The sequence below is a fragment of the Caretta caretta genome, chromosome 2, assembly GCF_965140235.1.
Source record: "Caretta caretta isolate rCarCar2 chromosome 2, rCarCar1.hap1, whole genome shotgun sequence".
Lineage (NCBI taxonomy): Eukaryota > Metazoa > Chordata > Testudines > Cheloniidae > Caretta > Caretta caretta.
Window position 1 is genome coordinate 207,020,242 of NC_134207.1, and position 288,358 is coordinate 207,308,599.

The window sequence follows — 288,358 nt, forward strand, 5'->3', positions numbered from 1 at the left end:
AACATCTACACTGCTATTTTTAGACCTACAGCACAAGCCCTGAAATCCTGAGTAAGCTGATACAGACCATCCGTGAGTATTTTGCTTCAGTATAGACATACCCATGGAGACCAATTCACCTAGGATCCTTCTTTTCAGTGCACTAGTTCAGAATCATGCCTGGCGTTCATGGGCCTAATAAATAGCAGCCCCAAGATTGCTTCCAGGCTACTGTCTTCATGGCATACCAGTGCACTGCTGTCATTTCTTACTTCTGCATTGGTTCAAATACAAATATCTCCACTTCTAAGAATAGGTCCTCCAGCAGACAAAGTAAAGATGGTAAAATTTGGAAATCTTTGAGGATAATGCAGTACTTATCAGTAATATGAACTTTCCAAAAAGGGTAACTCTTAAAAAAATATTTCTGATGAGGACACCCTAATGTCTAGCAGGATTAAAACCACTCATTGGTACAGACATCTTTGCAGGGCACCTTTTCCCAACAATATGAAGATACTGCTGCAGTAACAACACTACTAAAGGGAACAAAAGGAAGGGATTCATCTTCTTACTAATAGCTTATTAAAAAAAAAGAGCTCCTTTAATAATTCAATGCCTGGAAATTAGAGATGGAGCCCAAACAAAACAGTAACCTTGGGTAAATCTGAATCTGGATTCAGGTTCAGATCCAAAAATCTTGTTTGATCCCTGTCGCTGAATGAACCAAAACGGTGGGAAGCTTCGATCTAGATCAGAACTTTTCCATTCAGGCTCCTCTCTGCTTTATACACATTGAAAACAAACTATATACTTGTAATTATTGGTACCCAACAAAGGGAACTGTATATTGTGGTTAAATAGTATAAGGGCATGATTTAGTGCTACTGATGAAGTTTGGCATTGATTTGTGTAGGTTCCAATGATTCCACTTAGTTGTAATCCTACCCACACTCCAACCCCCGTAAAAAGCTTGGGGCTGCTATGAAATGTAAAAGATATATATCAATCACTAAAGCAGGAACTCTTTCTAGTTATGTTGTAAAGTATACCTTCTAATTAACTCCTGTATCTAAGATCATTTTACAGAAAATTAATAGTTACATTATTGTGAATCAGTCACATAGTTACAAATAATGTTCTTATGTTGCTGACAATGTTTCATTTCTGAACATTAAACAAAGTCTAACTAAAGTGCTTACAGACTTCACCTTCAAAAAAGATTGGGAGGCACCCCTTTGGAACATATTAGAAATCATATATTGCTAACATTCCTTATTAAGGAGAAGGTTTCGGTATGTGTACTTTGGATTTCTTTTCCAGCACTTAATTGGAATTGATGAAGAAAAGCTATTCAAAAGCTGCCAGGATTTTTAAATCTGTATGAGTGAGATTGATGAAATTTGTGACTTTTCCCATAAGGGTATAGGTGAGAGCAGACATGTTAATTTTGTGTGTGTGTGCGTGCATGTGTGTATGAGAAAGAAAGAGAGAGCTTACTCCTAAGGTGTGAGACTTGGCAGCTTTGCACTGTACAATGGGCATAAGAAACCACATTTCTGTAAATGACCACATTTGAATTGCTGTTATTTCACAGTTGGATTACTGTATTGTTAAAGTGAAAAGGAATGTTTTTAATAAATCCAAATAATGAAGTAAATGCTAGCACACACAGAGTCTTTGCTCTCTGGGGTATAATTAATATATGTGCACTGCAGACCCAGGTCTGGGGGATTGTTTAATTTCTTATTTATGGTGTTTTCTACTTTTAGCACACCTCCTACTGGCATACAGAGAACTGCATGTAAATGACTATTTGCTATTTAAATTTTAACAAATATAAAACAAGTATTTGTACTGTATACTTTATATGGTATGGTAGATTTACTGCTTTCACCAGCCTTGTGTCTTCCTGTATTCTATCTGAAAGTAATAAGAAGCTACACTCCCAAAAGGCCAATCTTTTATATTCAGATACAGAGAAATCACATGTGGCATATCATATATTGTAAATTACAATAGTGAAGGCTAAAACAAACCAAAAGCCCAAGAGCTTTGGAAGGGATATAAACTCTTATGGATCAGGGCATAATGCCCAACCCCTAACTCAGTGGTTTTCAACATGTGGTCCATGGAACCTGGGGGTCCGCAGACTATGTCTAGGGGTATGTCTACACTACGAAATTAGGTCGAATTTATAGAAGTCGTTTTTTTAGAAATCGGTTTTATATATTCGAGTGTGTGTGTCCCCACAGAAAATGCTCTAAGTGCATTAAGTGCATTAACTCGGCGGAGCGCTTCCACAGTACCGAGGCTAGAGTCGACTTCCGGAGCGTTTCACTGTGGGTAGCTATCCCACAGTTCCCGCAGTCTCCGCTGCCCATTGGAATTCTGGGTTGAGATCCCAATGCCTGATGGGGCTAAAACATTGTCGCGGGTGGTTCTGGGTACATATCGTCAGCCCCCCGCTCCCTCCCTCCCCCCGTGAAAGCAAGGGCAGACAATCATTTCGCGCCTTTTTTCCTGAGTTACCTGTGCAGACGCCATACCACGGCAAGCATGGAGCCCGCTCAGGTAACCGTCACCCTATGTCTCCTGGGTGCTGGCAGACGCGGTACGGCATTGCTACACAGTAGCAGCAACCCCTTGCCTTGTGGCAGCAGACGGTACAGTACGACTGGTAGCCGTCATCATCATGTCTGAGGTGCTCCTGGTTGCCTCTGTGAGGTCGATCAGGAGCGCCTGGGCAGACATGGGCGCAGGGACTAAATTTGGAGTGACTTGAGCAGGTCATTCTCTTTAGTCCTGCAGTCAGTCCTATTGAACCGTCTTATGGTGAGCAGGCAGGCGATACGGACTGCTAGCAGTCGTACTGTACCATCTTCTGCCGAGCAGCCATGAGATGTGGATGGCATGCAGTCCTTCTGCACCGTCTGCTGCCAGCCAAAGATGTAAAAGATAGATGGAGTGGATCAAAACAAGAAATAGACCAGATTTGTTTTGTACTCATTTGCTTCCCCCCCTCCCCTGTCTAGGGGACTCATTCTTCTAGATCACACTGCAGTCACTCACAGAGAAGGTGCAGCGAGGTAAATCTAGCCATGTATCAATCAGAGGCCAGGCTAACCTTCTTGTTCCAATAAGGACAATAACTTAGGTGCACCATTTCTTATTGGAACCCTCCGTGAAGTCCTGCCTGAAATACTCCTTGATGTAAAGCCACCCCCTTTGTTGATTTTAGCTCCCTGAAGCCAACCCTGTAAGCGCCCCTCCCGGCGTCAGAGCAACGGCAAACAATCGGGCATCTGAGAGTGCTGTCCAGAGCAGTCACAATGGAGCACTCTGATGGGGCTAAAACATTGTCGCGGGTGCTTCTGGGTACGTGTCGTCAGGCCCCCGTTCCCTCCCTCCCTCCGTGAAAGCAAGGGCAGACAATCATTTCGCGCCTTTTTTCCTGACTTACCTGTGCAGACGCCATACCACGGCAAGCATGGAGCCAGCTCAGGTAATCGTCACCCTATGTCTCCTGGGTGCTGGCAGACGCGGTACGGCTTTGCTGCACAGTAGCAGCAACCCATTGCCTTCTGGCAGCAGACGGTGCAATACGATTGGTAGTCGTCCTCGTCGTGTCCGAGGTGCTCCTAGCCACATCGGCTGGGAGCGCCTGGGCAGACATGGGCGCAGGGACTACATTTGGAGTGACTTGAGCAGGTCATTCTCTTTAGTCCTGCAGTCAGTCCTATTGAACCGTCTTATGGTGAGCAGGCAGGCGATACGGACTGCTAGCAGTTGTACTGTACCATCTTCTGCCAGGCAGGCAAGAGATGAGGATTGCTAGCAGTCGTATTGTACCATCTTATGCCAGGCAGGCAAGAGATGAAGATGGCTAGCAGTTGTACTGTACCATCTTCTGCCGAGCAGCCATGAGATGTGGATGGCATGCAGTCCTTCTGCACCGTCTGCTGCCAGCCAAAGATGTAAAAGATAGATGGAGTGGGTCAGAACAAGAAATAGACCAGATTTGTTTTGTACTCATTTGCCTCCTCCCCGTCTAGATCACACTGCAGTCACTCACAGAGAAGGTGCAGCGAGGTAAATCTAGCCATGTATCAATCAGAGGCCAGGCTAACCTCCTTGTTCCAATAACAATGATAACTTAGGTGCACCATTTCTTATTGGAACCCTCCGTGCAGTCCTGCCTGAAATACTCCTTGATGTACAGGCACACCCTTTGTTGATTTTAGCTCCCTGAAGCCAACCCTGTAAGCCGTGTCGTCAGTCGCCCCTCCCTCCGTCAGAGCAACGGCGGACAATCGTTCCGCGCCTTTTTTCTGTGCGGACGCCATACCAAGGCAAGCATGGAGGCCGCTCAGCTCACTTTGGCAATTAGGAGCACATTAAACACCACACGCATTATCCAGCAGTATATGCAGCACCAGAACATGGCAACGCGATACCGGGCGAGGAGGCGACGTCAGCGCGGTCCCGTGAGTGATCAGGACATGGACACAGATTTCTCTGAAAGCATGGGCCCTGCCAATGCATGCATCATGGTGCTAATGGGGCAGGTTCATGCTGTGGAACGCCGATTCTGGGCTCGGGAAACAAGCACAGACTGGTGGGACCGCATAGTGTTGCAGGTCTGGGACGATTCCCAGTGGCTGCGAAACTTTCGCATGCGTAGGGGCACTTTCATGGAACTTTGTGACTTGCTTTCCCCTGCCCTGAAGCGCATGAATACCAAGATGAGAGCAGCCCTCACAGTTGAGAAGCGAATGGCGATAGCCCTGTGGAAGCTTGCAACGCCAGACAGCTACCGGTCAGTTGGGAATCAATTTGGAGTGGGCAAATCTACTGTGGGGGCTGCTGTGATGCAAGTAGCCCACGCAATCAAAGATCTGCTGATATCAAGGGTAGTGACCCTGGGAAATGTGCAGGTCATAGTGGATGGCTTTGCTGCAATGGGATTCCCTAACTGTGGTGGGGCTATAGACGGAACCCATATCCCTATCTTGGCACCGGAGCACCAAGCCGCCGAGTACATAAACCGCAAGGGGTACTTTTCGATAGTGCTGCAAGCTCTGGTGGATCACAAGGGACGTTTCACCAACATCAACGTGGGATGGCCGGGAAAGGTGCATGATGCTCGCATCTTCAGGAACTCTGGTCTGTTTCAAAAGCTGCAGGAAGGGACTTTATTCCCAGATCAGAAAATAACTGTTGGGGATGTTGAAATGCCTATATGTATCCTTGGGGACCCAGCCTACCCCTTAATGCCATGGCTCATGAAGCCGTACACAGGCAGCCTGGACAGTAGTCAGGAGCTGTTCAACTACAGGCTGAGCAAGTGCAGAATGGTGGTAGAATGTGCATTTGGACGTTTAAAGGCGCGCTGGCGCAGTTTACTGACTCACTTAGACCTCAGCGAAACCAATATTCCCACTGTTATTACTGCTTGCTGTGTGCTCCACAATATCTGTGAGAGTAAGGGGGAGACGTTTATGGCGGGGTGGGAGGTTGAGGCAAATCGCCTGGCTGCTGGTTACGCGCAGCCAGACACCAGGGCGGTTAGAAGAGCACAGGAGGGCGCGGTACGCATCAGAGAAGCTTTGAAAACCAGTTTCATGACTGGCCAGGCTACGGTGTGAAAGTTCTGTTTGTTTCTCCTTGATGAAACCCCCCGCCCCTTGGTTCACTCTACTTCCCTGTAAGCTAACCACCCTCCCCTCCTCCCTTTAATCATTGCTTGCAGAGCCAATAAAGTCATTGCTCCTTCACAGTCATGCATTCGTTATTCATTCATCACACAAATAGGGGGATGACTACCAAGGTAGCCCAGGAGGGGTGGTGGAGGAGGGAAGGAAAATGCCACACAGCACTTTAAGCACAGCACTTTAAAAGTTTACAACTTTAAAATTTATTGAATGACAGCCTTCTTTTTTTTGGGCAATCCTCTGTGGTGGAGTGGCTGGTTGGCCGGAGGCCCCCCCACCGCGTTCTTGGGCGTCTGGGTGTGAAGACTATGGAACTTGGGGAGGAGGGCGGTTGGTTACAGAGGGGCAGCAGTGGCAGTCTGTGCTCCAGCTGCCTTTGCTGCAGCTCAACCATACACTGGAGCATACTGGTTTGGTCCTGCAGCAGCCTCAGCATTGAATCCTGCCTCCTCTCATCACGCTGCCGCCACCTTTGAGCTTCAGCCCTGTCTTCAGCCCGCCACTTACTCTCTTCAGCCCTCCACCTCTCCTCCCGGTCATTTTGTGCTTTCCTGCACTCTGACATTATTTGCCTCCACGCATTCGTCTGTGCTCTGTCAGTGTGGGAGGACAGCATGAGCTCGGAGAACATTTCATCGCGAGTGCGTTTTTTTTTCTTTCTAAGCTTCACTAGCCTCTGGGAAGGAGAAGATCCTGTGATCATTGAAACACATGCAGCTGGTGGAGAAAAAAAAAGGGACAGCGGTATTTAAAAAGACACATTTTATAAAACAGTCGCTACAGTCTTTCAGGGTAAACCTTGCTGTTAACATTACATACATAGCACATGTGCTTTCGTTACAAGGTCGCATTTTGCCTCCTCCCACCGCGTGACTACCCCCTCGACCTTCTCCCCTCCCTGTGGCTAACAGCGGGGAACATTTCTGTTTAGCCACAGGCAAACAGCCCAGCAGGAATGGGCTCCTCTGAGTGTCCCCTGAAGAAAAGCACTCTATTTCAGCCAGGTGACCATGAATTATATCTCACTCTCCTGAGGATAACACAGAGAGATAAAGAACGGATGTTGTTTGAATGCCAGCAAACATACACTGCAATGCTTTGTTCTACAGTGATTCCCGAGTACGTGTTACTGGCCTGGAGTGGTAAAGTGTCCTACCATGAAGGACGAAATAAGGCTGCCCTCCCCAGAAACCTTTTGCAAAGGCTTTAGGACTACATCTAGGAGAACCGCAAATGCCAGGGCAAAGTAATCCTTTCACATGCTTGCTTTTAAACCATGTATAGCATTTTAAAAGGTACACTCACCAGAGGTCCCTTCTCCGCCTGCTGGGTCCAGGAGGCAGCCTTGGGTGGGTTCGGGGGGTACTGGCTCCAGGTCTAGGGTGAGAAACAGTTCCTGGCTGTCGGGAAAACCGGTTTCTCCGCTTGCTTGCTGTGAGCTATCTACAACCTCCTCATCATCATCATCTTCTTCGTCCCCAAAACCTACTTCCGTATTGCCTCCATCTCCATTGAAGGAGTCAAACAACACGGCTGGGGTAGTGGTGGCTGAACCCCCTAAAATGGCATGCAGCTCATCATAGAAGCGGCATGTTTGGGGCTCTGACCCAGAGCGGCTGTTCGCCTCTCTGGTTTTCTGGTAGGCTTGCCTCAGCTCCTTCAGTTTCACGCGGCACTGCTTCGGGTCCCTGTTATGGCCTCTGTCCTTCATGCCCTGGGAGATTTTCAGAAAGGTTTTGGCATTTCGAAAACTGGAACGGAGTTCTGATAGCACGGATTCCTCTCCCCAAACAGCGATCAGATCCCGTACCTCCCGTTCGGTCCATGCTGGAGCTCTTTTGCGATTCTGGGACTCCATCATGGTCACCTGTGCTGATGAGCTCTGCATGGTCACCTGCAGCTTGCCACGCTGGCCAAACAGGAAATGAGATTAAAAAGTTCGCGGTTCTTTTCCTGTCTACCTGGCCAGTGCATCTGAGTTGAGAGCGCTGTCCAGAGCGGTCAGAATGGAGCACTCTGGGATAGCTCCCGGAGGCCAATACCATCGAATTGTGTCCACATTACCCCAAATTCGAGCCGGCAACGTCGATTTAAGCGCTAATCCACTTGTCAGGGGTGGAGTAAGGAAATCGATTTTAAGAACCCTTTAAGTCGAAATAAAGGGCTTCATTGTGTGGACGGGTGCAGGTTTAAATCGATTTAACGCTGCTAAATTCGACCTAAAGTCCTAGTGTAGACCAGGGGTAAGGAGGCCATGAAAGGTTGTTGTTACCCTCAGGATCTGCACTGCCACTCAAACTTTTTAGGTGTCCACAAATGAAAAAAGGTTGAAAACCACTGCCCTAAACTGATGAAGATTAGGAAGAAACTTTCCCTGTGGAAATACCTAGTCCACACTGAATGTCCTTAGTACTGCAGTATTTTGCTACTTATATGTGTTTTTGACCATCCTACAACACCCAGTGTGTAACTTAAATCACCATTTAGATCACCATTCCACTTGGCTCATAATATTATTAAGTAGCATGAAATATATTCAGTGATGATATGAAAGCTTATTTCTGATAAGGCTTATGGAGAACAGCCAAACAAGTATGATCTCCTGACCTCAAAGTGTTTGTTTATTGGGAATTCTCTAAATTCTCTAAATTTAATCTATTCCAGTTCTCCAAATTTAATTTATTTTGGACAAAGCTGGAATTCTCTAGATTTGTTACATCTCTGTAGGCTGTAATAGACACAATATTGTCACTCTCTTTTATCTGATAAAATGATAATACAATTGTATTACACCACTGATAATGAGAAATTTATGATAATTTTTAAAAGTAGTAAACCAATGATATTTTATGTGCGTTGAGGATGATGCAGTTTTGGTGCAAAAAAATCCCCAATATAAAAGTATACATATTTCAAACCAAGTGGTCTTCTCATTTGTGAATCAAGGCTTCAGTTAGTGTACATTTAGTTAGTTTTCAATTTGACAGGACGTATTGTTATGTCTTTTTGTAGACAAAGACAAAAGTGAAGACTGAGGCATTGCCAAATCTATGTATTAAATCCCTTTTGTATATCCAAGTGGGAGCAGTTTGGGCTTTGATCGGAGTGGTAGGAGGTTAACAGTTTTGGAATGATATATACTGTATTATTTATAAAATTATAAATATGTTTTATATTAATACATATTTTCATGAGCAGTGAAGATTATCCGATCCTTTTTTGGCCCGTGTAAATTTGAGATCAGCTTTTCTGCGTTGCTTTTTTTTGTAACACCTTTTTTTTTTTTTAACTGTATCTCAATATCTCATAATCAACAGATGTGCATTGTGTGGTCTTTGTTTATTGCCGTTCTCATAGACTTTAAGGCCAGAAGGGATCATCATGATCATCTAGCCTGACCTCCTGCACATTGCAGGCCACAGAACCTCATCACATTCTGACATAAATCAGTACATTTTGGTATGTAACGTGTTGCATACCTTAATGATGAAAATAAAATGGTTGAAAACATCAAACACTTATCATTACTTCTGTATACGTACCAACATTTTTTTCTTTTTTTGTTTTAATCTTTAGCTGCTTTCCCAGGAACCCCTCCCTTCACACAAAACAAAATTACCCTCTACGTTAGATTCCCAAGTGATGTACAATAGAGCTGGACTGTGGGCCTTACTCTTCTGTCCCTTTGTTAGTGTACAGAATAGCATCTGAAAATGAGCAGGGTAAAGAGTCTGATCCAAAATCCATTGAAGTCAGTTGAAATATTCTTCAATTCCAACACAAAAGTGGACAAAAACCTGAAATTTCATAGGCTGCAGTACACACAACTTCCCATATTGTGATGTCTTGCAAATTCTGGTAGTGGAGTAGCTCTGTTGCGAGTAGCCCAGCTATTCTCACGAGGAGAACCCCAGAATTGGAGTGACTGAAGTTTTTCACAGCCAGCACTCCGGCACCATCGCCTTTACATGTCTACCCTGGAAAAGTCTGGGATTGGAGTTCTTTCTTCCTCCAAAGATTTCTATTTTATTGGGTATCTTTACTACTCTGTATGTTTTTCTCTTTTTAAAGTGGGATTTTCAAAGGAACCTAAGGGAGTTAGGTGACCAAATCTCATTTGATGCCTAGCCCCTTTTGACTCTTTTGAAAATTCCATCCATAGTTCAAGGTTATGAGCTTTAATGTAGTTACTCTCAGAAAAGAAGAAAACTAACACTTGGCTTTGCTGAACTCAATGTAAACAGAGATGACATATACTATGCAGTCTGGCATGTACTCAGATGTCCAACTAGACAGCAACAGAATTGTATTTAATAGAAAAAATATCTAACAAAATAGGACTAGGGTAAGCATTAATGCAAAACATTTTATAAATGCAACATTGACATTGAGATTTTAATCTTTTAACTGTTGGGAATTTCAGAAGTAGGGTTCCCACAAAAGCTTTAATTTTGCTTCCTTGTATGTATGTATTACATACAGGAGTGTTGTTAACTACTTGATTACACACCACTGAGCAATGTGTCACACAACTAAGCAAAAAATACATCAACGCAAATGAGCTGCACTTTTTGTAGAATACTAGGTGCAAAAATACATCAATTTGTACTACTATTTATGTCTTATTTGAAAAATATGCACATTGTGGAAAACTAAAAGAATCCCAAACTCTGAAGTTTCTGAATATTACAGTATAATATTTATAGAAACTGCTTTGCATTGATAAAGTGTCTTTCATTCGGGATTTCAAAATACTTTACAAACATTAAGGTATGTCTACTGTGCAGCTAGGAGTGCTAAAAATAGCCATGTAGTCTGCAGCAGCATGGGCAGTAACTCAGGCTAGTCGCCCAAGTACAAACCCATTTGGCCCCCTGGGTGCAGACTTGGGCAGCTAGCTTAAGCTGCCACATATGGTACTTCCAGACTACACTGCTATTTTTAGTATGCCAGCTTGAGTAGAGCTAGTGTATGTCTGTCATTTCTGAAGGTTTTCAAAAGGAAGCTGGATAGCGATCTGTCTTCGATGTTTAGACCCAATAAATTCTGCATCTTGGCAGGGGGTTAGATTAAATGACCCTTGCGGTGCCTTCTAATCCGATGGTTCTATGATTCATCCTGGATGCACGCTCCCAGCTGCAGTGTAGACATAATCATGTAAGGAAACTATACAAGTTAGGTAAGTAAACAGAGGAAGTGAGAGGTTAAGTGTTAGAGCGAGGAATAGAATTCAGTAGTCCTGGTTACCAGTTCTCTTCTAACTAAAACCTCAAATTTACTGCTGCATCCATTACAGTTTTCTATCACCAAATTGTTAATGTTAAATTTAAATATTCTATAGCTAGGACCTCATTTTTCACAAGTTCTGAGCACCTACAATGCCAGCTAAATTCAATGGAAGCTATGCGTACTCAGCCCCCCTGAAAATAAAACCCTAGGTTTCAAAAATTTAATCACCCCCAACTAGTGGAAACTTTTGAAAAATCTGCCCAATTCTGACTAAATGAGTAGCCCAAGTCACTGAAGATATATCTACACAGCAGCTGGGAGCATGCTTCCCAGTGTGGGTAGACAGATACACACTGGCTCTGCTCAGGCTAGTGTGCTAAGAATAGTAGTATGGCCACAGTGGCACGGTGGTGGCTTGGGCTAGCCATCTGAGTACATACCCTGGGGGCTGGGCAGGTTTGTACTTGCATGGCTAACCCAAGCCACTGCCCATGCCGCCCTGGCCACACTGCTATTTTTAGTATGCTAGCTTGAGCAGAGCTAGCATGTATCTACCCTCATTGTAGACATACTCTTTGTGATTCAGTGTCAGGGTCAGGAATTGTACGGAGGTTGTGTTAGCTTAATTTAACATATATTCATCCCCATTTACTATAAGATGGTTTACTGTTAAGAAACAAATAATTCCTTAGATCGATGTCAATGTAAATTGATGAGTACATAATATGAATGAATCAGTTGCCTGTTATTTGTCAACAAGAAATCCTAAAATGTGTAGCAAATGTCTAAAGCAGTGTCTTGGCTTATCACATATTCAAGTGCAGATTCTTTGAACAGATTTGACAGTCTGTTCTTATTTAGCAACAAATAAGTAGCCTTTGTTATGATTATGAGAACTCCTGTAATGCTCATGGAACAGTCATTTGTCTAATATTCTAAATGCTGCTGCCTTATCATACTGACAAAAAATAAATGGTACCTCCTTGTGAGCTTCATGGTTTCTAGTCTGAAGTGTCCCTGAAATCTAGTGATCATAGGGACACTTACAACCATCACTAAAATCCATGAAAAATACTATTTTAACACAAGACAGAGTATGAATTTTTCGTATATTAAATCTAAAGCCCTTGATGGATCTCATGTTTTAGTGTCTGTGGTACCATATGCTCTCAGGTGATGTGTCAAAAGGCACATGGAAGATCTTCAGATAGTAACATGATAAAAATCAATTTCAATCATTAAAAGACACGGATCTCATAGTATTGAAGGTCACTAAGCATTAGCAAGGATGCATGAATATTATTAAATTATAGATCAATGGAAGAGTTTTTGATGAATTATAAACTGTGAGATTGTAGCATGAACATTGTTTAACAATATCAGTCCTCAGTGACTGATTTGTAACAGTATTTCATTCTCATTTATTATGGTTTATGATATATGCTAAATATTTAAATTGTATATGGGAAACAAACATTAAAAAATAGACCTTTTTGGAGTTCTATTTTAGGTTCCACTATATTAGAATAGCTGGATTGTGGATGATAGCATGAAAAAAAAAAACTTGCCAGACAACAAAGCAAGATATCTTGGGCTCAGTTCACCTCCAACTGAAGCCAATGCGGGGGAATGGAGAGTGTCCTTCCATGGACTTCAATGGTGGGGGAAGGTTGGAGTAAGACCTTACAACCAAGCTCTGACAATTTCTACTGAGGGTTTTTAGACTGGGAAGCTGAACTGAAGTGGATAAGCAGAGTCTCTCCATGCAATTCTGCCTGAGCAGAGAAAATGTGGGCAGAATGTCTTAGAAAGATCCAGGAAGAATATGCTTGCCCTTATTAGTTTGTTTCAGAAAAGAGCAGCATTTACTCCCCACCAGCATCTGCTGCCACACACCAGGATATATTAAGAGTGGGCACAATCCTGACTGTATTCCCAACCCTAGTGATTGCTAGCTAGCTCAGTGATCACTAATGGCAGCATTTTGCCTGCTTTCTGAGCAGATGGGGAATGGATGCGGGGCAGTGAAGACATTGTTGCACTGTCTTCTGTACCTAATGCACCACTCAGGATTAGCCAGAATTTATCCATTCGTGTTTTACAAAGACAGATGGTATAATAATTAATTATTCACTGGTTATAGTGAGGCAGTGTGATTTACTGAATAGGACATTGGAATGATAGGAGTCCTGTGTTCTCTTCCCTCTGCCGTTGACCCGCTGAGTGTCCTTGAGAAACTCACTACACTTCTCAGTAGCTCAGTTTTACCATCTGTAAAATAGATGTAATGTTGCTTATCCTCCTTTGTTAAAGTAGGTTGAGATATACTGATGAAAAGTGCTGTATAAGAGCTATGTATTTCTATGTTTCTATTCAGATTCTTGCTGCATAATACAAAATTAACATCTCAGTTAAACTAAGGTGACAAATATTTTAGCAAATTTTGTTGAAGAAAACAGTAGTTTCATGCCACATTCAGTCAGGTACTTTGAGCTCCCTCTTCACACCTAAATCATAAGGCTATTATTATTGCCTTTAAGATACAATACACCATTGACAGAACAGAACCTTTAAAGCCAATTAAATGTTGGCAATCTTCCTACTACTGGCAAAGTCACACTTGTTAACAGTTCCCCTTTGTGGTGCATTTGAAGCATAATCACTGATTTCTGGAAAATGTATTCAGCACTTACAGATATTTTGAAATTTCTATTGAATTTCTTTTTATAGACACTCAAGATTTTACTGTAATATTTTTTTAAGTATCCAAGTAGTTCTATTTGATGCACCCAGAAAGTGTATGCACCCAGATATTTAACATGTGGAAGACAAAATGTTACAATATGTAGAAATATGCTATACAAATAATAAATATTTCAATTATACATTTACACTTTAATTGTTGAACAATTTCAAAAATCATCATATACAGATCTCTTTATGAAACGCTATCTTATTAGTTGTGACTTTGAAGATATTGCTGCTATGTTGAATAAGTGAGAACATACTTGTCCCAGAGTCTAATACAAGTGAAAGCTTTCATAGCTATTTACTTCAAACAAAATCATTTTGGAGTCTAACAAAGCTTTTTTTCTGCATTTTGTGTGGAAAGAATGTGATTAGCTTGGCAAAGAAATGAGAAACATATAAAAATAAATTAACTAGGAAAGCTTAGTTTATATTAAGATAAACGGTACTAAAAGTGAAATTATATATTTTTCAACAAAATGAGCTAACTTTATTATAAACTGCTAAAAGTTCAAACATCACTAGAGGGTATTTTGGGTGTGGGGGGGAAGCCTCTTAATTTACCTACTTATTTTTTTCATTTTTATGTCCATAGAGTAGTTGTCCTGCAATTGCTAGTTTCCTTCTCAAACTGGCTATTCCAGAATTCCTGGACTGGTGACCTATGGTCAGTGTGGGAAAAGGGACTCTAACTAATCTAATCTAGTCTAAAGTATTTCTAATGTGTCTATCTCTGTAATATATTCTCTACAAAAGCTATGTAAGAGGTGCATTAAGATTAGTAAATGCAGTACCCAAAACCCGTGAAATCCCAAGCTTTGAGTTGCACATGAGCACATGTAACCTTAACTGTGCCCTCTTGTAAGCATGCATTAACTCTCTTAATCACTGCAGCTTTACACCTTGAGTAGTTATCTACACCTATGCAGTTACACTAATGATAAGTTTGGCAGTGAGTGTACAGATTGTATAATGTATAATGAATGAGTCAGGGAGCCAGAGCCACATTCAATGTACAGGCTGGGCAGTATGCAGTAAGAGAGCAGTCCAGTCACTGAACACGGAGGATACAATTCACAAATAACAACACAATTAGCTCTTTCACTTTGCACTGTTCAACCTTCACAGTGAAAGAGGAAAAGGCTCTTTCAGATAAAATAGCTGGACCTGATCTTCTGTGGCTTTGCAGGGGTGTAAAATCCTAGCAAGTCAGAATGGCTCCAGATCTTCTGGGTCCTAGTCTATTGCTTTAGCCACAGTGTCATGTTTTCTCTTCCTGCAGCCGTCTGCCTCATATACTACACAGAAATTCCATCATGTGCAACTATTTCCTAGGCAGTTCAACTGTGTGTCTCACTACTCTGTGTAGAGATGAATGTGTAAAAGTACTCTTGTTGTAAACACAGTACAGCCAAGCATGTGGATTTGGCATAATGTCTGTGAGGAAATATGGGTAAGTGAGTAAAAGTTAGTTCTGCTATACAAAAGATGTGGGTTCTGTTCCTAGTTATTACTCTGTAAAAGTGAATGAACGATACTTCATAATGCCTAAGTCAATGGGTATTTTCATGTGGCTATGTAAGTATAATCCAATGGTTCAATATGTATTATGTCATCCTCTGTAGTGGCTAGTTTCTATATTAGGCTACTACTGTTACCAGGTAACAGTAGTAAAGGAATTACTCCTTCAGTTCAAGTTGTAGACATCTGTGCTGTGGTATGGGAGATCCTGAATTCATATTGTGCAAGCATTTACCTATCCCCACCACATTGCCTTTTAGATTTGGAAGAGAACTGTCACTGAAGCTCTTTCAGTAGTTGCCATAAGGAGTCTGCATGCTATCTAGCGATATCCCCAACACTGCAGCATTCCAGTCTGTAGTTCCAAATAGGAGGTCTAATTCATATTCATATCTCTTGTGTTAGACCTTCTTTTGGCATTATGCACTAGATTTCAGCAAAGGGAATCCAGAAAGATAAATTTAATGTGTTCCTATCCTTGTACGTGAAAAAGGTATGAGAAGACTTTTGCAACTTTGAAAATAGCTCAGTTTTTAGGGTCCCTCCTCCAGGGAACCCCTTGTTCAAATTATGTAAAGTTTTCTCTACAAACTCTACTCCAGCTATTGATCTGACTTACCAATTTTCAAATTGATCTTTTTAAATTTTATTTTATTGTAGATTTTAGGAAAGATGCAAAATTTGGCTTTAAGTGAAATGTAGCTTCAGTCTTAACTACCTTTCTAGTTATGTAAATTAATCCTTGTACTGAAAAAGGTGATTCCTAGACTATTGTTATTTTAGTAATTCTTAAATTTTAATATCGTATGTAGGTGATATGAAAATTTTGCCTAATTTAGTATGTTAATCTGACAGTGCTGCTACTTGAATTAAAATGTGATGTAATCCAAAACCTGCATTCTGGTTGATTTTGCCATGTGATGTATGAAGTACTTTGTTCATTGTGTTGTAATATGATCTACTCATTTGGCTTCTTACTGTATGATGAACAGTAAGAAAAGCGGAATCTAGTTTCTAATATGGGTGGAGGCGAGAGTCCTCCCTTTGAGATTATTATATTGGCATGCTAAGAATTTAAGTCTTAACAAGAACAGTCAGCCTATCAGTTTATTAAGGCTTTAACTTGATTTCCAAATTACTTCTAGTTCCTACACTGTGTAATGTGACCGATGGGGCCTTCTTGATTTCTACATGGAATCAGTGTAGGAATAGATTTTGGATCAGCTGTTTTATACAGTTCATTAGCGGATCTACTAATTCTGCCATATGCTGGATTTCTACTCAATTCATTACATTTTAAACAGTATTATCTACCTTGACTATGACAAGTAGAAAATTACACCTCTCCATGCCCACATGTGGAACACAATATGAACCAAAATTGAAACTCACATTTCACTGGCCTAGATGCACCTTTGACTTCTCTCTATTCTTTCTGAGTACACTCCTCTCAGGTTTTAGCCCTCATCCCTTTACCTGCCCTGGGATGGGATCCCATGAGTCTCCCACTCTTAGACCCAGTCCCTGGGCAATAGTACCCTGTGTACCAATTGAGATTCCTCAGCAGGCCTGACTAGGTTTGGCAACATGAAACTCTTCCCTTCACACGCTGTGACCAGTTGTGAATACCGCAACAACAGTCTTTTCAAAACGAAATATTTTTTAATCTCAACAGTAAGAACAAAATATAACAGGAGAAAAGAGACTATTTACCTGCACATGGGCAGGATCAGATCTTATATTAATTACAGTTCTATATTACATTTCAGTTATGCATTATATATTATGACAATAGAAATGACCCCACCACCTAAATGGAAAAAATACGTGTGTTATGTTTCAGAGTAACAGCCGTGTTAGTCTGTATTCGCAAAAAGAAAAGGAGTACTTGTGGCACCTTAGAGACTAACCAATTTATTTGAGCATAAGCTTTCGTGAGCTACAGCTCACTTCATTGGATGCATACTGTGGAAACTGCAGAAGACATTATAAACACACAGAGACCATGAAACAATACCTCCTCTGTGTGTATATAATGTCTTCTGCAGTTTCCACAGTATGCATCCGATGAAGTGAGCTGTAGCTCACGAAAGCTTATACTCAAATAAATTGGTTAGTCTCGAATGTGTGTTATGTAATATGTAAGATTTTATGTCCAAGAATATTTGAAAAAGTAATTGATGTATGTATAAAAATGCTAGCAGGCTGGTGAACTCTAGGGCTACAGTAGGATGGCATTTTGAGAAGCAGAATAAAATTTCAGACTTTTATTATAGACACCAAGAAGATTCTATTGATTGGTTGCGGAGGAAATATACAAGCTAAAAGGTTTCAGAGTAACAGCCGTGTTAGTCTGTATTCGCAAAAAGAAAAGGAGTACTTGTAGCACCTTAGAGACTAACCAATTTATTTGAGCATGAGCTTTCGTGAGCTACAGCTCACTTCATCAGATGTATACCGTGGAAACTGCAGCAGACTTTATATATACACAGAGAATATGAAACAATACCTCCTCCCACCCCACTGTCCTGCTGGTAATAGCTTATCTAAAGTGATCATCAGGTGGGCCATTTCCAGCACAAATCCAGGTTTTCTCACCCTCCACCCCCCCCCCCCACAAATTCATTCTCCTGCTGGTGCTAGCCCATCCAAAGTGACAACTCTTTACATAATCAAGTCGGGCTATTTCCTGCATAAATCCAGGTTTTCTCACATCCCCCCCACCCCCATACACACACAAACTCACTCTCCTGGTGGAAATGGAAATGGCCCACCTGATGATCACTTTAGATAAGCTATTACGAGCAGGACAGTGGGGTGGGAGGAGGTATTGTTTCATATTCTCTGTGTATATATAAAGTCTGCTGCAGTTTCCACGGTATACATCTGATGAAGTGAGCTGTAGCTCACGAAAGCTCATGCTCAAATAAATTGGTTAGTCTCTAAGGTGCTACAAGTACTCCTTTTCTTTCTACAAGCTAAAAGCTGTCACAGCAACGGAGAGGCAGGCAGAGCGAGAGAAAGGAAACCGGAGTGTGTAACCCTAAAGCACTGTGAACGTTAAGTCCAAGAAGGATAGTGCACTAGTGCGCGTAGTGAAATATATACCGTTTGCGTGGCAGCTGCACAGAGTTGAGGCTACCTGGATAAAGTGGCGACTAGCTGGCTAACCACCCGCTGGAGCGAGGCGGCCGCTCTGCTTGCCCCCTCGCTAGTTAAAGCCATAAGTGCAGAAGGTAGAGCAGGGAAGCAGAAGCTGGCGGGGATGCCGGGGTGGGAAGAGGCCTTATGGGAATAGGAGGGGATACATTAAGGGTAAGTGAAGGCGGCACAGAGGGAGCAACCCGCAAGAGGTGGGTGGAGGAATCCACGCCTTGTCCCCTGGTGCTACTCCCGCAGCAATTGCCCACGGGCGGGCGCCGCCCAGCAGAACAGCCCAACCCTTCTCCTTCAATTTCAGAGCGGCGAGGGGAGGCCGGCGGCTCCGCTGTCTATCATGGGGCTGGAGGCGAACCCGGCGGGTCACCGCAGGAGGATGTCCCCTCTCATTGGTGTGCGGCTGCCACGGCCAAGCGGTGGTTGGCTATCCTGGCTGTCACTCGTCTCCTCTCTCTCCTCCCCGTTCACGGTCACAGGCAGAGAGGGGAGGCGGGAGTGGTGTTTAACCGGAGGTCACGCAGAGTGGAGCTGGGGGAAGCGGCATGGCCGCAGTTTTAATGCTCAGAGGCTCCGCCAGGCTGTTATACAAGCACAGGAGGGTGCACGCTGCCAGCATTGCAATGGGTAAGGAGCCGCCTCTCCCTCTTTGCCTTGGGTTTTTTGGTGACATTTTAGCAGCGCGAGCTGGGGTTGCAAACTGTTGCCTAGTTGTGTTAAAAGGCCAGGCCTCCTTGTTGAACCAGCCAGAGAAAAGCTTCTGCTTCTGCTGCTTTCTACCCCCCCTAGCTAAATTGCCATGTGAGTCACTCCAGTGTCAGCGTCGCTCCAGAACTTCTTATCACGTGAAAACAGTGGAGGTGGGGTGGGTGGTAATTGCAGGCACACAAGAGCTGCACTCCGGATTTGAGTGCGTTTGAAGGACTCCCCACTCCTGACAAGCTTCTAATTCCTTAGGTGAAACATGCATTGGGTTTTGAAACCCCTGATAAATGTGCCTCATAGCACGAGAGGATTATCACTTGTGTTTTGCACCTTTTACAAGTATTGTGCACTCTATTAAAGCTAGACAGGTTGTAAAATTATATGAGGCTTATATCAATACTTACTTAATCTTATGAGTTGCTTAGTATAATAAATATTTTAATGTGTTTATTTAAAATAGCATACCTAGAGTTTAAAACAGCCCACAGAAGTTTATGTGACGCTCGTGACTTAAAAAGCACGTACCTGTAATCTGTACTCATACTTTGCTTTCTTTGTGATTATATTTCGTTATTTTTGAGCCAAATCTGAATTCAGCAGCACTTTTTTTTTATATTCAAGACCCTGGTAGTGCATACATTTGCTTCACTTTACACACACATTAATGGGCAGCAGGTAGTCCAGTTGAATGCAAAGTTAAGCAAGTGTATTTGCAGGATTACGGCCCAAGTTATAACCTTTTCCATGTCTTCTATCTTTCCTTTTAAAGGGACACTGGTGATTTAAAGATCATACTTTTGTTTGAAATTGTTCTATCTACTGTTGCTACAAGTAACACTTAAGATTACTATAAGTGAAATAAATTGTAGAATCTTTTTCTATAGTCTTTTTAATATGTTTATTTTGTGCATTTGACAGCACTTCATTTATAGTCCATTTTACTGTTTCCCTTGTGTAGCTCAGTCAGTTTCCCCTGTGTTTATTGGGGGTCTCTCACATAGTAACCGAAGAGAAATGTATGTGTGTATTTTTTAAAAAGGGGGAATGTGACTTTAAAACCACAAAATTTGACAAGGGATTCAGCAAAGGTGCACCTGAAACTACTCTATTATTTTAAAAGTGATTTTTCTTAAAGCTTCTAGTGCCTTTTGTTTTCATTGATCTGACAAAATTATAAATGTCTGACTCTTAATTTTATTTTAAAATGAACTTTTAGTGGCATTGTTTTACTTTAATATCTCTCCCACTAACACAATCCATTAAAGCTTTTCACAGTTCTGAGTCTGACTTTTTAAAAAGTTTTTAGTTGTTCAGGTGGAATACAGACTAATGGATACACTTGGTCATGTGTTAGTGAAGTTAAATGAAATACACAAATGGTACAGAGAATAGGTCTATCGGGTGTCTTTTGCCACAATATTATCAGTAGTAATTGTCACTGTTTCATACGTGTTGTCTATACTATTCATAAAGACGTTTCTGTAAAAGCTTTGAAGTAGCATTATGATTTTGTTCACTGGCTTAAACATGACAGCTTGAATGTTGTCATCACATGCAAGAGAGAGGAGATTCAGAATGCAGTTCTTCTGAAGTACCACAAAGTAACTTTAGTTATTTTTTTGAAATATATAATCTTTGAGGGGGAGGGGAGAGAATAAACCATTACTTCAGGTTTTAAGTTTGGCAAATATATATGCTTTATTTTTGCATAGAGACCTGAGAGAGCAATGACTGCAGTCTGAGATGAAATTCTGGCTCTATTGAAGTCAATGGCAAAACTTCCACTGATTTACCTGGAGCCAGGATTTTACTCTAAGGGCATGTCTACACTGCAATGTAAGCTCAGGGTTAGTGGGATTTGAGTCAGCTGGCCTATGTTAGGGATCCCTGAGTTTGAATGTGGTCCCCTCATCTCAAAAAAAGATATACTGGCATTAGAAAAGCTTTAGAGAAAGGCAACTAAAATTATTAGGGGTTTGGAATGCGTCCCATATGAGGAGAGATTAAAGAGGCTTGGAAAAGAGGAGACTAAAGGGGACTAAATATGATAGAGGTATATAAAATCATGAGTGGTGTGGAGAAAGTGAATAAGGAAAAGTTATTTACTAGTTCCCATAATATAAGAACTAGGGGCCACCAAATGAAATTAATGGGCAGCAGGTTTAAAACAAATAAGAGGAAGTTCTTCTTTACACAGCCCACAGTCAACCTGTGGAACTCCTTGCCTGAGGAGGTTGTGAAGGCTAGAACTGTAACAGGGTTTAAAAGAGAACCTCCATGAATTTATCCAGTTAAGTCCATTAATGGTTGTGAGCCAGGATGGGTAAGGAATGGTGTCCCTACCCTCTGTTTGTCAGAGGGTGGAGATGGATGGCAGGAGAGAGATCACGAGATCATTACCTCTCACTCCCTCTGGGGCACCTGGCATTAGCCACTGTCGGTAGACAGGATACTTGTCTGGATGGATCTTTGGTCTGACCCAGTATGGCTCTTCTTATGTTCACTGTTTTTTAACCCTGTATTAAGACTTTTCTAACCCGTGTTGAACCTGGGGTCTGGTGTCCACACTGCAGCACGCAGACCTAAATCAAACCAACCATATCCCAGAGTCTGTTGCACCCTCCTGAAATGTGGCTACTCTACACTATCACTGTGATGCACTGTGGGGAAAACTTTACTGTCCGCCCTGCATGTTACAGGAAGTTTGAACAGTCTGCCAACACAGCCTTCTGCGCAGTCATTTTGGTCTGTGTGCTCCCAGCTACTGGAGGCAGCAGCATGGAGGATGCACCTTTTTGAAGAACTTCTCTTCCTTGTGTTTTCACTCCTGTGTCAGGAAACTGGCATAGCATTTGTGAGGCACTGGTGGACGTTTCGGTGATGTTTTCTGCTCCACCAAAAGTACCTGTTAGATTTTCCTGATAGAGGAGGAGGTGGAGGCAGAAGAGAAGGAAGAATACCTTGGCATGGCATGGTAGACTTACACTGACAGATGCTGCTCAGTACAACTGGCATAGTCACTGATGCTCTCTACATAGACCAGTGCTTCTGGCGCAGGGCCACAATCACAGACTGGTGGGAACACATCATCATGAAGCTCTAGGATGACCAGCAGTGGGTCCAGAACTTTCGCATGAAGAAAGCTACATTTCTGGAGCTTTGGAGCCGCTTGCTCCTGCCGTTCAATATTAAGAGAGACAACTGAGGTCAGCTTTGCCAGTCCAGAAGTGGGTTGCTATAACTGTCTGGAAGCTGGCTGCCCTGGACTGCTACAAGTTCATTGACAAACAGTAAGCTGTGGGTAAAATGGTGGCAGAGGTATCTGAGGTGACGGGCATTAAAGATATTCCGGAGGAACTGCTGGCTTTAAGAGAATGGGGTTTCCTACTGTGCCGGGACCATTGATAGGACTTGTGCCAACAGTTTGTCCTCCTCAAGGAATACATAAACTGTAAAGGGTATTAGTACATTGTTATGCAGGTCCTCCTGGACCACAGAGGCTTAGGAATATCAACGTGGGCTGTACTGGAAAAGTTCATAATGCCAGTTTTTTGCTGCTTAGGAGTCTACATTCATGGACAGACTGTGACACTATTGTCACCAAATGATATTGACATAAACAGAGTTCCTGTCCCCATCGTTATTCTGGAGAACCCTGAATAACCACTTTTGCCTTGGTTTATGAAAGCATACCCTGATTTGTTTAATAGAATATCAGGGTTGGAAGGGACCTCAGGAGGTCATCTAGTCCAACCCCCTTCTCAAAGCAGGACCAATCCCCAATTTTTGCCCCAGATCCCTAAATGGCCCCCTCAAGGATTGAACTCACAACCCTGGGTTTAGCAGGCCAATGCTCAAACAACTACCCTGGTAAAAGATGGGTTTAATTACACTCTCAGCACATGTAGAATAGCTGTTGAATGTGCTTTTGGCAAATTAAAATCACGTTGGAGATGTCTACAGACCCATTTGGATACCAGTGTCATCAATGCTGTCTGCATTACAGTAGTTTGCTGTGCTCCTCACAACCTTTGTGAAGCTAGAGGTGAGCCATTTCCCCCTGAATGGACCTATGACAGTGAGGGGCTGCTGGATTGGTACCCTCAGCCAGCAAGTGCAGCTATCAGTGTGGGAGCTGGTTGCACCCAGGCAGCAGAAGTCAGGGATACATTGTGTTCTCATATTATGGACTTACATGGCCCAATGGACGAAAGGGAATAGTACCTGTACGAATGTGCTTTTGGGGGCGGAAAGTGGCTAATTAAATGTCTAGTGCTTTGGAAGGTGTATGGGTTGATTGCCATCCAATGCAATTATGAATGACATAATTAATGAATTGGGGGCAGCATGGGTTTATGTATAGAATTTATTGAAATGTGAATTGCTGTACCTTTGGTAAATAGAGGAATAGTGTTTGCTTATGTATAGTTTATTATCTGAAATCATGATTGTCAAGTGAGGCAATGATAGCAATACACTTTCTTGAAGACCTAAAAGGCTTTGTTTGTAAACACATATTAAAACAGTACAAGTGTCACTCAGTGCTGGACAGACCAGCTGCCATTACAACACACCAGAACACATACCAGAAGAACGTTATTCCCTTCCCCTGAAAATGGTGCAAACCCAACCCAACCCCCTGACTGCTATATGCTTCCTGGCCCTGCATTCTTTCCCCCCCTTCTTTTCCTGTTTTCTGCTCGCTTGGCACTGGGACAGGGAGTTGCAGGTATCCACAGAAGAGGGGTTGAAGAAGGAAAGCTGCATAGCCAGCTGCTCATGAGGCCTGAATGCTTGGGCCACCCTGACATAGTTATCCAAGCTACTGCATGCCTGAGGTACAATGCAGGGGAATCAGGCCATCGTGTAGGGAGGCAGCAGGAGCCAGTGCTCTTGCAGCCATGATGAACTTAAGTTGATGAAACAGTTCTCTCTGTTGAGCTCGGTCCTCCCCCTTAGCCGCTGTTCCTGTCACAGGAACTGCTTTGCAAGCGTCTGCTCAATCTCTGAAACCTTGTCCTTCACTCGGATTGCAAGTCTCAGCCTCTCTGCCTGCTTGTCACTGGGTATGTTGGGCCAGGATTGAGTTCCCAATGAACAGCAGGCAATAGAGGTTGAGAGGCCCTGAAATAGGACAAGAAGTAGAGGGTTATTGTCTAAAATAGGTCAGTGGAGGATCACAGAATTAATTTTCGTGGAATCTCATGGACGTAAAATGTTACATTTCTCAACTGAACCATCATATATTGTGAAGGAATGCTTCAGTCCATGTACTTTCTCTGGACACAGCCTTGTTAACTTTAGAGACAATAGTAAAGTTAAAATTACAACCTTTTTTCTGCGGGGGGTGCAGATAGAGAGAGCCTTTTGCAGCAAGGGCACTATCGTTTCAGGCCTTTCACATTTTGGAGGACATAACAGTTCTTGTGGGGCAAAGGGCGAAGTTATTCCAAGCTGCTGGTGAGAAACCTGCAGTGTATTCAAACGTATAGTGATCAAACAGCACATCTGTGAGTGGAGTGGGCTTAAAGGAGGACCTGTCAAATACACCCTTCTCTCTATTTGACTGTATGGAGTTCCTGCTTAAGAAAACATTTGTAGCTCTGAGCAACCAGGACTGGGTCAGAGTTTCTGAGGGAATTAACAGGATGCTGTATTATCTCACACATGGTTTACCCTGTTGTTGCTGCATGCAAACATGCAGAACTCTACAGCGTTCCTCCTCTCTGCACTTAGTACAAGTTCTGGGTAAAAATGGACACCTCACTCGGACTTGGGAGAAATGATTTTGTGACCTGAAAACATCATGGAATATCTCTAACTGAAATGGACTAGATTTGGAAATAGAAGACTGTTTTCCAAACACACACACACTGAGTGCACTGTTTCCAGGTGGGGCTCCATAGACAGAGGAGAAATGATTACAGAGTGGCAAATTTCAAGCCCTTACTATTGAAAGGAGAACATGAATGACCGTGGCAAGCACTGGTTACTTTACAATGAAAATGCCCTTTATGCCTCTTTATAAATGTTTGAAATTCCCAGTCACCATTTTGAATTCCATATGGTAGGATGGCAGGGAAGGGGAAATGCCAAGATGCTGTGATACAATCTGCCAGTAGTGAACACGCTGGTAGCTGGGGCTTACTGTAATTTTTGCATTGCTTCTTAGAGCAGAAATCCCTCTTATTATTGTAATTAGCTGTAAATTGAAGTCCTACACTTACTGGCATCTGGGGTGGCTTCTGTCTCTACCAGGTTTGCCGCAGGCTCAGCAGCGGTCTGTTCCTCGGAGGTGGGGGAATCAAATGGCTCTTCCTAATAGGGACCTAGAATTTGCCATTGATCCTGATCCACAGTCTGCTAGGGACTGATTTCATAAATAGTCACTTCATGCACCTCACTCAGAGCCTGCTGCTGGCTCCCATCAGTCCCCATGATAGATTCAGGGGCCAGCTGGGCACCATCCCAGTCATCATGAAGCACAGTTGGTTTGGTGCCCAGCACCCAGGCACTCCGTGTCCAGCACCGAGTGAAACTCCTCATAAAATGGGCATGTTGTTGGAGAGTTGCCAGAGGTGTGGTTCTTGTCCCTGGTCTTCAAGTACTTGCTCTTCAGCGTCTTAATACGCTCCCTAAACTGATCACCTATCCTGAAAATCTGCAAAGCTGCCAGCTTTTTAACTGTCTGCTGGTATGCCAGGTCATTCATGGTGCCTGTGCTGACCAGTTTCTCTGGCCTTGCACCAGAGATTCACCAAAATTTGGCTGTGCTCCCATAACCATAAAGCAGCATGCTTTGCAAAAGACTTGCTCTGCTCAGCCTCCATTGCCAGGAGGCTCGCCAATCAGCTTGCAGCTCGGAGATCAGAAGAGAATGGGTTAATGCTGATGGGAGCAACTGCCATACTTCAAGGAGTGGGGGTGGCTTCCATTTTCAACAGAGTCCATTACAGATTGTTGGGATAGAAAGGACTAAGGAAGTTGACCTGTGGAATACATCTGGCAGACTCCCAGGACATGAGTCCCAGGACATGCCTACGCTGCAAAACAGTAGGGCTTGGACCCTGGGTCTGAGCCCTGGGTTGGTGCAATAGCAGTGTGGATACAAGGGGGGGTTAACCTTGAACCCAAGCTTAAGCACAGTCTTATAGTGCAGTGTAGATATATCCTAGGTGCTTAAGTTGATTCTGCTGCAAACACTTACATGTGATTATCATAAAGTCCCATTGACTGTGAGAAGTGTTTGCAGGATTGGGTGCCTTAAATGGAATTTACAGTTGCCTATTAAAGGCAGTGCCAGTCATTCGTATGTTCTCTTCTCTTCTTCCCTGTCTTTCTACGCACACATTAGTTTTGTCATCCTCCCTTGTTAATTCTGATTAGTCTAAGGGTTTGCCTGGTTTTAGAGAGATCAGTTGATTGTAATGTCCATAGTGTCATGACTGGTTGTCAGCTGTGACAGTTCTCAGATCTGTCAGCTGCCTCACCCAGTGAAGCTCCTTAGCACACTTGCTGTGAGTTCCCTAGTGGCTTGTTTGAACTGCTGCTTGCAGCTGGCAAACCACAGCTGGATTGCTGACTTTGTACATTTGTACTGGAGGCATAAATTTAGCTGAGAGAGAAACATGTAGGGAGAGTATTTTGGTTGTGGACATGTCTGTATGAGGGTATCAGATGGCCAAGATGTGCAGTTTCATCTGGTAATTTCCAGCTGGATGGATGGAAGGGGAGGGGCGAGAGAGACTGAGATTAAAATATTTGGGGTCATGATGGGGGAAACCCTTTCTGGGAGGCACTTCTCGGGTGGGACTGCTGGTTGCTGAAGCAGGTATATTGGGATAGTGGAGAGGCTTTGCTAGCAAACTAAGAAGTTTTTGCCAACTGAGGGAGTGCTGTTCTTTTTATCAAAGATAACAGCCCTCTCCCCATCCCCACTGAATCTGTGTTAGGCAGCCCTGTTGTGGACACAAACGAACCTTATATCAATTCAGGGTTGGTAACGTGGACCTACTCAATTAGTTGGTGCTTCTGTTGATGCTGTACAGTTGACTGAAGCACCACTAACTTTTAGTGTTCTACTGCAGATTAGCTCTATTAGCCTAATGGTAAGTGGGATCAAAAGAGAACAAACCCAATATAGTACTTTAATCACAGGGTCAAATGTGAATTGTAACATTACGTGCATGTTTGGAAAAAAAATATTTAGTAGTTACATTTTTATCTTTAACGTACAAACATTGTTTATGAATCCTCACAACAGCCCAGTGTCTGTAAAATAATACTTACCTCATGAGGAAATTAAGGCAAGGGGGCATCTACACTGGAAGTATCTTACCCATTGATTGCCTGTTAATGTTAATCAAGAAACAGGCATTCAGAGATTCACTCAGTTTTATAGAATTCTTCAACAAAATTGTGAAATCAGAGAGTATTTTAGTAGTAGTAGACTCAAAAGAGAAACATTTAAATTTATAAAAAGAAAAGGAGTACTAGTGGCACCTTAGAGACTAACCAATTTATTTGAGCATAAGCTTTTGTGAGCTACAACTCAATAGTCTTGAAATCCTTCCATTCTAAGGCCATGATCCTGCAACTGGATCAGTACAGGTAGGTCCTCCAAGTAAATAGGAGAAAGGGTCTGCCTGCACAGATTTGATTGCAGGATCAGAGTTTTTGTTTTTGAGTAAAATGAAGGGAAGGCCTAGCCAAGAGTTTCTTCATGACAACAGAGCAATTGGAAGTATTTCAGCTATTGAGCCTGAAGACATTGTAACCAAGCCAAGTTAACTTCTGCTGTATGTATACACAATTCCACCAGAATTAAGAGTTGTACCTATGCTTATGCCAGCAGTGAATTTCAGACCCATATGCTTAACCAATGTTTGTGGTTCTGTTCCTGATAAGTGAAGGGTAATTTAACTTTGTTAGGAGCTGGGTAAAAAATTTGTACAAATAGTTTATTTGCCAAAATGTGCAGTTTGATCAACTGAAAATTATTCACAAACTTGTCAAATAGTTTAGGGCCAAACTTTTTTTTATTGAGGACTCGGAGGAGGAGGAAGTGGCCTCCCTTAAAACCTTAGCTCAGTGATTAGAGCACTCCTCTGGGCTGTGGGAGGCCTTTCAGTTCCTCCCTTTGCCTGATGTAGAGAAGGGATTTGAACTTGAGTTTCCTACATTACAGGAGAGTGCCCTAGCCACTAAGCTATGGGATATTCTGGGGACAGGTCTTCCTCAATTTCTCCTATTGAAGCTGTTCCATTTTCTATGACTATCTGGTCATTAGAGCAGGAACTTGAATTTGACTCTCCCATGTACTAGGTGAGTATCCTAACCACCAGGGTATAGATCCTTTCTCTCTCTGTCTAGCTCAGGGCAGATCTACACTACCGCTTATGTCAATATAACATACATTGCTCTGGAGTGAAAAAGCTACCACCCTGAGCCACACAAATTACAGCGACCGAAGCACTGTCCACACCAGAGCTATGTCGGCGGGAGATGTTCTCCTGACAACATAGCTTCCGCCTCTCACGGAGGTGTAGTAGTTATGGTGACGGGAGAGCTCTCTTACATCAGCATGGAAGGTCTTCACCAGATGCACTACAGTGGCATAGCTGCGCCATTGTAGCACTTCTAGTGCAGACTATTTCTCAATAACTATTAATTGTCATTTATATAGTAATAGGGACAAAGAGAGAGTGTGTGGTTCTATAGCATGATTGTCATGGCACTCACCGAGTTCAAGTCCTTGCTCGCTATTTATTTATTAAAAACTAGAACAGTTTTTAACAGGGAAGGTTGAGAGAGATCTGCTCCAGAATATCCCAGAGCTCAGTGGTTAGGTCTCTCTTCTCCAATATGGTGGACCCAAGTTCAAATCCTGGCTCTATACCCAGCGGAGGGAGGAAAGGAACCTGGACCTTTCAGGTGACTGCTCTAACCCCTGGGATGATGGTTATAAGAAGTCTGCTGCCACCAGCCAAAAAATTCAGGATTCATTTGACCTGAAATTGATTGAAAAACATTTTGCTGAAATTTTTCAGTTTTTTTGGCTTCAGTTCAACTCAAACCAAATTTTTTTCCCCAGTTTTTCAGAACTGCCAGGGAACAGAAAAATCAATTATCAGCCTATCTCTAAAGTTGGATGATTTGAATATTTTAAATCTGACATATTTATTGTGCCTCTTCTGTCTAGAATATGGATATGGGAAGTGGATCTTGCTACAATGATGCTTCCCTCCAAACCACGTCCAATCAGCAATCCTCTATCTCAAGAGACCACTTTTAAAGTAAATCAAAGTTTTAAATACCTTTAGTTGAAAACAGCCTCTACTAAGCAACTTTGGCAGTTTATTTTAATAGGTTTTCCTGGATTGAAATACAGGGGAAATTGGATATTTTCAAAGTTGTAAGTGAAGTTGTATTATTCTTAATGTGGCTAATTCAATATTGGTTTAACTACTGGTGTAATAACCCAAAATTCTATAAGAAATAAAAACTATGATGTAACTTACCTTATAACTTGGAAAATATCCAGTTTTCCATGCATTAAAATGTGTTCCAATTAGTATATCAGACTGTCTGTTTTTGTTATTTATATCGCCATAGCACCTAGAAGCCCTAGTCAGGAACCAGGACCCCATTGTGCTAGGGGCTGTACAGACACAGAACAAAAATGGTCCCTGCCCCTAAGAGCTTACAATCTAAATATAGGACAAGAGACAATAAATGGATGTAGACAAATAGTAGAGTATTAGTAAATAATGAGACAGTATCAGTCAATATGATAGGCAGAGGTCTCAGCACACCAGCAGATTAACCATTGTCAAGTTTTAGGTTGGTTTTTTTCTTTGGGGTTGTTTTTTAGGCATCACAGCAAAGGAGAGTTTTAATGAAGTAATTTTACAAATGTTTATGAAGAGCTCCTCCCTAGTGCATGGAGCAGCATAGGAGAAAGCACTCAAAGGTGGTTGTTTGAAAAATTAACAAATGGGCGATTGGAGGCAGAAGTAGACTTCTCGATAGTGAATGAGATGGTAGCTATAGTGGGGATGGGTTGTGAAGGGCCTTGAAAGTGAAGATAAATACCTTAACGTTTGATGCAGTGGAGAAAGGGGTGCCAGTGGAAGGATGCAAAGAGAGGAGTAACATGTTCAAAATGATGCGCTAGGAAAATGATCTTTGCAGCAGCATTCTGAATGGATATGAGTAGGGCAAGACTGCATTTGTCAAGGCCAGAGAGAAGGGTGCTGTTGTAACTGAGATGATGCCTGGATGAGAGCACTACCTGTGTGGATTGATGGGATAGGCCATATCTTAGATCTGTTATGCAGAAAGAATCTGCAAGGTTTAGATAAAGCCTGGATAAAGGACCCAGAAAGATGTCAGAGTCAAAGATAACTTGCAGGTTACAGGCCTGAGTGACAGGCAGGTTGGTGTTGCCTACAGTGATTGAGAAATAATCTAGTGGGTGCAGGAGGACAAGGTTTGTTTTAGCTGTATTGAGCTTGAGCTGATGGCAAGACCTCCATGAGGAGATGTCAGGCTGAGATTGTAGTTTGGCGAGAAAGATCTGTGAGTAATCAGTAAGGCTACAATTTAGTCACGGAGGTCATAGAAATCACGGAATCCGTGACTTCCAGCGACCTCCATGCGTTCAGCCTGTGGTGGTTGGGAGCTGCAGGATCCCCCCACTGCCCATGTGGGCAGGGAGCTGTGGGGTACCCCGACTGCCTCTAGTGGCCCCTGCAGCTCCTGGCCGCTGTGGGTGGTGGGGTACCTCACAGCTCTCAGCTGCTGCAAACAGAAGGGGAACCCCCGAGCTCCCAGATGCCATGGGCAGTGGGGAAACCCCCAAGCTCCTGGCCTCCGCAAGCAGTAGGAAACCCCCTGCAGCTCCTGGCTGTGGCTGGGAGAACCCCCAAGCTCCTGGCCGTTGTGGGCCCCCAGAGCTGCTGGCAGCAGGGGTACTGCACAGTCCCCAGCTGCTGAAGGCAGCTCCTAGCCCCTGTGCACTGCCCTGCTTCAGGTCGGTGTGGGGACCCATAGATCTCCACTTTGTCACAGATATTTTTAATAAAAGTCATGGACAGATCACGGCTTCTGTGAATTTTCTTTTTTGCCTGTGACCTGTCTGTGTCTTTTACTAAAAACATCCATGACAAAATCTTAGCCTTAGTCATCAGCATAGAGACTGTACTTGAATTTGTGTTTGTGGACGAGATTACCCAGAGATAATGTATAGATGGAAAAGGGATGGTGACTAAGGATAGTGCCCTGTGAAATCCCCACAGGAAGTTGCGGGAGGGGGTGTATGAGAGGAGCAATTAGAAAGACAGGAGGAGAACCAGGAGAGGTCAGAATCACAGAGTCCAAGAGAGGACTAGATTTCAAGAAGAGTATGGTCAGGGGTGTATGTTCAGTTGTTTTTTATGTTTGGCATGTTTTATAGTGATTTGCTCTTTGCATACTTGGACATATAGATATTAGAACGTGTTTATAAATTACAGTGTAGTCTTTTTAAAAAACAAAAACAAAAACTGGCAATATTTATCCAGCCAGATCATTGTTGTTGGCATTTGTGGAAACCAGGGCTTAACAGGAGTCCTCTTGATACACCTGACTTATTAAATATGACACTAACAAAATAGTGGTATAAATGAGAGCCTGACTGTTTTTAGCTAAGAAGGCACTTTAAAGTCAGAAAAAACCTTTAAAATAATGAATGAAGTGTTTTCTGAACTAAGAAAGATTCTTCTTTAAGCAATGTGACATCTGAAAGGCTAAGCATAGGATATGCAATTTTTCTTTTGAATTTGGATAGTTTAATTTATTATCCTCATAGTCTGTTTGGTCTTCTCATTCAGATTAAACATTAAAACAAGTGATTTTTCTCTTCCTTTCAAGGAAAAATTGTCTTTTTTGTAACTGGCAGTAAGACCTAAAAACTGGCATCTGCCCTAGCATTGAGCTAGGATTATTTTAGTTTAGAATGATTAGAAAGGAATTATTATACATTGGTATTTATGGGAATTATGCATTGCCTGACATTATATACCCATACACAGTAGCTTGTGCTAAAAATGGCTGAAAACTACATTATTTTCCATGTATCCATAAACCGCCATAGCACACTGTATTAGTACATTGTACATCATGTTATATTTTTGTCTTATTTTTTTGTACTTCTTTGAAAGTTGCTCCTGCAGTGAAGACTGTAGCATTTTATAAGTAATCTTTATGCCATTGTTCAAGGGACTGACAATGTGTCATGGAGACTTTCTCTTTCAGTGGTTTACATTTGGCCACAGACGGTAGTGACCAGTCACCATCTGATAGTGGTTTGGCAACCTATGTGAAATGAATTGGTGGTTTTCACAGATCCACAAAGTCAGGTCTATGCCCTAGCTTATAACCAGTCTCATGGGCGTGACCTCTTTAGTGTGCCGAGCCCTAGTGGTTCACACAGTTCTGAAGGGGCAGGCCCGTGGCCTCCAAGACTGGACCTTCCTGCTGTGAATTCAGCCAAGCTACACACCCGCAGGAGGCTTGTACTGTACCCGTTCATGGCGCAATGCTCTCAGTGAGTATTTGCAGCTACAGTAGGTAGCCTTTTCAAAACAAGGTAATATATTAGTCACCTGGCCTACAGAATCTGAAAGTCCTTAGGTTAGCAAAGAGAGGCAAAGGTAAAACACGGATATCCTGTTGTTGCATATGATGTATGCAACATCCTGGCCAAGCCAGTGCAGTCAGCCAGCCAAGCTGGAATCCATTTCTGGCTCCAGCTCTCCCCCTTTGTCCTTAGTCCCTCTGTGAGAGCCCTCTGTGTCTCCGAGAGGCAGCCTTTATTTCAGCCACCTGACACCTTTCCCCTTTGTTGTATGCAGTGGTGTTGTAGCCATGTCAGTCCCGGGATATTAGAAAGACAAGGTGGGTGAGGCAATATCTTTTATTGGACCAACTTCTATTGGTGAGAGAGACAAGCTTTTGAGCTACACAGAGCTCTTCCTCAGGCCTGGGACAGGTACTCCACGAAATAAATCTTTCCTTAACCGTCTCTTCTGGTCTTCAAACAACCCCCCATCCTCTCCAACCTAATCATCAGAAGCAAGCTCCCCACAGACCAGGAAATGCCAACTCTGAGTAGCACCAGGCCCTGCCACAACAACAGTTGCAAAACCGGCAGACATGTCTACACTGCTGCCTTGATCAACATCCCCAACAAAACACCTTTCAAAATCTTGCATATTACTATCACGATGTGTGGTGTAACTCATGGAGTGCACTAAATGCCCCAATAACAACTATGTGGGAGAAACCAGACAATCAATATGCTCCTAAATGAATTAACGCAGGAAAATGACAAGACAAAATGCCACATCACCTGTGGGTGAACACTTTTTGAAAAGTAATCCCTCTTTATCTGATCTATCAGTCTTCATCTTCAAAGGAAATCTGCACAACGCTTTCAAAAGACAAGCATGGGAGTTTAAAATCATAACTTTGTTAGATGCTATGTACCATTGTCTTAATAAAGACATTGGATTTATGATTTTTATTACAGCAATCTGTAATCCACTAACTCCCCATTTTTTCCCATGACTACAGGGGTGTTAACAGGCCATGTCACCTTGAACAGTTCCTTAGCTTAAGTAGTTGTCATACATTCTATGACCTTATACACCTCTACCCCAATATAACGCGGTCCTCGGAAGCCAAAAAATATTACCGTGTTATAGGTGAGACCACATAATACCGGGGTAGGGAGAGGAACCGCTCCCCGCCCCAGCTCCCCTCTGCTCTGCCTCTGCCTTCTCCCCTGATCGCCCCGCCACTGCTCCGCCTCTCCCTCCCTCCCTCACAGTCTTGCCGTGCCAATCAGCTGTTTGGCGCGGGAAGCCTGGGAGGGAGGGAGAAGCAGAGTGGTGGTGGTGCGCTCGGGGAGGAGGCGGAGCAGAGGTGAGCTGGGGAGGGGGGGCCGCAGCAAGTTGTGGGGGGGCAGGCGCAGAGGTACCACTTGCGGTAACGCAAATTTGGATATAACGAGGTAAAGCACTCCTCCTTCCCGGCACGCTGCTTTACCATGTTATATCCGAATTTGCGTTATATCGGACCGCATTATATCAGGGTAGAGGTGTATTTAGCTGTGACACTCAGTACCTTTCCCAGACCTGAGGAAGAGATCTGTGTAGCATGAAAGCTTGTCTCACTCACCAACAGAAGTTCATCCAGTAAAAGATATTACCTCACCAACCTTATCTGTTCTGTGGCTAAATGGGATTTCTGTCTTCAGGGTTATTGGTTAGGTATCATTCATTAATATTCAATTTAAGAAATCCAATATTTAAAATGGAGAAATGCTTTTAAAATGTGAAATTGCTTTATCTCGGACTGAGATTATATTGGTAAAAAGTAATGGGACACTGTTTACATTTTATATGAATAGGATTTAAATCTGTCCACTTGAAACTTAAATATAACTGGGTTTGAAGTTACTTCCCTGCCCCCCCTGGACCCCCCATGTTTCAAAGAAGCCAGTTAAATTGCTCAGTAGATTTTATTCTTATGTTTTAAGGTATATTTCTCCAAAATATTAATTTATTGTATTGAAATCAGTGTGTTCTAGGGCAATGGCCTCCAAAACCCCAGTTGGATTCATTGGGCTGGGTAACATGGGAAATCCAATGGCAAAAAACCTGGTAAAACACGGATATCCTGTTGTTGCATATGATGTATTCCCAGAAGCTGGCAAAGAATTTCAAGACTCGGGAGCCCAGGTATAGTAACCCACTTTCTTTATTTTAATGTTAACTGTGCATTTGTTAAAATGACTTTCCTTAGACATTCTGACTCTGGTACACATCACTAAGCATAATTTAAAACAACAAATTACTGATGTGATTATTTATTTTGATGGGAGGGTTGTAGTGGGAGAAAAAGAAAAAGGAGGGAAGGAAAGTAAATGATGGATATGTGTTGCTAATTATAAAGCTAGTTAGCTGTTCTTCCCCCTCTCCCCACCTCACACATGTGCATCTTGTGATAGCTTGGTCCTGTTGCAGTCAATGGCAACACTCTCATTGCTTTTTAATGGGCCCTGGATCCTAGCCACTATCTTGCATGATTGTATGGTCCATGCTTCAGAGCAAGAGTCTGTGATTTTTTTTTTTTTTTAAGTTTAGATGCTACAGGGCTCTTGGCACTTGCCCATTATTTGTAGGAGGACTAATGAGCACAAAAGAGCTAAAGACAAAAAATGTTGCTAGGGTAAGTGGAAACCAGAACAAAAATAATATTGTGGCTACTCTGCATGTGATATGATGAACAGTGCGGGGGGGGGGGGGAATATTCAGCAGTTGTAAGGGAAGTGTGAGTAGGTGCAAGGAATACCGTTCTAACTAAGATCTTTAATTGTTAGAGCTGATTGTATTCTTAAATAGTGAAAATGTTACTGTTACAATCAAGGTGTTCTGCAGGGCAGAAAACCACTAGTAATTGGACATCTAATTCCATCTGGTTTTGAATAATGATTTGAATAATGAATTGATGCTGTAAGTGGATCAGTAACCTTTACAGCCTATTTCTTGGCTTTAATTATTTTGTTTTGTGTTAGCACATAGGAGCCCCATGCATGGAATAGGGCACTATCGTGCTAGGCACTATACAAACACACAACCAAAAAAAGGCTGAAAAGTTGATTGAACAAAGGATATCAGGAATACAGTGGGACTTGTCAAGGCTCACCATTCATACAATTCATTGTTGCCTTAGTAATAGAATCCTTGGCATCAGCTGCAAGACTTAACATGAGATATTAAGTGACTTTAAAGGTGAGCAGAAATACTTTTAAAAGTAAGTAAAGCCAAAAGCCTGTTTATGCTCCTGAACACAATATTTAGTCTCGAATACAAATAACACACTTAAAAAACCCCTTGAAAATAATTTCCTCCTTTTCTTTCAGAGGTGTAAATCCTACACCAGCCAGGACTTGGAAACTTGAGTCCAGGGGGGCCTGTAGAAGCTACCGCAAAAGGAACATTGTGTGGCAAGGGCTGCCTTTCCTTTGATCTGGGGTGTGGGGTAGAACCAGTAGGAATGCCAGAGAAGAGAGCAGGGAGCAGTGAAGGCTGTCAATTGTCCGTGTTCACTGCAGGTGGTTTCTGCTACTGCTAGGAACTGTTGAGTGGAGGGGGGATGATGTCTTTGCCTGTCCACTGCTTCGTTCCCCAATTACTACAATAGTCTCAGAAGCAGTCAACTGGGGAAGCAACATATGTCAGAAATAGGGTGGCCAATTATGCATCCTCAAAATACTGGACGTTCCGGTGCTTCCAGGAACGTCACACTGCCAGGGTACATGTAAGGTCATGCTGGTGGGGGGGCAGACCAGCACTCTCTTCAAAATGGTGTCCCTGACTGTCAAAGCCACATCCGGTTTTGTCTCCATGCCAGACGTGGGACGTGCATTACAAAAGCAGGACTGTGGTTTAAAACTGGATGGATGGCCTACTAGCAGCAAGGTGGCCATCTATCTGCCTGTGATGAATAGCAGGTAGTAATAGGCTCTTTTGCTAAACCCAGGCACCTGTAGTAGAGGGTGAAAGGCAGAGAGAGGTAAGGAAAAGGGAAGAGGCATTTGAGTGTAGGGGAGGAGCTACAAGAGACTTAGGAAAAGCGCTCTGAGGTGGTATGGCTTTGGATGGGCTTCTATGTGGAGTGGCAGAAGGAGTAATCACAGGAAAAGGGATCCTTCAAAATGATTTAGAGGTGACCCAATTGTGGGAATTTGGAAATCTCTCCAATTATGACTCCATTTACATACCTTTTAGGACCTGTGTTTGTAGGGGGTGTTAACTAAAATAGTTGAAGATGCTAGAGGCTCATCAAAAAGCCTAAAAAACTGAATTTTCTGTACTGCTTTGGGTGTGTATAGCCTTGCAGGAGAAACACAGAACTGTGAAATTGAGTTGTTATAGTAAATATTTTTTTAAAATTATTAAACAAGAACTTAAGAAGGGATGCAAACCTCCATGCTTCTGGGCATCAACCAACTTACAATGATTGGGTGTTAGAAGGAAACTTTTCTGGGGTTTGGTTCTCATATAACTGCCTACTGCTGCAGAGTTTTTTCTTTTGAAACATCTGGCACTGGCCCCTGTTAACAAGATCTAAACTAGGTGGGCCACTATTCTGCTCCAGTATGGCAATTCCTGTGTTGGCAGTTTTTTTTTTTTTTAAATTAACTCTTACAGTATTGTATTTTTTTAAAGTAATGCAAGTACTCCCAATTACTTACAATTTTAAACATTTTTATTTCTTTCAAAGTATTTTAGTTAACTTCTGACAGTGCAAATAGTAAATGAGATGTATACTGCCAATAGAAGTGGTTTGCTCTAGAAATATTAAGCAGATTTATTTCAGTGACTGAGGGACAAGTGTGAGGGCTTCTCCTTTTTAAAAATAGCAAAAAAAGCTTTCAGATTTGTGAAGAGACTGTCCATTCTTCATGATTTTGCATAATTTTCCTCTTTCATTCTCTTCTGGATTTAAAGGAATGTTTGTTATGCAGAGCTCTGAATCAGAACATGAAGAGTAATCGAATAGCTGTTTCACATATATACTATAAACACAGTCAGCAGACTTCCAGCTTTTCTGAGGCCTGGTACAGTTTCTCCTGTCACATCATATGCATTTTAGAGCTTTCTCCCTCAGAGGTATTTAATGAACTCGTGTCTTAGACTGCAAATCCTTTGGGGCAGGGACCATCTTTGTGTTCTGTATTTGTATAGCAACTAGCACAGTGGGGTCGTGGTCCATGAGTATGGCTCTTAAGCGTTACAATAAATAACAATAGATTGGCGGAACTTGTGTTTCCCACTATTTTTGAAAAAAGGAGGCTTTTCCATGGACAGAATGAATAAACATTTATAGAAAGAAATATTGTTCAATGTCTTCTATACTTCTGTCTATCCTGATAGAGGCTCTGTCTGCACAGGAAATATATATTACTGGACCAGTTCTGAAACTTATTCAGGTTTTTCTGGGTGGTGTGAATGGGGCAAAGGTTTTAGTTCGGGATTTTTGTGTGTGTTCCTTTTAATGTATAAGACTGTCTTAACGCAGCTTTGCCCTGCAACCATAACATAACAGGCAAACTGTTGGATCATATTAAAGAAGTTCTGTATTAAAATCACAAATGAGTTTGATTCCCCATAGTTTAAATTCCAGGGTATTACTAATTAAGAGGTCTCTTGGTTTTTGGTGCTGTTTCTCTCCCTCTGTGTGTGAAACTTGCAAGCTGCTAATTGTGTTAGTACATTCTAAGACAGTCTGTTCTCAAAGCAATTCACAGAGAGAGAGACTCAAAGCAATACTCTAACAACAGAAACAGCACCCAGAGACTCCCCGCCCTTTCGTTGTATTAACAATTGTGATTAAAATATAGATAGAGGATGTATGTGGATGGATGCTTGGTGTGGATATAACTGAATGATCAGGGAGGTGCCAGCCTAAGAATCCAGTGTCCATCGGCTGAAGAAGGCGCCAAGTGGAAATAACCAGAGGACCCTCGGAGGGCAGACTGGAATCCACCCAACAGCCTAAAGAATGGGAGAACCAAAGAACAAGATAGCACATTCCTGACGGCTCCAAGATGTTATCTGCTGATTGATTCAGCAACAGCATGATGAAGCAATTCCCATAGACTGGCATAGGAAGAAATTCCTATAAAAATAGACTCTAAAAAGTGAGAACTTTGGGGTCTGATTCTGCAAACCAACTTCCAGGAGCATCAGATGAGCATCTGACAAGGCCCTGCTCCCTCCTCATGTCCAGGCCACCTGGCCAGTGGCTTGGCATGAGCAACTCGAAGGCTGGTAACTATGATAACAACCTTGCAGAACCTGTGTGTGTGTGTGTTTGTATGATTGAATGGAATGTTATAGCTATAACTAACTGCTTACTATGTTTCTTTCTGTATTCACAATAAATGTGGTATTTTGCCTTTTTCCCTTTAATAAGATCCTGCTGGTTTTTATTTTATTGGTATAACAAAACTATTAAACTGAAGTGATTTTAACTTATGTACCCAGTACAGTGTAGATAATGTGACTTTATAATGTCTGTAAAAGGACGGAAACAGGTTGCTGAATCTTCAGCTGTACTATCAGTATAAATAACTGACATTTTCACCCCTATCAGTAGGGTTCCCAACCCTCCCACTTTCTCCAGGAGTCTCCTGGAATCAGGCCCTATCTCTTTGAGGATACTGAAGCCAAACCAGGAGATTTTAGGCCACTAAAAGTCCAGCAGCGCAGCGGGGCTAAGGCAGGTTCCCTGTCTGCCCTGGTCCTTGGCTCTCCCTGTGGCTGTTGGGGGGCAGGTAGGGGGTCTTCATGCGCTGCTCCCGCCTCCAGCCCTGACTCTGCAGCACCCATTGGCCAGGATGTGCTGCCAATGGGAGCCGCGGGGGCAGCTCCTGCGGGTGCAGGCAGCGTGCGGAGCCCCTGGCCCCCCCAGACATGCTGGCTGCTTCTGGAAGTGGCGCGTGAAGCCCCCTGGCCCCACTTACCTTGGGTGGCTCCCAGTGGGTGGTACAGTGGGCTCCGGCCAATGGGAGCTGTGGAGTCGGTGCTCAGGGCGGGGGCAGTGTATGGAGCCCCCTGTCCCCCCAGGGGCTGTAGAGACTTGCCGGCCTCTTCTGGGAGTGACGTGGAGCCAGGGCAGGCAGGGAACCTTCCTTAGCCCTGCTGCACAGCCACCTGAAGTAAGTGCCTCCCGAACGGAGCCCTCACCCCTCCTGTACCCCAGCCCTGAGTCCCCTCTAGCACTCAAACTCCCTCCAAGGGCTTGTGCCCTGCACCCAACCTGGTGAAGGTGGGGGAGAGCAAGCGATGGAAGGAGGGGGGACGGGTCCCTGGGAAGGTGTGGAGCAAGGGGCAGGGCAAGGGTATTTGGATTTGTGTGATTAAACAGTTGGCAACCCTACCTGTCAGAAAGCTGGAAATAGTTATTTCAAATAAGAAGCTGCATGCAAGTCCAGATTAAAATTCTGGTGTAGCCCCCACTTATGTGATGGCTGTCATCTTGACCAGCACTGGGGATTGAATTGGAGACCCCCAGAACTAAAAGCATGAGTTTCTACAGCTTGAACTAAAAAAGGACAGACTCCCACCATCTGTGGCTTGGGCACGGAGGGAACACATACATACATACTAACCAGCAGTAAGCCCTTCTGCTGATATTGCTTCATTCATTCTACCTAGTATCAATTGTGTGTTTTGGAATCTGTCTGCCTCCTTTCGCTGTCTGCAACTGTGTCTTACCGATCAGCAGATATTGTATTGTGTATTTAAAACAAAAAGAAAAAAAGTTAATCATTCTTTTGGGTAAACCCAGCTACCCAAACTGTCCCATTTTTCCTTTTTCAACTTCTCTCTCATGGTCACTGTTTAAAAGTAAGGAAAAAGCCAACCATCCTAAATAAGAGGTAATGGGCCCTATTGAGGTTTAGAGTTTCATAAATACATTGTGTATATGAGAGATTAATATTTATATGTCCTTTTATGTGTTTACTTATTGTTTAAACTCATAGATATCCATTTGAGTAGGGATGGTTGGACCGGTTTAGGGTCAAATAAACATAGACTCATATTTCATTTTTAACCAAACTATTTTTTTCCCCTAACATTAACAGTGCCTTGTTAAGCGGAAAGCCTTAATTAAATCTTTTTTTTTAAAAAATCTAAAAAGCAGAATCTTTTATTTATGCTTTGTGATTCAGAGTTTAGTCAGAAGTAGACAATCATACTATCAAGGATATTCTTTAGCATGAATATGTGATATTTAGGCTCTTGAATAGATGAAAATATTATAAAAGATCTCCCTTCACCTTCTTCCTGCAAGTGATCCTACTACGATCAAAAGAACTACCTATGTGAGTATGGTAAGCAGGATTGGAACCCTAATGGTCTCAGACTGGCTAACAGATTAAAAATTGTGTTTTACAATCTTTATGTTAATACGTTCACTAACTCAAAAACGAAGATGATTGGATGTGAAGGAAAAGAGACAAAGTATTTTATCTTTACCGTTGTATCTCTTTCAAAATAACTTCAGCTTTTAAAGAAGTTTGAAGGCACACAGAAATATTATTGGAAAGTGTGGAAAAACGTTATGGATGAAATTCTACCCCGACTGAAATCAATGGGAGTTCTGCCATTGACTTCGATGGGGCCAGGATTTCACCCGCAGTGTGTGTGTGATTTGTCTCCTGAAGATGCCATGTCTCAGAATATTTTTTTGTAACAGCTCGATAATTAGCAGGGTGGACATGTTGAAACCTGTATGGAAGTTTCTGGTGAGGGACATTGGAGCTGTTAACTTTTTACTTAAAAACAAAAACAGTTGTCAGAAACACTTCGGTTTGATTGATTTTTGAAGATGGGGCTCAGAGAAGGAATGAATACCTTTTTTTCTTTTCAACAACTCCTTTCTGTTCATTGTTGCTCTAACTTTGTCAAGTAATGCAAGATTGTTGTGGTCAGCAAATAAACTATTGCACTTGGACACCAAAACTTATTCATTTTTAGGTTTGGTGGCTTTGGCTGATTTTAATTTTGCAACGCTTCTCCAAAGATGAATTTCCATCCAGTCTTTCTTTGTGATGTAAGAAGCCTCCTCCTATGAAAAAGGGAGTTAATGTATTGAAAATAAGCACAAGTCTCTTAGGACTTATTTTAAAATGTCTTTTCTCTATATACATTTAAAATTTTATTAGCAGTTATTTGAATTCAATATTGAATTGTGATTTTTTTTTACACATTTTCTGCAATGTTTCAAATACAATCACTCAAATTGTAGCAATGAAGTTTGTCTTTTTCTTCGTCTTTTATGTGGTTTTGTCTTTTATTGTTGTCTGGACTTGTGTTTTAAGTGTGGTATGGCAGATATTTTTCTCATGTTGCTTTTGTTAAAACCCAACTCTTAAGTTCCATCAGTAAAACTTTTTTTTTTTTTCATGTAACAAATTGTATTTTGAGGTTAGACTATATGAATGCAGCTCTGCTTGTGTTAACTTATTTTGCATTGTAATTGGTCATAACAATATCATCAATCAGGCATATCAGTGCCGTAAAATTGATTTTAATGATAAAACTTATTCTTGCACTCTAATTTTTCTATAAAGTAAAAATTTGTTTTTCTAATCTCGCATCTGGTCAAGTTATTTTACTTTGCTTGCTGTCCTTAATAGGCAGAAGATATTTAGTGTGTTGCTTGTCCTTGGGGAAACTTTTACTTTTCTCTGCAGCATGGGTTATGGTTCGCTTAGTCATCTCAGCATATCTCACTAGTCAATTCCCTGTCATTTCAGGGGCCTATCCTCTGCCTCTGGCACACAACAGCTTACGGCTAGTTTACACTTAAAATGCTGCAGAAGCACTGCTGTAGCTCTTCCATGAAAACACTGCATGTGCCAGTGAGGGGGGTTCTTCTGTTAGTGTAGGTAATCCACCTCCCCAAGAGGGAGTAGCTTGGTTGACACCATGGGTTAGGTCTCAGTGGCATAGTTGTATGACCTAATTTCCTAATATAGACCAGGCCTTCATCTCTTGAGGACTAAAGTCACTGGGGTCAATATAGAGCTATTGGGGTGAAATTTAGTGGCCTGTGATATAGAGGAAGTCAGACTACATGATCTGATGGTCCCTTTTGGCCTTAAATTCTGTGGCACTTCAGGAATTATATTGCCTGCGACAGTCTTGCCCTGGCTGGTCTAGTCATTCTAATGGGTCTCTGTTACTAATTTATAATATTGTTGTTGGCTATGTTTTTAGGGTTGGCTGCATTTACCTGTTCATAAACTGACTTAATTTGTAGGCGACAGTATGATTATGGCAAGGTGGAAACAAAAAGTCTGAAGATTTCACTCTTTTTTTTTTTTTTTTTTTCACTTTGTGTATCAGTTTTGCTATTGCAGTAATTTAAGATTGGCTGGGATGGCTTTGCTGTCAGAACTTTTCCAGGACTAACTGCTCTTTTTGCTCAAAGGGCCTTGGCCTTTGGAAGCCTCCCTGGCGGTCGGCCAGAACACATATGATGCTGCCAACGTGTTCCTGCTGGCAGTGTTGGTAGCTTTAGTTAAAGCTAACCAGAGTGTGTTGCTCTAAAATTAAATACATCTGTGGAAGGGGGGTCTTTTCCTGTCCCTCCCAGTATCTATAGAAGGGAAGTCGGGGCAGTCATCCATGTGGGACTAATTCTCTAGTATTATGGGACTACCCCAGAGACAGTGTGTGGAGGTGCATTTTGCATAGATGACCTTGTGCTTGCAGTAGATTGTTAGTTAGCCCTCAGTCTTGGAGGATCCATGGATAGTATTATAATCACACCCCTGGATGGAGAATTTGGAGGAATCTCTGACAGGATCCTCATCAAATTTTTCTCCCTCTATCACTAGAGCTTGTCAAATGGTGTGGTCTGTTTCCTGTGTTTTCATTTTTGTCTAGCTGTTAGGTGTGGTGCTTTAAAAGTCGTTAAAGAAGATATATTTTCTTTGTCTTTCAACAGCAGTTACATTATTTTTATTATTTTTTTTTAAGGTAATGGATTCCCCAGCAGAAGTAGCAGAAAAAGCAGACAGGATTATTACTATGCTACCCTCCAGCCTCAATGCCGTAGAAGTTTACACAGGAGCAAATGGAATTCTAAAGTAAGAATTTGCTCTGCTAGTTAATTTCCATTTATGATCAAGGCAATATTGCTTTTATCAAGTGATTTTTCTATTGTTTTAACTAAAATGCACTTCAGGCACAGCATTAACTGATCGATTGTTTTTATCTGCTTGGTGGTGGTTGTTGATTGATTTACTAACTGTAGGATTCTTTCAATAGTAAATATTAGGTAAATGTCATTGGCTAAAATAACTTTCTTTTATTAGCACAAGATTTATCTGTGAAGTTTAAAGGAGGGACACAATTTAAACATGGTGTTTTTTTCTGAAAATAAGTGCATATTCCTGTGAATATGATACATAGATGTTTTATAGTTCTTCTCCAGTGTTTCCATATCCATTGGCTATGAATCACTTGCTCAAGCATATTTTTTTTTTTTTTTAAATCCTTTGGAGTCAATAAATCCCATGTCAGAGTTAGATCTGAGATGATGCCATGCTGGCTCATGGTAGTGCAGAACACTACCATAGAATATCTGGACAGACTTTATTTATTGATTTAATTTTATTTTAAATTTTTAACAAGTTTACAAAGCCTTGCAATTGACTCTTATTTGAAAGACTAATTGATAAAGAAACTCTAGGACTTGTGAGTGGAAAAAGAATGGCTAGATTATTGAAAAGTGAGAATCATTGACCTGTCTAATATTAATCTTTTCTAACTAAAGACTGAATTCTGCTTTTGGATATACTGAAGGGCTTTTATAAAATCACCTTTTATTCACATTTTAGAATGTCCATTAACATGACAAATGGTACCTCATGGTTTTAATAAGTACACAAGGCACAGTGTAAAAGGATTTAGTCTGCTCCTCTTCTTGGGTGTTTAGGGAATTCCTTTGAAAATATGCGTATCATTTAAACTGTGCCTTGATGATGTTAAGATTTGGAGCCAGATTCTCAGCTGTTGTAAATCAGCACAGCTCCATCTGTCCTTCTGGCTCACCTAAACTCCAGTTCATAACAAGAATGCACTCCATTAGGAAAACTCTACCTCTAATTCATGTGCGGACAAATCAGGGGTTCACCATTCAGGTACGCTCAATAGGGATGCTCCAACATGTTGGTACACAAAGCTCTAGCCAGTCACTGAGATGTTGCTTCCTAATCCATTTAGGCCTTTAAAGAGATGGATCAGGGCCTTGAAATGAATCAGACGTAGTTATAGCTGGTAGGGGTCAGAGCACTGGTATGATCTGTTTTAATCAGGAGTTTGGCTGCTACATGCCTAACCCTCTGAAATTATTGGGTGGTCTTCAGTTAATTCTACCTGGGGAAGACCCTAAAGTGTCTCATTCAGTAGTGGTTTGCTTATAGGTGACCATAGTTAGCTCTATGTCTGGCAGGAAGATCCAGAGTCTCTTGACTAGCCAAAGGCACTTCTGGCCATTGCTGCAATGAAAACATCAAGGATTAGCAGGATTCCAAGGTTCTGCATCATCATGATTGGTGGGGGAAACCCTTGGTGTGTGAGGGCAGGAAGAGAAAGTGGTGAGTTCTAGCCAGTTCCTTGAGGTTCTTCCTTTTTCTGATCAGTACCTCAGTCTTGTTTTTGTTTTGAGCTTGAACCCGCTATTTTCACCCAGGCCCTCAGTTTTATCAGGCATTCTAACTTGAATGGAAAATCTTTGCTCTACATATGTTGAACGAAGAGTGGTTGTCTAATATTGATATCAGAGTCCATAGGATATCTGTGCTACATCTACCCTTGCAACTGTGCATTGTTGTGCCATAACCCCTTCCCCATTGTCTACATTTGAAGTGCTGAAGCAGGTTCCTGAAGGAGAGTGGACAGCAAGAAAGCTAGCATGCATGAGGGATGTGGGTATGTACATGCCTCTGCTGTGGCATGGCCCATACATGTTCTACAGTGCAGTATGGACAGGAGCAAGGGGCATATTACCAGGTCACGAGTCTCAATAGTCCTCCAGGGCCATTCCCTTTCCTGCCAGACCCTTATCCCCCATTGCCACCGTTAGTAGCATCCTGCGCTGAGCACTTCAGGACAGTTTTCTGCTGAACTGCTCTGTTAATCAGCAAAGGCCATTATGGATCATGTTCCAAGAGCTGCCACCTGGTCTCTGGAGCATACCAGTGCCCTCATCAAGGTGTGGTCAGAGTACACTGTCCTCCTCAACTTCAACTGAAGTGGCAGGAACATATACCTCTACTGGAAGATTTCACAGAGGCTGGAGGAGTCGGGCATTCAACAAACTCCGTCCCAGTGCTGGGATTTCTGGAAGCGCTTGAGGCTCCTGTACCCAGAGGGTGATGGACTGAAACAATCATTCCAGGAGGGGACCTAGCATGTGCCTATGCTACGATGAGCTGAATTGGGTGCTCCCCAGAGATTCAAGTACAGACCTTGAAGTGATTCATGACTACCTTCTCAAACTCGCCGGCCTCTTCATATGATGGGACTGAGGGGCAGGGCAAGAAGACAGCAGGGACTGCCAAGGAAGCCCTGGGTGACCTGGAGGATGAGGAGCGTGAGATTCTGTACCTCTGCCCAGCAGACCTGAGTGAGGAAGCCTTCCCCTGAAGAGCCTGAGGAGGATTGAGACCCACTGCAGGAACCAGAACCCGAAGCTGGTAAGTTACAATCTATCCCCTCTTGCTCTGGTGATACATGCCTGAAGCTGCCCCACCTCCCTGCTCTACCTTAACATGGTCCCCAAGCAGGACATAGCTGGAAATCAGTGATTTCAGTGAAATCCCATGAACCACTGTAATGCACTTAGCAGAAGCCATAACAAAAGAATATTAACGAGCAGTCCCTATGTCTCTTCATTTGACTGTCAACACTGTGAACAGTGATAGTCCCTGGGCTGTGTGAACTGGGGGGGAAAACGAGAGAGTGTGTGTAGGTGGGAGGAAGAACAGTTGTATGACATGGCTGATCAAAAACCCCAAATCACCCCTCTGCCCCACTCCCCCCTCCTTTCTTTTCCTTTTTCCTTTCCAAATGGGAGCCTGCAGAAGGGAAATGGGAGTAGTTGGTGACTTGGTGCAGGCCTTGTCAGATTTGGAAACAGAAAGGGAAGGAACGCTTTGGTTGTCCGAAGAGTATCAGAACGGTCTATTCTCCTTATGACCATTTCAGCTGTTTATGACCATTCCCAGTCCCTGGTATCTGACCTCTCCTGTGCTAAATCACTCGGCAGGAGCCAGGTGAAGCAGAAGTGGATGTAGGATCCTCTTGGGCAGTTGCACAAACACAATGATGTGTCCTTTAGCACAGGTGACAGGCTTGCAATGTTAATCAGAAAGTTCAGGGAAGAAAATACACTTGCAGTGTGACGCTCTGCCCCTTTCAGTGCTGTTCGCTGGACACAGGGGCTGGACTTTCTAGTGCTTCAGGGTTGGCTAGGGGGTGGATGAACGTTCTTAGTGATTCTCGGTTCCTCTTGTGCCTGGGAACTGTCTACTAGCTTGGAATACGGTCAATTGCCTCTCAGATCACCTCCCAGTCTTATAGGCATAATTCAACAAATTTTTCATGCAGTTGAAATTCAGACTGGTTCTTCAGGTTTAAGGACAGTGCAAATGTTTGGTCCACCTTTATAGCTCACCAAACCCCTCCACTCAGCAATACATAGATAGGTGGTCATTAGTAAAAACATCTGTCTGACATAGGTGGCTAGGGCCCCTCCACAGCACTGGAAGTACACCTTTTTTTCATTTTGGTAGCTTGAAAAGTTCTATGTTCTCCAAATGGTGTCCAGCCTTTAAAGAACAAATAGATGAGTGGTGAAGTACCCCTGGAAAGGAACTAAACCCCATCCCAACCAGCCCCTCCATGCACTGTAAACATTACAGCATTTTAATAATGAGTCCAGGAGAGCTGGCTGTATTTCAAGGAATCCCTGTTGAGGTTACAGGGACAAACCATCCCGATGAGTTGAAAGAATAGTAAATATGGCAGGCGACCAGCTTGGCTTAATGGTGAAATCCTAGCGGATCTTAAACATAAAAAAGAAGCTTACAAGAAGTGGAAGGTTGGACATATGACCAGGGAAGAGTATAAAAATATTGCTCGGGCATGTAGGAATGATATCAGGAGGGCCAAATCGCACCTAGAGCTGCAGCTAGCCAGAGATGTCAAGAGTAACAAGAAGGGTTTCTTCAGGTATGTTGGCAACAAGAAGAAAGCCAAGGAAAGTGTGGGCCCCTTACTGAATGAGGGAGGCAACCTAGTGACAGAGGATGTGGAAAAAGCTAATGTACTCAATGCTTTTTTTGCCTCTGTTTTCACTAACAAGGTCCGCTCCCAGACTGCTGCGCTGGGCATCGCAAAATGGGGAAGAGATGGCCAGCCCTCTGTGGAGATAGAGGTGGTTAGGGACTATTTAGAAAAGCTGGACGTGCACAAGTCCATGGGGCCGGACGAGTTGCATCCGAGAGTGCTGAAGGAATTGGCGGCTGTGATTGCAGAGCCATTGGCCATTATCTTTGAAAACTCGTGGCGAACGGGGGAAGTCCCGGATGACTGGAAAAAGGCTAATGTAGTGCCAATCTTTAAAAAAGGGAAGAAGGAGGATCCTGGGAACTACAGGCCAGTCAGCCTCACCTCAGTCCCTGGAAAAATTATGGAGCAGGTCCTCAAAGAATCAATCCTGAAGCACTTACATGAGAGGAAAGTGATCAGGAACAGCCAGCATGGATTCACCAAGGGAAGGTCATGCCTGACTAATCTGATCGCCTTTTATGATGAGATTACTGGTTCTGTGGATGAAGGGAAAGCAGTGGATGTATTGTTTCTTGACTTTAGCAAAGCTTTTGACACGGTCTCCCACAGTATTCTTGTCAGCAAGTTAAGGAAGTATGGGCTGGAAGAATGCACTATTAGGTGGGTAGAAAGCTGGCTAGATTGTCGGGCTCAACGGGTAGTTATCAATGGCTCCATGTCTAGTTGGCAGCCGGTATCAAGTGGAGTGCCCCAAGGGTCGGTCCTGGGGCCGGTTTTGTTCAATATCTTCATAAATGATCTGGAGGATGGTGTGGATTGCACTCTCAGCAAATTTGCGGATGATACTAAACTGGGAGGAGTGGTAGATACGCTGGAGGGGAGGGGTAGGATACAGAAGGACCTAGACAAATTGGAGGATTGGGCCAAAAGAAATCTGATGAGGTTCAATAAGGATAAGTGCAGGGTCCTGCACTTAGGACGGAAGAACCCAATGCACAGCTACAGACTAGGGACCGAATGGCTAGGCAGCAGTTCTGTGGAAAAGGACCTAGGGGTGACAGTGGACGAGAAGCTGGATATGAGTCAGCAGTGTGCCCTTGTTGCCAAGAAGGCCAATGGCATTTTGGGATGTATAAGTAGGGGCATAGCGAGCAGATCGAGGGACGTGATCGTTCCCCTCTATTCGACATTGGTGAGGCCTCATCTGGAGTACTGTGTCCAGTTTTGGGCCCCACACTACAAGAAGGATGTGGATAAATTGGAGAGAGTCCAGCGAAGGGCAACAAAAATGATTAGGGGTCTGGAACACATGAGTTATGAGGAGAGGCTGAGGGAGCTGGGATTGTTTAGCCTGCAGAAGAGAAGAATGAGGGGGGATTTGATAGCTGCTTTCAACTACCTGAAAGGGGGTTCCAAAGAGGATGGCTCTAGACTGTTCTCAATGGTAGCAGATGACAGAACGAGGAGTAATGGTCTCAAGTTGCAGTGGGGGAGGTTTAGATTGGATATTAGGAAAAACTTTTTCACTATGAGGGTGGTGAAACACTGGAATGCGTTACCTAGGGAGGTGGTAGAATCTCCTTCCTTAGAGGTTTTTAAGGTCAGGCTTGACAAAGCCCTGGCTGGGATGATTTAACTGGGAATTGGTCCTGCTTCGAGCAGGGGGTTGGACTAGATGACCTTCTGGGGTCCCTTCCAACCCTGATATTCTATGATTCTATGAATAGCACTGCAGGTATTCCTGTTATTACCATCGGCGCCTTCCTCATGGGCTGCAAAAGCAGTCTGAGAAAGAAGGACACTAACAGTTGCATTCCCTGAGATGCTAAAAAGTATCAATATTGTGACCTTTGGCAGCCCATTTATATTATGGGGGATGGGGGGCTTCTTAGGTTCCTTCAAAGAAGAAATAAAATATAATGCAACCCACTCCACTGAGTTAGGGCAGGAGCAGTGTCCCAGAGATAGCAGATGAAGAAGGGCCATGGAGGACCTGCTCATTGGCATTGAAAGACGGAGCAGGAGCTGTTTGAGCTCTTTAGAGTGAGGGAGAATTGGGCCTTTAGGCAGGATGAGGCACTGATGAACCGGTTCCTGGATCTGGAGTCACACCACAGTGAACAGGAATATGCCCAGAGAGAACTGGATTGTGAACTCACGCAGCTGCTAGAACAACTGGTGGCAGAACACTTTCAGGGCCTGCCTGCCTCTGTGGCCGCTGCTTCTCCCCAGGAGCAGACACCAACGCCTCTGCCCACTCCTCCTCCAGCTGCCAAGCAGGCTGCGCCTGATGTGGTGGATCCACCCCACCGTCCTCTCCTGGTGATGGGGAAGAGCATGTTGGACACCTGTCACAACATCCTCCACTGGCACCTGAAACCCCTTGCAAGGGGAATCCCCCAGAGCATGCAGGAGTGGAACGATCCAATGACTGGATCCCAGCCGACGTTCAGTCCCCAAACTCCACCTAGGAGTCATCGTTGTTTGCCCCCTTGCATAATATTCTGCATCTGTTTTCCCCCTCTTTCTGAGGGTGAGGGGAAGTGGAAGGACAAGGAGATGGGGCCACAGACAGTAATGTTCGGGAATTTGATCTTTTTGTTGTTGTTCATTTGTAGTGCCTGTTAATGTTGTAGTTCTGTGTTCCATGTATCTCTTTAAATAAAAATTTCCATTCACTTCACTTGTGTGTTCACCTTGCTTTCCGAGTATGGTCAATGGGATATTTCACACACGTTTGGGATGGGTCAGTGGGACTCTCAGTCACGTCCTGTGAGTTCTGTAACTCTGGTGCCACAGAAATGCAATTCATTCTCCATCTCTTGCCCCTAGCCTTTTTTTTTTTTTTTTAAGAAAAGCAGGGTTCATGACTGTGAACTAAGCTGTGAAATAACTGTTGCTGTCCAAAGCACCAGAATGAAAAATAGAAGAGAAGTTAACTGAGATGTCTTTATGCTTTTGTTAATAACTTGGGCAACAATACAGACAGAAGAAACCAAACTAAATTAACATTGAAGATATCTCACACTGAGCTGTGCTTTTATGACTCATGCTGCCTCACCCCCAAACAATCACCACTTGCAACCAGGGGTGTACTCATTCATAACAGTGAAGTACTGTGAGCTCCCGTTTCAGAAAACATTGTGAAGAAGGAATGTGTGAAGCCTTCCACCCAAAACCTTACACAACTTTAAGAATGATTTAGTTGTTCTCCATAAAGCAGTTTCTTGGTCAGCCATCTTTGGTGTTTCAAATAGTTTTGGACCCATTCCATCCAATAACTGGTACTGCACTGCACAAACATTTGTCCTGCCAGCAGGTGCAGAACCGCATTGTCATATACTTGCTCCATGCCTTCCATGCAGTTTGGCAGAGGTGAGAAGGAGCTGCCATTGCCAAAAGTGTGAAGGTGCCATACAGTACCAGCAACACACAGCAAGGCGGTTCCCAGAATGTCTCCTGTGATGTACAAGACTCTGGGTTACAAATCCTGAAGTGACTAACATCATTTACCAAAAGGGATGTCTGGATGTGGGTATATACCCGTCACAGCATATACCCTGGCCAAGCACAGCATATGTGGACACTCAGTGCGGGTACAGGGTACATGTGACAGCGGTACATGGACAAGTACCTGGGGACAAGTGGAAGTGCAGACATAGCCTTAGAGTCTCTTAATAGATATTGATCAGGTGTGTGGTTAGGGCAGATTGGACAGAAATCTTACTACACCAGGCAAGGAGGAGGAGAAACTGTGGGGGTGCACCCCTTATCCAAACCAGAGAGAGGAGGGGGAGCTCCCCTCTGTGTTCAGCAGAGGAGTGGGACCCTTTCCTCCCTGCATTCCCTTGCCTTAATCCCTGGCAAAATGGAAGGACAGAATTTGGCCCTGAAGGAATCTGTAGATTAGTACCTTTGGAGAAGAGCAGGTGCCCCCGTGCTTTGGGACCTGTTCAGGTGAAACCTTATGAGTTTCCGGCATGGCTCTCTCCACAGTGGTAGTCTTCCGTGAGTGGATCAGTAGCACTTAATCATGTGTCAAAGGCAGCCAGTAGGTCTGTACTCTGACAGTGAGTTCAAGCTGTAGGAAACCTAGAATCCTGAAAGCAGTTAAATGCTGCTGGAATTTCCCTCCTGCTGCCTTCTCAGTTCCCTTACCGAATAAAGGAAAGCTAGAAACTAGCAGTAAGTGCCAGATTGTGTGCTGAGTGGTCATTTTTTGATGATACGTTGGATTTTGACCATTTTTAAGGATTCTTCACTCTTGCCAAGAAAGCATTGATCCCAAGAACTTAAGAATGATCCTAGTCACACTCCAGAAGTTTCCATTTGCCAGAAGAGGTGTGGGTCTACATCAGTGGTTTTCAAACTTCGTGAGCTGAGCCCTCCCCTTTGAGTTACAATTTTTTAGTTGTGTTCCCTCCGGGGGCTGCTGGCCAGGGCTCCTGTTGTCAGCTGGGGGTGGAGGGTGTACCAGTGTCCCACAGTTTGAAAATCTCTGGTATATATTCTGTGTGGTTGCACAGACTTCCATCAGTCCCCCGTTTTGAGGGCTTGTTCTGAACCTGGAGGAAGGTAACCCAATGGTATCTTCAGAATTGGCTTTTGTTAAGCTGTATCCGAAGTAACCTCTCCAGTCTGTTCCTTCTGTTAAATAGGACAAGAACTTCATATGTTGGGTAATGTTTGAGTCTGGAGCTGTAGTATGGGCTAGAAGTCAAAAATGTTTGTATATCCAAGAGCAAAATTTAACCCTTTATGTTAAACAGCAAGATGAGTTTGTGTACTTGCAACAATGTAAACACAGTGATACACTGAATTTTATTTCTGTATTTGCACTGTACTCTAACTAGAAATTGGATACAACATATGATCATAGAATGGGTTTTTATTGCCTAATACGTAGCTTTAAATTATTACCTTTTTTTAATTGGAAATATGTGCTGTGTGAACTGAGTGTTCTGGGCTCTTTTGAGCAAGAATTGCAGGTGGGGTCAGGAGGAAGAAGGCAAAGAAGCAGTCTGAATTTGATTTTTGACCCAAATATGGACAGCTGCCATTTAAAGACATATTTTGTGTGTGATATCTGCATTTTACTTTATACATTTCAAAGGTGCAATATGAAAAATAAACTTGTCCATGCTACATACATTTACCAGACCCCCAGGGGGGCGGGGGGGGGAACCAACCCCCACAACTTTTTTCCATGTTGCTTCACATTCCTCTTACCCATTTCAATCTGCTGGATTTACAATTTGTAATTATAGCTTTTATTTAGAGCAAGTTCTGGTGGTAAATACAAGGAGGTTGCTGCATTGAAAGGAATAGGTAATTCTGATCAGATTCTGATCAGATAGAATTCTTATATGAAAGAAATTGCTTATGGAAAGAAAGATCCATTGTGTATATAACTTTAAAAGTTTGAAGGGTGTTACATCTATATACAGTACTCTACCATTCATTGCATAAACATATTTTAAGTCTGCCACATATAGAACTATATATAATCTTGTTTGATAGAATTTGTACCTAAACAATGCAAGTCGTTTTGATCCTTTGTGTTATAGTGGGGTTTAGGCAGAACATCCCTTTTTTGTTCATTCTCATAAGGGTTTTATGTATCTTAGTCCATTTTAAGTGACTGGTTTTGGATTATCAAAACCAACCAAACAAGCCCACAACCCCGTATAATGAAGTTCAAGAGCCTTAGCAGGTCTCTTAGTTCAAGTTAGTTCAAGTTCAAGAGGTCTCTTAGTTCAAGTTCAAGAGGTCTCTTAGCAGGTCTCTTAGTTCAAGTTCAAGAGCCTTAGCAGGTCTCTCTCACACTAGGATTTTAAGACTGTGATCTGAAAAGGATCCATGGCCACTTTCTTGCATCGAGTGCATTGGCTTTACTAGCCAGTGACAGCAGTCAGAGATGTGGTCATGTGCAGTTTCTACTTAGCTACAAATATTTTATTTATTGATATTGTGTTTTTTTTAGGAAAGTGAAGAAAGGTTCTTTGTTAATAGACTCCAGTACTATTGACCCTGCCGTTTCAAAAGAATTAGCTAAAGCAGTTGAAAAAATGGGAGCTGTTTTCATGGATGCCCCTGTTTCTGGTGGTAAGTCTCTTTGCTAAATATATAATCCTGTATGTTGTAGAAGACATTTCTTTATGGGTGCATCCTACCTCCTCCCTTGCCTCCCCCCTCCCTTCTTGTTATTGCTATGAGCAACTCTTTGTGCTATATCCTGGCACAGTTGCTACCCCTTTTTGTTAATGTTTTCTTTCCCCCTCCTATCCTTTATTTGTCCACTTGTATAGATGTATTTTTCTTGGTTTTGTTAATTATTTTTAATGCTCTTGGGCTGCATTGGCACACACAGTTGATTCAGGGTGTGGTGTTTGGCCCTCTCTAAAGGCTGGGTGGGGCATGTTACTTGTTGTGCTCTCTTGGCTGAAAGGAGTGCTGCAGCAACAGAGAAAGGTAGCTTGGGCTTGTAGGCTTCTGCCTGATCTTGCAGCCTGGTACTTTTCCGGTGTTTCCACAGCCAGCTGCATTAGAGTCTCCTGCAAGAGTAGGGAGGGAAGGCTGATGGCCTTCAAGAAGCTGCCTGTGACTTTACCTAAAGCCTTAGCTGCACGCTTTGCTGCAGTGGTTGTAGGCTGGATCTGAACTCACGGAGCCTTCTCTCAGCACTATGGTCGTTTCTTTTGTCCCAAGTTTGCTTACTAGTAGTGCCATCCTAGGAAACTATCTGCACACACCCCTCCTAAAAAAAACAAAAACAACCACCACCAACTTCCTGTTTGGGAAAAGTTAGCTAAAGTTTAGGAAAAAGAAAAGGAGTACTTGTGGCACCTTAGAGACTAACCAATTTATTTGAGCATGAGCTTTCGTGAGCTACAGCTCACTTCATCGGATCCGATGAAGTGAGCTGTAGCTCACGAAAGCTCATGCTCAAATAAATTGGTTAGTCTCTAAGGTGCCACAAGTACTCCTTTTCTTTTTACGAATACAGACTAACACGGCTGTTACTCTGAAACCTAAAGTTTAGGGCGTCAGTCAAATGATTTAAAAATAAAAAGACAGGACAGTTTTTAAAAATGATTTTTCAAATGTTTATGTAGAACATACTAAATCCCAATATCCCATAATGGCTTACAGTGAAATGTAGCAAACTTTCTCTTTTCTCTGGTTTGAAAATGATTGGAATGTGTGTATGTAATATTTGTATACTCTTGAAGTTGGAGACTGATACCCTAGACATTAGTATTGCCTCTGTCAGGAGATACTTTTTAAAAATATGCAAGTCTTTCCCCTTTTCTTGGGTAAAATTAGATGTTAAAAAAAAAACACACTAACTTATCATTATTAAAGCCTAAGTCTACATTTTTTACAACCTGCAACATAGCAAAGGCTGTCTTGAAATCTAAAACAAAAAATACCAGATAGTTTTATTGAACTATTTGGGACAATCATTCTTGGCCATCCAGAGTTTAATTGCAGTTCTACTCTAAAAATAACTGTGTAAATGGCATTGTGTGGTTTCATATTTATTATCTTTTACTGACTTCAGATAAAACTTTCTCAGTTTACAAGTAAAAAGATGTTCCTTCTCCCCTTTCCTCCCCCTCACCTCTCCAAGCTGGCAGTCTTGCAAACTGGCTCTTGGAGCTGAAGTTCAAACTGGGTTCTTCTAGTTTGTGTATAATCACGATGATAGAGTCTGCAAGGCCAAATTCTGCTTCTACTCTGTGCAGCTTCATTCCCTTCAAGATCTAACTGAGGCTGAATTTGGCCATGCAATTGGAATTTGGGGGCCAACATTTTTCTCTGCCTCTATGAACAGAGGGTGGAAAAACTCAGAAGATATCAGCTGACAGGATGTGGAAGGAAGGGTTCTTACTCCACAGCCAAAATATGTTTCTGATTTGTAAAATTAGATGAATTGTTAGCCTGGGAATAGATATCCCACTCTATCACTTTTTTTTTTTCTGTTTTTTGCATAATTTTTTTCTAAACATAGCAGTGGTTCTCAACCTATTTACCATTGTGGGCTGTATATGCAGTTCTCTGTGTGATGTGGGCCATATCCACGCAATATATATACTACCTGTCTGGCCCTGAGGATGTCACATGGGCCGTAGCTGTGTGCTGGTTGGGCTGCAAGCAGATTGAGAACCACTGAAACATAGTCTGTCATATTTATCTGTTTGGCAGCATTGAGACCTTTTATGTGGTTCCCTTTGTGACACCACTCCAAATATAATTTCACAAATTGTTTGGCTGCTAGGATTGGTTATCTTAAAGTGTTCCCTGTTCTCTTTCTACCCAGAACTCACTGAGGTCATTTATTTTAAAACATTCCATCCAAACTATTGTATTGGCTGCTTTTTGTTGCTTGGGAATATAAAATGGAGATCTGGTTAAAGCAATAACAGATAAAGTTTTATCTGAATAAAAATTCTTTCACTTAGTTTGTGATGCCAATAAAATACAAAATATCATGAGCAACTTAGCATTTTTTGGGGAAGGGAAATCAATATTTAGCTTTCTAGTAGATAAAGATAACATTAACTGTACAAGATATAACTTGGAACTAAACCAAATGAAAATGGACAATTGCAGGGTATGTTCTATGTTAAGTGCCGCATTAGAAGAATTAAAAAGATAAAGAATTCAGTAATAAAACATAACATTAAGCAGTAAGTCATAAAAGGATCTTTTGGAGGAATTACTGTATATCTTGATTACATTATTTAATATTGGTCTAATGACCAGCAGAAGTACAGTACTTCCTCGAGAATCTACAGGCCTTGTGTTGTTTTGAAATGCAGTGATGTGGGGGTTGGGGATGGCAGGCAAGGGACAAGAACAATCATCCTTGTACCTGTATATTTACAGTGCGTTATTGACAGATGGTTCCACTTGTGCCCAGGGTTATGCTGTTTCCTAATGGAAGTTAATATTTGTCTGTTTGTGAAAGCATATGTTTATGTTCCAAATAATCTTTTTGGAAATCATTTGGGCTGTAGAGCTCATGGAGAAAATGCTGGCCTTGAGTATATGAAGTTGGTGGTTCCAAATGAAATGAATACATATGACCTCCAGTTTGCAACATTAATTTGACAGTTTATTTGCATTTTGTACTCTCTCTTATAAGGCTTATTTCAGGATAGACCTAGAATTCCATGGAGTAGTTACACACTTTCTTGGCTGGTGAGAAACTGGCATGTTGTACCCCAGTAATACGCAGACCTCAGGAGCCACATTAGCGATCAACATTACCCAAAAGAGCCCCAGTAGTGTGAATTCATTGTTTCATTTACTATAGTACTGTATATTGTAGTTGATAAAATAATAATTGGGCAGTCAGTGAGAATGGTGTGTGTGTGTGTGTGTTTGTATATATATTTTGAGAGAGAGAATATGAATTTATATGTACTATTTTCACAGCAAAATGAATGACCAAATTATTTTATAAACTACAAGTGGTTAATGACCTAGTAAAAGCATCCTTGCTGGTTAATAACGTAGACTGGTTTAATGATTAAACCACACAGTGTTTTAATATCATGTGCTGCAAAGAGCCGCAGGAGACACATTAGAGAGCAAATTGCAGCTTGCGAGCCTCAGTCTGAGTATCCCTGTTATACACACTTGTAGCCTAGATTCAGGAGTTTCTAATTGGAAATTAATACACAAACCCATTACAGTGTTGTATGTATTAATTTTGGAAAATACTTCTCATCCCCACTGTTGCCTGCAGATTTAATTATTAATACTGTCTAGAGATGGCAATTGCTTTACATTGGGGATTAGGATCATTGGCAGGTCTATGTGAGAAAGTTTGTATCATCCTTGCCAGCACGGTATTGATGTGAATAAAAACAGGAGATGAGTTCTATTGCTTGCTCTTCAGTAATATAAATATTCCATGCCTAATGAGGATGCAATGAGAAAACCAATAAATGTCTATTACAAATAGACTAATAATAAATTGATCCTTTTTTTCGGTTGGGCAGTTTTGGTTTGGCAACTTTACAACAGCCTCCTATAAATACAAATTATCATACAAAGAAGAAATCAGTGGAGCTTTGTGCAGGGTAGGATATTTCATCATGAGTCAGGGTGTCAAAATCTAGTCCTTAACAACATGACGACTTCATTGACTTCAGTGGAGGCAAGATACAGCCTTGAGGTGTAATACTGATTTAACTCTAAGTGGATATTGTACCACATGAAGCTCTGTTCTACACTACAGGTTTAGGTCGAATTTAGCCACGTTAGGTCGATTTTAAAACGAATGCGTCTACACAACCAACCCCATTCTGTTGATCTAAAGGGCTCTTAAAATCTACTTCTGTATTCCTCCCCAGGGAGAGGACTAGCGCTAAAATCGACCTTGCTGGGTCGAATTTGGGATAGTGCAGATGCAATTCAATGGTATTGGCCTCCAGGAGCTATCCCACAGTGCTCCAATGTGAACTCTGGTGCACTAGCCAGGTACACAGGAAAAGCCCTGGGAAATTTTGAAATTCATTTCCTGTTTGGTCAGCGTGGCGAGCTCAGCAGCACAGGTGACCACGGAGTCCCCCTAGAATCGCAAACAAGCTCCAGCATGGACCGAAAGGGGGACACTGAATCTGATTGCTGTATGGGGAGAAGAATCCGTGCAGACCAAACTCCGATCAAAAAGAAGAAATGAGATAGATTATATATATGCCAAAATTGCGCAGGGCATGGTGGAGAGAGGCTACAACAGGGACACACAGCAGTTCCGTGTGAAAGTTAAGAAGCTCAGGCAAGCCTACCAAAAGATAAGAGGCAAAAGGTCAATCTAGGTCAGAGTCCCATACATGCTGCTTCTATGATCAGCGGCATGGCATTCTAGGGGGGGACCCTACCACTACTCCACCACTGTCCATGGACACCTGCAAGGGGGGAGTCTCACGCAACAAGGAGGAGGATTTTGTGGATGAGGAAGAGGCGGGGAATGCGCAGCATGCAAGCAGTGAATCTGTTCTCCCTGTCAGCCAGACCTTTTCATCACCCTGGAGCCAATGCCCTCCCAAGGTGGGATCCCGGACCCCAGAGTAGGAGAAGGCAGCTCTGGTGAGTGCACATTTGTTACTACAGTACAGGGTTTAAAAGCAATAGTGTTTAATGTTTGATTTTCCCTGAAGACTTGGGATGCATTCACGGCCAGTACAGCTACTGGAAAAGTCTGTTAATGTGTCTGGGAATGGAGCGGGAATCCTCCAGGGATATCTCCATGAAGCTGTCCTGGAGGTACTCTGAAAGTCTTTGCAGAAGGTTTGTGGGGAGGCCTGCCTTATTTCATCCTCCACCATAGGACACTTTACCACACCAAGCCAGTAGCAAGTAGTCTGGAATCATTGCAGCACAAAGCATGTCAGCGAATGGTCCTGGGCTTTGGTCACATTCAAGCAACATTCGGTCTTTATCTTTCTGTGTTAGCCTCAGGAGAGTGAGATCATTATGGTCACCTGGTTGAAATAGGGGAATTTTTGTAAGGGGACAGTAAAAGAACCCTGTTCATGCTGGGTTGTTTGTGCTTGGCTAAAAGGGATAATCCTGGAGAATAGCCACGCTGTGGGGTGGGGGGAGGTGTGTGCTGCACATCCACCCGAAAACCACAGCCCGTCCTTTTAAATGTGAAACCCAACCGGCATTGCTTGCTATGGGAAAGGATGGTGCTGCAGTTTGAAACCATTCCCACGTTATGAAGACGTAAGAAGTCAGCCCTGCATACTATGGCTACCTGGAAACCAAATTCTGTTGCCCATCTGTGTTTGATGTGTCACTATACCAGCAGGTGCTCAATATAAAGGGCAAAATGCAACCTTGTACGTAAAGCACAAGTGCTGTCTGCTGTGAATTGCTTGATTCACTGTGAAAGAATCTCCCTTTTTTGTTTTCAGAAATGTATCATAAATTTTACTCTCCCTTTTTATCTCCACCCCAGGTGCAAATGTTTCTCTGCTTCCCCTGTCATCTCTGTCCTGAGGTTATTGCAGATTAGAAGGTGAAAAAAACCACACACAAAAAACGCACTCATGATGACATGTTTTCCGAGCTCTGCAGTCCTCCCGCATTGATAGGGCACAGCTTAATGCATGGAGGCATTTAGTGGCAGAGGCCAGGAAAGCATTAAGTGAGCGCAAAGAGCAGAGGCAGGAGGTGATACTGAGGCTAATGGGGGAGCAAACTGACATGATGAAGCGTCTGTTGGAGCTGCAGGAAAGCCAACAAGAGCACAGACCCCCGCTGCATCCACTGTATAACTGCCTACCCTCCTCCCCAGATTCCATATCCTCCTCACCCAGATGCCCAGGAACATGGGGGGAGTCTCTGTGCACCCAGCCACTCCACTCCAGAGGATGGCCCAAGCAACAGAAGGCTGTCATTCAAACAGTTTTGATTTTTAGTGTGGCTACAATAAGCAATGTGGCCTTGGCCTTCCCTCCTCCTGCACCCCACCCTACCCTACCCAGGCTACCTTGTCAGTTATCTCACTTTCTTTATTCATTTAAAAAAAAAATGCATGGTTTCAAAACAATAGTTACTCTATTTCCTTTGCCAGCTGTGATGGAAGGTGGGGAGGATGGTTGGCTTACAGGGAATTAAAATCCACAAAGGGGTCGGGTTTGCAGCAAGGAGAAACACAAGCAGATTCACACCATACCTTGGTCCATCATGAAACTGGTTTTCAAAGCCTCTCTAATGCGCAGCGCGCCTCGCTGTGCTCTTCTAATCCCCCTGCTATCTGGCTGCGCAAAATCTGCTGCCAGGCTATTTGCCTCAACCTCCCACCCTGCCATAAATATCTTCCCCCTTACTCTGACAGATATTATGGAACACACAGCAAGCAGCAATAACAATGGGAATGTTGGTTGAGCTGAGGTCTAATCTAGTCAGCAAACTGTGCCAGCAAGCTTTTAAACGTCCAACGGCACATTCTACCACCATTCTGCACTTGCTGAGCCCATAGTTGAAATGCTCCGTACTACTTCCAGACTGTCTGTATATGGCTTCATGAGCCATGGGAACAAGGGGTAGGCTGGGTCCCCAAGGATAACTATTGGCATTTCAGCATCCCCAATGGTAATTTTCTGGTCTGGAAAGTAAGTCCCTTCTTGCAACTGCTTGAACAGCCTGGAGTTCCTAAAGATGCGAATGTCATGCACTTTTCTGGGCCATCCATGTTGATATCGGTGAAACGTCCCTAGTGATCCAGCAGTGCTTGCAGCACCATTGAGAAGTATCCCTTGTGATTTACATATTGGTTGGCAAGATGGTCTGGTGCCAAGATAAGGATGCATTCCATCTATCGCCCCACCACAGTTAAGGAACCCCATTGCAGCAAAGCCATCCAGTATGACCTGCACATTTCCCAGAGTCACTACCCTTGATAGCAGAATGTCAGTAATTGCATTGGGTACTTGGGTCACAGCAGTCCCCACAGTAGACTTGTCCACTCCAAACTGATTCCTGACTGACTGGTAGCAGTCAGGCGTTGCAAGCTTCCACAGGGCTATCACTGCTCGCTTCTCAACTGTCAGGGCTGCTCTCATCTTGGTATCCCTGAGCTTCGGGGTAGGGGAAAGCAACTCACAGAGTTGCATGGAAGTGGCCTTACGCATGTGAAAGTTTTGCAGTCATTGTGAATCATCCCATACCCACAACACTGTGTGGTCCCACCACTCTGTGCTTGTTTGCCGGGCCCAGAATTGGTGTTCCACTGTATCAACCAGCCCCGCTGCCACCATGATGTCCCAATTGCCACAGCCCATGCTTTCAGGAACATCTGTGTCCATGTGCTCATCACAATCGTCCTCGTGCTGGTGTCTCTGAGTCTTGTTCTGCACATACTCCAGGATAATGCGCGAGGTGTTTTACAATGCTTACAACAGCAGCGGTGAGCTGAGCAGGCTCCATGCTTGCCGTGGTATGGCGTCTGCCTGGGTAACCCAGGAAAAAAGGCATGAAACGATTGTCTGCCGTTGCTTTCACAGAGGGAGGGAGGAAGGAGCGAGTGATGACATGTACCCAAAACCATCCTTGACAATGTTTTTACCCCATCAGGCACTGGGAGCTTAACCCAGAATTCCAATGGGCAGCAGAGACTGCAGGAATTGTGGGATAGCTACCCACAGTGCACTGCTCCGTATGTTGATGCTAGCCACGGTATTGAGGACACTCTGCCGACTTAATGCGCTTAGTGTGGACATACACAATTGACTGTATAAAATCAATTTCTAAAAATCGACAACACCACTAACTTCCTGAGGAAACTACAATCCATCGGTGATCTTCCTGAAAACACCATCCTGGCCACTATGGATGTAGAAGCCCCCTACACCAACGTTCCACACAAAGATGGACTACAAGCCGTCAGGAACAATATCCCCGATAATGTCCCAGCAAACCTGGTGGCTTAACTTTGACTTTGTCCTCACCCATAACTATTTCACATTTGCGGACAATGTATACCTTCAAATCAGCAGCACTGCTATGGGGACCCGCATGGCCCCACAGTATGCCAACATTTTTATGGCTGACTTAGAACAACGCTTCCTCAGCTCTCGTCCCCTAATGCTCCTACCCTACTTGCGCTACATTGATGACCTCTTCATCATCTGGACCCATGGAAAAGAAGCCCTTGAGGAATTCCACCATGATTTCAACAATTTCTATCCCACCATCAACCTCAGCCTGGACCAGTCCACACAAGAGATCCACTTCCTGGATACTACGGTGCTAATAAGCAATGGTTACATAAACACCACCCTATACCGGAAACCTTCTGACCGCTATTCCTATCTACATGCCTCCAGCTTTCACCCAGACCACACCACACGATCCATCATCTACAGCCAACCTCTACGATACAACCGCATTTGCTCCAACCCCTCAGACAGAGACACACCTACAAGATCTCTATATTAGTATGTTTGCATATTATATATTGTGGCAGAGCTCCGAACTTGTCCCCATGGGTCCCGTGCTTCCAGGTAGTTTATGCTAGCTTCAGAGGCTCACTGCAACCCTCCATGTAGCCCTTCTCTCTCTAGGGCCAGCGTTACAGTCTACTGAGCCCTTTTCATCATAAGCCAGCAATGGAGGTTGGTGAGAGAACTCCCACAGTCTCTGTTGCTCCTACGGCCTTATGCCAAAATAGTTTATCCTCCTGACAGGGGCCTGTTTTCCCCTCCCCAGGAGGTGTTTCTGTAGTGGTGGTTTGGGGGGAACCCAGGCTCACCCTATACTCTGGGTTCCGGCCCAGGGACCCTAATGGTAGCAGCTGTTGGTAGCCAACCTTTCACTGCCAGAGTTGCTACATTTCCCTGGGCCACTTTCCCACAGCTCTCCTGCTTCTCCCTTCTTCACCCTTACCTTAGGGCTCCCTTACCAATGACTTGAGGGTGTCTTCATTAACCAGCCCTTCAGCCAGACTTCTGCTCACAGGCCCCTCTCTGCCTGATTGGAGTGAGCCCTTTTATATTATCAGAGGGGCCTTAATTAGTCAGGTGGTCACATTAGCTTACTGGCCTCACCTGACTCTTTGCAGGTTAATTGGAGTCAGGTGTTCTCATTAGCCTGAAGCAGCCCCTGCTCTGGTCAGTCAGGGAACAGAAAACTGTTAATCCAGTGGCCAGTATATCTGCCTTCTGCTACTCTGTTGTACCCAGCTGGTCTGGGTCTATCGCGATATTTTGTGCCGTGTTTAAAACTACAGTTGATTAGAGTCATGTAAAATAATGTTTTATAATTTCAAAAACAATTTGTTTCATTATCAATGTTGTGAACCTTTGTTTAACTTTTGACGTACAAGAATATAATTATTTTAAAGACTAGTGGAAAAAATCCAGGAGAAGATATCCATCCGCTCCTCTACTCAAAATACTTGGTGTTGCAGTCTCTTAAAGGTGGTATATAACAACAAAATCCATGAGCTTGTTTGGTTTTTAACTTCCTAGAGTTGTAGGCAAGACTGTCTCCAGGAATGTCTGAAGTATTGTCAGCCTGACTATGACTGGGTTTTCCTTCACCACATACTGCAGCCTTGACACTTCTACGTCTCTTGTGAGAATCCATGGAAAATAGTGGTCTGATGCTGATTAAAAAGGGCTGTGAAACATAGAGCAGTTCTCACGCTAACTTGGTGGTTAAGGAGGGGGCAAACCATCAGTATACTGGAACAGCTCATTGTGCATCTCCAGGCTGAAAATGGTCACACAAGGGTAGAGTTCCTTTTTCCACAACCATCTCAAAATGGATGTAGTGAATTTCCTTTTTCTTTGCCTTCCACCAGCTTCTACTAACCATTAAACAATTTAAGGTGCTCTTACTGCAGCACCTGAAATCTGAACTTTTTGACTTCATAATGCTTTTTCCAAATAGAAGTAGTTAATATTTATAGTGGATCATAGCATCCAAGGCAGCAAATTGGCATGGTCAAATCGTATATCAGGTGATGGAAATATACTAGCCATAAAGTCAGCTGTAGTAAAGATCCAGTATGTACTTTTCCCAAGTGAAGCAAAGCTGACTGCACCATTGCAGTAACTGCTAAAAATTATGTGCTGTATCAGTGGATGCCAGAGCAAATAAGTTAGCATTACCCTAAACAGCTATGTCTCGGTATTTTGATATGACCAGTTCAGTAGTTGTGCAAGCTGATGCCTTCATAGGGACATGCTTAATACAAGCAAACAGGTCAGTAGAGTATACCTTAAGAGGACTCAAAGCAGAACAAAATTATGCGCAAATTAAAAGAGAGCTGCGTTCATGCAATATGAAAGTTTCAGCAATATGTTTTTGACAAAACAGTCCTGGTTCAATTTTTTGTTTCATTAGACAAACTTCCAAAGATGTGAGGATTTTTGTTTTCTAAAAACTAATTATTTTTTGAGTGCCTGCGCCCTATTTCTGATGCCACTGTCTACATGTGGTCCTTTAAACTCCATAATTTTTGGATTTGTCATCTCTGCTGTGAGAGAGACAGTACTCTTTGTTCTAACATATGGAGAGGGGAGGCACTTCAGTTGCCTCCTCAGAGGGTGTGTGTGTGTGTGTGTGTTTCTGTTTGGAGTAGAAACTAATTATTAGGATCTTTGGAACAATACCCAGAAGAAGGAACATCTTCAAAACTATTTTGTTTTCGGTCATGATATCTAACGCTTTTTCTCACTGGCAAGCCTATCATAAGTGGAAGAAGATGCTCCTCTGCCCACTTCCACTTCTTGCACTACTGATATTTCTGGATTTATGCCTTGTTTTATAACTCTCATGGACATGCTCCCAGCCCACTTCACAAACCTTGCCCCCTATACAGCTGGCAACAGTAAAATCTGTACTGCTCCTGACATCGGGAAGAGCTTTCCCATCTCTGTCTCCTTCCTCTGCTTGCCCCTTTCCATTTCATGTCTTGTCCATTGTTTTCTTCCTTGACTGTACTGCTTGTTTTTCTCTCTTCCTATTTGTGTTATAGCGGAATTCTTTAATATAGTCTACATACAATGTTTTTTGCATTGCTGCTTTTTGTGATTCAGACTACAGTTTTAATCATTTTATGTGACTGTTTATATTAAAGATGGTATGCAAAATGTTGTGATATTATTCTGAAAGCCAAATGAGCTGTTAATATAAAGGGGATTTACAGGTGAATTGGGAGTGGAGCAGGCAGGTGTGAAGGAGGAAGAAATATTAGAATGAAAGTTGGGCCACTGAAATTGAGTGTTACAAATTATTTTAAAAGTGTCTGAAATACTGACTACTGTGTTTATTTCTAAAGTCTTTAACAAGAAGTAGGAAGAAAGGAGGTGCAATCTGGACAACTAGAAAGTATTGAAAATCTTGGACCTCTAGCTATTTATAAAATGTAAGTTATTGAACACATGAAATACATAAACTTTCAGTATAAATATCAACAGGGTTGGACAATATGCTGCAAAAGAATTTGGATAATAAATTTATTCGACTTTTTTTGTTTTCTGTTTTTACATATTACGGAGAACTGGAGAGGTATTAAACTGAGACTGGGTAAACAAAGTTTGTATCAATATGTTAAAAAAAAAAAAGTGGGGTGGGGAGAGAAATGGGGATGAAGGGATTGATTTAGTCAAGTTTAACATATAGTGTGGCTATAATAGCAAGGTGTAAATGATAAAGAGAGAAGGGAATTATTTAGGTGGTCCACTGGGATAGAACTAGCAATAATTTTTTTTAAAGAAAAAATGTAGGCTGAATACACCAGGAAAAACTTCTTAATAATGTTCTTAATAGATTATGGAATGCTTTTCCAAGGAGGGATGGGAGGTAGAAGCTAATCCTCTTGATATGCTTAAAAAATAGACTGGGCAAAGCACTATAAAGTATTCTGTAGGGAAAAATATTTAATGGGCAAGAGGATGGGTTACATAATCTAATAGGTCTTTTCCTATTTTCAACAATTCTATTGTGTTTTCACACATGGTGTTTAAAAACAGTTAAAGGAAAACTGTCCAGATGGAAGTTAAAGATCCCCATGGCACTCTTTGAAAAGAATAGGTATAACCCTGGAATTATGCCCAACATTCATTTCTTTTCTCAATAAAACTTTTTCTAATATGTGAGCTGTTACTGAATTTCTAATGGCTGCTCTATTTACCTACAGTCGCTTCAATGCCAGTGTCTAACTCACCACTAAGTGAGGTGCTTTGGGATACACAAAGTGAGAAAGAGGCTACAGAAATTCAGACTCTAGTCTGTCATAATCCCAACGGAAAACCTTGTTTCTTTTTAATTTATTTTGGTGATTGGCCTTTTATAAGTGCTTTGACTTTTAAGGGGATGCAGGTGGTGCCTCTGGAATGCAAAGGCTGCTGTGAAGCTATATACAACTGTTCATTTTTTTTTATTTTTAAAGTTATGAGGAATTTTTTTAATGAAGCCTCTAGTTTAAAGAAAAGTATATACTGGATTTTTCTGTTTCATCTAGCATACAAAAATATGTAGTCAGAATCCTTTTCTCAACTAAAAGCAATTGCTGTAACTGACTGAGAACACCCATTAGATGTTTTCAAAGATGCCTCAAAACAGACTTTAAATTCACAGGTGCATTTTCATATGTATAACCACTTGTTCAACAAGACAGTCTGCATTAACATCTTAAATTGCATTTGCAGACTTTGACCCTGATTCATCAAGGTACTTAAGCACATGTCTGATTTTAGGTACGCGAGTAGTCTCATTGACATCCATGAGACTACTGTACCTCAGTGCCTTGCTTCCTAAGTACTCCAGTCCTGTAAGCTGCTCTGCAGTGGGGTGGACTCCTGTGCCTGTGTGCAGCCCCACTGAAATCTTATGCTATTTTAAAAAATAAATAAAATTGATCTTTGAAGGTGCAGGGGTCCACCAACACAGAACATCTTGCAGAGTAGGGGCTTTGAAGCTCACTTCTGAAAATGTTACTTATTGATCTTTTAAATGGATTTTCTCAAGATCAATAGATCTGAAACTGAACCTACTGTTGAATCCCGTCTGAATTATGTTCACATTAGGATTCTTTCCATTTTTTTCTTAAAACTATGAAGCTGGTTGGGCAAGGAAGGGGATTTATTTATGTATTTGAAAACATCTGATTCCAAGCGACTGTACAAGAAACTAGTTTGTTTGAGACTACTAGCCCCACAATGGAGGGCACCTCTCTGTTTTTACTTTTCTCTTTTTAAACTGGGCTGATAAAAAGGGGAAATGTTCTAACAGAAGCAATTGCTCTTTATTTTAAAAAAAGAAGAAAAGTAAATTGTGAAAGTAGTACAGTTTGTAGAGGTATCTACATTAATCATGTCAGTTTTTCATTGATTCAGCATTTTGGGTCATACTCTTTGAAAGGACTGATCTTTGATTACCTGAAACTATGTGGAAACTCTGGATTAACTTGATTAAATTTGTTCCTCTTCCGATCAGATAGAAGTACCACCACTTCACATTAAATGAAAATGCGTAACCAAATGAAACTGCATAGCCCTGTACTGCTCATGAGATTTGAATATAAGATGCATGCCAAGGTTTGCACAGAAAAGTAATATTTGGTCTGGTGGAGAGGAAACACAGAGTCCACTATAACGCAGAGAATAAGGAAGATTCATTTAACTCCATTCCTGGGTTAAAAAAGGATTATTGTGGTAACTAAGATTCCTCCATGCCAAGTATAACGTAAAATTGAAATGAAACCAAAATGGTTTGCTGCGTTAGAAGTTTGACCTGAGATCTTAACTCTTAAAATTGGGGAGGAAAAAAAAATTTGCATGCTTTTTCATTGCTTCGTTAATCCTTGTAGTTCATTTAGCTTGGACGCTGAGTGTGGGATTTTATAAAGCACACCCAGCATTGGCTTAACTCTGCTCCTAAGAAGAATAAAAGGGAATTTTACTATTGGCTTACGTGGAGCAAAGTTAGGCCAACATTGAGTGCTTTTGAAAACCATCCCCTAAAACTAGTTGGTTCAGGGTTCTGGTTCTCAGCACAGTGCAGTTGTGTTTGGCTTTTCAGTACTCCAGGGGAATGTTAAAATAAAAATATCTCCACTGAAATGAAGAAAAAAAGTGTGAAAACATTGTATAAAATTTTATTAAACCCTTTAGGTGTTTAAAAAATACTGACCTAAATTATTTGATGGTGGCCCTTTAAGTTGAGTAGAATGTCGGCAAACTCTTCTTTCTTTTTCTGTTAATGTTTATCTGCAATATTCTTGCCAGTGAGATATCTGATGTTTAGTTTTAAACTTTGGTTTAAAAGATATGGCTTGCTGGATTCAGTACTTTGTTGTAACACCCTGGTTATTGGGTAACCCACAAAGTATGATGATTTGTGTGTTGTCAAAGATAACATGCATTCTTGCTGTCATGTTGTTTTCAGTTTCTGTATACTTCCTCCGCTTTATGAAAAGCCAGAGTTGTTGGGTATGTCTGGTCACAACCACTAGTATGTTTGCAAACCCACAGATATTGAAGAATTCTTCTTTTGACTTTATCTTGTTCTGGCAATATTTTTGGATTGTGAGTATACATGACATGTAAATGGTTGGCAAGGTTGCACCTATGACCTATTTTTATTTAAAAAAATTAATTACATATCAGAAAGGACTGGACATGTAATTTGAAGCTTGGATTAATCTGAATGCCTGAAGGGTTAACTGTGTTAATTCATAAGCTTTACTGGTTTCTGAAGACTTGTGGTGAATAACTCAATGATTGCTTACTATTACTAGAATTCCCAACAGTCAAAAACACAAGCAGTGATTTTGGAGACAACTGACTGAAATATATTTGGAGTTTCTAAACAAGGCATTCGAGATGGAATATGCTGGAAAAAATGTACCCTTTTCCAAAAGGAGGGAAAAAGTATTATTTTCCTTGTCAGATTAATATTTCAGATATTTCACAACAAACAAAACAAAACAGAACAAAAGTACCACCATCACCATAAAACCTTCATCTGCCTAGACAACATGTATAAGAAATTTTGAGTAGAAACTAACTTTTTTCGTGGAATTTAGATGGAGGTGCGGGGGGCAGGAATTCAGAATCAAGCTAGTAATGGTTGAGCTATTGACAACCTTAAATGTGTCATGCTCCCTAATAAAGGCATTTCTTGGCAGTGGCAGATATGGTCACTTTTGTGATGACACACTACTTATTATGTCTTTTCCAAAAGATATATACACACACCTCAAGTTAAGCAGAGTTCTGGCTACTGGAGTGAACCAAACTTTTAGTAAAAATTTCTGAATCTCTAAGGAATGAGGCCTTCAAGAAAAAAAACAATTATCACAGTAGACTCTTGCTAACTTGCACTGGGGACTGGGAGACTTACTGCTGGTAAATTAATGCACAACAAAATAAAGGCTGAGGATTTTGTATCATAAAATGTACACTGTTTGTTTCTTTAGGATCAGATTAAGTTTGAACTCTGCCTTGAATATGGGATGGTGTGTTGCTTCCAGACCCCGGGAAAAAAATTGTGACTCAGTGAAAACTTCCTCTTCCCAGAAACAAGAGGATAGCTTGGGTGGAGTAATTTGTGTCACTGCCTCTTTTCAGAGTGCAGCTTCTCCTGCCCCTCTCGTACTTCCCATGTGGCTGGCATGTAGAGAAGCAGTGGCATGGCTCCACCTTCTCCCTGTCGTCTTGCCTGAGTGGGTATTGGGTGTGCAGTTCCTGCCACTCCATTACCCCAGCTGCATTTTTGGGTATGTTCACACTGCAGAATCATATCAGGGTTGGAAGGGACCTCAGGAGGTCATCTAGTCCAACTCCCTGCTCAAAGCAGGACCAATCCCCAACTCAGTCATCCCAGCCAGGGCTTTGTCAAGCCTGACCTTAAAAACTTCTAAGGAAGGAGATTCCACCACCTCCCTAGGTAACGCATTCCAGTGTTTTACCACCCTCCTAGTGAAAGAGTTTTTCCTAATATCCAACCTAAACCTCCTCCACTGCAACTTGAGACCATTACTCCTTGTTCTGTCATCTGGTACCACTGAGAACAGTCTAGATCCATCCTCTTTGGAACCCCCTTTCAGGTAGTTGAAAGCAGCTATCAAATCCCCCCTCATTCTTCTCTTCCGCAGACTAAACAATCCCGGTTCCCTCAGCCTCTCCTCATAAGTCATGTGTTCCAGTCCCCTAATCATTTTTGTTGCCTCCGTGGGACGTTTTCCAGTTTTTCCACATCCTTTTTATAGTGTGGGGCCCAAAACTGGACACAGTACTCCCAGATGAGGCCTCACCAATGTCGAATAGAGGGGAACGATCACCTCCTTCAATCTGCTGGCAATGCCCCTACTTATACATCCCAAAGTGCATTGGCCTTCTTGGCAACAACAGCACACTGTTGACTCATATCCAGCTTCTCATCCACTGTAACCCCTAGGTCCTTTTCTGCAGAACTGCTGCCTAGCCATTTGGTCCCTACTCTGTAGCAGTGCATGGGATTCTTCCGTCCTAAGTGCAGGACTCTGCACTTGTCCTTGTTGAACCTCATCAGATTTCTTTTTGGCCCAATCCTCTAATTTGTCTGGGTCCCTCTGTATTTTATCCCTACCCTCCAGCATATCTACCTCTCCTCCCAGTTTAGTGTCATCTGCAAACTTGCTGAGGGTGCAATCCACACCATCCTCCAGATCATTTATGAAGATATTGAACAAAACTGGCCCGAGGACCGACCCTTGGGGCACTCTACTTGATACTGGCTGTCAACTAGACATGGAGCCATTGGTCACTACCCGTTGAGTCTGACAATCTAGCCAGCTTTCTATCCACCTTCTAGTCCATTCATTCAGCCCGTACTTCTTTAACTTGCTGGCAAGAATCCTGTGGGAGACCGTGTCAAAAGCTTTTCTAAAGTCAAGGAACAGCTTGAGTAGACAGTCATGCGGTAGCTCTGCTGGAGCGAGTGCTCTAGAAATAGCAGTATAGCTGGGTGTAGCCATTTCAGTACACACCCAGGGGTCTGGGAGGGTTTATACTCAGGCAACTAGCCTGAGCTTCTGCTCCTCCTACTCTGGTTACTTTGCTGACTTTAGCATGTTAGCTAGAGCAGAGCTAGTGCATGTCTGTTCACCCAAGCCAGGCAGCACGCCCCCAGCTGTGGTGTCTTTGAGTAAGTTCTGTGTGGACAGCGTGGGAGGGGTTTTATTCAGTGTAGCTGCATTGTACTGGGGCATAATCTTGTCCTTAGTTTAAATGTAATTCAGTGTTTATTTTGTAACTCTTTTGGGTAGAGTAGTAGATCTTAGTATATTTTGTAAAACTGTTGCACTCACTATAGCACTCTTAAGGGTCTGCTGAGAGAGTGTGTGAATATTACCAGCTTGGTGGAATAATGAGTTAGTAAGGCTCTGGTTAATAGTGCATATATCTGATTTTCTTTGGGATACGTTCAGCCCAGGATACACCTCAGCAGAGGGTTCTGAGGGTGATCTGGTGGCAGAGTAAATCTGCTGTAACCATGGGCCAACTAACATTCAGTGAATCAGGGCATCCTCTTGGGTAGCCTCAGCTTGAATCCCGGATGTAGCTTAGAGCTCCTACTCACTCCCAGGTGGAAACTTAAATGGGGTGTACTGGTGGTACCACTGGTTGCCTCTCCCACCCATCTTGGCAAGGGCATGGGAAACCAGGCTACCTTAGAGAGAATTCTTACTTAGAATCATAGAATCATAGAATATAAGGGTTGGAAGGGACCCCAGAAGGTCATCTAGTCCAACCCCCTGCTCAAAGCAGGACCAATTCCCAGTTAAATCATCCCAGCCAGGGCTTTGTCAAGCCTGACCTTAAAAACCTCTAAGGAAGGAGATTCTACCACCTCCCTAGGTAACGCATTCCAGTGTTTCACCACCCTCATAGTGAAAAAGTTTTTCCTAATATCCAATCTAAACCTCCCCCACTGCAGCTTGAGACCATTACTCCTCGTTCTGTCATCTGATACCATTGAGAACAGTCTAGAGCCATCCTCTTTGGAACCCCCTTTCAGGTAGTTGAAAACAGCTATCAAATCCCCCCTCATTCTTCTCTTCTGCAGGCTAAACAATCCCAGCTCCCTCAGCCTCTCCTCATAACTCATGTGTTCCAGACCCCTACTTCCCCTGCCAGTATGAGTATATCTGGTCCTCTAAGTGCATCACTCTTCCATTGAGACAAACTAGGATATACCAACCCATTTTTTAACAATGTAACAAGCACCAGTGTAAACTGAGATACCTAGTAATGAAGCAAGTGACTCTAATGTGGCATTGTGTAGCCATCACATGCTCCTTTTTTGCAGAATGTGGTCACTTAGGTATTGTATTCAGCCATTGCTTGTGTCCAGTATGAGTAATTGTGCTTTATACTGTGCGTGCACATACTAAATTTTCTAAAGAGACAATTATAAAAAGGTTGAATGGAACATTTTTTGGTAACTTGCTTAAAGGATTCCTAGAAGATTGAAACAGTAGGCAGCAGAGCTTGTTAAGGAGCTGTTACTTTACAGGCTCTCAAGAATTCAGAACATGGCTTGCTTACTAATATTTTTTTTTAATCCAGCAGCCCCTTATAGACTTCATTTCAGAGCCAATGTCAAATCTATGCTATGCTTGTCTTAAAATACAAACATGCACTCTTGGTCTTTACTGTTTACTGAATCAGAACCCTACTGTTTCTACAAGCACTGTATCTAATTTATGGTGAGGTGACCACAAAAACTAAAATTATTTATATGTTGGCACCTAACAGCACCACTATAGTTAAAGGTCTGTTGGCATTTCCATTATAAACCTTCTCTTTGAGAGGTTTATAACTTGGTGGTGTTAGTTTGCTTTGGGCTCAAACATGCCGTTTCTTTCCAAGCACAAATTCTTTTACAGATTTCATTTAAATCAGTTTGGCCACTGTTTATTAGAGAAAGGGAGAGGGAGTGTGAGTATTTGGAGTGGAAGGGAATACAGGGTTTAATTTTGGTTTCAGAAGCTTTTTGGTCAACCTACATAGTGAAAGAAAAATGGTGTTTTTATTTTGTAGTCATTTAACCCTTCCTTGGTTACATCAAATTACCTAAAACTACTTTTTAAAGTTGCTCCTAACACTTTCTCTTCTGCCCCTACCAAAAGGCACAGTTTGCTTTAACTAGCAGAAGAACCAGACTGGACCCCAGTAGTAAAAGTCCGTCTGGAGGCATAAATTGCCAAGCTCCACTTGGAGGCCTGAAGCTGGTCATTGCAGTCCACAAAATGGGTGGAGCTCCCCAGGAAGGAGATGGGGCTAGGAGATCTGTCAGAGTTATTGATTGATCACAACCCTTGTGCTGGGTAAAGCTGCATTCCCCAACCACTCCTGTGCCCCAGCCCTGAGTCCCCTCCCACACCAAAACTCTCTCCTGGAGCCTGCACCCCAATCCCCTGCCCTCCGAACCCCTTGGTCCCAGCCCGTAGCCCCCTCCTGCAGCCCAAACCCCTCATCCCTGACCCCACCCCAGAGCCTGCACTCCAACCCTTTTCCCCAGCCTGGAGCCCCCTCCTGCACCCTGAACCCCTCATTTCTGGCCCCACCCTAGAGCCCGCACCCACAGCTGGAGCCCTCACTGTCTCCTGCACCCCAACCCTTTCCCCCAGCCCGGTGAAAATAAACGAGAGTAAGCGACAAAGGGAGGGGGGATGGAGTGAGGGGAGCAGGGCCTCGGAAGAGGGGCAGGGCCTTGGAGAAAGGGCAGGGGCAGGGCAAGGGTGTTTGGTTTTGTGTGATTGGAAAGTTGGGAACCCTAGTTGTATTTTGAGACTGTATTTGTCTATCTTCAACATCTTGTTGTACCTTTGTCTGACAGATTGAAGAGCCATTATCCAATATTTATTCCTCACGTAAGTATTTAATCAAGTCACCCTAAACTTTTTCTTTGTTAAACTAAATAGATTGAGCTCCTTACGCTTTTCACTAAAAGGCCCGATTATTCTCATGGCTCTTCTCTGAACCCTCTCCAATTTATTCACACTAACAAACAATTCAAGAAGAGTGATGCTCCATGAGGGCCTAGGGGTCCACTTACACTGAACAGTTTGCAGAATGGGTGCTCAGGTGCTTGGTTATTTAGCTATAGTGTTGTGTTAAACACTAAGGCCTTCATCTTGCCTCACAGAATATCTCACAGGACCAGCCTCATTGGGTATTTCAAAGCCGTGCAGGTGTTAATGGAAGATGTTTAGCTGAATCTCTTGCATTGCTTTGAAAAATCTCATCCTTTTTATTTTTAGATGAAATTGTGTTTGAAGTTTGAGTTAAGCCTAAAGGAATTGGTGTTGGCATCAATTAAATCTTAGCAGCGAAGTGAGGTGTTACTTTCAATTTAATATCAAAAACCTCATTGAAATATAACTTGGACACACAAATTCAGACTGCTTGTTTGCCATTCTTGGAAAGGTAGTAATAGATTTCACTTACTTATGTAACTGACTTCTGCAAATATGATCGTGAACCCATGTATGTATTTAGACTTCATGAACTGTAGTCCTTATTATCATTCGTATTGATGATTTTTCCAGTATAACTTTGACTGACTCCTTTAAATACTGCCCCTTACTTTTCATTTCACTGACTGAAGCAGAAATACTGTCCAGTTTTTTCCTCATTCAAGCTAGAGCTCAGTCTACTGTTTCCAGTGAAATCTCAGCTGGGAAAGAACTGCATTCTTGAATCCTTATCAGTTGATTCTTTAACAACTTGAATGTCTTCCACACAAGTTAATGGGATAAAAGTTAATGTGACCTAAATCCCCATTATCGTCTGGATGTCTCGTGACAAATCAAAAAGTATAGGATTCTTTGGGGGATGGGGATGGGGGGGAGAAAATTGGTTTATTAGCTGCTGTACAGTTGTCTGTAAGTACTTGACTTAGACTTCAATAGCAAGAGAAACTACCAAGTGTTTTTATAGCCATATGTTTTTAGTCTAAAATTCTAACTTCCAAATGCTTAGGTACATTACCAGTAAAGGGGGTTTGTCTTTAATACCATTTGGTAAAACAGTTATGTGGCTATTCTTGCATTTGTGTATCCACCTGATGTTTCTCCACCTTCCTTTCCAACATATGCATTCCTCTGCATGACACATTTCCCTGAAATGCTGGAAGTGAAGTTTAATGTAATTCAGTCACTTCGCAGTTTTGGAGTGAGATTATGCAACGCTTACTCACGTGGATGTACGCTTAGCAATTCCCATTGAAGCCAATGGAGCTAACCACGTGAATAAGTGCCCACCAGAGTGGGTAAGGCTCCATAATCTCTCCCATTATAATTGTCTTCCTTTTTAAGTCTTTTTGGGACTGCCAAGCCACCTGGACACTTTGCAGGAGAAAGGAAAACTACCCTGGGAGTGGGAAATTGAACTAAGGAATTAAGTTCATTTAGCAGTGCTGCTGGTGTTTGGTCATAAATAACTCACTGGTGTCCGTATATACATTTTGTAGGCAAAGATAAAATGCTAAATTAGGATGAAATAGTCTGGACAAAGCATTTTAATCATTAGATTTTTAGGTTCTAATCTTGCATTTGGATCCACTTGGAGGTGTGTGTGGGGGGGGAACCCCTGAGCCTATACAGAATTTGGTTGATAACAGTGGGACTCTATACAGATGTAATGATCTTGGTATTGCAAGTCTTGTGATAGTAGGTGGGATATTTGTTTGTTTGAAGCATCTGCTGCTGGAATCAAGAGAGACCATGAAAATACCAGCATCTGTTAAAATTCTCCTACCCTTCGTGGTTGGAGAAAAGACTGAAAACATGAGAGGGATGTATCTTAGAGACTCAAAAACTAGAAAACAAATCCCCCTCTCCCCCAATTTGGGGCTTTGTTCACACACATTTGAGTGCAGTGTCTGGGTCTAAGTGGATGTACATCCTGTCTATGCACACACAATAGTGCACAAAACATATTCTCTACTAGAAATTTTGTGTGCACAACCAGAGGCATCATTTTGAATGCTTGATCTGTAAGACGAAAGTGGAAAAGACAGGAGTGACATTTAAAATAAAAATAATTTATTTAATTGATGTAAGTTCATTTCTAAAAACAGTGACATTTTGTTCCACGTATAGAGGTAGCTGAATGTCACCTTTAAAGTATTTATCTTATATCTAATTAATACTATGTCATCTGTTAGCAGTAGTCATATCACTTTCAACATATGACTTACTGGTAATATGCTTTGTGATCAGTGCTGTGCCATCCAATGATTGCTTACCACCACCTTTCTGAATGCTTTTGACAAAGTAAACAAATTATTTTAATAAATTGACATATTGCAAAATGAGAATGTATGTGAAGCTTTACGTGACTTCTATGGAAAACAACAGAAGTCTAATTTATTTTGGACTTCCCTTTTCTTTTGGAAATGTAAATGAGAATTTAATTGCAGTCCATTCATTGCTAAACCAGATACTTGGCAGACAAATGCAGTATGGGCTTCTTTTTCTGCCTTGCAATGACCTTAACCTGACCTGAAATGACTCACTTCTGTAAGGGTTGCATTTTCTCAGGCTTTCTGCTGATGGTCTTAGATCGGTAACTGCTTGAACTATGTGTTATTTCTTTAATTATCTGGATTATTGTCCTGTTTGGTAAGAACAGAGATGGAAAAAACTCTTAAAATCAGTTTGTTTTAAATTATTTTCACAAATGTATACAGCAACACTAATAATTGTTTCCTATATCTCTTTAAAGTATATAATTTCAAATATAGGAGGCCAATTATTTTTAGCACATACTGGAAGTATAATAGTTTTAAGACACCTGTCCACATAATGAAAATCCTTTTTTAAATGTTGATCATAGTTCATTTTCCTCTCATTCTTTCCATATTTAGGGCGTTACCTGTTTTTAGAAACGCTGTCCTCATTTTAAAGGAATAAGAGAGTCTTGGCAGAAACTGGAGCAATTAATTGCCTTTTTCAGCCAAGTCAGGTTAGGAAAGAATTTTTTGGGGGGTGAGGTGATGGGGAAACCGAACCTCCTGGTTTAAAGTGTGAGCTATATTAAGTCTTAAGGGATGAAAGTCAGTGTGTTCCCTTTGCTAAGCATAACTGTATTGATCTGTAGTACTTGTAAAATTTCTAGTAGCAAGGCATTAAATCAAATTATGCAAGATAAAACTAATAGGTCTTGTTAGGAGGAGGGGACCAAAATGACCATTGCTGAATCACAATAATGGTTTATATAACTTCATCCAAACAATAAGCATTTGGATGAACAAGCATACATCTACTTAAATTTCTTTTAGTGTGCAGGAGATGAGGGCATAGAATGATTCCCTCTTCTGATTTCTCCATGATAAAAATATTTTATCTTGGAATGTCTCCTGCATTCATCACCCTAGTTTAGGCCTCTCGGAGCTTTTACCAAAAATGCTTAATTGATATTTACACTTAAATTTGACAATTTGCTTTACTTTGCTTAAAAGCTACAACTCGTACTGAACTGAGAATTTTAATTTTTTGTATATCTGTGTAAATATTGGGATTATACTTCTGAAATGTGTCTGAAGTAGTTGTGTTTAAAATTTTACCTTTCACAGCTCTGCAGAGTTTTCAAAATTGAAAAACTCATCCATATCAAAGAATTCCCAGAGTTGTTGCATGTAGCATTGTGGTGTTCTTGTGCAGAGAGAGAGGTTTTTTTGTTTCAGTTGTCCTTTACGGATGCATGCTACTTGTAGTTTGGACTGGAAACTGTAAAGTTAAACTTTTTGGACTTGTTACTGCTCCAAGTGGGAATATAAACCATACTGAACAAAATTTATTTAGCCTATTAAAAAGTCAACCTAAAACTACAGTTAATTAGTTTACACTATTACATCACTTCTAGTGGAGACTAAAACTTATGCAGAGTAAAAGGAGCTGTATCAGGTGAGCTGACTGTTGCCCATATGGGGCTTTCAGATAATGATGAGTTTAAATTTCCTCTTAGACCTAAGTGAGAATAAAACTGGAGGCAATAAATACTCTTGGCCAAAGCCATTAAATGAAAAAGCTGGGAATTCTCCAGCTCTTGACTTAAATTGTTTGTTTATCAGCTGGCGCCTAGTCTGGAGTCAAGAGCTGGAGATTTCTATCTGTGACAGAACTTTGAAACTTTTGCAGGACACTTTCATTTTAACTTAAGGTAACTTGAGTTTATAGCTTTGGCTTTAAAGATTACTAATGATTTACTCATTTCCTTACCATTTAACCAGAGTGGACTTTTTCCCAGGAAGGGATCTGTGTTTATTTAGGGCTTTTGTCTGCGGAGGGATTAAAAGGCAGCCCACCAGCATTGTGAACTTGATGGTAATAAAAGGTCACCAAAACACACCATAAAAACGTTCTTGCTATGGAATTAATTATACAGTGTAATTTTACAAAGCAGTTCAGTAACCCTTCTTTAAGACTTCTGCAGCATTTCATTTTTCCTCAGATGGAAAAAAATTCAACTTTTTGGGGGCTAATTCTAAGAAGCCTGAAGTGTGTGTACATTCTGATCCAGGAGTTCAATTTACAGGACTCAAAACAATTGCAAAATCCCAGTTTAGTTTGTACTGTATGTATGAATTTTAAAAATTACTCTAGAATGCAGAACACTGACAAATCAATATGAAATAAATTGTATACTAATAAATGCAAAAGATTAACTTAAACAATTTTTGCAAGGTTTAGTATTTTATAGAATATTGCATTTATTTGCCAAACCATTATTCAAATAGAATCTGTTAGTTTTCTAAGCCACCAGGTGGCATTGCAACCAAACTTGCTTAGAATAGTCAATGAGTGGAATTGGAAATATGGACAGAAGTGTGGTTTTTCTTTTTATTATTTTCTGTAACTTTTAAAATCCTGTTTTAAAAACCTTTCTGGTAGTGGTAACTAATAAGATAACAGATGGCTTTTTAGCATCTCTAGGAAACAGTAAGGGATTTTACTTGATTTTATTAGGAGGGCAAGATAAAACCCATGTTAAAATTGCCACGTCAAAGCTTTGGTGAGGTGGTGTGGTATTTGCTGTGATGCACTGATAATACGATTGAATGTACAAGTTGAACTTAATGAGTCAACTTGGATTCATTCATTCATGTAATTATTTTCTTAAAGTAAGTGTGTGTGTGTGTGTGTTCATTCTGGAGACATGGGGGAGGGTGGTGGTGGTGGGTGGTTGTATGGAAGGGAATTATGCGTTTTCCTTTTACCAAGTGTAAGGATTCTGTCCAAATCGTCAACATTCTCTTCAACTCTAAATTTGCAAGAAAATGATCATTGGAAAACTTATCTCTTTCCCCTTTTTTATTTAAGGAGAATTTTTTTTAGTGACACCTTAATGATTCACGTGAAATTATTCTGTAACTTAATTAGTTTTAGGGTTTTTTTTTTCCCCCTCAACTAGACAAAGAAGGCTTCTGCCCGTTAAGTGTGACTGTAAAACTTTCACCATTTAACAAAATAAAATAGCTAATAACATGTGTCATCTGGTCTGACCAGTTTAATTTCATTTGATATAATACAGTCAGAAAACCATAGAATAAAGAAGGCAATTTTTTTCATACTGTACTTTAGGTTTGTTTGAGTCTACCCATTGTTTTTATGCTTTTACTATATAGGGAGTACTTTAATGTACTACTCTGGTAATTTATCTACAATTTTATGAAGTGTCACTCATTTTGTACCATTGCCTCTTCTCTTACTTAGACTATTTAATGTGCGTAACCTCTTTTAAGAAATCTATATGTTTTCAAAGTAAGTGTCTGTGACCTCCCACCTTGTTCAAGTCCAAGTGTGTATGTTGCCCTAGTCTTATAGAGTATCTGCAATACAACGTAACCAAAAATCTAAAAGCTCAAGTGTTAGGAGGATAAAGAGGAAATATTATAATTTAGATAGTGTTTTACTATTTGTTTAAAACTGACCTTGATTTCACTTGAAAATAGTGGTAGTATATGGTAATTGTGACTTTTGACCCTGGATATTACACTTTTAAACTTGATACAACAGTCTGCCTCTAAGCTTTGTTGTATGCTGATATTGCTACTTAACATCAAAAAGCTGTGGTAGTTTGCCTTTATAGATTGCGCCTGTGTTCTGGAATTGCCTCCTGCTGTCCTTGAACTGTTTCTTGGTTTAACGTGTTAGATTTTCTCATCAAAGCTTTTAAGCAAGGCATTTATTTAACACTTGTTTTATCAAATCTGATACAGTAGACTGGTTTAGAATAACTGTTCTTTTCATTAACAAATGCAGTAGTTTGATGGGCCTCTCTTCTAGCACATCGTGATTTTGTGACATAATGATATGCACATGCAGATTTTACATTGCATGTAATCTTTATATTTGCTCATTTTGCAATCATTGCTCTAGGACTGGAGTAAATGACTGTTTGTTGCCAAGATTCCAAAAGTAAACTAGCCTCATTAAAAATAATGGTTGCTGGGGCCGGGGGAGGGAGGGAGAAATCTCTACACGTTAAACTGTTCACTTATAGAACAATTTTATCATATCACAGTTTTGATTCTGGCTCTACTGATTTCAACTAGGAATGGCACCAGTACAAGTGGAATTAGCTGTGGGAACCTTGTATAGGGGTGAAAAACAAGAAGGAATGAATGAAAGGAAAAAAATGGAATAATTGTTACCAGCCTAAAAAGTTAGGCACTGATTTGTGGGGAAATGGGAAGAAAGCTGAGTTGCAGATTCCTCTTTGATTCTTCATTTACATTAGTAATGTCTCTATTTTGTCACACCCATATCAAAGCTATATACCACTTTGCTAATTTTAAAAGTACTTGGATAAATAAATTTCTTTGTTAAACACTGATTTTGGTGTATGTTGAAATTGTTTAATTACTAAAATCTGTTCCAGTAAGCTAAAGTTTAGAATAAAATATCTGTAGAAAATATGTATGCTTCAGCCTTGCTGTAAACTTTACAGGATTATGATTTATTTCCTACTTGGACAGTTTTTGACCTAACATTTTCTTTCCTTTGTTGTCCTGGGTCAGTGAAAATGGGAAAAGAATTATACAGCATATGGTGTTAGCTAAAAACTTTTTGAAACTTCCTACTTTACATAATAGGATTTAAAAGATGCATCTTTAAGAACGAAAAAGTGTAGCTGCGTATACAGTAGGGGGTATACGTGTATGTGTGAGTGTTTGTGCATGTTTGCTTCTTAATATTCTGCACTGGCCAAACATTAAGGTGATGATTAAAAATATAGCCTGTTAGGAAAGACGGACATAAAAAAAGGATTTATTTTAAAAAACCCAAGCTAACTATATATATTTCAAACTCAGATATTTATTTATTTATTTTTAAATAACAAAAAATTATATTTTTATCAAACACAAGTCAGTGCAGCAAAATAAAGACAAGACACTACACTGACAATGATTAACATTATTTTCTGTAATAGTTACAAATAGTGTATAACAAAGTCTAGAAGAGCAGCATTTCAAGATCAATTTATACTTACCTTAGTAGTAAATATAGAGGAAAAATTAACACTGCCTCTGTGGAAAACACCTCAAAAGCTTCTAAATTACAAACTCTGTAGCATTAGTTTCACCACTTCCAGGAATGCTGAAATTTGAAATGAACAAAATGAGTAGTGGAATTATACACTATTTTAACTCTTCCTGCAAACACAGCTGTCTTTTAGGAGCATCAGTCTGTAACCTGTATATTAAAAAGAATGGGGAGAGAGTGTATAAAGTAAAGTGTTAAAAGCCCCAAAGTAGTATTTAGAAATGAAATCTGCAGAAATTCAAGTGGTCTGCTGTAGAATCTGAGTTCACAGCTGGGGTGCATTGGGCAACAGAGCATAAGTGAGAACAGTTAAGAACAATCATGTTGAATAGAGGTAATTCTAACTGAAATACAGCAATTTTTAAGGGTGCAGACATCTCTTCTATAGCTGTAATGCATTTACTTGAACAAGTCTTTTAAAATACATTTCCTTGTATTTTATTTGTTCTGAACTATACCTCATTGCAGTGTAAACTGTGATGTCCTCCTGTGTTCCAGGAAAAATGAATAACAGTCGCAAGGTTGTGGTTCACAGGAATGTATTGTTCCTCCTTGATTCTGACAAATGTTAAATCAGTACTATCACAAAATACTGAGTTGAGGGGAAAGAAGAATTAAGCAGTGAAAGAAGGGTGTGTTTGTGTTTGTAACTGGGAAATCAGAAGAATATTTATTCCTTTGGAGAAATAATAAGTGGAAGAAAAAAACCATTGAAATAGCACGGGGTAGCATGGAGAGTAAGTGAAATAAAGGGAGTGTGCATGTTGAAAAGTGAGATGAAGCATACATAGTTATTAGGTTAAGGGATTTAAGTTCCTTACTACATTATTTAGTATCCTGTGGCTCTGTATGCTTGATAAAAAGGGGCGGGGGGGTAGACATGGCAGACAATGGTTGCTCTAGGGGTTAGTCATATAGCTGGTTACTATTGGGCAAGTAACTCAGTTAATGGATTAAAATTGTTTGCTAGAGCAATAGAGACCTTCTCCCTCTGTTTCCCTGAATCTCAAGTCATTTTTCTGCCATGGCTTTTACTGTTTCATAATCAATGAGGCTAATCAAGACGGTTTTTTATTTTTGTTCCCTTTTAAGAATGAAACCTTAATACATCAACTAATAAACTACATCACTGAATCAATGTGATCCTACATTTTATTTTAAACATAAAATAAATCTGGGACCGTGTACATTGGATTGAGGAGGATGAGGAGTGACAGAAACGCAGAGGGCCCTGCAAGTATTTAGAACTCTCCACAGTTTAGTTTAAAGCCTGCGGTATTAGGGTGACAGTGGAGGGGACAGATGTTAAATCAAGTATTTATTTTTATTTTTTTTTAAATCTCTTCTCCCTCATCTCTTATCCTATAGTGACCTGCTTCTCATATCAGAAGTTCAATAAAATGAAAAACAAAAACCTTTTAAAACTTGCTTACAACAAAAAAATACCCATTTTATAATGCCAATGTGTCACTTCAGGGTGTGCATTATTGGGTAATAATGCATTATCTGATATGTTTATTGCACTCGACCTTCAGCCTCATGTCTAACAATGTATCGCAGCCATAAAAGTGGCAGTAAAATCCAGTAACACACCTCTTCTTCTCTTATTGCTTAATTATTTCAGTTATATTAATGATTGTCCTAATTTTGTGGGTAATGCTGTTGTCTTTGTGTGTGCGCTATAGACAGCATTAATTCTTCTACTGTAAGAATTGAGTAGCTTTTCAACTTGCCTGAAATGATTAAACTTTGTCATACCTTCACAATCTATGTCAACCTGAAGCCCTTCAGAGACTATAAGTGCTGTGAACCACTATAGTGCAATGGCTGCGAGAGAGGGCTTTAAACTTTGTTTGAATGAAACGATTTTTTAATAATTTTTAGAAAAAAAGTTATTTCACAAGAAACTTTTTTTCACAGGAATTTAAGTACATTAATTAATAGGGCTGTCAATTGCAGTTAACTCATGCGATTAACTCAAAATTAATCACTGTTAAAAAAATTAATCATGATTAATCGCACTTATAACAATAGAATACCAATTGAAATTTATTAAATATTTGTGGCTGTTTTTCTACATTTTCAATATAATTGAAATCAATAACACAGAATACAAAGTGCACAGTGCTCACTTTCTATTATTTTTTATTACAAATATCTGCACTGCAAAAATGATAAATAAAAAATAGTATTTTTCAATTCACCTCATACAGGTACTGAAGTGCATTCTCTTTATCATGAAAGTGTAACTTGCAAATTCAGATTTTTTTTTTTTTGGTTACATAAGTGCACTCAAAACCAAAACACTGTAAAACTTTAGCGCCTACAAGTCCACTCAGTCCTACTTATTCTGCCAATCGCTAAGACAAACAAGTTTTTTACATTGACAGGAGATACTGCTGCCTGCTTCTTATTTACAATGTCACCTGAAAGTGAGAACAGGCATTCACATGGGACTTTTGTAGCTGGCATTGCAAAGTATTCACATGCCAGATATGCTAAACATTCATATGCCCCTTCCATGCTGCGGCCACCATTCCAGAGGGCATGCTTCCATGCTGATGATGCTTGTTAAAAAAATAATGCGTCAATTAAATTTGTGGCTGTAATCCTTAAGGGGAAGAATTGTATGTCTCCTGCTCTGTTTTACCTGCATTCTGCGTATATTTCATGTTATAGCAGTCTCAGATGATGACCCAGCACATGTTCATTTCAAGAACACATTCACAGCAGATTTGACAAAATGCAAAGAAGGTACCAATGTGAAATTTCTAAAATTAGCTACAGCACTCGACCCAAGGTTTAATAATCTGAAGTACCATCCACAATCTGAGAGGGACAAGGTGTGGAGCATGCTTTTAGAAATCTTAAAAGAGCAACACTCTGATGCGGAAACTACAGAACCCAAACCACCAAAAAAGAAAATCAACCTTCTGCTGGTGGCATCTGACTCAGATGATGAAAATGAACATGCATTGGTCTGCACTGCTTTGGATTGTTGTTAAGCAGAACCCATCATCCGTATGGAAACATGTCCTCTGGAATTGTGGTTGAAGCATGAAGGGACATATGAATCTTTAGCGCATCTGGTACGTAAATATCTTACAACTCCAGCTACAACAGTGCCATGAGAACGCCTGTTCTCGCTTTCAAGTGACGTTGTAAACAAGAAGCAGGCAGAATTATCTCCTGTAAATTGTAACCAACCTTGTTTGTCTGAGTGATTGGCTGACCAAGAAGTAGGACCGAGTGGACTTGCAGGCGCTAAAATTTTACATTGTTTTATTTTTGAATGCAGTTTTTTTTTTACAGAATTCTACATTTGTAAGTTCAACTTTCATGATAAAGAGCTTGCACTACAGTACTTGTATGAGATGAATTGAAAAATACAATTTTTTTGTTTTTTACAGTGCAAATATTTGTAATAAAAATAGTAAGCACTGTACACTTTATATTCTGTTGTAATTGAAATTAATATACTTGAAAATGTAGTAAACATCCAAAAATATTTAAAATAAAGGGTATTTTGTTTAACAGAGCGATTAATTGCGTGATTAATTTTTGTTAATTGATTGACAGCCCTAATAATTAATACTGTCTCTAGTGGTACTGGAGAACCTTTTTAAATTAGAAGAAAATATGTCTACTATATTGCTAGTCTGCAGACATTTTATTAATACAACTGTTTGCCTGCTAACTTTTCTCAATTAAGAACAGAACATAAGAGCATACTGGAGCATACTAATAGCCATTGGTGCGCCAATCCTCCATTAACTTATCTAATTCTTTTTTGAACCCAGTTATACTTGTGGCCTTCACAACATCCCCTGTCAACAAGTTCCATAGTTGACTCTTGTGTGAGGAAATACTTTCTTTTGTTTGTTTTAAATCTGCTGCCTATTATAAATTTTGTCAGGTGACCCCTGGTTCTTGTGTTTATCTGAAGGGATAAATAACACTACCTTATTCACTTTCTCCACACCATCCATGATTGTATAGATCTCTATCATATCCCCCCTTAGTTGCATCTTTTCTAAGCTGAACAGTTCCAGTTTTTCAAATTTCTCCTCCTATGGAAGTTGTTCCATACCCCTAATCAGTTTGGTTGCCCTTTTCTGTCATTTTTCCAATTCTGGTAAATCTTTTTTGAAATGAGGCTACTAGAAGTGCACTCAGTATTCAAGGTGAGGGCCTATCATGGATTTATATAGTGGCATTATGATATTTTCTGTTTTATTATCTATCCCTGCCCTAATGGTTCCTAACATTGTTAGCTTTTTTGACTGCCCCTGCACATTGAGCAGATGTTTTTAGAGAACTATGCACGATGACTTAAAGATCTTTCTTGAGTGGTAATGGCTAATTTAGACCCCATCATTTTGTATGTATAGGTGGGATGATGTTATCCAATGTGCATTAGTTTGCATTTATCAACATTGAATTTCATCTGCTGTTTTGTTGCCCAGTCACCTAGTTTTGTGAGATCCCTTTGCAACTCTTAGCAGTCAGTTTTGGACTTAACTATTGTGAGTAATTTAGTATTCTCTGCAAACTTTGCCACCTCACTGTTTCACCCCTCTTCCAGATCATTAATGAATAAGTTGAACACTACTGGTCCGAATACAGATCCTTGGGGGACCTCGTTACTTACTTCTTTTCATTGTGAAAACTGATAATTTATTCCTATCATTTGTTTCCTATCTTTTAACTAGCTACTTATCCATGAGAGGACCTTCCCTCTTATCCCACGAGTACTTACTTTACTTAAGAGCCTTTGGTGAGGGACCTTGTCAAAGGCTTTCTGAAAATCTAAGTACACTATATTAACTGGATCACCCTCGACAACATGCTTATTGACACCCTCACTAAAGTACATCATATCCTTCTTTCATCATATGTAACCAAGGCTTTATAGAATTCACATCTTGCTATACAACTGTACTTCATTACTGAATCAGAAAAGTCGGGCTAGAAGGGACCTTCAGAAGTCAAGTCCAGCCCCCTGGATGCAGCAGGACCAAGTAAACCTAGACCATCCCTGAAAGGTGTTTGTCCAACCTGTTCTTGAAAACCTCCAGTGACGGGGATTCCATAACCTCTCTTGGAAGTCTATTCCAGAGCTTAACTACCCTTATAGTTAGAAAGTTTTTCCTCATATTGAACCTAAATCTCCCTTGCTGCAGATTAAGACTATTATTTCTTGTCCTACTTTAAAGATATGTCTACATTGCAATGTAAGCCCAGGGTCTGTGGGACTTGAGCTCACAGGTTTGATGTTCGTAAGCCTGGGTTTGAGGGTCCACGCTGAATACTGACCCTAGGTTTAGGATTTCTGGACCTGGGTCTCACACCTGCCCTCAGGTGTCTATATTATATAATGTAGACCTGAATCAAACTGGTCTATCCCAGGCTTCCTAGCACCCTCTTCAGGAGTAGCCGCTGTAGCCATTTATTCATGGTGCACTGTGGGAAACCTTGACTATCCATCACACAGCACTTTACAGGAAGTTGTTGTTGCCCACCATGACATCCTGCCAAGCCATCTTTTGCATGCTTCTGGCAAGGAGGAGGAGGCATTATTTCAGGAACTTGTCCTGCTTGGGCTTTGACTCCTGTTTCAGGAAATGAGCAGAGCATCCATGAGATGCTGGTGGACCTTTTGGTGGCATTTTTGAGCTACTGAAGGCTACCTGTCAGAGGACGATACAGACATGGCAGACACAAATTGGCTGATGCTGTTCATGACTCTCAGTATAGTCACTGATGCCCCCTACATTGACAGGTGTTTCAGGAGTAGGGCCACGAGCACAGACTGGTGGGATCACATTGTCATACAGACCTGGGATACTCAGCGGTGCTTCAAGAACTTGCACATGAAGAAAGCTACATTTTTGGAGCTTTGTGAGCAGGTTCCATGACCCTCTAGTGTCACGACATGTACATGAGGGTGGCCATACTGGTCCAGAAGTGGGTTGCTTTAACCATCTGGAAGCTGGCTACCTCAGACTGCTACAGGTCCATTGATAACTAGTTTGGTGTTGGAAAGTCACCATAAGTGGTGGCAGAGGTTTCTGAGGCAATCAGGTGTGTGGTGTACCCAAAGGTGGTGGGCATAAAAAAATATCCCAGGAGTAATTGCTGGTTTTGAGAGAATGGGGTTTCCAAACTGTGGCAAAGCCATTTATGGGACTCCTGTTCCCATAATTTGGCCTCCTGAAGGATCACTTGAGTACATAAACCACAAAGGGTATTACTCCATTGTTATGCAGGCCCTTGTGGACCACAAAGGCTGATGCCAACATGGGAAAGTTGATGATGCCAGGGTTTTCTGCTGGTCAAGAGTCTACCTTCATGGGCAGGCCGGGACACTATTCCCACCAAAAGACATTGCCATAAATGGAGTAACTATCCCCACTGTTACTCTAGGGGTACCCCATATCCCCTTTTGCCTTGGTTTATGAAAACGTACCCTGATCTAAGAGGCCTTGGCAAAAAAAGGTTTAATTACCCTTTGAGGAGTTGTAGAATGGTCGTTGAATGTGTGTTTGGCAGATTGAAATCCTGCTGACACTGTTCACAAAACTGTCTGGATTCCAGTGTCATCAGTGCTGTCCATGTTGTTATAGCTTGCTGGGCTCTCACAATCTTCATGAATTCAAAGGTGATCCATTTACCCATGAATAGACCTAAAACAGTAATAGATCGCTGAACACTCAGCCAGAAAGTGTCCCACTCATAACTGGAGCAAGATGCACAAGGGCAACAGAAATCATGCTTTGTGCACCCACATTATGGAATTGCATGGACCAATGGAAGAGGGAGAACAGTATATTTATGGATGTACAGTAGAACCTCAGCATTATGAACACCAGAGTTATGAACTAACCAGTCAACAACACACCTAATTTGGAACCGGGATTACACAATCAGGCAGCAGCAGAGACCAAAAAAACGTAGTGCTGTACTGTGTTTGCTTTAAGTTTAAACTACTACCAACAACAACAAAACAAAAAAAGGGAAAGCAGCATTTTTCTTCTGTATAGTAAAGTTTCAAGGCTGTATTAAGTCAATGTTCAGTTGGAAACTTTTGAAAGAACAACCATAATGTTTTGTTCAGAGTTATGAACATTTCAGGGTTACGAACAACTTTCATTTCCAAAGTGTTCCTAACTCTGAGGTTCTACTGTATTTGTACAGCACTTTTTACAGTAAACAAAGTACTCTTGCTATATGCTATGAATGGGGTGTGTGCATAATTGTCATGAATTGTTAATTGTGGATGAGATGACTACTTATACAAGGGAGAGGACAGTAGTTTGTGTGACCTGAATTGTGGACTTTCATTATGGATTGATCTAAATAGATGTATTGAGAAATTGTGTTTGGATATAACTTCCCAGTTCTGCCTCTATCTTTATTCTTCAAAATACACATTATATTATGTTATACAGGATGGTAATCAACTTTTTAATAAGTTAAAAGCCTTTATCTGTGAGCCTGATTGTATTTAAATCCCTCCCCACAAAAACTAAATAAATAAATAAATTAAAGCCTTGACAGGCAGGCCAGCTGCCATTACAACACCAAAACACCAGTAATAAACCAATATCAAAACCATTAATAAAACAGAGTGCATAACAGAAACACTGAACAGTGCAAAACAGTGAAACCAGTGCAAACAAAAATAAATTCTACACTTTTACATGTCCCCTAGAACCCCATTCTCCTTTCCCTTTCTAGCACATTTAGCATGCACTTGGCACCACTGCAGAGGGGAATGGAGGATGGCTGATGGTAAATTTGCCCCCTCCAACTGGTGTTCAGTTCCGGTTGCATGGGCCACCCAACCTGGTATTGTCCAATGCACTCCTGGTCTGCAGGACATGGTACTGTGGAGGGGATGCAGGACATGGTGCAGGTGGAGCAGGAGCCTAAAGTCTTGGGCCATTCGTGCAAATAGCCTCTCAAACAGGTCTTTCTGCTGCCCTCTATCTTTGTCCCTTGAGCAATGTTCCAGAATCAGTGTGGCAAGTCTGTCCTCATGGTCAGTAATTCTCTCCTCACTCTCTGCTGCCTGACTGTGCCTTTCCACTTGCTGTCAATCCTTTTCCCTTTGGTATTCTACCTGTTTGTTGGGCATGTCTGGGATGTCCACCACAAATTCATCAGGGAAACACTTCCTCTTTGACTGGTCCTTGACAGTTCAAAATCCCAGGCTCCAGCTGGAGTGTAGCTGGGCTGCTGAGATGGAAAAGCATGAAAGCAGACAACAAACAATGAACAAAATAATCCAAAGCACAGAACTTGTGGTGATGGGGAACTTCAAGTACCCAGACATCTGTTGGGAAAATAACACAGCAGGGCACAGATTATCCAACAAGTTCTTGGAATGCATTGGAGACCATTTTTTTTATTTCAGATGGTGATGAAAGCAACTATAGGAGAGAGAGGCTGTTGTATATTTGATTTTGACAAATAGGGAAGAATTGGTTGAGAATTTGAAAGTGAAAGGCAGCTTGGGTGAAAGATCATGAAATGATATAGTTTATGATTCTAAGGAATGGTAGGAGGGAAAAGAGCCCAGTAAAGATTTCAAGAAGGAAGATGTTAGCAAACTTCGGAGTTGGTAGGTAATATCTAAGGGGAAAAACAGTTTGAGAGAGTTGGCAATTTTTCAAAGAGACATCATTAAGGGCACAACAGCAAACTATTCCTCTCTGTAGGAAAATAGGAAATATGGCAAGAGACCATCCTGGCTTAACCAGGAGATGTTCAGTGATCTGAAACTCAAAAAAGAGCCTTACAAAAAGTGGAAATTCTGTCAAATTACAAAGGATGAATATAAACAAACACCACAAACATGTAGGGACAAAATTAGAAAGGCCAATACACAAAACGAGATTAAACTAGCTAGAGACATAAAAGATAACAAGAAGATGTTCCACAAATCTAGTGGAAGAAAGAGAATGACCAAGGATAGGGTAGGCTAAGACAGAGTGCTAAGAAAGAAAGGCTGAGTAGAGCTGCTGTGAACAGAGTGCTAATCAAACAAGGCACATGGAGCTGACTAAGCAGAGCTGTGCCTAATTTGTGGGTGGGGCAGGGCAGAAAGGCTAATTAAGCCATTAGCCAGAGCCCACAAATAGGCACAGGAAGGAAGTGGAAAGGGGGAAGCAGGCAGTAAGGGGAGAGAAAGATTGCTCTCCCTTGCTTGTTACAGGAACTGCATATGTTATGAAGGTGGTGGGAATCTGATAGCTTTCTTTGGCAGTGTAACAAGCCTTGTGGATGCGGGGGAAGCAGTAGATGTGATATATCTTGACTTTAGTAAGGTTTTTGATACTGCATGACCTTCTGATAAACAGGGAAATACAACCTAGCTGGAGCTACATAAGGTGGGTGCATAAGTGGTTGGGAGACCATTCCCAGAGAGTAATTCAGTGGTTCAGTCAACCTGGAAGGGCATATCAAGTGGGGTCCCACAGGGATCAGTTCTGGGTCTGATTCTGTTCAATATCTTCATCAATGATTTTAGATAATGGCATAGAGAGTACATTTCTAAAGTTTGTGGATGATATCAAGCAGGGAGGGGTTGCAAGTGCTTTGGGGGATAGGCTAAAAATTCAAAATGATATGGACAAAATGGAGAAATGGTCTGAAGTAAATAAGATGACATTCTATAAAAACAAATACAAAGTACTCCATTTAGCAAAGAAGAATCGGTTGCACCATACAAAATGGGAAATGACTGCCTAGGAAGGAGTACTTACAAAAGGGATTGGGGGGGGGGGTCATAGTGGATCACAGGCTAAATATAAGTCAACAGCGTAACACTGTTGGGGGGGGGGGAAGAGAGAGAGAGAAAATAATTCTGGGATGTATTAACAGGTGTGTTATAAACAGGACACAAACCATTTTTCTGTTCTTCTCCATGCTGATAAGGCCTCAGCTGGAGTATTGTGTCCAGTTCTGGGCGCCACATTTCAGGAAAGATGTGAACAGATTGGAGTAAGTCCAGAGGAGAGCAACAAAAAACGATGAAAGGTTTAGAAAACTTGACTTATAAATAAAGATGTAAAAATTGGGTTTGTTTAGTCTGAAGAAGAGAAGAGTGAGGAGGGACATAACAGCTTTCAAATATATAAAAGGTTATTATAAGGAGGAGGGTGAAAAATTGTTCTCCTTAACCTCTGAGGATAGGACAAGAAGCAATGGGCTTAAATTACAGGCTTAAAAGGGAGGTTTAGGTTGGACATTAGGAAAAACTTCCTATTGTCAGGGTAGTTGAGCACTGGAACAAATTGCCTAGGGAAGTTGTTGAATCTCTGTTATTGGAGGTTTTTAAGAACAAGTTAGACAAAGGCCTATCAAGATTGGTCTAGTTATTAAGTAGCCCTGCCTGCAGGGGACTGGACTAGATGACTTTTTGAAGTCCCTTCCAGTCCTACACTTATGATTCTCTATCCAAAAAGCTAGCTGTGTATTTGGCTGTCATATGGAAACAACATAAGATCAAACTGTACGGTGCATGCTTTCCACCCAATTATATGTTGAAAAGCCATGGGTTTGCTACTAGTATAATGTGCGAACTCCCATATAAGATCTTTGTGGTCACTCTCAGTTGTAAAATGGGAAGATAAAATAACCAACACTATTCTGGAGTGAGCTAGTCTCACTCGAATGCAGGAAAGCTGCTGAAATGCATCTTTGATGAAGTAATTCTATTCTGTGAATAGATGGGAAGTATACACCAAAGCAACAAATCTGTCATGAGCTAGTTGGTGGAAAATATTGTCCAAGAGTGCTTAATCTGTGTAATAACGGCCATGCCCCAGAGCATTAAAATGTATAGTTGCTGGCTGACTGAACTGGTGACTAATGATAAAATGGAGCTTTCTGAAAATAGGCTGGCATAACAAAGAAAACAGAGCCAGTATTTACAGCAGTCATGGTATCAGCCTTATCTGCCAGAGCAACATATTTTGCCTCAGGAAGGACGTGTAAGTCCTGTTCTGGCTGTGAACAAACACATAAGCTATACATTTCGTACTCTTGAGTTATAGAGGGATGACCATCATTATGTGTATGCTCATGTTCTCTTTCCTCTCTCCATCTTAATATTTGAACACCTCCCAAGTATTTAATAATAGAAATTGCAACTGTCTCCTTTCTTACCTATAGGAGAAATAGCTTGATTCGTTTATAGGATTTTGTGTTTGCACTAGGGTATGTGTGAGAAATATATTGTAATATACTAAACATGTTTGAGTTTGAGTTTGTGGTCATTCTTATCTCCCTATGGGATTGAATTCCATAATTTAGGACTAGCTCCTGCGGAACTTCTGTTTCACATCTTTGTGCACCTACTCACACATTTGTGCACCTATTGTCAGTGGTTTTGATATTTCAGTGAAGCATATTATTTGAAGACCACAGGCATGGAGGGTGAACCAGTCTCTTGAGTAGATAGGCCCACTTCCATGAAGGACTCTAACTCTATCAGGACAGTGGATTCTGTTCCATGGGGGGACTAGTGCAACTAGCAGAGCATTGGGATGGTGTGCTCACAGTGACCTGTGTTGGTACATAGATAGGCTGCTATAGTTTTTGTACCACCTAGAGCTTTTTTTCAGAAGGGTGTGACTTCAAACCTGGATATGAGTTGTAATAACGAAACCTGAAATTCTTAGAAACATGGATCACTGTCCAGCTTTGAGCCCAACAAGGCAGCTGTGGCTTGGAAGGGAGTATAGTTTGCCACTGTAGATATATGGGCCTGTAATACCATGGAAGAGTCCAGAGGATCCCCATGTCTGTAGACTGACAACAATCTGAGGGCAGATATCTCTTCTATGACATGCCCCATTGTAGAGGGTGGGTTCTTCAAATCACTTCCCTCTTCCTACCAGCATCCTCCATCTTCCCTGAATTTATCTTTAGCCAACTGCTCTTCATTTAAGTACTGACTAGCTTTTTTTTTTTTTAAGCTTTGAGAAAGAGGGGTTGCTTTTTATGCTTGACATGAAGCAATTTTAACTGAGTGACATCCATGTACTTCTGGCACTTCAGCCCATGTTATTTCATCAGCTATCCCATTAGCGTCACAGACGTTGAATAACATGTGGTAGACGACTGTGGTGGAATAAAGGCTTTGATATTAGTGTCCCTACAGCCACTCCTTAACTAGTGGCTAATGCCTCATTAACCATTTAAGAGGCCAAAGAATAAAAGAATTAGATTTTTCTGTAAATTAATTTTGGACTTTAACAGGACTCAGGAATTTCTGAGGTACCATGGTGATGGGCTTTTTCTTGCCTTATGATGAGAAGTGGGTTGTTTTTGTTTTTTGTTTTTTTTGTTGGTAATTTATTTCTAATAAGAAGGGGAAGTGATCTGGCCATGTTTTGGGGTAAGAGGGAGCAGTTCTTAAATTTATGTCCATGCCCTGCCCGAGATTCAGTCCAGAGTATGGCCAGCTGTATGTATGAATTATGTGAGAAACTCCGAGTGTAGAGTTTGGACTGGTGGTTTTGGGCCATTGTTTGTATAACTGTTGAAGCTTCCCAAGGTGAGTAATCTTATGTATTTCATTGACATATAAAAAAAATCTCTGTTGTTGAGGCTTTGGTGTCCTGAGTGTTTATAGATAAGCAGGATTCTCAAGCTGGACATCGTACCTGTCATCCATGAAATTAATTAGTGTCATCATTCACTGTCATCCATGAAATTAATAAAAAATTTATTGGGATGGCTATGAATCATTCTGTTTTTTCCCCCCCACTTTCCGTGGTGCAGCTTTTGCCAGTGTGGCTCATTTCATTACCCAGGTCATCTCCATAGCTAAATAGTTTTCTTTAGAGTAACAGCCATGTTAGTCTGTATTCGCAAAAAGAAAAGGAGTACTTGTGGCACCTTAGAGACTCTCTAAGGTGCCACAAGTACTCCTTTTCTTTTTAGGTTTCTTTAGTAATTCTCCTGCCTGTCAAATCTTTTTGACAACAATTCCACCTTACCATCAAGACCAGGACTTTCAAGTTTCAACCACAGGCTTAAGGAAAGATTTGCTTGGTGCTAGAGGGAGATTTGAATTTTTGTCTTTAATTTACATTTCCATCCCTTCCCATCTGTCTTCTGACTCATTCTTTGACGTGGGCACCAATGTCCCATGGAGAACTGCTTACATTGTTGATACTTTGCACCTGTACCTGCTGCAGTAATCAGAGCACCCTACCTGGCCACGGGGAGCTGAGCAGAGGAGCAATTATTTTTAAACAGACCACTTAGCTGATATAGCAAGAGTAGGTACTCAACAAACAACCTGTTTAGCCAGGCAGAGAGCTAATGATCAGAGTAATAGGATGGGAGAGCTTGGCTATCATGGCGACGGGTGTGGTGTATGAGTTTTTAGGGCTATCTGAGTGGAACTTTGGAGAAGGTGGCAGAAACTGTCATGTGGTTTGTGGCACCTTCTGCTTTTTCCCTTAGTTGCTTCCCTACCGCACTGCTCCACAACCCATTGTCCTATTCACAGAACGGGAATTTTGAGAGTCTGACTGAATGGCAGTGCATTTAATACTACGTGGATGGCTTTGAAGCAAAGATGAACTTGTCAACACTTAGTTTCATTTGGAATCTTACTATCCAGTGAGCTGTGCACAAGCAGAGGAGGAAGAAGCTGGGGTAGGCAGAGGAACTGGTAACCTCTGATACAGAAAGTTTTAGAGTAGCCATAGAGGGGATCAGGAGGATGCTGTTGTACCTGGGATGATTGAGAGCTATGGCTAAAACCTTTCCTCAGTGACATCCCGCAAGGTTAAATTCTCCAATCCTCAGCTTTTTTGTTCCCCACTTACCTTCTCCCTCTTGGTTATCTTATCTTATCTGTTACCACTTCTACCCTGATGGTTAATTGTATGTGTCTTTTGACCTTTGTAATGATGGCGCCGCCCCCATTTCCTCCATCCACCCATTCTTACTTTCCTTGACCAAGAAAACATGTGGCTTCATCTCAGCTTCCTTCAGCTAAGTGTTTCAAATAAAAGTGCTTCTCTTAGGTAAGAAAAACATCCTCAAATATAAATCTCTCTCCTTGCTCTCCTCAGGCCTCAAATATAAATCTCTCTCCTTTCTGTACTCAGGCCTTTTATCTGCCTCCTCTGACATGCTCCTTGACTTTGGACTCTCCTCCTCAAACTCCCATGTTTGTAAATCTGCCTATCACCACCTCCACAGCTTGTCGTCTTTTGCCCTTGATATTGCAAATCCCTTCTCTATAGTCCCCACTCCAAAGCCCAGGTGTCCAGGTTCCAGCATGTGCAATATTCTACTGCCCATCTCTTTGCCCATCCAAAGAAACATAACTGCTCCACCACAGTTTAGCAGTTCTCCAAGCAGATTTAAACTTGTGGGTCCAGTGCTAGATGCTGCAAGTGAAGGAGGAGTGGAAAAATTGATTAAGACTAAACATTGTCATTAATACAAGATGACTTGTCAGAAATCAGAAGTGATCCAATAGTGCCTACAAGTGTGTCTACTTAATGCTATTGATTCTACAACTGAACAGAAAATTCCAGAATATTATGTCTGAGTTGCTGAAGATGCCATCCAAGAATGCAGAGAAAAACATGACCAGGACGTCTTTGCCGTTTGCTCAGAAAACAAAAATAGAATTAAAGATGAGAGAACTTCCCAGGTTCAGTCATCCTAAGTTTCTTTCATATGCATGTTCAGAACAATATTAGTTAATTATTCATTATAAGTTAATTATTAATTAATAATGCTAACTCAGTCCTAAAAGCATATTGTGAAAGGTCAACCATATTTCTACAATTACCATCAGACCTTGTGACTGACTGTCCAGAAAACTATGTGCCAATGTCACAGTGACACTCAGTGGAACTCAGAAATATTGTCGCAGTATCTCCATTCATGTACCCTAAATATGTTGAAGCTTTTATACTAAATATGGGTACTTTGATCAAAACATAGCATGCATTTTATGCAAGAAGAAAAGGAGTACTTGTGGCACCTTAGAGACTAACCAATATTTCCACTCCATACGGCTAAATGCAGTGCCTTGCATAATGACAGGTTTCAGAGGAACAGCCGTGTTAGGTGCCACAAGTACTCCTTTTCTTTTTGCGAATACAGACTAACACGGCTGTTCCTCTGAAACCTGATTTTATGCAAGGAGGCCCTAATTTACCAAAGCAACTGAAGGAGATTTCAGAGGGATTTGACAGAGTGGGGACATTACTGTCATAGTCTAAATGGAAATCTGGTTTGATCTACTTAACTTCAAAACTGAAAATCACAGAAGATTTAAAAGTTTAAAAGATGTGCACTCCTGTCCAGCCAGCTCAGCATCAATAGAGAATGGTTATGGCACTTCTGGATTGGTTTGACTGTAGTAAAAAGTAGCTGAACCAAAACAATTTTGGAGAAGTGTGTGTATTGTGTGTGTGTGTGTGTGTAGAAGCAAAGTACTTTAATCATTTTTATAATTGTTCATTTTGTGCTATGTTGAAGGAGATGTTATTAAGCAAAGAGGGTTGCCACTTTCTTAACAAGTTCAAGACTTTGTCTTTCAGTTGGTTTTTGACATAATCACCAGTTTCTCCTTACCCTTTTTTTTTGGGGAGTCAGGGGTTTGCTCATGACATTGTTTTCATTTGCACATGTTTTAGAGGTATATATTGTAAGCTGTAGTGTTTTTCTTTAATGGTTGTTTGGAATTTTTACACTATTCAAGTGTATGTTGCAAACATGGGTACTTTTTAGGAGGTGGCAGGGGTGCAGGGGTCCTATTGAAACATGTCTTGCCTAGTTCTGCAAAGTACAGGTTCTGTGTTGGTTTTTTTTTCTTTTTCTTTTTTTCAAAGGTGCTAGGTTTACAGTTGGTTTTTTGGAGAGCTCTATTAAGTATCCTTCTGGTTGGAGCAGATGTGGTAGTATATAATAAATTAGCTATGTTTGTGTTTTAGTATGTGCTGGACAGAAGCTCTCTATGTGGAAATAACCGTTCCCATCTGTTGTTTTCTTTTAGAATAATTACTCTCCATAGTTTTGTTACAAACACTTGTCATAGACACCATTCTGTTTCTGACCTGACCGTTTCAGTTTTCAAATAATCTGAAAATCACCCAATAATGACCTTTTGGGATTCTTGTATTAATCTATTGTGCATACTCCTAAAAGAAAGGATTTCAAAGAAGGCATTGGCTTTCTTGAACTGTATCAATAATTTTACACAATTATCTTTCTTTTAAACTGAAAGGGGTGGACATGTAGATTTTACACCCCCCCACCCCGTTTTTTTATCATCTTCCTTTTGTTGTCATCTTCCTTTTGTTATCATTCTGATTTGGAATAAAATGGGCAAGATCACCTGTAAGCAGCTCTGTTGAAGTAGGGATATTGCCATTTTTTGGACCCATACAACTCTGTCATTTCAAATGCCCTAAAGATTTAGGTCCTATTCTGTGTGGATTTTTCCCCTCCCATTTTTATTTTGTCTGTCTTAATATGGAGTTTGGGTTTAAACGATTTCTACTCTAACTTCACAAGGTCTGGGAGGCAGTGACTACCTAGAATGCAGGAGAGGAACAGCAGTTACACAGAAAGAAAAGGAGTACTTGTGGCACCTTAGAGACTAACCAATTTATTTGAGCATAAGCTTTCGTGAGCTACAGCTCACTTCATCGGATGCATACCACTTCCTGACAAGATCCCAGCTGCTATTCAGGGAGCATGCTTTAGTGAAAAGGAGCCCTCATTTTCAGTATTTCAACAACAGGAAGGGAGAAACCCTGAATCCCAGCAGTGAATGGCTGGAATAGTGGTAGGGAGGGCAGCCAGAGTAAATTCTTGATCAAGGGAGAGGATGAAGCACCTGCTGAAAGGCTGCCAGTAAGAAGATACCCCAGGGCTCCCCCAAGAAAAAGAACTTGGTGCTGAGGTCTGCAATCCCACGAGCTGAGGGTGGGAAAAAGAGACAGGTCTGATGGTGCATGCAAGAATCGGTGTAAGGTGGGGAAAGAGAAATAACAGTGCTAGGTAGTTAAGCAACATGATGTCAGATGCAGTTTAGTGTTGATAAATACTAAGTAATATATATTGGAAAGAATTATTTGAATGATTCCTATATATTGCTGGGTTCCAAGGAAGTGGGAGTTTGCCCCTGTGCATCATTGTATAGAATTCAATTAAAACACCTATTCAAAGTGCAGCAGCATTCAAACAAACGGTATTAGATTGCATGAGGAATAGGATAGAAAATACTATTACTACTAGTAATAATGCTAATAATAATTACCGCTATGCAAATCAAGGGGGTGTCCTCACATGTAATACTATGTTTAATTCTGGTCACTCTACCTCTAAATTTCTTTAGCTGAAATGGAGAAGATACAGAGATAGGTAAGCAAAATTATTTAGAAGCATGGAAAGACTTCATAGAAAGAGAGGCTGAAAATGTGGTGTCTTTAAAGAGGAGGTGACTAAAAGGTAACATGACTGAAGCATACAAAATAATGGTGTAGAGGAGGTGATAATGCACTCCTTGGTTTGCCTTCTCTCATGGTATGAGAACAAAGGGATGCTCAATGAAACTGAAAGGCAACAAATACAAAACTCATACTACACTTTTTTTTTTAAATGCAATGCATGATTAGCCCATGGAACTCAATCCCAAAAGTTGTTTTTGGAGCCAAGAGTTTAGCAGAGTTTAAGGATTAAATGTGTGTATGGCTAATAAGAACGTCCACAGGTACATTAAATATTACATAAGATATTAGATTTTTTTAAAACAAATTAGAGGGATACATTTCAGAGTAACAGCCGTGTTAGGCTGTATTTGCAAAAAGAAAAGGAGTACTTGTGGCACCTTAGAGACTAACCACTCCTTTTCTTTTTTAGAGGGATATAAACTTTCATGCAACTTTGGGATTTTTGGATGTATGTGGATGATAGTAAGCATCTGAGTCCATTTTAATTAGAACATTAAGAACTATCAACTTTAAAACCTAGGCTTCTTGTGTGGCTTCAGAGCAGAAACGTACATAATTAGTGATTTGTCATGAGTATTCCATGCATTGAGTCCATGATTTCTCTGAGATATTCTCTGAGAACTGGAATATAGCTTTTAAACTGTTTTAAACGGTTACTTAAGTGATTTAGAACCTTGCAGTATTGGCAATTCAAAGACTTGTGTGACCTTAACTTTTGGAATGTGTTTACTCTACATTTGTGACTTTTATCTGTTTTTCACACCAACAGGAGCTCTTTTTTCCCTTTACCCCATTACAGACTACCAGCTGTAACTCATGCCCAAACAACATGTAGTGATGCAGCCTCCTGAAATATGCTAGAGCATAGCCCAATATACTCTTCAAACTTCTGGTGCTATTAATAAGCCAGATGTGTCTCCCTTACTACAAGGACGTGCAAGGGAAAGGGTGCAAGAAGCCTTCCCTCTCCCTCATTCCCCCACATGTCCCTGTCCAGCAGACATGTGCAGCTCAGTCCCTGGACTCTCAGAAGTGCAATCACTTGTGATTTCTCCCTTTTGGTGTCCGAGGGCTGGACAGGAGGGGATTGGGTCCTGTTTTTTTTTTTTGTTTTTTTTTTAAAGCACCAGCGAGAAGAACTGGATAGAGGCACTCGAGCTGACTCCCTGCTCCCTAGAGGTATGCTCCACCAGCTACCAGGCAGCTATGGGATTTATTTTGCCTCCCTGAGTCAAAATTCCTCTGGTAACTACTCCTAAGGCCGTGCAGTTTGGCTGTGCTCTGCCACTAACTTGGGGTACTGGTTATGAGGTGTAACAGAACCTATCCTATTGTGACTAAGGAGTGTAGAAAGTCAAATTAGCAGAATCAATATTGGGCTGTATAAAAACAGATGTATTAATATCCCCTTTCAAATACTTTCCAGTTAATCAGACTAGTTCAGTTAGCGTATATTTCAATAAAATTTGATCAAATCTCTTTTCAGACACATGATCTTGTATGTGTGCCAAGGAGATGTGGGTAGTACTGTTTTAGTAGCATCCATTTATTTGGACAGCTATTGATTTGGCAAAAATACTATTGCCACATAATTATGAAATAGAATGCAATATTGCAGAGGTTCAGTCTAATAACAATATGAACTTATAGAACAGTAACTTTTTTTGTTATACTTTAATGATAAAGCTCACCTTGTGGTATTAACCATAAATGATTTCTGGGCAATGTTTGATGCTTATTGACAAGATCATCTTTGCTCTTATGTTGTTTTGTTTGAAAAGTATCATTCAGCATAACTTGTAAAATGGAATTTCACTACTATTTCAACTTTACTGTTGCTTAATTGCATTTTTGGTGAGTAGTACTTTGTGCGTGTTTGGAGTATAAACATTATCAGATTTAGAGCCTTTTTATTATTTAGACTGTCCCAATCTTTCCTAGAAGTTGCAATATGACAGGTAAACTTAAATGCATTTATTAAAACAAGAGGGTATGAAGGGGAAAGGTAATTCCCCACACATCCTACTCCCATTTGAAGCCAATAGCAAAACTCCAAACATCAGTAGGAGCAAGGTTTCTAATATTTCTTCAACAGCAGTGTTGTACATCACTACAACATCTGTTTTTGATGTAGCATTTCCATTCCTCCCCATCCTACAAACCCTTTCTTGCATTGTCTTCGTTAACTAAGCCCTGATTCAGTAAAGTACTTAAGCGTACGCTTATGTCCCACTGGCTTTTAGAGAGCTCTTGTAGACTCAAAGTCATTGGTTCTCTCACTTTCACAAATTCTTACACAAACAGTGCTTTTTCTGATACACCTGTGAAAAGAAAGGCTTTAATTTTTAAAGATTTTTCCTTATTTTACAATTATATGCTCCTTGATTCTATGAGCGAATGGAATTCTCCTTTTCTGATATCTCTAATACTTTCTCCTTTCAGCCAACCTTCCAACTCACCTTATATTTAAAAAGTTAGACAGATATTAATAAGATAGACCAGTGTTCACATATAGAAAGGCCGTTTCAGTGCTATGAAAGTGGAGAAAACTCATGTAACAAGGTTTGTTGTCCTTTGTTACGTTATCTGAATTAGATTGTAAGATATTTATCTTTATTATTCTGTAGAACACCATGCACGCCCATATGTAAACTAACTGTATTGTAAGTTACTTGATATTATTTACTTCTCATTTTTAAATCCAGGCAAAGATCTACCAACAGCTGATGTGTGATCTCTATTCTGGCTTTTAGGCTACAAACATCAGATATACTTTAAATTTAGCATATATACACTAGACACAGACAGTTACAGTAACTTGTTCTAACTACTAAAATTCTCTTAGTTTTCTGTGGCCATCACAAATTATTTTTCAAAATATAAATAAATGCACTTTAAAAATGACTTTGTATGCAGGAAATTGTATTGATATGCTGGGGGAGTCACCTTAAAAGGCTTATCATTTAACTCTTAGTTTCTAAATCTTGGCCAGATAGCTTTTATATAATTATCATTGTATTTGCACGATGACATCCCTGAGTAAACCTTTTTGTATGTCTTCTCACCAGGCAAACATGGACAGCTAAAAGATTGTTGGTAAATTGGATCCAATGTTTTAATGTGTTAGGAAAATGTAAGCTACTGATAAAACAGTCTCATTAAATAAACAAATCTAAACATCATTGTGGTATAGAATGTCTGACTAAAAGATCTTGCCTGCTTTACAGAGATCACTTTAGATGAGTGAGTATGCAAAATACAGTTCACGAACATCCAGTCTGTTTTGTTTCATGCTTTAAAATGGATGTCAGACTAGCCAGAGTTCTGTTCAGAGTTTTAGAATTCACATTTGTTGTAGTAAAATTATGTCTGAAATTCTGTAGATACTGTGGCTTTAACAAGATCATGTTTGATTAGAAGGGGTTTTTTTAAATTACTTTCTCTCCAAGCTCTTTGCAAGGAGCAGTAGCCCGCTGCAGAGAGGTTACAGTACTGTGGACTTTGGCTCTTCTGCTTTAATGATACAAGGGAATAGCTGAGCAAGAATAAATGAGGTACTTTTAGTGAGTAAAACTGTGAATGGACTGTCAGTATGAGATTGGTTCTAGGAGCAGTTAGCCAGCAGTAATAGGGCACACTTGAGTAATTGAATTTGCATAACAAGGCTTGCTGAAGAGATCTGACAGGCGTAGAGATTTGTCTGGCTGGAGATCTCCAGATGGACGTGACCACACAGCAGCTGGGTGGCACGCTGCTCAGCATGGTCAGCAACACCCAGACTGTCAGCTGGCCCGTGCAATTGCAAAGCCCTGGCAGGCCAGCTGGTGGCTTCTGACAGCCAATGGCCCCGTTAGAAAATCTTTTCATACTGCCTGTCAGGGTACTGGATCTGCAGGGACGAGTGGTACGATGTAACAAGTCACCAGTAGAGTTGTTAAGAAGCTTGAGAAATCTGCTTCTGTTTAAGTAGCTGCTGCTTCACTACTGAGACCAAACCTTCCAAAAGCCTTTCTGTTCTTGAACAAGGACGAGACAAATGTATTTTTATGCAGTTTGTTAGAAATATATCAGTCTGAGATAGTCTCTGCATATTTAGTTCCAATACTAGTGGGAGGATTTGTGTGCCTCCAACCAAGCATGCAGATTCTAAGGGAATTTTTCATGCCTTTTGTTACCTTTTCAATTAAACACCACAGCTTGTTTCCTTTATCCCTCTCATTGGGATTGTACTGTTACCTTTTAGACTCACCCAGGTTCAGCTATAGTGAGAGGTTCATAGAAATATGCTGCAAAAGGAAAAAATAACACAAGCAGTAACCTAAATGGTGGTCCATGTGCTTAGGCAACAACCATTTTAGTTACACACACATTCCACATAGGTGAAAGATTAATATACATTTTTTTAAAATTATATCTTGGGTATCATTCAATAATGAAAACTTAAAACTCCAACAATAACCAATTTTTATTTGTATTTGAGAATGCTTTTGAGTATTTTTCTTTTAAAAGGAATTAATTGAATTTGGCATTTTATTATTCTAAGTCACTTAGCTATAACATCTGATACTTTTAGAGAGAATTTCTCCCAAAAACTTAACTGGAGTTAAAAAAAAAAAATTATTTAATTAAATGCTTGTTAAGTAAGTTAATTGTGCAACAGCAAAGTAAGGTGTGCAAGTAAGACAGGCACGGTTTAAATAGTATTTAAGGACTGCATGGCACTTGCGGACATAAGAAAAGGTTCCTGCTTCAAAGAGTTTACAGCCAAGGGCCCTGAAATCACACTGGGATGTGTTAGCTGGGCTTGTGTTGTGGTTCATTGAAGTTGAGGACAATGGGTCCAGCCCTGTTGGGGTCTTGTTGGAGGTGTCATGTCGCTGAACAGTTTATACAGGACACCTTTCTCCTCAGGGTTGGCTTCCCTTAAGGCTCGTTCAGACCACTCTGTTCCCAAAAGTTTCCAGGGCTTGGTTCAGCTATCACTCCTCTTGGGGCTTCCTCCATGGACAGAGCATGAGACCCACCTAGCCCATGTCTCTTCTAGACTGAGCAACAGGCCCTGCCTTTGCTTTCTGCTTTGCTCACGTGATCGGTCATATGACCTGGAACTTCATTCTCTTGACCTTAAAGGGCTCAGGACCTGTAACAGCTGTGCTGGGCCAAGCCTACCCTTACAGCAACAGAGCCATGTTACCAGGCCCAGATTAAGCCAATCTGAGGCTGTAGGTGCACACCTCCTGGGAAGGCTCCCATAGCCCCACTCCAGAACCATGGCTCCACTTCTGGGTTTGTCAGTAGCAGGGGCCACCCACATAAGAGCTGTCTACTGGTTTAGTGAGGGAGCTACACTTCCGTTCTCCCTGGTCAGGCTGGCCTCCATCTCTGGACCTCCACACCCTGTCTTCAGGCAGGCTGGGGTCTCCCTCCAAAAAAGCAGGACTCTGCACCCGTCTGAGCAGAGGTGCCTATGTTTAGGGTTGCCTTCCTGACAGTACCACAGAGTTATGAGGGGATGGCAGCAGCAAGGCCACCTGAAACACAGTCCTCAGCTGGGTAATGTCAGGGGGGCTCCCAGAACAGCACATTTCAGAATTAAGATGAATGGGATATTTCATGAAGCTGTTGTTTCAGGCTCTCTATGCATTTAGGCAGTCATTGATTGCACTTGGGTCACATTTTTAAGCTTTTCTTTGTGACCGAGAGTGCATTAGTGTTTTTTTAAGAAATGAAAGGTGGATTCTGTTCTCATCATGTGACATAGAAACTGCCAGCCAAGGCATGTACCTATGCCTTAATCTGACTCTGTGTGTGTACCATTTTGTCGTAAAAGACATGTAGAGCTATAACAGTAAGATCTTCAATATAAAATAACTCCTTTTCTCAGCAAGGACGTTTGATACTATTGGAGAAACTGTCAAGAGAGGGATTTTCCCCTTTAAAAGATTCTCTACAAATAGAGAATTAAGAAGAGAAATTGTAAAATTGAAGACTGACTTGATTTTTTCGAGTTTTAAGTGTTGTATTTTTGTTGACAATATTTAGAAATATGTGTGACACTCTGTACCTCGGGAGAACACCCTGCACCCCCATGTTCATCCTTATAATATGATTGTGTGGTATCCAGTGCAAAGTTTGTCATGTCAGGTGTCATGATGCACTGAGCATTGTTGTTACAGTAACATTATAGACTGTAATTTCATGTGTATAGTTATGAGGCTGAAAATGTGTCCTCATGGCTTAAAACAAACCCAGGCAAAACTCTCCGGGAGCAGAGGGGCAGTTCACACCTCATCAGGGCATGTATGGGACAAACCCAGCCCAGCCTCACAGGCACAAAGGACACTGGCCTAGGCAGCAACAAAGGATCTGTTGGACTCTTGAGTGAGTCACCCCGCTTCCCTTGGTCAGTTTGGGACTATGATGAGGTAATGCTCACCTGACTCTGAAGGGGGGGGGGGAGCCAAGAGGGAAGAAGGAACATGATAAAAGGGAGAGACGTTTGCCATGCTCTCTCTCTTCCACCTCCATCTACAGACACCACCAATTGAAGTGATGATCAAAGGGGAAAGCCTGGCTGAAGGGCAACCAGCCAGCCTGCGGTGAGAAGCATATAAGTTTGTAAGGGCACTGAAAGTGTTAAGATCAGCTTAAAATGCGTTTTGCTTTTATTTCCTTTGAACAAATCTGACTTGTGCTTTGACTTATAATCACTTAAAATCTATCTTTTGTAGTTAATAAATTTATTAGTTTATTCTACTTGAAGCAGTGCTTTTGGTTTGAAGAGTGTCAGAGACTCCCCTTGGGATAACAAGCCTGGAACATATCAATTTCTTTGTCAAATTGATGAACTCATACAAGCTTGCAGCGTCCAGCGGGCATGACTGGACACTGCAAGATGGAGGTTCCTAGGGTTGTGTCTAGGACCGGAGATATTGGCTAGTGTCATTAGGTTGCACAATCCAAGCAGCAGCTGACCAAAAGTGCTCACTCACATAGCTGGGAGCAGCTTACATTGTAGAGGCTGTGTGGGAACAACCCAGGAGTGTGGGTTCTCGCAGCAGAGGAGGGTAAGGCTGGCTCCCAGAGTCAAGGATTGGAGTGACCTAGCAGATGACCAGTCCAAATAACACCTGGGGAATGTCACAATATGTCAGTGGTTTTTTAAATTTTGAAAATCTGTTCACAGAACAGGCTCAAGTAATAAATTATAAACCTTTGAGTTTATTTATACAACTAAAACTTGGTGTGCACACAGGTTTGGCTTGGAAAACAATAACCTCAAGTGAAGTCCATTTCAAGTAAGAATGCCAAGTAAAGCTGAATAAATAATTGGCTTATGTCCATCAGTTTAGAAAGGATATATTTATAGAGAAATAACCCTTAAATTGGCCATCCTTTATAGCCTTAATTTTTTATCATGTATATTATTCTGTTTTGGGGGAAAATATTCTAATTTGAAGTATGGAGACAGTGTAAGACTGTAGGAAAGGATATAGAATATTTTCACTGCATTTTCATCCTGTGTAACAAATTAGTACTCCCAGTGAACTGACCTCAGCAATCTTTCATTTTATATTAAAATTTCTTTTTGCATGCATTTACATAGAATATTACTGGAACTACATCTAGAAATGTGGAAGTTTTTAATGTAATTGTTCAACAGTTCTGTTGGTCTACTCTGGTACAGTGTAAATGTTGGGTAGTTACCTGAACAAGATAGCTGACAACTTTTTTTGGATGGGTACCTAATTTAGAAACAACTATTACCTTGCTATTTGATTTATTAAGTATATTTCTTCTTAAGCAGTACAGTAGAGTTGGAGGGAGTAGGAAATGACCTTTCAGATAAGGGGTTGCTGAGTTTTCTTCCCACTTTGACACCTCTGATCCATTGTTGCTCCTCTCTCTGTTTGTGATAATACAGAGTGTCCTTGCTCTTGAGATGGGTATATAAGGTAACCAGTGACAAGTAATATAATTTGCAAAGCTGTTCTCTACCACAGGAAAGAAGCCATTGCTGAAATGATCTGACCCATGTGAAAATAAGGCTTAAATGTCTAACAATACATGGTTAAGGAACTTTGCTATTGCTTATGTTGTAGCAGGTATAATTAGCTTTCCTGATAAAAGTATAATGTTTGGCTGTGTTTCGAAAATCTGGTTAAATGATGGATGTATGCAGTTTGACAGTTTCAGTAATTCCTGACATGGATACTTGGCTTGTGTGCCACTTGCTTGGTGGCTGGTACAGACATTTAGTATTTGATGGATGAGCGTTCATGTCGCATTCCCCATCAGTACCCGGCCCAAGACACGGAAGCTAATTTTCCAACCAGCGGACCAAATTTGGTGATGAATCCTGGTCATGTGCCACCTGAGGCACATTGCGCAGACTCTGACATCAGGCTGCTTCAGAAATTGAACATACAGATTAAAAAAAAAAATCTGAGGAACTAAACTACCTTTAATGTACATGCTTCTCTAAAATGCCTTTTTTCCTTTATAGTTACAGTTATGGAATTCTTTCTGGTCTTAAGGAGGGCTAGTAGTTAATAGTAACTGTGCCCTCTGTGACATGTGTCTGGTGGGGTCCTCTGCAAGCAGCTCTCCTTTCCTCCACAGAAAAAGGAAGGTGCAGGTGCCTCCTTTCTTTGACCTTTTAGGGAGTCCAGAGTCTGGGGCGGGGCATGGAGAGAAGGGGTTTAGTTGGGATGGGCCTGAGGAGCAGTAGCCAAACCAGAGGCAGAACCATGAACGGACGCACATCAGTCTCCTTTTGGCCCTGGAGAATTTAGCTGGAATTTAGTCCTAGGCAGCACTATCTTCTCTTGATACCTTCTGGAGTCTCCACTGAAGCTGTCTATAATGAAAATGGGAGCATAGGAGGTGCAGCTGGGGCCAGAGCCATATTAAGGGTACAGTGACTCTGCATGAACCCCCCCTAGTCTTGTATGGTGAGGAGTTCTCTCACCACTGGAATGCATCCTTGGGGCCAGGCGTGGTGTAGTGGCTCTCTTTCCATCTTGCACTCCGCTGCCAATGGTAGCTTCTGTCGTCTCTCTTCCTGTGATTTCAGCCCTTTATCCAGCTCACAATTTCATCCACCCCTTTTGGAGTAAGAGGAAGTCTAACATAAAACAGATGAATATCCTGATGAGGGTCTGCGTCCCCAACTCTGGACCCCATGGTCCTCACACTCTTGCCTCAGGGCTTTCCAATATCCTTACCCCCTTATATAAGTGGGGGCTTCATGCCATCTCCTTCAGAGGCTGGTGGGGAACCCAGGTCCTCCTGCTACCCTGGGTTCCAGCCCTATAACCAGCAGCTAAGGTCTACTCAGCCCCACTTCTGGCCGATGTTTCCCTGGGCTTCTTCCAACTCAGCCTTCCTCAGGCCTTCTCCCTACATCTTCTCTCAGTTCCCTCTTGTTTCAGGGACCTCCCCTGGAGGAAACCTCTTAACAAACCCAAACCAAAAGTATGAACTCAAAACAATTTCCACCCTCACTTAGGCTTGGCCTTTCATGTTTTTCTGCTACTCCTTCCCCCCTGCTTTGTTCCTTAACTGAACCCCTCCTGGGCGTTTCTACATTACTGGAAGTCTAGAACCTGCCCTTCTATCAGGGTTTACCACTGGAGTTTGTTTCACTCTCAGTCGCTGCTTTGTCTCTCCGGGCTGCTTGCCAGCCTTCTGTAGGCAGGCTAGGATCCCAGCTGGGCTTTCTCCTGACACTCCCCCTTTCCCTAGCTTCCACACCCAAGCTCCAGCCCCAGTCACAATTTCAAAACTCTGCCTATACAGACATTTATGGAGCACCTGTTAGCCCACGTCTGCTGGGCTAGGCTGAGAGGCTCGCTCCTGCTCGCTCCAAAATGCTGTGTAGACATACCCTCAGGCCCACATTAACCTATTCAAGGCCTGTGTGGGTTATACATCACATCGCTTATAGACACCTCTGGATTCACCAACTTTGGAGGCAGGTTTTTCCATGGGAGGCTGGGAGGAGGAGGTAAATTCTGCCCTCTCTTTCTCTGTGTCAAAGCCTGTTGGAATTTTCACCGGGAAATTCTCAAAAAAAGTCTTCACCTACAACTTGGAATGCAAGAGGTGACAGTCCAGGTCACAGTAAGTTAATGCAAGCTTCTTTCACTTTGAAAAAAGGATAGTTCTCCAGAACAAATTTTGAAAAAAGATTTGGTTTTTTTTGAGCTGATTGTTGAGTAAGTCCATCCGTCTGTTTCCACCACATTCCATACACTGTTTAACTTATCTGCCTAACAAGTTATAGATGCTAGCTTTCATAACAGTATGTTTCCCTATCAGGAATGACAGTTTTATAAGATTTTTTGTTCACATTTGCTATTTCAATATTACCCATGCCTAAGATTATTTCCTTCAGGGAGAGTTCAATACTTCTCATTCCAATAATATTTTTGTTTTTCAATTATTATTTTCTGCCAATCTGTCTATACTTTGGGGCAGAACCAAATTAGACATACCAAGTTCACTTCTGTTGCAGTTTGTCCCAAACTGCTTGTGAGACGTATTAACATGGAAGGGGTATAATATAATCTACCTAATATATGCATTTATACTGAGTTTCCATCAATAGCAGTGCTTCTTGTGTATATTATTCTCCATTCATTCATCCTCTTCCTTATGGAAGTTAAGTGCTTTCTCCTCCATTTATCTTTGATTTACTTTTGTCAATTTTGTTCAAACTGCTTAAAATAGTATAAATTCTACTGGTAATTCATTTCCACTGAGAATCCTTGAATAAAAATTTTGTGCAAATCAATTGTCTTTAGGTTTTGATATTTTTCTGTGATTAAACTACCCAGAGGGAGTATAGGTACAGTAGCAAGGAAAGCTATGGAGAACCCTAATTTTACTGATAATGCTCAGGGAATGAATTTTCATTCTGAAACAAATTGCTATAATAGGGTGGACTGTTGTCTGCTAGACCATAATTGTTGGGTAACTGGTGTTGTTATCTTGTGTATCACTCCTAGTTTTTCTTTTTTTAATACATTTTATTGAAGCCCACATTTCAGAGTTGCGATAGCAAGAGGATGCTTCTTAAGAATAGACTTCTTCTCTTCAGATCATGGTAAGTCTGAGAGAGATTGAACCAATACAATTACTTTTTAACTTTCATTCCAGGCTGCTGCTCTTCTTAAATTTGCTGCTCAATAACATTTAAAGTTTTGAAGCCCAATGCCTCCCTGTGCTGAAGGCAATGGTTTTTAAAGGCCCATAAAAATCTAGCTGCAGTTCTTTTCTAACTTTTCAAAGATGATCTTAGGTATTTGTATAGGGAGCATATAAAACAAGTAGAAAACATGCAGAAGTCAGTTGATACATGTGGCCCATGGTCTCTCTAGACACATTACAAAAGGTTTATTTCAGGTTCTTGCTTCCTCCTGAAATTTTTGTGAGGAGGAGAAAAATTAGCCTAATGAGTGAGTCTACTGAACCAGTTACATATATGTCTAAATACTTTATTTTTGTAGACTCTTAAAAACAGACAGGCAATAATTCTGTCTTTGAATACCCACTTTGTAGCCCAATATTTGTCTAATACAATCATCATCTTTTTTCCCCATATCTCATTATCTGGGGTTGGATTGTTCTGCAAGTATCTGCCATCTTCATCTGTTTGAGGAAGCACTAAGGTCCACCTGCTTACCATCTTCATTGATGCAATCCATCCATTTCTTCCTCAGTTTTCCTCTGGGTCTCTTTCTTACCACCCTCTCCTGCCATGCTATCTACCCCATGCTATCTTCATTGATCCTCTGTATGTGTCCAAACCAGTGAAGTTGTGTTTCCTGGGTTTTGTCAGCCACATTACAGACTTTGACCTCCATCCTAATGCTTTCATTTTGAAATTTGTCTCTTCGGGTAACTCTTTTTAATGCTTGATGACATCTCAGCTTGAACACTGGTAGCTGTTGAACTGTCTCTTTACCAACCATGCTTCCGCACCATACAGTGTTGCAGTACACACCATGGTTCTATACATTTGGGCTTTCAGGCTCAGTGGCATATGCTTGTCATACACAACTCTTGACATGTTATTCCACACTCTTCCAGCACTCCCCAGTCGGGACTGTATCTCACTTTTAAGCTCTCCATCTTCCATAACCCAGCCACCTAGGTACTAGAACTGGTCTGTCTGGCTTAATTGTACTCCATTAATCTCTGTATCCAGTTTTCCTGTGGCACCTCTACTAAGCCAGATGATCTCACTCTTAGTCATATTCATTTGCATTCCATGCCTGCTTAGTTGGTTATACCACTGATTTAGTGTTTTCCCCTAGATCTTCTTCTGAGGATGCCCTTATTGCTACATCATCTGCATACATAAGCTTCTCATCTTTTCCTACTGGAGTCTTCCTGCTGACATAGTCCATCAGTATGATAAACCGCAGTGGACTGAGGGCCAACATTTACGTCAAAGGAGCTTGTTGTTCTACAGGTCTACAGTTTTAGGTGATCTACATAGTAGACGCATGAACACCTCAATGCCACCTGGCAAAGAGGTTACAAGAATATCTTGACCTTGGTTTGTACTTTCTCTTTCACCAAAGAATATCATGTGACATCTTAAATGAAGTCAGGGTCACACTGGTCATTAATATGGTTGTGAAATGAATGTACAGATACTAGATAAGGTCTGCATTGTCCACAAACCTCTTCTATCATGGCAATCCATGTTCTTTTGAGGTGGTGCCACTCCTCTTCAGCTGATGCCAAATCTGTTTCTGGGTAGTTATCCTATACTGCTTGCACAAACTTCCCCTTAACTTCCCATTCTTGAATCTCAGTTCCCTCCTTGTCCAATGCTGTACCAAAGTCTTTGCCACAAGAGGCTTGTGCTGCACCGTTACCATAACTCAACTCCACTGAGATTTCCTCACCAATATCATATCAGTCTAACCAATACAATCTAATTCCTGTCAAACTGTAGGTATCGAGGATAGAGGTGGTGCAATCTGAAGATAAAGTAATCTCATCTTTTTAAAAGGCTATTTTATGTTTTGTGGTTTCAGTTACAAGTCCTGTAATATTTTCATTGCTTCTCATTTCTCTCCGTTGCCAAAATAAATTTTTGTGATGCTACTGCTGATATCCTTCAGTCCTGATCTAACTCAGGAACCAATAACACTCTGCTTTCTCCCCCTCCCCCGCCCCCCGCTGCCTTGATTGCTCTGAGCTTTACTTAGTGCTCCCTATTTGACACTGCATACCAGTGACTGATTATTTACAGATTGATTCTTCCTGCAGTTGTTTTTTTGTTTAATTTATCTGATCCATAAGCGATTCACTGTACTTTAGTTCATTGCTTAACATACTCAAGTTTTGGTTCCTCAGTTAACTGCTTCTTGTCTATAACTAAATAATATGACTGTATGGTACTCCCTTCTTCCCTTCAGTGCATTACCTTTGTCGTCCTCCTCCCTGCTACCTCCTCAGCATCTCACACCGGCTATGCTACCTCCTTCAAGGTTGCCACTGAGATGTTTTTTGCCAGGTGCTACAAAATATCCTGCTTTTTTTTTTGTAATGGCACCAGTGTTCCCTCTGTAAACTGCAGTGCGCAAACACAGTAGTGCCTGTGCAGCATGTAACTCCTGGCATGCGCATGTCACATAACTGGGAGGGGAGAATAGCCACCATAGCACCCGGATCCCTCTCTGCATCCCAAGCACTCCGTCTTTCAAAGATGCAGTGGCTTCTCTCAGCACCAGGGACCTAGGAGTGGGATGGACCCGAGGGATAAAGAGTGGGGACCAGGGTGAGGGAGGCTGGGGCTCCTGGAAGGGGATAGTAGGGGCTCTCCCTCAACAGTTGAGTCTTCTGGGAAGGAGTGGTTAGGGACTCATGGAGAGGTAAGAGGCAAACAGTCCTTGAACTGGTACCCCCCCCCATTTGTACCACCACCTGCAGGAGGGTGGCGGAAGGGGGTCAGTCTGCTGATGAGGGGATGCCTGAGAGGGGAAGAGGGGGCATCAGGCTTGTGGGGGACGCTGAGGTAGGCAGGGGGCAGTGGCCAGTTTTTCTGCATCTTTGAGGTGGCAACTTTACCCCCTCTCTCTTCTTCCTTACTCAGTACCCTCGCCTCTAATTGTACCAACTCAACCTTGGTCCTCCCGCCATCCCCACCTTCTTCTCCTCTTATGCCTTTCCCCATCATCCATTCTGGTTTAATGGTCCTTCCCTTTTAGATCTCATATCCCTCTCTCTAAGCTTCCTCTTGAATATCTGCAAATGGTTGTGGCAAAGTTATCAGGTTCCTCCTCTTCTTCCTCCCTCTCCTGGCAAGTTCAGTTCCTCCCTCTTCCCACTTCCATGGAACAGCATTCAATCAGTCTCCTCTCTCCCCTCCCCTTCAAGCTGTTGTCATCTATTGCCTTGCAGTTCCCTCTCATCCATCTTCATCTCTGATCTTGACTCTTGCCTCTCTATCTTCCTCTCATACCTCAGGGCCCTTACTCCACCCTCATCTTCCTTGACCTATCAGCTGGTTTTGCCACATTTGATCATACTCCTCTTGAAATCCTGTCAGCTCTTGACTTTTATAACTTCATTCCCATCTGGTTCTCCTCTCCTCTCTTTGAACATCCCTTTGGTGTCTCATTTGGTAGTAGTCTTCTTCCTCTCTCCCCTTGTTGGTGGGGGTTCCTCAGGGATCCTTCTTTGGCACCCTCCTCTTCTCCCTTTATGCCATATCTCTGGGTGATCATATATGCAAACATAGAATTGACTTCCATTTTATGATGATGACTCATCTATACTCCAGACCAGTCTTCCTGCATCCAACTAAAATCTGACTGTTTTGCTGACATCTCTCTTTTTTGAGCACCCATCAACAAAAAATTAATATAGCCAAGACTGAGCACCGGATCTGTTCCTTGAGGCTCTCACCACTCTCCTTTCTCTGTCACGGTCCACAGCATCACCATCCTCCAATTTATCTAGTATAGGATCACCTCAAGCCTATATCTCTCTTTATCTTTGACTCTGACACCTTTTTCACTCACTTGTCTCGGCAGTGTCTAAATCTTGATGCATTTTCCTGTACAACTTGTCCAAGATCTGATCTTGCCTGTCTGCCCACCCTAATGAAACTTTTGTCCAAGCCCTAATTATCCCCCTCCTTGATCATTCAGTCTGATCTTCTTTGGCCTGAATCCTTGCCCCTTCCCCCCCAAAGTCTACTCACCATGCTGCTGCTAAGATCATCTTCCTGGCTTGTTATCCTCCCTTCTTTAAGTCCATAGGTGCTAGAACTAGGGGTGCTGCAGCACCCTCTGCCTTGAAGTGGTTTCCATCATATATAGGGCTTACAGTTTGGTTCAGTGGCTCTCAGAACCCCCACTATATAAACTGTTCCAGCACCCCTGTTTAAGTTCCTATTTTGATGTAGTGGAAGGGGGTAAACCAAACATAAACTTGTTCTAACCTTCAGAGCCCGCCACTGGTGGGATGAGGCCAAACTATCTGTCCAGTTATTTTATTGTGAGATCATCTTTGGTCTCCACTCTGCCAAGGATACCAGCCTCAATGGGCCACTTCTTCAATTCTCCTGCAAACATCTTGATGCTTTGTCCCATGCTGCCCCTATTGCAATGGAAAGGCTCCAGACAAAATCCATAAAGCCATCACCATTTCCTTCTTCAAGTCCCTCCTCACCTCTGCTGTAATGCATACAGAAAACAACCATCTGATTAAAAGCTAGGTAAGTGTTGGATAATGATTTATTTCTACCAGTTGACTAAAATTGTGGAAACAGCCTGTGCTAAAATATCCTATTATTTTTGTTTACTGTCGTCTTCCTCTCCCATTCCAGCCTGGCCTACTTGTTTGTCTTTATTTTATAATTGTGAACATTTTGGGATGGGGACCATCACTAGTAATATGTTTGTACAGTGCCTAACACAATGAGGCCCTCTTGCAATGTTTGATAAAACAGGAATGTGAGAGTGGGCATCGTTCGTCTGGATTTAGTTTTCAGGAGTATTTCTATAGTAAGATGTTAGCTTCTGATGTTAACTGTAATGTATATATTTTCTAAATTTCAATCCATATCATTCAAGGCAGCGCACTAGGAAAGGTCAGTCAACCCACTCAAAAACCTTCTATATGTCAAGAGGTGGCAAGGCAAATTCTTGTCTCTTCATATGGGCCAAATGGTTACAGATCAATGTGTGTCATAGATTGTTTGCGGATGATCTTCAGAAATAAAACTGGACTGTTTGGTATTGATCTGTTTAAGTGGTCTTATTCCCTGTATTTTGGCATAAATTCTGATGCCTATATGGAGAAGTGAAATTGGCTTATAGCACAAAGAGAGAGTGTAGATCCTATCAGTATACTAATACATACTGCATAGGTTTCAGAGTGGCAGCCGTGTTAGTCTGTATTCGCAAAAAGAAAAAAAGAAAAGGAGTACTTTTGGCACCTCAGAGACTAACAAATTTATTTGAGCATAAGCTTTCGTGAGCTACAACTCACTTCATCGGATGCATACTGCATAGTTTCCTGGAGCCTACCCTTCTTTTTTATTTCTGTAGAGAATGTACTCAATTAAAAGGATAAATTTCTGCCAGAAAGATTTTAAAAACATAGCAGTGGAGCCATCTTGCCCAGTTTTAGGTTGTTTATATTATAGTCCTTTCAGCGTTAGCCTGGGATATTGGTTTCTGATATGATGGCTAGTTTTGTTTTCTCTAAGTAATGTTATATCTGTTATGAGGAATTTAAATATTGTGATGTATAGAAATACTGAAAGGAGACTTAACAGTTCTAGGTCATACCCCTGTCTGCTTTAATTTGAAAGAGATCTTGGACGGAGAGTTTATAAGAAGGATTAGCCAAATTATTATCAGCTTTATTGCAGTTTGTGGTCTTAAAAAAACCCAAAACTTTTATCAGGGAGTGAAGTGATCCATAAAAATCTGCTGACCTGCTGACTAGGGCTGTTAATATGGTGTTGCAGAATTGCGTGAGCAAAATTGACCATTGTGAAGTAGATGTGGGAGAAGAATGTTCCTGTTAAACTCCATTCATATGAAGCTTTAGAGATTTCTAATCTACACCCAGTAAACTTTCTAAGCACTGCTAGGCTGAAATTAACTTTTTTCTATGAGCCATGCAGTTTCACTTAAATAACTGCTCCTTAAATACAGATATATAGATAGATATAGATACTCTATCTTTTTTAGGTAATAATTTCTCTTTGCAAAACAAAATATGGATTTCAAGATGGACCACTTAAACTCTGCTTTATTTTTGGTAGAAGATATGGAGCATATTCCTATCTTGTTTATGTAGCCTTTAAATTAAAGGAAATAGAAGTAGAAAATTCTAATACACAGGCCAGATTCTGCACTGACTTGAATGTCATGCAACCTCATTGATTTCAGAGGAAAAATGAACAATTTCTGATTATTATTTCATAGTATTAATTGAGAGAAACAACTCTTAAACTAAACTCATAACCTAATTTGATGACATACAAAAGGTCAGACTTTTTGAACTCACCTTTCAAATGTTACTTTAATGTACACTAGAGAGCTTCTGTTGGTGAGAGAGACAAGTTTTCAAGCTTACATAGAACTGTTCTTCAGGTCAGTGTAAGCTCTGTGTAAACTCAAAAGCTTGTCTCTCTCGCTAACAGAAATTGGTCCAATAAAAGATATTACCTTACCCACCTTGTCTCTCTAATATCCTGGGACCAACAGGCCTACAACAACACTGTGTATTTTAATGTATAGTGAGGCATATCATCTGAAGGGTTGCGTTCTAGTCTAGCAAATGAAATGCATTTTATTAAAAACATTATTTTGTGGCTTTGCATATTTTAAGGCATACAGCAGAGCAAAAGCAAATAGATTTTATTTTAAAGATTTTTGCTTAATCAGATGTTTATATTCTCTGTGTATTTTTAATATATAAAATATTCTGACAATAAGGTGGTTTACCTTTTCTGAGGTCAGCAGCATTTAAATTAATCAGGCTGACATTTCGTGCTGGTGGGTCATGAACTGTTGATAATAGCATTAAATGGTGATTCGTTTGCTGTGGGAAGCCCAACTCATTGTCTAGCCACTATATTAAATCATAAAAAGAAAAGGAGTACTTGTGGCACCTTAGAGACTAACCAGTTTATTTGAGCATGAGCTTTCGTGAGCTACAGCTCACTTCATCGGATGCATACCGTGGAAACTGGAGCAGACTTTATATACACACAGAGAATATGAAACAATACCTCCTCCCACCCCAGCATCCGATGAAGTGAGCTGTAGCTCACGAAAGCTCATGCTCAAATAAATTGGTTAGTCTCTAAGGTGCCACAAGTACTCCTTTTCTTTTTGCGAATACAGACTAACACGGCTGTTACTCTGAAACCTACATTAAATCATAGTCACAAACAACTGGTCTACAGAAATGGTGAATCAAGGAAAGTGGGTGTTCATCCCTACCCTCCATCCTTTCCACTCCCTATGCATGCAAAAATTACTCAAGCTGACTGCAGTATATGAGGTCAAGAGAAGTATCCCCCTGTTTGGGAAGCTGGAATGGTCCTGGGTGAAAAATCTCTGTTTTGTATGAAACAGGGACCTGAACACTTTTGCATTTTCTGCTCTTCCTAATTAAGGGATATTATTTTCATAGTCAGTCTGTGTGAAAGGCTTCACAAACAATCAAAACAAAGATATATTTTCTTTTAGCTCTGGAAAATGCAACTTGATGTGAAACTAAAAACAACAAATTTCAAAAAGCTGTTTTTCCTATATATTGTAGAACATAAGTTCTCATTAAAAAATAAATTTTGTTTCAAGCTTCTAAATTATTCTCTTACTTGCCATTCGCTGTTGAAATAGATGGCAAAATATGTCTTTATCTTAACTCCGTCATTGTTCTAGAAATGAGAGAAAGTAACATATCATAGTGGATAATTTAAAAAGAGGTTTTATAATGGCTTAACACTGAATTATTAATTAAGGTGGCTGAAGCAAATTCCATTCCTGAAGGCTTAGAGGATTTTGCACCTAAAAGCAAATTTTACCTTTTTTTTTTTTTTTTTTAAGATGTGTTCTTTTGGCGTACAGGTCAAATGAGTATTGCAGATTTACAGCTAAATGGATGCCTTGCACCAAATAACCCATGGTTATTCTACTCCGAACAGATCTAGGAGGCTTTTTTTTATGAGTCAATCTTCTGGTGCTTAGCAGCACTATACTCCTGATATCAAGGATTACTTAAAAAATGAGCTAGTCTAATTTCTACATCCAGCACTAGATAACTGATGATTCTAATACTGTTAAAAGACATGCTGTCCATATGTTAATTGTTATATAAATATTCATTACTGTGAAAACCATGTTAATCTCAGCGCTGAATTCTTTCAGACTGAGTTCAACATTTCCTGTTCTTTCAGCTAGAATATACATCTGTATATTTTATAAATGACCACAGTAAGGTAAACATTTTTCTAGAACTATACTTTGTACCGTGCATATACTTTAGGGGTACAGGAAGAGGAAAATCTGACTAGAATGTGCAAGAAAAACATATTTTAACTCCTCAAATTAATTGCTTTTTAGGTTAAATACCAGCTGAAAGCTGAACAAGAGAGCATGAGAAAATCCTGGACCACTAGAGGTCACTGTTTGGTAATCAACTTCTAATGAACCAGAACTGTCAGGAAGGCCAATAAATTACGCTGTGGATTTTTCTAATTATGAATTCCTATTTAATCATTCAATGACAAGTTAACTGTGGCAGTGGTTCTATGTACTTTGCATACACAGTTATGCTAATGTACTATTATATTTCTTGGGATGCAAGTCCTCCATCATTAGAACAGTTCATTACCAAAGACTCTCTTATCTAATCATAATTACTGATTATGAGAAATAATTAACTTTGTTACCCTTTTAATTCTGTTCATGGGCAAAAGGCAATTTTCCTTTTTTTTCCTTTTAAGTGGAAGAACTTGGCATTTTATTTAATACTGTTGCATACATTTACCTTTAAAGAAAAGTAGTTTGCAGTATTTTTTTTCCCGCAAGTGTGTTAATTTAATGATGTCGGGGAAGTCTATTTATTTTTAAAAGTTAAGTATGGGGTGCACAAGCACAATTTACTTTGTTGTGGGGCTTTTTTGAACTTTGATTCATTGTACTAAACACATTGAAAACATTCTCATTTCCATGGAAATTAAGCCTATGGAGCGTATAAAGCGTGTAAAGCTACAGTGTATTTAAGTAGAAAGGTGAGATCTAATGATATATTTCTGGTTTCTGCTATGAGATATTTCAGTCTACTTTTTATGTTTCCAATTTAAACTTTGTATTAAGAAGTACTTAAAGAGTTCAGTCTGATAGCGGGGCAGTGTATGCGGTGTGTCTCAATCCCTCCTGAGTGTCACTTCCACTCCCCTTAGGGTTCTGTTACAGCAGAGTGGTGGGGGAGTAAGGTAAGAGGACCTACGTCCCAGGGTCATAGAGGGGTATTACAGTGTTTGTATCTCTCATTGGTCCACCCCAAATTGTACTCCCCCTTAGGTTGGTTCCGATCAGGCCATAGCTCCTCCATGTGGGGGGTGGTCACAGATTTAGGAGTATCCTTTTAGTCTGACAGTGGGATGCTGTCCTGTTGTTCTCAGGCTCCAGTGAGTTTCCAGCTCCCAAAGTTGGGGGGATCTGAATCACTGCTTTCAGAGTAGCCTTAACAATACTATAGCCATGCCCCTCACAGTTCCGGTCATCACCCTCACTTCCTGTAGCTCTTCCCCTGGGCTACCAGTGCCCTTTTAGACTATCCCTGCACCTGAAGCTTTCCCTTTAGCTGCTATGGGGTGGGACCTCCCTAAGCCAGTACTGCTCCGTGTCTTGCCCTGATTTAGTGTGGGGTCCATAAACCCCATAACAACTGTCCTAGTGCAGTATGACCTGTACTGGACCGTCCTTGAAGATGGCTCTGAATCTTGGCATAATTGATGCCAGGAACATATTGCAGCAGTTCTTTGCCAGTTGTACCATGTTCCTATTCCCTGCTGGGTAAAATTCAAGGTGTTGCCTTTGATTTGTAAAGCCCTAAGACTTGGGCTCTGACTCTCTGAGAGACTGCCTTTCTTTCCACATACTGCCAACGCAATTGTCATTTTAATATTTTGGAATATAGCACTGTGGATGTGCATGAGGATTTGAGCTAAATGTCAGGCATTGGTGGTAAGGCAATAAATTCCAGAATTCAAATATGAACACTAATATTTTTTGTTAGGATTTGTATTTGACCAGTGGGCTGGGGAGAACACTGGCATTACCTACTGATTTTAAATGATTCTGTACAGGTTTTAGATATATATTATTTTAGGCATTACAAATGTAAAGGTAAAAGAATTTTTTTATACTTTGTCATCATAATTTATTTCCTTTAGGAGTAGTAGCCTTTTTTACCCTATTCGGCAGCTTTTCAAGTGCTGTAATCTTTCTCTCTGACATTACAGTGACCAGAACTGAACACAGTACTTTATAAATTGCAGCATACAGAACAACCTCATCATAACTTTCTTTGGATTGTATTTTGTCGCAGAAGCTACAGTAACTTCTACATATATTTACCTTTTTGTGACCTATTTTCTTTGGCTAATAATTTCTGAGGTGTCAATGACTTCTTGAAAGCTTCTTGTAAATTTGTCATGACCCATTCCTTTCATATTAAACTTCCTTGACTACAGCTTCTGCTCTGTCTTTTGTGCTGTAATTAGTAAGAATGCATATTGTTTTCTGGGTTTCGGCATCTCGATATAACATATCTAAATTAGTTGGAGGTTTTATTACTTTTTTGGTGTCCCTGACTAAGTTCAAGTACTGATCCCTACGTAATTTCACTCAACACTCCATTCAAAGCATAAATCTTCTCATTAACGATTCTGATTTTGGTTTAACCACTTCCTTATCCTTCCATATGCACCACGTTGGATCCCTGGTGGTGTTTAACTTAATTAAATCTGTGCCCTACAGGCACACCCTGTATCACTGCAACATCCATATGGATCTATGGCTTATATCCATATATCCTTGTGATGCATGCACGCATGTGAAAGGCAATGCATTAGAGTCCCTATATTGAAGTCAGTGGGGCTGTTAGCAGGCACAGCAGTTATGCACTGATTACAGTGCAGGATTAGTGCTTTAGACAGTATACGTTATTTAGGATAGGGACTGCTATTATATTTTGTATTTTGTACAGCACCTAGCGTAGTTGGGCCCAATCCCGATTGGGATATAAGTATTAAGAGATGCAACATTCACTTCTGCATGCTTGTATCTTTTTTTTAACGTGCTTCTAGAAAACAAAGTCAGATATTTTAGTACTCCATTTCATGCTGGCCCACCCAGAATGAAGATGCTAACAAACTGAGCACCTCATCCACACACGTTCTCCTTTTCAATCTGCTCTACTGTCATTCGAGTATCTGGTTTCTGGGTGCCCTGTTGGTAACGCACACTGTCCAATCCAGTCTTCCTTTTCAGACTTGTCCATACTTGGAAGGAGGAGGTGGAGAGATTATTATTCTACTGCTGACACAGGAAGAATGAGAGTGGCTTGATGCAAAGGAAAATTACGTTCCCTGAGGATAACAAACAGAAGGAGATAAATTAGGAGACAGGATAATCCAGTATATATGTACATTCCTTAATTTTTGGTTCAATTTTACAAAATATGCAAAACTGGGCATTTACAAGTCTTATTTAGAATGGTTTAATTATGAGAAAATTAAAGCATTAAGATGTTTACTTTTTTTAGACTTTAGAGTAATGCTTCATGAGTCGAGAATTCAGATGCACAAATTTTGTCATAAACAGGAACTATGGGCCATGGTGGGGAGATTGTGAAAAGAACCGCTTGCATCCCCTTTTCAGTTTGTTTAAAAAATACACCTATATACTTACTTCAGTTCTTTAGATTTCAACACAATCTGATGATTCTGAAGTCAGAGCAGCTCACCTCTTACAGCTTTCTGTTGCTCCTTTCAGCAGAAGCTGGGCCATTGTGATATTTATCTGAATTCAAACAAGGCTAATTAAAAGAGCTGCTGACAGTTGTTGTGATTTGACATTGACTGGAGCTTGATGGTCATTATGGGTAAATAATGAACCAGGTCTGCAAATGTAGCAGCTGCCAACTTGGGATAGAAGAGCAGCTATTGCTTCCAATTTAGGGATCTATCGACCGCTTCCCTTCTCCCTGCAGATCTTCTGCACAAAATGAATGTTTTCTGCTGCTGTGTTTTGTGGTTTCAGCTATTTCAGATGTAGCCTGTAATTTCCTTCTTAAATATTTAACTTAGCCCATTATTAGCTTTCAAAGTTAACAACTTTTCTGAAATTTTTTTAGTGAAGATTTTTGTGCACAATATAAGTAGATAAACAATTGTCAGTATGTAGTTAGTTGACATGTTATCCAAGAATCTGCTAGTTAGTCTTGTCTTTGTGTAGACGTATTTCAATAAATCGTATAACTAGATTATTCTTTAAAAAGAAAAAGATTATATATATAGATTACTGAGGCTTCCTTAACAAACTCTTTTTTTGTTAGGAATCAGAATACTGAGCACTAAGACGTACTTCTTCAAAGCACTGACCTAAACCTCAGTTTTCATTTTTGTTCAAACATCAATAGCTTATGAAATATTTTGGTGCAGAGTTCTATTTATCAATACAGAGAAACTGCAGTGACTTTCATTAAGGTGCACTTGTGAATACATTGTCACTTCATCATGAGCTTTGTCTTGTCCCATTAGCAAGCAGGAACAGGTGCATTAAAGGGAGAAAAAGGCAAATTGTAATTATATAAAAATAGCACAGAAATTTAAAAATCATATTCTAGAATTTTATATACACCAGCACCTACTACATCTATCCAGCATTTGTTCAGCTGCCATTAAAAGGGTATGTGCATTATGTAAAATGTAAGAACATTCTTGTGCGTAGTGCATAATGCAGCAAAACTAGAGATCTTGCTGGGAGGAAATGATCCCAAACGTGCCCCTAAAAGACAAGTCTTGCTTTGAGAAATAATGATGAAAAATTGTCCATTTGTGTGTCCGTGTTTCAGCAGAAACTAAACTCTGTATTGTCTGTAGAACCACTTCGATAGTTATTTGTGGGTATATTTTTGTGCGTGCACACGCACGCACACACGTGCATGTTTCCATCCTGGTTAAGGCCAACAATACAGTAACAAGGGGTTATGTTATGCTGGTTTATGTTAAACCAGATCACACCCTAACATGTGCAGAGCCATTCATCTGTGTCACCAAAACCCAAGAGAACATCTGACATGGACTCTGAAACAGAAACAGTGATCACTTACAAATCAAACATGGCACGCTCTAAACCGATTGTGCACGGCAATCTTTTCTAGAAAGGACAACTAATTGAACATGATAAAGTGTAAAGTTAATTAACACCCTTAAATTTGTTGATTACTTTCACGGGATTATATTGTTCGTTGAGTAGCAGCTTTCTGTCCCAGCTGTCGCCTTTTTAGCGCATGTCGCTGGTAAACAATAGAGACACCATAACAAGTCGTAAATGGTCCCTGTGACAGCAGCCCCTTGTGAGGCTGCATCTGTAGAAAATGATTAGAACAATTGCATTTTAAAGACGGCTCACATTGCAGCCCAGGTCCCATCGGCCCTCTTCTTTATCTCTTTTGATGGCACACTGGTTAAAACCTTTAAGTTCTTTTGAGTAAATTAAGTGATTTACTGTGTTTAGTTATATAGCCATAAAATAGCTTTATATGGCTGCCTTAGCTTTATATGGCTGCCTGATTTTATAATATTAAGAAATATACTTACTTTTGTTGGAATTTCTGGGAGCATTGCCCTTATTTCCCAAGTCTGAGACATCGTAAGTCTATTTTTAGCGAACTAGTGGAAGAAAATGGTTCCCGGTTTGTCTTTGTATGATTACATGACATTTAATCTACTATTGTACATATCAGAATTTAAATAATTTGCTTTTAATTTTTGATTGAGGTTTATAACTGGTGTTTCCTCTAAGTGCTTTTTGTTTGTTTTGGTTTTACATATAACAAAACAATGGTAACCTTCACAGAATTTTGGTGAAGGTTCTTCCTGTATCTTGGTGCTTAGTGTGTAACTTGTGCACTGCTTAAGACAAAGTTTTTCATGTGAGCTGGCAAGAATTTTAATAAGAATCACATAACCCTTAAAAGAAAACAAACACATGCAGCTCTCAAGTTAAGCCTATGTGAAAGGCAGCAAAGAGATGACAAGAAGCTACTTGTTTTAGGGGATTATAGTCCTTTAAACTGTATTTTTGCAAGAATACTGGAATAAGGAGCTAGTATTCTCTTGCATTTTCCAAAGCATAACAGTCAAAGCTTAAACTCTCACACTCGAAGGTACAACATTGTAAAACAGGAGAGCATTAAAACTCTAACCCTGTTTTCTTTTTTGTTTTTAAATCTGTTTCAGATCATAAATTAGTTTTAAATACAACATTGTTCAATCCACTGTATACATAATAGAACAAGGAGGAAAGAGATATTTATGCCTAAACCTCTCACGGTTCCAAAAGGCAGGGTGAAGGTTGGAGCTGGAGTCTCCAGTACAGTCACAGGATCATACAGTTTTCATAATCAATGGATAAGCTAAATTTAGTTTTTCTTTCTGTCAACAATAAAATCATTTACAAAGTGTGTGTGTGTACACAACACACAGCAAGACTCTGATTATCTTGGTATATGCACACACTTAGGTGCAATGGGAAGCTTTTTGTTTTCAACAATGTAACTGGACAATGCACACCTTAGAATGTTGGTCTATTATTTTTTTTAATGTACTATATTTTGTTTGGGGAGAAGGTAAAAATGGTGCTCTAAAATAAGAGCAAATCATTTACATGTAAATGCAATTGGTTATTTTCTTTCAGTGATTTTCAGTTCACATTCCTACATAATAAACAAGCTGGGTATTATCAAATTGCTCTTACCATTGCAAAAGTTTGGAGTGTGGTTGTAAAAGCCTAGCTCTTAGAGCTGGAAATACTGCCATACCAGTAGGTCTTATACACACCTCAGGATTTTCAAGGTATAAGATGCTGTGAGGTTTAAATAAATGTGGCTAAATTAATTAGGAGAAATAGGTGTTTGGGGGATTACTGATTAGGTACAGAGCTTTTCACTTGTAGGTCACTTAGCACAAACCTGTCCCAGGTCAGTAGTGACCTGACTGGCCCAGGTCAGTAGTGACCACTTACCATTACCATCTGAAGGCTCTTGGGCCTCAAGGAAATGAGCTCATGTTCTCCATCCTGAAGGGGGATTCTAAAGAGGATGGAGCTAGGCTGTTCTCAGTGGTGGCAGATGACAGGACAAGGAGTAATGGTCTCAAGTTGCAGTGGAGGAGGTCTGGGTTGGATATTAGGAAAAATTATTTCACTAGGAGGGTGGTGAAGCACTGGAATGGGTTACCTAGGGAGGTAGTGGAATCTTCATCCTTACAGGTTTTTAAGGCCTGCTTTGACAATGCTCTGGCTGGGAAGATTTAGTTGGGGTTGGTCCCGCTTTGCGCAGGGGGTTGAACTAGATGACCTCCTGAGGTCTCTTCCAACCCTAATCTTCTGTGATTCTATGATCCAGGTTTTAGTGGACAAGTGTCCACATCACCACTTTTGACACTAATTGACTACACCTCTGGCAGCCTGAATAGGGAATCGTGGAAACTGAACTAATTCTCACCCCACAGGTGGCCCTTCTAGATATGACTGAGGTAGGTTGCATAACAGTGTTGTTTCTACTACCTAATATTGTACCCTTTCAGTGTACAAATAGAGGACTTCAGACTCCAAGGCTGTCAGTCTCACACCTTACAGGCAACTAGAGAGAGAGAGAGAGAGAGAGACATACCTACCTCCATTACACCAGGTTGCACTCCTCTTATGGCTCCTGTAGAGCATCTTGCTGTGGTTCTGGCTGCAACATTTCTTCACTTCTACTCCCTCTATGCAGACCCCATCTATGACTCTATGCGAGACATCCCCTTCAACTGGCAGTGGCCAAGATAGCCATCTACCAATCCAGGAGGTGGAAGCTTGATGGGGAGGCTCTCTGAGAATGTGTATCTTATTTTCATTCCCTGGTCAATTCTCTTCTCTGTGCAGAGTTTCTTTGGGTGACCTCTGCTCACTCCTTGGATTCCTTCAGGGAGCAGTGAGTGCTGTCTTGGGGTCTCTATTCATTGTCCCTGTACAGCTCCTTCATTTTAAACATTTGACCTCCACCTCCATTGCTGTTTTTTCATTTAGTTGATTCCTAGATCTGTGGTCCCTCCCACGTTTAAGGATGTAGGTCTTTTGTTCTAGAGGGCTCCACCTTCAGGATTTCAAAGATTGGTCCATACCTTCCAGCAGCAATAAATCATCTTAGATTTTAAAATTTAATTTATTAATATTTTTGTTGTAGGAAAAATGTTTTCCCTTCTCCCCCTCTCTCTGTTCTGTACTGTTATAGTCATATGACTATATGGTAAGAAAAGTAGAATATGGGCCAGTGTGCTAGCTGGTTCCCGATCCTGCTTTGCATTCTGCCATCAGGACTTCCGTAAGACTTCACAGACACGACAGAGGCAACTCTAGAGAAACCCAGTGCAGTACTGGGGCCTTGTGAGTCCAATGACATTGGCTTGCTGGAGGGGAGAATCTTACAAGTGAAATTCTGTGCTGATCACAAATGTAATTTCTTATCCGCCATTCTCTAAGGATGAGAAGGGGAAGGGACATAAGGATCTTGAGGGTCTGCAAAAGAGTTGATTAATTGGTGTGTGAGACATAAAATACAGGAACAAAAGTGGTGACCAGTGCTCCTCCTTTAAATTCAAGCCACTTTACCTCCTTCGTGCTCTCGCCTTAAGTAGTGTTAAGAACTATAGTGCTGGTATTTTATTATACTCCAAAATCATGAAATGAAATTAGTGGTGTGCATGTCCTTATGCCCTTTTGCTTCCATTTGGAGCTGAAGTGATGACATCTTGAGGCTGAATTGACTACAAATTACCAATACTGTGTGTTTGCTGGATTGCTTGTTTGTTTCTGATCAGTTGGCTGACAATTGGTGAGGAATCTTGATGGAAAAACCCATCATGATATGAATGATTTTTTGTTTTTAGAAGTACAAATGTCCACGGCTTCCTCATTATAAAACAAATTATTTTTCTTTCTTTTGCTTAACTAATTTAATTTTTTGCACTCAAAATGTAAGCATCTGTACGAGTGAGAGAGTGCAGCTGTCAAAAGATTAACCAGCTGAAAACTATTGTCAGCATTAATTTTGCTCTAATAAATGATTCTCTGAAGCTATTTAGCAGTCTGTAATCTAGATACAAGGCTATTGACCTATGATGGATAGTGGTGGATTTTGTTTGTAAGCTTTGACTTAAATTGTCCACTTAATTTGCTGCAGGTCAGATCACAGGATTAGTAAGAAAAGGTCATTATGTGGTTTGCATAAAAATAGCTAGGGGAACAGCATGAAAATTATGTAGTGATCTTTGCAGACACGTTGCATGGTAAATTAGTAGCCAACAATATGACAATCATCTGTTCACTTAGGCCCCAAATCCGGGCTCCTGTCTCTGTCCCAGATTTCTGGGAGTGGGCATTGGAAGTTACATGAAGAGAGAAGGTGAGAGGAAATCCTCCATCCAATGGCTGAGGAGTGGTGGCTGCAATGCTGAAACTTCGGAGTTTATAGTGTTGGGAAGAGCTTTACAGTGGTGGATACTCTGGCAGTGCCACACTGTTAAAAAAAAACCTATGATGGTCTACATACAAAGGCAGTCCAATCTCCTACTCAAATCCTGACCCCTTCACTGTGTAGCAGTACAGCACTGGTTCCATTGCCTTGGGGGGCTTTTGTACCTGCAGCGGTAGGGGCAGGACTTGCCAGGGGAGTGGATCAACTGCTACCGACCAATTCATCAAAACCTCTGCATTGTAACTGGGCTTTCAGTTATTGTGGTGATTTTTGCCATGGATTTAATTGAGATTGGGGTCCAATCATACTTTTATAAAAGTGACCTTTTTAAAAAAAAGTCAAATGCTTCTGTGTACTAGGAAAAACTAAATGGAGCAAGTGTCCCATTGAATGTCATTTTAAAAGAAGGAGTTTTGCTCTGATGGCTTTTTCAGGTTAGTTTTTAGAAAGGTAATTCTGATTTGCCTTAGACTGTAAGCACTTTGGGATTGTAAATTCATATGTTACAACATCTAGCACAATGAGGCCCGATGCCAATTAGATCTCTACTACTACTGCAATTAAAACATTTAATAATAGTTGTTATCGTAACTAATTGGTTAAAAGCAGTATGGACCCTAACGGAAAGACAGTTTGATTATTTTTGTGGAAACAAAATAGTTAAATGTGGAAGAAAAATGAATTCCCTCACTTGGATTTTTTATTTGTAAAAACACTGGAACTGCTTGAATATATTAAATTCAGAAGTAGGCCATTACTTGCAGCAGTCTGTTCTAATAGGTCAAGGTTCGATGCATAGCGTAGACAATTTATGGTGTCTAGGTTCCTAGCTGTATTGCAAAATGAACTGTAAAGCTAAGTTGCTAATCACTTTTCCAAGTAGTCTCCTTGGGCCAAATTCACCGGGCAGTTACATCCATTAAAATCAGTTTTGTCTGGGAGACGGTGTTGAAGAGGATGCAATTCACATCAGAATTGTTTATTTTCCCCTAGAACAAAAGATATCATAAGCTAAAACTTGATGTATTGCCATTTGAAAATTCTGTAGCCAATGAATTATCGTGTTTGTTTCCTGACCCTTGATAAAGGTGGGACAGATTTATAGGAATGAAGTTGTAAATATTGTGTATGTTTAATCATTTTTTAAAACTTTTTTACATTGTTATGCAATACATTTTCCCCTTATAAATTATATGTGGGACATTGGTCTCAAATTCCCTTAATTCAGAGAAATAGATCTTCTGTTTCTGATTAGAAGTATGCAAAATATTTGTAACAAAATGTTAATATATTTTTTAAAAAATCAGATGTTGAGCCTTTTTTGTCTCTGTTTTTTGGATTTTTAAAAGATTGGTATTGAATCTAATGTTTTCCTCTCAATTCAGGTGTTGGAGCTGCTCGAGCTGGGAACCTTACATTCATGGTTGGTGGAGTGGAACAAGAGTTTGATGCTGCCAAAGAACTGCTGACATGCATGGGTTCCAATGTGATCTACTGTGGAGAGGTTGGAACTGGACAGGTAATGCTTGCGGAATGTTTGGTATTCAATCAGCCTGGCCTTTCCCTTTTTGTTACCATACTTGTCTTCCATTTTAACCCAATTCGCTTTAATCTACCCCAAGTAAATTATCTAGAATCCACAATGAAATCCAGTACAAGATGTTGGTATCAGCAAAAAGGTGCAAATTCTTCTATAAAATATCTCATGGTACCATTACCTAGCATCTTGACTTGGTAACCAATAATACACATCTGAACTAGCATTTTCGCAGTTTGGCTTGTTAAGATTGTACTTTTCAGTGGTCACAATCTTCTTAAAAAACTGTGAAATAGATTTATGGTATAGTCTGAAAGAACAAGTAGCCCGCACACTCAAATCAAAGCAAGCGGAGTTATTGTGCTAGCAAAACAAATATACTTCATGCTATCTGAAGTATCCATAGGTCAACCTTCATTGACCTGATGCTATAGTACGTTGGTACTTACAGGTGTTACATTTAGGGAGAGGCTGTTTAACCATATTCAGTCAAAATCTGGTTGGAGCTGGGTGAAAAAAATTCCTATGTGATATCTACATGGAAACAGAGAATCTTACTTAGTATTTAATTTATTTTCAGGCTGCGAAGATCTGCAACAACATGCTCTTAGCCATCAGTATGATTGGAACTGCTGAGGCTATGAATCTTGGAATCAGGTTTGTTGGATTTTATGTGTTTTTGTATTAGCAGATTTTATGAGCTGTGCTGGTTGACTTTTTTGTGGCTAGAGAATGATGATCAGAAGGAATAGATGAGATTCTGCCAGGAAAAAAAGGTAGAAGTGTTTCATTAGTAGAATGCAATAAGGCTTGTTTATTTGACGAAGAGTAGGACCCTTGAGAACAGGAATGTTCTTTGCAGTGGCCATAAAATATTACAAATATCTAAAGTTACATTATATTTTTTCTATGATGTCTCAGTTTCTTCTGTTCTGATGATACATGCACTATAAAATGTAAATGCACTCGGATAACATGGAGGTATATTTGTTTGACGCATAGGCTAATGTACCGAGTATCACAAGCATTATGCTCCCACATGGCTCCATTTGGCTTTATTTGCCTACATTAAATATTGCCCCAAAATGTGTTAAAAAGAAACCTCTAGCATTTGTGCATATCTCAAAAGAAACTAGGATGCAGTCATAAAATGTCAATTTACCCTCCTGTCAAACTTAACTACTGTTGTTTCGCATGCTAGTCATAACAGATACTTCCTGGTGAAAAATCCAAAATATATTCCATTACTTTGCTTAAACTGTTTCCTGTTTTAAGAACAACATTTTTCTGTAACAAGTGATGTATCTAACTTGTAGGTAGCAACATTTTGAAATATTTTAATTTCTAAAACCAATTTTTTTTTATTTTAAAGTATTCGTTTTGTTAGAAATTTTTACTAGTTTCCAGTCCTGCGTGAGCCTCTACATGTAACAAGCCATTTAATTAAACTTTGCAATATTTTACCTTTGATTCCCTTGCCCAAGCTTACATCACTATAAATACCGTTTGTAGGGTTATAAATAAGAAAAGTCTGTGTTTCTGAGAAGATTATCCTGTAAATGCATAGCTTCTTAGGGTTTTCATGAATTATTCATCTCTTTAGCTACACCTTTACAACCGCCCACTAGAAACTACAGATACTGCAGATATTTGTTAATTCACTATTGCATGTCCTTCTATGGTTTTTGATTTAAATGACAGAAACTGAAAGAGGGCTTCAGAATTTAAATAAATAAAAAAGGGCATATGCACACACATGCGTGCACATACACACTCACACAAAAGGCAGGGTAATGGATTCGCATTTCCTCTTAATTACCATATCAAGATGCAGTTGTTTTATTGAATTGCCCTTGTCTCAGATGTTAGACTATCTTGACCTATTAAGTTGTCATGTTGTAATTGAGATAAAAGAGGAATTTGCTTTGCATCAGTGCTAATTGGTTTATCAATATCCTGTACCATTTACATTTTAAAATTGAGTGTCTGTACGATAGATGGTGAAGCATATCTGTACCAAGCCATAATAAAATTGGTAGGATTGTATACAACTATTGTAATTCAGGATGGTAAAGCTGTATCATGGTCAGTTTTAAGTCTTGGTTCACTTAATGAAAAATCAATGCCATATGACTTTGTTATATTTTTGTCCACATTTCTAGGGATTATTTTATTTACTACTTTTGTTGTTGTTTGTGTGTGTATGTATGTATGTATGTATTTTAAGAGGCCTTGAACACACATTCTTGGCATCAAATCCCATGTGAAACTAATAGGTGTTTTCAGCCTGCAAGTGTCTGGATTGTCTCATTACAGGTTAATTTTTTCTCTCGAGTGTTGAGTGAATTTGGGTTGTATGAAAGTAGCATTCTGCTAGTGCATGCTAATGCCAGATTTTAGTGAAGGCAGGCACTGTGCAAGCTTCCCCACCTCACAGCAATGGTAATGCAGCTCAGCTTGACCTGCTGTTCCTATACTGGGCATCGCTTAAATACAGACTTGTCATCATACAAAGTAACATTAGGGTTTGTTGTATAGGCCCAAATGAAACCCCATTGAAGTAAATGGTAGTCTTTCCATGGGCATTGATGAGCTTTGGATCAAGCTCATGGAGGACACCTTTTCCACTTTAAACAAAAGTAGAATTTTTCCATAGGTGAAATTCTTGTGTGTATAAATCCAGTGTGTGACCTAGTCTCAGTATTCCAAGTCATGGAGGTGGTGTCCTTCTTCAAAACACCTTGCCTGACTGGGTTTAATCATAGTTAATTGACATGATGCTGAGCACAATTTGTTGCAGTCTATACTGGCCACTAGGTTGTGGACATCATCATCATGGCATCTAACTGGATTATTCCCAACAGTGTTCAAACGGGATGAAGTTGTTTATTGTAGATAAGCCCAAAGGACAGTAGTGGCTGGGGTTAGAGAAGTGAAAATCTGAGCATAACTAAGTTGACGTGTCTGGCATTGAAAGTCCATCTTCTGGCAATGGAGAAAGCTTATTGGTAGCTTTACTAACTTGAAACTGCTAGGGATTTTTTGTGTGTGTTGGGTAGGGAAGGTTGGCTATTGAGCAGGGGTGCGAAGGAACAAGGAAATGTCCAACAGAAAAACAGAAATTGAATACACAAATGAAAACATCCTTCAACCAAACAAGGTAACTTCCCTGGGTTTCTCTTTCCTACAAGAAAGATGCTTCATTAACACAAGCCCTCATATTTGGGTTTGTGTTAATGAACTTCTACTCCACTACAGAATTTGCCAACAGTGCTGCATCTCTTTCATTTTCTTACAGGCAGAGGGTCTCTTTATATTAGTTTAGAATCACTAAAACAAGTACTTCTCTTATTTTCTATGAGATTTACATATGTATTTTTGAAATGACAGATTTGTCCCATAATATAGTATACCAGGGGTGCTGGAACCATTTGTAGAGTGGGGATGCTGAGAGTCATTGAACCAAACTGTAAACCCTGTATATAATGGAATCCACTTAAAGCCAGCACCCCTAGTTCAAGCATTTATGAAATTGGTATCAGTGAGCATAAATTTCCCAGTAGTAAACTCCCACAAAAAGCAGTATCTTGAGCACTACAGGACTGCTATATTTATGGTCAATTTGCTCCTCTGGGTTTTCTTTTTTTCTTTTTTTCTTTCTTTTTTTTTTTTTAATTAAAAGGGTGAGAACCATATTTCTTCTTGTATGAGAACTTCTTTTACAAATGAAGATGGCTGTTTTTATTAAAAGTGTTTACTTATTAGTTAGTTTCAGATTTATAATTTGGATTTTTAAATGGCTTTTATTTGTTTTGATCATTGAGTTCTGGCAATTCTTAAAATTGTTGAATTGCCTTTCACTTTTTTCTATTCACTCCATGGCTGTTTATGAATGTTGATAATAAAAGGTAGTAGAAAGATGTTTGGAAAAAATACTGGAAAGTAATGTACATTTTGATTTAGAGCTTTTCTTTTCCCAGTTTAGTGCTGCAGTCTGATAGTGAAAGTCTCTAGTCATGAGAGAGGTTTAGCACTTGGGTGTGGATGTGCACGTATGTACGTACATATGAGTGTGTATGTATATTGCTAAAAGCTATAATATATTAGTGACAAAGTAATAGACAGAATGCACCTAAATTTCATTAATGAGAAATTAAAATATATATTGATACCATCGGCAACCTCAGATTACTTTTTTTCTTCTTCTTTCTACTTGGGTTGCTGACCATCTCAGTTTCTAGTGGCCTCCTTTTATTGGTCTTTGGGTTCTCAGGTAAAAAAATGAAGTATTAGCAAGATAAAGCTTGAAAATCTAAATAAACTATTGTGGATATTTGACTTACAACTAGGTCATGTGGAGATTGCTGCTGCCTGCAATGTAGTTGGGAGTCCTTTCTGTGACTGCCTGCGCAGTCTTAGGGTATGTCTGCACTGCAATTAGGCTCTCATGGCTGGCCTGTGCCAGCTGGCTTCAGCTCGGGCTAAGGGGCTGTTTAATTACAGTATAGATGTATGACTCTGTGACCCTCCCACCTCATAAGTCCTAGAGCATGGGCTCCAGCCCGAACCCAAATGTCTACACTGCAGTTAAAGAGCCCCTTAGTCGAAGCCCCTTGAGCTCGAGTCAGCTGGCACGGGCCAGCCATGGGTTTTTAATTGTAGTGTAGACATACCTTTAAGGAGAGCCTGTGTGGTGGTGACAATAGGTAGCACAAGATTTTATAATTAGTTTGGGAGCTAGAGAGCCACAAAAGAGCTACAAGGTTTGTCTGTACCAGAAGTCGTCTTCATAAAGAATTCCCTTTATATTTATTACAACCAAGTCCAGTCTTCTGTCTACCACGAGAGAGACTACAGTGGTCACCGCAAGTATAGCAAAAGATTCTTTTTTTCTCCTATACAGTTTTATTATGTGCCAGGTTGTGCCTGGCTGCTTTGTGGGTGTGCAGGTGGGTCTGAGGACACAAGAATTTCCTCCTCCTTTTATGCCACTGTTTAGCAGCCAAGCACAGTTGTAATCCTTGCACTCCAGTCTCTGGATTGCTGTCTCCCTATGCATCTGTGGGGCACAAGAAACCACAAGGTGGAGTTGAGGGCAGGGCCGGCTCTACAGTTTTTGCCGCCCCAAGCGGTGAAAAAAACTGCCGCCGTGGACGGCAAAAGAGAGAAGCTGCTGCCGAATTGCCACCACGGCGGAAAAACTGCCACCTCTTTCCAACTGCCGCTCCAAGCACCTGCTTGGAACGCTGGTGCTTGGAGCCATCCCTGGTTGAGGGGGTGGGAAGGACAATCACAGAAGAGCTGGGCAGGCATACAGGAAAGAAACAAGCTGTGCCCCCCTGTGGGGATGTAGCACTGGGTGAACACTGGGAAATTTTGGAAGGAATGGCTGGAGACAATTAGATCACCTTCTGGGGCAGTGTGACTGTGCTGCCCTCGATGTAGGTCTGTACCTAAATGGCATGATCAAGCCCTGTGCGATTATTAATATTCCACTCAGGGTACTTGGATGACAAAAACCATGCTGGGGTACACATTTCTACTAGCGATGGGCGAGTCTCAAAAGCTTCTGTCTGAATAATTATCTGAGAGATCAGATGCTGCTTACCCAAAGCACCTCAGGCTTGAAATTTCTCAAGAGTTTAGCTACTTCCTAGTCTCATTCAGGGAATCCCAGAACTGCCTTTCTTGTGGGGTCTCACTGCTGATTTGTTACTGCTACAGACTGAAATAGGGGAGAAGTTTGTGAGAATTTTAAACAAGTTGGTAAAGTCTTTTTTCAAACTTCAATGAATGTGGTTGGGTTTTTAACAGTGCTTAGAATTGTTCTTATTTTTATCCAGATCTGTGTGTCCATCTTTAGTTTCTACTTCCCTAGTAGCTCATTAGTATTTCTGTTGAAGATGCATTGATTTGACACAGCAATTGTTTTTGCGTTACATTATGAATAATGTTTGGGATATTGGCTGCTTTCTCTGTGTCTGGAAGAACATTTTGGCAATTGTAAATGCACACGCGCGTGTACATACTCTTGCCACATCCGGTGGCAAGTTATTATGGGGACTGACAGACTGTCATCATTTTGATAGCTTGAGCAGTATATCTCTGGAACAGCAATGGAGCTCTTATGCAGAAAGTATCATATGTTCCTAGCCAATTTACAGGGAAACAGCAATAACATTTTATCATGGTTGAGAGCCCAGTAGCTGCTTCCTATTAAACTTGCCCTTTCAGATACCTGTCTTGGATTAATTTGTTGATTTCAAATGGAAACTCAGTCTTCTCCACTGAAGCATGACTTTCTAGGATAGACTCTCACTGAATGACAATTACTGTATATTCTAGCTGGTTTCAGACATTACAAGCTTTGAGCGCAGTGGAAGACAGAGGACTTCTTCAGTAACGGATTTTAATACATGTCTAATTTTAACTGTCAGTTATATATGCACCAGTAGACGAATTCTCAGAAAGATGAAATGCAAAACACTTCTAACTTGCTCTTTTTAATGATACACTTGCTGCCAACAAAGAAAAAAAAAAGCATCGCAGGTCTTCTGAATTGAATCTGCATAGTGCAGACGAGCATCAGCGTTTAAAAAATAGAGATTCAAACTGACGCAAAAATCTTTCCGCCCACCACAAGCGAAAACATTTGTACGTAGCCTTTTCACATCTAGTGCTGAAAATTCTTTTGGTGTACATTTACAATATTTGTATTTTTAAAATATATTTTGTTCAAGGAACTGACTGGAATGCTACCAGGACAATACTCATTTTGAGGGGGAGGGATTATATGTATTTTAAAATTTCGCCCCTTCCTCCCCACCCCAATCTTGCAGTGTAAACTCTACTGGAAGCTGTAGTTAACATCCAGTGGAGGTGCTGTAACAACAGAACAAACAAAGAATTCAGTGTGCTGTGTGGATGAGAGATCAGGAGTCCTACATGTTCTTAATATTCTTTTTAGTCAATGTTCCAATCTACAGCTTATTTGGATGAGAACACTTTCAATAATATTTGTATTCATAAAGTACTCCTTGCTGAGGCCTTTGATGGACTATAAAAGATAAAACATGATTAAAATGCAATCAAAACATAATGGTGGGGGGAAAACTTTCAATTTAAAAATCAAATCAAATGAAATAAAAATTGAAAGCTCAATTCAAAAAGGAGGGAGAGAGGGGGTAATAAGGCCCTGATCCAATTGAAGTCAGTGGGAACCTATCCACTGACTTCCATGGGCTGTTGCATCAGGCCCTAAATACGGGACTAACAGTGGTAATTCTAAAAAGAACCTTTGAAATATTGGGTGTTTTTAAAAGGAGGAGGAAACAGGTGAGACATATTTCCAAGGGAGCAGGATCCACACCTTAGTACCCACCATATAAAGTGTCATTTTATATTTTAAACTTAAATACATAAATGTTACATTTTAAATTTGTATATTTACAAAATCCACTAATAAATGACCCTTAATCTCCCATAAATTAAATATTACATGCTACAAACAGAGATTCCTATGATTAGTTTGGATACCTTGCTGATCTGTTGTTGCCACAATTAAAGAATTGGTGCAAAGAGGAGGAACCTTCTCTTTGTGAGAAGGTAAAACCAGTGCAGGATTAAAGCATAAACTAACTAAGTTACAGTTTGGGGCTTCGCAATATGAGGGGACTCTAAAAAAGAAAAAACTGACTCCATTTCAAATTTGATCAAAATTGGTTGATAAGTAAAGGAAATATGGGGAAAAGAATGTTCTCTCTAAATATAGACATTTTTGTTCAAATATGACAAAAATATACACACCTGGCTACACAAATACCCTTACCCTTCAATGATTGTTCATTATTGATAGGCGGGAGACTAGGGCTGAGAAAAAACTGATAATTGCATTTGTAAAATTAATATTTTTACAAGTAAGTCTGCTATCAGTCTCCTAAGGCAGCGTTTTGTTGGCCAACTGCTACTGGTAAAATTCTGACCCGCCTTCATAATTTATTTCAATAAATAAACTCACTTCGGGGAAAACGTGAGGTTGGAGACGGCAGTGTCGTGAAGCAATCCTGCCAAGCTCATACCCCTATGGGACTCGTTCTAGGAGAGATGTCATGTATAGCATCCCCCTTGGCTGGTAATAGCTGGAAGGCCACCATCTTTTGTTTACGGTCCAGCACGCTCAGTCGTGTAGCGCCTTCGATCCTGTTTTTCTTCGTTTTCTTAAGTGTTAGTGTGTTCTTTCTTCTTTTGATCTGTAGATATGTACAATTGTGTATTTTAGTGTGCATGCTGCTTGAAACGCTGTCCATTTTTCACGTGATTGAGTTTGCAGGTGATCATCCTATGGACTTCGGTCGAGTGGATCTTGAGGAGGATAAATTTGTGTTGGCTTCCCTCCGTCAGTTTCGGGAACCTTCACTACATTTTTATAGTATGGCAAAGAAAAATCCCAACAACTCATTTTTTTTGTAGCGAAAATTAAATCGGAATAAACATTTGTAAATATATTTTATATATAGTCTGGATAAACTTTGTATTTCCCTAACAAAATTAATCAAATGATTTTTTTATTTATTCATATGAAAAGGAGGATACTTTTCCTTATTTATGGCTTTTAAAAAATTATATATCCTCTCTTGTTTTTCTATGAGAACTTTTGGGTTTATATATTCAATGTCCTTTCTGTGAAAATAATAAATTCATTTTTTTTATGGAGCTGCTTACACTTGACATAGCTTAGGGCCTCAGAATGTCATAATCCGCCCCTGGGTAAAACTGACTTGGAATTGTGGTATGAAACATATTTTATGTTTAGTCTTGTCAGTTTTCCTGCAGGAAGTATACGGCTATAGTAGGTTGTGAAGTCTCTTTCAAAAATTCTTGTTCTGCTTTGCATTAGGAAATATAGGAGATAATTGTGTCTGATCTCTTTTCATGGAGAGTGCAACGAATATAAATAGAACCTTTAAAAAATATTGCTACCAATTGATATAAATGCAATTGGTGTAAAATTACATTTGCAACTTGATATTCAGCAAAAACGCAAAATAATAACAGGGTTAAAAACTCAGTGTGTTAAAGTAATATCTTGACTACATTTCTTTTAAAGTCCACAGTGAACAGCAGTTTATGCCATCAGCTCAGTGCTAGAACAAATGATGTTTCTGCTCGGACAAGCTTTGTTTTATCAGGATCAGTAACCTTATCAGCAGTTGACCCAGAACTATAATGCATGTCTGTGAATAGATAGAGAGCATATGTCACAGTTTCATGCAGACTTGCTTCCTAAGCAAGAGTGTATAATGAAGATTTAATAATAATAAAAACTAGTTTGCAAATGTGAACAACAGTAAATGTTTTTAATAGGGATAACATCTTTCAGTCTCCTTATTGTTAATATTACATTGCTTTCATTAAAAAGTAAATATACACCCATAAATTCACAACACATATTTCCATAATGCACCTTTTATTTGCCAATACTTAGTTTTGAAATCGTTCATCCAGTTTCTAAGATTAACATTTGGCTGTAAAGGTATGAAGCACAGGTATATAGTAGTATGTGGAAGAACTGAAAACTTCTTTTGGTAATAGGCATGCAAGAGAACTGCTATTCTCAGAGGGCCTTTATTTCGCTTGCATTTTCAAAATTGTTAGGGGAAAGGTCTTTTCATAGAGCAGAAGGCAGAAGCTTTGAAAACGTATTGCTTAAATGATAGATTGATACCCTTTAATTTAGGATAGGGGATCCCCTCCCCCCATATCAATACTCTATCATTTTTCTTGACTTACAATAAAGGGAGAGAAATGATAGTGTGGTCCTAGCATATAAAACAAGTCACCCATATCTTGTGCATTTTGACATTAACACTTCTCTTCCTTGACCTTTGACAGGTTTGGGCTTGACCCGAAACTGCTGGCTAAAATCCTAAATATGAGTTCAGGCCGTTGTTGGTCAAGCGACACTTACAACCCTGTTCCAGGAGTAATGGAAGGAGTACCCTCTGCTAATAATTACCAAGGTGGCTTTGGAACAACGCTCATGGCTAAGGTATATAAATATAAATCATAAGTATGGAAAGAACTATTTTATTGTTCTTGATTGTCAGAATACATGAGAAATGTTTCTATGTTGTGCGTGTGGTCTCCCTGAATATCATCGATCGCTTATACCGGACTTCTAACAGTGTACCACAATTCCAGCAGCCACTGGATGGAATGTGATGTTCTTCCCTCAGTTAAAATTGTTAATGGTGTTTGGAATTATGTGCACTCCTGGAGAGGACCACAAGTTATTGTAGCTCTGAATTATCAGCTGAGTCCTTGATAGGTGTGGTTGTAGATTTATAAGGGGGGTTTCTCTTAGTGTTGGATCAGTGAAGGTTAGTGTTATGACTCTATGTTCCAAAGACCGTCAACAAAGCCATATCCTCCTTCTTTGAAGTTGGACTTCTTCCAGCAGCACATGCTCCTGGTCAACTAGTGGCCATATAGAATAATTTCTAGCACTTGTGCAGTATTAGATCCTCAGATGATATAAATCAGCGTATTTCTATTGACTTCAGTAGAATTATCTGATTTACAATATCCTAGGATTTGGACCACAGTGTCTTCCATTTGACAGCTTCACAAACATTGATTGACTTAACCCTCCCAACACCCCTGTGGGGTAGGTGTAAGTATTATACCTATTGATGTGGACATGGAGACAATAAGATTTAAAATTGTGACCTCTGCATTTAATTAAGAACCCTTAACCAATGAGGAACCCTAACTACTCAGCTGGGCTGTTCCAGGGTGGATTTCAGCTGTGTACTTATGTCCTGAAGGTGGGTATGAAGTACCCCTCTATGCTCTAAGGCCTGCCCAGGGATCCAGGCTGGAAGCCAGAGTCTCCATGCAGGAAGTAGGAGAGATGAGATGAGGGGAGCCATATGCTGCATGAGACATGCAGTGTCATGCTCTGGGCCCATGACCAGGCAGCCCATTGCGTTACAGGGTCCTTACATCAGACCTTTTAAATCCAGCAACTGCACTGGAACCCGCCAAAGGTGTGAGTGTAATTTAAACTTTTAAACACTCCTCCCCGAAACCAGACCTCTGAGATGCTGGGTGGCAGGTGAGAAAACCCACATGGCAATTTACCATTTTTGCCACATGGGAAAATTCCCATCCAATTGGCAACTGGCCTAGCCCCTAGCATCATAAAAGATCCAGCTCACTAGGTAAGGGTGAGCAAGATGGTGATGGAATAGCTGCAAGAGCAAAGCGGGCCCAAAATGGCCACCCAACAGCAACAAGGGTAAGCAGATGCTATCTCCTTCCCTTGGCAGGCAAGAGCCATCAGCTGGCCCCTTATGACAGTCTCGATTACCTGGATACCCCCTGTGCCCTGCCGCCCAAGGAAAGGGGAGGGAACGGGAGAGAAGCAGTACTATCCCCCTCCCCAATAAATATATTCTACAGGGAGGGGGAATCTCAGGGAACAAATGAAGCACTGCCCCAGCCAGATAGATAGTCATCCATCCATCCATCCAACAGGTCAAATACAGATACAAACCGGCCGTATTTCCTTGCCTTCTCTCTATTGGAGGTGGAGAAGTGACGCTTGCATGGCGCACAGAGAGACAGTAATCATCTCTTTTGTAATATATTTGATGAAAGAGGTGGGAGAATGAAACTTTTAGTATCTTCCTTATTATTGCATCTTTCTCCTCTTCGGTCTCTCTTGAGGTCCCATATTGCTCCTTTCCAGTACATCCACAATGCAGCAGCTAAATAATTTCCTCACTTGATCGACATCCCATCCTGTCATTGTCTTCTCACATCTGTTGTTCTTGCTCTTAAAGTCTTTGCACAATGCTGCTCCCTTCTCCTCCTGTGTTCTTTTCTCTTATTATTTTTCAACTTTCTCTCTTCCATCCCCTCTTGTTCCCTTCTCCCTCCTTCCTGTTTGTGCCTACCCTTTAGGCCTGAAGCTACTTTCCCATCAGTGCTCCAGGCTCCATCCCTCCTTTCATTCTATCATCTTCCAAAACCCCACATGCTCCCTGGGATCTTTATCTGTCTTTATAAAATAAGCTCCCCAGGGCGCAGGAGTTTACTCTGTGTGCTGTGCTGCTGCTGCACAGAACACTTTGGCTTGGAGCTTAATTTTCTTCTTCTTTTTTTTTAAATAAATATTTGTAGCTTGCATGCCACAGGCCTGTTCACAGCCTCTTCACTTTCAAGCGGAGTAAAAGCTGCAGAAAGGAAGTTTCGTGTGGGTTCTTCCTAGTTTCCGAGCCTTTTCTTTCATTGACTCTAATACTTCAGAGTTTAAACCAAAAGCTGCAAAAACAAACCATCAACCCAAAACCCTACCCTGGCGCACATGTGTGTATGTGACTTAGACACGCACATTCTCCCTCTTTCATACTTAGGCTGCAAACTGATTCGTGTGGGCCAGCCCTGCTGCCTGCATGAAACCTCTACAGGGTGGGAAGCCTTCCAGGTCGGTTTGCGGGATTGGGGCCTGTCTAGGAGTATGTGTGGGATTTGCAGTGTGCAGAAGGAAGTTGGATTTTTTGCTGGTCTCTCTGGTTTTAACCACCTCAAAATATTTCATAGTATATTAGCCTGTTAGTATTTTTCACTTGTCTCCCCATCACAAAATTGTTTCCAGGGGGGCTCTGGACAGATGCAGGGGTAGCTTGCAGGATTAGGGTAGTTTATATGTTGAAGTGAGCACCCACTTGTCTGAGAGCCTGAAAGTGAGTGGATACAGAAGAAACAAAACTCCTGCCTCCCTTCTCTCGTCCTTTATTTGTGCCACCCCCAATATCCCACACGGTCAGGTGAATGAAGAGACCCAGGAGCAGAACTAGAAAGTGAAACTGATGGGGCTAGGGTTACTATCTTTCAGGTTCCCCAAAAGAGGATGCAGGGGAGGAGCTGAAGGGGGGTTCAGTTGGGGGGGGGGGTGCCGGAAGGGGGGTGGGTGGGTGGGTGGGTGTGTGTGTGTGTGTGTACGTACGTACTGGGAGGGGGAATTTGGGGGGTGATGGAGGAATGTGTGTACTGAGAGAGGGTATTTGGGGGTGCTGGAAGGAATATTTGGGGGTGCTGGAGGGGTGTGTGTACTGGAAGAAGATATTTGGAGGGTGCTGGAGGAGGTATTTGGGAGTATGGGAAGGGGGTGTGTGTACTGGGAGTGGTATTTGGGGGTATTGGAGGGGTGTGTACTGGAAGGGGTTATTTTCAGGTCCTGGAGGGGTCTGTGTGTATTGGGAGGGGTATTTTAGGGGTGCTAAGGTGTGTATGTACTAGGAGGGGGTATTTTAGGGGTGCTAAGGTGTGTATGTACTAGGAGGGGGTATTTGGTGGGGTGCTGGAGGGGTTTGTATACTGAGAGTGGTGTTTGAGGAGGTATTTGGGGTTATGGGAAGGGGGTGTGTGTGTGTGCTGGATGGGGGCACCTGGGGCCTCACTCTCGAGGCAGGGGGTCAGTGTTGTTCCCTGTCATGGTGGCAGGGGCCTGGAAGGAGCGCCAGCCATCCATCAGCCACCTCAGTTTTACTTTGTTGATCTTCTTGCACATATAGTGAAAAACAGTAGAAGAAAAATATAAATGACACCAGGGCAGTGAGTGGAAAGGTGAGTCCTGTATGGACAATTTCAATGCCACCCATAAATTTTTGGGTCTGGTGCCCTGGTACTATGATAGGCATTTTTCTAATGTGAATAAAATAGAGCATATTTGTGGAGCAGTAGCAGATTGGGGAGGGGTGTAAGGAAAGTTACTAGCGAACAGGAAGGAGTAGAAAGATGAAAGCAGTCGATAGAAAAGAAAAAAAAAGGTAGAAGAAGAGGGTACAGGAAAAAAGGAGACACCAGTGCAAAGGTGTGTGAGCTGTCATTAAAATTGATGTGAGCTAACTAATTTAGCACTTCATTCTTCAAAATCAGAATTTAATTTCTATCACTGATAAGGCTGCCAACCTCTGGCCTATCCAAGTGTCAGGGATAGCTAAGGTTTCCTAAAGCACAAGAGTGTTCATAATGTAAATCATAGTCAGATTGCTAGCTGCCCTCAGCTGAGTCTCCTCCTCCTCCCTTCCCCCAAAGAGCAAAGCTGAAGTGTCGGACTGTCTTCATCTAATCTTGAATCTGCAACACAGGAGGGATGGAAAGGCAGTAGATTTTTCTAGCACTTCTTGAACAATCCTCAGGGGACACATTGTTCCCTCTGCATCGAAGAATTACTTGAGTAAGCATTTAGCTAAGGCACTAGAGCTATCCGTTACTGAACATCCCAAAAGGTGAAAATTGGTGATGTGGTGACCTCTTCCAGGTACTAAACAGTCCAGTCCCTAGTCTATTTAAAGAGATTTGTTAGATGAGAATTTATCCTTTTGTTTGTTCCACCCACTCATGCCATTATTCAAATTAGATTGTAAATTCTTCAGGCCAGGGACCTACTCTTTTATTTTTCCTGTGAACTGCACAGCACATAAAACAATAATGAATAATAAGAGTTTGTAGAGAAGGGGAGGAAGAGCATCTCTTGAAGTGGAGAAGATGACTGTCTACACAGAAAAATTATCTAAAGAGTCAAATGACCACAAGATAGCTGTTGTCCTAAGATGGTCATAAAACTTCATCTTCTCAGATGTCAAACGTGGTGATAGTTGAAAGATTTATTAAAGTATTCCACCACTGATGGATCCTACAGACAAAGTTATAGGCTCCAAGGTTTTTTGGCAGCAAATTTTCTATAAGACACCTCTCTGGAAATCACCTCTCTTCTGTCTCGAAGTCTGGAGTGTAACCTAGTGTCTAGACAAGCTCTCTAATATGAGCCCTGGTCTGGAGATTTCACTTCAAAGATCAGATTTATTGCTTTTCCTTTTAAGGGTCAGAGGGTTATACAGAGAAGACATTACAGATCAGAAGTCCTCTCCTCCCATTAACATTAAAGGTGTTGATAACAGCCTTCCTTTTAGGATTCCTGGAGGAGCTAGATTTAGATCGTATTAATCTTGACCCTTGTCAGGGTGATTCATCAGACGGAGTAGGGGCAGAAGTAGGGCTTTCCATTTTTTTTTACTAAAGAGTTTCTGATACTAGGTCAGGACAGTCTTTGGGTTTTCCTTTGAATGGCAGAATCAGATTCAGGTCAGACTAGAAAATAACTAAAAATAGATGAAGTATTTCCTTAATAACAACAAACATTCTTTTAAAAATGTTGGCCACTGCTTCCCCATAAAAGATGGATATTTCTCCAAGTCCAGCAAAAACTGCTTTAGTCTCTGATAGTGAGACATCTGGAAGCCATTGTGTCAGTTCCCAAGAGGGGGAGAGGGGCCGGAAAGTATATTCTGATTCTGCCTTTCCCAAAAGGTCAGGAAGAGCCGGATCCCAGTCAGAACAACTTTGTCATCGGAAGAAATTCAGAATATAAATTCTGAAGACAAGTGACTGCGCCCCGAGATTATGTTTTGGATAATGTTGCAGGATGTCTGTTGGCGCACGGTTTCCAAAATTGGGTTGTTTTAGGTAAATATAGCTCCTTTCCTTCGGTCTTCATCCCCTTTACAAAAGTGCAAGTATTGCTGGCAGTTGCTTTAAGAGGATACAAAGTACATCTTATCGAATGTTGATTAGTCAAAGTTGTCCTGTTCCGGGAGCTTCAAGCAGCTACAGAAAAGATGCTGGAAACGTCACAATCTGAAGTTTATGATCATGCTTAGCAGTATATTGTTCTGTAACAGCATCGATGCTACTTCAGAGATCAGCCTGACACAGAACGTGAGGGAATCACATCCATCTTAGGAGAGAAGAGCAAAGTTGTTTCTCTCGTTTCTTACACTGGAGTCAGAGAAGTCCTTGTCCATTTAGGGGTCATGTGCTTATGATGTCAAGCAAAAGGTCAGGTACACCCCCAACAAGTAGCAGCTCTGTGTTTCAGCAGTCTTGGAGTAGGGACTCATTATCCATGTTGAATGGTCATACCGAGATCTATGGAAATTCTGCCTATGCTAGTGAATGGTCCCTCCGAATTTAGAGTGTACCACTGGAAAATTGTGATCATAAACACATTCTTGAGTTGGGGAGCCCATTTATATTTCGTGTCCATTCATAGAAAAAGGTATCTCTACAAGAAAGCAGCATACTGGTTTTCAGGGGCTAGGGCGGTCTTCTGCTCGCTATCAGCCAATGATGTCAACAGTGTGTTGACCAGACAGCACAGTAACAGCTTTTCTGGAGTCCTGTGAGGGTGGAGGGTACAAGGGCTTGGGCTCCAGCCCATATATCTACACAGCAATTTTTAGCCCCGCAGCCCAAGCCCGATAAGCCTAAGTCAGCTCACCGCTGCAGTCACGGCTCTTGCCACACAGGGCTTTTATCCCCAAGTAGATGTAGCCTATGGGTATGATCTACACTGAAGCTGAGAGAGAGACTACCAGCTTGAGCAGACAAACTCACAAGCCCCAGCCTGAGCCACAACATCCAAACTGCTATTTTTAGTATGCTAGTGTGAGCCCTGTTAGCGTGAGTCTGTCTGCTCGCTCCCCGCTGCAGCTTACACATACCCTTAGGCTAATATGCCAAGGAAAGTGGAGCAATACTAGCTGAGAAATGGGCATGGTCAGGACAGCCGAGGAACCTGCTCTGTCAGAACCCTACTATGGTCTCCATGGACAGGGCTTTCCCAGCTGACAAGGGAAATCTTAAGTGGTCCCCAGGTGAGAGCTATGATGGAAACAGAATGTGCCTTTCTCCTGGTATAAACTCCTCATGCAGCTCAAGAGACCAGGCTAGCCTAGGAGGGTTTGAGGAGAGTAAATACTATTATGCCCACTTGAAGATGGTTAACTGAGGCTCTGAGAAGCTGGTTTTATGCAAGTGTCACATGGTCAGTGGCAGTGTCAATTACAGAACTCAGGAATCCTGACAGTCCTCTGCTCTTGCCACTCAGCACACTGCCTCTTTACTTCTAAAACAGTGATTGAGAGAGAAAGCTGAGCTCCAACGTGGTGCCAAAAACTGATGGGTCCATTTGGTTCTTCAGCATAAATTCACCGGAAAATGCACTTTCTGCAGTGCTCAAACTATTCACTGAATTTGTGTCAAATTTAGCTGATAGTTTCAGCCAGAAAAACAATGGGAAAATGTCAAAATGTTTTGACGTTTTTCTCTAAATGGTATTTCATTTAGAAATTTAACAATATATTTTTAAAGGTGAATGAGACCCCCAAAAATGAAAAAGGTTGTTTTTGGTTGTTGGTTTTTTCCCCCCCCATTTCAGGTGCTTCAAATGGATTTTATTTTTCCTGAATTCATTTCATTTGAGGAAAAACTGGAAAAAAAAATCAGTTTTTGTTTGAAATTAATCAAAGGCTGTTTTGGACTTTGTGGTGCAGCTCCCGTAGCAATATAAAAAAATGAAGGCAATACTTGCCTTCTTCCAGGGCTGGAATTTTAAGGCTGCATTATTTCGTTTGTTGGCAGTGGCTTCTCTTTACAAGGAAGCCAAATAGCTGGTAATACTCATATGGCTACTTAATTCCTTGTTGTTTCTCCCAATGTTTTTTCTGCTTTCAGGATCTTGGCTTGGCACAGATTACTGCTACCAACACTAAAACACCTGTTCCTCTGGGATCTCTAGCACATCAGATATATAGGATCATGTGTGCAAAGGGCTATGCCCTGAAAGACTTCTCAGCTGTGTTCCAGTTTTTACGTGAGGAGGAGAACTTGTGAGCTGTTATTTTGGCAATGGACACTATTAGAAACCAAACAATTTTTTGGAACCTCCTTATAGCTCATTTGAGAAGTATATGGGTTTAATCAAAGGTCACAAGTCATGAACCCACACTGACCTGTCTGCTTTTGGTCATCTAGGTCTCAGCAAACTCTAGGATTGTGCATCAATTCTTAAAAAAAACAGGCCGGGAGAACGGTTCTTTATTTGGTCAAATAAAAAAAAAATACACCAACTGTTTAAGAACCATAATAGCATATTCACAAAATCCAGTTAAGTATTTTTTTTAAACTAAGTACCCAATGATTTGCATATAAAACAACTGACATTATGGCTCTAAATTGTGCAAACTGAGTTGAATCTTCAATAGTAATAACATAGGGTGACAAACCAGCTTTCATTAACTTTTAATAAAGATAAAGCCTTCATGGAAAAAGGGAAGGTCCTTACAATGAAGAAACAACTTTTTTTTCATTTTCTTGCTATTTATTTTTAACTATTAGCTTGGGCCTGATAATCAGTGATGGATTTCTCTTGGGATTAGTGTTACAGATTTATGTTTATGGGGGTGTGTAAATTAGTGGAAAGCTGTTACAGCATGTTTAACTGATAGACTTAGTTAAAATAACATAGTATATATGTCTCTCTTATAAAGCTCCAGTACTATATTTGGCTAACCCAATTTTATATTTCCTTCTTGCACCCTGTCTTATATTTTCAAAAGTCAAAAATGGCACCTACTAAAAATTCTGACAAATGTACATTTGCTTTAGATAATTACTGGATTATTATAAATATAAATAAAATTAATCCCATTATTTTGAAATCAAATAAAAATCTATGTTGGTAAATGCCTGCTATGGAGTTGTTTGTTTTTTTTTTTTTTAAGTGTAAGTTTGCAAAAATACAAATAGCTGCAAAGTTGTGCTAGGTCATTCACTTTTTGATCTTCTACAGTCAGTCTTTCATAAGCACGGTGTAGTTTTTATTGTAAAATGTGTAAGGTGGCATATTTGCATATTAATTTCCCTAGCCGTTCACCTACCCCTGATCTAGCATTCTGAAGATGAGTATTCCTCTTAACTTTATGCGTGAGTTGTCTCACTGAAGTAATCTGCAGGATTGGGGTCTTAATGGTCTCTATGCATCCTACATTTTCAGAATTTTGCATGTACAGTGATGCATTTAATAGGTGCATGCAGGGAACACAGTTGTGTGCACAACGTAGGCACCAGTTGTGCATGGAAAACTCAGAAAATTTGGGCATAGATGTCTATAAATTAGCAACAACATATACAAAATTCATTAAATATTACCGTTCTGTTTATTCCTTTCCAAGCTTGTTTTGATATCTAAATAAAGCTCTGTTATTCTAGGACTTTTATTACAACTATGTATGGGCACTATACTATTAAAAACAAGCTGTCATAAATATAAAGGGAAGGGTAAACCCCTTTGAAATCCCTCCTGGCCAGGGGAAAGCTCCTCTCACCTGTAAAGGGTTAAGAAGCTAAAGGTAACCTCGCTGGCACCTGACCAAAATGACCAATGAGGAGACAAGATACTTTCAAAAGCTGGGAGGAGGGAGAGAAACAAAGGGTCTGTGTCTCTCTGTATGCTGCTCTTGCCAGGGACAGAACAGGAATGGAGTCTTAGAACTTTTAGTAAGTAATCTAGCTAGGTATGTGTTAGATTATGATTTCTTTAAATGGCTGAGAAAAGAATTGTGCTGAATAGAATAACTATTTCTGTCTGTGTACTTTTTTTGTAACTTAAGGTTTTGCCTAGAGGGGTTCTCTATGTTTTGAATCTAATTACCCTGTAAGATATCTACCATCCTGATTTTACAGGGGGGATTTCTTTATTTCTATTTACTGCTATTTTTTATTAAAAGTCTTCTTTTAAAAAACTGAATGCTTTTTCATTGTTCTCAGATCCAAGGGTTTGGGTCTGTGGTCACCTATGCAAATTGGTGAGGCTTTTTATCCAACATTTCCCAGGAGAGGGGGGGGTGCAAGTGTTGGGAGGATTGTTCATTGTTCTTAAGATCCAAGGGTCTGGGTCTGTAGTCACCTAGGCAAATTGGTGAGGCTTTTTACCAAACCTTGTCCAGGAAGTGGGGTGCAAGGTTTTGGGGAAGTATTTTGGGGGGAAAGACGCGTCCAAACAGCTCTTCCCCAGTAACCAGTATTAGTTTGGTGGTGGTAGCGGCCATTCCAAGGATAACGGGTGTAATATTTTGTACCTTGGGGAAGTTTTGACCTAAGCTGGTAAAGATAAGCTTAGGGGGTTTTTTCATGCAGGTCCCCACACCTGTACCCTAGAGTTCAGAGTGGGGGAGGAACCTTGACATGGTGGCACAGTGGTGGGATTAACCTGAAATCATTTGAGATCCAGTTGAGATTTTTTGAACTAGAAATACAGATTTTAAAAAGGAAATTTTTTTTTCTTTGGAAAGAAAGTCCAGAAAGCAGCTTTGAAACTGAAAGCAGCTTGGTTTCTCTCTGCTTTGTGGCCAAGCAGAGACAAGGGGATTATCTTGTGAATTGCAGGTTTTTTTGCCTGGAGGCAGGGTACTTAACTCCTGCAGGGAAATTCAGTCTTCCAACCCATTGTTTTTTTTTTTCTTTTCTTCCTAAAAGTAAATAGGGGGTGTGTGTTCTACCCATTTGCTTTTTCTTTGGGCTGGGTAAGCAGGTTTCCAAGCAGTTGGAGGTTTTTTGCTTTAATTTGGGCCCAGAGCAGAGACAAGGGAATTGTCTTTTTCTGTAGGCTGACAATCACTATCAGAGAATAGGTATTCTATTCAGCACAATTCTTTTCTCAGCCATTTAAAGAAATCATAATCTAACACATACCTAGCTAGATTACTTACTAAAAGTTCTAAGACTCCATTCCTGTTCTGTCTCTGGCAAGAGCAGCACACAGACAGACACAAACCCTTTGTTTGTCTCCCTCCTCCCAGCTTTTGAAAGTATCTTGTCTCCTCATTGGTCATTTTGGTCAGGTGCCAGCGAGGTTACCTTTAGCTTCTTAACCCTTTACAGGTGAGAGGAGCTTTCCCCTGGCCAGGAGGGATTTCAAAGGGGTTTACCCTTCCCTTTATATTTATGACACAAGCATATGTTTCCAAATTATCCATCTGCCTATCACTAATTAGATAAAAATTAGCAGTTCATCTGCTCAGTTGCAGTGGTTCTGAATCTACCTAATATTTCACACAAAACAAACTTCATTGAAAGAAGATTATTAAGGTTGCAAAGTCAAGTACTCAAAAGTTAGAAAATGCCAGAATTAAGATGCTTTGTGCAACCTTAATTATTTTTGTCCTGTGCATATGCACTGTCATACAGTCTTTAATTACATGATCACATCATATTTTTCCACAAAACTCCTGCCTCATTCAGTGAATAGGAGGACCTGCTCTGGGGATGAATCAGGGCTGGGTAGTGAAGGAGGCTGTTGTCTTTAAGCAGGGCCGGCCTTAGGGGTGGACCATCTGGGCAACTACCCAGGGGCGCCATGGCCAAGGGGAGCGCTGTGCGGCAGCACAGAGATGTTTGCTGCCAGTGTAGAGTCAGAAGTGGCTCCCAACTGGCAGGAGAGTGCTGGGGGGGGGAGGAGGTTGCCCATATTTCTCCTGGCTTCATCTGGAGCAGGAACATGGAAGGAGGAGGCAAATGCGGATGCACAGATACTGCTCTCCAACATTCCTCTGCACCCCCTTAGGGGACTGTGAACAGGGGAGTGAGGAGTAATACCAAGCGCTCCATGCATCGAGGTCAATTTTCCTATGTGGGTGCAGGAGGGGGGATACAGGGGTTAGGGGCAATGGGGGAACAGTGCAGGGGTTAGGGTTTGGGGCCCACACGGCCAGGTGAAATGCTGGGGGCCACCCATGGGGGCCAGAGGCATCAGAATACAAGTTCATCCAGGGTGCCATTTTCCCTAAGGCTGGCCCTGTCTATAGGCCCCGTCCCTCATCTGTTGCACAGTTGGAAGGTGTGCAGTGATTGAGGCAGGGAACTGCAGGAAGAACCTGGTCCCTCTGCATTTGAATCATAGGGCTTCCTCCTCCTCGTTGCCTGCATACCAGTAGGGGTGTCACTATCAGACATTCCTTGCTCTTCATTCTAGTGCATGGCCGCATGCTGGCCTGGAGCAGCCATGACAGGGGTAGCCAGGCATTGCCTCTGTAGCCCTGGTCTGGTGGGAGCATGCTCAGTTGCTCTGTGGGGCTTGCTAAATGTGTAGTTTGGTCACAGTAGGAGCTGAGGGGTTGGAGCATGTGTCGTCTGTTCAGCAGTAAGATCTGAGAGGCTCAAGCATGCTCAGTGACGACTGACTCTTCAGAGATTTTAGTCGATAAAATTGAAGTCTCTACTGAGCATATGTGAGCTGCAGTTTTTCAAAGGCTTATAACTTAGGCAAATGTGGGAAGATTTTCATGGCAACAGAGAGTGATTCCTGACACAATAGCCACCCACTTGTTAAATTTCAAGTTCCTGCTCCAAAGCATGGGGGTTGAAAAACTGTTCAGAGAAAAGGTTGCCATAATTTAACAAGCACAAAACTGTGTTTTCTCCTATCCTCATTTTTGTATAGGGCTGAATTGTTTTGGCTGGGGAAACCTGAAAAGTTTCAGCCCAGACAATTAAATCTGGCAAAGTTATAAGCAACTGGAAAGAGGGTCTTATAATGGGAAGTGTCTGGCAACCTTAATCAGCCCTGCCAATAATAAAATTTATATTAGAATTTATATTTTCCTATTCTATAGAGGGAAAATTAGATATCATATTGGTATTCATATTAGAACTGTATGTACAGTATATAAAATTGTAATTTCCCCTCTGCATGGGGTTTACTACTCTATACAAGTTAGCCAAGTAATAAGGCTGTTGTCACTGCCAGCAACAGATGTTGAAAATGATAACTTGTTGAACAGAACAGAAAGCATGTTAAACTCTTAAATTTTTACACTAATGACCCAGCAGTATATACACCCAAATTAGATGCAACAAGTTAACTGCATACTATGTAAATGTTCCAAAGGGAAATTTTAGGTAACATTTTTAAATTACTTTGAATATTAAACTGGCCCTTCCATCATGCTTGATGAGAAACTGCCTATATCTAATGAATTCTGCTGAACATGAAACCACTGTTAACCACTAAAGTTGGGGGCTGGGGGGTGGAGTAAAAGTATATCTAAGCGGTCTTATTCATATTCACTCTGCCTTTGTGTTCACACACACACCCCTACCTTTCACTGGGCATCAAAAATCCAGCTCACTCTTCCCTCATATCAGGGGCCCACCATTAGAGTTAGTGCCTCGCCCCATAGACAGCCTGCCCCAATCACTCCTCTTCCTGCCCATGACAGGCATTTATAGCCCCACTTGTAGCCCTGCCCCCTTTAAGTGGCTCAGTTGGGCCCACTTGCTCTGACAAAGGGGAGCGGGGCCCAGTCTGCTGACAGGGACCAACTACCCTGTGACAGGCAAAAATCATTGTTTGGGATACTCAGCAACTGTAGTTGATATTCCTTATATTTTGCCATCTTCAAAATATGGAGATATAAAAGATATGCAATGGACCTGAATATTTTCTGATGGTTCCTAAAAAGGGAAGGCCTGGTTAGCACTAAAAGGGGGTGGATTTATCTCAGTATGCAAGGTCTCTTCCTATCCCCCAAAAAGCACTTTGTTACAAACCAGTTAAGGTTGCTTAAGGGTTTTTGTGAGGGGGTGTTCCCTTTAAAAGTAAAGGAATGTCCTCTTAAAATACCCTTCTTCATTATCCTCCACTCCTTGCTTTCTACTGACAAAAAGAAAAGGAGTACTTGTGGCACCTTAGAGACTAACAAATTTATTTGAGCATGAGCTTTCGTGAACTACAGCTCACTGCATTGGTTGCATCCGATGAAGTGAGCTGTTGCTCACGAAAGCTTATGCTCAAATAAATTTGTTAGTCTCTAAGGTGCCACAAGTACTCCTTTTCTTTTTGCGAATACAGACAAACACGGCTGCTACTCTGAAACTTTTCCACTGACAGTTTCTCTCCGTTTATAGGGAATTCCCATACACCTCCAATGTATACAGCAATTCAGTACACACATCACATTCCTCATGATCACACTGTAGCATAAGGCTGTAACTCTGACTGCATATGTAACCACAAGAATACAACACATCATGCAATTCAATGTACGTGTTAGACTTCAACATGCTGGATATAACACGTCTGTATGTGGTGTTTTCCTATGGGGAAGAATGAGGTAGGAGTTAAGGTTTTCCACTATAGCATGGTTGTCAGGCATATGATGTGTATTGTCACTGTATGTGCTAGAGGGGTGTGGCAATTTATTAAAGAGTGGAAACTACCATCCAAATTTCAATCTCCAAAAAGGTAGTAAGAAAATGTATTGTATTTTTTCAGGTGATGAAACACAACTGTAGAGCTAGGTTCCGTTCCGTATTATGGATTTAGGCATTGATTATACAACCTTAAAGTCAGTGGGAGTCTTTTCATTGACTTCAGTGACAGATGGATATGTTTGTTAACGGAAACCATACAAAACTTAAAGGCTATTACACAATATTGGGATGAATTTAGTTCAGTGTCCACAAATTACCAGAAATGCTCTCAATCTGACAGGCTCATACCTGCAACAGTTGAGACTTTCTTTTCTGTGGAATGCAACAGCCTAACAGAGGTGTAACCGATCTTTTAAACTCTGGTATTTTCAGATTTGGAAAGACTTGTCACTTTCACCGGTTTTATTTGGCAAAGCCTGACAAGTCTCTAGTATGGCTAGTAAAAGTTGTGTAAATAAGGAAAAACTGTAAATTTTACTGTTGTCGTCAGGATGATAAAGAGAATGAATGAATGAATGATTTCATGTAGTAGAACTGGAGTAGATTCAATATATTGAAAAGTATTTTTAAACCTTGATCAAGGTGTACATATGTCAGTTGTGCATTATTCATGCATTCAGTGAATATTTGCGGTGTATTAAAACCTATAAATTCTAAAAAGTAATAGATTTCTAAATATAGTTTCTATGTAGTTAAAAGCAGTTTGAATATTCTGTCTTCCCCTTCCCCCCCCCTTTCCCTACTGATCTTAACCCTGACTTGGTGTCTTCATTCTCATTAGGGGTCAGAGGTCATTTATTCTCTCTGCTAGTTTAGCGGAAGGTTTTACTGAGCCCAGAAAGCAGGATGGCTTTTTGTGGTGGTGTTGGTATAATAGTAGGCCATTAATCACCAGGCATTACCTTGATTTTGGAAATAGTAATACACTGTCCTGCAGTTTATACAAAACACAGATTTCAAAAGATCCCAAAGCACTTTACAAGTGTAACTAGTACGTGACTGATACCTGTATCACTTAATTGACAATTGAAATGCAACCACCCTGCGAAATTCAGAAACTGTACAGTGCATAGCATCATTGCACAATAGTTTAGAGAAACAACTGAATCATACGATCGCCAACTGTAATTGCAGGGTGGAATCTGGGTGAGCAGAATAGAGTTGAAATTTAGCCAGGACAAGCTTTTTTCTCTCAAAGGTGAACTTGTGCTCTCTACTCAAACGATACTTTACATTGGTCTTACACATGGTCTGATTTCTGAAAAAAGGATTTATACATTGGATACCTGACAGCTGGTGGAGGTAGGCACAGACCACTTACGTATGGCTCCAACATTCAGACGGAAAGAGAAAAGAAGGCAACTAAACTAAGAAGGTAATCTGACCCAGGTAGTAGTACTAAAAATTCTCTTCAGGTTGGGTACCTAATGAGTGCTTCCTCTTAGGTCTCTCTCTCTTTCCAAGAGACTTGCTTTCTCCATGACTGTCTAGTTTGCAAACACATTGTACAGTATGGCATGATAGGCTATCCTGTTGTCCTAGGTGTTTTACAAATACAGAATAAAAGACAACTCCTTCCCCTGAAGAGCTTACAGTTTAATAGTGTACACACACTTATAAATTCCACACCACCTTGCCCTCTTTAGATCTCCTATCTCCATGTCATGCTGCTTTATTCCTAGGACTCTCAGTACTGTTGTATAGTTGGCTCTCTTTTCCTTTTGTGTAGTAAATGTCACCTTTCTTGGAAGTGATATTTCTCATTGTCTTGGGGGCCATGCATAACTAAATTTTGCAGATTTAGGACAGTAGTACATTTTCTTAACTGTAATTTAAAAACTCTTATGCTGTCATTGTATGATGGTGGTTGGGAGGCCAGCTTAAAGGTCCATAACCAGTCAAAGCACCTACCACACAATATAACCAAAGAATATGTCAATGTCAGCATAACCGACCGACTGTTCCTGAAGATTGACACAGTCGGCAGTGTCATTCACAGTGCTCATCAGGGCTGGCACTGATAATAGTCTCAGCAAGGTGTAAGGGTTCTTGGGTGCCAAATAAGACCTTAGAGCCAAAATGTGCACTGACTACAACTGCCAGGTGTTATTCCTCCAGGAGACACCCGGGGGAATTAACAACAACTGTCCCCAGATAGGACCATACAATCAATATGGCAGCACCATTTTTGTCTATCCTGATCTTATCAGCACAGCATCTATGACTAATAATAATGACGTTGAAGTCCTGACTGTAGACATTGGTGGCATTTCCATCACGTCTGTCTACAAACCACTATGCAAACAATTCAAGTTCACTACCCCACATAGTGTTTTGTTATGTTCCAGGTTAACAGTTACAGCATCAAATGGGGCTACATCATAACTGTTGAAAATGGTGAACTAGTTGAATCATGGGCAGATGCATACTCCTTTAGCTAATTCATGACCCCAGTTCCTTCAACAGCAGCCAGTGGAAACAGGACTACAGCCCTGATCTAGCATTTGTCAGTAACAACATAGCTGGTTTGTGTAACAAACTTAGTTTGGGTCTGATTCCACATTTCACAGCACTCGCCCACCAGATCTGTAAAGGTATATCACTGAATTCAGTACCATTCCAGCACCACTTTAATTTTATGAAGGTGGAATGGAAAGCTCCATCAACAACCTCAATGACATTGTAAGAAAGAGCGAATCAATACCAGAAAATTATGACCAGTTTGTCAATGCAGTACACACTGCCACAAAGCAGCATATTCCATGAGTCTGCAGAACAAATTATGTACCAGAACTAGCAGCCGAGTTACTAGATTGGTATGCAAAATACATGCAGAAGTTTGAAGCAGCCCCGTTTGCTGAGGAGATGGTGAGGAACTGGTCTCTGCACTAAAGAGGAAAAACAGAAGTTGTGGTAGAATCTCACTGAACATGTGGATGTGACCCACAGCACCAAGAAAATATGGATAACCATCCGGATGCTTAACAATGACCCAAGGAAGGCAGAGCAACACTACAACATTCCTGCAGACAAGGGTGCACACCAACTTGTAGAAAATGGCAGGGCACTGAACAAACACCCCTAGACATGGCTTAAGTGGCAAGAAAACTAGGAGACTTATAATTTTAGGGCACAGTACATAATTAAACCTCTGGAATGAACACCCTCAAGAATGGCAAAGCCGCCAGTCTAGATGACATTCATACCAAACAAACACCTCAGACCAGCCACAAAGAATTAAGTTGTTTTTAAGCAGCTGGCTGAGCATGTGTTAAAGTACCGAAGATCTGGCAATGAGCACGTATTGCAGCATTCCTGAAGCTGCGGAAGAAGGCAACAGAGCTTAAGATCTTCAGGCTTATGTCACTACAATGTCACCTCTACAAACTGTATAGGTGTCTCATTTTAAACTACCTATCAGCACTTGTTGAAAAGTACCTAATCCCAAAGCAAGCTGGATTCTGCCCAGGCAAATCATGCATCAGCCAAGTGCTGAACATCATTTAATACATTGAAGATGGCTTCAAAAAGGGTATGGTAACAGGCTCAGTGTTTGTCAGCATATTAGCAGCATATGACACATTGAATCACTGAAGGCCCTTCACTAAAATACAACATGATTAAAGAACCATCTCGTACAACTGATACCATCTCTATTAGAGAACTGACTTTTTTTACATCAAACTATGCAGGAAGCAGAGTCAGTGTGGAAACAGAAAAACTGCCTACCACAAGGGAGTGTACTCTCGCCAATACTCTTCAACGTGTACCCGAATGACCAACCAATCCATCTTGGCACAAAAAGTTTTATATAAGCCAATGATTTACACGTTGCTGCCCTGTCTATTACACCAAGAACCAACTGCGCACCAACCTAGCCAAAATGCAAGTGAGTTTTTTCCATTTTTGGAATCATGAAGCCAGTAGACAACTCAACATCATCTGGAATGGGGTATCACTTTCCCACCGCTGGAATCTTGTCTACCTTGGAGTGACACTAGACAGCATTCTCTCCTTCAAAGTGCACGTGGAGAAGACAAATGGCAATGTTAGCACCCAGAACAACATACTCAGGAAGCTTGCTAATTCAAAATGGGGAACCAACCCAGAACACTAAGATCCACCATACTTGTACTTTGCCATTCAACAGCTGAATACACATGTCCAGTGTGGGAAAGATCAGCTCATGCAAAGAAGCTGGACCCTGTACTGAATGACAGCTGCCGCTTCACCACAGGATGTCTAAAGCCAACAAATGTGAACAGACTATCTGTTTGCCAGAATGACTCCACTGGATATTAGGAGAGCGGTCACAAGCAAAATGGAACAATATGACAGGTTGAAAGCATCAGACATCTGCTATATGGTCACATTGCAGCAGTTAGCCACCTGAAAACATGAAAAAGCTTCTTAGCTGCAGCAGGGCCACTTAAAAAAGTCACCCATGGCTTCATGACTGGAAATGTAGTGCATGCAGCTCAAAATATTTGAGAAGGACATCAACATGCACACTGATGTCCCTGAAGCCTTCCCCCAAGGGTGGAGAAGGATTGGTTGAGCTGGAGATGTTTAAATTGCCACTGATGGAGAATTGGCAGGTAAAAAGTCAATATGCAGAAGTAGGGCCAGGCACATGTGACTGTGGTAAAACCCAAACCCAAACCATGGAATGCCTATTAGTCTGCCAACTTGTGGAGAAACCATGCACCGTGGAAGCTCTCACCAGGGCTACAGACCTGGCTGCATCATGTTCCTAACACTGGAAAAACCTCTGATTCTGGTAGAAGGATATTTGAGGTCAAAGCACCAAAAAGGGTAATTTTGCTTGCCCAATTCTAGTCAAGAAATGTGTTCCAGACATGTGGACTTGACATGTTCCAGACATGCCAGGATATCCATGGAGTCCTGGCCCTTACACAATATCTGACTCACCTTTGATTGAGCCTATATTGCACAGAGCAGGGCTCTTTTTGAAAAAAAAATTTTTAAACCTTTCGACCAAGACTCTTGCACTGCTGTGAACTTCTGCTTCTAATGCGCTATATGTTTCTCAACTAGGTTATATCATATATTAAACATATATATATGTAATTACATCATATAATGTTTGTACAGTGCTACACATTCTGTGAGTGCTCAATGATAACTACTTTGCCCTGCCAGAATTAAAAACCTGTTAAAGGAAACTAGAGCAAGAGCTCTTCAACTCCCCCAATAGTTAACACACACAAATAAGCCCCTCTGAAAAGCCATTCAGTTGTATCTCCCAACCTCAGTTGTGGGACCCAGCTTCCTGCACCAACCTCCAACTTCTTATACCAGTCTAGTTCACATGAGGGGTGGGGAACGGTTCATTCCATCAAGGGTAGGCAGTGAGGAGCAGCAACTGTCTAGCACTGGTGTGTCTTATTTGTGGAGGAATTTGGGGGAATAGTGGATGGGAGGTTTCCTGTTACAGGAGAATAGGGGAACCCATAATTTGCCCCAGCCACTAATTTGCCCCACTATCCCCACTTCACCTCAGTCTTGGCTACTGCCAGTCCTCACTTACACTGCAGTCTGCCCAGGGAGCAGGGGTATCAGCTACTCATCATAAGCAAAGGGGTTTGGACCTGCTGCCTCTGCCTACCCGTGGCTGCCCCTGCAACCCCCGTACCTAGTAGGCCTTCCTAGGTCTGGAGCTTTCCTAGGCCAGAGCTCCCCGGCTCCCTTGGCCTTTCCCCCAACCCTGCTCCAAACTGGGTCCTCTATTCAGGTCTCTGCAGCCAAGTCCCTCCCTGTCAGAGCTAGAGAGAGAGTCTTTGCTCCTGGCTCCCTACCCACTTATAAGGGCCAGCTGAGCCCTAACTGGGGCGTGGCCCCAGCTGAGTCTGCTTCTCACTCAGCCTGGGCTGTTCTCCCAGCCCTCCAGCCCTCTCAAGGCTAGAGCGGGTAACCACCCCACTGCACCCTCTCAGCACTAAAATTGGAGCAGTAAACATCACACCAGCATTTCCAACCACTCCCTGGGGCCCTCTGTGTAAGTTTGGCAGGTCTGTCTTGGCCTGGCTGCCTAGAGCCTATTTATGGACTTTCTCTGGAACAGCCAGCTTCTGTTTCTGTAGCCGGTCTCAGTGTTTATCTCCAGTTTGTGTGGAAATAAGATGTTAGCTCTTTCTTGTTTTCCATGTGCTCACAATAGTGCTGGCAAGTGCACAAAGTGTCACTCAATCTGGAAGAAATGAGGGCTAGTAGGTAAATACAGTTACAAACTGTGAGCCAAAATGATAGGGATGTGGAAAATTGCTCATACACTGGCTACATAAACAAAATTGCAGCGTCATTTTGAAATGGGTTTTCTCATTGCAACTTTTACATTTACAGGGAAAGTGAGAAACAGCCTTTTCCATATGTAGCTACACCAAACTACATGCTATCTTTTTTAAAAATTCACAATAAATTCTTGAGCTTATACTCCCAATTTCTTCTGCCCTTTATCCAGTTATATAGAAATATGTGTTTTGATTTCTTTATTAATGTAGGTCTTTATTATCCATGTCTCTGATGGACTACATGTTGTTGTTGGCTCCTTTTTTTTTTTTTTTTTTTTTGGTAAAACCCTACCTAGAGATCTATTAAGGAACCGTTGCATTTTGATAAACTAGTAAGTCTCAAGGCAAACTTGCCATGGTGCTGTTAACGCATTACAAACAAGAAAGTAGTAAGTGGAAATAATGCACTCATTTAGAAGTAATAAAGCTTTTGATCTTTCTTTGAAGAAAGGATATATGCTTAAACTACCTACTCAGGGACAACCAGATGCCCATAAACAAGGGTAGTTTGCTTTGATAGAAAATCACTGAGGCCTGCCAGAAGCTCTGGTTTGTAAACAGATTAGTTAAGTGCTCATCAGCGCTGATTTGCATAGGAAAAACTTTGTGCACTAGCCCTATTTCAAACATTCATGAGCTATGAAGCTTCTACTTTCAGGAAAGCTACCAGGTTCCTGTTAGCTAGAAATCTCAGTAGAAAATTAGTTTGTGGGAAGGAGAACAGTAATTATTTAGAAATGAGGACCCTTGCATGGCTCAGTAGTTAATAGGGATTTGGTGGAGGACAGCTTGCCTTGTTTGCCTGAAATCTTTAATATAAGGTAAATGGGGGTTGGGCAAAATGGGTCATAGATACACCTTCTTTCCAGATTGTCTATCCTTTTGCTCATTGTTGCTTTGGTCACCAGTTTAACACAGAATGTACAATGTTGCTTCTCTGACCGATAAATGTTGAAGTGTTGTGAAATGGACCTATGTTTGGACTGTGCAGTAGGATCCATGATCTAAAAAGTTCATGGCTGGGGTATTTTAGGCTGTAAAAGAGCTGTCACTTTAAAATAAGAATAAGTGAGATGTGTGTGCTTGGAGTTCTGTGTGTGGAAGTTGGTGCCATCCTGAAAACTAGGCAGTTACACTTTCTCTAGTTAAATATCATTTGATACAAGCAATTACTTTTGTTTAATATGAAGACAGAGGCTCAGTCTTTCTTTGCAACAAATACAACAGATGGTGAGGTTCATCGTTTCACAGAAAGTATAAAAGAGCTACAGTACTTCAGTGTGTTCTGCATTGTTAAGGATACTCACCTCTCATTTGATTTCTGACTAACCAGTGATTTGCTATTCCTCTCGATAACAAAGCTACAGAGCAGCAAGTCATTCCCAAAAGAGAGAGAAAAAACTCTAGAGAAAACATGACAAGTGTCACTTGAACCATTCAGAAAATTTCAGAGCAAACTTCTTGTATCTAGAAACAATATTATAATGACTCTAAACACAATTGGCTGAGTTCTTCCCTAAATATCCACTAACACAGTGGTTCTCAGCCAGGGATAGACAGAGGTCTTCTGGGGGTACCTCAACTCATCTACATACAGTATTTGCCTAGTTTTACAACAGGCTACATAAAAATCACTAGTGAAATCAGTACAAACTAAAAATTCATACAATGTCTTGTTTATACTGCTCTATATATTATTCACTGAAATGTAAGTACAATATTTATATTCCAACTGATTTATTTTATAATTATATGGTAAAAATGAGAAAGTGAGCAATTTTCCAGCAATGCTGTACTGTGACACGTTTGTATTTTTATGTCGGATTTTGTAAGCGAGTAGTTTTTAAGTGAGGTGAAACTTGGGGTTATGCAAAACAAATCAGATTCCTGCAAGGGGTACAGTAGTCTGGAAAGGTTGAGAGCAGCGGCATTAACATATTGATTTCAGAGGTGGTGTGAGAAAATGAGAATAGGGATTCAGAGTGTGTGTTAACAGAGAGTCTATATGTTAGACACAGTTGGGTTAATCGTACCGCTTAAAATATACCCCGACCTATGTTACTAACTTGACCTTGCTTTGTTTCTCAGGATCACATCCTGTGTCTGAACTCTGGCTACAACCAGACTCCCATGAAGCCTTCTCATTGCTCCATGTATAATACCAACAAAATCCATCATTTTCCTCTATTTCTGCTAATAAAGATCTTGTTCACACCTTGGTCATCTATAACTCTGCTGTCTCTAGCCATTCTTATCCCTCTTCCCTACACTGCAGTGCTATCCAGTTTTTTGCTGCTAAAGTTACCTTCTTCTCCCACAATCATGCCAACTACAGTGCCTCAAATTATTTTGCTGGCTTTCTTTTATCACATCTGATTTAAACTCATTTTCCCCTTCCAAGACCCTGTTTAACCTCACCCCGTCTAGGTTTCTCTTCTGTTTTCTTACTTCTGCCTCACCTCCTTACTTCCCTATGCTCTTCTGTCTTCTTACTGCTCCCTTTGAACCCAATCTTCTCCATTGCCGTGCATCTTATGTAGTCATTTACTCCCATGTTAATGCTGCCAATGAGAATGGAAGCGTTTTACTCTCACTTGGCACTCGGTTTATAACTATGCAAGGCTCAAGGCAGTGGAGAATCAGGATCTTTGTCTTCAACACTCTTAATTTGCAGCTTCCATCATACCATCTGCTATTGAAACAGTTTCCCCATTAACCAGCCAATAAATACCCTCTCCCTCTTTCATCAAGCCTATTTTCTCACATGAATCTTTCCTATGTGGGCCACTTCAACAATAGTCTCTTTCTATACCCTTCCTTACTTGAGCTGTTTTATCTGACACGTGATTTTTCTATAGTGCCTAATACCTAAGCACTGCCTGCATCTTGCCATGTTGATGTTAGATTGTAAGCTCTTCAGGACTGAGACTGGGGGCCTGATTCACTTCTCTTTTATGTTTACACCTATGCAACTCTGTTGACTTCCACAGGGGGTTCTCCTGATTCATACCAATGTAAGTGAGAGCAGAATTGAAACCCAAATTAGATCTTATTCTATATTTTGTAACATACTATGTATATTTAATTTACTGCTCTGTGAAAATGCTGATTAGTAATATTTCCCTCTGAAAAATATAGGAATATTGGATTAAGGATAAATGTCGGTCTTAACTTTTTGAATTTCCATCTTCATGTTGGGTGTAAGCAAGAATTGTAACACTGGTTTAGTTTTGTGTTCTTTATGAAGATGATCAGTATCCTATTCTGGAAACCATGTAAATAAACTTGAGGCAACAAGTTGAAATCTATTTTCTATTTGATATTGCTTTTACAATCCTGGGTTTAAACAGATTTCAAAATTATTTACCTTTATTACTGGGAAATTAGTTTTTAACAATGTAATGACTAATGTTGCTGTATCAATGACCTAGCTAGTTACAAAGAATACCTTTTGGTGTTAGTTCTAAAAGGAGTCTTTAGCAGATGTTTCAGGCATATAAGGGTTTCAGGAAAAAAAAAACCTTACTTTTTTATCTGAAACTGAAAGCATCACCTCCAAAAACACTAAGGTGAAATAGAAACTGCTAATCAATGTTGAGGTGATCTTTCTACTTCTTTCTCTCCCATGTAGCTGTTAACAGTAATTTACAGTTACTCGGTTACATTTAGAAAGCTGTGATCTTCCTACCTGAAGTAATAAATATCAGGATGGGTGTGAGTAGCCTTTACTGCATGCAATAAATTAACATATTGTGCTGTATTAAAAGACCATTACCAAAGTGTTTACCAAAAAACATATAATATTGAAGAAAGATCCATTTTGCTTGTACTTCCTCATGTATACAGAGAAAATTATGATAAAACTAAGCATATTTGTTAGTTTAATTATGCCATTTTCTTTATAGCTAGAACTTAAGTATTGTACTTTTATGGCTAGAAACATAATAGAAAATCCTGTTCTGATTTTATGTACATGTCTTCATTTCTTTTCTGTAGATCTTTACCTGGCTTGATCTGTGTTACTCTGAACCTGTTTCTTCTTGCAGTTATATCAGTGTAGCTCAAGAGTGACTGTGTTAAAGTCAGTGAGTGAAATCCTGGCTCTGTTGGTTGCTCTGGGAAGTTTGCCATTAACTACTGTTGGGCCAGGATTTCACCCAATGTAGGGTGAAGGGTTCCCCTGTAAACAAAACCAAAATCAGGCTCTTAGTGTTTTAATGAACAAGGGTTTATAAAGAGCCATTTTTTCCCCAGGAATCTAGATTATTTGCGTACAAGTACAAAATTAGTGCATGAAAAGAATGCAGTAGATTTCTGGATTTTATTAAAGTGTCATAGTGTGTCTTAAAAATCTTATGCTCAATATTAATTCAAATTGACTTAACAGAAGTCATGTGGCTGTATAATTGGCTAATGGACCAAAAAAATGTAATGATAAATGACAATGTACCGTGTGGTAGGAAGTTTTGTGGTGGAGTGTTGCAGTTAAATCTAGTCCTGATGTTTTCATTGACGTGAAAGAGGGGATTAACAACACATTATTGAAATTTGCAGATGACACCACATTGGATGCATCACCTCATGTATACAGAAGATATCTCTTTGACAATCCACAGGTGACCACCCTTGAGGAAGAAAAACAGCAGCCTGCTACCTCTCTGTGTCCTTTTGAACAGGATTGATTGGAGTGCTGCACCATCTCTTCCAACAGTGTTATGTAAATGGGTCAACAGCACCTTGATCAACTGTCTCAAAAGTTGCTGATAGGTTGAGTAGTCTGAATATTGAGATGTGGCCAACATCCATTACCATTTTGAGGTCATCTGTTAGTGCCACTAAGGTTGTTTCAACGTCATGCTCTCAACTGAACCTGATTGCAAACCATCCAGAATGTTGGCATATGTCACACATTGTTATTTAAGCTAGGTTGTCACTTCTTGCTTAAAGTTTTTGCCTAGAAATGAGAGGTTGGAGATGGGGCAGTAGTTAGAAAGGTTATCTGAACCTAAAGTCATTTTTTAGACCTCAAAATATAAACAAGTTCACTTCTCTGAAGGAGATGTTTATGGTTTCTATAAAAGGTATTCTTTGCTGGTTTTCACCATTATAAATAGGAGAGAACTTTGGATTCCAAACAGAAAGTGGCTGGCAACCTACCACTCTAACAGCTATTCCATCCTGAATGAAGGCATATATCAAAACATTTCCTGAGGGTCAGGACTCCTACAGAGTATATCAAAACAAAGGAGGGCACTGGCTCTGTGTTTCTTGAAGACATCTGCCATGTCAGTGCTCACGGTGGTAACAGAAGTAATGCCTGTCCACCCAGCCACTGACCATGAAAAACACCAGTGTAATCTGAGATGCGGCAAGCAGGCAGAGTTCTAGAAAAGAAGTCTTTTATTAAGCATGCTGAATGGCCAATGTTACATGCTGAGGTTCTCAAGTTAGAATGCAGCAGCCTGTGTCCCAGCTTGCATTCCTGAGCTCCTGGTGCCATACCAAACTTCATTCCTCCTTAATCCTGACCCTCTTTCTTCAGTTCCACTCATCATACTACATATTTACTATTTTATCAACAAACACTTAAGTAACTTCTAATCCCACAGAACTCCCATAGTTTACTACCGCGTAGCCTAGTCAGAGTTCTGCCTTTGCCATGAATTCAAGTAGGCACTTAATTCCTGATATAATATGATTTCCTCAGTGGGTGACTGTACTGCATTACTCCTGCTTTTATTATCCATTTCTAAATTTATTAACCTGTCTCTCTCTAGAGTCTCTTCCAAGACTGCAGGGCTAGCATCAGGATTATTCTCAGTTTCTATGCTCTCTGGCACATTTGGCATCTCAACAGACTCCCAGTGGATGATTTCCCATTCTTCCCCACTATGTCTGTTGGCATATAGAAGCCTACAACTTCGTCATAGCTAGGGCCCTACCAAATTCACGGTCCCTTTTGATCAATTTCACAGTTATAGGATTTTAAAAATCGTAAATTTCATAATTTCAGCTATTTAAATTTGAAACTTCACAGTGTTGTAATTATAGGGGTCCTGACCCACAGAGGAGTTGTGGGGGGGTCACCAGGTTTTTGTAGGGGGACGGGTTGTGGTACTGCTACCCTTACTTCTGTACGGCTGCAGGCAGCGGCTCTGCCTTCAGCACTGGGCAGCTGGCGAGCAGCAGCTGCTGGCTGGGACCCCAGCTCTGAAGGCAGAGCCACCGCCAGCAGCAGCGCAGAAGTAAGCATGGCATGGTTTGGTTTTGCCACCCGTACTTCTGCACTGCCACCTGCAGAGCTGGGCCCTCCGTCAGCAGCCGCCACTCTCTGGTCACCCAGCTCTGAAGGCGGCAACACAGACGTAAGGGTGGCATGGTGTGGTATTGTCGCACTTACTTCTGCCCTGCTGCTGCTGGCCCGCTGCCTTCAGCGCTGGGCACCCGGCCAACAGCTGCTGCTCTCTGGCTGCCCAGATTTGAAAGCAGCACAGAAGTGAGGGTGGCAATACTATGACTCCCCCTAAAATAAGCTTGTGACCACCCCCCTGCAACTCTCTTTTGGATCAGGATCCCCAATTTGAGAAACGCTTGTTTCCCCCGTGAAATCTGTATAGAATAGGGTAAAAGCACACAAAAGACCAGATTTCACGGTCCATGATGTGTTTTTCATGACTGTAAATTTGGTAGGGCCCTAGTCATAGCACCTGTCCTGAGAGCCACTGCTTTATTCTTGAGTCCTTGGTGTCTGACCAAACTCTGTTCATTCAGAAACCAACCTCTTGTTCTTCAGTTCCAGTCATCATACTATAACCTAGAGCAACCAAACGAGGTTCCAGGTGGAAGATCCATGCCAGCAGCCAAATAGGGCACTGTAAAAGGAACCACTTGAAGAACAAAAAGTGGTTATGTCATCTGAAACTATTGCAGTTCAGAGATGGTAACTGAGAGATTTTGAGTAAGAGGCAGAGAAATCCTCTTGTCTGTCAGGAGGTTCAGGTTCTCTAGCCAGGTCTTTATCATAGACCTCTTCATTTGTGTGTTTGCCTGTATTTATTTGTGGTGATTATTTGTATTTAGTAGTGTTTTATTTGCATTTCATTTTCAAATAATGATGAAGTTGTAAAAGCCATTGGTGCCAGTAATGCCGACCCTTGTCATGTGATGGGATGTACACTTTGGTAACCCTGATCTGTGTCAGGTGAGTAGGACAAGAAAATAAAGTTCATCCTCATACCAGCACTCCTGTGTGTTGCACATTTATTACAGTTAAAGTGAGGTTTAGTTTTCTGCCTCAGCAAATTCCTTGGTGAATGCATTTGATCTTTTCTGTGAAGTAGGATGAGACCTCTTTGCACTGGTGGGTGCTTATGTCTGATGCTTGTATTGTGCAGTGTGGATGAGACTGTTCACTCTGGGGTAGCTCTGTTGGATGTGATTTTTGTGGCTGTCAAGGCAAAGGAGCTTTGCATTATCTCCTTAACTGCAGTATCATAATCCTTCATAAAATCTTTGTGCTGTTGGCAGTTGAATTCAGAATACATTTTACACTAGTGGACTTCTATTCTTCTGCCAATTAATTTCCTGTGATGTAATTCGTCCATTAACCAGGGTGGTTTTGTGGGCAGTAGCCAAAAACCTTCCACTGATATGGGATAGCCTACATGAGTTAATAGTTCTTTACCTGTTTTTAACGCAAGCCTCTGTTCCGGAATAGCTGTCACAATGCAGAATTTGGCTTAGTTCAGTCTTCATAGCGGGACTGCGGGGCAGCAACACAGATGCTCAAATGTGTAGTGGAGCAGGAGTTCATAATTAGAAGATTACAGTGTGGACTGCAATGCCTTGCTACCTTCAGTGATGCAGCAGTTAGGTGGCTGAACAATCTAGATAGACTTTAATTTCAAATTTGAGAAAATCATAAACAAATAGTAAACAGAAAGGATCAAAATTCACTTTCTGAGTTGCAACCTTTAGTTGTCTCTTTAATTCTTTCAACTCTATGAACAACATTTGGATTCTATTAAACTATTCAGATAAGGAACAATCCTCCTAAATTATTTGCTTCACCAAATAAGTAAATAAATAAGCAAAATAGAATAACAACAAAACCCTAATGCACTGACTCAAATGAGAAACTGAAAACGGTGATAGATGTGACCTTTGGAGAAACAGTCTATTTTGTTTGTCATTTTTGAAAATAATACAATGTACCTAACAGTTGGTGAGACACACAAAGCAGAACTGTCAACATTTTCTGCCATATAGCCTATGTGCTGCTCTAAAGCAATTGAAAAGGGCCAATACAATTTAACAAATTCCCTGTTTTTCTTATGCATTCATAGAGGTCTAGTATGTGGACTCATGAAGGGTTTCTGTGTCTTTTTTTTTCAATTGTTAGGTAGTATTATGCCAGACTTTGATATTGCTCTAACGTGTGTTTCATTGTTGTGAGTTTATCCCTGTTGCCAGCCTTAGGCAACTTTTCAACAGCTTGTTTTCTGAATGACTTTACACTTCACTCTAATCAAATCTGCCTCACAATAATTTCCACAGTTAGGTGTTCTTCTGTGGTGCTGTGAATTTATACCATAAGCTTTAAAGTGGAATACTTCAGCCTTTAATGTGTTGATTAGCTGGCCTTTCACCTTGTTATGTCTGATCTAGATCAAAAGGGTAACTGCACCTTGGCATACCCCATTTAAAATACACTCATAAAATCATAAAAGGTGCCATGCAAATTAATTTTATATTATTTGGATAAAGGTGTGAAGGTTAAAAGTGGGGGAAACTTTGTACAATTTTTGCTCACAAATTGCATGGAAAAAAACCTCAGATCACACTAAAACATACAAAAATCCTATCCTTTTTCAGATATCAGCATTGCTGCAACATCACTGTAAGCTGGGATAGCATGCTGTGTATTGACATGCAAAACCAAGCCAATAAATGTCCTACTGTGCTTCAGAAGTCCTATACCCAGTATCTTTTCAACTAGTGTAGGGTTTAACCAAGATTTGGGTATGCCTGCTTATTTGCATGTCAATACCCAGAGCTCTCTTCCAGCTCTTTCATATCAGTGCTAGTGTCTGAATTTTGCTAGTAGACTACTGTGTCTCGTTTTAGTGTCCACACTTCAAAAAAAATGTCGGAAAACTGGAAACGGTTCAAAAAAGAGCTACAAAATTATATTATGTCTGGAAAAATATACCTTGCAGTGAGAGTCTTAGGGAGCTCAATCTATTTAATTTATCAAAAAGAAGGTTAAGAAGTGACTTGATTATTGTCTAGGAGACCTACATGGGGAGAATATATCTGACAGTGGTCCCTTTAATAAAGTAGACAAAGGCATAGGAACAGCTAATGGCTGGAAACTGATGTTCGAAAAATTCAAATAGAATGAAAAATGCAAATTCTGAACAGTGAAGGTAACTAATCATTGAAACAGTCTACCAAGAGAAGTGGTAAATTCATCTACCTTTTAAGTCTTTAAATCAAGATTGGATAGCTTTCCAAGAAATATGCTTTAGTTCAACCACATGTTATTGGGCTTGATAGTAGAGAGCTCTAAAGGAATTACTGTGGCCTATGTTATGCAGGATGTCAGATGATCATAGTTCCATTTTGGTCTTGAAATCTATGAAAAACTGAAAGATTTGGGTGTGCCTGTGATTCAGTTCTTTTCTATATAGTTCTTCGATTGTAACATTAAACTGAAATCCTACCCTAATAAACGTTAAAGAGCCCGTGATTCCAGTGACAAATATATTTTCAGATCCTTATTGTACCACTGCTTTAGATGACACTGAGGCCAAAGGATAGGTGTATTTGAGATAAAGGTGCATTCCTTTGTAAAGCTTTTTGGCATCAGATGTGAAGGACTATATCATAGCAGTGAAACAGGGCTTGATTTTTTTGTGCCAAGAGAGTCCAAAACTCTAATTGACTTCCGTTGTATCTGCGGGTGCTCAGTCTTCTTCAAAATCCAGCTTTTGATTGTTTTATTGTACATTATAAAAATGGGGGGGAAAACCGCCTCAGAATGATGTGTTGTTGTTGTTTTTATTTATTAATATTTGTGCTCCTGTAATTTAAAATAACTTTCTTTTCAAATTAATTTATAGGCACTTCTTGTTTGAAGACGAAATGTAAAACTATCGAGTTCCATATAAATAAATGCTGTAATTTATTCCATAGCAGAGTGATCATGCCTGTAGTAACGTTGCAAGAGTTGACATGTTCTCATGTACCATAGTAATCTTTTAAGGAAGCCTGGTCACCTATAGTAATAAGTATGTATGACCTGAAAGAAGTCAAGTTAACTTCCTGGTGCCCCAGTCATTGGACCTGAAAATTGGATAAAATGCTGGCCCTTACTAGCAACCATATGTTGTAACTCAGATGAGCTTGCCTGGGAAATAAATTGCAAAAGAAGTCAGCCCTTAACCATTATTTTAATGTTGGTTTTGGTGATTTAACGTGAGTGTTGTTATTGTTTCAGTTGTTACTAGGCAAGTGTGCTATCCTTAATCCCAGTTGTGTTATATGAAGAACAATGATCTTTTCAGATTTCTGGAAAACTTTACATTTCCTTTAAAAAAAAAAAAAAAAAAAAAACCTGGGGAGAAACCAGCCATATATAGTCAATGCTCAAGTTGCATTATCTCCAATTTCCAAACCATTTTTTTTTTTAGCTTTCAAACAGTTTAGAAAGACTTTATACTTATTCCTTTCTTCCACACCTGTAAGGGGTGACCTAACTGGAGTGGAGAAGAAGTTCATGAACCTCAGTTCATGAATTCCACTGATGATCCTCTTTCTTGTAAATTCCAGGAATCGTGGTTGCTGGATTAAATTAGAGGAAACTAGCCTTGTTTGGAAAACAGACGTGGAGATCTTAGTATTGGAAATTCTAATAATATCTTGCTGCAGAATGGAGTGTTGTGGGCTGTTCCACTGCAAATAAAATGCTCCCAACCAAGAGAGCATTAAGCTTCCAACTGGGCTTATTTCACACAAGCATCCTTCAAATATGAAAATACATATAATAAGTAGTTTATTTTTACTTCTCAATTTTGGTTGCTTTTATTGTATCTAGAAAGGGGGAAGATAACAAATAGCACTGTTCAAGACAAGGAGAAAAGGTTAATAGTGGGGTGGGTAGGGAGCTTTCTTCTTCCTCTCAGAAGACTTCAAAAAGCAAAGATTTGTAAGGATTTCAAGATGACGAGGAACAGCATTGACTTCTTGTTAAATCAGATAGGGATCTAATTAGAGATTTATGAAAGCAACAAAGCGCCTTGCAGCAGGCAGTTTCCCTGCTGGGAGAAAACTCACTGAAACATGAGGCTAAGGCTAAAAGTAACAGAATGGAAAACACTCAGACAAAAGAAAAAAGCATGTCCCTTTTAATCACTCCAAGCCCTCCAGCAATCAGATACTACTGATCAGACTTTAGAGGGGATGGCCTCACTTGGTTGATGTGTAGGCAGGGCTTCATGAAGACAGAAGAGACACAGATCTGTTGCCAAAGGCCATTGAGGAGGTTTGCAAAAGGCTAAGGCAATCAGCAGATGAACAGACATAACACCTACAAGTAGAGGGATAATTAGCCTCCTAGTTACTAAAACACACAGCAACAAATCTGCCTAAAGACTTGCTTCCTCACAGGGGAAAATCACCTTTGAATGGATCTCCAGAGCAAGAGAAAGAGATCAAGGAAAACGTGTCAATTTGGGATAATAAAGGAAACAGAAGGGTCATAAATTAGAAGGCAGATATGCATTCTTGGGCAGCAGCCACCTTTTTATGTAATTGGCAGTGGCCCTCAAGATGCTGTAATATGTGATGTATTCAACAATTTGTTGCAACAGAGCTCTTTTCAGAGACTGGCTACTGCATTTTCACTCCTTTCCACTTACATAGTATAATTCTTTCATGTTCGAAGTGTGGAGAATGTTGTGATGGAAAAGTTAATACATGGAGACAAATCATCCATGCTCTTCAAGCAAGAGAGATCCTCTGGGTGCATTTAGACTCAAATTATGTTTTTTATGTACTAATTTCTATAACACATATAAGCGTGGCAGCGAGGTGCTGCAATTACAAAGACTAAATCACAAATTAAATGTGCCGTTCCTCTCCACTAAAAGCGAAACAAAACCCAAACAGACTAACAAAAAGTGCTTTGTGTTATGCATGGCAAGCTGCTAGGACTGGGCTCTGGTGGATTGCCAAGGAGAACAAATTCCAAAGGTGGGTTCTTGAAACTGAGAGAGCTTGAGGACTGGCATTGGAAGAGCCAGCCAAAGACATTCTCCAATAGAAATAGATCTTAAACCATTCAGAGCTTCCATGACCATAAACAACCCCTCAAATTTTATCTAGAGGCACACAGGAGGCCGGTGCAGAGACTAGAGTCAAGATGATATGTGCTCATGGCAGCCTGCAGCATTCAGAAGCAGGGTTTCTGTGTTCATCATCAGTCATAGCTCCTAGTATGATAGACCACGTGAGGTTTACAGTATTGCCAACCCACAATCTTTTTATGTGCTTTGTGCTTTTTGAGCCTTTAGGTGCACTGGGGTCACATTTTGAAGCTTTCTCCACAGACACAAGGTCTAGACACTTACTTTTTCTTTAAGAATGAAGGCTGAAATGATCACATACCCACTTGACTCCAGGAGCTGGGGCTTTAAGAAAAACAATAATTATCATGAGAGTCATGACGAAATCATGAGAGAGGGAGTCCAAGAGCAGTGATGGAACCAATAGAATCCTGAGGCTGGGAACTATTTTGCTAAAGGTAAGAATACATGCAGACACTACTCCATCATTCTTTGGCATTTCTTGCCATCAAACTTTAGTCTTGTATGTATTTGGGTTGAATCATGGGCAGTTTTCATCCATATCTCTACCTCTGCCAGATACTGTCAGGTTAACAAGAGTTGTATCTGGGTTTGATGAAAAGGAAGCAGAGCATCACAATTATGATGACTCTGTAGTCTAATCCAGACCACATTCTCCCCTTGTGGCGTAATATAAACATTGAACAAGAGGGATGACTGGAGGCTGAACACTTGGCCAATAATTCTGTGACCTTTGAAAGATAAAGGAGCAAATCCAACCCCTGGCAGATACTGCAAGGGAGTCAATAGCACCTCATGGTAAATGGTGTACCGGGTTTGTGGGCCAAAGTTAAACTTCTGCCTTCCCTTACTTGTGCTGCACTTTATTGTGGGTGCAAAAATACTGGCACAGATATTTGCATGTGCAGTATTGTGCCTACTGAAACAGAGACCAGTACTGAAAATCAGGTCCTGACAGTTTTCATGATGAGAAAGTAGCAAAAGTGAAAATTATTGGAAGCTCATCTGATGTAGGTGAAGCCAGATGTGCAGCTCGATACATAGCTTACTTCAGTAGTGCTGAAGTGATAACGGAACTGATGCTTGTATGCATCATTTTAGACAAAAACAAGACTTGCATGTTTTGTCTCTAGTAAGTTTTGAATACTTTACTAATAGCTGTATGCTTAAGTGGTAGAAATACATGCTCTACTAGTTTAATTTTCATAAACGTAGTTGATTCAGATGTAGCCTTCGCTACCATAGATTTTATATCCTCATCCAATCAGACTGCATGTTTGTTTCAATTTTTACATATTTTAGTAATTTAGTAATTGCATACCTTAATAGTACAGTACATTATTGTATACTTTGCTGATCAAACTGCTGACATAGCACAGTTTATCTTACTTAGTTTAGTGCTCTGGTCTTATTAAGTTTTTCTGTGCCAAGCTAAGCTATGCTGATGTTGGCTGTACAGAAGTACTTCTTATTCCATTCTTAGAGCTTGTGAGAAGAATGGAAATGTTGTGAACAAGACTAACTCTGGTCAACTGCCCTCTGTCCCATTTTTGGGAGGTTCAGAATCTCATCTTAAACTTTCTTTGGTGTTCGCAAGGAATCTTTTGCTTTTGTTGTATCAGTCAGGCCTTCCAATTTTTTTTCTCTCTGATAACATTTAACTGCTATCTAAATCTGTTGGGAAACATCCTCAGACTGTGTAAGTGGCATAGCTCCGTTGACTCCAACAGAGTTATGTTCATGTACACAGATGAGGGTCTGGCCATTTTAGTTGCATTTGCTTTACATAACTGTTGTGACTCACTTGTTAAATGCTGGCATGAGAGCAGGCACAATATTGACATCCTGCTCATGACCTGCTACTTGGAAAGTAGAAGAGTATTTGCAACGCACAGGGTTGGAGTTGTAACATGGCTGAACCATGACAAAAGTTGAGGGTTTGCCCTTTTTTGTTCAACATTGGTAAGACATAGCCTAAAATTATGCACAAAGTGTTATTTTAAAAATTGTGCTTCTGGCTCAGACTTCTTCTAGGGAGACTACATCTGCAGACAATTTCTGTGCTCATTCAGCTGCTACTTGATGTTGGTTCAATCATAATGGTGCATTCTGTCAGTGTTGTTAACTCTGATAGGAGCCAGTTCTTCCCTTGAGCCATTGTCTTCAACCTTCCACTTTACTTACACAAGCAGTTGATTCTAAATCCTATATATTTGTCCCTTCCCTAATCACCACACCCTTCCATTCTTTCTGCACTGGATTATAGTCCACAAAAATACTTTAATCTGTCTTACTTTTAAATTTTACTTTTCAGCCAAGATTACCCAAAATGATTAGTGATTTGAGGTGATTAACTTGAGATACCTTAGTGAAAATCAGGAAGGCCCCTTTAATATGTTTCAGGTTGGACATTCAAAAAATGGAGGCACCCAAAATCACTAGTCACTTCTGAAAATCTTGGCCTCGATCTTTACTAGTTAAGCTCCCTGCTCTTTGAATGTTCCTTATCTTTGTATGTCATTTCCTTTTCTGCCTCCATGACAGTTCTACCCAGCTCTGTAAATCAACGTTTTTCTATCTCATCCTTCTGTGATAGGAATGCTATACAAAAATAAATATTGTAGAGGTTTGGCTTTCATTTAGTAGCTACATTTTTAAAGTACCAATGAATATTATAAAAAACACAGATAGGGTGACCAGATGTCCCGATTTTATAGGGACAGTCCCGATTTTTGGGTCTTTTTCTTATATAGGCTCCTATTACCCCCCACCCCCGTCCTGATTTTTCACATTTGCTGTCTGGTCACCCTAAACACAGAAGACTGAGTTTCACCCCCTGCAGAATATAGATTTTTTTTATAATTAGCAAATTATGCACACTGAGACAGTAATTTATTTGTATAGTTATTCTATGTGAAATGCACCTAATCTGAGAGAACTGCCATCTTTATTGAATGAATCATGCATGTCTGGATAGTGCTGTAATTCAGTTATAATTTGAAATCTATACTTTCTTAGTTCATGTTTTATATCCTTGAGCGAACTACTACACTATAAAAAAGGTTTCAGAGTAACAGCCGTGTTAGTCTGTATTCGCAAAAAGAAAAGGAGTACTTGTGGCACCTTAGAGACTAACCAATTTATTTGAGCATAAGCTTTCATCACGAAAGCTTATGCTCAAATAAATTGGTTAGTCTCTAAGGTGCCACAATTACTCCTTTTCTTTTTACTATAAAAAAGTAAGATCATATGATCAATGTATTAACGTAATTTATTGACCAAGCTTTCTGTGTTAATATTTTATAATATGTGTTTGGATTTTATGCTTCAATGATAGTTGTTTTTAGCAAATTTATTTATATATATATATATATATATTAAAATGATGGCTGAAAATAGATCTGATGGGTTAATTTATAGTTTGACAAGAATAATGAGTAGATTGGGTGGCAAACGTTTTTCCAGTCATAATACATGCTATTTTTGTCCTCCCCACTACCTTCTAATCAGTGGATTAATGAGCTCCAAAGATTTCACGTAATTGGTTGAAAAACCTCTCAATGACTACCATTTTGTGGTGTAATCATATTAGATCTCACAAGCTAAGCAGGATTTGAGGTAAGTCTGTACTTGGCTAGAAGGTCCCAACGAATGTGTGGAGCTGCCGTAAGAGTTGGTAGTGATTTAGTGTGTGGCAAGCTCCCTTTGCAATCAGAACTGAACTGCTGACCTAGTCTGCTCTTGGGGGACTAGGCTGACGGAGTCATCACATTTTGGATGAAACTTAAAACCAAGGTCCTGTCCATTTGTGGCCATTAAAATTCTCCACATCCTCTCCTAAATTGCAGTGTAGCGCTGCTGTGAAACACAAGGAGATGTATTTCACTGGTCGATGAATGATCCCATTGTATAGTTTCTAAAACATTCTAAACATTCTAGGATGACTAGGGTGAAAGATGCCATAGAAATGTAAGTTACTATAATATATAAAAATTAAAAATATCTGCCTTCCTCTTTCCAATGGGAGCATATCACTTTAAAAAGAACATAACCAGTCTGATGTTCCTTTATCATATGAACTCAGGAGATGGTGACCAGTTGTGGTTTGAGATCACCTTAAAATTAGGGGATGGATTTCAAGGTCCAGGCTGGCTTTGGTAGGGGTTCAGGTTCTGATTTAATGACAAGGAAATCTCATAAGGTGTTCCTGAGAGAACACGGTGAAAAATGTCATGAGATCACCCATTCTCAAGTTTGTCACAGTGGCCCTCATCTGCATACAGTACTTTTGAACCGGTATGGTAGGAGTGGATTTGGATTTAGCTCTTTGAATATGATTTAGCTCCAAAACACTTTTAAAATGCCACTTGGTAAGCAAAAACATACAGGTATACTACTTACATGGTATGTAGCTTTAGAACTGAACTATCCATGCATCATTTAAAAAATATTCACTGCTAGCAGTCTGGGAATCCATTAAAAATGCATGTTTTGGACACATCACTTTCTAATACTGCAATAATCCATGTTGCTGAGTAGTTAACTTATCTTTGCACAACTCAGCATATTTCTGTCACACATGCCAGCTGTACTGATCTGAGCAACGTAGTAGTGGGTTTGTGTTGTCTGGACCCGTGGCCTGAAACAGTGTGTGTTCTATAATTCTGCATCTGCCCCATCCCTCCTGGGTCTGTTTTAGAACCTTTGGCAGATGCAGTTGAAATACCACTGCAGTAGGTGAGTATTTATTATCTGTAAGTCATAATAAAGACTAACATTAACTCTAGGATGGTACGACTAAGAAAAGTTTCCATCATGAGGTTACAGAGCACATGATGGAGAACTTAATTTGAGGATAATCCCAACAGCTGTAAAATAGTCTGTTTGTGATGTGCAAATGTTGGTAGAAACGCTCAGTTATTTGAAAACATATCTGAAGAGTTAATCAGGAACTACAGTAGGCAGCTTAGGTAAAAATGTGTTATAAAGCCAAACAGATGGCAGAATTTAGCCCACATGAATCATACAATCAGTTATGTATCCTCAACTTCATTGTAGTGACTAGGGTTGAATGAGTGTAAATGGATGTCAGAATCTGGCCCATAGAATGTAATTAATAAAGGTTGGGTAATGGATTAAGAGTAAAATAATTGGTAAAGTAGAACACCTAATTTGGGCCTAATTCTTATCCAAAGCCCACTGAAGTCGATAGGAATCTTTCCATTCAGGGCAAGCAGGCCCCCTATAAAGTGTTGAGGGGCCTCAACTCCCATTGAAGCCATTCAGAAACTTGCAGCGTTGCCCTGTATCCACTGTGTGTATAATTTAGGACCTAATCTTGCAGTGTGCTCATTGCCCTCACATCCCATTGGCGCCAGCAGGAATTGTGGAGGCTCAGCACATCACAGGACTCGGCCCCTCAGTGTCAATATATGCATGTAATTTAAGTTGTTCCAGCAAACTAAGGGGAGTTATCAGTGAAGTACTATATGTAACTTGATCTGAGTGAGTTTTCTGATGCAAGGACTTTATCACTTTCATCTTCATGACAAATGAATGCAAGTGCGTCAACAGATTTTTGCTAGAAAAGTATGCCAACCTGATACTACACTGTTTGTTTAAAATGAATAATGAATGAACCTATATAAAGTTTTATAGCAAAAATAAAGTTGATGCAGTTCAGCTGTGAAAGTCTATTGAAAAATGAATTGGTAAAACATGTTTTTACTCAACAGTCAGCAATGCAGTCAGCTTGTTTCTTTCTTTTTGATTAAATACAATAAAAATTGGCTGTTGAAATCCTCTAAAGAGAAATTGTTGTACTATACTGACTAGCCCTGTTATACTACACCACATATGTATGGTTGTAAAGCACTCGCTTTCATACAGCTAATTAATGCATCAGTACAAATTCTGAAGCAAAGAAACAGATGATTACTGTAGCAGTTCTTCTAGTTAACAGCTATTTCATAGCAGTGATAAAATAGAAAGATGTGAGAGTGTTTTGTTGGTGCACAGAATTCTTTTCTATAGTGGTTTTGGCAATCAAAATTTTCTTTTTAAAATATTAGCAAATAAAGCACATGCTGGGTCTTCTACATTTATATCTTCTACGATTCTATGAAAGCAAACCCATGGCAACTGAAGATTATGATTATAAAATGCTGGCATAAAGGAATATGCTTTGCATATTTAAGTGCTCATCACCTTATCCATGTTGTTTACAAAAACAGAAGAATTAAGCTCTACCCTACCCAAAAGGGTAGCCTAAAAGCCACAAGCATGCTGCCACTAGGAAACATCTGCAGCCAAATTCCCCTCTCATTGTCAGCTGATGTATTGTCAATTAGCTAAAAGACTGACCAAACACATGTGCCTTACAACCTGCCCTGAAGACTGCTGAATGGGAGCTTTACCAGAATGTCTGGGGCTTTGATAACCACGGTGATGAATGTCATATAAATGCCAAAATAGACAAAGTGTTCCTTAGGCAAGTGCTTTCTCTACTGAGAAAGCTCTGCCACCTGTTCTGGAAAGGAGCAGTGTCCAGCTAATCAGTACAATACCATACCCCACATCTAAAAGTGTAGGAAGATTTCAAAGTATCTTTCCAGGCTGTGAACAAAGTAAAGGATACTTCTCCAATGACACCATTTCATGACTCTCAGTAGTTTCAGCATTCTCACTGCACTGGTGCGTCAAAATAAGCCTCATAAATAAGTTTTATAAAGTCAAGTACTGAGAGATATAAGTTTTCAGAATCACCTACATTAAAATAACCCAGTGCAATAGCTCACATTTAATAGAAGTAGGAGACTTAGACAAGAAATGATCTCAAGGAAAACGTAGAATCTTTTAGGTGCAAAACACACATTTGCTTTGGCTTAGAGACAAAGATGAGACAAATGGACCTAACATTTATTTTTAAGCTCACTCATCTTTGGCACTGCTGTATATTTGCCTCAGTACGTGTCATGATTCATTCTTTTCTATATGGAGAATTGCACCAGTGTATCAAGAAAGATCAATTGACATTATGTGCTGACTACAGAACAGGATGGAAGTGATAATTATCATCAGTGATCAGCCTTAGCATCTATTGTAATGTTGGGAAGGAATACAGCATTGAGAGAGTTCTTTACAGTTCAATTCCAAGAACGTTGATTAGTGGGTTTACTGTGGGCCCATTACATCCATTGGAACAGAAGAACTGTCGTACATTTGCGTTTGGTACAATATGGGCAGCTGGAGAACAGGAGAAGACACTAAAAAGTGAGCATTTGCACTGTTTCCATCTTGGACATAAGGGGCCAGAACCTGCTGTTGTTAATACCGGTACAGTCCCATTAACTAATGGTATTGTGTCAATGGTGCACGTGAGAAAAGAATTTAACGCACTGATTTTCCAAATGTTAATAGGACATTTCATTTAGGGCTGATTCACTGTAGCTGTTGGATATTTTATTTTACTTCTGGATTCAGTGGTACATATACGCTGAGTTTCTAATCAGCACACGCTATGCCCTTGGAAGTCAAGGACAGGTTCATTGCTGGCCTACCAAATGTCCTGGGACTGACTATTTATTCTCCATGTTAGCTGAATTAGATAAGCAATAGTTGCCCAAAAGCAGGAAGCATGTCTATATATGAATTAATATACACAGAGTAAGTGATTTCAGGGATATACTAAAATAGTTCGCAAATCATTTTAATTTTGCCTTAATTCAAAAATAAATGGTTAATGTTATATACAGATATATGGTAATTATTGCTGTTGTCTTTCAGCAAAAAGGAATGAGAATAAAAACAAAAGAACCTCTCTGTTGTAACTTTAAGCAGGGCTCTACCTGGAAAAGGGTGCTGAAGACTGCAGTAGTTAAATGGATGACATTCTTGTACTTTAAAGTTTAAACAAGAAAAAGTAATAACAGCTGAGAAGGGAAGGATTAGGGTGAAGGTTAACTTTAATTTAGTCCTAAAATATTTAATAAAATATATTCCTCTGATTATGATGGGTACTTAATTTTAATATAAAAGGGCCATTTCCAGTAACACCGTGGGAATAAAATTAACAGAAAACTTCGGAAAAAGAAAAGGAGGACGTGTGGCACCTTAGAGACTAACAAATTTATTTGAGCATAAGCTTTCGTGAGCTACAGCTCACTTCATCAGATGCATTCAGTGGAAAATACAGTGGGGAGATTTATATATACAGAGAACATGAAACAATGTGTGTTACCATACACACTGTAACGAGAATGATCAGGTAAGGTGAGCTATTACCAGCAGAAGAGCAGGGGGAGGGGAGGAATCTTTTGTAGTGATAATCAAGGTGGGCCATTTCCAGCAGTTGACAAGAACGTCTGAGGAACAGCGGGGTGGGGGGGGAGGAGGGAATAGTTTTACTTTGTGTAATGACTCATCCACTCCCAGTCTTTATTCAAGCCTAAGTTAATTGTATCCAGTTTGCAAATTAATTCCAATTCAGCAGTCTCTCATTGGAGTCTGTTTTTGAAGTTTTTTGTTGAAGAATTGCCACTTTTAGGTCTGTAATCGAGTGACCAAAGAGATTGAAGTGTTCTCCGACTGGTTTTTGAATGTTATAATTCTTGACATCTGATTTGTGTCCATTTATTCTTTTACGAAGAGACTGTCCAGTTTGGCCAATGTACATGGCAGAGGGGCATTGCTGGCACATGATGGCATATATCACATTGGTAGATGTGCAGGTGAACGAGCCCCTGATAGTGTGGCTGATGTGATTAGGCCCTATGATGGTGTCTTCTGAATAGATATGTGGACACAGTTGGCAAAGGGCTTTGTTGCAAGGATAGGTTCCTGGGTTAGTGGTTCTGTGTGGTTGCTGGTGAGTATTTGCTTCAGGTTGGGGGGCTGTCTGTAAGCAAGGACTGGCCTGTCTCCCAAGATCTGTGATAGTGATGGGTCGTCCTTCAGGATCGGTTGTAGATCCTTGATGGTGCGTTGGAGAGGTTTTAGTTGGGGGCTGAAGGTGATGGCTAGTGGCGTTCTGTTATTTTCTTTGTTGGGCCTGTCCTGTAATAGGTAACTTCTGGGTACTCTTCTGGCTCTGTCAATCTGTTTCTTCACTTCAGCAGGTGGGTAATGTAGTTGTAAGAATGCTTGATAGAGATCTTGTAGGTGTTTATCTCTGTCTGAGGGGTTGGAGCAAATGTGGTTGTATCATAGAGCTTGGCTGTAGACAATGGGTCGTGTGGTGTGGTCTGGATGAAAGCTGGAAGCATGTAGATAGGCATAGCGGTCAGTAGGTTTCCGGTATAGGGTGGTGTTTATGTGACCATTGCTTATTAACACCATAGTGTCCAGGAAGTGGGTCTGTTGTGTGGACTGGTCCAGGTTGAGGTTGATGGTGGGATGGAAATTGTTGAAATCATGGTGGAATTCCTCAAGGGCTTCTTTTCCATGGGTCCAGATGATGAAGAGGTCATCAATGTAGCACAAGTAGAGTAGGGGCATTAGGGGATGAGAGCTGAGGAAGCATTGTTCTAAGTCAGTCATAAAAATGTTGGCATACTATGGGGCCATGCCGGTACCCATGGCAGTGCCGCTGACTTGAAGGTATACATTGTTCCCAGATGTGAAATAGTTATGGGTGAGGACAAAGTCACAAAGTTCAGCCACCTGGTTTGCCGTGACATTATCGGGGATACTGTTCCTGATGGCTTGTAGTCCATCTTTGTGTGGAATGTTGGTGTAGAGGGCTTCTACATCCATAGTGCCTAGGATGGTGTTTTCAGGAAGATCACAGATGGATTGTAGTTTCCTCAGGAAGTCAGTGGTGTCTCGAAGATAGCTGGGAGTGCTGGTAGCGTAGGGCCTGAGGATGGAGTCTACATAGCCAGACAATCCTGCTGTCAGGGTGCCAATGCCTGAGATGATGGGGCATCCGGGATTTCCAGGTTTATGGATCTTGGGTAGCAGATAGAATACCCCTGGTCGGGGTTCCAGGGGTGTGTCTGTGCGGATTTGTTCTTGTCTTTTTCAGGGAGTTTCTTGAGCAAATGGTGTAGTTTCTTTTGGTAACCCTCAGTGGGATCAGAGGGTAATGGCTTGTAGAAAGTGGTGTTGAAGAGCTGCCGAGCAGCCTCTTCATATTCCGACCTATTCATGATGACAACAGCACCTCCTTTGTCAGCCTTTTTGATTATGATGTCAGAGTTGTTTCTGAGGCTGTGGATGGCATTGTGTTCTGCACGGCTAAGGTTATGGGGCAAGTGATGCTGCTTTTCCACAATTTCAGCCCGTGCATGTCGGCAGAAGCACTCTATGTAGAAGTCCAGTCTGTTGTTTTGACTTTCAGGAGGAGTCCACCCAGAATCCTTCTTCCTGATAGATACACAATCAAAAGTCTCAATACATCAGAACAAAACAATGCCATCTAGGTGGATAAAATGTTTACTTCTGTGATCAAGTCTACTTTGATGGTCAAAAGGGAAAGCAAAGAACTCAGGGGCATGTACATCATTCTTGAATTGGTCTATTTCTTGTATTATAGCATATAGCACTGTCTATGGTCCTAGCCTTGTGACACTCTTCTGGTTTGTATCAGACTGATTCTGTTAGGACTGACCATCCTTGTGGAAGGTCCAATAGTTAAGACACTAGTCTGGTAGTTGGGACCCCTGAGTTCAAGTCCTTGCTTAGTGACAAACTTCCACTGTGACATTGGGAAAGTCATTTATTCCCTTTGTGCCCCATCTGTAAAATGAGGATCATGATACTTCCTTATCTCTGTATTATGAGGAGAAATGCATTAAATACTGTGAGGAGTTCAGATACTATAGTAATGGGTGCCATATAAATAGGCTGCCCAGGTTTTTCAGTGTGATTTGTTTTTTCAACATGCTTGTTGTACACAGAGAAGTATCTGACTCATGAAGTTAGGATCTTAACTTTGATCTTACCCTGCAGCTTCCCCAAGGTTTGTGGTTGCCTGTTTGGCGTTTTTCAATGAAAGGCCTGACTTGCAAAGTTCAGTTTTAGACCTGGAATTTGAGCTAAACTGCTCTTGTTTGTGGTGGGAGAGGGGGGGCAGTTCAGATTCATTGCTCTGATTTTGGCCTCCCTCTACTTGGACAAAGTGAAAAATTTAAACTGACATTTTTAAACTGTGTTTGTTGGCTGTCATGGCCAGTGCCAGAGAATGAAGCAAAATTAGCCAAGTGTGCAAAACTGAACTTCCCTTGAGCTGACGAGGTCTAACAGACTTGCTTTTCTCATCTCAGAGAGACTAGACTGATGAAAAATAGTATATCAATCAAGTCAGCAAAGCCATGTGAAGCACTTCCTTTGACATCAATGTGGTGGTGACAGTTGTAGAGTTAATGCATTACTTTTTAATGGAATACCATAAATCTAGATTCAGTGCTACCAAAATAATGGCTGCAGTTCTTGCTGAAGAAGTAGCAGCTATCCTGAGTTTCCATGGGCCTAAAAAGGATCCTTAAGATATGTCTACACTACAGTTTATGTCGACCAGTGGCGGATTAGCCAATGGGGCCGGTGCCCAGGAGCCCTGGAAAAATGGGCGCCCCAGTGCTCTGACCTGCTCCGCCTGCCTGGTACTCCTGCTGGGGAACAGGGGAAGCCCCCGCACCCCAACCCCGCTCCCCAGCAGGAGAGCTGAGGGTAGGGAGGCCCCCACACCCCAACCCTGCTCCCCGGCAGGAGCACCAGAGTGGGACAGGGGAGAACTGCAGGTGGAAGGGGTGAGGAGGGGCCCCCACTTGCTCTGGCCCAGAGCCCAGCAAAAGTGTACTTTGCCTCTGATGTCGGCATAATTTTTGTCACTCAGGGGTGTGAATAAACCACCCGCCTGAGCGCCATAAGTTACAGCAACATAAGGCTTCATGTGCACAGTGCTGTGTCAGCAGGAGAGCACTTTGAAAAGTATCTATGGGCAGTGTCTACACGTACAGCACTGCAGTGGCACAGCTGTACCAATGCAGCGCATCTGGTGAAGACCCTCTAAGTCAACAGGAGAGATCTTTTCCCGCCGACATAACTTCTGCTGTTCGTGGGGGTAGGTTTATTATGCCAATGAGAGAGCTCATAACTGTGTAGAAAAAGGGCAGGATGTGGATAAAATATGACCAGAGTGCACCCTAAAAGCTGAGAAACCAGAGGACAAATAAAAAGAACCCCAAATGTATTGCGTTGGTTTTTAAAATCTCATGCTTATTAAGCCAATGTCAAGATTTTCTGGGCTGACTCATGATTTTTTGCACACTGAGGGTGTCTCTACACAGCAGCTGGGAGGCGCAATTCCCAGCTTGGCTAGATATACACTCACTGGCTCTGCTCGAGTTAGTGTGCTACAATGTGGCTGCGGTGGCATGGGTGGCGACTTGAGCTAGCTATCCAAGTAAATCCCACCTGACCCCAGCGGTATATACTTGGATGGCTAGCCCAAGATGCTGCCTGTGCCACTGTGGCCACATGGCTATTGTTAGCGTGCTAGCTCAAGCAGAGCTAGCGTACATTTGTCTGTCTGAACTGGGAATCTGACTTTCCAGCTGCTGCATAGCCCTACCCTTAGGATTGATAATACAGGGTAAATTTACCCAATGTATGCACAGGAATTATTTCAGCACTGATATCCAGTTGGCATTGAACCTAGGAATCTCTCTGTTGGTCCTCCTTTGGTAGTGTATAATAATTGCATGTATTTGAGGAAAAAAGTCAACGGGGAAGGATTTTGGAAAGAGAATTCATGTTGTGGGCTATCAGAAGCTTGATTATGGTGGCTCTTTACCTTATGTCTGAGTCCAGTTCCATTCAAGAGAAGAACTGCAACAGCAGTGTGCATTTTTATTGCTCTTTGAAACATGCAGAATGTTAATAATTTGAATAATCTGCTGTGGTTCAACCACTGCAAAGTTTTAGGTGCCACTAAAGCATCCAGGTATTTCTGATTCTAATTATGCCATTGATATATTGTCATTTCAGGTCTCAAAAACTGTATTTACTCACACAAAAGCTGATGGTGACCTATTTTATTGGACTAAAAAACCAGGCAAGCTTTCAAGAATCACAGAGTACAGTATGTGTGCATGTAATTATGAGAGCTGAATCAATCAACATCCTCCCAGTACATCCGTGTCTCCTCTTTGTTTTTTTCCACTGCTAGTTTCAGAGCAAGTGCAGTCCTCATAAGCTTTCCATTTATAATTGATTTAATTCACTTATTTTCAGTTAGCGCAAGTTAGCACCTACAACTTCTTAGCAGGAGGAAGGCTTGTCTTAGGGGATAGGGCATTAGGCTGAATCCTGCATTCAATTCTCAGCTCAGCTTTCTCTTTTGGCCTTGGACAAATCACTCAATCTCATTTATATCTCAGTTCCCCATCTGTCAAGGTGGATAGTACTTCCATGTCGTGAGGATAAAAATCTATTAATGATTGTGAGGTGATCTGATACTACAATGATGAGGTATCATTCAAATACCTCAGTAGATTCCTGGCTTTTATTCTCCATACACAGATTAACCTGGTTGGGACTTTTATGTCTGTCATGTCCCAGTATACCTGGAGAACCTTGAATCGAAGCACTGAGGCATGATAGAAAGGTGTATATATAGCTATGTCCCTGATTCAAGAAAGCTGGGAAACACATACTTAAGTATGTGTGACATTACCCAGGGTACAATCTGGTCTGTTGAACCCCTCAATTCTCCAGCCTGGGGTGCCTTTTACACTGCTTCACTGTGAGAGCAATCACTCCTGGTCTGCCCACACACAGCCTCCAGCATGTAAATCGCTCCCAGCTATATTGTATGAGTGCTAGTCAGCCATCCACCCATTAATTATATTACACAATGACACCAGCAAATGCCCAGTCCCAGACTTGTCCCCAGAAATGTGTGTCTTGTATTGCCCAGTACTCTTCTGGATAGTATAAGCTCATAGAAAGTCTGTCATTTCATTAATAAAAAATGATTTGCACATATCTTGTTATCCCAAATGAAGTTCCCAAACACTTCAATCCAAACAATTGTTTAGATAAAACAATAAAAGAAGTTTATTAATTACAGAAAGATAGATTTTAAGTGATTGCAAGTAATGAGGCATAAAAGTCAGAATTGGTTACAAAGAAATAAAGGGTAAAACACAAACTAAAGCCTAACTTAACAAGCTAAGTGAACTTAAAGCAAAAGGGTGTCTCTCACCACATCTTCTGGCAGTCTTACTGGTTGAATCTTTCAGCAAGGATCCCTCCCCAGTCCAATGATGTTTCCTTTCTCTGTAAAATGTTGTTGATACCACGAGTAGAGATGAAGAGAGAGATAATCTGGAGAGTTTGCTCCCTTTTCTTATAGCAATTGTCTTCTGTGAGAATCATCTCCAGCTGGGGTTCAGGTGACAGAAAGTCTGTTTTCACGGGAACCTCCAGCTGTTCCATTGCCAAGATGTAAACTTCTTGCTCACACCTTTCTTCCTGCCAAAGAATGGCTGTGTAACCAGGTGATAGTCCATTTGATTGTGTTGACACCTGGCTGAGGTGTTGGCTAGCCTTTTGTTTCTGGGGAACTGGTTTGAAACTGTTTCCCCAGACTTGGAACACGTTTTAAATATCAGAATTTTATAACTTTACATACAATGTTGCCACACACATTTTAGCAGGAAAATAATGTTCAGCAGATTGAGTTTTTAGCTGATACCTCACAGGGCATACTTTGAATGAAATGTAGCATAGTCTCGTAAAAAGTGTGAACATAAGGGTACAGACTGTCACAGTTTGTACTTAATTTACAGCACATGCTTTAGTCCCATTGAAGTAAAAACTATTATATGATATGATAGATTGTTTGTTTATTTTAAATTACCCTAACTAGTTGTTTGCTTTGCAACATCTCCGTAACTACAAAACAGATTTTGATCATAACTTCAGTCTTTCAATCTGCTGTAATAGAAGCACTAAAAAACCAGGACAGAAATCAAATGGTCCCTCAGGAACTCTCGCACTTAAGAATGGGGGAGGAGAAGAAATATTTGCACATATCTGTATTTTGTTGCATCAATTTAATCATTTCTGTTTACAGCTTAAAAACATAGCCATACAGTGCAGCCATTTGCAAACCATGTACAGTGTGACAGATTAAAATTACTCCACGTGGTGCTCCCTGGGGCCCACAGGGCCTGTTACACCCAGGAGGGCTTTCTGTCCTGCAGGTGCAGAGGTGGTGGTTGTACTGCCATCTTTGCTTAGGGATTTCACTAGGGGATGGCAGATTTAATTTGAGGACAGGTGCCTGCTGCACGAGGCTACAAAGGCATGCATTGGCAACTTGGACCCATACATTCTGTGGCCTTGCTTTACCATAACCTCCCTCCAAATATGCATTCCATCACTGGCTGTCCTGTGCACTGGCTTTTAATGGCAGAAGCTGATGTAACCTAGAACTAAATGTCACCATCTGCTTATATTCCTCTTTGACTGTACTTTTTCAGTACTTTTTCAGGGAATTCAGTCAGGGCACTGCTTGAAGACATGTTACTAGAACTCTTCAGGATGCATTGGCTTGCTTCACAATAGCTGAATCAAACAACTAATAATTTGGATTATGGTCTGAATGCCTGAAAGGTGACTTTGTTTTAAGTGGATGAGAATCCAGGAAGCTTGCATGGAGGTCCTTTAAAGGTTTCCATCTACACTATGAAGCCAAATGTGAAATGGACATGGGACTGGGACATCTAGAATAGAAGCATTTGATTGCTCTGACACATAACAATTTTCTTTCTGTGTCTTCCACCCCTTGGGCCATTTCAAATTCAACTGTGGAAAACCTGAATTAGCCTTATCCTTGTCAAATCACTTACCACTGGCAAGAAGCTCCAGTTCCCATTTTGGAGTGGGAGACATTTGCATGCCTTTTGGATATCTGCTTATTACTGTGGTCACCTTTCCATTCTGGGGTAAGCATCTGCCATGTTTGAGGAGGAGCTCCTCCTTTTCACCCCTCTGCGAAGAGTTGACTCTATTTTAAGACAGAAAAGCACAGCATAGCATTGACTTTCCACCGTTATTATTTCTTTTAAACTAAGAAATCAATTTTGGTTTAAAAAAAATTGTGTGAGTAGCAATCAGAGAATAAAGTTATAGAATCATTTAGAATCAAATATGATACTGAAATTCAAGGAAAATGGTGCAAAATAAGTATTTACATATACACAGTCACAAAAGTTGTAAGGCAGGTATTACCCACATGTCCAGTACTGATACTTTGCCTACCAATTCTTTTACAAAGCATTCCTGGAAATTATATTTCCCATAATGAACTACCACTATATATATTGGTCTACTGATAGATCTGCTATTTAATCCTTTGCTGATGATTCCTTAGCCTATCATCCGTTTCCCTTCCATTTAAACCCAATGGATGGTTAGGGCACCACAGATTAGAATCCCATTAGATTTATATTATCTCTGGGGATAAAGACTAAATTGGGCCTAACTCCCCCAAAATCTTTTGCCTTGCCTTGGATTACTTGATATTCTTCTCCTAGTCCATTAAAATGGACTCTTCCTCCCAGTGCCCCTCTCAATTAATTTAAATTAGATACCCCAAATCAGGAGCCACTTTTTGAATATTTTGCACTTAGTTTCTCTCTGATTGACTATGGGGAGTCTCCTTCAGATGGCTGGGGCCCATATCCCTACAATTCTACTTCAATTGCCTCCTCATGCCACTCCTGTAGACAACTGAAAGATTCAGAACAACAACTTGTCAGATCAAAATGTCTTTTATTTACTTTTCTGGTTACGACTGCAGAATGACTACTAAAACAATTGCTGTAGAGAAATACATGGTGTTAATGCTTCTGCACCAGTGAGTAAAGATCTAATTTCTGTTTAATTGAACAGCAGCCAATTTATGGTTGGATTAAAGTTTGAAATATTGGTTGGTTTCTCATTGAGATGAGTTGGTTGTCATGAATGTGAGCCACAACAGTTCTGAGTGGCCAATCCTATGAGATGCTGAGTACCCTCCTGCACGGGAGTAGTGACTACTCAGCACTACCTGCTTAGTACTTTCCAGTATCAGATCCATACTGCTCTTTTGAAGCTCTTCTATAATTAATTTACTGTCAGCATATGCAATTCCATACCGCAGCTGGAAGAGTGTGCACAGAGAAGTCATTGTCATCATCGGCGAGTCACTAAAAAAAGCAGAAGATAATTACATACATCCTATTCACCACTGCATTACTCTGGATTTAAGTTAATATAAATCCACTACACCAGCCTCAAACTGGAATAAACCAGTGGTGAAGCAGGCCCAGTAACCTCAGTTAGTTGGAGTATTTATTCCAACAACAGTCATTTTAGAAGTGGCAAGAATAAACCAAATAGCTTTAGTTAGATATTTATGAATAAATCTAATCTACCTTATTCTGAGGAAAAATCCCTACCTAAATTTAATCAATATTAACTATTACATGAAATGACTGAGCAAATTATTGGAAAACCATAAAAGAAGACAATAGAAGACAATAAAAACAGTCTGTTAAGCTTCATAGTAAGTTATTTTGTAAAGGTAATTAAAATTGAAGGAAATGGTTGTAAGATCAGGATCAACATCTGTTTCATATGCAGATATTTTTCAGTCCGGTAATCAGTTATCTTGAATTATATGCAAGACTCAAAGGAGGGTGTGTGGTGGGAAGAAGATGGAGTTTTTCAGGGTAAAACTGTCCAATTAATTTAATATACAGCAGTAGTATAAGGGCCCTACTGTCAATCAAAGCCTAACCCCGCCCCTTAGCCCCGCCCTTGACCCCACCAGAAGTCCCGCCCCATGGGGTATTACTTCCGGGGTCGAGGCTGCCACATGGCCGGAAGCAAGGTTTGTCATGTGACACCCACCCCACCCCTTGACCCTTTAACCCCACCCCTTGACCTCTGCCCCCCTTCACCGGAAGTCTCGCCCCATGGGTATTACTGCCAGGGTCAAGGCTGCAATGTGACTGGAAGCAAGGTATGTCATGTGACCCCTCTAACAACTCCTCCCCCCACCCTCTACCAATCAGGATGGGTTTCGCCCCTGTAGGACTACCCAGAGAGGAGCTTTGACCAATCAGGGTGAGTTCCGGGGTGGGGGGTGTCCTCTCCGGAAGTGGGTCTTGTGACCCCTCTAACAACTCCTCCCCCCCACCCTCTACCAATCAGGAGGGGTTTTGTTCCGATAGGACCAAGAGGAGATTTGACCAATCAGGATGAGTTCCGGGGGCGGGGTGACCCGTCCAGAAATGATTTGTGTGACCCCTCTAACAACTCCTCCTATCAACCTCTACCAATCAGGCTGCCCCCGAGAGCAGATTTGACCAAAATAGGGCAGGTTCTGGGATGGGGTGAACCGCCCAGAAGAGGTGCGTGTGGCCCCTCTGCCAATCAGAGCACAGCACCATCACCCCATAAGTCCCAGCGTCGGGCGGAAGAGGCTGTCTTTTACCAAGAGTGTGTGTTTTAGAAATCGTGGAAACATGGACTCCTTCACCACCCCCGTGAGAACTTCGGACTTTGTTTTAGCCCCGAGGACCTTTGGACTTGTGTGGAGAAAGCGCTACATCAGCGAGAGTTCTATACATACCAGACCTGCTGATATTAACCCTTCAAATTCTCTGAAGGTATGGAAAATGGTTTATGGAGATGGTTTTAAAATAAAACCGGTTGTTGCCCCTTTTCGAAAAGGCGACCACGTGAGACTATCTAAAACCAAAGGAGCTTTTGAAAAAGGTTATGAACAGACATTTACCGATGAGATATTCATAGTGCATGAAGCCTTAACCAGGGGTCAGAGACCTGTATACCGATTAAAAGACTACGAGGGTGAGACAGTTACTGGATCTTTTTACCCTGAAGAATTACAAAAAGTAAACCCAAATGAAACAGGATTTACAGGGTTGAAAAAGTTCTAGCGGAGAAAGGAAAAGGGAGAAAAAAGCAACTACTGGTAAAATGGTTGGGGTGGCCTGATAAGTTTAACAGCTGGGTGAAAGTTTCTCAACTCTGTGACATTTAGACGCAAACAACAAACAAACAAAAGTTATTCCTCCCTGCAAAGTCAGAGAAGATGAGCGACGGCGGGTTTTACATTACTTTGCCCAGCAACGCCAGCTCTGCAGTTTTTCCTCAAAACACCAGCTCGAACTTTACAATACAGCTAATTAAGCCTGTCAAGGTTCCTCCCCCACTCTGAACTCTAGGGTACAGATGTGGGGACCTGCATGAAGAACCTCCTAAGCTTATCTTTACCAGCTTAGGTCAAAACTTCCCCAAGGTACAAAATATTCCACCCTTTGTCCTTGGATTGGCTGCTACCACCACCAAACTAATACTGGTTACTGGGGAAGAGCTGTTTGGACACGTCTTTCCCCCCAAAATACTTCCCAAAACCTTGCACCCCACTTCCTGGACAAGGTTTGGTAAAAAGCCTCACCAATTTGCCTAGGTGACAACAGACCCAGACCCTTGGATCTTAAGAACAATGAACAATCCTCCCAACACTTGCACCCCCCCTTTCCTGGGAAATGTTGGATAAAAAGCCTCACCAATTTGCATAGGTGACCACAGACCCAAACCCTTGGATCTGAGAACAATGAAAAAGCATTCAGTTTTCTTACAAGAAGACTTTTAATAAAAAATAGAAGTAAATCGAAATAAAGAAATCCCCCCTGTAAAATCAGGATGGTAGATACCTTACAGGGTAATTAGATTAAAAACATAGAGAACCCCTCTAGGCAAAACCTTAAGTTACAAAAAAGATACACAGACAGAAATAGTTATTCTATTCAGCACAGTTCTTTTCTCAGCCATTTAAAGAAATCATAATCTAACACGTACCTAGCTAGATTACTTACTAAAAGTTCTAAGACTCCATTCCTGGTCTATCCCCGGCAAAGACAGAATATAGACAGACACACAGACCCTTTGTTTCTCTCCCTCCTCCCAGCTTCTGAAAGTATCTTGTCTCCTCATTGGTCATTTTGGTCAGGTGCCAACGAGGTTACCTTTAGCTTCTTAACCCTTTACAGGTGAGAGGATTTTTTTTCTCTGGCCAGGAGGGATTTTAAAGGGGTTTACCCTTCCCTTTATATTTATTACAAAGCCCTTGGATCTCCGGGGTGCCTGGGAGGTGGGGTTAGTGGAAATACAATACCCGCACAGCTGGAACACTATCAATGAAGACAGCCCTTTTGAAGTCACCTTTGGAGATATGGCATGGAGTTTCATCCTATGACGAGGTTATTACGCATCCATACCCGAATTACTGGATCATATGAACAGTATCATAGCTCGTCACCCCGGACCGCCTGAGATGGTCATGAACTACGACCCTGTGGGTAGAAAAATTAGACTTAAATCTGCCGCTTTTACTTATATGTTTTCTACCAGTGGGGAGCTAGCTAACATTCTGGGCTTGGGCCCCAAACACAGCGTCCAAAAATTCCCTTTCTCGGCAGACATTACAGGGGGTTTTAATTCCTTGTATCTGTACACGGATATCATAGAACATCAGTTTGTGGGGGACTTTTTTGTTCCCCTGTTACGTTGTGTCCCCATCCAAGGAAGGAACAACGAGTTTGTCACCATTACCTACGATAAACCTCATTACGTCCCTATCGGTAAACACCACATTGACACCATTACCATTGAAATAAAGACAGATCAGAACAAAAGCGTCTCATTTCGCTTTGGCAAGGTGATCATCAAGCTACACCTGCGCCCCCGGAGAGAGCGAGTTTTCTAAAAAAGCAAAACAGTATTATGGCGATCCAAAAAAATTACGGCGACCCCAATGTCTACAGAAACTATTACAAAGCCCAGGCGGGATACGCCCTTCCCGGATATCATGGGGCCCCCATGATGTATGGGGCAGGCGTGGGTGGAATATGCCGTAGCCTCTTTCGAAAAGCCGTACCGCTTTTGAGGAGGGGGCTAGAGATTATTAAACCCCACGTAAAAACCGCCCCTCAAAACATAGCTAAAGACGTGGTAGGTCACGTCTCCCGCGCTGTTCTGGAGAAGGTGGGGAACACAGCTTCACAGGCAGGATCGGGGCTGATGTACATTAAAAGGAGGAAGAAGAGAAAGAGAAATGCGTCATACCCGCGACGCGCAGGTCCCCCGAAACCCTTTAAAAGAAGGGCTTTGACCCGCAGGGTCGGCCATAAGCGAAAGTCCAAGAGGAAGCCTGGGCAAAAGAGGAAACACTCTCCGGCTGATACAAGAGATATATTTTAATCAACATGGCTTTCGTTCACTGCGGGTCTGAAGAATGCACCAAATCCGAACTAGACTTGTTCCAAATAGCCCCTACGCAGACCAGCATTGAGAAAAGCATCTACATCGAGGTGCCACCTCTGTCGGCCGTTATGGAGTCTGCCCCCATTGACTTTTTTATAGCAGGGAATGGCGTAGATTATATGGATTTAAACAACAAACTGCTGTACCTGTGTTGCAAGATTGTAAAAGGAGACAGAACTGAACTTGACGCGGACGCCGAGGTGGGCCTGGTGAATTACCCAGTGGCCTCTATTTTTAGTCAGCTGGATGTCACACTCGGAGACCGTCTTGTAAGCCAAAGCAACAACTGTTACCCTTACAGGGCCTTTATAGAATCGGTGCTCAATTACAGCAACGACACCCTCGCCACGCAGTTTTCCACTGGCCTCTTTTACAAAGACACTGCCGGACAACAGGAAGACACAGACTTGGATGGTGAGAATCTAGGGTTTGTGAGGCGTGCAAAGCTGACCGCTCAAAGCAGAACAGTAGAGCTTCTGGGTCATCTACACAGCGACCTGTTTTTTCAAGAAAAACTATTGTTGAATGGAGTGGATGTGAAAATTAAACTGACGCGCAGTAAAGATCCTTTCTGTTTAATGGGCAGCGGAACCGAAGGCTTTAAACTGCGCATTCTATCAGCATCCCTTTTTGTGAAGAAAGTACGGGTGGCCCCGAGCGTTCGTCTGGGGCACGCCGAGGCCCTGCTTGCCGCTAATGCCAAATACCCTGTGGACCGTGTGGGAATGAAAGTGTTTAGCATCCCTGCGGGCAGCAGGGTCAGTAACCAGGAGAACCTGTTCTTGGGACAGTTGCCCAAAATGCTTGTCCTGGGGTTCGTGGATAACGATGCCTTTAGCGGAAGTTATGCTAAAAATCCCTTTCATTTTAAGCATTACGATATTAATTTTGTGGCCTTGTATGTGGATGGTGAGCAGATACCGACCAAGCCTCTGCAACCAGACTTTGAGGCAGGACGCTGCGTGAGAGAATACATGAATCTGGTACAGACGGCCGGTAAACACATGGAAGATCGTTCTCTGTTAATCGACCGTGAGGATTTTGCACAGGGTTACACCATGTTTGCCTTTGACCTGTCCCCCGACCAGGAATGCGCCGATCACTATTCCCTGATTAAAACTGGGAACCTGAGAGCAGAAATTCGTTTTGGGAAGGCTTTAACCATTACCGTCAATATGATCGTGTATGGGGTTTTTGACAACGTCATAGAGATAAATCAGAGGAGAAATGTTCTGTTTGACTACATGTGAACATGGATACCGTGCAGCTCTCACGTGTCTTATCAACGGACCCTTACACGAAAAAGAATTTCTTAGACGTGTTTCCCTGTGATTGGCTCCCTGGTGGCAAGCTGTCTCAGAGACCCCTAGGTTTGGTGGTCAACACGCATCCACACAGCCAACCGGGTGAACACTGGCTTGCCGTGTATCTGGTGGAGCATAACCTTGGAGAGTTTTTTGACTCATACGGGCATCCCCCAAACAGTGTGTTCTTTCCTAAAAGCATTATGAAATTTTTAAACAAAAATGCCACAGACATTGTGTTTCACAACAGACAATTACAAGACCCCAGCTCCGTCGCCTGCGGCTATCACTGCGTGTTTTTCTTACACAGTTGTAGAAAGGGTTTATCTTTTGACCGGATTTTAAAATTGTATTCTAATGACTTAATGCAAAACGACCGGATGGTGATGAATTTTGTAAAAAATAAATTTAAATACTTGGCCATGCCTAGCCTTGCTCAAAGCATGTTTCAACAAGCCCAGACATGCATATCTTGCAACGATTTTCATAGTCATGTTACCCAATAAAGCACCCCAGGTGAGGGGTTTAAAGACAATCGATGTTTGGCGTGGTTTTTTAAAAAAAAACAAAACACAATGACCCAATTCAGAAATGTTTTATTTAAAGCAAAACATTACCAGTTTTAAAAAAAAAATAGAACGTGAAAAAGATCACAAACTGAGCCATTCGGCTCTTTTAGCCAATTTTTGTTTTTTAGATGGCAAGAAAGGGGTCACTGTTTCTTGGTCCTCACCGGTGTTGGCGATCAAGGCCTTGAGGAGTTCCAAAAGATCTCTGTTGGTGGCGTTGCCCATGACGGAAGATGGTACGTTCAGTTCCGCCATAGCATTCATAACACATCCCATCCTTTAGGTACATGTCTGCTCGGAACAGAGCGCGTCTGGGTGATGGCCCTGACTAAGTCGAGCATGTTAGAACCATTAACCACAGAGCCTTTGTACACAAAAGACCCTCTATCGGTCCATGAAGAAATGTTTTTATCTTGGCCCAGCTTATTTAGCAATACTGATGCATTTTTCTTATAACGCTTATTCACGTTATCCAACACCTCTTGAGCAACAGAGTCTGAGGTCTTTGGTGTTTCAGATGGTTTGGCAGTCACACTCTGTTCCTGTTCTGGTAGAAACAGTCTTATTTTTCCTTTGTCCACATCGCTCTGCTTCACGTACGTTAGGTACCTTTGAAGCACGGTGCTGTAAAGTTTAACCTTTTCATATTCACCTAAGTCAGTTCTTTGAAGAACAGATTTCATTTCAGCATCCAGAAAGCGTGTTGCGGTTGTTCTGATATTTTCCTCTGCCGGAGGGGGAGCACTTAATTGCTCCAACTGCCGACTGGGCACCAGGTACATTTTTTCTGCATACTCCATTATCGATTAGTTAAAAGCCCCGTTATCAGAGGGATAGCAAAACTTAACAGGGGTCCTATAAACCCCCCAGACTGCTTTACCAGACGCTTCTTTCTTTTAAGTGAAACTCCTTTATTACACAAAGTTTTTATAAGCGTGTGTTTCTTTTTCAGCACATGCACTTGCTTCAGTGTTAAAGGTACATTTCCTTTTAAGGTGTTGAGCGCTATTTCTGAGATGGCTGCTACTAGATCGTCAGAGGCCGAGCATAGTATAGCCCTCCTCTGCTGCGGGGACGATTTGCTAAGTAATTTTAAAAGGCCCAGGTTTCTTTTCACGCAGCTAGACATATTTTCAGGCAGCAACCCTGGCTGTTAAAAAGGGGCCTACCAATAATTCATCTCTTTTTATACCGGGCTGTTGTTCTTTTTAAAGTATAAACTGCCGGCCAGTCTGGAGGGAAAAGACCAGTTCTTAGCCTATAAGCTTCTGGTGTGGAAGCATTTAAATCCACCACCAGGTAGCCATAAGGCCTTTTGGTAGCCTCCTCAAAAGCTTCTAGAAAGAACTGAGCTTTGCCGGGGTACATTTGCCGAGTGAGTGTAGCAATTTGTAATCTGTCCCTGGGGTTTTTGAACAGAACCATGTACTTTGTGTTTAGGTTAATAGTGCGACTCTTTTTTCCCTGGCAAAATACGTTCTGAACTATATACATAATGCTCAGGTTCCTGTGATGCACGTACTTGGTAAAGGCTTTCTCGATTTCATCGCTTTCGCAAGCGGAGTTCATCAGATCGTCTATGATAATCATGTTCACTTTATTGGTAGGAAACAAACGGTCATCGTCAAAAGCAACAGGCAGACCCTCTACAAAATTGATAAAGGGGTATTTACAGAGCAGTTCTTTATACAGAGGTTGCCAACAACTGTAACACCACACAATATTCTCAGGCGTAACAGACAATGTTTGTTTGGCATTATCCAATACATTTTTTATAAAGTAACTTTTCCCGCAGTTGCTAGGCCCCGCAAGAATTGCAGAAAAGGAGTGTTTCCACCTCGTATCCATTTTTCAAAAGCCGTAGAGCAGGGTTTTAAACCCTTCTCTTAGGACCCTCTTGTTGTAAATGACTTTCTGTGTTTTTTAAGGGTTTTTGTCTCTATTTGCCACTGATTTTTGTTTCTTACAATAGCGGGTTGCTGCACCTCTATCTTTTTTGAGGGGTTTTCTCGCAGACCTGTGCAATAGTCCAGGACTAGATCTTTCAAACTGTCAAAGTTGATCTTTTCACAGTTTGCTACGTTCAGGGTAATACCTTTGACCTTCATACAAACCTTTCCTCCTGACAGTTTATACCCGTATGTTTTTGGGCCTGCCGACACAAACTCGGTGATGTGTTGATCTGGTGGGATCTCGCTCATGAGGTTCCCTAAATAATCCCCCAGAGGGGGATTCCAGGCCCCCTCCCTTTTCACAAATATCACCGAGTCAATGTCATGGTACAGGCACCGCTCTTGCAATCCGTCTAGGAGGCTGTATAGTTCTAAGCGGGCATAAGCGGTGGTGAAACAGGCTATGAAAACATTGGTATTGCCAGAGACAGAATAACGGTCTTTTGCATGCTTCCAAGATACGCACACTGTTTCATCGTCGATAAACTCACAGGATGAAACCTCGTAGTTGGGGGAAAATAGGTACTGAAAGAGTTCATCGGGGTCTCTCACGATGCTGGTATTAGGTAGGTTGGTTCTTTCGCCGAATTTACCCCACAGAGAATTTAGTAATTTGGCGTTTAGCAGGGTTTAGCCTGATCTCGTGTCGGCATAAAAGCACGCCTTCTTTCTGGTAGAAATCGTTAACATACTTATTTTGTTTGTCTTCGTCTGTGCACCAGCTGGGATACCCTGAAGCCTCTTGTTTCTGGCGGAGGTGTAATTTTATGTACTCCGAAAAGAGTTCATCAGATTTTTCATTAAAATGCCAGATTTCATAGATTTTAGCCACCACGTACCCCTTCGCTATGGCTGCGTTCAATTCCACTGTGCACTAAGTCCCCAGGATGGCCCTCTCCTCGTCAGTGTGGGTGCACGTCTCCCGCTGCTCAGTTTCCGCGCAGGTTTGGCATAGTGGGAACATAAGCTTTCCGTCCACTGTAACAGGTAACAATGGGAAAAAGAGGCCTCGTGGGGGGTACACTTTAACTTTTGCAATTCCAAAATATTTTGCAAGGGGTCCAAATTTGTCATAAACTATATCGGGGTGCCCAATAGGGTAGTCTTTGGTTTTGTTTACAAAAGGGTACAAGCTGGTAAAATCATAATAGTGGATTACTTTGCCGGGCTTAGGTTTATAATATAGATGGATGGCGTTCGTCCTCCCCCCAAAAAGAGCATCCCTAGGCATGAGAGGTTGGGGTAACTGAGCTCGGTTTAAAAAGCTCGCAAGCTCCCTGTCTGTTTCTTTCATCACCACCCACTCGTGCTCCCAAAGAGTCCTCACTACAAAACCGAGCCGTTTTAGATAGTCGGTCTTGAGCCGCGTCTTGTAATAAAGAAACCCAAAAGTTGTACCCATCATAGGGTTTTGTGCTTTTTCACAATGACAGGCGACACAACCGTGAAAAAAACACCCATTAAACTCAAAGGCTGTGTGTACCCCGTCAATATTGGCATAACCATCTAAAAAGTAGGGGCCTACCTGTAGTTCCCCACCCTGTAAAGTGTGCCGTATTTGTATATTTTCTTTTTGAGAGATATACAACAGCCTCTGGATAGATGGAGTCGAATATCTCTTTTTCTGTCTGTGATAGTTGTCTGGAGGGAGAAGAGCTACCGTGTTAGGCTCCAAAAACATAAACCTGTACATAACCATGCAGACGGATGCCAGCGTTATGTACCGGAACGGATCTATACACAGTTTTATCTCGGTGAATTTACCTGGTTCTCTCTCTACTAGATCGACCTTCTCTGTCATATTCATAATTTCTTTTCTGTATAGGATACAAGCCTGTCTCAAAATTTTTACATCCTGCTGGCAGTAATACGCAAGCTCTTTCTGCAGGTCAAAAGTATCAGAGCTGTGGTCTTGATACCAGTCGAGAAACTCTGCTTTTTCTCTGGGCATCATGCTTTCTACACCGTAGTGCTCCACACTGGGCATAGGCCCCACATAATTTTGATTTTCTAAAGTGTTAAAAAAATGTGGAAAATACCCTTTGCAACCTTCAAACCCCATCGCCTGCGGGAGCTTGCTAAGCTTCATGGGCAAGAAGTTTAAAGAGTCTATAAAATGAATGCCAAGGGCCTTAACTTCCACACACATTAGTTTACTGCCCTGAGTGATCAGTTCTATGCACATCTTTTCCTTCAGTAACTGTCTAACGCAGAAATACTCATCATAACCTTTGGAATTGTGCGCTAGGAACATGTAGTCACGGAACTCTTTGCCAATAAAGGTCTTAACAAACATAGAAAGACATTCGTCACCCTTAAATTCCCAGGATTTTTCCGGCTTTAGGGACATCGCAAAAATGTAATTGGGAGTGTGCAACCCAGTCTCCTGCATGCATTCAAAATCATAAAAAATATACTTTTCTGATGATTCGGGCTTTCTAAGGCTGTCCATAAAACAGAGGTGAACATCTACATCTCCAACGATCAAACCCTGACACTGCTTACAGCGCCTCCCTTTACACCTGTGCCGCTTGTCCACGTACGCCTGACACTTATCGCACAAAGTTTTAGACAGGCATTCAACTTGGTTTTTTGACGCTCAGTTGACATGTCTGTCTAAACACTCTTTGGACCGACAATACAGTTTACAGCTAGGACACCTCAGCTGCACACCCACGTTGTCAGAGCATGTTGCGCTCAAGCAGAGGCGGCAACGATACCTGCAAGAATGGTCGTGACTGTACACCGTGTGGCAAAACTCACAGTAATTTTTTGCTCCGAACAACTTTTTCACATCCAGAACCCCATAGTAATGTTCATTGTGCAACAGGATAAAATAAGTCTTAGGGTACACGGGGCCCCCCGTTGTAAAAAAACCCCAGCCACCTTTCACCGCATACAACACCACCTGTATGTTAACTCCTAAATGCTGTTCAAACTTTGCTACGTCACTGAGCATAAACTTTTTTTGATCTGACCACCCCAGTTTCTCGTGCAACTTTCTCGCCTCTGCTAACAATTCCGCATACGTAGGTTTATGACCGGCCATGACGGCCAAGAGCCCTCCCGCAAAACATAGATTGGTACCGGTGTAAGTCAGGTCTACTAAACATTGTCTCTTTTTATGAATAATCTGACTACTAAGGATAGAATTTAAAACTCTTCGAGTGCCCCCACCCCTATTTTTTACAACTGTCACAACGAGGAGCAACGTCCCATTGAGATGCAATTCTCTATTGCTCTGAAGCAGCTTTGAGGTCTGATTTAAGAAATCCTCAGCGGACAGCTCATCCCTAGTTCTTCTGACCGAAAACAAAGGGTTAGTTAAACGATAGCTCTCTAAACGTAACTGTACGTAATCATCAGGGCCTACCCTACCATTAACATCATCAAGAACTAGCTGTATCCCTCTGTGTATGGCTTCAACAGCCTGTTGAGCTGAATTTATTTGCTCAAGATGGACAAAACGAAACTCCTCACAATACACTGACCCCCCAAATCTAGGTAATTCACGTTGCCAACTTCTCACTCTCTCCATATACACCTCTGCATTTTCAGGGTTACTTGGGGGTTCCTCTACGGAACCATCAATGGCATCTTCTACATCAGACACTAATTGAGAGTCAGACCCTGAGATGCCTCCCTGTGGGTCATTGGGAGTAGATGGGACACAATCTAGAGAACTCGCTGGGGAATTTTCTAAACCAGAGTCTGATTTTGCCTCCCCATTTTCAGACAGGCCAATCTGAGAGCCTCCAGTAGTGGGCGTCTCTTTTTTTTTTTTTTCCTCATTACCTCTTTAGCCCTTTTTAAAATTTTTATGGCGACCCTGGCCTGGAACTTTTTGGTAGCCATCTGTTTATCCCCCAAGCGCTGTCCACCCTTTTGTTTACACGTGAGCTGATGTGCATCTTGAAGGTACCCCTTTCCACACCTAGACAGGCCTGATCAGAGCCACCCTTTCCAGCCCCCCTTTCTTTTAGGACCCCTGAGGCTTCAGCCTCCACCAGTTTTCTGAACAAAGCGTATTTTTTCCAAATCTTTTTAGAATGTCGTGGTTTTAGACCCCCCGAGGATACAACATCCATCAGTTCTGAATGACACATCAATCTCTCCCCAAATACTATCATATGCGGGATCTGTGACAAGCTGATGGTTTTGGGAGAATGGCTTGTCGGTCCTTGGTTTTTTATTCATAGCCCCTAGAGCGCCTGCTCCAGGCTTGTGAATGTGTGTGTTTCTGCACACATTCAGAGCCGCTACAGAGCGCGCTCTGGGTTTGTGAATGTGGGCGTTTTCGCTCACAGTTTTCTCAGGGCTTGGTGCGGCGGTGGCCGCTGAGGAACTGGAATTGTGTTTGCAGGGGCGTTTTTTACCAGAGTGTTTTGTTTTGTCCTTGGGTTTGACGTAAATGAGGTTTGGACTGGCCTGATGCTCATCTGCACGCTTGTGCTGCTTTGCGCTGTTAAAGGTCTCAGAGCAGATTCCTGGTTCTTTGGTGGTTCTCGGGGGGATGTCCTGGTAGCTCTCATTACAGCCTTGTCAGAGGGGCTGCACATGACTGATTGGGGCAGGGGAAAAAAAGAGCATTTTACAAAAACGTAACTTTGCCACCTCTCACACCTGCACCTATGTATTTACTTAAAATACAAAACCTCATAAATTAACCAGACTGATAAGCAAAATATATTTACCCTGCTTCATCCATCCATCCGTCACTGATACTGGTGAATTTTTCTTTTCAGTTGTCTCTTTCCTTTTTCTTTTGAGCATTTTTACCCCCTCAGGTTTTGACCGTACTGTAAAGCAAACAACATTCTTATAAAACACATGAAACTGTCTAGTAAACTTTAAAATTAAAAAAAAAATATATTCATGAGGGTATTTTTTCTATTTAAAAAGCCATAGCTTTAAAACAAAATAATCCATTTCAGGCTGTACAACAAACACAGGTTTTGAGTTCATTTCTACCACTTTAAAAACAACCCCCACAAATATTTTTTTAAAAATACATCTCATTTTGCAAAGTAAAAACCCGTTAATTGGAAACACACCATCACCATCAGTTTGTAGACATATATTTTTTAAAAACCACTTATGTTTTACACAAACACACACACACACACACACACACACACACATAAAACCCCAGCAGCTTTATAAACACACCCTTACCATCAGTTTAAAACAGTTTGCAACAAAATACTTTTCAATAAACCCCCCACATGCTTTTAAAAAGACCCCCTGGTTGTTCTGTCCCCCACCCCCACAGCCATGTGTGCTTGGGCCTTTGGCTTTTTTTTTTAAAAAAAAAACAAGCCAAAATGTTACTTAGTATTAGCCCCAAATCCCTATTCAACCTAAGTAATACCTGAAGTTATTACTTAAGTTATAACTACAGTTAAAATGGTTTTTACCGTGGCCTGGTGATGAACTGCAACTTAAAGTTACTGGTTCCATGCTAAACAGATCACACTGCAATAAAGATAGACACCATTATTTACTCAGACAGCACGGCCAAAGCATGGCATTATAGAATATATATTTTCAAGGTTAAAAACAGGGAACATACCTCTTTTTGCAGTCCAGCAGCAATTCAAGAGAGTTTCTGTTGAAAGAGACAGTCTCCAAGCTACCTGAGGTTTTTATACCATCCTAACTCTTTTGTTTCAAAGTAGTTAGGAGGTTGATTGGATCACCCTTCCCTAGCATTCCCTTTTTTGTGATCTGGGGAAGGGGTGGGTATAAGTTTTTCTGCACAATAGGGCTGCTTTTCTTTTTTTAAGTTCAAATACATTTTATTTTTCCCCACCCCTGTAGGGCCTTCTTATAGTAACCATTTCAAGTGAGGGACCCTTTGCAGATATCAATGAATGTCTTGGGACTTGTTTGTATTTTTTTTTGGGACCACCTCCCTTATTATGGGTGCACCCCCATCAAAATTAACCCTATGACAACCAGGGTGAGTAATCACAGTCACCCTGGCTATTCAGTGAGGGGTGGGGATGGTTAAACCCATTCAGTTCAACAGAATAAGTCAGTTCTATTGTACTCAACCACATGTTTGAACCATCCCTGTTTGTTTTATTGTAAACACATTTTCAGGATTTTTTTTTCCCTTCCCACAACATACATTTCAGCTTTTTTTTTTTTTTTTTTTGCTGTAAATGGGTCTCTCTTACACAAAAGACACAAGAGCTAGGTTCTCACAAGCAATTTTTTTTTATTTAAAAGACATACAGCTCCTTGAAAACAAACCAAGATGCTCCATTAAAAAAAGAAAGAAAAAAAAGACTTTAAGCTTCCTTAGGGGCCAGAGACCTTTTAACAGAAATACAGATAGTCACAAAGCCCTTTTCAATAGATTTTTTTTTTAAATTTACAGCTACCAAGTTTTATATCGCATGTTTGGCCCCTCACCATTTTCTAACTTAATCCTTTTAGATTTCTTACAAATAGCCTTTTTCTTAAGCAGGGTTCTGTAACTTTTTGTGTGGACTAGACGGTCAATATAACACTCTAAGCAGGCATCTTCCGGTTTGGTCATTTTCTTTAAAACATGGTCAGGGTCTCCACTGAATTGCACAGCATTTATCAAGGTCGCTCCTTGTGCTAAATGTTCTTGGGTTAGGCACAGACATTGCATAGCATAACCTATGGCAATAACAGTGTTTAATAAGCTTTCCAAACACAACTCAGCACACAGGCCCTGGAGCTTGCAGTTTATATCCACTGAAGTCCAAGTCACACAGTCATGGTGCCTCTGGCCTGGTGCATCTATGACACAGCCCTCACAATCTTCAAAAAGCTTTTCCCTAAGACAGTGATTAAGAACAGAATAAACAGCAACGCATACAATAGTCTGCATGACTTTTTTACGCTCACGACGTGGCACTGGCTCAGCCAGTTCCATGCCAAGCCTCCTCCTAAACTCCTCATAGCCGTCATCCACGGAGTCCTCTTCAACATTTTGTATCGGCGTTGAGCAAAAACAAGGTGGGCCTGGTTCATCTTCGCTGCTTGGTGCAACGCTGTCCAGGGTCTCCCCGTCCTCTAGAAAGGCATCATCGAGCTGTCGAGAGATTTTTCAAACAAGAAACAGCATGAGCACCCTACTGCTTGGTTTTTGATTTACACAATCCCTGGTTCCTAGACCCCCCCATTACACAACCCTTGATCGTCACTTCTTAAACATTCATTTACCTGAGCCACATCTTTTTCATTCACCTTGTCCGCCCGTAACTCCCCCAAGCCATGATCACCTTCCACCTCTCGGGGGGTAGACAACAAGAGACCATCACGCTCATCGCTGTGCCTCACAAGCAGCCGGGTTTCGGGGTCAGTTTCATGTGTGTCCATCAACGGCTGAGCCAAAGGGCTCCCCTCAGTTGCCCCCACCTCCTCCTCGGAACTGTCGCTGATGTAGCGCTTTCTCCGCAGTTTGTCGAAGGCCCTCGGGGCTAAAACAAAGTCTGAAGTTCTCATGGGGGTGGTGAAGGAATCCATGTTTCCACAATTTCTAAAACACGTGCTCTTGGTAAAAGACAGCCTCTTCCGCCCAACGCTGGGACTTATGGGAGAGGGGCCACATGCCCCTCTTCTGGGCAGTTCACCCCATCCCAGAACCTGCCCTATTTTGGTCAAATCTGCTCTTGGGGGCAGCCTGATTGGTAGAGGTTGGTGGGAGGAGTTGTTAGAGGGGTCACACGAATCATTTCCGGACGGGTCACCCCGTCCCCGGAACTCATCCTGATTGGTCAAATCTCCTCTTGGTCCCATTGGAACAAAACCCCTCCTGACTGGTAGAGGGTGGGGGGGGAGGAGTTGTTAGAGGGGTCACAAGACCCACTTCCGGAGAGGACACCCCCCACCCCGGAACTCACCCTGATTGGTCAAAGCTCCTCTCTGGGCGGTCCTACAGGGGCAAAACCCATCCTGATTGGTAGAGGGTGGGGGGAGGAGTTGTTAGAGGGGTCACATGACATACCTTGCTTCCGGTCACATGGCAGCCTTGACCCTGGAAGTAATACCCTTGGGGCGGGACTTCCGGTGAAGGGGGGGGCAGAGGTCAAGGGGCGGGGTTAAAGGGTCAAGGGGTGGAGTGGGTGTCACATGACACACCTTGCTTCCGGTCATTGTGGCAGCCTTGACCCTGGAAGTAATACCCCATGGGGGCGGGACTTCTGGTGGGGGCAGGGGTCAAGGGGCGGGGCTACTGGGTCAGGGGCGAGGCTAAGGGGTCAAGGGGCGGGGTTAGGGTTTGATTGACGATAGGGCCCTTATACTACTTACAGCATATAAGAAATGAACTGACAGGAAACAGAATTATTGTTATTAAGGGCCAGGTCCTGCACTCTGAAGTCAATGGGAATTATGCTATTGACTGCAATAGAACTGGGTAGAGTCTTCAATGTATACCATTGAGTTTCTGATTGGTGACTCAATTCTGTAAAATCACCATGTGTGGAAAACAATGCAGAGATACAGTTGGAATTCCATGAATAGGGAACCACTTCTGTTGACTCCAGTGAGCTTTGTATCAGGCCAGAGAGGTCAAGGAGAGGCAGAGTGGTCCAGAGGATTGAGCACCACATTGGGAGCCAAGTCTGATCCTGTTCCCATCCATTGAAGTCCATGGCAAAATTCCCACTGAATCAATGGGAGCTGGATCATGTCTTGAGATATGTTTTCCACAACACAGAAGCGATGTAATTAATTCAGGTGAGGCTTAGGAGCTAAGTGAACTTAAACTTTTTAGGGTTTGTCTACATGCAGAACTGAAATATTTTTTAACTTAAGCTGTGATTTTTAAACCAGTTTTAAAGAGGTGCAAAAGGCCGAATCTCAATTCAGTTTAATTTTAGTCAACTAGGAACATGTTTAAGCGAAACCAAAATAAGACCTGGACTGCACCGAAAACCTAGGTCAACATAGCTACGTTTCTCAATACACACCCCTGATTGCCGTAACTATCCCAGCCTAACCCTCAGTGTAGATGCAGCTAGACAGATGGGAGGATGCTTCTATTGACCTAGCTAACATTGCTCAGGGAGGTGGGAGAGGAGCAGAAAAACTCCTGTTTTCACTTTGCTGTAATCTGCATCTACACTACAGGGTTAGAGCGGCAGAGCTACAGATATGTAGCTATGCTGCTGTAGCAGCCGTAGTGTAGTCGTGGCCTCAGCCACAGTTCAACTGAAATAAGTGTGTCCACACAGGGTTTGCACCAATTTAACTAAACTGCTGCAAACTGGCCTGTAGGAAAAGCCTAAGCACTCTCACTGTCAGTATTCAGTGCACTAAAGGATATTACTCTGTACTGAAATGTAGACGCATCTCACAAGACTCCAAACTGAAATGTGTGGGGGCCACCTCATTATCCAGGCAGAATTTAATGCACATGTTCTTTTCTCATAACAACTGTGATAATGTGGTCACTGGGGAAGCTGGGTAAAAGCCCTGTGATTTACCATAATGATTAAATTCATTCACCCATAACTATTACAAACTAATAATGAATGTGTATTACGCTGGTTATGGAATCTTGGACATCAATTAACTGGATTTACTTGAGTTTTCAAACCCTATTTTAGTGAATGTTGCAACCAAACTTTTTTCTCACTACCCTCTCTCACAAGTAGTGATTTTCCTGTATTTCATATACTATCTACTCCCTGTCCCACAAATGCTGTCCAGCCCACATTCATTTATCCTTCAGTATGTTATATTCTCAATACTACATAAACACCATTTATATCATGGTGGTTAGAGGAGTTAATAATAAATAGAATGATACATCATTTGAAAGGGTTAGCTAATCTGAAATCACCTTTTCTTTATGTGTGAAGATTTCATCATTTGCTAACTGCTTCTTATACTGTATGGTTAGAAATTTGGGGGTAGATAAAAATCTAAACCTGCTTTCTTTTAGTTTCAAAAGGGATTGAGCGCCACAGGTGAAATCCTGGTCCACTGAAGTCAATGGTGGGAGGCTGGGGGTGTGTGTGTGAGGATTTTCACCCCAGGTGTTTTGAGCCCACATATCCCCTCCTATCACCAACCCACCCACCTCTTCTCAGTGAATAAAGTAGACCAAAATAAGAGGGAGAGCTCTCACTACATCAGTCAAGGAGATGTGGTGCTGTTCAGCCAATCCAGGGAGAAGAGGGGGAGCTCCTTTGTTCTTTAGGTAGAGGAGGGAAAACTGTGTTCTCCCTGGCTTCTCTTCTATTTTGACCCCTGTCTTCTGCACAGAATCTAAAACCCATGAAACATGGAAGGACTTCTGTGAAATCAAAGGTGAAGTAGGAGCATGCCTGAGTCAGAGCTAGTTGTCTTCTGTGGTCTCTAAGCCATATCCTTGGTATCAAGGTCCCCTCTGCTTGTGTAAACGGAGGAGTCAATTTATCCCCTTTTTATTATAAACTTTAATAATAAAAACTAAAAGAGAAAATAAACTTACAATTTCTCCTTATGCTCTGCTTTCCCTCTCCCTGCCCCCGTCAGTATTTGAACACAGTCACAACTTTCAATAGTCCTTACTGCACTGCCAGCTTTCAGTTTTTATTAAGAAAGCTTAATCAGGAGTTTATAATAGTCCTTTTATATTTTTAATGTTACCCATTTTACTGCTGCATTTAACATTCATTGCCCAGACCTGGCTCGTATTCCATGTTCCCAGGTCTTAACAACAGAATGCCCCTATTAATTTAACTGTGTCATTTCTATTCTGACATATCTTAGGCAGCACAGCTGTGATTTTTGTCTCAATTTACTGCTAGACCTTAAACATTGTTTCAATCTATAAATGCAATCACTGCAAGGGAGAATGTCAATGGGGGAATTCAATGTTTCCTACTCCTCCAAGAACTCAACAACTGTGAACTGCCATTTTATCTATGGTGGGGAAAATGTGAGCTGCACGGCAGTGTAGTAGTTTGTTGGGTGCACTCAACGACTTGGCATGCCAGAGGCAGGACTGACTAAGGTGTGTTGATGACATAGGTGGAGTCTTTTTTTTTTTTTTTAATACCAGCTCCAGTCAAAAAAGCAGGTCTCCATTCTTTTTTCTCTCTATTGTTTCCCCTGCTGACCCCAATATCTCCTGTCTACCCAGGACCATGCAAGGATCTTGTCTCCTTCTACAAAGTATTCTTTCTAAGATAGGATCCCTTGATAGTCTTGTAGGTGTCCTCTTGACTTCCTGCCCCCTGGTGTGATGTTCTTATGGATAGAGAATATCTTCTTGACCTGGCTAATCCCTTTCCCTCTGCTTGTGCTCTAGAGATGGGACACAAGAATTTCTGATGACATGGCTTCTTCCTGCATGGGAGTTAACCATCTAGGTGCTTTTGAAATCCCACTAGGTGCTTATCTGCACCTAAATTATCTTTAAGTAATAAATCCCTCGTACAGTGCAATCCCTGCACATACAGGATTGAGACATAAGTACCACCTTGCTCCTAAGTGGCAATATATTAAAACTGTTATTGTATTTAATGTATTCAGAGCTAGCACTCATCAGGAAAACTAGTAGCAACATTATATTCCTTCCTAAGTGACAGGTTTGTCAATAGAATAAAAAAAATTCAGTCTAGGCATGTTAGCATAAATAATGGCGCCTTAATGGATTAACTAAAATAAACAGAGAGAGACAAGGTGGGTGAGGTAATATCTTTTATTGGACCAACTTCTGTTATATTACCTCACTCACCTTGTCTCTTTAACATCCTGGGACCAACATGACTACAACTACACTGCATAAAATAAACAGACAGAAAGGAGATATTTTTTACCTGGTAAAAAAATGTTAAATTACTGACTTATTTATTGTAAATCTGTCTTTCTCTTTCTAATCAGTTGATAACAATCAAAGGCCACTGACCTGACTTAATAGAGCCTAATTTACTCGGGCCAGATCTTGCATTCTTCGCACAGTGCAAACTGCCAGTAGACACAAAGAATGAAGGAGAGGCCATCAGAGGAAAAACAAGAGAAACAATTGACAAATGAAGATCCTTTATAAAAAATTTCAAAATTTTACACACAAGTGTTTTTTTAATCAACATTTAAAGTTTTTGAAAAATGTTGACTACTTTATACATTGGTGGAATGAAAGCAAGATTTTTTTAAAAAACAATGACAAAAAGTTTGTTGAAAATTTAAGAAAAAAAATGGCAACCATTTCTGAACAACAGGATGATCTGGTGCCAGGGTCTATACTACACTCATTGGCATTCTATAAATACCTTTGGTACATTCTTTGGAGCATGGACTCTTGCTATTTTTTGAACTCAGAAAGGATTTTGGAAAATTTTGACCTGGCAGTGTAAAAATCTATTTTGTCAGTGTAGGAAACAGTGTTTTTGTGGGACAGACTGTACTCTCCCAGGCAATGAGCTTCAATCCCAGTGAGAGGCCACTAACAGTCTTCTGTCCCCTCTGCAGGAAAACCTTTTGTCTTACAGACTCTTTAAAAGTCTCCCTCTTTCTTCCACTGCCAGAGAGGGGTCTCCAAGCAGGAGACTCTCAATCTTATTTTTGACTGAAACTAAGTCTTTGGAGTGATTTCTGGCATATGAAGACTTTTGTTTGCAGCCCTGAGGCCCCCAACTCTGGCCTAATGAAAAACTAAAGCTGGGTGAATAATTGGATTTTTTTGGTTTGGTGACCAAAACAAGAAACTGAAAAAATGTCATTTTGGGTTAAACAAAGCATTGTGTTCAACCTGAAATAAAAAATGTTGTTTGGCTTTGGGATGGATTTTACTCTCAGTTTCTGTTTGTCGGTTAAATCTAGCTAAATTTCAAAACAAAAAGTTCAAAATATTTTGTTTGCAAAGTATCAAAATGGAATCATTTTGACTTTTTCTGAATTTTTTTCTTACTTTGTTGTTTTGGCTGAAGCCATTTGCTGAATTCAACCCTAATTTGCAAATAGTTTCAGTTGACTGGAAACTTCATTTTTTGGCAAATAAATTATTCACTGAAAAAAATTCCTCTAGCTCTTCGACGGGTATGTCTACACTACAGCTGTTACAATGTCACAGCTGCAGTGCTCCAGCTATGCTGTTGTACACTGTAGTGTAAACACTTGCTAGCATGTTGGAAGGTTTTTTTCTGTCACTGTAATAAATCCACTCCCTCTGGAGGTGGTAGCTAGGTCAACAGAAAAATTCTTCTGTCAGCCTATCTGTGTCTACAGTAGGGGTTAGGTTGACCTAACTATGTTGTATAGGGTATGAAGTATTTCACAGTCCTGAGCAATGCAGCTAGGTCAGCCTAAGTTTTAGGTGTAGACCAAACCTAAAGATCTGGATCAGGCCTCTTTTTTATTTTCTATTTTGAGTAATGTTAATGAGTAGTGATAGGTTTAGTTATTTATTTCAGGCGGACTAAATCTGTGGTGCTGTAGAATGACATTGACAGAAGAAACAGTGCTTGCCATGCATAAGTAGCTCTGCTGAGGGCTTAGCAAAGACCATTCTGCTGAGAACATAATGGATTTGCCACTTTAACGTAATGTAAAAATTCCTGCAGAGGAGTTTTTAAGCTACGGGTGGGGGAAAGTTGACAGGTGCAGAGGAGCACGCAGTTTGGACAGACATCCCTTAAGGGAGGATTTATTAAAGGGGATACTATATGACCCAGTGAAGAGGTGAGTATAGAAGTTGATAAAGTAGGAACTGAAGAGAAACAGTCAAACAAAAAAAGAGTCCCATTCAATTACGTCACATGAAGGTAGACTACTAAATATTGTCAAATTTTTGTAAGTGCTTGTATACAAATGCTAGAAGTCTAAATACTAAGCTGGGTGAACTTTTGCGCCTGGTATTAAATGAGGATATTGATATCATAGGCATCACAGAAACTTGGTGGAACGATGATAATCAATGGAACACAGTAATACCAGGATACAAAATATATAGGAATGACAGAGTAGGTTGTGCTGGTGCAGGAGTGGCACTATCTATGAAAGAAAGCGTAGAGTAAAATAGAGTAAAAACCTTAAAGGAATCAAACTGTACCATAAAATCTCTATGTATAGAAATTCCATGTTTGGATAATAAAAGTATAGCTGTAGGAATGTACTACCGACCACCTGTTTAGGATGGCGATGGTGACTGTGAATGCTCAAGTAGATTAGAGAGACTACAAAAACAAAAAACCCAATAATAATGGAGGATTTCAACTATCCCCATATTGACTGGGTATATGTCACCTCAGGACGGGATGCAGAGATAAAATTTCTAGATACCACTGAAGACTGCTTCTTGGAGCAGCTAGTCCTGGAACCCGCAAGGGGAGAGGCAATTCTTGATTTAGTCCTAAATGGAGCACAGGATCTGGCCAACAGGTGAATATAGCTGACCCACTTGGTAAATTTAATTACATTATGGTCGCTATTAACATCCTTGTAGGGGGAAAAATACAAAGAAACCCACCACCGTAGCATTTAACTTCAAAAAGGGGAACTACACAAAAATGAGGAAGCTAATTAAATGGAAATTAAAAGGAATAAGCAGCATAGAAACGGCACACAGCATGGAAACTACTAACACCATAATAGAGGCTCAAACTAAATGTATACCCCAAATTAAAAAACAAAAACAAAACAGTAAGAAGACCAAAAAAATGCCAGCATGGCTAAACAGCAGAGTAAAAGAGGAGGTTAAAGGCAAAAAGGCATCCTTTAAAAACTGGAAGTCAAATCCTAGTGAGGAAAATAGAAAGGAGCATAAACTCTGGGAAGTAAAATGTAAAAGTTTAATTAGTTAGACCAAAAAAGAATTTGAAGAGCAACTAGCTAAAGACAGAAAAACTAATAACATTTTTTTAAAGTACAACAGGAAGTCAGACAAACAATCAGTGGGGCCACTGGATGATCAAGGTATTAAAGAAGCACTCAAGGAAGACAAGGCTGTTCCAGAGAAGCTAACTGAATTCTTTGCATCAGTCTTCACTGCAGGGGATGTGAGAGATCCCCACACCTGAACTATTCTTCTTAGGTGACAAAGCTGAGGCACTGTCTCAGACTGAGGTGTCAGTGGCGGAGGTTTTGGAATAATCTGATAAATTAAACAGTATAATTCACCAGGACCAGATGATATTCACCCAAGAGTTCTACAGGAACTCAAATGTGAAACTGAAGAACTACTTACTGTGGTATGTAACCTATTGCTTAAATCGGCCTCTGTACCAGATGACTGGAGGATAGCTAATGTAATGCTGATTTTTTTAAAAAGGTTCTAGCGGCAACTACAGGCCGGTAAGACTGACTTCAGTACCAGGCAAATTGGTTGACTCTATAGTAAAAACAGAATTATCAGACACTTAGATAAACACAACATGCTGGGAAAGAGTCAACATGGTCATGCCTCACCAATCTATTAGAATTCTTTGAGGGTGTGAACAAGCATGTGAACCAGGGTGATCCAGTTGATATAGTATAGTTGGAATTTCAGAAAGCCTTTGACAAGGTCCCTCAACAAAGGCTCTTAAGCAAAGTAACCTGTCATGGAATAAGAGGGAAGGTCCTCTCATGGATCAGTAGCTGGTTAAAAGATAGGAAACAAAAGGTAGGAATAAATGGTCAGTTTTCAAAGTGGAAAGAGGTAAATAATGGCATTACCCTAGGATCTGTACTGGGACCTGTGCTATTCAAAAAAGGTAAAAGTGAGGAGGCAAGATTTGCAGATGATACAAAATTACTCAAGATAATTAAGTCCAAAGCTGACTGTGAAGTGTTACAAAGGGATCTCACTAAAAGGGGTGACTGGGCAACAAAATGGCAGATGAAGTTCAATATTGATAAATGCAAAGTAATGCACATTAGAAGTGCTTGGATTCCAGCAGTATTCAGGTTCAGACAAATACCCTGAACATACTAGCTCTACATCATTTGCAGATTCAAACATGCTGGGGAATCCTAAGCTGCCTGGATCTGCCGGGCTTATTATCCTACTGGTTAGGCAGATGGATGCAAAATGGCAATAACATGGGGGAGAATCTCCCCCATAGTTTTCAGCCTAGGGCAAATATTTGAGAACAACTTATGCTTCCAGTACTAGTTTCTGATTTCTGTTATTCTGGTGTAAATCTGGAGCAGTTCCACTGAAACCAGTGGGGTTACAGAAAAGTAATGGAGATCAGAATCTGGCCCATAAACTCAGGAAAATGGGGTAATTCTGGTAGAACAATAACTAGTGAGAACCGCTGCTATATACAGATGGCTTCATGTCTCTGCTTTAGAAAATTATCAAAGCATAACTGAACTATAACTAATCTGCCTCCATTAATTATTGCAAACTCCCAGTAATAGAATGCTAACAGGTATTTACTTCTGTGTTACTAGTTAAACAGTTCATTAAAAGTAATGGAGATGTTAGGGCATTGGAATAATCAAAAGCGTGCTCTTCACTGGTGGAAGTGGAATCTCCTTGGTCACAATGGACCAGCATAACCTTCGCTATCCTACGTGGGAAGGCTACTTTCAATGGGGAAAAGTCAATTGTTACATTTTAAGGCCACTTCCTGTCATATGCCTCATTGTAATCTAGCAGGAAAGAAGTTTAAACTAAACAAATGCTCATTTTCCTTCATTTCCCTTTCCACATCAGTCATTGTCAGCTTGATCTGGAAAATATGGCTGTTAATAGCTTGCAGCGGAACAAGCATTTGCATAACTGTTACCTCAGAGCCCATAACTCAGAGCTAATTGGCTGATGGTGATTAAAATGATTAAGTGACTGTAATTTATATGATTAACCAATTAAACCATTCTCCAGTGATTGGCCCAAGGTAGGCTCTAGGATGTGAGTTTGTTTCCCAGCATGCATGCTGGCGGTATATGGTATTAAATATTCTTTTAAATACTTGCAGTTGTTTCTGCTAACGGCACTCAAGGTGCTTTAAAGATAGTTTAATCACTCCAGATCATTTGTGTAAAACAGAGACTCATAAGATGAAGTTACTGCATGAATTATTTAAAAAAAAAATCCAGTGTCTGCTAGAATAACACAACACTGAAATAGTAAATAAAACAATGAATGTAAACATCCAGGGTCAGATCCTGAGCTGGTGTAAGTAGATGTAGCTCCATTGACTTGAACAGAACTAAATTGATTTATACCAGCTAATAATCTGGCCTTCACTCATCTCAAAAGAGAAAGGTCATCCTCAGGTCTTCATAAGAACTAGAAGGAAAAAATATAATTCCTTTCATTTAAAATAAAGAAAACAGGCTTGGTTAATTTGTAACCACTTACATTATGAGTAAATTTGCCAAGGGAGTGAATGTTATTTGAGTGAGTCCTGGCTCTTGAAGGAACTAGGCAGGTGGGCAGGAAGCAATAATTAAGCATATTCTTTGTTAATCTCCTGCTAGGTACACTGAAGAGAAAACTCGCTGTGTTTTAGCCACCCTTATTTCCCGCACCTTCCTGTGGGCTGTTGTTGCTGAAGTGAGGGACTGTTGTTGTTTCTAGCTTTTTTTCCTTCTTCCTACTAGCAGACCGTTTAATTCCACCCTTCCTGGGGCTAAACATATCACCTTCATTCACATTACTTTCAGCTTCAGCTGCTGTGTGACCTGAAGTTTTGAATCCATTGCCAGTCAGGCTGGGCTATCAGGGCTGGTACTACAATTTGTTAGTTTTTTAAGCGAAGGAGATAATTTGTTTCTCTTTTCAGTAGACTCCAGCAGGGACTACAATTTGCTTTGTGTTTCTCATCTTTTTCAACTGGTTATTAAATGTCAACATAATAAAGATCTCCAGTGTTTTACTATCACAAGAGTTAAATAGTTCCATGTGCAGTTGTGCACTAAACAGTACCCTGGGCAGATTAACAAATATTGCATTTCTTTTTTGCTACCGCTGCAATTTAACTATAGTAAATTGGATGGTCCCAGGATTTGACTGGACGATTTCTTAGTTTAGCAGCCACTGTGTTTTTAGGGAAACTAGGTTTATAAAGTCAGCTGTTTCATGTAGGATATTAAAATATATTCTGAACTATAATTCTAATTATATTATAATTCTATAACTATAATTATAATAAAGCACTTATTATTCACAATCTCAAAATACCTTGTAAACATAGGTGAGTATCACTATGCCTATTTTACAGGTGGGTAAACTGAGGCATGGTGTAGTTAAGCAATTTGTCCATGGTCACACAGTAGGTGAGTGGTAAAACCAATAATTACACTGAGGGCTTCTGACTTCCAGACCCTGTGCACCCTGTCCTTTGGACCAAATTTCCTCCATATTGCTAGCTGAAGGTATTCAATACAACCATGCTAAGGTAGATCAGTGGGAGAGGGGTGTACATAGAATTTTGGTTCTGGAATGTTAGCTCAGGAAAGAAAAGGTTTCATTCTCTAAATGGACTGTTTGTAATTTACAGTTGAACTAAAATGTCTTCTTTTTAATTGTGTGGGCTTAATGCTTGTGAAAAGTACCAAGTTAATATTAGAAGAAGAAGAAGAAGAAGAAAACTGTTTAAGATCCAGTGGGCCAGATCCTGTGAGGCACTGATATCCCTCAGCTCCAACAGAAGTAAAGGACTGGACCCTTGATTGCCAAAACAGAGGGACTTGTGGTGAAGGCGCTAAGGACTCAGGAGATCTGGGTTTTCTATTCTGTCATAGATCTGTGTGACCTTGGGCAAGTCATCATTTCATTTCTTTGCCTCAGTTCCCCATTTCAAAACAGGGATAATAATACTTCCTTAACTCACAGCGTATAGTGAGGGTAATTCAATTAATATGCATGTTCCCCCAGATACTCCAGTGATGAACTCCATAGAAAAGCTTGTAAATATAAATTAGCACCTGATTAGTAAAGGCTGGATCCTGATTAGGCTTCAATGAGAGCTGAGGGTGCTCAGCAGCTGACAGGATCAAGCCCTAAAAGAATGAATGTGTAACCTTAAAAGGACTACACAAACGATGCATCTCAAAATAGAATATTTGAAGATCATAGCTTCCTGCCCTTAGCTGTCAAGACCTGACCTGAGGCTTTGCCTGCAAAGTGATGGCACTAGTGATGACATCAACACTGTACATTTAGGTTTTGGCAGGAAATAGCCATTCACTTCACCTTGAAAACTGTTCACCCAAGAATTTCCTTGAAGCCATGATTGACTGAGCACTTTTATGGCAACTACCATTTAGTTTATGTTAAAAAATAACCCCCTCATTCTTGCTAAAAATCTGCTGCTTTGATATCAGGAGCTGAGAAAAGCAGAGTCCCTAACTGATTTTCTGACAGGTTATAAAATATTGAAAGACGGTAAAGGTTGAAAACTCATTTTTAAGTATCTGTCTAAAGCCCAGTCCAGCTGATCTAAAGAATCAATGAAACAACATTACTTAGAAATGCTGAATTCATACTATTGTGCCTAATCTATATTTCAAAAATGAGACTGAGCTCTTAAATGACCTGCACATGGATTTGATCTGCTCCCCTCTTAAACTGCACTTTTGTATCTTGGCTTCAAAAAAATTTAACTGTTTCAGTAATGTGGGAGCCCTCTCATTCTGATTAGCTCCAATAAAACTGGGCAGCAATAAAGTTAAAATCCATTAGTAGGTACAAGACACAACAGAATTGGCAGTGGGATTTCTAAAAAAAAAACATAGCACTAATTTTTCCTCAGGCCCAGCTGATTTTAGCCCATTGTGCATTTTCCACTTTCAAGCCACATCACACTGGGTTTCATTTTACCACACGATCCCTTATGAAATATACTACAAGTAGTCTACAGTAAGGCTCAAAACACTAAAGCACTCGGATAGAGAAATTGCAAATGACTTCTTTGCCCCATCTCTTGCCCTGCCCCTCATTACCCCACCCCACCCCCCAGTGTGTTGGTTGCATAGTTTGACCATTGCTTTAATATATTATTTTATATTTTTAGGTGACAACTTATGAGGCACATATAATATAATTGTGAGGATTGCAAAACCTTGGTTATTTCGTAGGGGTGACACTACCAGATCCTGATCCCATAAAAGAGAAAGGGAGTTTTTACATTGCCTTCAATGAGTGCAAGATCAGGCCCCAAACTTCTATTTGAAATACCTACTCTTAGCCCAAAAGGTTATTTTTAAATTACATAATTGTTGCTAATAATTAGTAGGCTGGTATTATACCTCACATAGGTCATTGCAGAAGCAAGTACCCTGGCATACTTTTGAAAACTACTTAGACCTGAGAATTCCCCACAGAAGAAATATTAGATCCTCATCCTCTGAGGAAATAATAGGAGATATGGAAGGTGTGTCTCTCTTAGTGCCTAAAATAAAAAATTCCATGGCGGTGTTCTTCTCTGAAGTCTTCTGCTCCTGGATGAAAAACATTAACTCTTCCCTGTGCCCTGAAGTTAAGAGAAAGGAAAGAAATTTACAATAGGAAAAGAGATATCAGTTTTATTGTACAGGAAAGATAGGATTGGCCATACCAGATCAGCCCAGTCTAGTAGCCAGTCTCTGACATTTAAATCAAAGGCATGTAAGCACATGTTTAAAGTGAACCATGTGCTTAAGGGGGAGATTTTTTAAGGCACAAGTGTAAGTTTGGCACCCAGCTCCCACTGACTTGCCGTTTGTGTCTTTGAAAATCTCTCCTCTACGTGCTTTGCTGAATAGGGATGGACTACTGATTCAGAGCCTTATGCTACTATAGATATTCTCTTTGTCTCTATAAACGTCTGAGCTTTTTTCAAGTCCTGGTAACCTCTTGGCCACAGTGATGTCTTGAGTTACACAGGTTAGTCACTGTGTGGTTAGAAAAACAGAAAAGGATTTCCTTATACAAGTTTTGTTGCCCTTTGATTTCACCAAAAGTCCCCACATTCTTGAATTATTGGAGAGGATAAATTGGAGCACCCAATTTACCTTCTCTGTACCAGTCATTATTTTGTATACCTTTATCATCTCCTTTTATTCATCTGCTGTCTAAACTATCATCCCAGTCTTTTCAGTCTTTCGTAACTTGGAAATCTTCCCACGTCTCTAGTCATTTTTGCTGCCTGTCTTTGAACTTCTCTTTTTTGTTTGTATCCTTTGTGAATTAGGGGGCCAGAACTAACACAGTATTTCACGTGAGGACATACTATTGACTTATATCATGACATTATAATATTTTCAGTATTATTCTCTACGTTGTTCTTCATTTATTCTAACATTTTGCTTGCTTTCTTGATTGCCACTGCATATAATGATGCCCAAGTCATTTTCCTGAATGATTAAAGTTAATTTAGACTCCAGCAATGTATATGAGTTCAGATTATTCCCTCCAGTGTGCATTACCTTGCATTAATCAACACTGAATTCATTTATCAACTTATTTATTCACCATGTTGTCTATTCACCTAATTTGACTAGGTACCTCTCTGAAGTTCCTCACAGCCTTCTCTATTATTTACTAATCTAAATAATTGTGTCTCGTCTACAAATATTGCCACCTCACTACTCACCCTCAGGAGGAACAACCAGTGTCCTCAACCCTTTTGGAAGGTGAGTCCCTTCCAGATGCCTTCCATTCCACCTTGGTACCCTCCCATCATATGACCAGCTTCCTCAACTGCATGAGTGGGGGAGCCAGCTCTGAGGTATACCTACTCTGCAATGTCCATATAGTGATAGATTCAAACTCAATAACTTCTGACTGAACTACAGCACATGTTTTAGAAAGACATCCAGTCTTGAGTTAAAAGATGCACATGAAGGGAAATCTACCACTTCCCTTGGCAATCTGTTCCCATGGCTAATCGCCCTCACTTTTAAAACTTGCACATTATTTCTAGTTTAAATGTTTCTATCATCAGCTTCTGGCCATTGGATCTTGTTATGTCTTTCTTTGTTACTCAAGATCTGTAATAACAGAAATCTTCTTTCTGTGTAGTTACTTGTGAATCGTGATCAAGAGTTCTTCTCTTTTCTTCAATAAGCTAAGTAGATGGAGCTTCTAAAGGCTCTCACTGTAAGACAGGTTTTCCAGATCTCAGATCATTCTTGTGTATTGGGAGCCCTCCCCTATAGTTTGACTTTCTTTTTAAAGCATGGACATTAAAACTGGACACAGTATTCCAGTAGTATTTTTGCCAGTGCTCTATACAGAGGTAATACCACATGCCTATTCATATTTGATATTCACTTGTATATACATCCAAATATCACATTACCCCTTTTAGCCATAGCATTGCACTGGGAGCTCATGTTCAGTTGTTTGTCTATCATGAGTTCAGAGTCCTTGTCAATCCTTTTAAGGATATAGCCCTCCATTTGGTAAGTATGGCCTACGTTCTTTGTTTATAAGTGTATGACCGGATATGACTTTATTAATTGTGACAAAGCTCTGTCCTTGCCTCCGTGCGTCCCACATTTCCTGGTGGATTTTGCTAGCCTCAGAGGCTCACTGTGAACTTCACGTAACCCTTCTTTCTCTAGAGACAAGGGTCACAGTCTACTAAGCCATTTTCATCATAAGCCAGCAAGGGAGGTGAGGAGAAGTTATCCTTCCTTGCACAGTCTCTGTTGTCTCCCAGTCTCAGTGATTAATCAGGGGGCAAAGGTGCGGGGGGGGGAGCCCAGGCCCACCCTCTACTCCGGGCTCCAGCCCAGGGACCCTAATAGTATCAGCTATGGTAGCTGACCTTTTAGAAACATGACATGGACAATTCCCTGGGCTACTTCCCCCACAGCAGCCCTCACTTCCTCAAGCTCCACTTCACCCTTACCTCAGGGCCTCCTTCCTTGTGCCGGATATGGTGTGTACTACTCAGCCTCTCCAACAGCATAACTTCCTCCCACAGCTCTGACATGCACACCCACTTGACTAACCGGGAGGCTTTTAACTAGTTTCAGCCAGCCCCTGATTGGCTTCAGGTGTCCCAATCAACCTAGCCTTCTCCCTGCGTTCTGGAAAGTTCTTAATTGGCCCCAGGTGTCTTAATTGACCTGGAGCAGCTTCCATTTCACTTAACCTGGTACCAGGGATTTGTTTAGCCTGGAGCTAATATATCTATCTCCCACTACTTTTCTATAGTCATCTGGCCTTGCCCCATCACATAATATACATATTGTTTACCTGCTTCCACCTTATCAAATTATCTAGACTGCTAACAGTGACCTGTCCCTTTCAATATTATCTCCTCCAATCTTTATCAACAATGATTTTATATTTTCTTCTAGACCAGTGATTAAAGTATTGAATAGTTTTCAGACAAGAACCTAATCCTTGCAGGACTCCACTAGAAATACTCCCACTCATTGATGATTCCTCATTAAGACTCATTTAGACAGTTTTTAATCCATTTGTGTGTGCCACATTGATTTTGTACTATGCTAATTTTAACCAAAATAACTTGTGAGACTAAGTCAAATGCCTTACATAAGTTTATGTATATTACACAAACATAGTTACCTTTATCAACTGAATCTGTAATCTCATCAAATAATTATATTAAATTCATTTCACAAGACATATTTTCCATCAAAACATGTTGATTGGCATTAATTACACTTTATCCTTTAATTTTTTATTGATTGAATCCTGTATCAGCTGTTCCATTATTTTGCATGTTGGACTACTAACAGGTCCATAATTACTGGCGTCATCCTGTTTACTATTTTAAATATTGATGCAATATTGCTTTCTTCTAGTTTTCTGGAACTTCTGCTTTTTTGCAAGATTTATTCACAATTAACATGAACAGTTTTGAGTGCTCATTTGTTAACTTTTTTGTTTGTTTTGGGTGCAAATTACTTGGATCTACATGCTGCCTCTGTAAATTTGTTTCTCTTCTCTCATCAGTTCAACAACTCTGGCCTCAAAATGATGACCTTGGACAGGCCCAGATTAAAGAATTTTGGGGCCTTGTGCAATATGGAAATCGGGCTCCTCCACCTTCTGTTAACTAGACAGCAAAGTGGCCCTGCCCCCTGCATAGCCCACATTCCACAGATCCCTGAATGCCTGTCCGACTCCACCACACACATAGGTCCCCCAAATGGCCCTCCCATCTCACATATACCTCAACAACTCTCCACCATCTCCCATTTATCCTGACAGCCCCACACAATCCCAGCAGCCCTCACATGCATCCCGCATGCTGCAACCTCCAGCACCTCAGCCCCACTAGCCAAAGCCCCCAGCATCCCCCATTCACCCCGACATCCCCCATTTCCCATACAACTCGCCCACAGAGCCCCAACATTCCTTGCTTGCCCCCAACCTCTTATGCTGAAGCCCCCCCAGTTCTCTGCATTCACCCCCATAGCTCATGAACAACTCACCCCTAGCCCCTCACCCATTGTCCCTAGGACCTTCCTGGCCACTCACTAGCTGAGCACTCTGCTCACATCCTGGGCTAGAGAAGTTCTGCACAGCTCTTCTTGCTCCCTTTGCCCACCCCACACTCAAACGGCTCCTTCTCTTTCATTGCGGGGGCAGAGGCTGACTGGGCCAAATTTGAGCCCCACTCAGTTTTTTTGTGGGTGAGAATGGGGGGCTGAGATGGGAGCCCTATACGAGTGCCATGAGTGAACCTTGATTAAACAGGGCCTGATCGTGGGCTCTGAGGGCCATAAGGTGTTTGTACCTCAGTGACATTTTGGAATAGAAATTCTTTTATTTTCAGCCAAAATTTTTCAACTTTCAGGTATTCAATTTTTCAATGAAAGTTTGTCATTTTCTGGGGAAAGCGGACAGTTTTCCTTAAAAATTCATTTGTTAAAACTGAAATTTTTTATCATAAAATATTGGCCAGCCCCAATGTGCGCACTCTGCACTCTGAGCCTGATTTGGCAAAGCATTAGAGCACATGCTTAAGGCTGTTCCTAGTCAGTGAAGCAAAACTTAAGCACATACTTAAATGCTTTGCTAAGTAAAAATGCTTTGCTGAATCAGGGCTGCTTTGCATTAAACTGTGCAGCCCCCAAATCTATTGCTGTCTGGTCCTCAATGTTCAGAGCTGAACTGTGACTGGGTACTAAATCGAATTAGGTTTTACTTCTATCTTTTAGTTAGTAGCTACAGTCTTGCAGTTGTTTTTGATTTTACAGTTTTTCTTTACTTTCGCCCACTAACAACTAATTAAGCTTCTTATTCCCACGCACTGCAAGCTCCCTTATGCTCAGTCTGTCAGTATCTAACTGAGTGGGTCCTCTCTCAGCTTGAGAAGCATCAACATGATAATATTACCAACAATCCAGTCCTTCATATGCATGCATGCATGGCACTCCCTCTCTCCCTCCCTGGGTCTATCTTTTACACAAGTCCTTTTAAAATACTTTTGACTTTATTTTTCCCTTTAAGTTTATAAACTGGGTCATTTGAGCACCCTTCATTATCAGTTTCTCACAAAACAGGGGGGAATGTGTTGTATTGTAAACTTGGACCCCATGCACTCTCTGAAAATGTCATCCTGGCTTACATGTCAGGAATGGGAGTCCTCTCTCTCTCTCTCTCTCTCTCATACACAATATTTCCCTCTCATCTGAGAAATTCAATTAAGATCTCATGATGTAAGGGTACTTTTTATTGACTTTTTTAATGCTTTCCCAGCGTGCAGCCAGCATGCTGTGCAGAACAGCTCCTTACAGAAGTAAAAAAGCTCACCAGCACGCACAGGGGACTGTGAGTTCAGACATAATCTGACAGGACACCAGTTTTACAATAAGCACAGTTCAGCGGATGGTGTTTTCCTCCTTTACACTGGTGTAATTTTTTTCCCCATAAGAACTTGTTTTCACTTGTTGTGGGAGAAAAGATGGGGCAAAGCTGCAGTAAACAGAATAAACAGGTAGAGCAGGATGAACGCCAGGCAGGATTTCTATTCAGCTTCTTCTTAAGTGAGCCAAAAAGGTATACATATATGTATTTTATTTGGGCCAGATTCTCAGAGGGCACAAATTGACATTGATTTAGATCACCTGTAGATCTGGAGCAGAGAAATTTTAACAGAGCCCATCCCTATGAGTAACAGGAGAGCCTCAGTCAGACCCTTTCTACTTAGACTGGGTATCAGCTGTCTCATTTGCTTCTCACTCACAGGAGAGAGGTTTCAGAGTAGCAGCCGTGTTAGTCTGTATTCGCAAAAAGAAAAGGAGTACTTGTGGCACCTTAGACACAAACCTTAGTCTCTAAGGTGCCACAAGTACTCCTTTTCTTTTCACAGGAGAGAGTACTTTATTCAGAATACTGCCTACCCTAACAGTATTATTTTATTAGGGAGAAGGTTATTTTAAAACCTTGGTGTGAGCTTAAAGAAAAGTGGTAAGAAAGTACCTATCATACAGAGTCCAAAAGGAAAGATGCAAACTTCCAGGCAAAGTAACATAAAAGATAGATTTCAGAGTAGCAGCCGTGTTAGTCTGTATCCGCAAAAAAAAACAACAAAAAAAACCAGGAGTACTTGTGGCACCTTAGAGACTAACAAATTTATTAGAGCATCAGCTTTCGTGGGCTACAGCCCACTTCATTGGATGCATAGAATGGAACATATAGTAAGAAGATATATATACATACAGAGAAGGTGGAAGTTGCCATACAATCTGTAAGAGGCTAATTAATTAAGATGAGCTATTATCAGCAGGAGAAAAAAACTTTTATAGTGATAATCAAGATGGCCCATTTAGACAGTTGATAAGAAGGTGTGAGGATACTTAACCTGGGGAAATAGATTCAATATGTGTAATGACCCAGCCACTCCCAGTCTCTATTCAAACCCAAGTTAATAGTATCTAGTTTGCATATTAATTCAAGCTCAGCAGCTTCTTGTTCAAGTCTGTTTTTGAAGCTTTTCTGTTGCAAAATTGCCACCCTTAAGTCTTCTAGTGAGTGGCCAGAGATGTTGAAGTGTTCTCCTACTGGTTTTTTAATGTTATGATTCCTGATGTCCGATTTGTGTCCATTTATTCTTTTGCGTAGAGACTGTCCGGTTTGGCCAATGTACATGACAGAGGGGCATTGCTGGCACATGATGGCATATATCACATTGGTAGATGTGCAGGTGAACGAGCCCCTGATGGCGTGGCTAATGTGATTAGGTCCTATGATGGTGTCACTTGAATAAATATGTGGACACATTTGGCATCTGGCTTTGTTGCAAGGATAGGTTCCTGGGTTAGGGTTTTTCTTGTGTGCTGTGTCGTTGCTGGAGAGTATTTGCTTCAGATTGGGGGGCTGTCTGTAAGCGAGGACTGGTCTGTCTCCCAGGATCTGTGAGAGTGAGGGATTGTTTTTCAGAATAGGTTGTAAATCTTTGATGATGCGCTGGGGAGGTTTTAGTTGGGGGCTGAAGGTGACAGCTAGTGGCGTTCTGTTATTTTCTTTGTTGGGCCTGTCCTGTAGTAGGTGACTTCTGGGTACTCTTCTGGCTCTGTCAATCTGTTTTTTCACTTCAGCAGGTGGGTATTGTAGTTTTGAGATGCTTGATAGAGATCTTGTAGGTGTTTGTCTCTGTCTGAGGGATTGGAGCAAATGCGGTTGTATCTTAGAGCTTGGCTGTAGACAATGGATTGTGTGGTGTGTCCTGGATGGAAGCTGGAGGCATGTAGGTAAGTATAGACGTCAGTAGGTTTCTGGTATAGGGTGCTGTTTATGTGACCATTGCTTATTAGCACAGTAGTGTCCAGGAAATGGACCGCTTGTGTGGATTGGTCTAGGCTGAGGTTGATGGTGGGATGGAAATTGTTGAAATCATGGTGGAATTCCTCAAGGGCTTCTTTTCCATGGGTCCAGATGATGAAGAGGTCATCAATGTAGTGCAAGTAGAGTAGGGGAATTAGGGGATGAGAGCTAAGGAAGCATTGTTCTAAGTCAACCATAAATATGTTGGCAAACTGTGGGGCCATGCGGGTACCCATAGCAGTGCCTCTGACTTGAAGGTATATATTGTCCCCAAATGTGAAATAGTTGTGGGTGAGGTTGAAGTCACAAAGGTCAACCACCAGGTTTGCCGTGACATTATCAGGGATACTGTTCCTGATGGCTTGTAGTCCATCTTTGTGTGGAATGTTGGTGTAGAGGGTGTCTACATCCATAGTGGCCAAGATGGTGTTTTCTGGAACAACTCCAACAAGAAACTGCTGAGCTTGAATTAATATGCAAACTAGATACCATTAACTTGGGTTTGAATAGAGACTGGGAGTGGCTGGGTCATTACCATATTGAATCTATTTCCCCACGTTAAGTATTTTTCGCCCTCCTTTGCAGCATGGGGCATGGGTCACTTGCTGGAGGATTCTCTGCGCCTTGAAGTCTTTAAACCATGATTTGAGGACTTCAATAGCTCAGACTTAGGTGAGAGGTTTATTGCAGGAGTGGGTGGGTGAGATTCGGTGGCCTGCATTGTGCAGGAGGTCAGACTACATGATCATAATGGTCCCTTCTGACCTTAACATCTGTGAGTATCGTCACACCTTCTTGTCAACTGTCTAAATGGGCCATCTTGATTATCACTACAAAAGTTTTTTTCTCCTGCTGATAATAGCTCATCTTAATTAATTAGCCTCTTAAAGTTTGTATGGCTACTTCCACCTTCTCTGTATGTATATATCTCCTTACTATGTATTCCATTCTATGCATCTGATGAAGTGGGCTGTAGCCCACAGAAGCTTATGCTCTAAAAAATTTGTTAGTCTCTAAGGTGCCACAAGTACTCCTGTTCTTTTTATAAAAGATAGATAGTCTCACAGCCAGAGATAGGAAAAGACAAGTAAAGGAAGTGACAAAACTAGACTGTTTGAGCCAAATAACATGGTGGCAACTCGAGACTTCATTCATAATCCTGCTGTGAATATGACATATTACACAAGAGCAAAGAGATGTTCTCCATGCTGTTACATGATTTTCCCCCGAATCAATATTTTGTACATCATTTCATTTAAGTGCTGCTAGCCAGATGTGTAATTCACCAGATGATTTCCTCCCCACCCCAGCTGGAATGGGTTGAAGTCAATCAGAAGTACAAATCTAACTATAAAAAAAACCTCTTATTAATGGTCAAGCTCCCTCTCAAATGCTTATAGCCTTCTAAGGTCTGAGTAATTATTTTAATAGGTCCAAACCATAAAGCTAGGGGTTCCTGGTTGGTATTCTAGTTTATAAAGCTAGATGATTTGATAAACAGTCCTTTGATCTTTCCATTAAGAGCCAAGAGCTGCTTATGATTTTAAGACTTCTTCAGATTGTGTTAGGTTGACAGAGACCCAGGTTTAAGTCCAGCTTTTTGTGTGGGCCAGAGTTTAGATTCTTATTCTGAGATTCTGTGAGGGAAGATAATAGCTTGAGTTGACTTGAAAAGAAAAATGAACTGACATTATAGCCTAGTCATTGGGTTTTCTAACATAGTTGCCTGGAATGAGATAGGCCGGAACTAATTCTCTTCCCTGCAGATCCTTTATAACCTTTGATTGTGTGGGTTACCAAGAGTGGGAAAGGAAGATAGCTTAACATGTCACAACCAGGGAGTCAGATAAGCAACTCCCCAAAGAACCCTGACTGACAAAGAAGTTTCTCAGAGACAAGCAGCACCCCTTAATAACAACATATGCTTTACTTTTTTGCAGTAGACAATCAATATCCAAGAGGTTATCATGGTCATGCCTATTCCAGCAATTATTTATATAGGTATGTATATTGGGGATGAGCTATTAGTGGGGAAATAACACATAGTGCCTCCTTGGCTTCCCAGCTGTGTCAAACTTGAAGGATGAGTGCTCTGTGAGCTGGTGACTTCCTTGTGCTGCTTACACGTTATCCTCCTTGGGTAACAACAAATTTATGTGCCACAGTACTTCATTATTTTAATTTAGCTTATTGCAAGAGTAATCATCATTGCCATCAGTATCAATCATCAGCAATATTTCCAATGATGGCTGTAAGTGATGAAGGTTCTAGCTGACAATAAATGATAATGCTGCTGGCTTGAGCTGACATTTCATTGGACTTTGCAGCCTTGCTCTAAATACTCATGGGCTTGCTACTTAAAGAACTATTTATCTATGACAAAAGGTGGGTTTACATCATATTTGTTTTTGCTTCCCACATGGATACATTCATAATCTTCACAGAATTTATCCTTTGGTTATGACAGCCACCATGGCTGAACCCATTTTGAAAGAAATTAGATAGGTCTTAGCCCAGGGCTGCAGAACCATTTTCCTTTTTGTCCTTAAGGTGTATTAATTGAGTTACGTCTTTTTTTTTTTTTTTTGCATGAACAAAGGCAAAAAATAAAGTTGTTTTGATTGCAAAATGGCTCTTGTTGTTCCCTGTTTGCAGCAGAAGTTTGTTAATAGGGGAAAAAAATCCAAAGGGAACACATCTCCATTTCACGTTTAAGTATGCTTTCTTTCCCTTGGGAAGATATGACTGAAATTCTTCAAATGTAAGTAAGATTGTTTTTAATAACAACAATAGTACAGTTATTTTTGTTGTTACATTTCTATGGTTTAAGCATTCCCAGTCTCCTACAATTTATGCTGCACATATTCTTAATTGTGCAAAGAAACCCCTGATGTTTTAGAAGTTACATTCCATCTAAAGAACTCTGGAATTCCCACCATTTCACTCTCAGTGTTGTGTGGGATTTCACGCTTTTTACTTTGCCTTAATATATTTATCCCTACATATATTATTTTGCATACGTCAAACTTAACTCAAAGTTCTCTTATAAAAGGGGAGGTAGTGGCTAGGCCTGGAGTTGGACTCAGGGAACCTGAGTTCTAATCTTGGCTCTGCCTCTGAGCTGTTGGGTGACAAGTCAGTTCACTTTTCTGTGGCTTCAGTTTCCTCATGTATAAAGAGAGAATCATGATCTTTACCTCCCTGGTAAAGCACTTTAAGGATATACATGTGAAAAGTGTTATGTAGGAACCAGCTATGCTTATTATATACTGTGTATAAAAGTTATGTTAGTAGGTTGTACACAATAACTTGTAGTGGTAGTTTATATGGCCCCCTGCTTTACTATACAGGAAGAATAGGCTGCTGTCTACCAAAGCAAAACCTTGCATGACTTTAAAGTGTAATAGACTATGGGTTGGAAAAGGTGGCTATTTCCAATTTGGCTAGAGCAACAAAATCCCTTGAGCCAGCAATGGTGGTAACCCATGTTATCTTCCCTTCTGGTGCAATGTGGTTTGTCATGCTGCTGTTGGGTAATCAGAACCCATTGTTTCTTTAAACAACATTAACTATTAACTGGGAAGTGTTAGTGTCCATATTGTCACAAGAACATAGGAAGGTGGGAAGGAGGGGCTGGGAGCTCTGCAAAGGCAGCCTCAGCACTGCGAAATTGCTTGGCTGCATTTACAGATTTTGACACCTTTTATCTGTTGACATCAAAGCAGCACCCTCTTCCCTTCTGGGGACCTCAGCCAAAGCCCACTGCCATCAGAGGGAGTCTTTTCATCGACTGCAATGGTCTTTGAATTAGGCCCTTCCTTAAGAATGGATCTAATGATTTGGAAGTGTCATTGCTGATATTTTATACCATGACTGAAGTGGAATGAAACTGCACCTCCAGAGTTTCAATCATTCAGACAGCAGTAAAATGAAAAACAAACCAGAGAACAATTGGTAGAAAATCCAAACTCTTTATATTTCAGTAACTGCTCGACCATTGAAAGGGAGGAGAAAATACTGCCAGACACATGAAGATCTTTATGTGTCCATGGATATCTGCATACTGTACAATAGTCTAGATCCTTACAAGAGGCGAAATTCCCCATTATGATTCCCACTTATAAACAGTCTCCATTGAGTCTCAGCCATGTTCTCATTATAATAAACAATAGAAAATACAAGAGTACCCCCGGTATACAGGTGCAGAAAAGCAGTTACAATAGCCTGCCAAAAGTAGCTGTGCACCTAGTGAATGAGGGAGATTATGGAAGTGAAGGCATTTGTTTCAGGTGAGAGAGAGAAGCTCATTAGTGGTGTAGCTTGTTCAGGCTGATGCATCACCACACCTTCTTTATCCTACACGTATTCCAGCAAGTAGATAACTACTATCTATTTTGTCTAAATTTACACGCATATATTAAAACAATTCCTGGTAGCGTCACTGGACACTGTACATTATGAGGTTGACTTAAGGCAGCTTCCGTTGACCTACGTTTATAATGTAGACCAAGCCTTAGTGATTTTAAGTCCCTTTTCATGAAATTTCTTTTTCACAACGAGAAAAGCTCAACATAGTAACTGAATGGAGGTAAAGCTGCTTAACAAGGTTGCTCACTGCTCAGGACAGTTACCCTGGATGAGACTTCTCTTATCTCTGCTATCTGCAATGACATTAGCAGGCTGTAGGGAGGATTTACAGGCCTTCAAACAGCAGGACTTATGTCTCATTCCTTCTGCCTTCCCCCAACAAATTCCCTTCTGACTCACTTCATGTGCTCTGTAGTTTTCCATTTCCATCTTCTCCAATGTTTTTCTGGCTTGTTTAGGGTTATTTTTTATTTTTTTAAATGGCTCTCTGCTTCCTGGCAGGTTGGGAGTAAAGAATTATTCTGAGGTAAGAAAATTTCTCTGGGAGTGCCAGGACTGCTGCAACCCCCTTTTGCTAAGCCAGTGTGGAGAAGGGGTGGGTCCATATTGAGCACTACTGAACAGGAGAATCCTCCAATTTAGATCTCCCCATATGCATAATTAATTCATCAAATCCACTCTTTCGATCAACCAAATGAAAGCTGGGCACTTGTCCAAAGCTCATTGCTTTTCTGGTTTTCAGATCCAGCATTTTTGTTTGGGCCCATCTCTAAAATAAACATATTAAATAAGAGTAGAATCTTCTTCTGATCATAGACTCACCATCCCATGTGGGACTGTTAAGGCAGAAATATCATCATTTTTTCATTATTGCAAAGCTCCCTTCAACTGATAAAGTTACCTGATTATCCACTCACTAAATAGAAGTATCTGTCTTTCTTTGGACTTTGGTTCTCTAATGCATCTTTAGAGAGATGTCTCACTTTCCCAGTTTCTTATACTTACTAGTGTTGAATTTCCAAGTACCTCTTCCTATATATCATGTAACAGAATGTCACAGTCCTAGGGCTTTGGGCTTTTTTTAAAATTACATTTTACGCATCAGTAAACTTGTAATGTAGGAACTGCTTTCTTAGTGTTATTTATAGTTCTGTGTTGCAAAAGGATTTGCCAGGGAATAATATGAATGTTATTTATCAGACAGCTCAGCTTTATTGACTGTTACATTTCACATCCTTCAATACTCTTTGGCAAAGAAGTAAATAACAGTGCTATTAACCTCTAACACCAATATAAAAATAGGCAGTTATTAAGGGGTAAATATTACTTTGATGATTATTGCCCCAGTCTGCTTTCTCTGTGATAAATAAGATCCCTTTGTGGGTCTGCACAATCCCAAATTGTATTAAGTTACGAACAGCTATCTTGGCCACTTGAGCCAAGTGATTTCTGGTACCTTGTACATCAAAAAGGGTAGATGTACCCTTCACAGTCTGGATGCCCGGTTGGATAAGGCTGAAATCAGGTAAGAAAACAATAGGAATCCTGCAAATTAAACCAGCATGCTCATGGCTGTCTTAACATCTCACTGCACTGTATCAATGGCTGATTTTTGTAATCTTTAATAGTCTCCAAATAAATACCATATAATCTTAGTAAGGACCCTATCCTGTTCCTATTAAAACTGATGACAACACTCCCAGTCAGTTTGATGGGCATAAGGGATAAGGCCTAAACCATCTCTTTCAGTGGGAGTTAAGGGCTTTCAGAACTATACAGGGGGTGTTCAGCACCTTGCAGGATCAAGGCCTTTGCAAGCAATTCTGTAAATTCCCTAGAGTAGCAATATTTCATTTCATAGACAAGGAAAGCCAATATAAGTGGCATTTCTGTTACTATGGTGATTGTGGCTGCAAGAATCATTAGGATTTGTTCCTCTAGAGAACTCAATACCTTCTGTCACTGAATGTTACTATCCTTATCAGACCTGGTCTGCTTTACTTTAAAACATTAAATTGTTAGTAACATAAATGTATTTTAAAATATCTAGTAAATAAAATATTTGTTTATAAAGATACTTTTCTAAATAATTAGAATAAATCAACTAAGGAGTCAGTGTTTTACAGTGGGAGCATACTTTTTAGTGTCCCTCAGATATGTAGTTCGTTTTTTTCTTATTCCCTAGCATTGACTATGCTACACAAGAGATCATTACTAAATCAGACACATTAGTTTTTCAGACCATACAACATGCTGGATTTTTTCCTACAATGTATCTTCATTCTGGTAGATATTTTTATCCTTTTAATTTCATTCTTCAAGTCATTGGTGATGGTGACATTTATCTTCGTGCAGTCTAAAAACCAATGCCTGCATATCCCCGTGAATCACCTTGGTAGGGGGATCCCCATTCCTTTGGTAACTTGTGACAAGGAGCAGGCAATAATCAGTCCTAAGTCTGCTGCTAAAGGACCCAGTGTATATCAGAATGCATAACATCAGCTCTATGAAAGCAGTCTTGAATCTATATGGTGACTTTTTACTCATATCCTTCCCTGATGGCTCAACAATGGTGTTGAGGCTTTTGGGTCTGAGAGCAAAAACCTTGTGCACTATATTATCTAAGGGATAAGAGTAGTCCTTGGCTACATTGGTAAGCAAGGTTGGGGAAGCAAATAGGACATAGGGAACCTCTTTGCCTTGTGCAAATGGCAGGACAGGATTTTCCAGAGTGCTCAAATGAGCACTAGGCTCCTAATCCAGTACTCAGTGAAATCAGTTGAGTCATCTGCTTGATTTTATGGCAGCTGAATTGGCCTGTAAGAGAGACCCCACTGACTAACACTCTGGCCAGTGTACCCTATACGCAGGGGTGAATGGTCTATGCTTTAGAGGGGTGTCTAGCCCTCCCATCATAATAGCACATATGTTGGAGTAAACAGCAAACTTCAGCCAGCAGATGGGAAAGGGTGCACTCTGCTCCTCATAGTAGGAGTGACCAAATGTACCCTGGCTCATTGTGTGGAATCCTGTTGTGGTCCGTGGGACTCTGGAGCAGAAAATGCACTGGGAAGTATCTTTGATTCCTGACACTGTACTGATTAGAGCTTGATTTGGCCCTCCCTGTTATAAAGAGAACTAGGTTTATTTAGAAGGTGGAAGTTAAAGATCTTGTGCGATTTTTGAAAAGAGTTGGGGATATTGTTGCTAGCATGGCCCAAAATTGCCTCTTAATAAAGTCACTTACAGTCAACTTCTGCTCTCAGTCACACTGCTATAAAGCTGAAGTAAATGGACACTGGTCATAATTACCCCACCCTCACAATTCAAACAAGTCATTTGAAAAAAAAGGAGGAAGGGCAGGAGAAATGGAACTTGAAATTGAAGTCTTTGAAAGCAAAACTGTCGGATAAAAAAAACACTTTTAGGAGGGCCCTTTATATTTGACCCAACTTACTGAATCATTGCAGTGAGTATGAGGAACTTTACTATATGTTGTTAATACATGCACACTCATTATGTGCTTTTGGATCAGATAAAAGCAGATGGAAAAAAAAACAAACTTTGAAAGAGCATCATCTAAAAAGCATCTTGTTCTTTGTATGCACACTTGCTTAATGACATAGGGAACCTCTTTGCTTTGTGCAAATGGCAGGATGGGATTTTGCCAGAGTGCTCAGATGAGTTTACTTGTTGCAAATCCAACCCTCTTCCTTTCCAAAAAAGATTAGTCACAATTAATAAGAACAACATATGTAGTTTATATTCTTATTGAGCCAGGCTGACCCAGAGAGGGCATTTTGCAGATTCATTGTCTTACTGATTAATTATAAGTTTACCAAACCAATTCTGTACTGTAGCCACTCAGTGATTCAGCGTTTAATATATATGCAGTTTTTAAACCATTAAGCAGATTTTTTTTACATGTTGAACTTTTCAACCTCTCCTAGTAAATAGGCAGGAATTAAACATCCTGGGAGATTTGCAGTGGAAGGACACCGTAGAGAGACAGGCACTATTTTAAAATGTAATTTAAATTATTTTTATATGCAAACAGGAGGATGGTAAGACTGGGGGCTGCATCTTTAAAAAAACACAAGAGGAGATGTCTGAATATTTTGGATACTTATGCAAATGAGGTAGGACACTGATCCAGTTATTTATTTTGGGTGCAGGGTTGTACCTGTATCATGTGCCATATGTACACACATACATGTGTCATAAACCAATATTTTTGTTGTAAATAAGATAATGAATAAAACTCACAATGAAGAATTTGGAATGGGAAGAAGACTTTATTTTCGCTACATCCCTATAGGCTGGAGAAAGAGAAGGGAGATTTTTCATCTTTCTTTTTAGCTTTTATCAAGTGTCCCTAATCCCAGTTCCCATATCTACACTTAGAGTGCTCAGTGCTTTTTCTCTTGTACTTATCAATTGTGATTCCTTCGTTTTTAACACCTTGCACAGTTAGAAGGTGAAGAACTAATAGATGTTGCTGAGTGAATTATTATGCATATGTGCAGCTATAATACAGTGAGTGGCAGGGAACTGCAAAAGGTCACATGTGGGAACAAATGCCAAATTCATCTCTGGGAGTCGGTCTTTACTGACCTCACAAATCAGTGACGTTCTTTTGAAGCTCTGAAACTCACATTCCCGCATGATGGCTTTTTGGCCTACAGGAAAGAAGCTGGTGACGTCTAGTGTCTTATGGACTAATTTTGTGGACTCGTCAAGTTTTAACCTCTGTTTTGGAAATGGTATTAAAGACACTTTACTAAAGACACAGGAAAACTGCGTTCAGCTGCAGCCACTGCCAGCACCATCAGTGCAGCTGCAGCCACTGCCAAGCTGCAGCTGAACGCAGGGTCATTTTTGTAGTGTAGGCCAGGCCAAAAAGAATAAGTCTGAAAGCAGTGAGAGATCTAGGGGCAGGCAAAGGAATGTGTGACAGGCAGAGGGAGGAATAGAATTCAGAGAGAAGCTACATGGAAACTTTCAAACACTGCACTTCCATTTTTGAGCAAGAATGAACATCACAATATAACTCCACACACTTTCCTGGTTCCCCATTAGATCCTAGATACAGGCAGGGTCCTAGACCTGCTATTTAAGACCCTTTATCATCCTCCTGGAATGCAGACATCAGATCTCATTGTCCAGGTTCCATTACCATAGGATAACCTCTGTATCAAGGGAGGCTAGGCATTGTAATCTGCCCTCCAGATGTCGAGCTGGGCACTCCTCCACCACACGAGTTATTGTCTGCAATGTGCTCCACGGTCAGTGTGAAGAGGAAACCAAGCAAAGCTGGTACATGTTTGCGGCAACTCTAGATTAGCTAGCGAGTAGCATATTGAGCCTGGTCCAGGATCTAAAATCAAGTGAACAAAGAAGCAGAAGCAGCAATGAACTACTGAATTTACTTAGTGTGTTAGACTCTCTTTCCCACCAATGATTCCACTCTATAAGAACATGGTTTTCAGCTCCCTGGTGGTGCTGATCATCCATGCCTGGTAATGGGCCAATAGTGCTCCTATCCAGGAGTGCATGAGCTGCCATAGCAAAGGGGTGTTGGGAGATCACTGTGGTGTCACATCCTGGACTACAGGAGTGGGAGTCCTCCCCTGGATACAAGCAGACCTTCGAGTTGGCACTGTGGTGTTTTTTCCTATCTGAAAATGGAGCATTGGTCAGCTGGAGCTGTAATAGGTTGGTTACATCTGTTCCAACTCTTCAGGCAGACTCAATAGGAATGGCATCTCACTGAAGGTCTGGCACAGCTGTGTGTACTAGCACATGGAAACTGGAAGTTGGTATATAAGTCAAACAGCCGCTAATAATATAGTGGCTGAATTCAGCTCTATGTCAGCAAGCTGAGTGTGGTGGCTGTGCGAGACCGCAAAGCAGTATTCAGAGGAGAGAAAAAGAGGGCCAGTATGGATGTTTGAAGGACCAAAGGGTTTGCTCCCCAGGAGTTCCTGATAGTTTATGTAACAAGGCGGTAAGGGAAGAGATCTTCATTTATAGGTGTTCCAGGTGAGGCCGGTCTGGCATGGCTATCGTCAAGCTTTACTCCCACATGAGGACCTTTATGAAGTCAAGGCATGCTTTCTTAGAGCCTACTTATCCATCTTCAACCTACTGAGAGAGAGGTGCTTAGGGGGAATGTTGCAACTCAGGGATATTAGGGTGAAAGTCTCAGGAACACAGGGTTAAGCATTCTCAGTGAAAGACTGAATAAATTCAAGCCTGACTGTTTTCATAGCAAGTTGCCAAAACCAGCTCTTGACCAAGACCTTCATTCAATAATGACAGCTGAGGAATGGTCGTATAGCTATATGGAGTTTTATTTAATACTGGTCTGGATACCTGACTCATCTTCATATCTGTCTTGATTCTTCACGGTCAGAATAATGAGAGGGAAGAGGCAGAAGAAGAAGGGGGAAGGAAAGAAAAAAAATAACTGTGGCTGAAGCAAGGAAATGAAGGAGATTAGAGTCTTAATGGATCATTCAATTAAGTGCTTAGTTTTGTATCTGGGATCTATCTATGATGGTGATTCAGAAATGTCATGGAATAGGTCAAATAGCAAAAGAGTAATCCAAAGACCTGGATAAAGTACTAAGCTATAGTGAAAGTGGCCACAGAGTTACCTGGCAAGGGTAAGAACTTTTCATGGAGGAAATTTAACCCCCTAGCAATTCATCCAGCTAAAGAGGATTCATACACATTTTTAAATTACCACTTTATCCAGCACACTCCATTATGTCAAGTAATCCATTTTCTTACTCATTTTATTGTGTTATGAATAATTTTTCTTTAAAACTTCCCAAAGCATGTTTCTAAAAAATTGTAAATGTTTTATTCGAAGACAGCAACAACACAGTTCTAAGTACCAAAAATATTTCATAATTATCCCATCTTTCTGAGCCTTTTCTCTGCAAAGGAATATGGTATATTGACACAGACAGTCCAGCTAATGAAGAATAATTGAGAAGAATACTACTTTGATTCCAATTTTATTCTTTATGCAATGTTTTATCACTACATCTACATGATATACCCACAGTTTCACTTGGGAGATACTCAAATGTTGATTGCACTGATACAGTGTATTTAATCTTCAAAACTTTGCATAATATTTTTCCAGTACGTCACTTATGATAAGAAAATGTTTTTAGATAGCTCCTTGTAATTTTTAAAGTTTGCATTTATCTGAATCAATACAGAAAGGTAACCAGAAATGCAATAAAAATATATCATTTATATCTTCTCACATTTAAATATATTATCCATACCTAAATTAGACATTTATTAAGATCAAGATATTTATTTCATACTCAGGATTTTTAAAGTCTGCCGAATCAGCAGTATGGAAAATAGCAATTTTTGCAATTGTTACATTAAACTGTATGTTAAATTGAGCATAAAGGCAAAGGCATGGCTGTGATTCACAACTACTGTAAGTCTTGTTTCTGTTATCCTGCTCTGTGGCTTAAGGGCCTGATCCAATGCCCACTGGAGCCAAGGGAGTCTTTTAATTGGCTTGAAAGAATATAGAATAAGACCCTGCATGTCTGTCATTTGCAACACGCATTATGGTTACATTTGCTAGAACCAATGTAGTTTAGTTTGAATCACTATTATAATCTGCTATTTTCAGGGACTTGTAACTCCTTGCTACAAATTCCTTTCAGGGTGGGAACTCAGCATATGGTCTTGTCCTCTGAGAATTTTAAAGTTTATTTATTTAATTAAGAAATATTTCCGCTATTTTTTTTTTCACGTTATAGGAAACTAAGAGAAAGTTATATATTTAGATCACTCTCCAGCTGTAATTCCTATACAGCTGAGAAATAGATTGCCATAGAAAATATCTTTTGACAAATCAATAATGTAGTCTAATCAATTTGTTTTTGTGAATTACATTAATTACTTTGTTTCTCTCTGGAAGTTGTGGACATAAGTGTAGGTACTGTGACTAGGTTCACAGGACCGCTTTGTTTTCCAGCTAGCAGGAAGTTAGCACTGTGCTTAAACCCCAGATACAGGTGTACAGAGTTACTCCTGCGGGAATGCTGCACCTAAAAATTCTGTGCACACTATTTTAAAATTCTGCAAAACTCTGCATATTTTATTTGTCAAAATAATACAGTATAATCAAGCCAGTTTCAATTATTTTGGTAATTTATTGCAAAATACCTGTCAGCAAGTACGTCTGTAACAATACAGACAACAAAAAAGATCCCCCCAGGAGTAGAGAGTTAAAAAACCCTTATGGCAACCCAGTCGCTGTTTCTCTGTTATGCTTTTGTTGGATGCCTCAGTCTGGGTGTGTCGCACATGCCAGCTGGGCACACGTTGGGGGAAAACTCTGCCCCTCCGGTCTTTTAGTAGCTTTTTTTTCAATTCTTGTTTTTTTGCCCTGCTCCAGTAGGGTTACCATATAGAGTTTCCCAAATAGAGGTTACTGATGGGGGGAAAGGGGGAGCTAAGGGGATACAGTTGGCAGGTGCTGTAGGGAGTTTCTGGGGGTGCTGTAGAGGTGTGTGTGTATTGGGAGGGGGCATTTGGGGGGTGTGTGTACTGGGAATAGGTATCTGGGGGATGCTGTAGGGGTGTGTGTGTACTGGGAGAGGATATCTGAGGGGTATGTGGGGGTATATGTGTGTACTGGAAAGGGACATTTGGGGGTGCTGGAGAGGCTATTTGGGAGTGCTGGAGGGGTCTGTGTGTTCTGGGAGAGGGTGTTTTGCGAACTGGTGCAGAATTCCCCCAGGAGTACAAAGTGGCATAATGTGCCAAGGACTGAGTGCCCAAACAGGTTCTTAGAGGAAATACAGGACTCTTTTGGTAATCAGAAGGAGCGAATGACTTCAAGAAAGTAGCGCCTCAGTGCTTGGGTCTGGCCAAGTTCTGCTCAGTGCAGGACCCAAAAGGAGGTGGATGACAAGATGACTTTCCTTCACCTTTGTTTGTTCTCCTGATCCTGGGATGTGCTAGGGACCAAACTAGTTCTTAACATAAGCTAGTCCAACCTCAAGACTTCCCCCTGCCCTTCAAACACAGTGAGAAATCTCAGGTTTCAGAGTAGCAGCCGTGTTAGTCTGTATCCACAAAAAGAAAAGGAGGACTTGTGGCACCTTAGAGACTAACCAATTTATCATAACATTCCCTTTGTGCCAGCTAGGCTGAGAATCTGGCCCACATACATTACAGTTGTGCTTACGTAAGAAATACATGCTATATTCTTTCTTGTCTTATTGAAGTTGACATAAACTTATTAAAAGAACAGTGCAAAGTTGCTTGCCCAGATTAAAGCTGTTGGAGTATGATCTCTTGTCAAACAGGTGCTATTCATGCCCATGTGACTCCTTTTGAAAAAAAACATTCTGCTTTTTCACAGTGTTTGTATCCACTCTATATTCTGCTTTCTCCTGAAAAATACATCTTTCCATTTTGTTTAACAAATCACCAAAAAGATGTTTACTGAAGAGCATAGTCTGTGTTCCTAGTAGCTTAACTATTGTATATATAAAATTTCATAACAAGATAATTGCTCTTTGTCTCTCCTCTTGTCCCAAGAAAATGCTGTACATGGTGTTTTAAATTTGGACTTGTAAATCTAATAGCATCAGGCTTTATATCTTTCCCTACCTATCCACTTGTATCTGTGTAGAGAGTTCAATTATGTAGTAGCTTTCCATTCTTTAAATAGGGATGACTGTTCTTATTGTATTGACTACACATTTGATATGCAGGCTAAATTAGGCCTTTTTCTAGTACTGGCATTATTGTTAAGCTGTGAGTTTTCAGCAAAAAAAGGTTAATGAGAAAAACATCAGAAAGTTGCAGATTAACATGTTTTTTGTCAAAATAAACCCTTTTTCTTTCTTTCTTTCTTTCTTTCTTTCTTTCTTTCTTTCTTCAATAAAGTAGACTTAGCTCCAAGCCCCACTAATTTCATTCTGATTCTACAAAATGAAAACGCCACCAAAAAGTTTTTGCAAAACCAGGGCTTGGCTTCCCTGACGTATCTCTGCTTTCTACTGAATGAGTTCCTACTAGTTGCTACTCTTGTATATGGTAGTCCCAGATTTTCGGAAGTTAGACTTTTAAATGCTGTTCTGCTCTTGCTAATAACTGTGAAAGGGCATTGTGTGGTTCTGTGTTCTTTGTTGTTTCTCATAGAGTCTCAGCAGGTTCTTTCCTTCTTATATATCATCATCAGTAATATAAATTCTGCAGACCAAATTCTACCTTCAGATATGCCTAGTGAGGACCATGGATGAAATAAGAACCCAGCTTGACTCTCAGATCGCAGGTTGTATTTGCAGAGCTGCCAGTTAGAAGAAATATATTTTTCTTGTGAACTGAGCAAATTTTATATGGAATAAGTGAGATGAAATGGGACCCTGCCTTGCCAGTTTACAGAGTAAATTTTTCAAAGCTGTACTATACTTTGAGTAGTGTTGGACCCAAGTCCAGACCTCAGACTTCACATCTTGAGCCTGTCTCTATAAAGAGCTAAATCAGAACACTCTGCAGTTTGGTTAAATTCCAATCTGGATTACAATTCAATGTAATGACACTTTAAATGCATAACAATCTGTACAAATGTCAAAATGTAGGATCCCCCAGATGTCAGTAAAGGGTGGATACCACCTGCTCAGCCTGGATAGGGACACAATAGGACAGAATAGGATTGCAAACCCCAAATGTGCAAACATTTGTATCTGTTTCTCTCCAATGTAGAGGCCCAAGTATCTTCTTCCTCTGCCTTTAAACCTGTATAACTTCATTGACTTCAGCAGGGTTCCTCCAGATTCACACCAGTGCAAGTGAGAGGAGAATCAGACACACAAAGTTCAGATCCACAGCATAGCTCCAGGATTTTAATTCAAGCAGAACTCTAACAGAGCATGCACAGGTAAATGCATGTACAAACTCCACATTTCCGCATGCATTTAGGGTTGTCTGTTTACTTGTGCAAATTTATTTTAGCATTCTTATTTTGAAAGTGTAGCCTTATTTTTACCATTAGCTCTACTGCAACCTGTAAAATAGAGATTTTTTTTAAAAAAAACATAAGCAAAAGACTGAAAAAAGAGTAAGGCTGGTGAGCTATAAAGGGTGTTGAGGGGATGGAATTATTGAAGTTATGAAGTCTTTGACAAAACAATGATATGCAAATAGGCACTTAAGAATTTGATTGATGATGGTAGAGGTCAAATAAAAATGGATCATCACAGACAGCCATGACAAAGTAGGAAAAAAGCTGAAAATTGTGAAACAGCCAAAACAAAGAAATTTTCCTCAAACTCGGCAGAAATAAACATGAATAGAAATGAAAATTTTAGACGCAAAAGGAACTCTCAGAAAAATGTCTTTGTCTCTGTGCTGAGTTCTAACCACCCACAGGCTTGCTGGGTAGAATCCTAGAGCAGGGCTTCTCAATCCGTGGGTCGGGCCCCAAAACTGAGTTGCCAGAATGTTTCAAAAGGTTGCGTGGCAGTTCCTGTCCCACAGGTTTGGCTGGGCTTACCTCCCTGCTCCAGGCACTGCAATTTCTGGGGTCCCAGTGCTGCTCATGTTTGGCCCAGCCGTCATGATGACGGGAGTCCAGGTAGGTCAGATTTGAGTGAGTTGCACTGCAACCCCATGAGCCAGGACATAACTCCACTCACACACACTTGATCCAGTCTGGAGGGGCAGGGCCAAACCTGAGTGACACTGCAACCCCGGAGGTTGCAACGCCTGGAACAGAGAGCCAAACCCAGCCAGGCCCACAGCACAGAAGATGCAGGAGTTCCCACTGGGGTGTGAGTGCTGGGTAGGACCCAACACCCTGGGGTTCAGGACCCAATTGAAACCACCCCAGGGCCTCCACCCCCAGACTATTTACTGGGTCGCAACAAGCCATCAACATTTGCAAATGGATCCTGAGCCCCAAAAGGTCAAGAACCACTATCTTAGAGGATTCAGTAGACTTAAGCCTCACAGAATAATGGTGGAATCCTTCACGTTAGGGAGAGAAGAAATGGAGAAAAAGAACAGACATGAAACACTGAAAAAAAATTGGCAATGTGTTTTACCAAAAATGGTTTTCAAATACTGAATTTAAAAAAAATAATAAAAGAGCTCTGTGTAAGCTTGCAAGCTTGTCCCTCTCACTAACAGAAGTTGGTCCAATAAAAGATATTACCTCACCCACTTTGCCTCTTTAACATCCTGGGACTGATACATCTGAATTGTAATAACACTATGCACAATTCTCTCACCTGTGATGTCACATTCTCCCCCCCCCCCCCCGAGCAAATGCTAAGATTGAAGGATTTAGGACCAAATTCTTTCCCCAGTACAAAGACTAAATAAAAGAGCCATGCACTGGGGAGATCTGCAGGGGGTTGGTGGGATGAAATCTTTCATTCAGGATGCAGCGTGGCAAATACAACCCTACAGTTACTAGTTTGGCCTCCAGGCTTCTGTGCCTACTCTCTGCAGGGGGATTTCGTCAGTGTGTCTGCATAGTCACAGATCCGCCAGCCCCATCCCATTCGCAGCCTATCCTCAAAACTCCCCTAGCCACAGTGGCACAGGGAGTCCCGCTGGAGGTGCTTCCTCTGGTCTGTGGTTTGCAGGGTGTTTTGACTGCTGCATGTGCTCCCCTCACACTCAACCTTTCCTCTCTCAGCTCTTTTAATTGGGCCATAAGGTGTGCCCCTCAGGGTCTGTTCTGAGCTTTTGTGTAGAGTTTATGACACTGGTCCACGTTTGGTATTCCACCCCAGAGTGCCTGCCTTTCAGTGATGAGGGACGGGAGCTATTTATATTTACAGATTGTTTTCATGCCAAGAATATCACTAAAATGAAGGGCAGTTTTAACAGGTGCAAAGCCTGTCAGTAATACTCAGAAAGCAGAAAATGGTGGTTTCACACATTTCTTTTTGTCCTTAAGCTGTTTTGCAGCCTAGTTGTCTAATGCTGATGGGCAGTGAATAAGCACATTCTGCCTGTCAGCTAGTGGCTAGATATTTCATCTGAGGTTAGAGAATTGGCAGATATCCCATCCTGGGGCTGAACTTGTGTGTGCAACACACATGCCTCCACAGCTGAAACTCAAGCTGGGCCCTTTATGGTCTGTAAGCAGAAATTCTAGCAGCTGAGCCAAATGGAAGCCTCCTATTGCCAAGCTAGCAGGAGCTGTGCTAAGCTTTCCTCAGTTGAAAGTTGTTGTTATGTTATATATCACTCTACAGATGTAGATGCTGTGGTGCTTTAAATAACAGAGCTCTGTCTTAACTTATAATCATTTCCTTTGAACTCAGATACTGCGAGAAATGCCAATAAGCCCTCCAGAGAGTATTTCTTACAAGAAGGTTGATTGTATAGGAGTGTGGCCTTGAACAACAGACTCACAGATCTCAAGGATAGGTTTACTAAATGTGAGAAAGAGTCAGATGCAGTATTTCAGCAAGAGATTAAGTGCTCTTATCCAGATCACCAATGCTGTAAGTGCAAACCTGTAAAAATGAAAATATGTAACCACTACATTTACTTGACTTACCATTCAAATAACTGATGTAACAGCACCTACTTGGGAGAAACATAGAGTTTAATCAGTACGCTCTGCATTTCATCAGCAACGTAAGAGGATTTAAAATCACAACAGAGCTATAACAAAAGGATCAGAAAAGCCTTTTAAAATATTTTCCTAATTTGGGTGGAAATCTACATAGGCTGGTCACCAAACACCCTTGAACTTTGGGAACGAAAGGGGAGATATGGCTTTGGTGCCGGGATCCTGTTTTAATTCTACTCTGGTCTCTTTAAAGGAGGTGGACCAAAACATCAGACATGAGCACCCCCTTAACTTTGAAAGGGTTCTAAGTCTAGATTTAGGTCTGAATTTTGCAACTCAAGCCCCTTCCTAATATATCTTCGTATGAATTTACAGTAGAATTGTATAAGCTGGTGTTATCCACATGAGCAACACCTCATAGCTGGCTGACAGTTTAATGAGACATTCTGCATTTTACCTAAGGCATTCTCACCAGTAGGAAATCCTGTTAGATTTACAAGTGTCCATCTGTTAAAATTCTCTGGAGTCATTTTAGATGCTACACTGTTTGTTGGGTTTTGACCTCCTTTGCTGTGATTGTTCAATTAATTCTGTTGTGTTCAGTGCCCACTTGTGCTATGCATCTTGGAGAGCATAGCTGGAAAAGAAGAACACTTTCAAAAGCTCAGTTTTGAGTATTAAAATATGATCCAGTCTCTGGCAGAAGTTCTTGTTTACTTATTCATCAGCAGAATACATGGTGAAACGTGATGCATACCTCCCCTTCCTTATTTTCTTTATGTGACTGATTACATAAGGATAGTGAGAGTTGTGGTTAGTGTATCTGTACTAAATTTGTGCTCTTTGATTAAACCTCTTTTTGTCCTATTAATTCATCTGGAAGGCAGTGTGCTCAAATGGCTCTAGATGAGGATTAAATAGCAAGGCTCTTAGATTATATTCCTCGCTCTCATTGCGTGCCCTTGGGTAAATCCCTTACCCTCTCTGTGAATCAGTTTTACCCATCTGTAGAATGGACAAAATGCACTCGGGTGTTCAGAATTTGTTAATGTTTGTGCAGCCCTTTGAAAATCCTGGATGAAAGTGAAAAGTAAGAAACCCCCTTTTTTTAATCTGAGCTTCCCACACTATCATCACCTAACCCTCCCCCATCCCCAAAAGAACAACAACAAAATTCAGGCCCTAATGCCTGGAGGGAAGAGAGACTCAGATCAGTATATCCTTATGTAGGCACATCACACACCAGTGGGAGGAGGCACTCAGATACCATAGCTGTCACAGTGCCAGAATGGCTATTTTATTCAGAGCACTCTCTGCGGCTCTCTTGCCCAAACAGCTCAAGAGCAAACATAGCAATAATAAAATACACCTTCACTGTGTATTGCACATACTGTACATGGAAATTGTACTAGGCAAAGGATAGACTTATTGCATCATAAAGTAATAAATATATAATTCACTGTGGCTAAGTACCGTGAGAGGGATGTTCCGTTCCCGTCCCCCACTGCAACAGTGAATGAAAGGGGCCCTTCATGCACATCTCTCCCTTTCCTCACAGAAGTTGGGGAGTGTTACTGATGGAAGAAACCCAGACAGCATGGATGGGGGAGCAGGTGCAGTACCCCACATTTGATGTGGGGACACAGAGTATTGTGAAGATGGCCCTGATCTCTGAGAAGGAAATTGAATGTTCTAGGGATTTGGGGGTTCTCCCCTGTTTAGAACCTGCCCCTGAATGGAACAACTTGTGGAAAGATCCATGTGAGGGTCCTTGTGGAGTTTCATCTTGTGGGCTTTGCCCTGGAAATGTAATCTCTCCATTTTATATTACCAAATTAGTATGTAAGGTTTTATTGCCTCTACTGTATATGAGTTACTTTTGACTCTGAGTCAACGTCCTCTCATTCATTTCTTTAAAGACACCCTGGATCAAAAATACATTATTTAAAGGCACTTTGGAGACACAGGACCAACTTCAGTGGTGAGTTTAAGACGTATTCTAACCTGGTAAACAGTACAGCTTCTGGCCTCCATAATTAATACATTATACTGACTTAGATGCCTTCTAGACTCCCTTAGACTGACTGACTTAGACTGACACCTTACCAGCATGTAAATTATACATACACCCTTATACTTTACCTCTGAATTTGGCCTGATGAATGTGTGAATGCCTAAGTAGGTGCCAAGGGGCCAAAAGAGAAGAGTTTAGTAATGAAAGCTACTAACAACAGAATAGAAGCAGAAATAAGTTAAGGGCTAGATTTTAACTTTAGGCACAGTCCTGACTGTAGGGTGATGCATAAGCTATACCACCACAGAAGGAGTCCCAAGAGACATTGTAACTCAGAGACACACCTTTTCCTCCTTACTCGTGGGGGTAATAATTTATTGCTGGCCTGAAGTAAAATTATGCCTCCCTCGTCACATACACTGGTTCAGTTGAGCTGGCCTGTGGATAGGTGGATGGAACAAATGCTCCAGCCATTTTCCACCCCTCCCTTCCTACTCCCTTGGAGGAAATAAATGGCTGTGTAATCCTGCTTACTATTGTGCACCTGGACTCAAAGTCTGAATAGTCCATGTAGGGTTTAAAGGGGTATGTGAATTTAGATGCACTGTCCAAAGGGAGATTTAAAGTGTGACTAGGTGCAGGGTTTGTTTTTTGCTTTGCTTACTTTCCATGAAAGTGAGGGTCAGGGAAGGTAAAAAGCCTGCCTTGACCTTTAAATATATCACTATTTATAATATTGCTGTTATTTAATATTTTAAGGGCTCCTGACTGATCCCTTTTTTTTTTCTCTTCTTGATTGTAAGTTTTTATCCAAGTCCTCTATCCAGTTAGAATCCATATTCGCTGGAGTGTGGTCAACTAGAGCCACTGTCAGACTGCAGCAGCCCTAAGAAGGCAATGGAGGGGCAGATAGGTACATCCGTGTCCTCTCACTACCCTAATAGAGGGATCTCGTGCAGCTTAGAGAAAGGAACAACTCCACTCTTCCACACAAAGGAGTCAGTGGAGAATGGGCAGGTACACATGTGCTGTGCCCTGCCAAGTAACCTAGAACAATTAGGGGAGTGGAGTACTCTTCCCGCCCGCCCACCCACCCCCAGTAATGGGAGAGACAGAGGAGGGTGGAGGTTGGGGGTAGCACTTGTGACAGCCCTTTAAAGGAAGCTGGGGCAACCTAATGAATAAGAGCAGAAAGAACACAGAGATTCCAAAGACGAAAAGAGATAAGAGCAGGAGGGTACTGCTATAGGGGTGTTCGCTAGGATGGTTACCAAACACAACCCTGAGTGCTGAGCTCCCCACCTCTTCCTGCTCCTCACTGCAGAGCTACCAGTGCCAGGCCTGCTCTCCCCTCCCACTCCCAGCAGCGATTTGATCTGCTTCCTTAGGGGGGAAGGACATGGAGCAGGTGAGTTCACCTTTCTCTCCAGGGCGAGATGGATGAATTCCCTGCTCTGAGAGGGGGCCTGGTTGCGTGCAGGGGATGCTGAAAGGTGATGTCAATGGGAATAATTTCATGTTAAGGCCTGAGGGTTCACATTATTGGAGGTAGTGATTACCTGAAGCTAGACTGGAGTAAGAGTCACATTCATAAACCACATATATGAGTAGAGAGGTTATTTTACCTCTGTATTTGGCACAGTGCAACCTCTGCTGGAATACTGTGTCCAGTTCTGGTGCCCACAATTCAAGAAGCATGTTGATACGTTGTGGGGAGGGAGGGTTGGTTCAGAGAAGAGCTAGGAGAATGATTAAGGAATTATAAAACATGCCTTACAGTTGTAAACTCAAGGAGCTCAATGTATTTAGCTTAACAGAGAGAAGGTTAAGAGATGACTTGATTCCAGTCTATAAGTACCTACATGGGGACAAGTATTTAATAATAGGCTCTTCAGTCTAGCAGAGAAAGGTATAACATGATACAGTGGCTGGAAGTTGAAGCTAGACAAATTCAGATTGGAAATAATATGTACATTTTTATCTGTGAGTATAATTAACCATTGGAACAATTTACCAATGGACCTTGTGGATTCTCTATCACTGATCATTTTAAAATCAAGAATGGGTGTTTTTCTAAAAAATATACTCTAGGAATTATTTTGGGGAAAATTCTCTGGCCTGTGTCAGACTAGATGATCATAATGGTCCCTTCTGGCCTTAGAATCTATGAATCTATATTCACCCTTTGCCCAAAAAGGCTATTCATATTTTGATTGTATATGTCAGTCCTCCTTTTTCCTGCTGCACTCCCATGCCCTTTATCTCTCAGGCAGTTGTGAATATATTCTTACACTGATGCAGCTGGTTGTTATCAGAGATGATTCTGGTTATGTCGTTCTTTGCTGCCATTTTTCAGACCCTGACATCCACCAAGTTCCAAGAGCCTGAAGTATTGCTACCTCTCACACTTTCATTGCATGTCTTATGATTGTGGGTGTTTTCCTTAAAGCCCAGGATGCTGGAATCGTGTGATTGCATGAGAAGCTCAGCTTTCATTTGAAAAAAAGTAAGTTTCTGTCCTCATGATGCTGGAGAAAAGCTTGAAAACATGAAGCAAGTGCACCCTGAAGGCTCAGAAACCAAAGGGGGACACAGAAAAAGAAACTGAAAAGTATTATTTTAAAAATAAAACCTGGTGATTTTTGGGGTCTGACTCAATGTTCTCTCTAATTTTTCCATCCATATGCAGAATAAATTTTGTTATGTGCACCAAGGTATCTGCGGATGTGCACCACCAGGAGAAACAAAACACCTAGATATAATATATATTTTTTAAAAGTTACCATAGGGCTAATTACTCCAGCCAGGACAGGTTAGGCATTTTAGAACTCACTACTCAAAAAATTAAATTTAAGTGTAAGAGAAATAAAAATTATGAAATGCATGGACCAGTCAAAACACTAAAATAACACACTTTGAAAGAATAAAATTACAGAGAATGTATATACACTGCAGGAAGTACCAAGAAGTAACAACAACAATAATACAAGTATGTGTTGGGAGGTGAGTGGGAAAGAGACAGAGTGTGTGTGTGTGTGTGTGACAGAGAGAGAGATAGACCGTGAAAGCTGGCTGCTGGGGAAATCTCAGAAACAGTGCACTGTTTCTTTAAGAAAGACACTTGACTCACTGTTCACCGCAGCAGCTCCTAGACCTGAGCCAGGTTGTGTCCCCATCGCCTGCTCTGCAGAGATGGGGTACAGGGGCAGGCAGAGGGAGAGACCCTGATATCAGCATCCTCCTTTCCCTCCCCTCCCTCACCGCACAGCCAGCAGGAGGGTCCCAGGGGCAGCTGCAGGATAGAGCGATGGGGGCGGTGGGGCACCTGAACACATGCTGCCAGCTGTGCATGCTCTGCTACTCAGCTGGGCAGCATTTGAATTTCTCCTGGGTGGCTGTGGAAGTGCGCAGCTTACAGGGGACACAGGTCTGACTCATGATTTTCGAATGTGGGGCCAGATCCTCCGCAGGTATGAATGGTGTAGCTTCATTGAAGTCACAGTTAATTGACTCCAATAGAGCTACACTCATTCCAGCCAAGGATCTAGCCTTGAGCATTTTAGGTCACTTTGTAAAAGTTTGCAACCTAACTCACATCATGTTCTGGGGTGCAATCCGGTTGGAGAGTGATCACTTTAGATAAGCTATTACCAGCAGGAGAGTGGGGTGGGAGGAGGTATTGTTTCATGGTCTCTGTGTATATAATGTCTTCTGCAGTTTCCACAGTATGCATCCGATGAAGTGAGCTGTAGCTCACGAAAGCTCATGCTCAAATAAATTGGTTAGTCTCTAAGGTGCCACAAGTACTCCTTTTCTTTTTGCGAATACAGACTAACACGGCTGTTACTCTGAATTCTGTAACTCTGGGAGTCTTAAAATGCTCTGCTGCTGTAACGGACGCTCCCAGCCAGCACAGAAGCATGCACTTAGTGTCTGTGTGATAAGCAACTCTGGACCAGGAACTCTGACTCCAGCAGCCTGCCTGTTACAGCCCAGCCACACACTGGTGTCCACTAGCTTTTTGGTTACACCTGGCAAGATGACCCCCAACATCTCCTTGTCCCGAATTTTCCCCAAACTGTGTGCTTTTCAATGTCCAACCCTTTCCTGGACCATTGAGAGGAATAATAAGGTTCATTTGCTCCTCTAAAGAGACAAAATGCACATCTTATCACTTTAACTGGAGTTAACAGTCACTTCTGTTCAAACACAGCACTGGGTTGGTTTAGATTATAATTAAGACAAATTTATTAACAAAATGAGGTAGGATTTTAAGTGTGTTCAAATATGAAGGGTACAGTTAGAAATAGTTACAAGCAATAAAAGAGGAAAATGCTTTCTAGGGGCTAAGACAATAAATTTACAGTCTTGGTTCAAGGTAAAATTTTTACCACACTATCTTCCAGCAAGATGGCTGATCACTCCTCTGGTCAGGATCTCCCACAAAGTCCAAATTGCTTGGTTTCTTTGTCTTCTTAGGTGAAAGATAACTAGGGGTTCTTTACCCTGCTCTTTTATAGTCCAGTGAACCTTTGAAATGGATTCTTCTGAAGGTTAGTAAAGTAAGTTCATTCAAGCTGTGTGGAAGGATACATGGAGTCTGTTGGTGAAGAGAATTCCATGCTGGTTTCTTCCTCCACTTGTGTTTATTAAAATACAAATGAATGGTCACTTGACATGAGATTGCTAATTGACTATGATGACACCTGGCTGGAGGCATCTACCTATCCTTTGTCTGAGAGAAACCTGGTTACCCACTCCCCAGATTTGTCTGGTAAACATATTTTAGTTCCACATTTCCTTCATGTTTCTATGGTCCCTTCAGAGTTTACCATACATCAGTGGTCACCAACCAGTAGATCGTGATTGACTGGTTGATCCTGGAGCCTCTGATAGGTCGATCACAGTCTCCAGCTGCTAAAAGTCTGGTGGCACAGCAGGGCTAAGGCAGGCCTCCTGCCTGCCCTGGCCCCACACCGTTCCTGGAAGTGGCCAGCATGCTCCTGAGGCCCCTGTGGGGCAAGGCACGGCTCTTTGTGCACTGCTCCTGCCTGCGAGCACCAACCCCGCAGCTCCCATTGGTCAGGAACAGGGAACTGTGGACAATGGGAGCTGCAGAGGCAGTGCCTGCAGAGAGAGGCAGTACGTGGAGCCACGTGCACCCCCCAGGGGCTGCAGGGGCGTGATGGCTGCTTCTGGGAACAGCGTGGGGCCAGGGAGCCTGCCTTAGCCCCACTGCACTGCCAACCGGGTGCTGCCCAAGGGAAGTGCTGCCCGGCAGGAGTCCCCACCCCAACCCCCAGCCCTGAGCCCCCTTCTGGAGCCAGTACCCCATACCCCCTCCTGCACCCCAACTGCTGCCCCAGCCCTGAGCCCCCTCCCAGAGCCAGCACTCCATACCCCGCCTGCATCCCAATACTCTGCCCCAGCCCAGAGATCCCTTCTGCACCCAAACTCCCTCCCAGAGCTTGCACCCCTCACCACCTCCTGCACCCCAACCCCCTGCCCTAGGCTCATCCTGGAGCCCCCTCCCACATGCCGAACCCCTCAGCCCCAGTCTAGAGTCTGCACCCCTTCCCCCACCCCAAATCCTGTCCCAGCCCAGTGAGGGGGAGAGCGAGTGATGGAGGGAGGGGGGATGGAGTGAGTGGGGAGGGGCCTTGGGGAAGGGGCAGGGCCTTGTGGAAGCGGCGGGGTAGATCCTGTGTTGCACTTAAATTCAAAAAGTGATCTTGTGCATAAAAAAGTTGGAGACCACTGCTGTATATACACCACACAAGAATATTAATGATTGGTGTGTTATTAATTTTCCAATGATACCTTTCATGACACATATCAGATACAGTTTATGATATTAATGAATTGGGGCACATTGAACTCCCATTGGAGTCACTGCAAAGACACTCCTTAACTGCAGTGTTTTAGATCAGGCCCATTCACAGTTAGGTTGCTCACTAAGACCATTTTATTTTAGTTTTAAGAACAAAAGCAGCTAATCCACCCAGAAAAGGCATTTGATTCATTCATGCTTTTAAATAAATGAAAATGTCAAAAGAATGTAATTGACAGATGAAACAAACATGGAAACTGATCATGTTTTCAGAAATGTACTAACTTGTGATCATTCACTAAAGTTGAAAATAAAATACACATGGGGAAAATTTCAGTGTGAAAAATAAGAAAATGTAAATTAGGAAGTCATCAAGAACATGTGAGACTGGCTGGTCAATTAAGTACTGTGTAAAGATTTCCAATTTTCTTGTAGTAAATTATTTATTTAGCCCTTGTATGCCATCAATATATTTTACAAGTTTAATACCCAAATTATAGCTACACACCCATTTATGGCCCTGTAAATGAGTCCTGACTTATCAATGTGAATTCTTGTTCGAGGCAATGTCAAATTTAGATTGGATTTGGATGTATTGCTTTTACCTTTATCAAGAAGGTTTGCTAGTCTGGTATTTTATTGCTATATTTAAAATGGAAAGTGCTTTTAAATAGACTTGCCTGGATAGCACAACTGATCACTGCTCAGATATGTCATTTCCTGATTTAAAATCCTGCCCTAATCTAGGCTGAAAGCTTGGAGGTGCAGCAGAACCCATTTATACTGAATTTGTTTCTCCACAAGTTGAATTCTCTTGTAAGAAGGGAGGGCAATTGTGACAAGAATGACTTTAATCTTAAGTAAGGATGGCTAGAGCATTTAAGTAATAAAACTGACTGGTAATGTACATGCTTCTTGAGGCTTTATAAGGAAAATGAATAATAAAGAATGTAAATGAACCCATGTAATTGTTTCTTAAAATGAAGGAAGATTGAGTTAAATTTAGCTATGCTTAATGTGTTTATCTTTCACAATTTATTAAACCATGGAAAAATATTCAGAAAAGGTAACTAAATCAGCCAAGGAGAATAACAAATAAATGACAAAGTAATCAAACAGGTGCACGAAAATCAGAGTACAGTCACGTACAGTAATACCTAAATAACAGGAGTATCTGCAAAAAAGAAAAAAAGTACATCAAACCAAACTCGGCTCTCAGTTGTACTAGCCTAACCAAAATCAGGACTCCTATGTAGTGAGCACTTGAAATGTTAATAGGATTGAGGGAAATTGCATTCACAGTGTCAGTCAGTTTGGGTTTGTAGTTTTTGGGGAAATTATTGAATGTTGTAATATAATATCAATGATAGTTGTGTTCTGATTATTTGAACTAGGATTCACTGTATTGTTGTTTTTTATGTTTTTCACAGTGCTCTTAATGTGCTAGGGATTACCCAATAACTAAATAAACCCCCAAGGGCTTATACCTTAAAAAGGCAAAACAAATATAAATGGGGGAAACTAGGGGAAAGGGATAGAACAGTATAAGTAGAGGTCAGGTGGTGACAGGCATTGTCTTGGTGAAATATTTTCCTTGTTAAATGATATAATCCATCCCCAAATTTCAGTGGGGAAAAGCCAGATTGGAGAGGATCCAGGATGGAGTTGGAGGAGGGGAACTCAAGGCAATAATTGTAAATGGTGTGTGCAGTGAGGTTAGAGGTAAGCGAAAGACAAGAGATGATGCCTAAATTGGAGAAATGAGTGGATTCAAGGGATGGGTTTATAATGTGAGGGGTGGAGACAGAAGAGAGTGAGAAGATAATGAGGAAGACAAGACAAAGTGTAGGAGTGGGGGCAAGGGACCTTAAGAAACAGAAAGGGATGGGGGAAGTGGAAGGATTAGAAGTGGAGATTTGCCAAGAAACCTCAATGTCAGTCACAGGGAAGAAGGAGAAAATGCTGTTAGAGAGGGAGGGGGAAGAAACTGGTAGAGATAGGAAGTAGGTCACGGCAGATCTTGTTGATGTTTTGAGAATGTCTGCAAGATCTTGCCTGGAGAAGGAGAAAGGTGCAGGAGCAGGAAATGGTTTAACGAGGGGGTCAGTAACTGCAAATAGGCAAGAGGGATGGAAGGTTTGGACATCAGTGAGAGAGGACAAATAATGCTGTTGGATCAAGAAAATGGCTGAAGCAAAGGAGGAGAGAACAACTTGTAATGAAGTAAGTCTGCTTGGCCAAAGGAATCAGATGTAGGGAGTTAGCCAGAGATTATGGTTAAAGGGATAGACTTTACAATGCAAAAGGAAAGAATCAAGGGTGGAAGAGAAAGCTGAGTGTAGGGAACTGACAACTGACTCTGTGGTGCTGACTAAAGTGAGAACTGAGGAGGGGATTGAAGTGAAACAAAACAAAGCATTTCAGTGGCATTCAGAGCTGATGCTCTAGAGCATATTCTGAGCACACTGTTGAGATTCAACGAATAATCAATATAATAATAATAATTAATTATTGACTATAGGCTTAAATCTTTCTTTTAGCTGTTAGAGGAAGCGAAAAAGAGACATTATGGGTCTACATCATGGGCATGGTGATATCCAGGTACACACAAAAACATGTGTTAGAGAAGAAGAGTGAGTTGAAAGTGGGTGCTCAGCAGCTCAGACCATGGTCCAGCAAGGCTACAATGTGGCCACATAAGGACAGAGGATTGGGAAAGAGATTGTCTCAAAAGAGAGCAATACACAGTCCAAAGGGTAATGGCTAGAGAACAAAACATTGGTAACGAATCCAGGCAGTGACAGGGAATAGGAGGCAGTGTAAAGTGATAATAGCGGGCACATCTCTGTATGGCACGTGTAATAGGGCTGTAAGAAGCCTGGAGTGGGATAAGTAGCTATGCAGGAGACCCAGCTGGGAAGGTAAATAAACTCTTGGGTCCAAGTGCATATCTCACTTAGAGTACGGAATCCATATTCTAGTATTCATTAACCGCCAGCAATTGCAGAGATACAACAAAAGGAAACTATTTGTTAGAAGGCAAGGCCTCTCCAGACACACAGTGACCTATGTCAGTAGTGTTAGTTGTATTTGTTGTCTATGGTTGCTGCCTCCCTGGCACATACTCACTTTCCAGCACTTTACCAGGAACTTTAAAGCATCTTCTGGTTTACTTACTCTGAGTGCCATTTTCTATCTGTGTTACCGGTGAGAAGCATACCAGGTTTGCTCAGCTGTCGTGTGTATACCTCCTTTTCTCGTGTTCACAGCTCCATTTCCTTTATTGCCCTTCTTGTGTGTGCCTCTGCTGTTGACCCCTGCCCCAATATGGATTGTGCTTTGTTGGAACATACCAATGCTCATAGTCTGAATAGGTTGCTACTCTTCTGGGGGGATGCCAAAAATATGACCCTCTTCTATAGAGATGCATGCGATGTTGCCAATGGTACAGTTGAATCCCATATAGTTATGGTTTGTGGGTGGAGAGGAGGGGGTGTGAAATGCAGGGAAGGGCAGGTTTTAAGTCTCTCTTTCTCTCCCCATCTTCCACACCCCAAGGCTTACAGACCTAGAGATTTTAAAAGAAATAATGGGATTTTTTTTTTACAGCTGTCTTCAGTGGGAATAGATCTAAGCCAGCCATGAGTGCTTTTAAAAATCCCACCCTAACTGAAGATTTTATATTTCTAACCTGACATACCTCACAGCTATCTTTTATTTGTTATGGATACTGGCCTATGTCAAGCTGCACTTTCTCCTGAATTAACAAGTGCATTCTAACCCTGATGTCTCAGCCAAATTCCCTCTCAGATAATTATTTTCTGGCCTGTTTTTAGGTCTTGATCCTCCTCCCATTGGCTTCAGTGGGAGCAAGTGTTGAGCCATTGATTTCTACTATAATTTCAGCTGGATAGTTATTCTCTGTTTACTGTCCTAAACTGTTGTGTAGGGAACTGGTAAACAGAAAGCATATTCCACTCAGAGGTGGCTGTATTTCAGCGATGGTTCATTGAAAAAGAGTTTGAGGGGCTCTGCGTCTTCTGGAAGAAATGTGTGCTGCGTAAATGGAAAGCATTGTTACTGCGGTTTTACTTAATCCTTTGTATTTTATAAATAGCTCTTTTAGTAAATCACTCCAATTGACTGTAAAGGTGCAGTTACATTTTAAGACTAAAATCATGCCATTGATACATGGTGGTTCAGGGGAAAACCTCCCATTGCCCTATAAATAGCTCTTAAAAAGTGAAAACAACATAATCCTTGTTAATCACAAATTAGAAAAGAGTGTGCCAAAAGCATCATCATCATAAGGTGTCAAATCAAAAGACTTCTTGCAGGTCATGTGTCCAGTACCAGGTGACTTTAACTGTTGTGGGAATATCACTATTGAGAAAACAGCTCTGTGCAGTGCCAAGTAGCCATCAGCGACAGACTGTCTCACTCTTCCGATTTGAAAGGCATCTCTGCAACAGAAATGAATGATGTGCTCCATTCTGTCTGCCTTACTCTGCTCTCAGTGGTGGGACAATATAGTCTCTGTAATGTGAAACCATGCAGTTTTCTGAACATTGCCTAGCATAATGCAAATCTAGCAATGTCCGTGCCAGATAATTCTCAAATCCCACTTTTGACTGCATTCTGGACATAGGTTTGTATTAATAATCTGACATGCAGATTATGCTAAAATGTACACTTTCTGTGTGATATAGATCTGCTGAGATTTCAGACTCTTTGGTGAGTCTTTTCAGCTAGTGCCATTTGATCAATTTATGTCTCTGCCCTTTCCCAATATTTTATAAAAAAGAACTGTATTTTTTCCACTCTTAGACTCCCTTCAATATGTGTATTAAATTACCCAAGCTTCAACTTTTGATGCCTTCTTTGACCCTATGATTTATGCGTTTTCCATAAACCCTTATTTACTAATGACTAGCCTTACTTTGTTAGTCTATTGTAGGAGTTTAACCTTTCCTAATAGTGGGCACCTGATTCAAACCGCTTTGATGTTACATTAAAAAGAGTGCATCATAAAACTGCAAAAAATACTACATAATATATAATGTAAAATGTGTCATACCATTATATTTTAGCTTTTTTGTTTCATAAAAATCCAGTTTTTTCCAGTGTTTTTCATATAAGTGATTTTATTTAAACTATTTTTGAAACTATTAATTCAGAGTAGATCGGTAAAAGAACAAAAGCAGGATCTTTGAAAAATGAACAGGCTGAATCCTTTAAGGACTCCAAACATGGACCTCTCATGGACTTCTACAGATCCCATTGTCTTCAGATGACACTAGGTTGCTCATCACCTCTGAACAATTAGGCTATGTTTGTCTGTAAGCAGATAAAGGTTTCTCTTTTATTTGAACATACAGTGTACTTAAGAGATACAAGCGCCCTGTGTAGCATTTTTAAACTAATATTTTCAAGCTCTATAAACAATAGATTTGGGGTCCGATCTAGCAAATCCTTACCCACGTGAATCATCCTTATTCACATGAGTAGTCTTGTTAGCCTTACTCACATGAGTAAGAGCTTGTAGAATCAAGCCCTTGATATCTGCCATGCCTGTCTCCGTGGATCTGTTTCCTTACTGAGAAGCAGTTAAAATAATTCCGGTGATAGCTAACTAGTAGGACTTTTATTTGGTGCATGTTAGGATGTGCTGAAGTATTTTGAAAAAGTCAGAAAAAAGCTTTCCACCTCACCACCAAATGTGAATATTTTATGCATAGGCCTGTATCTTAATACATTGGCAGGGTTACCTTACCAAAGATGCATTATGGTGAGATCTCTTAATTATCTTAAAATACAAGCACAGAAAACGGCATAAGGCTGTGATAGGCTTTGCAACACTGAATTCCTTCTTTTAAATGGCATTAGTCATTTTAAATTCAGCTTTTTAAAAGTCTTAGTAAAATTGCCCATTGGGAACGATAAAATGGCAATTACGTGTGACAAAGGTATAGAACAGAAACAATTAATTATTACCATAGTAAAAGAAAGAAGATGGGACCATGAACCTATCAGGCAAACTCTAGAAAATGGAATAGGCTGCTTGACCTTAAGAAAAATATCTAGATATTTGGAGTAGGTATTTTTGGCTCACTCACTGTAGAGATATTAGGCCATTTTATTTTATCATACAATTATACTACCAATACATTCGACATTAATTTAATGGCTTTGATCAAGCAGTGAGGCACAATCATCATTTATTTGCTTTCATTACAGGTCCCTTAATACTTTATCTGAAAGGGAGAATATTTCAGAGGATATGCTGCAAGAATCCCTGCACAGGAATTACCTTACTCTGGCTTTAACACATTTGGCCAAATCCTGTTCACCATATTCACATACTCCAACTACTTTACCTTCCAGTTTCGGCTAGCTTGAGCTTTCATTTGTTGGGTGACTTTTTTACTGTGATGGGAAAGTCTTATAAAACTGAATAGGGATGAAATCTATTGAGCTCTATAGAAATTACTCTAAAACATATAGCATAATAGTTTTCTGTATTTTGTTTTTAAACCATCCTATGAAGTTCTATAATAGGGGTAAAATTTTCTATGGAAATCCATAGGGGTGTCTCAAAAATATACTTTATTAATTTTTCTATTTAATTCTATAGGACCATTCCATAACAATAAAGAGGCTACAGCTTCCATCTCAACACTTTTGAATATTTGTTTGTTTATTCCTGTTACTATAGGCCAAGACTGTCACTTTCCCTATGGATTCACACAGGGGTGAATACACTCTGGGTGGCTTCCCTGTATCTCCAGTCTGTTCCTCACAGGCTGAGCAGGCTCCATGGACCTACGCCTGCCAGAAATTGAGTGGAGTCTTGGGTCTGCTCTCCCCCGACCTTAGCACAGAGGGGAAGATCTGGGCCCATAGCAGGTTACTTCCCCCTGAGGTGCCTGTCACTTGCTGAGTCCTGGGCAGCTGCTCGCTAAGTTCTAGGAACAAGGTCTCTATCTAGCCCATATTTATTACTAAAATGCAGCATAAACTAGATCACGATGAAGTTGTGTAACAGCACTGGGTCTTGGAGCATGTGTGCATGCACCAGTGTGCCTAGTGTACCCACTGATCCTTTCAAACTGGGGTCCGTAGCTGCAGATCATATGCTTGCTCCTAGACATGCACCCTACATGTAATCACACAAATGATTTCCCTGCTAGGTAGGGGGCAGAGAGGAGAGACTGTAGGTCAGTGAAGGACCAAAGAAAAGGGGAAGGAAGGATTGTCCTTCCCTTTCCCAGCCATGGAAAGCAGGAAAGGTTCCTGCTTCTAAGTGTTTTGCATGATTTTGAATGATCAGCATTCTCTTGGTTGATTAATAAACCTGCCCTGAAAAAAGGGGATATGGACCTAAGCTTGAGCATGTGGGCTTTATTTGGATTGCCCTGGCTGGTGAAGCTGAGCTCTGTTTTAAAAACTGATTGCTGGATTATTTTAAAAATAGCCAGAGCCATTTCTAAAATAAACCAGCTTTGTCCCTGCTTTTTTTCCTTTAGCTGTTTTGTTACCTTTTTAATGCACCTGCTGAAATGACTAAGAGAAAAGTCAACTGCACATGCTACAATAATTGTTGTAATGCTGAAGCCATGGCTTTTCGCCCAGTAGTGTGGTGTCTAATACACCGGTATAACCATAAAATTCTATTGCCTATTTGAAGCAATTCACAGAACCTTGGGCACTGAGAAAGGTGTTATTGTGGTGAATCAGCAGGGCTCTCTCACTGGCTATAAGAATAAAATAGATGATAGATAGTTCACTTATTATCTTGGTCATCATTTAGAACATTTTGTCTGCAGTGCAAACAGAATAATCAGAGGGTGAATCAACAATGAAAGTCATTGTAGCTACTGTATATGATTGCAAATCCCTGCTCATTTGGTCTGACATTTCTTGACAGACTATTTTTCATGCATATTACCTTTGGTATCCATTTGTGTCCCCATCTATTGATAGATAATGAGTTCTCTGTTATTATTCTCTGTTGCAGATAGGGTTATTCAGTAACAATACAATGATATAAGATATAAAGTATTAATAGCTAACTCATAAAAAGCATAAAATTTAAGATTCAAATGTATAAAAAAGAAATGGTGGGAATCTAAAACCCTCTAAACATGAAGAATTGGAAATGTGGGTGTAAGGGGAGGTCTGACTCCCTTAATGAGCCCGGAAGATTATCCAAAAATTCTAAAAAGAAACTCATTAAGCAGAGTGAAAAGAGGAGTGGTGAGTGCCAATAAAAATAATACCTAAACTGGCATTTGTGGGACTGAAATGATTTGGTCAGAATGAGCTAAATACTTTCTACGGATAAACTTCCAATGACTAGGATGAGAATTTTGTCCAAGTGAGAGCTGAAAGATGCAAGCTACCTTACATGAGTATATAGGGAGTGACAATATTATTCAGATATAACACTATGAGGATGATCCTCAGCTGAGCCAGACAGCGGAGGGGAGGAGGTGACATAAGTGGGTGTAAATCACCGTTCTACCTCCCCTGATCCTGGGGCCAGTTGACAGCCAAATTAACCCCCAGCACAAGTTAGATCACCCTAATGGTTACACCAGTGAGAATCACTGCACAGTGGTGTCTTCTAGTCACTGGAATATGTCCCCTGTGCTGGGGAATAGTGTGGGGGCAGGTATAGAGCTGGTTATGCTTCCTGATGCCAGCTGAGAGTTCCCACACCCCAAGGGAGGCCATAGCTGTCAATTTAGTTTTCCCAGTGCACTGCTCTGGTGATGCAAGGTGGGGCTGGAAATCTGCCCAATGGCTTTAATCTCACAGGGATTCCACTTCATTCTTCCAGCTCATTGGAGGGTTTGCTCCACACACAAAAGCTAGGGGCCTCATGATTTGGGCGGATTTCCCTTATGGAGGCCTCATGCCCCTGCATTGTCCCCCAGCTGCCACCTCTCTTGGGAGGAGCAGGAGCAGTGCAGTGGGGGAATCTGCACCTGTTACGGCAGACTCAGACTTCCTTTGTTGACTCACACACTGGTAATTCTCTTGGTATTGCAGACTTGTACTTTATGTTCAGAGGGGGAATCTAAATGAGTTACTGCAGACTGATGGAGCCTTGACTTTTCCCGTTGCCTTATATGAGAATGAGGGAACAGGGACAGAGCCTGCACTGATGTCTTAACATGGGTAGTGGGGTGGGGTTGACCTTTTCTTCTGAGTGACAACTGGGAAGGTGGAAGAAGATGGCAACTCACAGCCCACTGCTGTCATTTGGAAAGGATGAGCTTCTGAGGCCAAATGTATCCCCCATAAAAATTAGGGTGGACAGGATGTATCCTTTTGGACTCAGCACCACCCAAAAAGGATCATTTTGTCAACCAATTGCCAACCCCCTCTCCCTTCTGTGGTAGTTCTGTGGGGATGCCTGAGCCAGGGCTTGATTACCTCTCCTGTGAGCCCGGGGCTATTAGATTTTGTGGAGCCCCTGTATATGAGTCTTTTTCCTAATTTAAAACAAAATGATCACAATTATGGCATCGAGGCTATTAACGCTATACTAAACTTGCCTTTTACTTAACATAAAGTCGTTCTGTGGTTAACGTATTAATGTAGCGCCTGTGGTTACCTGTTCTGTGGTTACATGTAGAATATAGTTGTTAATTCAAAATAGCCCACTTCTTACCTTAGAACAGCTGTTATATCATTTTCTTTCTGGGAGGGAGTTTGGGTGCAGGAGAGGATTCTGACCTGGGGCAAGGGGAGGGGGTGTGAGGTGCAGGCTCCTGCTGGGAGGCGCTTATCACAGAAGCGGCTGGCTCTTGGCATGTCTCTGTGCACCCCTTGTGGGAGGGGAACAGAGTGTCTCCGTGCACTGCCCGCACCTACAAGTGCCGCCTCTGCAGCTCCCATTGGCCAGTTTCTGGCCAAAGGGAGTTGCGGGTATGGTGCTGGGGGAGGGGCAGTGCACGGAGCTGCTTCCCCGCCCCCAAGGAGCTGCAGAGGCATGCCAAACTGCTGGCCACTTCCGGGAGCAGCATGGGGCCACGCCATGCAGGCAGCCTGCCTGAGCCCTGCTGTGCCGGGGCCCCTCTTAGCCCGGGGCCCTGGGCTGCAGCCCCTAAAACCCCTGCGTTAATCCGGCCCTGGCCTGCAGACTCAAAACCACAGTAGCCACCACAGTGCCTCAGCAAGGCAGAATGAGGGACAAGATTAGGTGGCAGTGGGGAACTCATTTTCATGAATTCCTCATGCTCTTTGGCAGCTGTGTGGTTCCCTGAGTGTGGCTCTGCTCTGTAATCCCTCCATATTCCCTTCCACATCACGTTGCTTATCCCACACCTGGGTCTGTTCCCATATGCAGGGAAGGAGCTGCCATCGCTTTCTCTTGCACAGGAGTTAGGGGAAAGATTTTATGTAGAGTAAGAAAGGTTCTCAGTGGCCCTGATTCATCCCTGCACCAGTATAGGTCTCTGGGCAGGAACGGAGAGGGGGTGGCTTCTGTGTCCTGTTTTCCCTTCGCCCAGCCAGAGGACTGTTGAGACTGGTTGAGTACCTGGCACAAAACCCACTCTGGACACACTCTCTCCCACTCCTTTGACTGCCCCCATATTAGGAATTTGTGGTGGTGGAGGGAGAACAAAAACTGGCTCTGGGCCTAGTGAAGAACGTCTTTTGCTCTCGGGATATTCAGAGGGGTGGAGGAGGAAACAATGTGGCTGTTTTGTGGTCCCTTTATATAGTCAGTGCAAAGATGCCATGGGGAAGACATGAATCAATCAGCAGTATTTCTGGCCTTAGTGGAAGCGGGAAGGTCTGGAAATCTCAAGAAAAAAAGCATTCTTTCAAGATTTCTTGCCAAATGTTTCAGACCTGAAAGATGTATTGATGCAGAGAAGGTTTAGATACACACCAAAACTTCAGGGTTCTTATCTCAAACCGAACTCTGAACCTTTTGAGATTTCCCTATCACTAATTTGTAACACAGGGAATAGTTGCTGACCTGACAACAATGGAGGTGTATGTGCTTGCTAAACATATTCTATTTCTTTAATGATGCACACACTTGAAGTCACTTTAAAATGACAGAGTTTAGATTGGATCAAAGTTTTTAAAAGGGAAAGTGTGCTCTCCACTGACATCCTGCAGAATCATACAAAATCAAGATGAAGGTGTTTTATATTCCTGTTCAAATTAAAGGGAATTACTAACATCTGTTCACTTTAAAAGTGGTAAAACATGATACTAGACTTTTCTTTCCCAGAATGCAATTTTCCTCCCAGAATCCAATAGTGATAGCATTAATTATCTCTTCCATTATCTGTACTGTTCTATTCATGTCCCAGGAAATATTAAAAGAAATTATGACAGTCTTACACGTAATGTAAGTGTACACCAAATTCCACTTCAAACTGATGAGTTCTATTATTAAGAAGCAAGGTTTAGTACAGAATGATAGGAAAAGACTCGATACTGATGTAGTTGCTATATGGGAAAGCAGACTGGTCCACTTTCACAACGTGGTTTTTCCTTTTTATTTTATTTTTTTTAACTCCACAGATCTCTCTGATTTATTCTGCTGCTGGGGTACTGTTTTGAGAAGCTGATGTTGTAGAATCCTTAAGTCGTCTGTGACCTAGGTCACTAAAGACAGGAGCAATTTAGTAAAAGTATTAATTGAAACTCTTCTGACAACCCTTACTCCCACAGATGAAGTTACACATCAAACCTACACAGACTGCTGTGCACTTCTGAGCAGACTAAGAGTTTCAATATCTCATAAACAGGCTCCTCAATCACTAGAATCTAATAAGGCTATAATCATCATTGACACTGTAATGATTAAAATGAATAAAACCCATTAAGAAAAGTCATGTTGAGTTATTAAAAGTTTCGCTCTGTGTGATATGTAATCTTTTATCCATTTTTTATGATGAAATCTGTAACCATCTATCCACAAAAGACCATTAATTTACTGCTCTGTGGATGTTACCATGCTCTTTAGTTTAACAGCTTATCATTGATTTCTTGAGGGAGATATTATATTTGGAGAAATACACACAGAACAAAAGCCAGAATGTTGCTGTAAATTTGCCACTGACAGGATGATCAAAGTATTTTGGTCGAAGGCAGAAGGCTGGTGAACAAGTTCAGAAGAGCCTGTGGTCATATCCCTGCTCTAAAAGGCAAGGCAGCAGATACATGTTTTCAAGAATCACAAATGCTTGTAAGAAAAGGTCATGTGCACTGCAGGGGGGGAAAACAATAAAATTTCCATTAACTAGAGCCTAGTTAACTGGCTTATTGGCATCTATTAGAAACAAATTGCAAACAAAACTGATCCTATTATAAACTTTCCCTTGTTCCTTCAGTAAAATAGTCACTGAATGGCTCACAGAAGGCAGGAAGAATATAGTTTGTCAGATGACTTGCTTTATTTGCAAGGGAAGTACTGAGTTTCACCCAGTGAAGGGTCTGCTGTCATGACTGGCAGAAAACTGCTAAGTTATGGGAAGTACGTGAATCCATGCAGCTAGAGAAAACTGGAAAGTGAAGTCAGTTGACTCCTGCTCACATTCTTTTAACAGGACTTTCTCCCCCCTCCCCATTCCCACCCTTGCCCCCAGGCAAACAGTAATAAAAAAATCTGAATGGAAGGATGTGTACACAAAGTATTGAGCTAAGTGGTGGGAGGGGACTCTTCCCAAAGTGTACTCTTGTTCATCATAAACTCTGCTCCCGTATCTTTATTACTCATCTCCTTTTTAATGTTATTAACAATAAGGCCTAAAAATGTTTTAAAGAAGTCAAAGAAAAGGCGTTGTCTTTCTCTTCAGAGCATTCCTTCAATTTACCTGAGATGACTAAGAAACTGGCTTTCCTATCCTTTTTAATACATGGGTGTAAGATCCACAATGGGTGTAAGTCAGACTAGCTCCATTGAAGACGATGGGGTGATGACCATTTTTGCCAGCTGAGTCTCTGATCCAATACAGTGTTTGTTTAGCACTGGTTGCTGAGGTATTCCTCAGCATGCTCTATGCATATATATGATTCAGTTTCCCAATTTTCTACTTGATAAAAAGACTTCCAGTGGTGGAAGTCTTGCACCATAGACATATGAGTCACTTCACAAAATAATATCCCTTCACAAAAGCCAAAAAATTACCTATCTGAGTTCAGATTTTCTCCTATACCAAGATAAGTTCCAGGCAGGGAGATGAGGATTGCGGGACATCAGGGAGGTGGAAATGGCTTCCTAATTTTCAAGTTGCCCCTTCCCCAGCTCTGATGCAATATAGAGCTGTCTAGGGACTGTTCTGCCTTATAGAATCATAGAATCATATCAGGGTTGGAAGGGACCTCAGGAGGTCATCTAGTCCAACCCCCTGCTCAAAGCAGGACCAGTCCCCAACTAAATCATCCCAGCCTTGGCTTTGTCAAGCCTGACCTTAAAAACTTCTAAGGAAGGAGATTCCACCACCTTCCAAGGTAACCCATTCCAGTGTTTTACCACCCTCCTAGTGAAAAAGTTTTTCCTAATATCCAACCTAAACCTCCTCCACTGCAACTTGAGACCATTACTCCTTGTCCTGTCCTCTTCTACCACTGAGAACAGCCTAGATCCATCCTTTTTGGAACCCCCTTTCAGGTAGTTGAAAGCAGCTATCAAATCCCCCCTCATTCTTCTCTTCCGCAGACTAAACAATCCCAGTTCCCTCAGCCTCTCCTCATAAGTCATGTGTTCCAGTCACCTAATCATTTTTGTTGCCCTCCACTGGACTCTTTCCAATTTTTCCACATTCTTCTTGTAGTGTGAGGCCCAAAACTGGACACACTACTCCAGATGAGGCGTCACCAATGTCGAATAGAGGGGAACGATCACAACCCTCGATCTGCTGGCAATGCCCCTACTTATACATCCCAAACTGCCATTGGCCTTCTTGGCAACAACGGCACACTGTTGACTCATATCCAGCTTCTCGTCCACTGTAACCCCTAGGTCCTTTTCTGCAGAACTGCTGCCGAGCCATTTGGTCCCTAGTCTGTAGTGGTGCATGGGATTCTTCCATCCTAAGTGCAGGACTCTGCACTTGTCCTTGTTGAACCTCATCAGATTTCTTTAGGCCCAATCTTCTAATTTGTCTAGGGCCCTCTGTATTCTATCCCTACCTTCCAGCGTTTCTACCTCTCCTCCCAGTTTAGTGTCATCTGCAAACTTGCTGAGGGTGCAATCCACACCATTCTCCAGATCATTAATGAAGATATTGAACAAAACTGGCCTGAGGGGCACTCCACTTGATACTGGCTGCCAACTAGACATGGAGCCATTGATCACTACCCGTTGAGCCTGACAATCTAGCCAGCTTTCTATCCACCTTCTAGTCCATTCACCCAGCCCATACTTCTTTAACTTACTGGCAAGAATACTGTGGGAGACCGTGTCAAAAGCTTTGCTAAAGTCAAGGAACAACACGTCCACTGCTTTCCCCTCATCCACAGAGCCAGTTATCTCATCATAGAAGGCAATTAGATTAGTCAGACATGACTTTCCCTTGGTGAATCCATGCTGACTGTTCCTGATCACTTTCCTCTCCTCTAAGTGCTTCAGATTTGATTCCTTGCGGACCTGCTCCATGATTAAGGACCATGCCTTACTACAGTTGGCTACAGTCTCTAAAAGAGATAACACCCTGCTTGAGAACTGACCTAAGGGAGCTCCACTCCAACCTGCCCTGCCCCATCCTGGTCACTGTCCCTGCCTCAGCCAACAAATCCCCTATGCCAGTGAAATGGGAAGACTGGTGTAGGAGCCATGGTCTGTAGAAGACATAGTTTTGTATTATAATAAAACTACATGCACTTGACGACAGTAAGCCCCTCAGCACAGAGGTTACATAATAAGTTGTCCCTGTCCTAGTAATGGTGCACAGGCAGAACTTACCCCCACTTTTTGTCCTACTCCCACATAAGGGCCAGAGACAACAGCAGTTCCTGTGCTCAGGGGGAGTGCAGGGATTTCTCTCTTAGTTCCCCAGGGGTGCAAAACGTCTGAAAGGGAGTGGGGAGGCGGTGGAGCCATAGCTCACTGTCCTGCTCTCCCTCTGCACTATCCTGTACAGGGAGGAGCATACCAAGCCATCCTAAGGAATGGACACTCCCTTTGTGGGCTGAGGAGATGGGAGAGGGATTGGAACTCTGAGAAAGGTCCCTCTTGTTTTTCTTAAACCTTCTAGGTTACACTTTCCTCTTGTATGCTTTTCCTGCTACAACCCACTCTTCTGATCCCCTCCTCGATTTACACTTACAAACATATGTGGTTTCAGAGTAGCAGCCGAGTTAGTCTGTATCTGCAAAAAGAAAAGGAATACTTGTGGCACTTTAGAGACTAACAAATTTATTTGAGCATAAGCTTTCGTGAGCTATAGCTCACTTCATCGGATGCATGCAGTGGAAAATACAGTGGGAGATTTATATACACAGAGAACATGAAACAATGGGTGTTACCATACACACTGTAACGGGAGTGATCACTTAAGGTGAGCTATTACCAGCAGGAGAGCGGGGGCGGAAAAACCTTTTGTAGTGATAATCAAGGTGGGCCATTTCCAGCAGTTGACAAGAACATCTGAGGAACAGCAGGTGGGGGGGGGAGAGGGGGGAGAAATAGTTTTACTTTGTGTAATGACCCATCCACTCCCAGTCTCTATTCAAGCCTAAGTTAATTGTATCCAGTTTGCAAATTAATTCCAATTCAGCAGTCTCTCGTTGGAGTCTGTTTTTGAAGTTTTTTTGTTGAAGAATTGCCACTTTTAGGTCTGTAATCAAGTGACCAAAGAGATTGAAGTGTTCTCTGACTGGTTTTTGAATGTTATAATTCATGATGTCTGATTTGTGTCCATTTATTCTTTTACAAAGAGACTGTCCAGTTTGGCCAATGTACTGGGCAGAGGAGCATTGCTGGCACATGATGGCATATATTACATATATGGGTGTGTGATTTACATTAACCCTTCCCTTGACCCAGTGTCTTTATACGTCTCTGAAAAGTGTCATGCATGCCAACGTTGCTATAGAAATGATGATAAAAGCGTTATGAATAAGAAAAATCTCTTAAGTGCCATAAGGTAGAATAAAGTTTAGAAAGGCTAATTCTAACGCTTCGAACTGATCACTAAGTTGGGTTCAGGCAGAAATACCTGATCCCACAAGGTTTAGTTCTGCACTACTGTTCAGGTGTATTACTGCAGGAAAGAGGAGTGGATGCTTTCCTCTGCAGCACCTGGTATAAGCTACCGTTAGGGATCAGATACAGGCTTTGGTGAATCATCACGAGTCTACTGCACTATAGCATTTCCTTTGATCCTGCGGTGTTTTTATCTTGTGAGTGAAAAAGCTAAAGTACTATTTTATAGCCTCCATCAAAAGTTCTATTCCTTAACAAATAGGCCATATCATTAAAGGATGATACTAATCATTAAAGGATTTAAGGTGGAAAAACCTGACATGTTGAAGAAATTTGTGATGAAGTAAATATGCCACGGTAGTGAATAAAGAAGTACAAAGGAAATTATCTCAATCCTTGAAGGAAGGCCTATTTTATCACAACTTAAGCAAAAAGTAAAATATCTATTTTTAAAAAATAATTATTCATGAATTTTAATTCATCTTCATGTTATTAAAATATATATTGTTCCAAAATTAACTTTAACTTGCCCATTCACCCCTGGAACCAGTACTTCCAAATCAAGCATTATGTTTCTCAACTTTCTATAAAATCTGTTTTATACAGAAAGCTAACTTTAATAGATGCAATGGTATCTGGCCAATTAGGAAACAAACAAATTATAATTATTTTATGTCAATCTTTGCAGACAACTTTCCTAACAAAAGAAGTCCATATATGACATCCTGGAAAAAGGATCTGGACAGACAAATTACCAAGGAATAGGATTTGATCTGGAAAAGAGAACCAGCAACCTCAGTCTGTAGCACAATAACAGAAAATTTCTTTAAGATTCTGTTTCAATGGTACCTCACACTTGTACAGTTAAAAATATGTAGAGCAATTGAATGGGGATAGATGTTGGAAAATTTGTGGGGAGAGGAATTTTAGACATACAGGGTGGACAAGTCCAGTCATTAGAGAATATTGGGACGCAATCCATAACCAAATATCATAAATTGTTGGATATTCATTACCAAATGATCCTTCGGTAATTCTCCTAGGGCTTCTAGTGGAAATGGTCATAGAAGAGGAAATGAAAAATTACTTTCTCATCTACGAGTAGCTGCTCGGCTGTTGATAGCCTCTCATTGGAAAAAGAATAATAGCCCAACCGTTGGGGAATGGTTCAAAAATATATGGGAGGTTGTAGGGTATGGAAAAAATTAACATATCAGTTATGTCCCCAGCAAAATAGAGAGAAGACAGATAGATACTTAGAGATTTGGTTACCTTTTATTCAGTACAAAATGCATTCACCTGCAAAAAAGCCAGCACACCTATCCAATTGTTTTGGATATTAACATTTGATAGACAAACCTGGGCTGCTCAATATGTGTATATTGATATTTCACTCAATTTAATAAAAATCATTAGAAATGCCATATAATAGGTGCTGTAATGATGCTCATGCTGTAATATGGAAACACTGTTAAATACAAAGATCTGATGACTATATTCCGGTAAAATGTTTCTTTAAACAGAAGCTAACTATTATAATGATTGTTTTGTTTCTGATATTTACATGGCAAGGCTTTGTAAACTTGTTAAAACTTGCTAAATAAGTTTTAAAAAATATATAGCTCTTTCTGATTATCAAGGCAGTGAAGAATATGTCACATGAATGCGTCTCTGGTAGTAATCTGAGTTTTTAATTGATTACACCTTTGGGAGAGGGCTCCTTTACTGGGGAAAAAAGGTTATGCAGGAAAGATGAGAAAACAAGTCACTTTGCAAAATTCAGTGAAGCAGTGCATTGGTGAGCTATGATTATGGACAGATGAATCAGCTCTTCTCGATTACAGGTGTAGAGAGCAATATAATCTTGCTGAGTTTGGTTATTGAAATTATATGGATTCATAAATAGCATAATGTTGTTCTCAGCAGATAAATGTTATATTTTAATGACAACCACATAACAACACATAGAGATTTCCAGTGACTGAAGGTCAACAGGGTCTCCTGCAAAATGGATAGAAAACCACAGAGCTACTCAGTAGAAAATTTAATGCAGGTTGTAAAATAATTATTGACTGAGAAGGTCAGATTTGGACTGTTTTTTCATTGTAAATATTCACTATAGATGCATCAAAGAGTTTGGTGTACCAGAAATATTTGCCAGTTTGTGCAAGAAATACCATATTTTATAGTAAACCACCAAAACTGGCAGGTCCTTTTCCTATTAGTTGGTGGAGAAAAACATGATTTCCCACCTTTCATTTCTTGCTACTTTTAAACTTTTTCATTTTATTTTGCCAGTCTTTGATAAAAAAACATGAGTGCAAAGCAACATGTCTCCAGATGAATCTGGATAAGGAAGTTGTAAAGATTTGCCCATAGAAAATCTGAGGTAAAATGTGAAGAGTACAAGGTAATCTGTTATTGCATTAGTGAAAGCACTGCTGCAGGGCCCCCACAGCTTATACTGTCTACTTGTCTAGTTGCAGAGTAAGGACAAAGGGGAAATACATAGCTAAATGCCATATCTGCATGGGGTCCCTAATATCATTTCTCCTCAGACAGCTCATTCTCTCTCCACGCAGATCCCACTCTATTTTTTTCTACCTGTACTCTTTCAGAAAAGGGATTAGGTGCATGGAAATTTGAGACATTACTCTGCTCAGTGTGGAACTTAGTGTTTAACCTTATTTGTGCTCAGACAGATCTCCTGCTCCCGCTTTTAGGGGACATGACAACTATGCACTCCTTACTGTGCACCACATGCAGACTTCCTCTCTCACACTCAAGAACAGCTCAACAATATTTGCACAAATGTTCCAAAAAGAGTCAAGTTCAGGTAGAATCAAGCCTCAAAACTTTCCACCATGAAAAAGAAGTTTAGAAGCCACTAAAAACAGTGGGTTGGCAAGCTTAACAATCGTGGTCATTGCCAGACCCACTATAATGTGCAAATTGTTTTTGTCAGGGCTGAAATGCAAAACTTTTTTTTAATAAAAGAAGGGAATGTGCTTGACATGATGGTTAAATCTTAAATTCTAAGTTACAGGTCACTGCAAAGTTTCTATGTGGCATGTGACTGAGTTGTAGGGAAGTTAAACTGGGAAACGTTTAGTTTACGTGTGGACAGTACAGGTTACTATAACTGTTCCAATTACAGCTGATTGAAAAATGTTAATTGATGTTTGTAGGAATTTTAGTTGTTTTTTTTTTAATTTCCTGTGGAAAAATTATCTGTTTTTGTTGAAAAATTGAAACATTTTCAGATTTTCTGTGAAAATTTTCATTGAAAAAATGTAAACTGTTGTGAAAAATTTTGCACTAGCTCTACAAGCAATGTAAATTGTGCATTTAATTAAGATTTTCCATGGCCATCTGTCTTTTCAACATGTCTGAATCACAGACTATTCTGATACAAAACATGATGAGACAAACCTTTTTTATAATCACTTTTCCCTTAGTGATCTGGGCAAATACAGTGCACTTGAAAGGGAAGAGACTGGGACACGCTGTTGCTCACCAGATACCCCCAGATGCCTGTCCTGAATCTGAGGGATTATGTTCATAAAGGCACTGCCCCATACCTGGGGCGGTATGTAGCTGCACTACCCGTCAGTGCTCAGGGAGGGATTGTGCCTCAGTATTATGCTGCTCCCTCTGCTATAGAGAGGAGGGTGTGGCCTTTATCCTGACTCCTCCCCCATCTCTTCAGTGCACTGTGCTCTCTTGTGCATAAGGACTGTAATTGTTCCTCGCCCTTATGGGGGGGTATGCCGGGATGGCAGGAGCTCCTTCCTCCCTATCCTCTGCCCACCCACATAAGGGCTAGGGAAAATCATGTTGAATAGCACCTTAATCCACAAATAGTCCTATTGAAGTCAAAGGAACTACTTCCAGAATAGGATACTTTTCAGGGGGAATACCATCTGGCACTAAGAAATCGAATGAGGAGCGCAAGTCTGTTAGTCAAAATAGGACAGGTCCTGGTAAATCCTCAGAATATATAACTGTTAAATAGTTGCCCATTAAGCTACAACTAATTTCTTGTAAGTAGGATGTAAATGTCATTTTGAGGACTTATCTGCAAAGCAGCTTTTTTTTCCAGAGTAAGATATAGAAAGTTAGAAACGCTGTTCTACAAATACACGGTATCAGATCAGGTACGTGAGATTAGTTCTGCAAATCCAGTAAGCCATCAAAGATAACTGACCACAGTCTTGCCTGGAGTGTGCTTCTGAAAGAATGTTTTCTATAAAAAGACATTTTAATGGAGTCTAAGGAATGTTATCCTGGGAATGAAAGTATTGAAACTCACAAATTTTGCTATGTGAGCAAGCTACATAGCATGTTCCTCACAGGTTCAATTACATATTCATACAGAGGAAGCACACGTGTTACAAAAGAAGTTCTCATATGAAGCAGACTTTACAAGATATAAAGACGACAGCTGCTGTTCTCAGGTAACGCCACAGTGCTCACCGTCAATCATCAACCTTTACCAACATTTTAAGCGATCAAACAGAAGGATGTTTCACAGAAATAGTCAAGTATGAATGTTCATTTGCCAGGGTGGGGAAGGCATAGACCATCAAAGGAGCTATTAGTAGTTGATTAAGTTCAACTGAAATATGCAAGATACCAGACAACAATTAATAAATAATAGTAAATAATAGTAAGCAGCTATACAGTGCATTTAAAGCATTTTTAAAAAGCATTACTTACTTATTCATCAAAAATTAATGATACTTAGCACTTATATAGCACTTTCAGTACCTAGATCTCAAATAGCTTTACCAAAGTGAGGAAATGTCATTCTTCCCATTTCATAAATGGGAAATCTGAGCCCCACTGAGATTAAGTGACTGGCCTGAGGTCACATAGTGGAAGAGCCGGGAACAGAACCCACGCCAGCTGAATTCCAAGACAGAACCCTTCACACTGCTTCCCTGTACAACTCTGATGTGGATAAGTATTGTTATTAAGTTAACGTAGAGGAGCATTTCACTGATAAAGTTGCTATCTGAAGATTCAATTTCAACAGACAAGTATATTAAATGGTAATATTTGCCTCATATCTCTATAGGGAATGGATATATGACTAGACTTTTGCTGTTTTCAAGCTAAATTGCCTATTTCTTTTCTGCCTTTTTATATTTAGTGTGAATTTAGGTATTATGACAATAACAGCATAGGTGGTAGTATATACATTATTGTGTCACCCTGAATGACTATAGCAACGGTTGGACTCCTCCTGGACTATTAAACTGAAAGGTAATTTTTCTTAGATACGCAATGAAGTCTTTAATTTGACATTTGACCTCAGTTTGACCATTCATATTCAGTTGGCATGGAAAAGTTCTCTCTGACAGAATTTGCCATTACCAGTGTCACAAATTCCTAATAATCTCTATACAGGTAATGTATGGACAAGCAATATACAATTTTGCTAGAATTTTATTTATTTGCAAGGATAAACTGAGTTAGTAGAGCTTGGTTTTAAAATTTCATCTGTTTTCATTCACTTGAAATGACCTGTTTCTGGCATGAGTAACTTTACTAATTTGTGTGTTATATTCAGTACATTTCTCTCATTTTCAGTATGTACACACAATAGCATTCTCTTTTCTATGAGCTTTTTTGCTCCTTTTTTAGGTTTGTTCTAGTCACATGGATTTCTCCCTAGTTTAGATAAAAAAGGAAAGATATTTAAATCTACGATATTTTCCATTAATTTGGCCTGTATTACAATGTAATACCTACTATATTACTAAAAGAGTACTTAGAGACTAACAAATTTATTTGAGCATAAGCTTTCGTGAGCTACAGCTCACTTCATCGGATGCATTCAGTGGAAAATATATGGAGAGATTTATATACATAGAGAACATGAAACAATGGGTATTACCATACACACTGTAACAGGAGTGATCACTTAAGGTGAGCTATTACCAGCAGGAGAGTGGGGGGTGGGGGAGACCATTTTGTAGTGATAATCAAGGTGGGCCATTTCCAGCTGTTGACAAAAACATCTGAGGAACAGTGGGGGGTGGGGAGGGGAATAAACAAGGGGAAATAGTTTTACTTTGTGTAATGACCCATCCACTCCCTGTCTCTATTGAAGCCTAAGTTAATTGTATCCAGTTTGCAAATTAATTCCAATTCAGCAGTCTCTCGTTGGAGTCTGTTTTTGAAGTTTTTTTGTTGAAGAATTGCCACTTTTAGGTCTGTAATCGAGTGACCAAAGAGATTGAAGTGTTCGCCGACTGGTTTTTGAATGTTATAGTTCTTGACGTCTGATTTGTGTCCATTTATTCTTTTACATAGAGACTGTCCAGTTTGACCAATGTACTGGGCAGAGGGGCATTGCTGGCACATGATGGCATATATCACAGTGGTAGATGTGCAGATGAACGAGCCTCTGATAGTGTGGCTGATGTGATTAGGCCTATATTACTATATTACTGTCAACTACACAAGACAACTAATTTATACATATTTAAGCCGTGTTTGGTTTATTTTGAAATATTTACAATTCAAGGGTGCTACAGGTCCCCAATTTAGCAAAACATGTAAGCATGTACTTAATTCCATCCCAATTCAGCAAAGCACATAGGCAAAGTAATAAATCCCATTGAATTTTAACATGTGCTTATGTGATTTTTTGAATAGAAATGGAATGCCGCATCAGAACCAAAATAATATTTAAATGGTTGTCGTACTTGAGAGGCTCATAGTAAGCATTCCATTTGGAGGATGTTTCTCTGCCTTGTTTTTGCATAGAAATTTTATTGTGAGGAAAAAAATGTTGCAGTGGTACATACGGATTTAAAGTATCTGTGTGTAAGGCTGAATTGCACTATAGGATTTTGTAGTCAAAAAACTCCAGCAAGAAAACTAGCTTTCGCATTTGATTAAAATAGGCACACTTTTTTCAAGCCTGAAATTTCAGAAGACATATTCTCTAGATCTTTGGCTCAGAGACCATACCTTTTTACTTTTGTATGTACAACGCCTAACACAGTGGAGCCCCGACCAGGTTGGCCGCTAGGTATTACCTCAATATAAATGTTACAATATTAATAATAAATAATAACAACAATGGAATTAATTGCCAACCCCAAACATTCCCAAATTTTGAGTTGAGTCCCTAAAAATCATAAGATTGTTTACAAAATGTGAAATTAAAAAAATAAAGTTCTGGTTTTAGAGACTTCAGGGTGCAGTTGGGTCACATTTTCAAGCTTTTCTCCACCATCATGATGGCTAGAAAATTACTTTTATCAAGATGAAAGTCAAGATTCTCATATAGTCACTTGTTCCCAGGAGCTGGGGCTTCCAGTAAACCATCAAACATTGCAAGAATTGTGAAAAAATTGTGGGAGTCGGCAGCACTGGGGTATCAAAAATTCATGATGTCCAGTGTGACTGTCAAGTGTGTAGCTTTCCTAGCACTGAGTCCATGCAATCAAAGGGATTTGATTAAGAATTTCTGAGCATCCACAAAGCCCCTGGATTTTAATGGGAGTTATGGGTGCCTAGAACTTCTCAGGATCAGGCCCTAAACTACTATTGCTTACACACAGGAAATGTTACAGAACCTAAATGTCTGAACTGGGGAAAATAAACAGAAAGACAATACAGTGGTTTTCACCTGTCCCATAAATATATATTGGCAGTAAATCCAACAAAATAGACAATTAGGGCCAAATTTTCAAAGGGCGTCTCTAAACTCGTAGCTGCAATTTTGCATGCCTGGTTTTTATATGTAAGCTTTGGCCTATACAAACACTCATATTTGTGAGCTGAAAAACTTGCATGCACCAACGGCTCATACAATTTCAGAGGCTGTGATGAGATGCTTTTGAAAACTGAGCCTACCGGTTATCCATCTACTGTAGAGATAAAATGCTCTTTGCTGTCCCTTGATCTATCAGGATTTTAACTCACTCCAAATGAAAATACATTTTAAACTTCTTTAAGTAGTTTTCACAAGGTACATCTGGTAAATCACCCACAAAATGTAAGTGAGTGCATCTGATATTTGGAGACCCTTAAAGCTTCTATAATAAAACTATACTGATGAAAGACTTTTGTATTGATTGCAATCATTGGTTCAACCTACCTAAAGGAGAGTAAATATGCATTATACTTCTTGAGAAAACACATTTCAGAATTACACAGATTTTATTAGACAAACAAGATAAAAAAAGCAAGCTGCACTGTGATCTGTTTCAGAAGGCCTATCTAAACTAGCAAATGGCTGTAGGAGCCAGCAGCAGCTCTCTACATTATATGATTCAGCGGTCTCTATAGATAGTTCATATACACCACAGAACAGTGTACTGATTAGAAGGATGTTACTAGAACCAAGAGGCCTAAATTGCTATTAGATACTGCTTTAACAGTTCACAGTTATTAACTCAACATACAAACTATTGATCCCAAAATAAAATTAGTAGTTGCTCTGGCATAACAGTGAAGTATAGCACTTTATAATGAAAGAAATTCTCATACTTGATTGCATAATATAAATCATTAAAATTCCTTTTTATAAGGTAGCTAATTAGGAAAGATTTTCATGTTCCCCCTATACCACAGGGGGCCAATCACTATTCTGAGCACATATCACTTAGGTGCATAAAAATTTGCATTGTACAGTTGGTTGTCCTTTAGAGACAATGCCTGGGAATATATCAGAATATAGATGTGGCACAAGTGTTTGGTACATAAAATTAAGATTTAGCTCAGTTGATACTGTGCTTTGTGGAAATATATTTGGGGTTTCTCCTTAATCTTTTTTGTTATTGCCTAGTTCTTTACTATTTCTACATTTGAAAATTTGTTAAAGGATATTGTTCCAGGAAATACATTGTTGGTTTTTTTCTGATAAGCAAAGTTCCAGTGACACAGATAAGAGATTTAAAGAACGTTTTGCTTCCTTTCAACACTCTCTGGTTTCAGTTAAGCCAAACAAATCCATCAGAAGCCATAATTTCCAAGAAGCTACGTGCACATCTCTCCAGGGTACTTCATTTTGAGGGACATTACTCATTTTAGACTCAAAGTTATCTAGGTTTCACACAAATTAGGCATTACCTCACTTTTCTTGCTGAAAATTATTTACATTGGCAATAAAGAATCAATGGAACTGAGGTTGTAGAAAAATATATTTACAGTGAAGATACAAAACTAATAGCATTTGAAATATTCTGAATGAACAATTTTTTGTGTCTTTACACTATACCCTACATTTGTGCCTCGTGAGGTGGAGGGTTTTGGCTGCGTGGTATAATCTAATCTGAAGGATCACTGACTAAGCCTCTTTGTTTGCATGCTTCACCATATACAGTATGAAACTCACTACTTCCAAACATTAATTTCCTGAAGTCATTCAAAGATCTTAAATCAAGAGTGCAGATCTCTTGAGCTGTATTTTGAAAGAGTGAATGACAAATCGCGTGCACTCTTGTGTGCATGTACCAGCTGTGTGTCTGTGTGTGTGTGTAAGATCCAGTGCACATGCATACTCTGTATTGCATGTGCAGACACTTTTATCTGTGTGCAAATCAATGTTCATCTTCATGCTGGAGTTTGCATGTTTCAAACTGGGAACACATGAAATCATAAGCACAAGTGTATGCAATTCTGGAAATTTGGATCCTCCGGTCTTTGGCATTGCCTTTTTCATTTGCTTCTGTTTCATTTTTCATCTTTCAGATGTTTACACATAGATTGTAATTATTGCTGTATGTATGACAAGTGGCTCAGTTCATATGTTTGTGTATTTTGGATTTTCACATAATTTAAGCAAAATCATCTCTGAAAGGTTTCTACAGTGGGTGCTACATCAGGGGAAAAGTGGATTTGAAAAAAGCCTCTGGCCAGTAAGTTATTCTTAAATTTATGTCCCACAAAAGCTAAAATATGTTGTGTAAGGTCATTCCTATATGTCTAGGGTCCTGATCCTGCACCTTGCTCCATGCTGGCAGATCCTACACGGAGCCCATTGATTTTAAGTGGGACCCTGGTGCACCCCAAGATTTAAAAAAAATCTCAATGTCAATATTGTTAACTATTTGTGCTACTGAATACATGCTAATTATTTTGACAGGGACAATCAGCTCTTCAGGTTTGCAGGTGGAGGTTGGACTATGATCAGGCCTTCAGTAATTCACTGCCACTCATTATTTTCAGTTTTGACACTGTTTGAAGGTACATTTGTAGTTTTCAGCCCATCTTTTTATACAGCAAATCAAAGCTTGAAACGAAGAAAATGTAAAAGTGATGGTGAGGTAGATAGTCTTTCATTCTGGAGTCTCTGAGAAGTGTGCAGCTAATACAGCTGAGATGTAGTCAGAACTTTTAGTATGTCTTCCAAAACAAGGTTATAACAGACTGGTTTATACTACTTCAATTAAAGCAGCACAACTAATGATAATTATATGCTATAGCATTATTCTGTTAAGAGCGTATGAAATCAAGAGAGAATGTTTCATTTTAAACTTTGCTGATTTTTCACATTTGCTTTGTATTTCCTGTAATGATTTCTTGCACCGTTTTTATGCTTCCTCAGATAAAATGCCATCATATATGATATTTGGACCATTAGCCACAAAGTATGCATTAGTTATGATTAGAGGCAGTGCTATGAAGCATTACAAAACTAGAAAGGAAATGATTTTCTTGCAAAGACTCTGAAGTTTGAGGTAGATCTGCCTGCTTGCTTTTACTACACCACCGGGTGTTGATGGGCACTTTAGCGAAGCTAGCTGATGTTTCTAATGATGTCTTACCAGGCCTGTAATTTTAACTTTTGTATGAGAACTTTTAGTAAAGACAAGTGCTCAGTTTAGAAATCAAGATAAATAAATATTAAATTGCTAAAATAAGTGAAACAAGACGCAATAAAGTTAAATTTATCACTTAAATGGCCCATTGATAAATTTGGCCCTCTCATTCATGATGAGGTCCTTTTTAAGGAGAGGCAGCCACATTCTAGCATATCATGTAGCTTCACGTAATACAACTCCTGTAATACAATATTTAGTTTTTATTCACAATTCTTCCTTTTGAGGAATAAAATAATGTTTTTGGCATACTCCATGGTAGTGGATGAATAACATAATTAGCCATGTGAATTAATAAAACTCAAGTGTTTTGGGGTATCAAAATTAATACACTAGTCTTACTGTATCCCAGATGATACTATGGATAATATTTTCCACAGCTATTCTAACAATGGACTCTAATGTAATATAATTCCACAGAATTAAACCTCCAAGATTAATCTGTCCATGACCTGGTTGGTGAAAAAGGGAGATGAAGCTGAATTTTTAAAAGTCTGTCACCATTTATCCCGTTCAGTTGAGAAAGCCCAATCAGTAAAAAAACTGCAATAGAAGCTTTGGAACAAGCTCGCAACAGAGTGAAATTCAGTCACTGGATATTTCTGTGGTTTTGATCTTCCATAGACCAAACATTTTCATGTCCTTATCCTATGTAATGATAGTTTTGAATCAGGGATGTGTTTTGGTCTTTCATTTACCTAGGCAAGCTGCCCTCAGGCACAGAATCTGATTTTCAGTGAGGCAACTGCTTTCATTACTTCACTGTTTCTTTCCAAACTGATGGAGGCCCACAAGGCACTTCGCTTACTTCTTTAAGGATAAACATTGGGCTGGAGACTGCTGCTAACATTTATACTGATGTAAATCAGGAGTAACTCCACTCCAGTCAATGCCTCTGTACCTGACAAGACCCAAATGTGAGATGCCAATAAAACTATTCATGCAGGAAATTTCAAATGCTGCCACATTCATCCTATTAATACAAATAACTCTTTTTATAACCTCAGTTTCATGAGCCTGTATTTCTGATGTAAATAATTTTTAACAATAAAACCAAGGGACTATGAAATTTGTGCAGAATGTAGGTAACTTTCAGACTAAAATGACTGACATTACTCAAAATGAGAGACATTTGAGAAGTATGACTGAAATGATAGCAGTGAGAACAGTGTAAAACAAAAAATAGAATTAACAAGCCTAGCGAATCCATCTTTAAAGTAGCTCTACCAGAATTATCTCATGGCACCTTGCTCCTAGTCTTTTATTCTAATTTCTAGCTCACAGGCTCTTTAATCTGTGCTCCGTGGAGCTGGATATTTGATGGCTACATATGCAATAATACAGGTATCTCAGAGCATTGATTTATGAGTAGCCCTGGTAATTATTACCTCTTTATCCCTTAATCCACTGTTAGGTGCCATGGACATATTCCCCACACACATTTCCTTTACAAACTGCCAGCTACAATTTGATTAATAATAAATATTACATAATAATAACTAATAATAGTAATATTTAATGGTAGATAAATGTTCCCCCCTTCTGCTTATGAAATAGTAAAGATGATAACTACACCATCTAAGATATTCAGTGTGACAGACTAGCAATATCCTGGACAAACCTTATGGAATTAAAATAAACTTTACTGAATTAAGTTAAACCTTATTGAATTAGGTTAACTATCTTTGTGGTCCATTGTAGTAAAAATGCAATTGTGTATGTGTTGTTGTGAAATTTTATGTAACTCCTCTAGAAGGAGGGAGATGCAGTTGTATTTACTCTGGTTATCTGCCCTTTTGAAGCCACACCTGGAGAGGTTCGTATGTTCTAGTTTAAATTGGATTCTCCAGGGACCAACAGATAAAGAAAGGGTTTTTGGATAAATAGCCTGATTTTAAACAGGTTCAAGGCCTTCTGTCTGATCCAGCAAATGGACAGGACCCCGATCCACACAAGGCTCCAATCCTTAGGGAAGGGTTAGAAGGACTGGGCCTACTGAGGCCCCATAAGTCTGTGTTCTTTTTCTGAGCTGAAGCTGTGATGAACTTGAAAGCCACAAGGAAACCCATTGCGTTATTGAAGGACTGCTCCTGCAAGAGTACATGTTAGGGTTGAGGTGATCTCTGACAGGTTTATTAGCATGCATGAAAGTTCTTTTATTGTTTTCAATATGTTTTCTCTAGTGCTTTTACCTTACGAATAAAATAGACTTACATAAAAAGATCTGTGTGGTAACTATAACAGTGGGTGGTCAGACCGTTAAACATCTGTGAAGAGGAAGCATGCAGGCTTGCTTAAGCAGCCCACCTCTGCTGGGTATCACACATAGAAGGCAGGGAACTGTTCAGTCTGGAGATATCTGACTCAGAAGAGAGAGAGAGTGAGAGAGAGAGAGATGCATGTCTCCACCCTGGGCTGGAGAGCCATAAGCCTAAGAGTGGAATCACTGAGGGGAAATACAGGTGCAGTTGTCCTGAGCTGTGACACCTAGTAAATGGCTAAGTCTTTACCAAAAGACATCTTTTTACTGTTTTTTCTGTGGGTGCACTGAATGATCATTTGTGGAAACAATATCTCCTTGGATGTAGTGTTTCTGGTTATATGGATTCAATAATGAAAAGGCTGAGAATGTTTCAGTCGAGTGATCTCATTTTTGCACCCTGTCAAGGTTCCTTCCCCACTCTGAACTCTAGGGTACAGATGTGGGGACCTGCATGAAAAACCCCCTAAGCTTATTTTTACCAGCTTAGGTTAAAACTTCCCCAAGGTACAAACTGTTTTACCTTTTGTCCCTGTACCTTATGCTGCCACCACCAGAGTATCTAACAAAAATAACAGGGGAAGTGGCCACTTGGAAACGTCTCCCCCCCAAAATATCCCCCCAAGCCCTACACCCCCTTTTCTGGGGAAGGCTTGATAAAAATCCTCACCAATTTGCATAGGTGAACACAGACCCAAACCCTTGGATCTTAAGAACAATGAAAAAGCAACCAGGTTCTTAAAAGAGAATTTTAATTGAAGAAAAAGTAAAAGAAAAACCTCTGTAAAATCAGGATGGTAAATACCTTCCAGGGTAATCAGATTCAAAACGTAGAGAATCCCTCCAGGCAAAACCTTAAGTTACAAAAAGACACAAAAACAGGAATATACATCCCATTCAGCACAACTTATTTTATCAGCCATTTAAACAAAACAGAATCTAACGCATATCTAACTAGATTGCTTACTAACTTTTTACAGGAGTTCTGACCTGCATTCCTGCTCTGGTCCCGGCAAAAGCATCACACAGACAGAGAGGACTCTTTGTTTCCCCCCTCTCCAGCTTTGAAAGTATCTTGTCTCCTCATTGGTCATTTTGGTTAGATGCCAGCGAGGTTATCTTAGCTTCTTAACCCTTTACAGGTGAAAGCATTTTTCCTCTGGCCAGGAGGGATTTAAAGGTGTTTACCCTTCCCTTTATATTTATGATACACCCTGATGAACAGGAAACTATCTAGTACACTTGTCTTCTTTGGATAAGTCAAATTGCTAAGCAGCTGAGGCCTTACCAACTGAGCACATCAGCAGTGATGTGGGTAAATGAAGTTTTAAAATCGGGCTAGTTTACAAATAGGCTTTGAAGCTTGGGCTTGAGGCCAAATCAAGTGTACATGAGGTTTCAGGGATCAGTTCATTTTCAGACTTGTTCTCCTGAGACTTTTGCCCAAGATGGCAGAAACCTCACAAACTCAATGTTTATTGTAAGATATTGACCACAGCTGAATTTGAACCAGAAACCAGGCCATTTGTGGATATGATCCAGAAGCATCCCCATGCCAGTGGATTCAGATCTGGATATTCATAAATGAACTCCACTCCTTGAAATTCAAAGGAATTTGAAGTTTGGTGTCAGCCAATCTCTACTCTAAATGGATCCTTCTGTGGTTTAAGTTATTTAGGGCGTATGTAGGCAGTAATACTGAATTATATACAATATTTATAACTATGAGCTCTCAAATACAGCCATAAATGTACATTTCCATAGTTCCCAGACAAAAATAAACAAAGTCTGTTATTTCTAATCCATTCCCCCTTGCCCTGGGTACTGATTAGATTGCATATCCTGCAAAAGGATGAATTCAAGCTTTTCTGAAGTTATTTCCTAGGAGGCTCATCTGCGATTTAGTGCAAACATTTTGCGGATTTGGAAGATGTATGACACAGCTGTTCTTTCTGCATGTAACAAATGAAGTCTAAGATCATATTAAAAAAAGAGAAAAAACTCAGAAGTATTTTGTTGTCATGCTCTCTTGATTGTTTGGCTTTCTTGATTCTAAAAGAGGACCCTCTCATATTGGAGTCTAAGATAGTGGTGTTTGCTGACCACTATTTATCCATCAAACTAATTCCTTGTTTAGAATTTTGAAGGTTGGTATGCATTTTATCTCTTATGCCTTTTTATAAAATATAGCTTCCTGGGGCAAAATGAAATGTCATATAATGAAGCCTGATAAGCTTACAGTAATGTCTCAGAGGTTTACAAGTAATTAAAACACAAGTGTTTAAAATAAAATAAAAGGATTTGATTCCACAGAAATAAACTCATCACATGACTAAGAGCTGAGACATTTATTTGGCAATTATCCAGGCTTTTTTCTTAAATTTTACAATTTTGCTTCTAAGGCAACTGGCTAGCACTAAACTTTTCCAGTTTCTTCCTTTTTGTACAACTGTTAATCTATTCAAAATAGCACCCCATAGTCTGATCTCTAATCTGTATTGAAATCCCGAGGAACCATTTCAAAATTTATGTTTATGGGTCATCCTTATCCTAAGAAAGGCTGTGGGTGGTGCTTCTATAGCATCATTCCTCTCAATTGGCCACTGCTATTACTCCTGCATATTAATGACATGTAGGATGTTCATACACCAATGCTCCTTCACCATCAGGAATCTGCTTGACTCTATAGAAAATATGTTCTGATTTTTCTTTAGGGAACCAATTTAATTTATACTGAAGGATAAAAGCTTGTTACATCATCAAATGTAAAACAACATGTGATTCAAATCAGTGAATACATCACAGGAAAGACAAAAGCCTCATGCTACTCTGACATGTATGCAGAAGGCTTTTACTTTGTTACCTCAGTAGTACTCCAGGACAAAAACCAGAAAGGAAAAAAAACCCTCAAAACCATTAAAATGTAGTTAAAGTTGAGAGTACATATCAGTAACTTAAAGGGGAAAAGTATTATAGAGATGTTGTAATTATCCCAATACCAAGAATTACAAACCCAGGAAATTCAGAATTAAGGATACACTTAAAAGAAACACAAATATGTTCAGGTATAGAAATATACAGTAAGAGCACCGAAACAACCTTAACTCTGCCCCTTCCCCCACATGTAGCAGCAACACCATACATTAAAAATACAGGTATGATTAAGGCATTTTAGTATTTGTGCTCTCAAATTAGATTAAACTGTTTTGTAAAGATGCACTAGGTTTGTTTTATATATTTTTTCCCTTCTTGGGATCACTACAGGGCTGTTTGGATGCTTATCTGTGCATTTCCACAACAGTTACCCGAATTGTTGACCTGACCCTATTATAGTCTATATAATCATAATAATTAGATACAATAATCATTAATGACAACCTCATTTTCTTCAAATGCAGCCTATGCAACAAGTTTTCAATTAAGTTTAACTATGTTGGAAATTTTTCATGTTTATTTGATTCTGTTATTAAAATCCTTCAGGACAAAGACTGAAACATGCTAAATTTCTTAAAGATTCAGTTTTCAAGTGATTTTTTAACATATAAATTAACAAATGTAATTGTAAATTTTTCAGCAAATTCATAATATACTCAAAGAGGAAGTGCTATAAGTTTGCGGAGGCAAAGTTGTATTTTTCATATACAACAAAGAGGTTGAATTTCTTCTTTAAGTGCAAAACTGTACTCATCCTTAACTATGAAGTTGCAGCCAGTTCCCCCATACTGTTATAATTTAAAATAAATCTCTGATGGCTAGAAAGTCAAGAAATTTGCAGTTGCAACACAAACCTTAACTGTTCCTATATCTCTGCTCACCTTCCACCTATGGGCTAGAAATCCACATCAGTTATTAAATCAAATTTAAGCACTCCCACCATCCCTTTTGCAGACAGGTGGGGACGAAGATGCTTACTGCTGAGATAAAGAACGCAAAGCAGGAGCTCTGGCAACCAGTGTCTATGGGTGGATAGGGAAAATGGGAAGAGAAAACTATACTGGAAAGCTCCTATTATTTTTATGAACAAATTATTGTGAATAAACCCTGGGCTTTAGGAACAATTACCGTAACAAAGGTAGAAGCCTAGAAACTGGTTTACATTTTGAAGGCTGTCTTTAGAACAAAAGGGGCTAGAGTAGCTACCAAGTCCTAGGTAGTGACATTTTTCATGAGCATGAGTGAAATGAGAGAGGTTTTTCTGATAATAATTTTTAATTTTAATTAATAATAAATGGGCAGTAATAGAACACCTTCCATTTGAGAGTTTTAAGGCACTTTCACCTCCCTGTGAAACACAGAAGTACTATTAGCCTTCTTCTTCTTTTTTTTTTTACAGATAGGTGAATGGAGACACAAAATATTCCTGTGACTTGCCTGAGTCCACATGTGATAGAGCTGGAAGTGGGGCCCAGTTCTCCTGACTTCTAGTCCTGTGCAAGATGAAGCTACAGAATCATCTTGCCCCTATTTTACCTTCAAGCTTTTTCTTCTCCCTTTCCCTCTCTTGATCCCAATCTCTCCCCCGTATCCTCTGTCATTGTTTCTCCCTTTGACCATAACTCAAGTCTTTCTCCCTCCATTTCCACTAGTCCCCTCTCCTACAATGATCTGCTGTCTCAGTCCTTTTCCCTTGCACTTCTTCGTCACCCTCTAGTCCTGTTTCCCACCCTCCTATATATCCAACCCACAGCCTATCTTTTTCCCCTTTACTTCCAGAAGCTCCTCTCTCTCTTTCCCTCACAATAATATTGACTCCTCCGAACCTTTCACCTGGGTGGTGGTGCTTCTCCAACGGCCCAGGTAGGTGAGTGAATATGAAACAGCCAGTGTTGACTTCCTCCTCCTCTCTACTGTACGTCTCTTCTCCCCGTTGCCTTCCCCTTTGTCCTTCACTGAGTGGCTAGCAGAACGACAGAAAAGGAAGGCAGAGTTGGAGGACGTGTGAGCTTACCCCTGCAGCAGCTCCTAGCCAAGCCTTTAGCAACTGGGAGGAAGAAATGTAGGAAAAACCTTTCTCACTCTGCAGTCTTGATGATGAGTGACATTTCAGCTGGGATGAGTGCCAGAGCAGGGGCAAATGTCTGTCACTCTAGATATGGCACACTTGGCAGGCATGGGCTGGAAAGCATACATTAAAAAAAAAAGGGCAGAATAAAATGTGAAATTTACAAAAACTCTCATGCAGGTTTCTACATAATTAGAGATCTATTTTTAATTCCAGCTTTGTAAAAATAGCACAGTGTGCTAGTTCTTGTCCAGGATTAGTACAGAAAGCAGGTCTGAGGTTTTTACAGAATGACCCTTTGGAATTAGGGATGGACCAAAACCGTCTCTAAGGTGCTACAAGTACTCCTTTTCTTTTTATCAAAAAGTGGGAAACAAAGCCTTGTGACTCCAAAATGGCTTGTCTGCTTATTGCAACCTCATGACTCCTCTCATTAATATATCCCCTACCCACATTTCAGCCCACCCCACATAGCCAGCTGGGGAAGGTCAACACAGTGAAACATTTTCTGCAGAAAGGAGCTTTTTTCAGCAACAGGTCTGAGTGTGGGGTGGGTGAAAATTGGGCTTATAGTGGAAATTATCTCACAAATTTAACCATACTACATTTTATTGACAAAGCTATGGTTCTTTTATATTTCTAAATATTTCAACACAAGCATTAATTATAAATATTGCTTGAAGAAATTATGTTAAAAGGCTGATTTGTTGTCGTCAGCCTACAGACCAGTGTACTTATCCCTGTATCAAGCACTATGAAGAAACTTAACATTTCAATATGGGTGCCATTCATTACTTTACAGAGGGCCAGCATAAGGCCAATGCACCATTTGAGTTCCACATAAAACCTTTTTTGACGACTTTAGTGGTGCATAGACCTTGTCCCAATCTCTCCCCCATATCCTCTGTCATTGTTTCTCCCTTTGACTATAACTCAAGTCTTTCTCCCTCCATTTCCACTAGTCCCCTCTCCTACAATGATCTGCTGCCTCAGTCCTTTTCCCTTGCACTTGTATGAATTTTACCTTAGGTAAGTAAAGTAAAAATTGTTCAGGACAAACTGCAATAAAAATATCAGTGTTCAGAGATTGTAGGGGCACGTGTAAAGAGTTTCCTTAATTCTCTTGAACCTTGTGAGCTTGAAATGTCAATACAGAACAGATCCAGCTAATTTGAAAAACATAGGGTCTGGTCCTGCAAAACACTTACACACATGAGCTGTTACTCACATGAGTATTTCCATTGAACTCATGTGTATAAGTGGTTGCAGGACTTGGTGCAAAAACAGCATCTCTAGTCAGAGATAGTGCCCCTGGAATTGCCAAATGGAGATATGCTTCCAGTAGTATCAACTGAGGGAATCAAGTGATGAGTAGACAAGCAGGGTAGGATAGAGGTCTTTAATAAACCATTTAAAAATCTGTTTTATAAAAAAATGTGATAACCTGGCAATGAGGGGTGGTAATAGAAGAGCAGGCAGAGAGTGGGAGAAGGCTCATGTTCACAGGCCTCTCTCCTATAAATTGGCTACTAATTGCTTCCTCCTTCTTAAGAAACCAAATGATGCCATTGATCAGCTGCAATCGCCAAGGATAGCATAAGGGTGGTTAAACGTATCAGTGAGGAAACAGGCTTAATGAGGCAGAAAGAAGGGTAAATCTTGCCTCGCAAATTTCTCCACTTTGTAAATGAACAGGAAAATATGCTTCAACCTTGGTCGCACTTATTTGGAACCTGTACAATTTGGGGAAGGGGTGAAACCCCCTGGCCATCATTGTGAATTGTACTTGCTCAAAGGCCTCCTGATCTTTACCATGACAGTTACAATCACAGTGATAAATGGGCAGCTAGATTCAATTCTCTTTCACCGTACCCACTTGTGAAGGATAAAGTGGGACCATCACACATGCACAAGCGGAAAAAAAAAGTGACAACCACAAAGCCAGATTTACTCCCAAAGAGTTCGTGCAAATATTTTTAATTCATGTTTTGTCAAGCTGCTTTAGCCAGTCAATCCTTGTTGTAAGAATATGCTAATACGTAATTAAACTGCACTCACATCATGCCATATGGTACATTTGAAACATAAAACACTGCATTCTATTATTTGGGAAGGGTCGTTTGAAAAAAGAGAGAGAGAGAGAGAGCCCAGGGGAAAGGATAGTTTATCGGTCCACTCACACTTTATATGCCAGCTTTTGGCATTAGACACTGTTATTTTTGATGAGACTTGACAGCTTTAGGTTAATGGGACTTGATTTTCTGGCTATGGTAGATTATAGTATGTATTAGTATGTTACAAACAGTAAAGTTACATTGTATCAGTATTTTTTAAATTTAGTCTTAATTAAGATTTTACATAATAAGATATTAACTCCAAATCTGTAAACAGACAGTGCATATATATGATTACACATGGGTAGTAAACAGATTGTGTAGCTGATCCTACTCCCATTGGAGTCAGTGGGAGTTTTGCCATTGACTTAAATACCATTGAATAGGAGCAGACCCCTATATATACTGATTCTCTGTGAGTCTCCTATGTGATATTAATATGTAAGTCAGGATGGGTGAGAGAGAGATGCTGGATTCAGAAAGAGACCTTGGCAGGTAGGTGCTTAATTGCATAGTGGCATGAGGAAAATATTTGAACAAGAATGTAGGTGCATGCAAAAATCAAATGATGAATCTCTTGTTTTAATTATACTTGATGTGACTGTATAGTCAGAATTGGAATTAAACTGGTTTTTGATTTGGTAAAT

The 288,358-nt window shown here is 40.9% G+C and overlaps 1 protein-coding gene and 1 long non-coding RNA gene across 2 annotated transcripts; both read left to right on the top strand.

The window, feature by feature from the left end:
* The first annotated feature begins 18,815 nt into the window (after positions 1-18,815).
* On the top strand, positions 18,816-148,500 carry HIBADH (3-hydroxyisobutyrate dehydrogenase). Its single transcript, XM_048838455.2, has 8 exons — positions 18,816-18,974; positions 34,677-34,837; positions 43,661-43,770; positions 53,964-54,085; positions 129,751-129,884; positions 130,483-130,559; positions 139,794-139,950; positions 147,486-148,500. Exons 1-8 carry the CDS (start codon positions 18,893-18,895, stop codon positions 147,642-147,644), a joined length of 1,002 nt encoding a protein of 333 aa, XP_048694412.1. The 5' UTR covers positions 18,816-18,892; the 3' UTR covers positions 147,645-148,500.
* On the top strand, positions 58,220-66,604 carry LOC142071174 (uncharacterized). The gene is made up of 2 exons (XR_012667209.1): positions 58,220-59,083; positions 59,958-66,604. It is a non-coding gene; the product is annotated as an uncharacterized LOC142071174 (long non-coding RNA).
* Positions 148,501-288,358: the final 139,858 nt, after the last annotated feature.

Bases quoted from the DNA above. Each gene is read 5' to 3' on its own strand.
- HIBADH (XM_048838455.2), top strand. From the start codon at position 18,893: ATGGCCGCAGTTTTAATGCTCAGAGGCTCCGCCAGGCTGTTATACAAG. The intron at 18,975-34,676 runs GTAAGGAGCCGC...TATTGAAATCAG, and splicing joins CGCTGCCAGCATTGCAATGG to TGTGTTCTAGGGCAATGGCC. The intron at 54,086-129,750 runs GTAAGTCTCTTT...CTCTCAATTCAG, and splicing joins GGATGCCCCTGTTTCTGGTG to GTGTTGGAGCTGCTCGAGCT.